The 221,592-nt window shown below is 39.3% G+C and overlaps 6 protein-coding genes across 8 annotated transcripts; 3 read left to right on the plus strand and 3 right to left on the minus strand.

The window, feature by feature from the left end:
• Nucleotides 1-24,560: 24,560 nt before the first annotated feature.
• BAG5 (BAG cochaperone 5) lies at nt 24,561-29,723 on the minus strand. The gene is made up of 2 exons (XM_086613739.1): nt 29,671-29,723; nt 24,561-29,038 (listed from the first exon to the last, which is right to left on the minus strand). The coding sequence occupies exon 2, from the start codon at nt 29,008-29,010 to the stop codon at nt 27,658-27,660; it is 1,353 nt and encodes a 450-aa protein (XP_086469865.1). The 5' UTR covers nt 29,011-29,038; nt 29,671-29,723; the 3' UTR covers nt 24,561-27,657.
• A 199-nt stretch (nt 29,724-29,922) lies between these two features.
• On the plus strand, nt 29,923-38,448 carry COA8 (cytochrome c oxidase assembly factor 8). The gene is made up of 5 exons (XM_086612812.1): nt 29,923-30,057; nt 30,811-31,008; nt 32,063-32,126; nt 34,162-34,252; nt 36,848-38,448. The coding sequence occupies exons 1-5, from the start codon at nt 29,923-29,925 to the stop codon at nt 36,951-36,953; spliced, it is 594 nt and encodes a 197-aa protein (XP_086468938.1). The 3' UTR covers nt 36,954-38,448.
• Nucleotides 38,449-46,805: 8,357 nt separating this feature from the next.
• On the plus strand, nt 46,806-97,273 carry KLC1 (kinesin light chain 1). 2 transcript variants are annotated; one of them, XM_086612810.1, is made up of 16 exons: nt 46,806-46,911; nt 69,665-69,926; nt 72,803-73,033; nt 75,118-75,196; nt 77,135-77,360; nt 77,869-77,956; nt 78,689-78,790; nt 79,466-79,639; nt 79,760-79,859; nt 80,874-80,923; nt 81,012-81,079; nt 82,549-82,657; nt 85,431-85,592; nt 90,855-90,985; nt 95,449-95,515; nt 96,906-97,273. In XM_086612810.1, the coding sequence occupies exons 1-16, from the start codon at nt 46,874-46,876 to the stop codon at nt 96,969-96,971; spliced, it is 1,953 nt and encodes a 650-aa protein (XP_086468936.1). In that variant the 5' UTR covers nt 46,806-46,873; the 3' UTR covers nt 96,972-97,273. The 2 variants fall into 2 exon arrangements, with proteins under 2 accessions (XP_086468936.1, XP_086468937.1); XM_086612811.1 differs by having other exon boundaries at nt 85,431-85,565.
• Nucleotides 97,274-104,992: 7,719 nt separating this feature from the next.
• Nucleotides 104,993-120,349, minus strand: XRCC3 (X-ray repair cross complementing 3). The gene is made up of 7 exons (XM_086613855.1): nt 120,277-120,349; nt 119,771-119,908; nt 118,640-118,852; nt 112,030-112,184; nt 109,493-109,705; nt 106,274-106,320; nt 104,993-105,215 (listed from the first exon to the last, which is right to left on the minus strand). The coding sequence occupies exons 1-7, from the start codon at nt 120,329-120,331 to the stop codon at nt 104,993-104,995; spliced, it is 1,044 nt and encodes a 347-aa protein (XP_086469981.1). The 5' UTR covers nt 120,332-120,349.
• A 1,956-nt stretch (nt 120,350-122,305) lies between these two features.
• On the plus strand, nt 122,306-138,847 carry ZFYVE21 (zinc finger FYVE-type containing 21). Its single transcript, XM_086613349.1, has 8 exons — nt 122,306-122,437; nt 129,303-129,353; nt 131,311-131,479; nt 133,260-133,335; nt 134,041-134,132; nt 134,987-135,040; nt 136,573-136,715; nt 138,120-138,847. The coding sequence occupies exons 1-8, from the start codon at nt 122,306-122,308 to the stop codon at nt 138,153-138,155; spliced, it is 753 nt and encodes a 250-aa protein (XP_086469475.1). The 3' UTR covers nt 138,156-138,847.
• Nucleotides 138,848-140,586: 1,739 nt separating this feature from the next.
• Nucleotides 140,587-194,615, minus strand: PPP1R13B (protein phosphatase 1 regulatory subunit 13B). 2 transcript variants are annotated; one of them, XM_086612786.1, is made up of 18 exons: nt 194,490-194,615; nt 184,818-184,965; nt 177,751-177,870; nt 176,169-176,236; nt 158,506-158,607; nt 157,260-157,434; nt 156,670-156,866; nt 154,775-154,939; nt 153,738-153,918; nt 151,856-152,011; nt 148,464-148,633; nt 147,080-147,581; nt 145,764-146,530; nt 144,072-144,209; nt 143,863-143,996; nt 142,961-143,127; nt 141,762-141,961; nt 140,587-140,848 (listed from the first exon to the last, which is right to left on the minus strand). In XM_086612786.1, exons 1-18 carry the CDS (start codon nt 194,613-194,615, stop codon nt 140,807-140,809), a joined length of 3,558 nt encoding a protein of 1,185 aa, XP_086468912.1. In that variant the 3' UTR covers nt 140,587-140,806. The 2 variants fall into 2 exon arrangements, with proteins under 2 accessions (XP_086468912.1, XP_086468913.1); XM_086612787.1 differs by lacking the exon at nt 151,856-152,011.
• Between the last annotated feature and the right edge of the window lie 26,977 nt (nt 194,616-221,592).

Here is a 221,592-nt window from a genome sequence, read left to right on the forward strand (position 1 = left end):
TTGCCATGGAGGTTGGGTCACATTTGTCAGATGCGGCTGATTTTTATTTCTTTTCTTGCCTGAGCTGTGTCTAACTGCCTGCCCATGTGCTGGCTCACCGGCAGCTCTGGGCACCCGGGGTGCGGTGTGCCTGTGGTCAGATGGTGAGTGGCTTCACCCATGCAGGGAGCTGGCTCTGAGCTGCATCCTCAGGTGTTGGCTCTGCTTTCCCATCTCCCATGTTACCAGCTTTCACCACAAGCCAGCCCTGACCATGGCATTATGACCAAGTGTCACCAGGGGACCCTACTACAGCTTACAGACCTGGCAGTATTCAGATATTGGCCTCTGGGATGCTTAAAATGAACAGAGCACCCAGCCCTGTTTTACAGAGTGCTGCTGCCCTGCGTCCCAGTCCCACTCTCACACTTAACTGGGAGTGTGCCTTGCTTCTGTGATAGCTTCATTTCTATTTCCATGCCGTGCTCCCAACCTCCCAGCCTGAAGATGCAAATATCTGTAAAAATGCAACCCCTGTGCAAGCATAATTTCCACGGTGTCTTATAACCCTGAATGATATTGAAATTGCTGAACCTGAGACTGCTTTGTGGTCATTATCCAGCTGCGACTTCAAGGGGGCTGAGGGGCACTGTGCTAAAAGCCTTCCCGGTTCTCTTCTTGGGAAGAAAGGAAAGAGAACAACCAGCCCTGATTAAAAGATTTTTTTTTTTTTTCTAAAGCGGTCTCCGCATGCAAAGATTTGGTTCAAGGAGCATTAAAATCACTGCTGTCAGTTCAGAAAGAAGGGGCTGAAGGAAATCTGGGCCATTGGCATTGTGCGAGGGTTGCTATGGCAATCCCCGCAGAAAGGCGGCTTAATAGGCTTTCTTCCCAGGAAACTCAAAATTGCAGCTCGCAGGCTGCAAAGCAGCGCGTGCAAAAATATTTTCATGAATAGCATCGCTGTGGAAAATTTTGTTGACTGTTTACATCCTCGCTTCGGAAGCGAGGTGGCACGGAAGGCGTTTGAAGATCACCTAGCGGTGGCTGGTGACATAAAGAGGGTGTAGGTGACGTTGCACAGGGACCCGCGGGCGACAGCAGCAATGCAAAGGGAATGGCACATTCCTCCGCGCAGGACAGGGGTTGTGAGTGACTTAAAAACACGTCCTGCGATGATGGGGCTCCGCACACCGAGAGAGGCTTTAGCAAACAGACAGAAGCAACGAGCTGTTTGCCCCAAATTCTGTGACTCTGCACAATGTTATTCCTGAAAGCAGCAAAACCTAAAATGACGTCGTCTCTCAGCTCTTCCCCGTAACATTTACCATATTAAAAAAATAATGACGTTAGCTAAAATATTCATGAACGCTACTTGATCATGCTCTGCTTTTTTTAGTGGAAGCTTCAGAGAATACCAGGGATTCAGGGCTTACCTGAAAAAACCTTAAATATTGTGGATTAGGGAAACATATTTTATCTTAATTGAAGGAAAGACAGACCAGGGATTAAAACATGAGACTGCAAGAAAGGCTATCTCTGGGCTCTGGCAGACCTTCACTTCCTGATGTCTGGCGAGCCACATAAATCCCTCCGTGGTCATGTGCCTCTGTGCCACCTGTAAGCTGGTAATATTACAAGCAATTATTTACTTTCCTGGGCACTAAAAGATTTAATTATTTTGGCATTCTTGGCTGCATGTTAGTAATATAATACGTAATTTATCATAAAGAAGTTACTGTCAAATATGTACATCCACATCTTATTGGGAAAAATAAAAACTGCTCACCAGCCTGGCATATAACAAGGAAGATTTTCCTTTTTCTTCAGCAGTAGATGCTTTATGCTTTGGAGCAAAGAGATCTCAGTCTCTCTCTGCTAAAGCCACGGAATCCCACGTTATTACAGTGCGTAGCAGAGCTAACCCCAAAGTCTTAGAAGGTCATGAGTTAGGTTTAACCTGCTGTACTTTTTGCTGTAGCTCTATTTTCTGTTTCATCTGCAATTCTAGTGCCGCTCTCTCTCGATGCTGGGATAATTAGTGCATTGGTTGAATCAAACTTGCACTTATTATGAAAGACACCTGTGTGACTGGCAGGAAAAAAAAATAAACTAGAATTACCTTATATTTAAAAATTAGAAGAAACCATGGAAAAAATGACTGGTGATGAGTCAGGATAGGAAAACAACAGATAAGGGTCTGAAAGCTTTGCTCCCCGCTGAGTTCGCGGCTGTTGCAGAATTATGCCATTTCCCCTGGTTATGTAAAGAGATTACTGCCTTCTCAACACTAAGAGGAGAGTCTGAGCTCCTAATTTTTAGATTCAAAGCCAGGGTCATGTTAGGAAACTGAAATCAGAAAAGTGTGAAGACCTTGGCATTTGTGACATTTTTTGGTGGGTTCATCTCAGTTACAGGAAAGTTTTAAACACTAATTACAAAGAAGGGGGAAACTGGTGTGCATGCCTTTTACAAGGCTAATCGAGACGAGTCAGATGTAGGAAATCCCAGACAAGCTATCGCAGTCCTTCCTCTGTCACTAGTGAACTGCGGTGCCCATCTTCAGTAAAGCGTGTAATGACACATTAACGGTTGGGGAAAATGATGTATAGAGGAGCAAAACGAGTCCCCCAAGGTCCCACAGCACATTACAAGCAAACCTGCGAAGATTTCTTGAACTTCAACACCAAACTTCTTTCTTAACTTGTTTATATGACTTAACTAGACTATGTAATACCAAAAATTCAGAAGTTAGTCTGTTCTTCAACGTACGAGATAATGAAAAGATGGTGTGGGGCAGAGTTACTGCTGCTACCCAGGAGTGCAGTGGGAAAACTCCTGCTGTCTGGCTAATCCTGTTCGTGCTAGTGAATGACTGCAGGACAGTGCCCTTCGTTTATCTTTCAAGCCTTTTTGGGCAGTTAATACCCAAAAGGCACCGGTTGCTTGATTTTCAGGAGCCAGGCAGCATGCATCATTATATCAAAGTTTTGTGCTTTGGAGCCACAGCTGGAGGAGAGACTGTAGACCTTTAGAGACCCCAAGCAGGTCTCTAAATTGAAAGCTACACTGAATCCAATTTTAAAAAAATGCAATTTACATTTGATTATACCTCATTTGCATAAAATGCAGTTGTTTCACTGCTATTTTTGGCAAGCTTAAGCTTCAGCAAGTCCTTTTCTTCGCACATTCAAAATTACTCATTTGCATTTCTCATTTTCTCACCTTTGTTCCCCTCCAGCCCTGAATGTCAGAGGATCAAAGGATTATCTGGGTTACCCGGCTGCATGGGAGCCTGAAGATTATGCTGGGACCTTGCTTCCCCGAGCCTCTAAGAGATCTGGTATTTGGAGCTGAAACACAACTGTATTATCTGAATAACCAGGGCTTCCCTGCATTCAGGAAACCTATTCTTACAGCAGATACGAGGACTTAATCCACTCAGTTTTGCTCCCTGAAGATTCAACTGAAGTTTATCCAGCGCTGGCTTGTCTGAAGGCATTCAGAAATTGCCACAAAACCTCCTTTGGAGCAGCAGCTAAAGCGGTCGGGTGATTACAATGGATGAGCTCATGCTTTTCCTTGTAACAAGCTCGGCTTTGTTCAGGGCTCTGGGGATGGGAGCCGTGAAGGGCAGGGAATACACCAACTGTCAGGGTCAGATGATGCAGGAGGAAGAACTTAAATTGTTTTCAGTGATGGGTCGGTTAGAAAGGTTCAGAAATAGGTTTTACAAATATGCTGGGCAGGAGGGGGATGTTTTGTGCAAAAATTGTTCAGCCCCCCACTCTCTTTGGTGGGTGAGTAGTATTTGTTCATGCACTACAGAGCCGCTCTCTCTCCCATTGATGCCAGGTATAAAATTCTGGATTCAAGAAGCAGAACTGTGATTTTATGTTCTGCAGTGCTGTTCTGTGGTGGTAACCATGAGCCCTTTAATTTCACCCTTCAAGTATCACAACGACAATTTTTCCTATAGAAGCAGCAATGTAGAATCGACACACTAATAAACCACTGCCTGTATATCAAAGAAGAAGACACTCTACTGAAAAAAAAAATAAATCAAGAAACTAACCAGGAAGGCATTTTAAATATTACGTTTTTCTTTAGATGTGTAATCCTAAAAAAAAAAGTTCTCAAGTGAAATTCTTCCCAAGTGAAACCTGATGCAGAACAATAGCAGAGACTGCAAATACAGTTAAATGGCTGAAAAGGTTAAGAAGGGATTTATGTGAAAAACCTGGAGACCATTAATTCAGGTTCCTGTTTTGAGATTGGCTTGATGATAGGAGATTAAGACAAAGAGAGACACAAATTCAGAGCAGATGCCAAGATATGCTGGTTTACTACAGAGAGCAAATAGTAGAATTATTCTGCTTTGGCAAAAATATTAAGCCACATAATAAATACTTAGATAAAGAAACATTAAGAAAACATGGAGTTTCTGTACTTTTCTTACTAGGACTCCCATGTTTTAAAACAATGTAATAAATATAGCTGGATGATTAATTTTGCAGAAATAAAGAAAGGGTGTTAACCTGAAATGAATCACAGCTCACGAAGTTTATGTCATATTATTGAATTGAAGGAATTTCCTCCAGCCCAGCAACATTTCGAGTGACATCTCCGCTGAACAGCATGCTCAGAGTGCCACCTGATGGCTAAGCCTTGCTTTCGTCTCACCCAGCTGCCTTGAAAAAGTGTAGGGGCTGCCCATGATCTCATCATTCTCCCTAAGGTATGAGAGAAGGCTTCTGCTTAGATTACAAATGCTCATTTTCTCAGGAAGGAATATCTTCGGTGTTATATTCCTATGGGCTATTGTCAGTTAGATAAAACCAACTGGCCTAGACAGTGGGTGCATTTGGGGGACACACTGTGGGCTCTGGGTCCCAGGGGAGTGACTCAAGTCAGGGGGACGTCACAACACTGAGGGAGGACAGGCCTGGGAGAACATCCACAGCTCCAGGTCATTCCCACACAGCATGGAGTTAGCTCCAAGCTTCAGAGACCAGACGTCTATGGATTTCAAAGGGGAATCCCAAGCACAAGTACAGGCTGGGCGGAGAATGGATTGAGAGCTGCCCTGAGGAAAAGGACTTGGGAGTGCTGGTGGATGAGAAACTCAACGTGAGCCGGCAATGTGCGCTAGCAGCCCAGAAAGCCAATCGTATCCTGGGCTGCATCAAAAGAAGCGTGGCCAGCAGGTTGAGGGAGGTGATTCTTCCCCTCTGCTCTGCTCTTGTGAGACCCCACCTGGAATACTGTGTTCAGCTCTGGAGTCCCCAATACAAGAAGGACATGGAGCTGCTGGAGCGACTCCAGAGGAGGGCCACGAAGATGATCCGAGGGCTGGAGCACCTCTGCTATGAAGACAGGCTGAGAGAGTTGAGGCTGTTCAGCCCAGAGAAGAGAAGGCTCCGGGGTGATCTTATCACAGCCTTCCAGTACTTAAAGGAGCCCTACAGGAAAGCTGGGGAGGGGCTTTTTACAAGGGCATGTAGTGATTGGACAAGGGGCAATGGCTTTAAACTGAAAGAGGGGAGATTTTGATTAGATATAAGGAAGAAATTTTTCACACAGAGGGTGGTGAGGCACTGGAACAGGTTGCCCAGCTAAGTTGTGGATGCCCCATCCCTGGAAATGTTCAAGGCCAGGTTGGATGAGGCTTTGGGCAACCTGGGGTAGTGGAGGGTTTCCCTGCCCATTGCAGGGGGTTTGGAACTAAACGATCTTCGAGGTCCCTTCTAACTCTAACCCTAAAGAATTCTATGTTCCTTGCAGGGGGGTTGGACTAGATGACCTTTGAAGGTCCCTTCCAGCCCTAACCATTCTATGATTCTATGATTCTATCTCTGCATTTTGCGGATTAAACAAAGCCAGTCTAAGTAAATGCTTCATTCTGCCTTCTAAAATTCCCCCAGGTTTGGAAATGAGGATGAGTCCTCCTGGGAGCGTCTGCTGGATGAGGCAGGTAATATCCACCGAGCAGCAGCCCAGATCTGGCTCCTCTTTACTGATGCTGCAGAGAAAACATAAGATTTTCACCTGATCTCTGCCAAGACAGCAAAAGCAGCCTTTTCCTTCAGCACTGTGCATAGGAGTTAGACACAATCATGTCCTTGAATGCTTCATCTGCACTGGTGGAAACGGGGCCATGTTCCCACCTTCCCTTGCACTGATCTGCAGGGTTTGACAGAGGGGAAGGAGAGCGTTTGCTCTTCTCCAGTGAGAACAGCAGCCGTGAACTTGTTTTCTGGAGAGGCGATGTCCAGGTCGGGGCACAATTCTAAATGACTCCAACAGGAACAGGATCTCATTCTGTTTGAAACCCAGTTTTCGTGTAGAGGGGCTCCACTTTGCCATCCGCATTGGCTTGTATCTGCTAAGACATAATACAGCCTGGAGTGTGGCTTTCTAGATAGACAATGCAACTGCAGAACAGTTGCAGAGGCTGTTCAAGCTGCCAGAAAATAAATTAAGTATTGGTTTGTGATCCTGCATGTCTCTGGTTCTCAAGAGAAACTGCAGGCAATGCTTAGATACACCAAGTCATGGTTTTATCTTTCCTGGAAGGAACCAAGGAAGAAGCTCACCAGAATTTTTTTAATAAGTATATTTAGTCTTTAAAACAGTGTCTCATTCCTTTGCTAGGGCATGAAGCTGATAAGAATTCAGAATAAGTATTCATTATGGTATAGTTTGGAGGAAACCAACATCAAGGACAATCTCACTTTATTTAAGGATCCTTGGAGGTAAAACACAAATCCCTCTAGAACCTCATCCTCTTAATGAAAAACAGAAGCAGCAGCATTCTTACAAGCCAGGTGTATCAGAGGAAGATAGATATCGAAGCTGATATATAAGAAAACAGTATTTTGCTATGACAGTAGTGAGACACTGGAGCAGAGGCCCAGAAACAGGTGGACTCTCCATCCCTGGAGATAATGAAAACTCAAATGGAAAATGCCTTAAGCAAGCTACCTAACTTCAAAGTCAGACCTGTTTTGAGCAGGAGGTTGGACTAGATGACCTCCAGGGGTCCCTTCCAATCTAGATTATTCCCTGACTCCATGATGCAGACAAGGTTTGTGTCCTTTCATGAGCAGGAAAACATCATCCCACCTTTCCACTCTGACCAGCAGTCAATGAATTTAACACTGCTGCTCTCTCCATAGGAAGGTTGCACCAACCTGGAGCTAATGAGTTGCTGAATCACCCAGCAGTCATGTCAGGCCAAGGCTTGCAACATCACCTCTTAAGAAGCTCCTCTAGCTAAGGTTGACCAGCATGAGTGTGTGTCGTCCCACATTACAGTAAACTCCCAGAGACCATTACCTTTAAGCAAACGCAATATTTCAAATACAGCTGACAAAACAAAGTTTGGAGACCGTATAGCACACCCTTTCCTTTTGAAAAATCCCCATTAAATGTAGGCACACGTCTTACTCATCACAGTGTTCTCACAAAACCTTCCTCTGACCTGCGCATCAGAGTTGATCCTTTTTTCATCATCCAAAAGCAAAGTTTCTTCAGTGACAGTAGCTGCCAGTTCATCCACCTGGGCCAAGCTGCAGCTCTTCTTGAGCCTGTATGGACCTTTCCTCTGCCCAAACAGCATTTTGTTTTGCTTGCTTCCTTAAAGTCCATTTGAGATGGACAAAACATGAATTTCCAGGACACCTCTTCCCTCCATTCTATTACAGAAAATACTCTTAAGCTTTTCTTCATGTCAATGTTACATTTACTATTGAAGCTGTTTCTGCTTTGTCATTGTGTCCTATGGACACATGGTCTTACGAATACAATCACATTTGCACAGGGATCTCTGCTGCATGTTTTGACCAGTTTTGACTAGAGGATTCCTGATCTACCACCTTTTTCTGCTCCATTTTCACTGTAAATTGCCTGCCTTTACAGCTACTCAGAGTTAACTTCTATGCACTGTAGAGCACTTTGTGGTCTGGAAACCTCAGAGACGGCTTGTGAAGGGGCACTGGGACATGCTTGAGAGGACACTCAGTGTCCCCTTACGGACAATGGTCAACCTTACAGATTTCAACATGATGGTGCAAGAGGGAGTGAGCAACCACCCCACAGCACGTAGCCCGTGGCCAGGCACGTGTCAAAGGCAGTGCAGGCTAGACTGCTCTCCAACTCTGCTGCTGCTGGGAGTCTCCCTCAGCAAGGTCCTCGAGGATCAGGATTGATCAGGACTAACAGCATCCACTGCCTACCTTCCTGACCCTGCTTGAATTGCTCTCACACTGCCAGACATGATGCACAGACTGTGAAAACCAGAGGGACCGTTGCAGTGCTCTGGTGTGACTCCTGCATAGCACAAGTCAGAGTCTCTGCCACTAACACCCGCAGCAGAGGGAATTATTTTCCCTTGCTATATGAACATGTATCTGCTGGGACTCAAGCTCATGACATGATGCGTCACGTAGAGTTACCAGCAAGGAAAATAAATGGGCTGTGTTTCATGCTCAGAAATTAATTAAATGGCTGTTGAGTAGTCCAGCTTCCTCAGCTAGCAAAAATCTTCAGCAGGTACTGGGACACATCGACCTCTGGCAACTTGTCATAGTGTCACTGGTCACCATCTTCCCTCACCAAGGTCACTGAAACATTTGGCAATGCACCGACACTTTCAGATCCCCTCTGAGAAGAGCGTGACCAAGAGAGTCATCAGCTGGCACCTTGTTCTTCAGAAATCTTGAGGGTTTAATAGGGCCCTGGAGGCAAAGGAAGGGAGATGAGCCTGTCGTGGTGTGCCCTGGCATTTCTGGAGGAATATTCACTCAGACACAGACTCGCTGAAGGCTTTTGTTTGCTGACATCCTCTCCTCATCAAAGCGCCATCAGAAACACACCTGTCAGCTGAAACACCATGTCCTTCCTGCAAGCCATAGCAAGTACCAGCCGTGTAAGGACTGACTTTATAACTGACATCAGTTCTTTCCACTAGCTCACGCCAACAGCCGCAAGGCGTCTCTGAAAGTCACAGCCCTGGCTTCAGTGGAAGTGAAATAGAAATGGGGGGAGATGCACGCAGGAGCAGTCAGTGGCAGAGGTAGCCTGCAAAGGCAAGCACTGGCTGCAGGGCTATATAATGTTCAAAAATTATTTCAGCAATCCCCCTGCTAATCCTCAGTTCTGACAAATCTGTGGATAAGCCGATAACCTGTACAAAGTGTAAAAGGGCAGGAGGCTTGGTCAGAATTTGTGCTCCTTCTTCAAGCATCCCAAGGGCCCCATGGAGCCCCTTGGCCATCACACCACCAGCACAGGGTTGAGCTTGCCCAGTGCTTGGGACACAGCTCCTCCATTCAAGGCTGCTGGGGCACATGTAAATCCTGGAGCAGCTCTTCTTGCTCAGCCTCAGGCTGGCCAAAAGGGCTGTGGGAGGAGGTGGAAATATTGCAGAGGACAAAGGCAGGTGGCTGAGGGGACCAGGGTTGCAGTGGGGTGATGGCTTTCTTGGGTATGAGTCTTATGGACCTATATACCTTGATTAAATGCTACTGAAAAGCATCTATCATGTCTGCCACTGATTCTGCTGCTTAATTCAAGACTCCTGAGCAGTTCCAGGGAATTGTCTTAAAACCAGAGAGGACGTTACAGTGGTTGCATGTAGTACTAAGGAATTGCTGCAGACATTTATCTTAGGGGCTCAGAAGATAGAGAGCTCTTAGGGCTGAAAATACAGTGGATAAAAAGTGGAATTAAGGACTTAAGTGTGGACTGCCTCACACGAGGCACAGTGCAGCAAATGCCAGCAGCAGGATTCAGGGAATGTATTGGTGCCACTCAGGGCATGGGGGCAAACTTTTACTTTTCACAGAGCTGAGTTCCCTCTTCATTGCAGAGAACAACAGAACACGTACCCCATTGAGGCTGCCTCTGTGGGTAACGCACCCTCAGGAAGCCGAGGCCCTGGGGTCTGAGGTCGCTGGGCAGCCCCAGTCACCCGGAGCATCCTCCACCTCCTGGCTAAACAGTAATGGAGCCACATCACGTTGGCTTGCATCCATCTCTTCCTCTGTTTCAACTGTGGTTTCCTCCTTGGAAAAGAGAAGTAATGGCGGTGCCCTCTCTGCAAAAATGCTTTGAAATCCATGAATGAAGAAGTACAAGAGAAAGCCAGCAGCTGCTTACTGGTACAGCTGCCACTGCTGCTGTCCTTGGGAAGGGAGGCAGGGCCATGAGACAGCCTGCTGACTTGTTAGCAGTTGAATTTGCAAAGAATAATTAAATACATGTAAAACAGAAGTCAGGCACCAATTTTCTTTAGTTTATTCCTCAAAATTAGCACATAAAAACGTAAATGCTTTCAGATTTCAGGCATGGGGAAATTTCCAGGAAGAGCCTATTTTTCCTGCCCAGCCTCATCTGGTTGCACAGCAGAGGGAGAAAGGCAAAGATGAGCCATTCCACACTGACATTTGCCAGGTCTTGTCTGTTGCATCTCCATCCCAACCACACAAACAACACTCTGCTCTCTCTCCATTCATCCAGTCTCCCTTACCTGGCACACAAAGCTGCAAATATGCTGCATGGTTACAACTGGAGCCACAGCTTGCACAAGGACTTGGCCCATTGCTCACAGAAGAAAAACCCAGAGCAGAAAGACCGTGACATTGCAGAGGGCATTCGTGGAAACAAGTGGACCAGCAGTTATCTGTCAGACCATGAGTGCCCACTTCCAGGCTGCTTTGAGCATCTAACACCAGAGCTCTAAAAAGCTCCATGGCTATGCAGGGAATTTGGCTGAGCCACAACCACACTGATGCCACAGCAAGAGCGTGAATGTCCCCTTCTCTCCTTGCAGGTGGAGTGACCGTTCTGAAGGACCTTCTACCATCTCAGACTGTTTTGCAGACAGAGGGCTGTCAGGCCTGGCTGTCACTTGTCCTGCCTTGTCCCTGAGGCAGATCAGCGTTGGCAGAGAGGTGGAAAATCACTGCCTCCCCTCTTCACTTTTATTTAGGGAAGTTAAAAAAAAAATGCTTACTGGAAAAATTTGTGGAGTTAACTACAAGAAATTGATAGCTGCTAGATTTTTATATTGTTTGAGTCTACTCAGCACAAGGAAAACAGATGCTTTCTGCTTCTGAGAAAGGTCTAGAGAGAAACCAGCACTCATCTATTTGGTCAGGTGCTTTTTATCAAATGAAGTCATTTGCTTCACACAGATTCATCTTAATTTGGATTCACCTCATCAAGAGGTGTATCACTGCGTGCTGCAAAGGTCAGAAGAAAAATCCAGCTCTCATGCATTAAATACTGCTCTAGAGAGGGTGGGCACTGGTGGGGTAAAAAATTAGCAAATGCAGTATCAGGAAGGGGGAATGAACGTTGAACAGTGCTGTGTTCAGGTACATGTGTGACAGCGGTACATCCTCTGCGGTAAACCTTGTACAACCCTATTTTTATCACTCTTCTCTGACCCAAATACAGCAAACACAACACCCTGGTGCTGTCTCCACATGGCAGGGCTGGTTCTTGAACCAATGTCCCTGTTAAAGCATCTGCACCCCTCACACCTACCAGCTTATATTCAGCATCTCCAGAGAAAAGGGGAGGTTTTCCAGCCTCCTGTGAAGGAGAGACAGGATTTACTTTTCTGAGTGCCCTGGGCAACAGTAGCTGCATGCAGCCAGGTCGGTGTCTCAGCGGAATGACTAGGAGGCAAGGCTTGGGGTCTACGCGGGGCAGCAGCGGCGCAGTGGAGAGCAGGGACACCTCCATGTGAATTTTCACTAATGCACCTTGGATGGCCACAGTGACATAGCCTGAACTGACAGAGATAGACTGGAGATGATAGCAGGCAAAGCTGCCAGGAATGCATTAATACACAGCTAAAACACTTGCTGAGGAAACATGAGAGACGTTTGGAGGAACAGTGAGAAAGTTATTTATTGAGGAACAGCCTTGGCACACCCAGACTGGCGAAATGTGCCCACATGCCTGAAAATAGAGACCTTGAGGAAACCCTGCACAAACCATGCCGGGGAGGGCTGCCATGTAAACACAAACCTACCCAGGAGAGGATGTGCTTTTGAAGCTAAAAGACAAAGCTGGCACAGGGTGGATGGTTATAAACCAGTCATCAACAATCTTAGGTGGGACACTGCAAGGCCACGGCTAGCTGGGAGGTTTGAGTACAAAGTGGTGAGAGCAAAAGTAATCTATTTCGAGAGGAGACTTGATGAGTTTAAGGAGATTTGTACGAAGTGGTGCTTGCAATAGCCAGGGTCAGCAGGCAGTGACCCAGACAGTGCCGGCCAGTGCGGCGCTGCTGCCTGTTGGCTCTGGTCCTTGCCAGGGCACAACACAGTGCCTACCCTGTGGCTAACCTGTGTGCCCGGGCACGAGTCCGTGCTCCGCTCCAGATGATTTTGTGTGACGGGGCTGCGCTCACATCTGGCAGCTGTGGAGCTGTTTGCCAGCGATAGCGCAGCCGAGGAGCTGGAAGGGTGCCCTGGGTGTGGCCCATCGCCTATCGCAGGGACCGAGGGCCTGAAATTGCCCTCGTTTGCTTAACCTGCTATAAAAGCAAGATGGAAAGCAATTCTTGGAAGCACTGCTCTTCTCCATATGCTAAACCAGCAGGAGTGTAAGAACGAAAGCCCCAGGTCAGCACATTGGTCTTCACAAGTACACATCAAGCAGAAACTTGAAACAAATTTTTCACTGAGACTTCCTATGGTCCATTGCTGTTCTGGCCATGGTTATATTTATTTTTTGTTGTTGTTGAAAGGTAAATCTTCTATTGTTTTATTGCCAGTATGGGGTGTTCTCAGCCAGTAAGAACTGGCTTAGGTTGAATCTTCAGGTCATATTGACCCTGAGGTAAAATCTCATAGTCCCAGGCAGTGTTTGTTCTTCTAAGCAAGTTGCAATGCAGTTAGCATCTGGCCTTTCATGCCATCTCCTTTGCATAGGTTTGCACATACAAATGACTTTGCTGGTGGAAGACACAGAGTTTGCATTTCTGCAGTCCGAAACAACAGAGAGACAAAAAAAAAAGAGCTGTCTAAGCGTTAGTCTCATGATATTTTTTGAAAGGAACTCTACTAACCTAAACTTCCTCTTGCTCACTGAGCTTCCTAGTACTTCTCCTACCATTACATTTGTGAAGGGCTTTTAAAAAACACCTTACATGCTTGCATTTATGTTGATGAGTTGTATTTAAGGAAACTACTCAGTCTCAAAAATGCAGACACACCGCTCTACTTTCATTTTATGGTTTCATTTTTGCAAAATCACAATCTTTTCTTCCCTGGGCACTTAATGAGAGCAGCTGCAGTGTCCTGTCTGAGCAGTCTATCAGACACCTCACAGCCTCACATCTTCAGGAATTTAACACCAGCGGTTCAGGACGTATCAGCACCTTATAAACACCTGCCAGTGCTTTCACGGTACTGTGAGCAGGCAGGCTGTCCTCTCCCTCCACACAGGCCAGGCCACTTAAAGTGAGGAGAGGCAGAAGATTTTGCAGGATGCATCCCTGATGATAGCTTTGGAGAACCACGTGTTGCGAGATGAAAGTCAGAGCTGAGTTCTCTAGCTGAATGACAAGAGTTGAATCCTGCTCTCTACAAATCCACAAGCAATAATCCCTGTGAATTCCTGCTCTACCAAAACGCCTTTAAACTACATTTATTTTATTTGTTCTACTAGTTGTTTTGTAAAAAGGTGAAGCCAATAAAGACGTAAAAGCCCTGCTGCTTTCGGTTAGAAAAGTTACAAGTCAGATTAGCAATAAAAACCCTCACGAAAGTTGAGGAGTGGTGGTTCCTTTTCTGCACTCCATGACAATACAGCAGCCGCTAAGTCCTGCAGCTTATTTTGGGAAGTGTGTCATGCACTCTAGTTATATATAGAAAACAGCAGATTAGGTGGTGCCCTGTTTCTTCCAAGACCCTCATGGGATTCAGGGGACCAGGTACAAGTCTGGTGCCCAAATGCAGGAGCATGTTGGACAAAATGGGTAAGTAGAGAAAAAATGGAATTTCTCACACTCTGTAAAGCAGCAGCTGTGCACGGTGGAGAGCGAGGATCTGGAGCAGCATACAGAAATAGAAACCTAGTACTGTCCCTCCCCCTTCCTTCGCAAATGAGACCTACTTCCATCAAATCACAATAACACCACAACTAAGGGAGCATGGGGCTTCGTGCTTCAAAGTACAACCATCCTGGTAAGATTAAAAAGTCACAGCAATTATCAAATCAGAAAGAAAATCAAGGAGCGGCACAAGACACTGCTAGGTGTTGCCAAAGGTGTTTTTTCCACTTACAAGGAGGGGCAGAGATGAGACAACCTGCAGCAGAGAGTGATCTGCTGCCTTGAAGGGAAGAACAATGGTCCATGAAGACAACAGACACTCCCAACACACCCATCAGCTCATACAATACCTGGAAGTAGCCAAGTGCCTGTTGCAAAGAAACGAAGTGTTTAACCCTTTGACATGAGGAAAGGGGTAACTTCCATCCATGTCACGTGCACAAAAAGCCGGGGTTGCCTTGTGCTCATGTGGTAGCTGGTTTGTCCATGTATGCCCATGGGAGCTGGGCACTTGCTAGGGAAGGAGCTTCCCCCGAAAGGGTGACTTCACCTGAGGGAGAGGCTGAGTTCGAGCTAAGGTTGGCAATCGGTAATCAGGGATAGTGGTGCAAGTGTTTGTATGGGAGGGCGTGTATCTCACAGAAAGGCCTTGGAGAGAGCAAAGCTGCCGTGCTTCAAGCCCGGCCAGCAGCTAAGCACCACAGCGCCGCTCGCCCACTCCTCCCGACAGTGGGCTGGGTGGAGAAAACATAACAAAAGGCTCGAGGGTCGGGACAAGGACAGGGAGGGGTCACTCACCAGATATGGTCATGGGCAAAACAGACTCCAGGTGGGGAAAAAAAATCAATTTAATTTGTTGCCAGTCAAATCGGAGTAGGATAACGAGAAATAAAACCAGATCTTTAAAGCACCTTCTGCTCACCCCTGTCTTCTTCCCAGGCTCAATTTTACTTCTGATCTCTCTACCTCCTCCCCCTACAGCAGTGCAGGGGGATGGGGAATGGAGGTTGCAGTCAATTTGTCACACGTTTCTGCTGCTCCTTCCTCTGCAGGGGGAGGACTTCTCACACTCTTCCCCTGCTCTGGAGTGGAGTTCCTCCCATACGAGACAGTTCTCTGCAAACTTCTCCAACTTGACGCCCATCCTTCCCATGGGCTATGCCATGAGGCAGGTCCAGCTTGCAGCCGGGGAAGCTTCTAGCAGCTTCTCACAGGAGCCACCCCTGCAGCCTCGTAGCCCCTGCTACCAAAACCCTGCCACACAAACCCAATAAAAAAGCAAACATCTCAATATTTACATTTAAAAATCATATTAAAATCAGTATCGGTGATTTGCAAACTGCTTTACTCATGGGGAAGGTTGCTCTGCTATTAGTTGTGGTGGCTTATCTCCGCAGTGCCTCCATGCAGACATCCAGAGCCAAGGCGGGCCACTGAGGTCAGGCTGGAAACTCCAGTTCAGCTCATGGGTTCAGACTGAGACTCAAGACGCACACAGCCATCTACCCTACTCCCCAGTGTCACCAAAATCCTCACTGTGCTGGGTATTGAACAAATACACAGCAAGATCTAATTGCTAACCCAGGAGCAGGCAACTCAAGGGCCAGATACCAAAACAAGATTTTCCCAGGTGTGTGGTAATGATTGCTGTCCACATCTATCTTCTTACTTTGAAATACTATTCCCTTCCAAGCTAGAACACAGATCAGAAACACAGAGTACACAGAGAAAGCTTCATCACCTTAAAACATAACCTAGCAAGCACTAATGTAAGTGATGCAATGCACTGTCTTAATCCAGATTATGTGGAAGAGAATGTGTTGTCAATGAGGTACACAAGCCTATAAAACCCCAGAGAAAGAGTGCTCTTTACTGCATGAGAAGATTAGCATGCCATAAAGCAGAAGGCACCTCTACTTTCAGCAGCTGAACATGTAAAACTAAGGAAGGGCGTGGGAATCAGGAGAAGGCTCAGCAACATAAAAAGAACCAAATTTTCATGTATTTCTAGTGAGTACGGATGTCTTTTTAAGAGCCCTGTTAGAGCTCTCTGAGCAGTCCTTTGTCTTCAGAAAATGTTTGGGAACTCTCTCTGAATTCAGCCTGTCCTGGAGGTTTCAGATCGAGTAGCTGAAATATGCCTCCCCTTCTGGTTAAAGACCACCTCTCCAGTTGCCAGCCTTGATTATTCAGGGAAGAGAAGTTTCCTTTCTGCCTGTAGAACTTTCAGAAGATCATAAGATCAGAAGGGGGACAGGAAAGGATCTGGGGGTTGCAGGCTTTTCAAGCATCCAGATAAGTTAATGGCACATCAGGGTGCCTGGCTGGGCAGGAACCTTCTGGCACCTCCATTCACGTGATGGGGCAGCAGGCACAGCTCCAGGATGCAACTCCAGTGGTCGTCTTCTCAGGGGGGCTGGTTGGCAGCTGGCACAGCATTGGTCAGTGAATCACAGACGGTGGCAACCAGCTACGGCTGGCATGTGGAGCAGCAGTGCAGGCAGGAGGCTCTGCCCGGCACAGCAAACACGTGCTCTTGCCCTAGCTGTGGGCAGACCAGAAGCAGAAGCCGATGGCATGAGTCCTGTACTTGATGTGTGTGATCAGACAGGTCTGGGCCTATGCAGGATCATACGCTGAACGTGCGTCAACGGTGTGATGCTCTTGCAAGGAAGGTGTTCTTGGCTGTATTTATAGGACTGTAATAGCTAAAATATGAGACACAATTATGCCATGCTATTAATTGCTAATGACTCCCCAGCTGTAGTCCTGTGCCCATTTTTGGGAATAGTACTTCAAGAAATAGGCCCGTGGTGAGCATCTGTGGGAGAGCCACCTCAGCAACAGAAATGTAAATAACATGGAATGTTATTCTGTGATGGAATACTGAAGCTGTTTGGGTGCTTACTCTATAAAAGCAAGTGCTAAAAGGGGAGCTGAGGAAACAGCTATTTTCTATGAATAATAAGGGATTAGTTATTTATTACTAATTATTACTTAATTACTCTCCAGATTCGTGGGGATAGAGTAAGAAGACCAAAAAAAATCACTATTATTTAAATCTTTAGATGAAGAGTCAAGCTGTTAGGAAAAACTTACTAACTATAGAAGTAGTAAAGACCTAGAACAGGATCCCTGCAGAGGATGTGGATTCTCTGAGAAGGTTACACAAATGTTGGTCACTCATGATCTGTTGATATTAATCCTCCTTTAATGAGAAGATTTTCATGAGATGATTTCCTTGGGTCCCTCCCAAGCTGATTCTATGACTTAGTGCCTGCCAGACATCTGTCTTTTTGTGCTTCCTATTAAGAAATGCCTTCATTTGGTGTCTGTGGGCTTGTGAAAAGTGTCCTCCCACACAGTCAGTGAAGGCATGTTAGAGGTGCCCATCTAAATTTCACAATCCTATGTACTAAGTATAGTGCAGCTTCTCACACCAACTGGTCTCCAAAGCCAGTTAGGAACAAGGAACAGTAACACAACCTGAGCTCTCGGGATGCTCTGAAATCAAACTCGTCAATGTCAATGAAATCTGCTGAGACCGTGATGAAATTAGTAATCATAGAATCACAGAATCATAGAATCGTCTGGTTGGAAGAGACCTTCAGGATCATCGAGTCCAACCATTCACCCTGCACTGTCAGTGTCCCTAAACCATGTTGCTCAACACCAAATCTACATGGTTTTTAAACACCTCCGGGGATGGGGACTCCACCACCTCCCTGGGCAGCCCGTTCCAATACCTCACAACCCTCTCTGTAAAGAAATTCTTCCTGGTATGTAACCTAAATTTCCCCTGGCACAACTCGAGGCCATTCCCTCTCGTCCTGTCATTCATAACGTGGGAGAAGAGACCAACCCCCAGCTCCCTACAACATCCTTTCAGGTAATTGTAGAGAGCGATAAGGTCCAATCAGAGTAGGATTTATATTATTTGCAGGAAATAGTATAAATCCGAACCCAGATATTGAATAAGGAGCTTAAAAAGAAATACTGAATAACTTGTCATTTGTCATTAAAAAAGGGGTAATCACAACCTGCATGCATTGGGCAGCTGAATTAAAGTGCATGTCCTAAGTTGAAGCACACTTCCTAAATTTTGAGGGCACTTTGAGGGCTTTCCCTAGCCACATTACCATCATGGCATGGCTGCTTGTCTGCAAGAATTTAATAGAATCTTGCAGCTACTCTAAAGTGGATGGTGCATTAATTTCCAAAGAAGAGTAAGCTAGATAGAAATACGTGACATGTACTAGCACATCCACAGGAGACTTAAGAATGAAGATACTCAAGGACTCAAAAGTATCTTTGGGTTAATCCAGCCAAGGCAACATGTCATATGGCTTCCTTTAGAAATTGTCTCTTCTTCACGTTTCCAGCCTGGCTAATTTATATCCATTTGTTTTTCTGCCTACACCATCCATTATCTTAAGTAGTTGCTTTTTCGTCTTTGATGCTTACCCTACTATTTAGAGACAGCAATCTTACGTTTTCTTCTCAGCTTTCATTATGCTGGGCTACAAAATCCAGCTCTTTTAATGCCTTCCACTAAAGCAGGTCCTTCGTTCTCCGGGTCTGTTTTGCACCTCTCATAGTCATTAAGCTTCCCTGAGTGGGAGTGACCAGAAGCGCATACGATATTTCAAAGGGAGTTTCCCTACTGCCCTGTGCAATGACATTAATGCTTCCCTTTCTGTATTGGAGATATCATCCCTGGTGTGTTGTAGGAACATCTTCATCTTCTTTGTGGCTGTACAATAGGGATAGCTGTGTAGAAATACTCCAGAAAGCTCTCTGTGAGGTAGTGTCAAAACTGAAAGCGGTACTGCAGTGACCACTCAAATTTCCATGTGACGTTCTGTGCAGCTTCTGTGAGTCAAGATCAATTGATCTTGCATTAAATATAAATATTGTATCTGCTAGTCTTCACTCATATAGCATCATCCTATATAGCATCATCCCATAGTAAGCAAATGGGAATGCAATTGCATCATGAACTGGGGGATGTGCTGGTGTGTGGCTGTTGTTGTATCATATGATGAGAAATTGCATAGTTACTGAAACGCCAGACCTTTTCCGTGCTCAGGTCCTTGATATATTCAGTAGCTGACTTTGCTGAAGAGCTCACTGAATTTATAGGAATGCAGTCTTATGAGCTGAGAAGAAAACCAAATTTCCCATGGTTTATCCTCGTGCTAATTCAATCCCTGATTATTTTCTATTGCCAACTCTTTGGTGACGTCATAATCGCTTAGCAAAGCCTGTCTAAAACATTCCCAGCTTTGACTACTATCATCCTCGATTATTTGGACTTACTGACTGGGGTCTTGGCCCCAACCTACTAGCTGAGTTCCTGGCTTAACCTCAGGCCTGCATCATCACCCAACTTGTCTGGAGATCTGGACTTCTGGTGGAGTCTGGATATTGTCACTGGACCTGCCCTGCTGTCATGCTGGCCTCTGGTGCCCCATCCTATTCTGCATCTTATCCCCCAACTCCTTCCATCAGTTGAGTATATCAGCAGTAGTATTTTTCTGTCACAGTGTTGGCTATTCTTCTACCCTCTCATGATTTTTTGTCTGTTGTTAACAGTCTCCTAATGTCCTCTTTTTCTATACCAGGAACGAAGCTCATGAAAGCCCTCCCAGCTGTCTTGTATCTTAATCTAAACAGTTTCTTCACCAGTACCAAAGCCTTGGTCCCAGAGACCCATGACTCAGGAACTCATGAGGCATGCATGTATTTTTTCAGGGTCTCCAGGTCTGACCAAGCGAGTAAAATTGATCTTTGCCAGAGACATCAACTAACAAATGCACCCTGAGCATAAGCTGTAAGGCTTCCACCAGGACAGAGAAACAATTGAGTCATGGGTGAAATGGTGGAAACTGTCCACAAAAGAATTAGTAACTTGGGAAAAAGCTTGTGCTTGGGAAGAACAAGATGGACCAGAAACAGAAATGAATAAATTTGCCACAAAACTGAATTAAAGGTTTATAACAAAAAGACAGACACACAAAATACATGACACAATAGGTCTGTAGAAATAAAAGAGACAATAAATTGGCTTCTGTTCTGAAAACAGGGATTCTGAGAAATGTTCCAAAACACTGAGCTGGAATGAGGCCGTTCTGAGGCCTTCCAAAGCAGCCACTGGCTTTACTACATTTCTTTTTTTTTTTTTTCTAAAAGATTATTTGCCCTCATTGCTGTAAACTTATTTAACCCTTGTAGGGAACCATCCTACAACTTGTATTCTGTAGACTTCCAAGGATCCCTGGCATACCTTTAGAAGCTCCCAAAAGGCAACCGCTGTCAGTAGATTTTAATTCATCTGTTTTTTTGAGTTTGTAATTTGAAGAAGATTGGAAGCCACAGCACATACACTATATGAATGTTTGCTTGTGTATCTATGTTCAGTGAAATGTTTTGTAGGTTATTAGATATTTTTTCTTAAAGAGTTTAGTACTCCTAATAATTCAAATTTGAAAGCACATAAATACATTATATCTATGTAAATCGCCTTTCTACACTAAAGCCACACTTTATAAGCAGTCTCCTGTTTTAACATGATGTCAAAGATCTTTGTTATGAACTGGGGTGGACTCACCCTGGGGAAGCTTTTAATCTAGTTTAGATACTATTGCATTTGCCTGAATTAACTCCTTCTTGCAGCCAAGTGAAATGATCAGTGATAGCTTCTGATCTGAAACCCACTCACACGTGGTTCCTTCAAACAATAACACATCTACTGTTGATGTAAAAAACACCTAGCAGAGGTCGAAAATGTTTCCACTCCCTTTCTGCAGGTCACTCAAAATTATTGATTGCTAGAATATCCAAATGGCAAAGCAGGCTGGGCGTGAAGATGATGCCATGAAGAACATACTAAAAATGCGTAGTTCAGTTTTTTACAATTGCGCTGCTACGGATAGTGATATTCATTTTTTTAGACTTCCTTTGAAATAGTGCATCAAACAACGTACCTGTACTGACTCCTACTTCAGGTTGGAAGTTTTAGCCTTAGATACGTTTGGAACTGGAAAAACTCCTGAGAAAAAAAAAAACTGAAAAAGACCATTAAGTATTTGCTTTGGATTCAGAGTAGAGATTTTCAAAGGAGCTCAGCCTGTTTGGGTGTATTTGCTCATTAGCCAAGCAAAACAGGAGCTGAGAGGCAATTCAGCTGTGGCCTATAAATATATTCTAGACTACAAGCTAGCGGAGAAGAAAAGCTTCTCATGAATATGTTTATGCTGGAAATTAGAAGGTTACTCAATCCTCACAGCAATGATGCTTTGGAACAACCTTTCACTGGAGAAACGAGGCAAAGCCATTTTTAAGTTGCAGCTTGATTAGCCGCAAGGATGTTGTTGTCTGTGACAAGAAATGACAGGGTGCGTGGGTCTATGGATGGGCTCCTTTTCAAAACATGGCTTCGTTTGTCCCAGTGGGAACTTTGGGATGCTGAGTATTCTGGAAAACCTGGCTTTTACTAGATGCCTGAAGGTGAGCAGAGGCCATTCATTACTATCCATAGTCAGCGGAGGACTTCACACCTCCTTTTTATATGGTATTAACTTGAGGCACCTGGAAGGTAAGAAGCAGGCATTCCATCATAGGCTTCAGATTGATTTGAACAAAACAATGTTATGAAGAATTTTCTTTAAAAAAACCCTAAGAAATTCAGCACAAACAATTACATGAGTGATATCTTATTCAGACTTGCTACCAGTTATTATACTATTCCTTCCAATTACGAGTTTATTACAGGATACAGCCTTCATGTTGCACACTGTCTTCTGCAAGCCACGCTGATATTCCAAGTGCACACTAAGAGCTGCCATGACGAGATATTTCAGAAAGAAGGATGGTAATTATGGCATCTCTAGAGATGGGTGGCACCATCTTGCCCAAGGGTGCACCAAGGCTAACCCTCATCGGCTAGAGATTGGATCGTGCCCGGGAGGAGCACTTAGGGTGGAAAACAACGCTGAACTGCAGGGCATAGACTAGGTCTACCTGCAGTAAGGCGAAAGGGAGCTGTGCTTCACTTGCTTTTCTTATGTCATAAAACTGAAAGAAGTCGGTCAAACATCAGCCTGACTTGCTTTCCTCCAGTCTTTCTTGTCTTTCTGCTTCTTTGGGTTTTGATTTGGCTTATAGATGTCTTGGTGGCCACGATCACAGATTTGGTTTTGGATATCTGTTCTGGAGTCGATGCAATTTGGGAGATAAATAAGACAGGACTTTGTTAAGGACACTGCACTGCATCATTGTGTTTCTTCCCTCGTGAGATGCTTTTGATTAGCTGCCTGAAATACAGGTTTCACAAGGAACTGCTGTGGTGCAGAAGTTTGTCTGGCAAAATTAATTAAGGAAAAATGTCCCAATTAAGAAACTCATTATACTTATCCATTTGTAATGGCAAACTCTGCTACAACATATGTCCCGTAGCAAGTGTTTGCAGACTTAGAAAGGGGCCTTGTTATTTTTGAACTGACAAGCAGTGCAACTCATACATTCACCTGTGTTTGGCAGTCCCAGAACCAAATGCAGCAGAAAGAAAGGACAAGCGTTGTGCCAAGCCTTCAACAAAAGCACACCTCATCCTCAGCTTCTCCAGTTAACACATGGACACGCCTACCAATATAAATGAAAGCATTACGTACATTATTGTTTAATGTAGTAAAACAAAACAATATATGGACCAGTCAACAACTAGGTCATGCCCAACTGTAACTCAGCAAAAGCTTTAAACATAATTTCTCGGTTTGAGCTAAACCAAAAAGCCTGACAGTGTTTCTGGGAATATTCTCCCAAGAACCCATTTTCTCAATGAAAGGTCATAAACATGAGGTGAACAGGCACAGAGCTCACGCAAAACATCAGCTCTGAATGTTTGCTCATGTCTCTTCTAGCATTTTCCTCTTGCAGCAATGTTTTCCAGGATCCTGCCATTTAAATGTCTCCTGCTGGCAGCCAGCTTAAACCCCCAGGCCTTTGATCCAGGAGTTCAGTACTGAAGTCCTTCTACTCCTTCAAGTTCTCAGCTGAGAATTCTCCAAAGGAGAGGCTATACCTATATGGAAATAAAACACAGAGTTTTTCCAGCTAAACCATTTCAGGCACCAAAATCTGCCTGTCCCAAACACACACAATACAAATTCTCAGCAAGGCAAATTCTGGAAACAGCTGATCAAGACAAACAGGTCAGCAGCTAGCTGAGCAACACCTAGGGCCACTGCCCACATGATTTACTGGTCTTTGAAGAATATGTTTCCTTCAAAGAAGCTGTATTGTTAAAAAGGAGAAAAAGAAGATACAGTAAACTTGTTACCTATAGGAACACTCAACTTTCATAAACCTTATTCGTATCCCATGTTTTCTGGGTAAGATTTTCTAGACTGTATTAAGTACTTCAACATGACCACTTGTGCTCTTTATTGCCTGATCACTTACTATGCAGCACAAAAGAACACTTAAAAGCAAGTGGTTTATTTTCCACACATGATTCATTTGTATTGTCTTTGTCATATCCCATTACTAAAGCAGCAAATTCCTACTTGTCTGAAGGAGCTGATAGTGCCACCTTCTCTCCTTCTTTCTCCTCCAGAAATCTAACTATGCAGGTTGATCTAATAACTGCTACTGAAAATCTCAAGATTTGTTCCCTAACTCATGGCCACATGACCCATCCATTCATTTTGCAGTAGCTCTGGCCGCCATGAAGCTTTTCTACAAGTCAATTTGACTCGCTAACCCCGCAGAAAACTCCCTCCTGCATTTTTTTAAAGTTTGTTTTCTCTCATTTTATTGTATTAAATCAGCTCACAGGGGTTGGCCAAGCAGCAGAAACCACACAAAGCCAGTGGCTTTCTGGGCAGAAATAGAATTTCTGATTTCCATCAGCAGTGAGCTGATAACTTGGCTCACTGCATCTTGAGAAAACACACTGAGCCATCAGAACGATCATATGAACATGCCTCATCTACGCAGTTTAAAACCAGATTAGCTTAACTCCTACTAAAGGTTCTTTAATCCACATTGACTTACACATGAAGAAACCTCATACCATCAGTTTTGCAAGCGCACCTGCTAAGGCAGCATCCTTCAACAGAAAAGCAGCAAGATCTTAAAACAGCCACAAGCATTTCTGAAGCAACCACCCAGCTGAAGCCCAGGAGCACACAAAGCTATTGCTGAAGAAAGAACGCGAGCACCAACTGATACAATGATTGCAATGCCAGGCTAAATGCAGGGAAAACCAAAAGCCAGCAGATTTAGCAAGCAGAGGGAGGAGTGGTTTCCACACATGAACTTTATTTTCATAAACACAGCAGTGAAAAAGCAAACTTTTAAAGAAGGGGGCGGGGGGGGAAGAGAGCTCTCTGTCTACATGTTTAATAAAAACACTTTTTCTAAGACAAAAATCATTTACATTCTGATAACTCACATTCAAAAATAAATAAAGGCCGCAGAGCATAACATTCAAATGAATACCTAGTAAAAGGTAGCAATGTATTTTTATTAATAATCAAGAATATACCACTGCAATATTTAATCTCCAATTTGTATATACAAACGTCATATCCTATGCAGCAATAAATCAAGACATATACACCATGAGGAGCACATACACTAATTTCTGCTAAATTCAAAAAGTAGGAGCCATACTTAACAAAAATCTCCTTCCAACTGGTAACATAGAAAAAACACTTTGAGTGGTAAATGATGAAAATAAACACTGTCAGAACTAAAGAAAACTAATTTAAAAAGAAATATATTTAACAAATAGGAATTGCAATGTATGATTACTTCTCCCCCACATATCCAATCATTTATTTTGCTCTACAACAGATTACATGGGACACAGAGAAACTATTATAGTTCAGTATAGTACTAAAATGCAGGATTTTGCAATTTGGTCCATTTACATTTTCCTGGTTATTTTAGCCTGCCATATTGGGTAGAAAAGTTGTGTGTCCCTCAATCTTTGGGATATAAAAAACAGAGAAATTACATTCTTCAGCACAAAAGCAGGACTTCGAAAAATCTGTGCATTATTTTTTTGGTTAAGCATATTCAGTTCATTATCTTTGTTCATGCAAAAACTGTGAACTAATCCCATTCCAGATGAGGATTTTACCATAAAATTTAAATAGTCAATTCATTAGATTACAGAACAATGGAAAAAAGATTAATCCACAGAATATCTTGCTACTGGACTCAGTCAACATTACACTAACCTTATACATTTGCCTCCTTAGAGACACAGGCGTAACAATTCATTCAGAAAAGCTAAAAGACACAGAAATTTAAAACAGAACAGATCAGAAAAACTATACTTACTCATTTTTACGTAAGAAGTTCAAACATTTATAAAGCTACACATAACCTCCTAAGAACACAGACACTAAACTGTTAAACAATCTACAAGTAACCACTGCAGACCTGACAGTAACACTAAAGAAAAATGAATAACATCTTTATGCTATCAAATCCTTATATTCCTAAAAATGTAAGTGCAAATCAGAAATTGCAGTTCAAATATGTAGAAAGCTTGAAATGAGTAAAATAATTCAGGTGTATAATATTATTAATATTCTGTATTAGTCACATAAGATATAAATATAGACTGGAATTTTAACTAAGGGAAATGATTTTTTTGAGGTAAGGAGAGAGAAATTCAACAAGGTTGTACCTCTGAAGGAGCAGAGAGAATCCTCCGACAAACATTCCGTCATTGCCAAAGTGTGCCTTAGGCACCGTACTTAATCGAAAAATAGATCTTTTTGGCAAGTTAAATTGCAAAGCAATCACCAGCACAATCACAAACAAAACATATTCACACTCTCAAGTTACACCGCCTTTCATCAACACCTCAAAGCATGTTATGGAGCAAACATACTCTCTCCTCCTTGTAGCAACAGGCGCAGAAGTCCTGTCCAACATCCCCCATCTCCACATCAATGTATTAATTTTTAAGCAGAATCTGAATTTCCCAAATTTGATACTCATCCTCAGGACTTTATAGAACAACTGTCACCTATCGCATTATGTTCATTTGGCATATACTACAGTAGAGTTACATACGTGAGAAATCCAGTTTGCAAAGATTACAAATGCATCAAGCTGCCAGTAAACGGTTCCTATATCTACATGTAAGGGTGTAAGTTAGTGGTGTCATAAAGGCACTTGTCTCTCACAGACAGTATTGTCGTCCCTAATCAGCCAAAAATAGATCTAAAAATATCTATTTTAACATCCGAAATGGTTTTTACTCTTAAAGTGGTGCAAATCATCATCTGTAGAACAATAATTCATTCAACATGAAAGAGCTAAGTGCAAAGTATCCATAATTAAATATATCTTTATAATTAATTCATTTTAATGCCATGCTCTCAAAAAAATGCCAAAAAACATGCTATAGTAGAAATGTGATTGGCACTAGCAGCTACAAATAAAAAGGCAGGTGCATACAATAGTACAAGCAAGCAAAGTTACGAAGTTACTAAAACAATTAGGTGATGAGCTGCAAGGAGAGACATTTGCCACAAGTCTTTTCCAAGACATGCTTGAAGCCACACCTGACCAGTATGAAATATGTAACACACATTTACATCATTAGGGACATCTTTATAGCTAGCTACCTAATTTTACAAAAGTAATTCCGAAATCCTTGTTCACTTCAAAGTGAATTGTTTGTTTTCACTGAATGTGAAGACAAGTCAAAACAAGATCTAACAGCAGAGTCTAAAAAGACACCTAAGCAGCCGCCAAATAAAGCTCAGTGCAGTTTCCAGGGCTTTATGGATGGCAGTGTGAAATCCTCAAACTTGCATTTATCTGGTCAGTATATATTTACAGATTTTCCTCTCCAAGCCTCAGTACCTTAAAGCAATAATTTGAAAGAGTTTCCACCAACAGAAGACCTGTTTTTGCAAATCAGAGGGCCCAGCTATTAGAAAAAATAGACATAATTGGCTTTGCCTATGCAAATGCTAATTTGCAGTTGGCATTATAGCTCCATTAAGCAAGAAATCCAAACACCCAGAGAGGTGTGATGGATGGAATAAATCAAGTGCAACCTAAAAGCCAGCAGGTTTTTTGCACTTAATACCTTCTGCCATAACAGCACATTAAGAGCATATCTAGACTGCTATGAAGTTGCTGGATGAAGCCTCATGCTTGAGTACTAATTTTCATGTCCAGTCTTCTCTGAATAGTTTTGCTAGTACTGTACCATCAGGAATTTCCTGCATCTTTGAAAAATCTGCATTCACTGAACATTGCACAAGGTTATTGAAACAAAAACAGGAAAAAAAAAAAAAAGCAGCCACTTGATCAAGTATTAAGCTATTCCTTCAGAGAATCACACTTCTTTGCTTACAGCAATGACCAGAATTGCTGATGGCATACCGCCAGTTGCCATGGCAAGTGGGTGCCTGCGTGGGACAGCAGATGTATAGCCAAGTCAACTGCTTATGCAACCTCCGTGATTTAGGCAAGCACAGAGCACACCACGTTTAGCATGTGCTGCCAACGATCTGCGTAAAGTGCCAAAGGAAAAAAACGTTCTTCAGCGTCAGGCCATGGCTGTTTCAGTATTCCCACTCATCTGTTTTCATGTCCAGATAGTACAGAATATTTTGCGCAAGCTTCACCGCTTGCTTTCTAGCAGCCTTGCACCGCTCGTCGCCTTGCGGATCAACAGCATCCAGCGCTAGAAGCTGTTTCGTAAGAAGTTCTTCCAGTCGCATGTAATTTTTATCCGTTCTGTTTCCGTCGAACGAGATCACCTCCTGCTGAATTTGAGACAAGCTTCCGAGAACAGTCCAAACCGCTTTATGAGACTGATGTTCGGCGGCGGTTTGCTCGGAATACATTTGCCTTTTTTCAAGCGCTTCCTTCAAATCGATATACGTTATAAGGGTTTGAACTTCTATTACGGCTCTTCTCCGGGCTTCTCTAATACAGGGGTTTTTTCCTGGACTCACCTCATCTAACTGGGCGATTAATCCCTGCAGTTCTGCTTTGGATCCCAAATACAAATCAGAAGCATTCTCTGTTTTTAAAAGTAAAGCATTGACTTCCTTCATTTTCTTGCGGATCTCTTCTATTTTTAGAATGGACTGATTTTGTGCCAAATCATAAGCGTGAGTAGAATTTGCTTCTTCTTCCAAGTCCAGATATTTCTGCAACTTATTGATCTCTTCCACGACTTCCTTTCTGTAATTTCTTATTTCCGTGCGACCACAGACATCTAAAGCATCCAAATCAGCAATGAGACCTGTGAGCACACAGGAGAGATGCCTGCAGGTATCATTACTGCTCACTCCCATTAGAAGCGCAATGAGAGTTCCTCTTGCTTTGTTCACATCGCACATCACAGAGTTAATTTTGGAGACAGAAGGATGCGCATCATTAGAGAGTGGCAGGGACAGCTGTTGCTTTACACAGCTTTCTATAATCTCCTGAACAGCACACACTTTTGTCAGAGTGCGGTATCTTGCTTTGCGTAAAGAAACTTTCCCTCCAGTTTTCACCTGGGTAAGCCTCAATACAATGTCCTGAATACCTTCTTCAAATTCATCACTTATACAGTTACCTCCTTTGTAAAAAGGTGTAATCTCACGTTCCACAAGTGACTGTGCCTCTTTGAATATGGCCTCTATTTCCAGCCTGCGTGGATGGTTTGCAGTTTGTTCCAGTTCCTTAAGCAGCCTCTCCGTTTCCTGAGCAGCTCGTTTTCTGGCTTGCTGAATATCCCCCTTTCCTTCGGTGTCTACAGAATCTATTTCAAAAAGCTGTTTAGTAAGACTTCTTTCTAATTTCTTGTAATCTCGATCAGTAGACAGACCACTGAAGACAACCACTTGCTGTTCAATCTCTTTGACTTCTTTCTGTATTTCATGCAACCGTTTTATGGATGGGTGTTGGTTACCCATATCCATTCTCTTCTTGCGTCCAGTTTCAGATGAACTACAAGAGAAGAAAGAAAGCGACTTGAGATTAATAAAGCACTACGCAGGCACTTCATTATGCCACATGCAACAACTTTCACGACATCCTGAAGCACTTCAGCATTACAGCTATTTTACATATGGCTAGCGAGAGGGATAATCCATTTGGCTGATACTTCACAGCCATTCCTCTATTGCTGCACACCTCCTTCCCGCTCGGGCTGCAGGAGCGACGCTTTAGTTACCGCGCCGCCAGCTCTGAGCGTCTACCCGCAACCTTCAGCCCTCCCTTCCCCACCTGCTCCGCTGCCGAAGGCATCGCACATCAAACCGGATGCCCGCAGCCCAGGGGAAAAGCAGCGGCTCAAACCGACCGCCCCCGGGGTGCCACAACCCCAGGGCAGAGCCGCCTTCTCCCGCACGGGCCCCACCGCCCCCGCTCCGCACCTCAGCACCCCCAGGTCACCCCCCAGGCCCCCCCACGGCAGCGACTACCCACCGCCGCCGCCGCCCCCGCGGCAACGGGGCCCGACGAGGCGGGGAAAGGACATAACACCCCACGGGAGCGCGGAAGCACCTGAGGAGGGGCTCGTCCCCACTCGGCCCCCCTCACCCCCGGAGCAAACCCTCTCAGCGCCCCCGCCGCCTCACCTGCCGGCCGCCCGGCCGAGGAACTCGCTGCCGGGCCCGGCGCTGCGCCACGGGCCGAGCGGCAGCGAACGCCCGGAGCCCCGCCTCAGCGCCGGGCGGTGGCGGAGGCGGGGGCGGGGGCGGGGACGGGGACGGCGCGGCGGAGGGACGCGGCCCCTTCCCCAGCACCGCCCCCTCCGCCGCGCGGCGCCGCGGGCGGCCGTGCCTTGGCGACACCGCCGTAAAGCGCCAGTCGCTGCTGGGAGCCGCGCAATGGCGGCGGTACGGGTGCTGCGGGCGGGCGGCGGCTGCCGCCACCGTCGCCTCCTCTCCTCTTCCTCCTCCTCCTCCTCCTCAGCCGGCGGCGGCCGCCCCGCGGCTGAGCGCGGGGAGCGGCAGGAGCGCGCGGTAAATCCGGGCAGGGTGGGGGGTAGTTCCTGCGTCGCGGGGCCGGCCTGTCGCGGGGGAGGCCTCGGGGTCTCCTGCCCTGCGGAGCCCGGAGCGGGGAGCGGGGCGAACGCCCTGCCGGCCCCCGCTGTAACTCGCAGCGGCGCTGGGCGGGTACGTTCCGGTAGCGCCCTGCCTTTCCCGCGGCCTTGAGTGCTTCGTGTATTTTCTAGCGCCCTCAGTGTTTGTAAACCGTCCCGGGCTGTGCGGGGCGGTCGCTGAGGCCTAAAGGAGGTAAAATGTTTTGTTTTTTTTTTTTTTTACAAACGGAGCGGTAAGTCGCGGGCTGTTAGAGCCAGTTCTTCCTAAACCCAGTCTGAAAAGCCGCGTGGTCGTGCGTGTTCGCAAGGATGCACGAAGAAAGCAGCGCTTGGGAAGGCTTGTACGCTTGCTAGTTTTTGCTGGCAAATGTTTTAACGAAGTGGAATATCGGTGATACAGAAATGCAAAGAAAAGAGTTGCTTTTAAAGACAAAAATCATGATTCATCTGTTGGAAAAGAGTCAAAGGTAATCTCTGTAGTGCACTTCTAAATAAAAGTAAATTTTAAATGTATCACAAGTTTTGGTGTAGGTAAATGAACGCGTATAATTTCTGAACTTATTATGATTGTATGTTTTAAGGCTGTGCGGGCTTTTGGAATTTATTTCGCATCGGGTTGTTCTTCAAAAACTATGCTAAAGTGGTCATAATGAGTTCTGTCTGTGTTTTCAAGGGCCTGGGTTTCAGCCCCCCCGCACACTCCCGTCGTGACTGGATCGGCCCCCCCGACAAGCACTCCAACCTGCGGCCGATCGTCTTCTACGTGCCCCCCAAGGAGTCACCCCTGGAGCGGCGGCTGCGGGAGGCGCGGCAGGAGGCCCAGGACTGCAACCAGCGCTTCTGGGCACGGCACAACTGCGCCTTCCGCCAGGTGAGCCCGCCGTGGCGGCGCCCGTCTGCCCAAACCCACGGGTTTGGTCTCCATGAGACAGAGTTCAGTTCTGCCCACTGTGACTGGCTGGTACCGTTTCTTTTAACACGCACGGTGTCCTCATGGGAATTACTTTTTTGTCGTTTGTTTCTTTAAAACGACGTACAAAACTAAAGAGCCTGTGTATTTTGCCACTCTTCAGCAGCGTGTGATGGTATTTGCCTTTTTCCTGTCTTGCACTGAAAATATAAATTTGTAGCTGCACTACATGCAAGACTATACATGTCTGTTAGTAGAGCAGCTATTGAAAATTATTCTGCAGCTCTTCTTGCTCTGTCATAAGTGAGAGAAATTAGGTGCAGTCACGAAGGGTAAATGAGGCACATGCCCTGTTTCACTGGCAATGTATCCGAACAAGGCTAAAAGTGGGAACCTCTCAGTCATGGTTTGTCTTCTTTCCCGATTGCAGCATTGGTTAGGAGATGCTGAATTTTGTTGGAAGAACAGTAACGGTTCAGTAATTCACCGTCATTTGTGATGATCTTGGATCATCGTATCCTACGAAAACTTGCAAAGATCTCAGAGAAAAAATGAAGCTTATTTTTTAATTTTGTAGAACTGCTTTTTCAGTTTCAAAAACTTAGGTAAAAATAATTATTCAGTTTCCACCTAAGTAATTTCAGTTTTTTAAGGGTGCACGTTTTTCTCTGTGCTCAAATTCTCAATAATACAATACAGCACAGCTTTGTAGTTTGTCTTGCAAACTGAAGGTTTGGATCCTTTCAAACAATAGTGAAATTCATCAACTTTACTCCAAAAATAAGTTTTATATGTTTTAGTAGAACAATTGAATGAATTAATTGATGCATGCAGGTAGCAGGATCTAAGATTCAAAGTTACCAGTTTAACTGACTCACTGGAGTCAGGAAAATGTTTCGTTGATATTTCCATTATTTTAGAGGGTATTAAGCACTACACTGCTATGTGATCAAAAACAATGGTTAACTTCAAGGACTGAGGACATCAGATTCTAATGTGGAAAAACATGTTTTAGGAAAAAGAAGAATTTATTTATTCAAGACTGAAAGCCAAGGGTCTGGAAATGAGAGACGAAACAGGTTTGTGAGATCTTTGTTTATAGTTTAGGATGCATTCTGAATTCTGTTTAACTTTGAATTTCTGTCACAAGTAAATCTTGAGGGTCAGATTTAGAAGTGTTTTTAGGAACATGATAAGAAAAGAGGGAAGGAGCTCTTCAGAGATGTGCATGTGGGGGTCAGATCATCCGTTGCATGTTCTTATCCTAATTCCTCCCCGCAGCTGGAGAGAATGCACGGAAATCCTAGCCAGGTAATGTGATTATTCAGTAGTCTAAGGAGGACGGGGCTTTATCCTTTCAAACCTCCTAACCCAGTGAGCTAGTGGAGCTAAACATATAGAGCATTTGCCTCAAGTGCATGTTATGGATGGGTGGATAAATTAACACTCTTTGGCTTCAGGTCCATAGTGTATACAATGAATACAATATTTTTCCTTGAGGGAGAATGAGACAGCTTCTGAGGACACAGCAGCTGCTATCTGCCTGTCCTTTCCTCAGCACAGTTGCTGTAAAATAGTTGCCTCTCTAATTCATTATGTGAAACTGAAAACAAGATGCCTTCATAACAACAGTGAATTGGCCATTGTAGTATGAGGTTGAATGTTTTGTTCGTAGAATAATGATCTGTTTGAGTTTAGTAAAGCATCTGCTCTGATGTTCTGTGTATCACAGACCATTATTTTTCTCTTCTCTTTGTATCCTGGTGATCAGTATGTGGTTGAGAAATAATTTTAATTAAGTTCTGCGTTGTTTAGAAAACGCTTCTTTTATATTGCCATTTTGGTTTTGTTTTGGCTTTTTGGTTTTGTTTTAGTTTTATACCCTATAAATAGAAGGAAAAATAGTAAGCATGCACATCCATTAGAAATAAAGTTATATTGGCTGCATGTGTTGATTAACTCTGTTCTATAATATAGCTGGTTGTGTATGTAAAAATATGAGTAATAACAATACACATGAACAGTTGGAACAAAACTTACTTTTTCATGTAAGTGAATCTACAATCAGTTCTGCTGATACCAGCATGAAGAAACAAGTTAGCTATGGGTGTCAAGTATGCAGCCTTCAGATAGTCTTAGAGTGAATTTTCAATCTCATCGTATGTTAATCTATTGTAATATATTAGTTTAGCAAATAATGACAAATAGAACTGATCAATAATTTACATTTCTATTTCTATGATCAGTCTCAGGAGCTTTAAAATGCCTTCTGGAACAGTAACAAGTTGAATATCACAATTCCATCGCCCTCATCATATCTGTGTCCCTTGGGACATTCAAATTTGATTCTCACTTTAGAAACATTGAAAGTGCCAGAAAGCTTATGTAGGAATTATCTGGTACAGTTGAGAATATTTGCTGATTCTCAGGATTCTATATCTGTGCTGTAGCCGCAGGTTTTCCTTTCATTTTCTGTGGAGAGAATCCACCTCCTCTTATATCTTACTTATGAGTGTGGCATATTTAAAGTCATCTTTTGTACTTGCTTCTTCACAAAATAACTGTCTACTCTATTGTTAATAAACCTGACATCTCAGGTTATTTACATCTCACTCCTTAGTGTAAGTTGCTTGAAATGTATCAACAGCAATAGAGAAAAACGTACATCTGGAAATATCATGTCAGTCATGAATAGTGTTCTTTCTATATTGACTTACTTTAGGAGGGAAATATAAGTTAGTAAGTGCTCTTACTGGTGCTGTTCAGTCTTCAGCCCCACAAGAGATTAATTTTACTCAAAGGATAGATTCTCCTAGATCTGTGGATTTTTCATAGGGGTCCACTACTTCCCTAAACAATCTAAGACTTGATAAACATAATCACTTTCACAAGTAATAAGGGCTTAAGAGTATGCCAGCTTCAAGATAATCAGTATTTTTAATCTGCTACATAGACAAGTTGTAAAAAATTGGAAGATAAAAGCATATTAACTTTTTCAGAGTTACATAGGAAGCTTGTAGGAACAAGGAGTCAGACCTAGCTCTCCTGCATCTGAACCCAGTGTCTTAATCCAAAGAATTATCTTGACATTGTTATGCAAAAACTTATTTTCAGGTCAAAAAGCAACACTGAATGCAGAAGAAATGGCTGACTTTTACCAGGACTTTCTAAGTAAAAATTTTAGAAAGCATATGCAGTATAACAGGTATGTAGAAGGTATTTATGTTGGCTGTTGTATGTTACAGTAAGTGAAAAGCGTAAGATCAAATTTGAAATTTGAGCTTTTTTCCCCGTAATTGGTAAAGCGGTACCTAAAAGTATCATTTCAAAAAATTATTTTTAAAAATGCTATTATTAGCATTTGACATAAATTTGCATTATCATTTGCTTATTGTTGATTTAGTGGAGAGATGAATCTCATGTCTGAGATTCAGAGAGACAAGACCAGGCACTCGAATTTCTTTATAACAGATTCTAGTTGACTGTTAAATAAGGACTAGTAAATGTGATTCATCTCAAAGGAAAATTGTTTAATAAGAATAATATTTAATATTATTCTATTCTTAGTAGTCTTATTCTTGTTTTGCGAGCATATAGGAAAATTTGAAGTGAGTAGCCTTGTATTTGAGGTTTGTTTGTGTGGCGAAGCATTAGTAAGTGATCACCTGAACTCACCCTTGTAGAGCCTCAGCTACAGCTGGGTAAGCCCACATCCACTGTGCCTCTTCACAACATCATCTGCATTGTTTCAGTGTTACTGTTTGTACAACAGCTTGACAAACTGGATTGGGGATCTGAAACAACTGAAAACCAACTTGCAAACACACGTTACCCGGCAGGTAGCTGTGCACGCTTGGCAGAGAGGTAGAAATAAGAAACCAATGGGAAGCTGGACAAGGATAGTACTTAATCCAGTCAGAGTAGCACTGCCCACTGAATATGAAACCACAGCTTCAGTTTCTTCTCTGTATTGAATTGAACGATTATTGGGTTCAAATGTGTCAAATGATATTGGGTTCCTAATGGTGTAAAGCTAATGAGAATTCTACCATTGCTATAAATGATCTGTAACAAATTGTGGTTTGGTGTTCTTTGTACTTACTGTGTGTATACTGTAACATACTGTGCTGTAAGAACAATTTTACTGTAACCAGTATTTAAAACAAATGTGCACATCTTGAATTGCCTGGGGGTGGGGGGAGGGAGGGAACCTCACCAGAAACCTAAGCAACATGATGAAAAGATGGAAAGTAAAAAAATATTTTTAGTAAGAGGATTTTTGTTCGAATTGCCTCTAACTGATGAGTGAGGAAGCAAATAGTTTATCTTAGAACTGGTCACCAGATGCCACTGTTGTAGTGACCTCGGAATATTGTCCCATCTTCGTAGTGAGAGAGTTCAGGCTTTGTGCCTAAACATGGCCTTCCTTGTTGCTGCCCTGTAAAATCGGGTGGTGTAAGCTGCATCATTGTAGCTTCAAAGTGGAACTACGCAGCCCTGAAATCTGTGGAGCTTTTTACAAGCATTCTAATTTTGAGGAGTCATATTTATAAAAATCTGTTTATGCATTCGGCTGTATGTTCTTTTGCAGTGTTGCCAGCTGGCCTGAAAACTGTGGCAACTGAAGTGTTGTAACTTTTAAAATTTAGTTAAAATTGAAACAATGACTGTGCATAGACACCATGAATATTTAGTTCAGGGTACTTAGCCTGGAAATACAGTCTAGTTTAGGCAAAAAAATATTGAGAAGGATCTAGGAAATGAGACATGAAAGGGGAAAAGAAACAGTTGCAGTGTTAGCATGATATTTTAATTTAACGTGACATTCGAGGGGATAGCTCAGTGCTGCTTGTCAGCATAATTTTGGCCACCATCCTTACTGAGAGGTGAGTATCTCAGGTTCATGTTAGATCTGTACATGCAAGGTTTCCCACAGAGATCTCAAGAGAAGCCCTAAATCCCAGTGTTTAATATTCCCTGCTAGTTCTACCATACGAGTATTCTATTGCTTCTTGTGCAACATTTTACAAAATGGGGGAGTGATCCTTGTTGGAAACTAGAAAGGGATTATGAGGGTAGTTTATAATAGGGGCAAGAATTTGAAGCAAGTTCTCAGAGGCTAAAAAGGGCTGATACAGACTATCTTACCTCAATCTTGAATTGGCTGCAGAAGTCATGCATGCTGCATAAAAACTATTTAAAGATATAAACACTAACTTCAGCAATATTAAAGGCATCATCTTTAAAGGGTACTGCATTAGAAACCTAATGTTTCCTGTATTGGGTTATATAATCAATCTTTGAAGTGTCATTTCCACCCACGCCCCCATACCTCTCTTATAGGTGACCAGCTATTCCCTCTCTAACACATGCATCTTCATACATGCACAAACAAATCTTACCCACAGCACAGCACTGGCAGGAAGTGCTTCCACATGGCTTGATGATCAGCTTTACTTCTGAAACATGAGATATGATTACAATTATTTTATCTTACCTAATTGTAAATGGCAATCAGTCATAAAACTACCCATCCATTAACTTTTTTACAGTTCAGCTCTCAATGGTTGTAGTGCTATAGTCTACATGTAATCTGTTCATGGATGTGGATATTCACATAGACCTTTTCATAGGTTACTTAACTCTAATTAGGCAGGAAAAGTGTTGCCACAAAGAATGGAAAAGCGTGTTGTCACTGAATTGTCATTTGTCAATGCCAAAGGACGTTTTAATATAATTATGTATCTTTCTCTTGTTCTTGTTCTGTGTGCTGATGATTTTCCTGGCTTTGGAATCCTAGAGATTGGTATAAACGTAACTTTACTATCACATTCCTCATGGGACAAGTAGCATTGGCGAGAGCTCTGAGGTGGCTTCGTTGGAAAAAGAAAAATATTGGAGATTAGTGATCACTGCTCTATGAAGAATGCAACACTAGCTAGGCCTGCTATAAACTTGTTGTCTATAGTGATGTTCAGAATCTGAACGACTAATGTAATAATTGCTTGAACCTCTTTATTAAGCTATGTAAATAAAGGTTGCCATTGGCCTTAATTTGCAATCAATCAGTATGCAGATTTCCTTTACCTTTTATTCCAAGGATATCTAAAATATCTCCCAGCCAAAACACTTCTGAGAAAAACTATCAAAAGCTGTTACTCGTTTACATTAAATGGCAGGGGTTACAACGGTCACGCTTTTAGCAGAGTTACGGCTCCTAAACAACATGTCATTCCGTATGCTGTACCTGAACTCCGGTCAGAGAACGATGCCTCCACCAACCATATATATAGACAAAAATGCCTCACTTTGTGGTAGGTGTCTGTCTGGGGCAGTAGAAGAAATACAACATGGCTGAAGGAACAGGTATGATTTGTGAGTATATGTGCTATCAGTTTAGAATAATGCTCTTTTCAGTGTGATTATTTCTAATTTTTATTTACGGCGTGATTTCATATAAATTACAAATGCAGTAGGATCTTCTTAGATAATTCTGTTTTAATTTAAAGAAATATGCTCCCCTTGGACAAGAGTTTGTCTAACCTATGATTAGTAAAGATTTTAGTTGCTGAGCAATAAAACGGATGCATTGCCAGTCACTTAATCTTGGTAGAAAAGGAAACTGATACTTGGTTGTATGGAGAACATTAGTACTAATACGCACTGCTTTCTACTCGTTCATTTCTTCCAAAAAATGTGCTATTCTCACCAGTTTCTCTGAGGCACTTGAAAGAACTTGCCTGAGGGGGATTTTTCTGGCCTCGAGGTATGTAACATCAATTGGAAGGAGGTTGGTTTAAATGAAGTCTTAAAATGTTATGCCATGTATCTGTAATTTAAAAGTTCTGTTCCTCAGAATGTGCTCCCTGTCCGTTTATACAGTTTAATGATTTTTTGGATACAGAACCTACTAAGAGGATTCTGTTAAAAAGAATGTATGTTTTCAAATTGAAGCGTGTTTTCCTAAAGCTATGCTGTAGGGAAGGCTCTGCTTATGTAAATGTCAGCTTAGTAGCTAGCCATTGACCTGTTTTTTATATCTAAACATGACATAATTTATTCACAGGCTTTTTCAGCTGCAGCAGAGAGAGCTTTGTCAGTATCAGCTGTAATAATTCCTTGGCAAGATGAAATAAGTATTAATGATACAATAGCAGATCACGCTGTTTCATACAATGCTGATATTGTCATTGGGGCTAAAATGGTCACTGAGTTGTGGTTTTAACTGTTGTGTTATTAGTAAACGTCATTAATAGTGTTTGCTGAGGTGATAACCGACTAACCGGAAAATACTATTTGTGAGTGTTATTTACTCCATCAGTACTGTAAAAGGTATATATTTATTAAAAAGATACAAAACGCCATGTTTCTTTAGGAAAATAGATTTTTGAAATAGACTACTGTGGGTATGTAATGTAATTCTTCATATATTTACAGTAAATTATAATAGTAATATTAATTATTATATAATAGTAAAATATGTGATTATATTATATCAGTATATAAGCTTTGACCACAATGTGAATGCACGCTTTAATAAATAGTTTCAATGTAAAAGAATGATGAGATAATGTAAGAAAATATCCCTGAAAGGCAGAGACCAGAACCCCACTGGACTGGCGGTTGACAGCCACACGTTCTGACAGCCTCAGCGTGAGGTCCCCAAGGTAGTTTCAAATGTGCTTTAAGTGGGTAGAGGTCAATCCAAAGAAGCATTTTCATCTTCTGAGCTGCTCACTTTTATTAACAGAGACGTTTTTGTGTCTGCCTGCTGAACCAGATCAGGAAATTGATTCACTACTAGAACTAATCCAAGGAAAAAACGTGTTAGATGTCAGTTGAATTAATATGCCTCATCATGCGCATATAAGTGTTCTACTGTTGGCATAGGGGAGATGTGTGAGGTCAGATGGAAGGTTTGGATTGCACTTCAGTCAATTCACAGTTAAAACTTGTTTTCTGAACATGTAATTTTGGTGTTGGTCACCCAGAAATAATATAATCAGCATATGCTGGATCATGCTAGGATTCTGCTCTGAGCTGCCTGTAAGTAAAGTTCATGCCTTTATGGCATTGCCTTCATTAAGATTCTGTGTGGGGTGCCGAGTCCCTTCATCTAAAGCCTATTGGAGGAGTAAGCTATTTATCTATTAGGTAAGTGTTGAGCTCTGATTTAGAATATCTAATAAAGCCACTGTGAAAAGATGTTATTAAAAATAATCTATTTGAAATTTTGAGTCTCATTACCAAAACCACATACATTTTCTGAGATAATTACATTTTCTGAACAGCCAAAAGTCCTATCGGTTTTTGCCAGTGTTGCATTACTTTGGGTATTTTTTTTCTTGACTCAGAGCAGTTGTAATAATGCCAGCTGCTTTCAGATATTATTGATCACAAATCCTTTATACATCAAAGGAAGAATAAGGAGCTGCCATAGACTACTAAAAATAAATTTTTTATGTATACAAAGGCCTGCTACAGTAACTGAAGCTAGTGAAATAGATCAAAGAGTGACTTTTCTGTGCACATATCTGAGTATAGGAAAAATACAGGGGAGTGTTCTTATCATTTAGGTATTTAGCTAATCCTGTCAGAAGGAACAGCAGTATTTCATATTTTGTAGTGTCAGCATGTGCCTTTTTTACCAGTCTCATGCACTCAGTAAGTGCATAAAAAAGCAACAGTATTTTGGTAATACTCAAATAATTTTAGGTTGTTTGTCTTGACTTGGGGTGGGTACATTCTGATAATCTCTGTGGGTTTCTGGTATTCACTGAATTTCTCTGTGGGAGCATTCATTTTGATACAACATGAGAGGAGTAAGAGGAAGCATCAAATGGGGATTGACGGGCAGACCAACTAAAGGTTAGGTTGAAGTGATTGTAGCACCTTTATATACGAGTAATAAAGAACTGTACATCTTAAATAAAAAATGCATTTCTCAATTTCATTAGGAGTTTTAAAAGTAACAGCAGCAACTACTGGAAAGATAGCTTCTATGTTTTAACTGAGCAATCTTAGGGATAAAATTAAAATCTAGTTCAAAACTCAGATTTGTTATTTAGATGCTGACCCTTCCTGGCCCCATTTTAAAGGGACTGTTCTGCTTGCAATTTTTAGCTTCCACTATCACTAGGCAAGATCAGTATCCTACGAGGTAATCAGGTTTAGCCAAACGAGAACTTGATTTACATCCTGCGCAGAGCCCATGTGCCAGTCTTTTGCATAAAGACTGGGAGATTGTTTTCAGGAAAGGATAATATATGCCTGGAACTGTAATATGCATGAATAACATTTTCATATTAAAAATTATATCCACTGATTGCTGTAAACTGATTCACAGAATAACAGCCCCATAATATAAAATTCAGGTTCATTTCTCAAAATGAAAATAGTAACAGAAATACAAGTTACTTTTTCTTAGGAGTTTATTTCTTAAAGAGAGTTTATAAGTACATGAAATGTAATCATATTGAAATACATACTCATTAATATTTATTATTACATAAATCACTTCTTTGTGCCTTGAATTTGCATTAATTAATAGATTAAAATTTACCCAAGTATTGAGAGATTTAGTTGACTGATATATTCAAATAGCAGATGCTGTCGAAGTGCAAAAGGAGTACTTTTGGCTAGAAACAGTAAAGGCAAAAAATGGCATGATCCCTTTTTAAGCATGATCTTACTTAGAATCATAGAATGGTTAGGAGAAATATTATTTTATAGTGATACCCACAGTCAAAATCAGTTCTAGAAGCCATGTGAATGCTCTGAAGGCATGGTCTCTGTTTCCTACAGCTGCTTGTGTTTTACTAGTTCAAACCAGATACTCATTTAATCAAATTTCTTACATTTTGCAGGGAGAGGCACAGAGGTTTTTGCTTTCTGGTGTATGCAGGTTCTGATCCTTAGGGGTGGCCACAAGTGTGTTGTGAAGGGGGCCTGAGATGGCAGAGGGCAGCAAGGATGACTGTATGCATCTCCCGAGAGCCCCGGGAGGCAATTAGCACTCAGCCTAAGCTGGAGTAGCCCTGAAGCTACTTTGATGGACTATGACTGGCATGAGTTTCCAGCAGCCCCCATGCCAGTCAAGGATTGCTGGCATTCAGCAGTACTGTGTTCACACCACTGCCTCCAAAGAACCCACTGATATGATTCAGCTGCAGAACTGGCTGTGATAACTTTCATCAGCTGAGCCAAAACACATTAACAGGCAAAACACAAGTTTCAGAATCGTAAGAAATTCAGATCGCTATTTGTATCTCATTGTTAAAGAACCTCCTGTTGACAAACTTTAGCTCTGCCTTTGTAATAAATCCCTGCCGTGGAAAATTTTTCATATGATCATCAGTGGTAGCATACATTGACTGTTTTTAAAGGGTTCCAGAAAAGTTACAGATTTCCATTTCTAGTATGATATGAATAATTAGAAGTCTAGATTCTTCAGGGGTGGGGTGTGTTTTGCAAAACGGATTTTGTAGTCAAGGCTATATTAGAAGGCAAAATCCATGAACTGCAAATTTCAAAAGAGAATGACTGCCTTGATTGCTTTCTAAGTTATTTTATTATTCCCGAGTGTTATTTAGAAAATTGATGGCATGACACAGCATAAATATTCTGTAACAAACCAAGTCAAGACAGTTCTTACCTTAGTAGCTGTAGAAACTATAAATACTTAGGTAGAAAACTCTTATTTGTCCAAAATTGTATGAGGCTGAAAGACAAAATGGAAACTAAATTCCAATGAATATGTAAGAAAATGTGTTCTGGATTTACCAATCATTTTCTCACATTTACCAAAGTAACATTTCACTTTTAATGTCATGTCTGGAAAACCTCCAGTTTCCTCGGGCCTCATGAAAAATTCCACCATGAAAAACAGAACAAAATACTAAGCTGACATATGAGTAAATAGCCACAGGTACTAATTTGTGTCGAAGGAGAATTCAGGCTCACTTCAAAGAAAGACTCAGCTCTGCCATAGGATATTACAGAGCAATTTTAATTGACAAGAGATGCTAAAAATTAATTCATTTGCTATGCTCCTCTGCTGCTTCATCCCTGGTGCTCCTTTTGCTCTTGGGAAAAGAGGGGTCTATTCAGCATGACACCGGAGACTTGCTGGGTTTGCCTAACAGTTACCACGATATCGCAGCCATAAATCTGGTTGCCATAGGACGGCGTAAAATAGGTTGATGCTGAGAGAATGTGGCTGAAGAGTTGCCACTATACAGGGCACGTTTCCATCTTAGGAAGATTTTTCTCAGGCATTTGAATCATGAGGTTCACACTTTAAAAGCAGCAAAGCAGCTTATTACTTACTGTCTTGAGTCTAAAATTTATTCATCTTATCTAACAGCCACTTAGCACTCAATGTTCAATTTCATATGTAATTAACAATGTCATTTCAACTTTTACTTCTAGTACATGTTTACAGGTAAATTAGAAATCTCACTTATTTACAGTATGAACTTTGGTTTTGGGCACTACCCAGCAGAGTTCATAGCCAGAAATTCAAAGAGAAAAAAGGTAAGTGAAATTAACACAGCATTCCAGCCTCCTTTGGTTGCAAAATGAGTGGGATGGGAAACAACAAATGGGTGAACCTTCTTTTTGAAGATATTTAGAGTGTTTTCTGCATTGGTGCATGATAAACCTGGCAGTAACATTTTTATGGTTATGTAGTTAATTACAAGGATATGGGGCACGTTAAATTGCTGTCCGCAACAGAACGTTTACTGGGTAGATTTCTGGTCAGTGTTATAGACTGATGAAGGGAGATGCTATTATTCATCAGCCTATTCCATGTGAGTCATGACAGTTTTCAAACATATGGTGATGGTGTACTTTGTGGCCCTTCCGCATGTAATAACAAGCGTTAACACTGTGTAGGCAGTACATTTCACTCTCATGGCTAATTTATATATATCAGTTGTTCCTAGCTTTCTCCAAGTGTTTACTGAGGCATGTTTCAGTTCCTGTTTACAGTTACATTATTTTCAATACATAGAGCTTGATACTATGTAAAACTGCACTATATGTCTTAAATTTCAATGTATTTCAGCTTTCACTAAAACATAATTATTATTTTAAATTTTAAAGAATAATTTTATGTCAGAACACACAGATTCCAAATCTAAAGTACTGCGTATGGCATGTTTCAGTAATTCCCCAGAACTTCCCCAGGGGACTGTTGTTAACTGATGTCACAGTGAGCTGCTCCGTGTAATCAAAACACCTCAAACAGTCCAGGTGTTTTAGGCGACGCTGGAGGTGTATAGAACTGTGGAGGCTCAGATTTTTTTCCTCGAAAGATATTACTACGATGTCGGCTCTCGGTGAATTGTACTATGCCCAGCTGGCCACCAAAGTCAAAGGTCAAGGAATCCTGCTTTAAATTCCTATCTTCAATGATTTGTCCTCTGAAGCAAAATGGTAGCCTCTGAATATCTGTGATGCTCTACATACTGATGAAGTAACTGCCTTCTCCTTAGCTAGTTTCTGCATAAATTACAACTTACCTAAATTGAGTCCAGCCTTTTGGCACAAGGAAGACCTTCAGAACATGATGCGATGCAGCAATATCTGCCAAACATGACAAACTAAATAGCATCTCCTCACTGTTTTTTTAATATACTGGTCTCTAAAACACCCATACACAGATGTATGAGGAATTCTTTTCCTACAAGGCTAGTTTCTAAGGCCTCCTTTCACATCTCTTAATATAGGGGTATACTAACTGTGGATGGGCTAGGTTACAGATGGACCGTGTGGAGGTCCTGGGCAGAACTATCACATGGAAGCTAGGTCCTTGTGGTTGTCTGAACCACACAGGCAGCAGGGAATAGTATAGGATTTGGAAGGCACAAAGATGATTTAAAACCATTCTCTCAATCTCTTCTCATCTGGGCTATCAAACTCTGTTCTAGACCTTTTGGAGGCTGTCCACAGAATGAGTTCTTCAACAATATTTGCTCTCGGGTGACTGACAGACAAGCCTGTAGAGATCAAACACACTACCCGTCCTGTAGGAGTGAATTACTCAATCATCACTAATGTTTTGAGTCTAAGACTTGATAGCAGTGATGTACGTATCTGGTTTTCTTCTATATCATTGTGAAGATACAGAAGCAGTGAAGAATGTGTCCACAGCATGTTGTTGAACTTAATACCTTTCAATGGATTTCTCTGTGAACTGGCAAGAAAATGTTTCATTAAAGCGGATTAAAAAAAAAAGGTAGAATTACAACAGAAAAGATAGGAATTACAACATCTGAAACAGAAGCATAAACTTCACAGTACATACTTGATGTGGGAAGAGGGAGGCAGCAAGGAGAGAAAATTCATATCCAAACCCCTGGGAATAAGATCATCTCTGTTATCCTGCATCTGCTCTATTTCCCAGGAGATAGGATGAGGAACAAAATACCTAGCATAGGCAGTTCTGTTTCCTATTGATTTCTAGAGTGACTCTGCCCTTCTCAGCGCCGTGTACTGTATAGCATCCATCTAGCCACAGGCATATTCACAGAAGCCATTTTCTGTAGAGACATAATTGGTCATTGGCACAGAAACTACAGAAACAGTTGTCACACAGCAGCAACATTTCCATTTCCCTTTCCCTTGGGGCAAACTGTATTACCATTAATTCCTCAGCCCAGTGCAGCTGAGTACTGCCTTGGTTTGAGTACCCTCTTAACCAAGGCAAACTCCAACAATGAAAACCAGATGTAAAATGGCCTTCCATAAAAAATGAGAAATTCCAGTCAACCTTGGATGCCAAGTGAATTTGGTGTAATTCCATACAGACTATTAGCTGAGGAGGAGAGAAAAGCATTTAACAGAAGAACGGAAAGGAGGATAAGGGTTTGGCAATTACTGTGGTATGTTCAGAAAAGGAATACATCAAGTGAAAGGGAGGTTACCCATAAATCAGACTTAGGAACAATCCTTTTCAATGGTGACCATAGGACAAACAATTGCAGTACATTGGGCTCAAGAAAGATGAAGCAAATGGGAGCAGCGAAGGGTGAGTTGAATAATCAGAGAGATGTAGAATCTCTCTTAAAGAGTTTAAGAGTTCGGTTTGTTTAGCCAAGCAAATTGATGGTTAGGAGAGGAGAAAGAAGTGCAGAATCTCCTAGACAGGTGAGTGGTGGGAGGACCAGCTAAGAGGTTTACCCAGGGAAGAATCTTCTTTCTCTACAATAATTTAATCAAACATAAAAGAGAAGCGTTACATTTGAGGACCTCCTTAGAAATGCAAACACGTAGAGAAATGAGACTAATCACTAGCAAGGGAAAAGAGCTGAAAGAAATGACTCAATTTGGCACAATATCTATATGTATCTGTTACCCTTGAGCCTGAACACTGGAGGAGTGAGGTTCTTGGGCAGGAAGGGCAAGATGCCTGCTTGGTTTTCAATAGAGTTTGATAATTATATTAAGAAAAAGACCAGATGAGGTGGTTATCTGTAATGCCTTGTAGACTTTTGAGACTTAGTTTTCTTTCATCAGCAGGTGCAAATTTCTACTTGGAAAAGGTCACATACAGGCATACAGCAGCATTAGCATTTCTTGTGAGCAGCATATGCATGAGCTTTAATAAAAGGCAGCATCTGAAAAATCACAACTTCCTTCTTTTATAAATGTATGTAGGAATCTTAGTGAGAATAATCATAGAATCATAGAATGGTTAGGGTTGGAAGGGACCTCAAAGATCATCTAGTTCCAACCCCCCTGCCATGGGCAGGGAAATCCTCCACTATACCAGGTTGCCCAAAGCCTCATCCAATTTGGCCTTGAACACCTCCAGGGATGGGGCATCCACAACTTCTCTGGGCAACCTCTTCCAGTACCTCACCACCCTCAATGTAAAGAATTTCTTTCTTATATCTAACCTAAATCTGCCCTCTTTCAGTTTAAATCCGTTGCCTCTTGTCCTATCACTACACACCCTTGTAAAAAGTCCCTCTCCAGCTTTCCTGTAGGCCCCCTTTAGGTACTGGAAGGCTGCTATAAGATCACCCCGGAGCCTTCTCTTCTCCAGGCTGAACAGCCCCAACTCTCTCAGCCTGTCTTCATAGCAGAGGCGCTCCATCCCTCGGATCATCTTCGTGGCCCTCCTCTGGACTCGTTCCAGTAGCTCCATGTCCTTCTTGTGTTGGGGACTCCAGAGCTGAACACAGTATTCCAGGTGGGGTCTCACGAGAGCAGAGCAGAGGGGAAGAATCACTTCCCTCAACCTGCTGGCCACGCTCCTTTTGATGCAGCCCAGGATACGGTTGGCTTTCTGGGCTGCCAGCGCACATTGCCGGCTCATGTTGAGCTTCTCATCCACCAGCACTCCCAAGTCCTTTTCCTCAGGGCTGCTCTCAATCCATTCTCCGCCCAGACTGTACTTGTGCTTGGGATTGCCCCGACCCACATGCAGGACTTTGCACTTGGCCTTGTTAAACTTCATGAGGTTCTCACAGGCCCATCTCTCCAGCCTGTCAAGGTCCCTTTGGATGGCATATAATAAGAATATATCTTTTATATCTCCATGAGGAAGCACCAGTTTCCCTGGTGCAGAGATTAGTTTATGTCCACACCTCTGCCTATTGGAAAATGGAATGCCTTTCCTACACTTTCAAAGATACACTTCTCAAAAAAAAGAAAAATTTCATTCTGTTTAACCAAATTATCTCAGATTTACACCGATGTGTGACTGAATTTAAAATCACAGCCCTCACAGGTTTTTTTTTTAGGGGAAAAGGACTTTTCATAATGAAAGTCTGGAGAAATTAATGAGAAAAGGTACCTAAAAGTTGTCTTCACCATGGAAAAAACCCTGCAATCACTACCAAGATTATCAAGGTAAGAGTCTCACCTAATCTAATTGCAAGTAATCTGGGAGCAAAGCCTGATGAGTTAGCAAATCTCCATAAAGGAATGCTGACGAACCATGTAGGTAATGAACAGCTGGTGTTCAAAGAAAGGGAAGGGGAAAATACAAGTAGTAATAATGCAGGCACTTAGAAAGCAGTAGAAGTGATCCTTTCGTTTTCTGCTTTTAGTTAAGCGTTCCTGGATTTGAACACAGGATACCAAAGATCTTGTGTCTGGAAGAGTCTGTTTGTTGTGTTTATGGAATAAACTTTTTTCTTATCAATATGAGGCCTTATCCCAATAGAAAGGGAAAAAAGGGAGCACAGCCATAGTTGGGAAGTAACGATATTGGAGGGTGAAGAGACGTCCTGTATCACACACTGAATGTTCTCACTCTAGTAGTGGCCAAGATTGTGATATTCCACCAACAGAGTGTTTTTTTTTATTTCCTCTGAAGAATGTGATACACTTCTGCAGTGGTTCAGTGATTAAGGTAGGTGAATTCAGAAATAAATGTAACTTCCTGTGACTCATCTGCAGTGATTAATAATTCTTACAACCTTGAATGAGCAACTGAAAGCCCAAGAGAGAATAAACTCACTGAAAAGTGAGAGTATAGGGGAAGGAAAGGAGGAGCATAAATGGAACGCTATCTTTCTTCATGTATAAAGCACTAGAAGTCATGCAGAGTGAATAAGGAGAAGAGAGCCTTTCCAAGCTAGAAAGGTGCTGGTAGTCAACTATCAGCTGACTACAGAACATGGAAGAAGCAAGTAAGGAAGAAAGTTGCTTCATCTTTCAATGCAACAAGTGGTATGGCAGAAGTAAAGAAGGAACAGAAATTGCTGGTTGAGCAGAGTAAGTATGTATCGGTGCAAGCATTCCGCTGTAGAGGTGGGAATCTACTGCTTGAATGCAGGGAGTAAAGATACAAGTCAAATTATCATCATAAGCTCTCCTCTGCAAACCCTTAACCTGTTGGGAATATTGACGCTTAAAAGGAAGATCTTGGAAAATACAGTGTGTCAAATGGTGCAATTCTTAGCTCCTTGATCACTTACTACTTTGAAGATAATGGTGGAAACTGAGATATATAAATATAGCTGTGTTGCTGAAATTGTCTAGTATTTTTCTTTATGTTGACATTACCATGGACATGCAAATTCTTTAATAGTTTCTAGCTTTCAAGAGGTTACTTTAACTGTGTTACCTGAGGTCTTTATGTCTGTTTTTCGTAATAGAACTGTTTAAAGCTAATTGAATGGGCTTCTTAAACCTTTCAGTTAGTATATTCTGAGCTTTAACAATAGCACAGCTCTGTAATAACTGGGAGATGAAAAGAATTCTGGTTAGCAAAATGTTAATGACCAGCACAGAGATCCTGCTCTGTTTAAAAAAAAAAATAACAGAAATTAACTAATGAAATGGCCTGTTAAGAGTTGAATTAACACTGCATGCTTTATTTCCTTGTTATTTCCCTGTGGGTAGAAAATGGCAGGGAAAAGCACACTGGCTTTCATTTGTTACAGCTGTCTAGAAGTCCTTGTGACTCTGAAAAAGGATAATTCACTTGCATGTAAAGCCTATTGACTTGGGAAGCAGGATCATGATCAGTGTTTATTTTACGTAGAACTTTAATGCCGTGCCCAACAGTGGGTTCCCAATGGTATGTTCAGGCACCTTGACTATGACAATGAGTCAAGGAAGACAAAATACAGTCCGTTTACTCCAGAGTGCCTGAACTCCCTGAAAACAAGATAGCTCCGCATGCAGTAATTGCACATATGCACAAAGGAGTTAGACTAAAATTGTGTCTGGGACTGCATACTTGGCGCTTTTGACTCTAGAGCACTGATTTTTATGTTTCCTCTTTTCCATAAAGGATGTTCGTGTAGAAAATACAAACTAAAAGCATATGCAACTGTCAAGTGATTGTGATGAAAAGCCAGACAGGTTGCTGAATCTGGCCTTTCAATATTTATTATTGCCACGATGCTTTTAAACAGCACTTTAGCAGCAGCTGAAATTATTCCAATGTAGTGCTTCATTGTAACCCATATTTATAAAATGAAGTCATAGATTTTATAGTCTGTAGGGTTAGATTTAAAAAAACTTTTGTCTCTTTTGGAGGAAAGATCTTCTAAGCCATGAGGATAAAATTTTTGAATAACAGTGGTAAAATAAAATGACCCACACCTCTTAAATGAAGTGAACCTGAATTTCTTTATAGAGGCTTGCTCTATTTGGGGACCTCAGTCAAGCCGAATTCTAGTTTACTGCATCTGTTTCTCACACTGTTGCACCTCAAAACGTAAGAGCTTTGTGCTGCATTAGTTGAACTGTTTGCTTTTTTCTCTCCACTGTGAATTATAAACCTCCCTCTTCGGGGAGAGGAAGGAAATGGGTATATTGAGAATAAATAATCCAGCATTCTAAATAATGTGTTTTGGGTTTTGTTTTAATATCCACTCAGTTATCTGCAGAAAACGACAGCGACATTGTTGGTGGCAGGCAAAGAATATTCTAGAGACAGCATGTCTAGATCACTTCATCCTAAAAGCAGGGCATATAGCATAACTAGTTCCCTAAGAGAAGATGGAAATGTGGGCAGTAAATAGCTTTTACTACTAGATGAACCTGCATAATTCTTACGTAGATGGGACAGGAAAAACAAGATCCAAATGGAGAGACTCTTAAGATTTTTCAAGTCAGGCAGAAGCTTGAAGAAGCACGCTCACCAAGTCTCTTCTGTCTCTGTCTTCTGCGTCTACTCTTCTGCTGTGTGCCATAAACAGAGGGGAGTAATACTGCTCTTTAGTTCCATTGAGGTAATCAACCTTCCTGCAGGAGGGAGCTTATAGCGTGTGCTGCTTATGTGGGAAATTGCCAGCATGCATATACTTGATTAGCCAGCGTATTATGAATCAGGGTCATAGCTGGAGTAGTTGCTTTGTTCAGAGATGCTCAGATCCCTCGGGTAAGCAGCTAATTGCAGGAAATCTTTTTAAGCAACTGTGTAATAGGAAGAAAGCAATGAATATTGTTTATTCAAAAGACAGGAGTGGTTCCTTTGAATCAGTTCTCTTGCATAATTATGTAATTAGGGCATGTTCTATTTTTAATTAAATCTCTGAATATTCATGAAAATATTCTGAACCTGTGGACCCATTGGCATGACTTTTACTTTTAAAATGTAGTTTGTATAAAGGAATGCCCTTCAATGTTTGTTTTTCCCTTTCATATTACTCTACAAACACATACTTCACATTATTATACATAGTTAACCTGTATTGCCTGACAAAACTGAATTATTGTGGTAAACAATTAATACAAAATTGCCAGAGAAATGTTTTAAATGAAGTACACATGGAGTTGGTGCTCTGAAATACTAGTATCACAATTATGTTTTGTTGGACAGCTTGATCTGTGTAAGGTATCAATCAGTGGTATTCAGAAAGGATACTTCAGTTCCCTCAGCTTGTCAAATCCAAAAGTGACTTTCTGTACTTGCAGTCTGTAGACAATCCATTTTCCCCTAACCTTGTTTTGTTTTTTTGGTTTTTGTTTTGTTTTTTTTTTTTTTTGTGGGCTTCTGTGACTCTTCCTGTTCTTCTATCTCTTTGACAACTGGATTAGCTTTGATTCCTCTTCCGTCTTCCTGCTGCTTCTTAGGGAGTCTTGCTTTCTTAGCCAACTCTTGTTCTCACACCTCACATTTGTAGACTTGCTCTGTGTTGTATGTGAGGGCAAACAGATGTTAGCTCTGCTTTCTTCGTGTATTTCAGGTGTGAGCATTTAGGTGAGGCTGCACATTTTGATTTAGCACTATACCTCCATATGTTTCCATTAGCTTATGATGCACGCCCTGTAAATACTGCCAGAGTTACACAGGCAGTTGGACCAGATGATTGTTGAGATTATTGAGAGCAGCCCTGAGGAAAAGGACTTGGGGGTGTTGGTGGATGAGAAGCTCAACATGAGCCGGCAATGTGCACTGGCAGCCCAGAAAGCCAACCTTATTCTGGGCTGTATCAAAAGGAGCGTGGCCAGCAGGTCGAGGGAAGTGAGTCAGCCCCTCTGCTCTGCTCTCGTGAGACCCCACCTGGAATACTGTGTTTAGCTCTGGAGTCCTCAACACAAGAAGGACATGGAGCTGCTGGAGCGACTCCAGAGGAGGGTCACAAAGATGATCCGAAGGCTGGAGCACCTCTGCTATGGAGACAGGCTGAGAGAGTTGGGGCTGCTCAGCCCGGAGAAGGGAAGGCTCCGGGGTGATCTTATAGCAGCTTTCCAGTACCTAAAGGGGGCCTACAGGAAAGCTGGAGAGGGACTTTTTACAAGGGCATGTAGTGACAGGACAAGGGGCAATGGCTTTAAACTGAAGGAGGGGAGATTTAGGTTAGATATAAGAAAGAAATTTTTCACTCAGAGGGTGGTGAGGCACTGGAACAGGTTGCCCAGAGAAGTTGTGGATGCCCCATCCCTGGAGGTGTTCAAGACCAAGTTGGATCAGGCTTTGAGCAACCTGGTGTAGTGGAGGGTTTCCCTGCCCATGGCAGCGGGGTTGGAACTAGATGATCTTTGAGGTCCCTTCCAACCCAAACCATTCTGTGATTCTGTGATCATTGTTTCCGACTGAACTATTCTAATCTATGTGGAGCTGAGATGATAATGCACCATAATAGTCTGCCCAGACGTTAATAATTGTTTCATAAAGTTAGGCTCCCACTGTTACCTGATAATTTCCAAAGTACATTTTACTCCTTTCCTATAGTTAACTGTTTTTTTCATCTCAGACCTTAGTTCCTTCCGTCTTTCATTTCTGGGCTTAACCTCTGCCTAGGGGAACATAAAGCAACATAAAGAAAATACTGTGACCGTTCCTTCTTCTCTAGCTAGAGTGGGAATGAAATTGGAAACTACAAATACATAGTCCTTGTGACAAGTGCCACCGAGTTTTCACGGAAATCTTTTAATGTGTAAACCTGCAGAAGAATAGCAATCTTTCACTTAAGTTGAACGCGGAACAGACACGAGGGCGTTGAAATATATTAACAAGCACATAATTAGGAGCCGGCCGAGCTCCCGCCCTCCGGCGCAGCCCTCTCCCCTCCGCGGGGAGCGATGACGTCATGGACTGGAGGGGCAGTGGGAAAGAAGGGCGCGCGGGGGCTTGTGGGAGAAGAAGGGGGAGCCGCCATGTTGGGCGGGGCGCGGAGGGGAGGGGAGGGGATCGCGGGGCGGGCGCAGGGGCGGCGGCAGCGGCAGCGGCAGCAGCCGGGGTGGCGGCGGTGGCTGCCAGCAGCTGTCAGCGCCCGCTCCTCGGGGAGCCGGGCCGCCCGCCGACCACCGCAGCCGCCGAGCCGGGCTGGGCCTGTCAGCACTTCGGGGGAGGCACTGAAGGCGTCGCGCTGCCGATCCGCTTCCTTCCTTCCCTCTCCTCGGTCCTCTCTCCCCCCACCCCCCAAAAAAAACCCTTTTCCTTCCTCCCTTCCGCCCGCCCATCGCTGACATCCTCCTCCGGTCCCCCCCCCGCCGCGGGCTGCGCGGCCCCCGCCGCCTCTGCGAGCGCTGCGCACATCGCCCGAGCCCGCAGCACCGAGCGGTGAGCGAGGGGAGCTGCCCGCGCCCGGGGCCGCCCTGCCGGGGGGCGGCGGGGAGGGGGAGGCCGGGGGGCGGTTTTAGGTTTTTCGCCTTTTTATCTGCCGTTACGCAAACAACAAAGGCTGCGCGGGCCGGCTGGTCCCTCCGCAGCGCTGCTGACAGCCAGCCCCTTCCTGCGCGGAGGGCTGAGGTGGGGCGGGGGGTTTTTGGCGGGGGGGGCGAGGTCGGTTTTCGGTGTTTCGTGTAAGGGTCTGTCTTTTACACTCAGCGCTCGGCTGCGGGAAGGAGGAGCCCCCCCGCTCCCCCCCGGCGGGGATGGGGATCGGCTTGGCTTTGTCCCCTGTCCCTCTCCCGGCTCCCGTCGGTGCTGCGGCTCCGGCCGGGCGCCGCCCAGGGAGGGACCCTGGGCACAGCCGGGGGTGAGGGCGGCTGCCGGCCTCGCCCCTCCGGCGGGGTCCGCTGCCTCGGTGCGGCGCTTTGTTTTTGCTTCACGTACTTCGCAGGGGTGGTTTGTTCTACTGCTAATTCGGAAATGGTGTAAGAAGAGGCGACGACAGCTCTCGTTTGCGTTTTGTGAGTAGTGACCGGATTTATACGTTGTAGGTCACCCACTGTGCCGTAGTCGGAGGCGATTCGTAGGCTTGGGTCCTGGCCAGATTTCTACGCTCATAAATTAAGAAAAGCGTTGATTAGGAGCACGTTATTCTAGCAAAATGGCATGAATACATAACTGACTTAATTGATTACTCTAGGGCAGAGATTAATTAGAAAGACACTTTAAAATCTACTCATTCTGGCTTCGCGTTTCTGATATTTTCAGGTAACAAGATGCCTGATTTGTAGATCTGCATAGCAGTTCTCTGTAATCACAAGAAAGAACTTCTTGACTCTTTATCGAATTGTGTGTTCTGAGCATAGCGAAGCATATTTTAATGACCAAAGTGGCATCACCGAGGGTAATGCTACTGCCTGGCTTTTCAAAGACTACTAAATAAATGATGATGCTCTTACTCTTTCTTTTTTTTTCCTCTCTTAATGATTTCCATTAGTGTGTATGACTTACATGTAGCAACAGTACTCAAGTACTGCACATGGAGTCAGAGTACAGAATCGGAAAAGAAAAACAGCTAGAAAAAAAGTAGAAAGTTAGTTTTTATAGTTTGCTTTAAACAGCACGATGGTGAGCAAATGTCATTCATGATAGAAAATACTTTCACAGTTATGTGTAAAAATACACAAAATGAAGACTTCTAAAATGTAATTTTAGCGTTCTTGCAACTGGCAGAAGGTTTAGTAACAATTACTCTGGGAAGTAATTGCCTCTTTCACTTCCACTTTTGTATTTGCACTTCACTTAAATAGGAAACGTGCCCAAAGGATGTGCGTTGGAAGCTGAAAAAGAACCTTCGAGATTTAGACAGCTTAGCATTTTAATTAAAAACAAAACGAAAAACTAAAACCAATACTTTTTTGAATGGACAACTGATTTCAAGCTCTTTTGGAAAATTTTAATTGATTATGAATTCCAAAGCTTCAGCGAAACACGGTAGAGGATATTATAACCCTAGGATTATAGATACAATTGAAAGTAGCACGTTCAGCATTTACTGGCAGCAGAGAGAAAGCTGATCCATCTGGTGATTCTGAGCAGAAGACCTTGCATTTTGTTAAGTCACTTGCACAGTTATTTTTGTGAACACATGATTTAAGAGAACCTTTTTGTGAAATTACAACAGATACGGAGGACTCTAGCAGTTCCATTTAGAGATGCATTTTATATAATGCAGAACCATGTGGGTAAATGCAGGCAATTTAAATTGCCGGTTTCTGAAACTCGCACAACAATGCAGTATCACTTCTGCATCATGTTGCAGTTAAAGTTTGGCAACCTTTCTGTTTCCGAAGGATGGTGATGGAACTGGCAATTCCAGTAATGAGAAATTCCAACAGCCATTTGAGCTTAGATTCCCTTTGCTTTCTAATCAAAGAAAACATGTTATCATATGTAATTAAAAAAGAGAATAAAGTTACCGCCAAACATCTTGTGGAATAGCATCATTTACTGTTTGTCAAGTTACCACGATATGCTAACAGTACCTTATTAATGGAAACTGATTTTAAAAAGGTCCGTGTTTGACAAAAGAGGGATTGCATACAAAATTGTGAATTAAGTTTGCAGGAGTCCAGAATGTGATCTTCTGAATGTTTTTGACATACAAGAACCAAAATAATACTGTACAGGCATTGAAGGTATGTAAGAGCAGTTTGCTGCTTTTTCTGTTTATGAAGAGCTTAGATGGTAATATCAGAAAACCCTTACTTGTGTGCTACTCTTATGCAGTATATCGCTATATATGTGTATCTATTTGTGTATACACACATGCCTGCATATGAGTCTTGTTTAATTGGGTGTTTGGGGAAGTATTGTAGCCTCATATTCAGGTCTGAGTCCATTTAATACAGCTTCTGTTTCTCTTGAGACATGCGGGCTTGTGCAGTTGCTCTTTCATCTCTTCCTCTGTTTGGCTTCTCTGGCAGGACCTGCAAGTGGATTTATTCTGGGATTAATAGCATCTCTTCAGATGCATAGCTCATAATTATTTTATAACTTAATTCAGTGTACAAATACTTGTTAACAGGAGTAGAAGATAAGGAAATTTGGGTAAATTAATAAATAAGCAAGATATACTTCTGTATTTAATATTGAAGAGCATAGCAGCAGAAGGTGATAGGTCTATTTAAATAAACATCTCTTGTAGTCTGTCTGCCTCCAGGGTGATGTTCAGTATGACATAACTATTGTAAAAATGGACCAGTTCTGTCATCATTGCAACAAAGTGGCTGCTCACAGGCTTTTCTCTTACTTCAGCCTGCATAATACTTTGTGTTTCAAAAATATTTTAATGTTTTTTTAAGAACATCGTATTTACCTTGACCAAAGTTTAGGAAGATGTTTCTTTTCAATGTTAACTCTCATTTTCCTTAAAACAAAAGCATGACACATATAGTGTCTAATAGATACTTCGTGGTAACCAAGTACCAGTCAAAGACAGATGTTCATTCTAAAAAGAAACTTTTTTGACTTCAAAGTAGAACTGGTTATAATAGTAATATCCTGAGCACAGTTGGCTTCAGATATTTTTGAGGTATTAAGGCTTTCCCAGTAATATATTTAGTGAAATCTTTGATTTCTGCAGCCTGCTTTCGGAAAGGAAGTGTGGTTCCTTTGAAAAATTACTTAATCAATAAATGCTTGACCAGAAAAAGGCGCACTTATGCTGTCTTAGACTTGCTGAGATGCTTTTGTTGCCTTCATCTTAAAGGATTTAAATTGGGCACTTTGTTATAGGGTCAGAGCCAGAATTACATATGCTTTCAGTGATGGAGGAATTATTTCCATAGGGTTTTGTGTGAGGTGCTTTGCAGGCATCAGGCATAAGATGACACTGTGCTTTTTTTTTTTTTTCTCCTGTGCTGGACAATTAATATATTTAATAATGACAGGCCGTAGTTAATAGGCAAGCATGAGGACTGAGGATGTATGTTTCCAGTACTCGTAATGTATTTGGGAACATGACCAAAGGAGTTGTTCTCAGATGACGAACGCTAAAGCACATCTAACACCAGATATGCTAATTTTTTATAATATATAAAGAAAATTAATCTCTGATAGTTGACAGTTTCTTCGATTCAGTCAGCTAAGAAAACAGATGGAAGGAATAGTATCTGTGTGTTGATTTAATCACTGTTTGTTTCTTTGAATCCAGCTTATCTCCCATGGACTCTGCTATTTAGCTCTTTTGAGTGCAATCAGAAACAATCTTTACTCTGGAATCTGTGTTTTGACGTGCATATAGACTTAAATTTCGTTTGTCAAATAATTACTATTGGTCGTCTTTCTTGCTCAAAATTAGGAAACATGGGATTGTGTCATCTACTGTTCTAGTATGCTTTCCCTCTGTTGTCTACTTAAATGTACAGATTTTTTTACATGATTCCTCAATATCAAGTCTTCCTTACGAGTAAAAACACTAAAATATCTTTTGCAGGTAGACTTTATTAAAGTGAGCAGTTTCCTATTTTAGTTCTTCTGTAAATATCTGTCATAAAACTGATTTATCATATTAAGATTGTGTTTCTGGGATTATGTCAGAACTATAAAATTTAGTAAAATCAGCTGAAGTGAATAGAGCAAAGGATGTAACCAGTCTAGTCAGTAGTACTGGCTTCCTTATAGATCAGTAGGGTTGGGGTGGTGGCTAATTATACCCTACTTACAAATAAATACAGGGTTATGAACACATAGTCTGTACTCCAGAAAACCAGTTAAAAAGTTAATGTTGTGTTAATTAATGTTCAGGTCAAGAAATGTCTGACATAAAGCTGAGCTCTTTGTTTGGTACTACTTAATATATGCTTTTCTTATATTGTATGTTTTATATATATTTCAGGAAACAATGTTGTATCTTTTAAAAATCAGTCTTTTTAAAGGACAGTACTTACATTTTTTGGAATTATTGGATTACTGTATCTCTTAATTCTTCGTATTTTACATTACATACAAACACTGATGTTATATTAATAAACTGTTTCTTAAATCCTGTGCTGCTATCCCTTTTGGCAGCATATTACTACTAATATTTTATAGTGTTCTAATATTGTGCTTTGTCTGGAGACAGCACAGTAGTTAAATGTTAACAAAAAATTAAGAGTACTTGCAATGTGCCATTATTTGTGCATGTGTGCCATTCCACAGTGTAGAGGGAGGTGGGTTTAAACTTTTTAAGGGATTGCAGTAACTGCATTCCTGCAATATATTTTGAGTTTGTTCCTTCCAGCTGACAGTAGTTGAATGATTTGCAAAGCATGTCATACAGATTCATGGACTAGCAGGAGAGGACTTTTGTGTTGGAAGTGGTTCTATCCCCCCACACCCCCCAAATAGAATAATGTGTTTGAGTGCTTTTATGGATGTTCCTTTATCAGACAATGTCAGACTGAATAGTGTAGGAAAGTCACAGCTGTATCTTTCTCTTCTAAATAGAGCAGCTTCCATTTCAGAGAGACTGCTGTTACTCCCTAATAGCTCTTGTTTTTGCTGTGACTGGATTTTACTATACCCTCACCTTTAACATTTCATTTGTTCATGTGCTTAAACTGGATGTTCCTCCCTGCCCTCCCCTGCTCGCCCCCCGCCCATCCCCAGTGTATTTAGTGTGTGTTTAGAGGGAGAAGGGTTGGTTAAAAAAGTGGGGTTCCTCCCCCTGCCCCACCTCAGTGTAGAGGGTGGCTGTATGTCGGCAGATTAATGCCACTAGTGGGATGGTCATCTGAGAGGGTATAGGGGAGGTTACAGGATTGAAATTAGGAGGACAACAACCTCCTAAAAGGTTTCTGCTGACAGAACAGGAATATATAATCAATCTCTAAGGCTATAGTTGAACTTTCCTTCAGTCTCAATGCTGGTTTATGCTGTTCCACACTCCTGCTGCTTGTTCCGTGTTCTCATTCCGTTAACACAGCTTGCTGCATGGCAGCGTGGTGAAATAGGTGTGTTTTGGCTGTGTTTGTGTCCTGGAGCGTTTCCTTTTCTGTCCTTTCTCTGACTGAAAAATAATCCAGTAAAAGACACATATCTTTAGTCTGATTTATTAAGGACAGGAGTGCTTGTGCTGGCTTGATGGAGGATGTGAAAGAAGTTTATGGCTGCATGAGGAGCATTATCAGGTTATTATCTCTAACCATAGCCTTCGTGAGTGAATGCTTGTGGTCTGGTGTTTGCAGGAAGCCAGACCAGGTGATTTGATGGCCGTTTCTGTCTCTAAATTCCTCTGTACATGGAAGGCAATAGTATGTGGAAGATAGAGTGTACTGTTGTTTATGTTTACTATTTCCTGGGATGTAGCCTGGTTGCATTCAGTATAATGAATGTTGCTGTAGTGAAATACAGAGGTCATGGAGTACTGGAGTCGGCATGATGTTTGGCAGGATGCCAGCGCAAATGATAGTGACTGGAGCTCTTACTAGAGGTATAAATGAAGATAGGTTGATTTTGAGGAGTGATGAAGGTTTGGTGTGCAAACCTGCTCACTATGCTTACCGTAAGGCAGAATTACATTTAACAGAGAGGATGTGATAAAACAGCTCCGTCAGGTTCTGGTCTGGGAGCATTCTGGAACGCAGAAAGCTCATGCTTTGTTACGGTACTGAGAGGTGTCTTAGCCAGATGTCTTCTTTTTTTCAAAGACTGGTTATCCATCCTCTATCTTTTGAAAAGGCGAGAGGCACCACAGGGTGACTTTGACTTGCTACCCCAGTAGTTTGCTGTTGCTTAATTACATCTTTTAGAAAATGCTCAGAAAAGAGGTAAAGGCAGATAAATGATTCAGTTACTCTGCTTTAAGTCTTTCTTACTCAGTTAGTATTGATTTCTCTCACAGTACTTTTAAGTTAAAAATTATATGCTACATGTTGAATCTAGAGCACACTTAAAATATTGCTGTTAAAATATATCTTTTAACTTAGAAAAAAATTTCCGAGTTTGTGCAGAATGCAGGTAGAGCAAAGATGCACAGCATATTTTTGAAAGAAGTAGTCAGTGGCATTTGAATTACAGTGCCTGCTTGTAGTTTGTGTCGCCATTGAATCTTGATCCCAACCCAGTTGTTGTGTTAACAAATGGCCTGGATATATGCTTGCTGACTTTTTTTTTTTCTTTTTTTTTCTTTTTTCTCCTCTCGGCTTGTAGTCTGGATGCACGTGGAGCAATACTTGAAAGTGTGTGATATATTGCATTTAATGGCACCGTTGTTTTAGGAAGTGACTGTTCTGCCATCTTCAGTAGGGGGATGCTTTAACAGATTTAACCAAAGAGATGGTTTAAAAAATAATATTAAAAATGTAACTTTGTACTTCTTTCATGTCTATTTTCCAGTTAATCCATGCTCTTGTTCTGTGTCAGTCCACCAGAAGAGTGGTGTACTGCAGCAGCATGGAGGGAACTGCCACACTAGTGTTACCACAGCCAGTGTTTCAGGAGACCCAAAGGAACACCCAGGGCCTCAGCACTAGCAAAGATAAATCATACATGTGAAAGATCGCTGGAGAGGGGACTAAAACTATGGTTTGTTCCTCATGTGTGAGTTCACAGAATGTTAAGGTGCCTTTATCAAATGCTGGGTTAGGGTGCGCTGTACTGCTCTGTGCCTCCTGGCCCAGTAGAGTTCAGACCATCTGAGCTGAGTAAGCCCTGCAGATTATGGAGAATTTAGCAAGGAAATTATTTCCAACCTTACAGCAAAATCAGCTCTCTGCTGTAGTAGGTAAGAAACAGTCAATGATATGAGGTTGTTTTTCCTAGATGATAGCATCATTTTCTATGATTTCTATGAAATGAAATTTGTAAGGTGTAAAAAAACTATTAGTCTGATAATTGGCGATTGCCATCGACAGTATCAATTTTGATAAAATATTTAATGGGGTAGAATTAATGTCTTCTCAGTATATTAATGACAATACCTGAATAATTTAATTGTGCAACTCTTTCTGTAGTAATTTTGGAAGAATTAGGTTAGTGGTTTTGTATTTTATTTTATTTTTAATGGAAAGATAAGCAAAAGGAGACTATTTTCCTTAAAGCTTGAAGGGAGGCTGCACATTTGTGCATTTTAATGTAAACTATTAGATAGCTTCAAAACCAGATTTAAGAATTTGTTAAACGTAAAGGCTAGTGTGTGCGGAAGCACTGCTAGTGGATGTTCCTTTTATGTTTGCAGAAGAAATTGCTGATTTTCTTGTTTTCGTTCGAATAACCCTTCTCTTCGATGTCCTCAAGCATGTAAGAGCAACGTAATATGTACTCACAGAAAATTGTCAGTAAAGCTTCCCACATAGATCCAATAACGTGAGGGAAGATGTGGCCTTCTCTGCCCTTCCTGCACGTGTTTGTTAAATGGTTATAGATATGCCATAAAAAGTAGGTTTGGTTAAGATTATAGATCTGACGTTTGTAGGTGGAAGCTGATGGGGTTTTTAATGTATTATGGATGTCTGATTTGAGGGAACATTCCTGTGCTTTACCGAAGTGCTATTTAAAGTTAAGATAAATAGATAACATAAATGGATGCTTACTTTGATTAGTCAATAAAGCAGTTCTTCTCCAAAAATAACAATGCAAAATGGAAGAACTAGAGTCAAGTTCAAAAAATGTTTCGTTTACGCTATTGATAGCTTTAAATTGCAAGACAAGTAACTTTGAAAACACTTTGATGTTACTGTACCTCTCTATTCCAGTCTGAGAGACCATCTCATCAGCTAGAATCGGTCTGTTAAAAAGCGTTATCAAGACTCAAGATTCACTGAAGGCATGCACAAGTTGGCAAGTCCATGAAGAGAGAGCCAAGTGCCATTTCCACAAAGAAATAAATGTAGATTCTTGGAATATATAGGATCTTGAGGATGAAAACTGTGGAATTTGATAATGATGATGGATTTGTAACTCAAACTGTCTTGACTGTATTTCTTTAAAATACAGTCAATATTTCCTTTCAATCCACTTAAATTAGGTAATTTATGAAGCACGTCTTCATCACTACAGAATACTAAACTGCAGTAAAATTTTTTTGAATAATTAGTCTTGATTTCTCTTGATGTGCCTTCGATTCTTCTAACAAGCATTTTTAATAACTACGGGTAAATGTAATGACTTTTTAAATGATTTAACTGCTGCCTTCGGATGCATTGAAGTATGTTTATTCTGTCTTTATGTAACTACTCTTAATATAGTCATGATCATTTTGTTGAAATGATCCAGAGCGAGATGGGCTTTGTGATCATAAGTGTAAGGCAAATCCTGTGTGGCCCTGGTATGACTGGTATGGTATGTCAGTGTTTCAGTGAACAGGCTCTTGAGGTCCATTGGTGCCTGCTTGGAAGCGTTTATTAGTGCTCACAAGACAGTAAAGAAGTGCTGACTTTGAAGAAGATCAACAGACGCTGTTTGCTGTTGGCTCAGCAGTAATACAAAGAAGGGACAACTCCCTTGCTCCAAGGGGCAGGGCACTTGGCGATTTGCAGTCTGTCTTCAGAAATTGCACGGACATAACTAAAATTAACAAATGGGCATTAAAGCTCTTTGCCCAAGACTACTGAACAGTGGAAGAGGTTTGTATTCAGTTTTGTTATTCTGGAAAAGAATGGAGTTTGGATCTTGGCACAGGTTTGAGGATATCTAGAAAGTATGTTGTTTCAGATTTGGGGTAAGGAAGGTATGTACCACCAACCTGGAACAGATTATAGTAACCTCGATTAGCAAAGGGTTAATGAGCACATACACTAAAAGCTCTACTTTCAAGAAGGTAGTTCCTCTCGACTCCTGGCTGGGTCTATTAAGCCACCTTAGACACATGCCTGTCAGATTTCTCTTGTGCTTGCTTCGGCTTTGACAAGGAGTAGTCTTTAATGTGGTAACAAATGTATAGAAGGATCTTGTTTCCATCCAGCTTCATTTGAAACCTAAGATGTTAGAAGGGTTTGGGAATGTATGCAGAGAACAAATTTTTCTCTTACATACCTATGATACATGTGAACTGATTGCGAGATCTAAACAGATGCCACTTTTCAGAGGAAAAATAATCTGCTGTGATTTTTAGGATATGTCACTATTTCGTGTTTTAATCACCATCTATTTTTAGTGCTTCAGAAAGGTAAAACGTAGTGGGTGAGATATGCCAGAAAGAGGATAACGGGAGTAGGCATAGGGTGGGTAGCCATATCATCTGTGGGTCTCTGTCCACCGCAATATGTGAGCGCGAAGAGCAAGGTGGGATTTGGCCATGATCTGCAGCATTATGGAATTCCAGATATGGTTGAATCGAAATAGCTAGATTGACAGGTCATCTGGATTGTCCACAGTTAAAAGGATACAGATTTGAGTGTATCATGATAATTGGAACACTATCTAGTAGCTAGTGTTTATTCATTGGAGTACTGTCAAAGAACTAACACCATAATAACCTTTTCTTTAAGAAGAAGAATAATCTGTGTAGTTACAGCATGCTTTTATGCCACTGAATACTTTCATACTGTGTAAGGATTTTTTACTGAGTTAACTGTTTCAGCAGGAAGTCATAATTTTAATGAAAATAGTTTATTTGCTACAAAAAAAGAAGGAAGACTGAAGGCTGAAATTACTCTGAAGATTTTTTTTCAGTTATCCTTGAAATGTGCAGAAGTATTTTTTTTGAAATAGTGTTAAGATTGTTACTTATAAGAATGCAGATATGATTGCTAAGAACCAGTATATGTTTCATTAGTGTTGATGCAGTGTGCTATAGAAATCTAAATAAAAGGACTCCACAGCAGTGCAAATCTGCATAGCTTGTGCTTTCTCAGCAGTGCAGATATTCATAGACTGTGCTTTCTCAAAGAGAATTGTCAGCATCACCCTTGCTTCAGGTTTTGTAGGAGCTGTTTTTCCCGTCATCTCTTTTATTAGCAAATACAGATTGTTAGCCTGCTTTTCTCGTTTATAGTTTTTTAATCTTCCAAAGAATCCAAAGATTTCCCCTGAAAGGTATGATTATTTTTTTTTCTTTTTTTTTTTAGCATTCTGTGATGTTAAAAGATTCCAAGATTTATCCAGGCAAATGTACAGTGGCTGTGTTCTTCAGCTAAACAAATACCTAATCTGCTTCACTTAAACGTAGTTTAATGCAGTGGATGGGCTCATCGATAGCTGTTGGGGTTTCTTAGAGTCTGACGCAGTGTTTTTTAGGGGTAGATGCTGTTGTGATGTAGGGGTAGAAGATGTGGCCGTGCAGCCTCTTCCCACTGATGTGATGTGGCTGCACCTGCAAGTCTTAATAGAAAAGCAACCAACAGCCACGTCAGTTTGGTGGAAATCTCTGTGAGTGTTCAAGTTTTTTGGTGTTTTACACTTTTTAGTCAAGCTGTCCTATGCTTATTGTACATTTCTTCAGAAATTTGTAGGCGTACCTTTATAAATGCTAAGCCCAGTTTGCTTACCAGCCCAAATGTCTTGTGGTGTTAAGGTTGTAGGTCAAATGATGAACGTGATTCTGAGCTTTTATTAGGACATGTGCCCTTGGTGTTAAAGGACTACAAATGTCCTGTTCATAGTACTTATATTGCATACCTTCATTTTAAACCAAATGGTAGGGCAGACTTCTGCATTCAGTTAGCTCTGACTTGAAGGCTGGCAGTAAGTTTTTTTTAAATTCAGATACTTACTAGCTGGAAATTGATGGAAAGTGGCTCCAAGGGGTTTATGCTTTTTTAAACAAAGGACTTCTCCGTAGCTTAATGTTGGTTGCTACTCATGTGCGACTCCATCTTACTTGCTTCTGGTCAGTGATTTCTGGCCTCTGATACGAGCCGCTGATTGTTCTCACAGAGTTATTTTTCAGGTAGCTTGCGTGCATGTGTGCTAAACAGGGAAGACGCTTTCTGAGATGATGTTTTTGGAAACCTGAGGCAGTACAGAAGTGCAGCAGTAACCTGTTTATAGAACTGGGTCAGCGAGCGTACCTTGAGTCTGACCTCCAACAGTACACTGTTGGACAGTTCAAGATTTTCCATTCTGTAGAGATTCATATGTGGGTTCAGATACAATGTGATGAAAAGTGATAGATAGCATTGGCAGTTCAGCTACAGTCCTGAATATGTCAAAGAAAGAGAAAAAACTACTCTTTCTTCTGTAGTGTTAGAGATAAATGCATCGGAGTAAAATTCCTGCGCATAAAGGATGATTTTTAATGAAAAGGAGAGCAAGTTGAACAAAAAGAGAAAGATTATAAATTTCTTTCTGCATGGGAATATGACTTGTAATAGCAGAAATAGCCTCACAGAGAAAGATAAATTAACATCTTAGATTAAAAAAAAATAAGTAACTGTTGTGCTTTCAGACTTTGAGATTTCTGACTGTAAATCATAACAGCAATATGTTCAAACTAGAGTGTTTCTTATCCAAGTCCTTTTACAAATACTTTTCCAGGTTCATAAAACACATCCTGGGTGATTCATCCGTGCCATTTCTGACTAGCGTGTGTCGCTGGGCTGCCTTGTTAGGAAGGGGTGCGGTGAATGTAGTGTTTGACATACTACTCGTGTCCCTCGGTGGACTGTTTTTCATCTCTTGCCTTTGTTGGTAATTTTCCTCCTGTGCTTGGAAGGCTTTCGATCTTTTGAGGATTGTTTGAGAAGGCAGTTTTCCATGTTATGAAGATTAGCAGTTAAAACAGCTCATAGTGTTTCAAGATGGTGCGTTCCATGATGTAATGAGATGTGTTCTTGGTCTGAGCAGGGAATTAATGACTTGTAATTTGCAGCTAATACAAAATGAAACAAGCATATGCCAGATGTAGGATGCTGAGCCTTGCCATTTAATTAAGGAGGAACTAAGAGTGAAATTAGGGTTAAAAGCCCTGAATAGACTTGATTATTGTTATGAAACAGTGAACTGATAGGAACATATTGGAGATGCAAAAAGCTCAAATTAGTATATACTGTATCTTTGTGGAATTTGCAGTGCTTGTAGATGACAAGGCTGGCAGGTATGGCTTAAGCCAGTCTTGTATTAGCTTTTATTGTTAGGAAGATGATTTACTTTTTTTTTTTTTTTTTTTGTATGCAGACACTTTATTCTGTAATTTTCAGCTATCCTGCCTGCCATCTGTATATTCAGAGGAAGAAGTTTAGGGAGAATTTGATTTGTCACAGCAGTTTACAGACTCTTTTTTTTTTTTTTTAAATTGTATTTTGAAACAGTAATGATTATACACTAGATACATTAAAAATTTATCTTCCAAGCTTTTAGTACTTGAAACCTGACTAATAAATAATTGAAATGTCAACACAGAGAAAGGGAATTCTTAGGGATGCATAATAAGGGCATAAAATAAAAAAAAGAACTATTTTATTTATTTGTTTGTTTGTTTATTCGTCTTTAGTAGCCATGCTAATGTTTAGTCAAGGAAAAAAGAAATCTTCCTTGAGAAGCTTTTCTATGCAAAGAAGGATTCATATGGTCATGTGTTTTGTTTCCAGACTTATTTGAGGTGATCTGCAGGGAAGTGACACTTTTTAAAAAAGTAGCTGAGTAGGAAAAGCTATTTATAAGAGATCCTTAAATATGAGTTGAAGAGCTTAAGTAGTTAACTCTGATATGTGTGTGCCCGTAGGAGAACTTAGGCACAAATTGTGATGTCAGCATTACTAGTGCAATTAGTCTGAAAGTTTTATGGGTAACAAAATATTTAAACTGATTATGAAGATACAGCCACTTAAGTGGTTTGTGGCTGATGAGATTATCTCAGCAGTTACATGACTGAAAGACAGTAGGCTTAGCTCTGTTTGCTTTGTGCTTTCTTTGGTTCAGATTCTTGCTATTCTCAATCTATTTCTTTCATGGGACTTAATGTTATAAAATTCTGCAAAAACCTCTTTAGGAGGTGTCATTATAGGGCTTTTTATATTGATCTGTTCAAGTTCATTAATTTTTGTGCTTTTGAAGAAAATGTGATTTTTGGAGGTGTTTGAAAAGTGTTAAGTGACTTTCATACTTCAGCATGGTCTATGTTGTGGAAAATGAGCCAAGCAGGTAATACCCAAGATCTATGCAGGCACGTGTTTAGTACGATAGTAAACTGCTTAAGCCAGCTGACTAGTGTGTAACTCCGGTTGCAGTGCATGTTTTTTCGCTGTTTTCCAACCAGACTTTTGTGCATCTTAACTTTCTGTTCTGTTTTCATTTGAACACTGAATTAAAAATTGGTATTTGAATCTAGAATTTTTACCCTCTAATAGGTAAAACTTGCAGTGCAGTGAACTGATGTCAGGATAAAACTGACAGGAGCTGAAGAAGCCTTTGACTGTGCCCATTTTTTTTTTCTGTGGGGAAATATACAGGAAGAAAGAATTAAAGTTTTTGAAAATTGACAATAGAAAGGCATGGCAGGTTTTGCCTCTTTTCCTCTATATACATTCATCTCCGCTTCCTGCATGCAAGCTTAACTTTTTTGCTTCCTGTATAGGGTTTGCTGCCTCACAGTATGCAAAGCTAATTGTGTGAGTATGTATTCAAACATGGTCTTTGATGAATAGGTATGCCCTTTTGTAAAATACTTTTTTTTTTTTTAAATTATGGACGTAGCACCACACTTCCGCACTATCCTTAAGATATTAGATGTTTATTTACGAGTCTTACTCCTACAAAAAAATCAGATCTGATAGCATGATAAATTACATGTAGTGTTTTATGCAGAAATAATTTGAACAGACATTATACAAAACCTATTCAGAAAGAGTTATTCCCCTGCTGTCTGTGGGAGAGATTAGGATTCTGAAAATTTTCGCTAGAGGAGATTTAAGAATCCCTTTCCCAGGCTGTGGACCTTCACATCAATCTGTGTGGTTATGTAGCTTTTGACCTGACACCAACTCCAGTACAGTTATTTGTACTGGTAGCTCTGGGACAGTGAAAGCTTATCGTTACATTTGGTTTAGAATGCGATGGCTTAAAAATCTGGCATGCTGGATTGAGACAAGAAGCATGTATTTGTAAAGCAGATCTACTGCTGTGATGGGCTTTAAGTGCATTTTTGCCCCTTTTGGTTTAAACTTGCTTTTTCTTTCTTCAGAGGCTTTTGTGCTGACCTGGCCTTCCTTAATTGCAGCTTCGGTGTATTCAGCCAGAGCTGTGCCCCTGATTCTATCTGACAACCTTTGTTCCTTATAGTAACAAATGAAAATGTAGTTGTGCACACAGATGTGTCTTTTGGCTGGATTTTGTTTCAGATAAGTACTTCCCAGGCTATTTTATTCTTTTTGCATGAATGTATGACCATTGCAAGGCCTAATGTAGTCTTTAGTATTTTCTTGGGTTTGTGTATTCTTTTTGTAACAGTGAATGGCTGTTAATTTACCTGTATTCACCTCGAATTTCATCACCTAGAATTCTTTTAACTTCTACTGTAATGGTTAAAATGTGTAATTTTTTTTTAAAAAGCATCTGAACATGGGTTGCATACATACACGCACACATTTGCCTTCCATCTGTGATGTGGAATGACTACAAAATACTGAAGCACGCAGAAGGAATTGCTACCACTGTTCGCATAAGAGACAAATGATCACATACTTATTTTGGAATATTGTAGAAAAACTCTTAAATATTTAAAAGTCATATTTCTCAGAACTTCTCTAATCTAAAATAGAAGTCCCTATTCAAAGGTTCAGTTCTTTGCGTTCAGATGGAAATTGTTAATTGAAGGCGTGAAAGCATGCCAGTAATAATTAGGGTTTAGCTGTATGCTGAAATTAGCATAATCCGTAACAATTTCATGTATGACTGTGCACGTTAGAAGCATTTATTTACAGATTTGGCTTATGTTAAATTGCAGTTCACTTTTATGCACAGTTTTAGAGAGGATGTAGTTTAAAAATGTCATTTAAGCATTCTGGGTAATAGTTCTCAGGTTATAACTGGGAAATGTGTAAATACCATTCTACTCATCAGGTTTTGGTGAGTTGATTTATGCTATGCTAGATCAGATGTTTTATACAGATGTGTACACTCTGTATTGCATATATTTGTGAATAGGAAATTCTTGTATTAAACTGTAGTAAAACCAAATTCATTGCTTCCCCAAATTATCTGTTTTCAGACAACAGATTATTACAAAATAAACTGATGTAGTCTACAGCTCTCTTGTGACAGATGAGTGTGCCTGTTCCATACCGCCTTGCAGGGGATGATAACAGAGAGGGCGATTGGAGTGTATGTCAACAGAAAGAGCAACCTCTCCCTTTTTATCCTTCATGTAATACAAGAACATAAGAGCACATCTTTGGCTGTTGTTTGGAAGTGGTGCATATATGCATGTTCCTTGTAGTGCTTTTATTCAAAATTCAAGTGGTTCTAATTTTTTTGGTGTTCTTCTAAACTGAGATGTGTTTCTGTACAAAGTTTTAATACCATTTAGCTGAGTCGTTTTAAATGTTAGTTTATCAAAGCTTCCCCGAGTGTTTTCATATAGATGTGGTAATTTATTGCTTTTGAAAAATCTTTCCTACTTTATTCGAATTTATGCTTCCTGGTACACTTGAAGATAAAAATATCTTAAGTATAAAGGAGCAATTAATCTCTTCTTTTTTTTCATTATAAAACATTTTTCTGGTGACACTTAAAAAGGATTAAGTGATTTCTGTGTCTTCATTTATATTTTTATGTTGTTATAGTTGTTTGTCACTTCAGTAACAGCATGTATAAAATCACCTGAATTTCTAAACATTTTTAGGTATTAATTTGCATTTCGTAGAGGTGTTAACAAACATGCAGAAGTTTGCTAGCCTTAATGTAGTGCATGAGGTACTGACAAAATAGCACAGTGAAATGTTTCTTACAAGTCTTGTGTTATACAAACCATTTTTTTCCAGCATGAGACAGCTGTTGCAACTTCATTGAAACAGCCAGGCAGTTGAATGTATGTAAGTGTAGAGTTACAATAATGAATGCAAAGTACTCTTAGGGGGCAGTTGTTATTTTCGAAATATGCAGCGCTAATAGCTTTTGTAGCCCTTGGAAAAGGGTAGTGGTGATGTTTCCTTCTTACTGGAAAAGAATGATTTTTCTCATGATTAACTGATTGATCAACCCTTTTAGAGGACTGGATGGTACTTCATCAAATTCCTTAAGCTCTAGTTTGTGGATATTTGTAAAGATAGTTGTAGATCAATGGCATCTGCAAGTAACTATATTATAGTCTATCTTTTCTACACCAGCTACTTTGCTTTTGCACGCCCTGGAGATGCAGCCTGATTCTTCAATGCTTGTTAGAAATTCTTCTGCCATATTGTAATACAGATTTTATTTTCAGTTGTCATCTGGCTTATGAATTAGTGCTGATACTAACTGGAAATAGAACCTAGAAGACTTGAAAGGCTGTTCAAACCTAGGACTTAAAACACTAAAAGTTGTGCAAAAATATAGTTACATTCTGAATATACATTTCAAATTTGTGTATTTTAATGACTTCTTAAAGGAAAGCTTTATTCAGTTATAAAGAATTGCTGATTTTATTTTTACTTCTGGGTTAACTAGTGTACTCTTCTATTTCAGAATGTATGAAAACATGTCCACAATGGTGTATTTAAAGGAAGAGAAGTTGGAGAAGCTTACGCAAGATGAAATCATTGCCAAAACTAAGCAAGTGATTAATGGACTAGAGGCACTGAAGAATGAACACAATTCAATTTTACAGAGCTTACTTGAAACACTGAAATGTTTGAAGAAAGATGATGAAACTAATCTGGTTGAAGAAAAATCAAACATGATTCGAAAGTCACTGGAAATGCTGGAACTTGGCCTCAGTGAAGCACAGGTAAAATTGCACTAGAAATAACACATTTCAGACTTTGAATTACTTTTTGGTGTAAAAAATAGTAATAAATGAGAGACTGTTATTCGTCCTATAACTGGAAATTTTGAAGTAGACAGAGATCAGTTTTGAAGGACTTAGAGTCACCTTACTGAATATTAGCAATGTGCTTGGACATTTACGTTGTTATTGTATGTTAAGGAAAAAGACTGTTGTACTTGGTAGAGTTAGATACTGTCTTACTGTGTTACAGAAGTAATTATGCATTCAGTATTAAAGCACTGAAGCTCATAAATGAGCTCTTCTTCCCTCCAGTGAGATAGTTGCTGTGTTCTGTTTAGACTTCTCAACAGCATTAGGCAGGTAGTGTTTCGGCAGCTCAAGAACTGAGCATTGGCATTTTGACTCTAAATTATTGCATTGGGAGGTCTCACAAATAAATGAATTTGCTCCGACCTTTGAGCTCTACCATAATATTAAATTCATATTTTTATTCCCTTGATTCTGAGATTCTTTATAGTAGCTTAGATGCTTCTGGAGCTTAAGAATCTCTAATGTTTATTGAACATTTTACTAAACCAAAATTGCATCTAACATTTTAAAGGTTAAGAATCGAGTACAGAATCTGAACAACTTTCACTGATGTGTTAAAGAACGGACTCTGAGCTAATTTTGGTGAACTGCCTTAGTCGATGAAGGTATCGTCTGCAGAAGATGAGTGAGGAGTTGCATGTTTAGTCAGGATGTCAGGACTGTATTTACAGTCCAGCTTTAGAATGCTTTGTACTAGGTCAAAAACCTGAAACGATGTGATGCAACACAGTATAAAATGGAAGTTTTTTAAGCAAATGAGTTGAAAATGCCAGTGAGTTAACTTTTGTATTAGTAGGCTTTCTGTTGGCCTGTAACTGCGCTCAGTCTTCTCGTCTGGGCTGAGCTGCTGTTGTTCGGTGATCTGGAAGTTGTGTGCGTCGTGTCATGGTAAACTGAGGCCTGAGAGAACGAACAGATATGGGTTACCAGACAACCCTTGGACATTATGGTACAGAATGTCAGGCCTTAGTATATTGTACAGGCCTGTACAATATTCTTCCCTTGTATTGGAAGAAAATCCTAGAAGATATATGGAATAAAATTGCAGTAGTTGTGTTAGCTTTAATGGGTGTTTGTAGAATATCGGTGAGTGAATGAGTAGCTTCTCTTTCCTAACTTTGGCGTGGTATGGGCATTCCAGAAAGCTAGTTTTGATTCTTGGCTCTATCGGATGCAGCAGCCTCAGTTGCAGATGTTAGTGCCTTCTTTGCCCCACATGGTGTTTTGTGAACCGTGATGGTGAGAAACCAAGTCGTCTGCGTTTACTGCCTTTGTTACAAAAGCAATTACACTTCAAGTTACTATTCTCAGACCTGATAAGCCTACTTGTTCTGCCTGCTTTGGGTTGCAACAAGGTAGTGGGTTTTTTGATTTGCAGCATCTAGATTAAGATATGGAAATATTTTATAGATGTGTTTGTGACATGGATGTAGGTCTGGTGACATGTTATTTCTGTGAAAATGAAACTGACTTTGCTGAAGAAGTAATAAAGCTTTTCTTTCAGTTAATTCTGGAGAGTAAGATTACAAAATATTTTAGTTTGCCATTATAGCTTGTAGAACGTTGTTTAAGTATGTTGACCCTATTATGACAATTTTCCTAAATATACTTTCTGATGTTACAAATGCCACTGTTTGCATAGGCCAAGTAATTTAAATTATTAATAGTTTTGAATATGTAAATAGGTAGGTGCTGAAGTCTGGAGATTTGGACTGGTATTAAGAAATTATACCTGGAATTTTATCTTACCTTTGTAGGAAAAAGTAGTTTTTAAAGGCTTAATGTATTTTTTTTAAGCCTGAAATTTCAGCTAAGGACACCATGTTTCACATGAAATACTTAGTTTAAAACAAAGTTACCTTGAAATGTTTTTAAAGAAACATGAAACTGAGGAGATGAAATACTAATAACTTGAGGATGTCAAACTCATTTGAAAGAAGATTTTTATTATCACCAGTGGCCCATTCTTACCAGATGTGCTTCCTGGGATTGCTGTCAGCTGTTCTACGTTTATCAGTGGGAGATTAAATGAACAGTGAAGGGAAAATATCTTCTGCATGTAGTGGTTGGTTTTCACTTAACAAGTTCCAAGTTCCTTTTTAATTTCACTTTGCTTAGCAAAAAAAAAAAAAAAAAAAATCCATGTAGACTGGTTTTATGGCTGTTGTGTGACTGTTCAAACACATTGAATGTTTGCACACTCAAGCCTATGATATGTATACATAAAGTGCCTATATAAAATGCGTGTTCAGTTGCACATTTAGATCTCAGTAGTGCAATTGTCCCTTTGAAGTATTATCATTATGCTGAGGTGTTCATCCTTGTGAACTGTAAGCACGTACATAAATCCTTTTCTGTTTGAAAGCTCCTAAATTAGACCTCTGTTAGTTCTTAGGTTATTTTTGTGATCCTTTAAGTTAAAAGTGTTACTGCTTCATTTCACGTTAGTGGAACAAAGATGTCCATTTCAGTAATCTAAATCCCAGTTCTAATTTTTCACGTGTTATAAGATTATATGTTATCTTCAGGGAGTTTTAAAACAATTCGACTTCTCGTAGCATCATAGAAAACAATTGTTAGTGAAGAGTTCCTCTAGGTTAATTCTGGCTGAACAAATGGTAAAAAAGTTCAGAGGAAAAGTAAGAATGAAGTATATACAGAAGAAAAATCTGAATGTTTACCAGGTTTCACAGCTGACATAGGTTTTAAATAATAAAAAGCTTTCATATTAGATACAGAATTGCATTCTAGAGTAAGTATGTCATGTGATACTTTCTGCTTTTTAGGTAATGATGGCCTTGTCAAATCACTTAAATGCAGTGGAATCAGAGAAGCAGAAGTTGCGTGCTCAGGTTCGCCGTCTGTGCCAGGAAAATCAGTGGCTACGGGATGAACTAGCCAATACACAACAGAAACTACAAAAAAGTGAGCAGTCTGTGGCTCAACTGGAGGAAGAGAAGAAACATCTAGAATTCATGAATCAATTAAAAAAATATGATGATGATATTTCACCATCAGTAAGTAGCTGTACAGTAAAAAGCACCCTGTATTTACATCTATGTTGTAATCTGCCTATTTACCAAGAAATGACAGATGCAAGCTTGTCATTGGTCTCTAACATAAATTTGCCATTAAAATGCTTACCTTGTACCAGTGTCACGTAGTTTGCAGAAAAATTCTGAGAGTTCAGTTCATTCGTATTTTAAGAAAGTAAGTGTTTTACTGTCTGTAGATAACAAAATACACGAGAGTGGAAATACATACTTATTTAGTATCATATTAGCTTAAAAAAATATGAAGAAGGGAACTTCAAGCCAAAAAGTTCCTTCTGTAAATTCAACAGTTAAAATAAGTGGGAAATGTAAACTGCTAGAGGTTCTAAGTACATAGAAGACTTGGCTTATTTTGACTGCAAGAAAAATATTTAATTTTCGTGTTGTGAAATCAATGTGTAGCTTTTATATCTGTCAAGAATTGTACTAGGATAGGATGTTGCTGAATCCCCTTTCATGACCTTCTGCCAGACATTGTGATCATCTGCATGTTTTTGGTCATGTTTAGCTAGCCCATTGTGTTACATATTCTTAGATTCAGAGAGAAAGTGGATAAAATTTTCATTTACAGAAGTAACTTGTCACTTAAAAAGACTTCTGAATTATTGGCCCTTCTTGTTATCCTTTTATTTTGTTTTCTTAATTGTGCACTGTATAGAAATGTCTCATTTTGTGTGTTCAGACCTTCTCAGTTGTGTCTTGGAAAGGACAGTTTTTCGTAACCAATTATTTCAGCAAGATAATGGTTGAAAATGTAGGCATTTTAGTCATGCTTAACTGACTGCTGGACTACATCCTTTTTAACATGTGAGTAGTGAGAGTTGTTTTGGTCGGTTGCACAGGGAACTTTTCAGTGCTGTTTCATGAGTTGGTATTTGTAGCTGAATACTGAAGCCTGTTTAGAAAAGGGCCGGGAGGAGCACAGTTTTGATGTGCTACTTGTTGAACTGTAATCTGCAGGTGGCCTAAATAGTACCGTTATTTGAAGCTTGATTGGCAAATAGAGGCAAAGTAAGCCAAGGATCTTTATAGTTTCACTAACCATCTGGACAGTCTCTGTTGTTTGCCTTTGAAGAGAGTCAGTTGTATATACCCAGCGTGAGGTTAGAACCGGCACACTTTAAATTATGAACTTCCCACTGGAGATCTAGTCCCATCCATCTGCTGTTTTTGCAGAGCACCCACTTTGCCGTCTTTGAACTTGAATGCCAGCAGCAGCAGTTGTCTTTTTCTTGTATGTGGAAAAAGGTGATGGATGGAGAGCCAGAAAAACAGGAATGTGTTCTGCTCCTGGGTGTTCTCCTTACTGAAATTAACATTTCTGAGAACTTCAACCGTTTATATTGTGTAGACTCGACATTTAAGAAACAAGCTTAAGGGATGATCTGTTTCTTTGTTTTTACATGATTGTGGGATTTGGAATGATCTTTGGGTGTTTCAAATTAATATACACTGATGAATTGTGCAGAAATTAATATGGTTCCAGATGGAGACTATTGGAGATGAACTTCCTTCCAAGTGTTTTTCTTTTTTTAAACCTTATGGATCACAACTGCAAAGATCTAGTATTTGTGCAGAAGTTGGGTACTCAGAAACTGAGATGACAGAATTGAAGTCACTGGTGCAACTTTATTCTCCTTCAGGAGATGAATTTCCTTATTCCCCTCCCTTGCTCATCTATAACTGCATTTATAACTAAAAAAAATACAGTGGACAATTCTGTGTTTAGTAGTGCTCACTCTTCACTGGTACTTTCGTAGGTGTAATGTCTCTGTAAGAATAGCAAGTGTGTTCTTGTGTGCTTAAATTGAGATTGAAATCTAGGAGACCTGATTTCTATTCCTGGCTCTTGTGAGGGTGTCCTGTATTGTTTTGGGACAGAGGATGTAAATACATTTGAACAGATGACCTTCATCAAACTCCTATGAGAAATGTTATCCTTGGCAATTCCTAATGTTTTCCTTTAACATTGCTAATTAAATGGACTGTCCCTTTATGCCTTATGATTTAAGTGTACCAATTTATTTGGGTTTGGGATTATTCTATAGGAGGATAAAGATACGGATTCCACCAAAGAGCCTTTGGATGACTTATTTCCCAATGATGAAGATGACCAAGGACAAGGAAGTAAGTGCACTTCAAATTAGAATGTTAATGTATTTCTGCAATGCGAATATAAAGATGCTCTTTACAAAAATGAATCCATGCTTGGGGCTCTCTGGGACACAGTGGGAGCAGTGAATGCCCCTGCTAGAATAAGGAAGCCAGTCATTGATATACATTGTGTACATTGATATGTACAGAACCGAAGCCTAGGTTTCTAAAGAGTTTACTAGCTGTTGTAAAGTTCTTGGGACTGGCTTTGTTCAAAATTGGTCCCACAGGCTTTCCAGAATGGAAGAGGTTTGTTTCAAGTGACTGAGGCAGATTCTGAAACATTGAAGCTTTTTAATCATCTGCCCAGATGGTGAATTCTGTTAATGACCTTTTTAATGATCCGATTTAACATTTTGGGGCAGGTTTCAGTGTGAAGTCTTTCTCATACAATCTTTTATTCTTTCCTAAGGTGGTTGTCTTTAGTTTTACTGCTCATTCTAGGAGTATTGTCTTCAGGTCAGAAGGACTGATGAATATGCAGTGAAGTTTAAGGTAGACGTTTTGTAGCATGATTGAAAGAAGTTGTTAACAGATAAGCCTTGATTTGTGAAATGTTGTATTTTTTGTATGAGTGTAAAGCTTACACTATGCAAGCTATGGATGTCGTAGTGTATATGCAGTGTGCTAGTAGTATAATGGTTCTTAGTAGGCAAATGACTTCAGAAAAAATTGTGTGGAGAGTCCCACCTTTGTAATGAGCAGTTTGGAGTTTCCTTTACGGGCATGTACGCGAGTGTCCTGCATGTGTGATAGCACGGTAATGCTATCCATAACTGGCAAGGGAAGGAAGACTTGAAGAGTTTTGCTTAGGTTAGTGGTGACCATGGACGCCATCCTGAGCTCATCGTTCCTTCCCTAGAATTTCATAGAGGAAAGTCGAATAACAAAGCTGTCTGTATACCTTCATCTACCTTATTTTGCTTTACAAAAGACAAAGTTGATATTTCAGTAATTTCCTTGACCTCTAGGAAAAATACTGGAATGCTTCAGTGCTTTGGTAGGCAGTGATTGTGGGTGTAGGCTTGGAACTGGATGATTCCATGGACATAAAAATGCTCCCACTTGCTGTGAGAGTGTTTTTTTTGCTTAATAGAAAGGAGAGGAGAAAGTCAGGCCCATGGCTGGAGCCCTTATCCTGTATGTTGTCTAGAGTTTAATGAAAATGAGTAAGAGGTAATTTTCTCAATCTTCCCAGAAATCACCCAGGTGAAGAGAAATGAGGTAGTAGATTTTTGGGTGGAGGTGGGAGGGTGGAGTTTGCAACAACCAAAGGTTAGGAGCTACTGGAAAATAAGTGGCTAAGCCTGAGTGTTAGTAAGTAAAACCTAAAGGCTGACGATGGCTTTTATAACTTGGTGCCTTTTCTATTTGTGGCATCCAAGGTGTTTTAATCCTTTATGTGCCAGCCTTAAGTATTCCTTGCTATAGCAAACGAAGCGAAAGAAAAAAAATACGTGTGTTTAGAGAAGGAAAATACAGGGAAAAGGACAAATCGTGAGCATTTCTGCAGGTCTTTGGCTTATATATGTTAATGTTCGTTTCCATAGGGAAACATTGATGTTTGTAAGTGCAAAATTATGATATAATCTTGAGAATTGTCAATGATTTGCCGAGCTGAAAGAGTTTCCTACTTTCTTCATTGGTTTGTTACATTTGGCCCTTTGAGCTAATAGAAGTGTAAAATAATATTGCTACAACACTAGACAGAGTATGAAGAATAAAATGGTTATGTTTTCACTGTCACTATTCAAGACAGCACGACTGCTGTGAAGTATGTCCTAGTACTAATGTTTTGTATTGAAGAAGTAAAATTAAATGAGTCTCATTTTGTGTCATCGAGCAGTAGTATTAGATGTTTTAATTACAATCATCTTTTAAACAACTTGAAACCTTGTGGATTTCTTTCAGTTCAACAGCAGCATAGCAGTGCAGCAGCTGCTGCCCAACAAGGTGGCTATGAAATTCCAGCAAGGTTAAGGACCCTTCATAACCTTGTTATTCAGTACGCTTCCCAAGGTAGATATGAGGTTGCTGTACCTCTCTGTAAGCAAGCGCTCGAAGATCTGGAGAAGACTTCGGGTCATGATCATCCTGATGTTGCCACTATGTTGAACATTCTTGCTTTGGTGTACAGGTTTGTATACTGACATAGATTAATATTTGTTAAATAAATAGTATTTGGCTATAACTTGTTAATGTTCAGACTAATATTTTTTGACTGTTGTGTTATTTTCCATTCCCTGTTTTTTACTAAAACCCTCAAGAGGGTCCTGCAATATGTCTCCCTGTACTAAAAGTCAAGCTGCTGTGTTTTTGCCTATGCCTTTGTTTTGGGAGTGAAGCTATTTTTCATACTTTTTTTCTGGTGTGTATTTCTACTGAGGGAGCATGTCTTGATTACTCATTTACATATAATCTAGAGGTATAAATTGGAGAGGAATGTAAAAGTAGTACATGCTAGTCCTCAACCAGCAAATTACTTAACAGTTACAGGCTTCAGGTTTTTGTTTCCTGTTTTCTGAATGTATTCTGAATTACTCTTGTTTTGTACTAGTGTCTTTAGGCCAGTACTGAAGTCAGCTTCGTTTTTGTGACTTTCTTTTCTGAATCCTCAGTATTAATTATGACTGTTTAAAATTTAGAGACCAGAACAAATACAAAGATGCAGCAAATCTCCTGAATGATGCCTTGGCTATCCGTGAAAAGACTTTGGGCAAAGATCATCCAGCGGTTTGTATACATGCAATATCATATATTTAGTTGTGTTTTTCACTGAATTTTTTTCAACTCATTCTAATATTAAACTCAACAGGAAAGATTTTAAGACCTGGCTTATCTCTAAACAGTACAGGTAGGAGGCCACAAAGTAACATTGCTCATTTTCTCTTAAATATTTAATGTACCTTTTGAGCATTATATCCAAATGCTGTTTCACCACAAATGACTTGCACACACTTGATTTTTGGGTTGCATGGGTTTTCTATGGGAAATTAATTTGTGAAGAAAGACTTTTAATTTGCTTACTCAAATCACTTTATTAAACTCAGATTGAAGGTGTACTTTTGATTTGTTTTACTGCTGCTTTTAAATGAAACATAAATCAAGCTTTTGTATTTAGTGTTTAAAATTAATGTGATATCTCACTTCATTTTGCCTGTGTGAAGCAGGGCAGCTCTGAGTATAGATTTGAGAGGTGGCTTTGTAAGAGGAGAACATATGAAGAAAATGTATGCGCTAAATTACATTTCCACAAATGAAGCAAAAGTATTTGATTTTGTTTTTCTCTTTTCTCATTTATGTGTTTATGCATTCAGCAATGAAATTTGCAAATGAAGAAATAATTAAGAGGTCTGCCCTGAGCATGGAAAATTTGAAAGCATCAGTGCGTTGCAGATGTGTGTGTTTGTCAGATACGTGTATCAGCAAATTCCAGTGTAATTAGTATTTCTCTACTCTTGACAGGTGGCAGCAACTCTAAACAATCTTGCAGTACTTTATGGTAAAAGAGGAAAGTACAAAGAAGCTGAACCATTGTGTAAGCGAGCTCTGGAAATCAGAGAAAAGGTATGAGTATTCTTTTATTATCAGAGAAAAGGTGCTGTATTCTTTAAATTGATTTTTTTTTTTTGAGGGAAAGGGCAAAGCTAAACACTTTTTTTTTTTATGTTTTGGTTGGGTAGATCTTCCAGATAAACCACAGAGTTAGCAATGCCGTAGTAGCTATCAGTGTCTAAAATTCAAACCAGTAGTAAATTCCAGTAGTCTTATGGCCCCATTGGAGCACTCTGGATATATTCTAAATTCTGTGTTTAGTAGTTTACCTTCTTCACCTTTTTCTTTCCCTTTTGATTGTTAAGTAGTCTTTGATTTGACAGGAGCACTGGAATGAAAAATGAACCATCATTAAAATTGATTGATTAAAAAGTTGATTATTCTATGTGAATGTTTATTCTAGTCCATGAGACTGAACGTCTGCATCTTCAGGCTTCTTTATATAATAGGCTGCATATAATGTTATCATACTGCTTACATTATTCCTGTTATGGATTCTTCTGCCCCGTTCTCAGTTCGTAATAGAATTGAATAATTTTCATATCTTTCAAATGCAAATTTTGCTTTTGTCATCTTCATGTTGAATTGACGAGGAATAAAAACTAATGGGGTATTTCTAAATGATGCATTTCTAAACCCTGATATGATGATTGGAGAATGTTTTAATACAAGGTATTTCGTTTTCAGGTCCTGGGGAAAGATCACCCTGATGTTGCCAAACAATTAAACAACTTGGCTTTACTATGCCAGAACCAGGGTAAATATGAGGAGGTTGAATACTACTATCAGAGGGCATTGGAGATTTACCAAACTAAGCTGGGACCAGATGATCCAAACGTTGCAAAAACAAAGAATAACCTGGTAAGCAAATCTACGAAAAAGAATTGAAATGCATCTTTATTCAGTGTGCGTTGTATTTGTTATTTATCAAGCTAAACAAAACAGTGTGCTGATACCTTTTGGGGGGTATTTTGTTTTTAGGCATCCTGCTATCTAAAACAGGGCAAATTTAAGCAAGCGGAAACTTTATACAAAGAGATTCTTACTCGTGCCCATGAACGGGAATTTGGCTCCGTAGATGGTAAGAAGCGTAGTCTCTAGATCTGAATGTGTGTTTTATTTTTATAATTGCTATGAGATAAAATCTGTAGACGTGATTTGTATCCTGATTAAAATCATTGTCTGCTTGAGGTAGACTTAGAAGTGATATTATAGATGTGTTGAATGTTCATCATAAGAAAGCATTTAAGTACAGCAGTAACATTTGATTCGAAAGGAGAGTTTTTCTTACATGAGGCAGGCTTGGTAGGTTTATGACACGCAAATTCGTGAAGCGTTCCACATTTTTTTTTTGGGCAACCTGGTGTAGTGGAGGGTTTTCCTGCCCATGGCAGGGGGGTTGGAACTAGATGATCTTTGAGGTCCTTTCCACCCCTAACCATTCTATGATTCTGTGTTTTATGGATTGTGTTTCTGGCATAATTTATCTCATGCCCGGCCAAAACCAATTTTGGTATTTTTATGGGGGCAGAAAAATGTATGTCACGTTCCAGTCACAGGAAGAAGTCAGTGCAGAATTTTTAGTGATGTAATAAACACATTGTTGATGTGAGTCCTCCATTAATACATTTCAAAAATGAGGAAAATACCCTTAAATTGCAAATTACGCTGTGCATTGAAGTTGAATGCATTTTATCAACTACAAATCACAGTGAAGAATTTCGTTGCATTCTATGACAGTAGCATATGCACTACTTAGTAGGTGTCAAACAGTTGTCATGATAAAAGAAATAAGTGCATGTTTTCTGGTACAGAACTAGTCACCTGACACATCAATGGCAGCATACACTGACTTCAAAGCTTCTGAGAAGTACCTGTTTCTAAGTTCAGATAAGAAAATAAGACAGAATTGTAAAACTACAAAAGTGGTGCATGTTTTATTTATCTACTGCTTGTAGTATGGACAGGAAGCTTTTTGGTAGTGGTAATAGTATAATTCTCTGGTTCGCAACTTCATTTCAGAAGAGTGAAAATCAAACAACGAATACTTTTATAGTTTTGTACTTCTATAAAATGTTTTCTTCTCTTTCATCAGATGAAAATAAGCCTATTTGGATGCATGCAGAAGAGAGGGAAGAATGCAAAGTAAGGCCGTTGTCATAAATCTTTTTTGGAGCTTTTACTATTTAAGTTACAAATCAGTTATTTGTCTTCAATGCTACTTTTGTTTTAGGGAAAGCAAAAAGATGGCACATCTTTTGGAGAATACGGTGGCTGGTACAAAGCTTGCAAAGTTGACAGGTGGGTAATTTCTTCACAGTACAAACAACGTGGCAAGACCCAGTGTCCAGAAATGTCAGATTAAAGCATGTTTAACCATGAAGCCAAACCAGCTATTTGCTTAGGACTGTAAAAACTATAGCATCAAAAATTCAGGCCCCAAGACTGGATGTCAGGAACACAGTAGCAGGTTTCAAATCCCGAGGCTGCTTTTAATCTAGGCTGGTTAGATCTAGTAAGTGACATAAAAATTCACCAGTTGTGTTCTTGGCAGTCCTTCACGTGGAAGCACAGGTCACCTTTCTTTCTTTTTGTACCGTTGGTTAGTGTATGTGCTCCCCTTGCCTCAGCAAGGCCTCTACAGAGAGCCAGAAGCATAAAGGAGGCTGTGCAAATAGCTGAGCCTTGAGTTTTCTAGCTGGCAGAAGAAAGCAAACTTAAACTACCACAATTCAGCATTATTGGAGTTTCTAAAGCTTGAAGAGTATATTTCTGTGAAAATGAAAATGTGTACTTTAAAATGGAAAAAGAGAAACAAGGACTTCAGCTTGAATTTTACTTGGTGAAATAATTTTTGTTTGCTTGAATTTCATTCCTTAGATGCCTTTTTTTTTTTTGATGTATAGGTAGTACAATGTCAGGGAAAAAACTGCACCTAGTACTAATAATGTTCAGTGAGAGTTTTTTGTCTCTTCAGTGTTCGAATTCTTGTAACAAGCAGCAGAACCTTTGTACTGTTGAAATCTGCTTTTTTTCCCCCTCCATCCTGAACTCTGGGTGCAGTACATTTTATTGGTTTATTTTTCTTGTACTAGTTCATTCTAATGCATGAGGAAGTCTTTTCTCTGCTGTTACTGGAGCAAAACTTCAAGCAACAATACTGTGGCTGAGCTAATTCTTGTTGCATCATTGAAACAAAAACGTCTTGTTGGAGTGTGAGACTTGTTAATGGAATGTGCGATATTTTTTCTTTTCCTTTGTTGTTCAAACGCAGTTCGAATGCATAGAAACTGCAAATAGGTGTGACATAAAAGCTGATGAAAGGAACTGTTAATTTGTATTGTGACTAACACATGCTACAGTAATGGTCACTGTATGCATGAGTAGGCATATTTTCTGGAAGCTTCACAATTATTCAGTTGGACACGCTCTGATTGAGCTAAATTTTCACCTTGAGAAAGCATCTGTGAAACACAAGGCTATAGCACTCCAGTTTTTTCCTGGGTAGGTCTAGAGGCGTCGAGATGTCTCTAATGTCCATTTTCAGGGCTGTTGACTAATCATAGTGGGAGCCGTTAATGCACTTTGAAAGGGGTTAACAGATTTTTCCATGTACATTAAGCGCAGTATAGTATATTCCAAGAGAGGCTTATTAAATAATTATCAAAACCACGATAAATACTATATTAATTTAAGTTTTTATTGGTTTGTGAATTGAGAAAAGTTTAATGTATGTGTATATGTATGCACTTTTTCTTTTCTTTAAATAGTCCAACAGTAACAACTACCTTAAAGAACCTTGGGGCACTTTACAGACGACAGGGCAAATTTGAAGCTGCTGAAACATTAGAAGAGGCAGCAATGAGATCTCGTAAACAGGCGAGTATGAAAATTTGCGTTAATATTTCTGCAGCGTGGTCATGCAGATTTGCAACTTGATTATTGTACATGCAGAACGTGTGAACTTTTAGCTATTCAGCTTCTGTTGCCTGGTGTTGCCCTCTAATTTCAGTTTGAACTGGTGATAAACCGATACCATCTTAACACTTGCAAACTGGTTAATTGCTAGGGCAGTGGCACCATGTACTGGGGGCATGATTCAAATTGAGGGTGAAGTTATGTGGAAAATGGAAGAGCAGAAAACAGTGTCAGCCAGCAGTCCTCAATTGGCTCCATGTCCTGGGAGACAGTAGCTAGGAGAAAATGGAGAGTTTATGCTGATAATCTCCTTTGCCAGTAACACTGTTCTACTTTTAATAAGGAGCTGTCAAACTTACAAATGTTCTGTTTCTGCGTACAACTGACTGGCTCCTGCAGACCTTCAGAAGTCCATTATGAATTTATCAGTTGCTGTTTCTGTTATTTGCAAACCAGTGAGCTTGTAGTGATAGGACAAGGGGTGATGGCTTTAAAGTGAAAGAGGATAGGTTTAGATTAGATCCAAGGAAGAACTTCTTCACTCTGAGGGTGGTGAGGCACTGGAACATGTTGCCCAGAGAAGTTGTGGATGCCCCATCCTTGGAAAGTGTACAAGGCCAGGTGAAAAAAAAAAAAAAGGCCAGAGCAAAAAAGTTCCTGGTAAACCTCATGCTCTTCTAGTGAATTCATCAAGAGTTCTCTGTGATATAAGGTGGCATAAGTTCTTTCTTCCACAAAGAAAAGACACAAAACTCGTGTTTGCCAAATAAATGGAATGAAACTGGTAAGGAGAAAATAAGAATCTGGGGAAAAAGTTCTTCAGCAAGAAAAACTCAAAGGTGGGGGGAATAGTTGATACAGATACTTTCTTTTACTGAGGATGACTTTCACATACTTTCACTGAAGGTTCATTTTCAGCACGTCTCATTCAAATGCGATTCGAAAATATGAAATGAACGTGCCCTGCACCTTAACGTATTCGCTTTGGTTCTTAGTTTTACTGTTGCCATTACATGTGATAATTTTTTAGTGTGATCAGATACAACCAGGATAAATTGGCATAATACAACAGTAATAAGGCGACTGGAAGAACACTTAGCTTTAGCTTGTAGTTACATTTATTTCCTTTTGTATATAAAAAAAGCCAAAACAAAACATCAGCTTTTCAAGTTCAAATTTTTGCTGTGAAGCTTGGACTTTATTTGGGAATTTGGCTGTTTAATCAGCCCACCTCTGGCTTGCCAGTACCACTGCAAAAAACGTTACTTGTCTCCATGTTCCATAGAGCCTGCTGAAGGCTTGCTGCTGCCTCTTTATTTTTATTAAGCGTGCTGCAGGTTTGCGTTGGAGCATCGTATGCTATCTATACCATTGTACCATAATCTATCCCATTACACACAGCACTAGATTGGGACATGCAGGAAACAGTGCTGTCTTACTAGTAGCATTTAACACTACCTTCCTATTCTAGGCCATTCAAGTAAAGGAGAACAGACAAGGTTAATGCACGTCCCCTTTAGAGCTAAAAGCAAAGAGGTACTTTTGTTCCCAGGTGTGGAAAAGCATCAGTCCTCCACTTTAAGACCACTCAAGTTCTTTGTTCTTCATCTTTCATGACAGGATCAAACAAACTGGGAAAGTGCAGTTCCCTGTCCCTCCATTATTAATTATTTTTTTTAACATATGTGGTAAATGAGACGATAGCTTTGGAACAAAGCCTAGAGGCTGTATGTGATACATCACCTCCTTAGTGTGGTGATTTTAAACAGTTTTATGCTTTTTGTGTTCTGTGCTGCGAAAGGGATTGATGCAAAAACTGTTCTGGGCCTACGCTTCTCTCCTGTCAGAGAGCTTTAGCCACTTTCCTGCACCATACAGCCACATGGAAGTGAAAGTGTGATCGTCGTATGTTAGTTTCATGCTTCTTCGTGTATAGAATTCCATTCCACAGAGGGCTGTTGTGCTCTTCAGTTAGTGGAAAGCAGCCATATGGGAACCAAGAACCTGATTTCTCCATGCCACTAAAACAACTTTCATTCTTATTCATGCAGTTTACTTTTAAGTAGAATTTTGGTGTGATTTTTCACTTTCTGTGTTGTGGTAGACTTTAAGAATTTGTCACACAGGTATTTAAAGTATTATTTGGTAATTGATGAGCGTTCTTTAACACAAGGTAAACACATTTTATTGACCATATGTATAGTCAGTTCTATTATAAGCTTATTTTCTGTTTGATTTATTCCTGAAGGATAAATTACACTACTGTGCCAAGTATCATATGTCAATATTTTTAAATAACGCAACCTGTGTCTTAGGTATTAGATATTCAGACACCTGCAACGTTCTTTCCAGAGGTGGGTGAATACAGCACCATTTGATAGGTGGAAAACTGAGAATTGCATTGACTGTTCATGATCTATAAATTGCTTAAATATTAAGCTGGTGGCCAAATGACTTCAGGTAAGTGACATGAACACCATGAGACTTTGACAAGTGACAGGGAAGGAGGAAAAGAATGTCAAGTCATGGAATTCTCAAACTGTCTGTCTGCTTCATGCTGGGTTGTTTCCTGAAATGTATAAAGAGCAACTCATCTTAACCGCCGCCCTTTGAAAGCAGAATTGGGGTGATGGAGTTACGGGTTGGTTTGACTTGATAGGGTTATTGTGTGTAAGCTGTAGATGAATACAGCTTGTAAGAAAATAAACCTTTTCCCGCTTTATCTGGTTCTCAGGGTCTTGACAATGTTCATAAACAGAGAGTTGCTGAGGTGCTGAATGACCCTGAGAGCATAGAGAAAAGGCGAAGCCGAGAAAGCCTCAATGTTGATGTGGTAAAGTACGAGAGTGGTCCTGATGGAGGCGAGGAAGTGAGTATGAGCGTAGAATGGAATGGGGTAAGTACAGTACACAGTTAAGAAAATAGCCTAGATAAATTACCACCGTCACAAACATGGTTATCCATTCACCAGCCTGTTTTCAGTATTTTCTCGGTTGATCTACTTTGTATTTTGTAATTTTGCAGAATCAATTAGGAAATGAAGAGTAACATTTTGGTTTTTATAACATATTGTAAAAAAAAAGTAATATTTTAAAATTTTAAAACATCCTTTCTGTTGTTGTCTTGAATGGTGAAATTTCTTCAAGAATCCCAAGCAGTTGTATTTAACTCGAAGTTGTTCAATGCTGATTGAGTGTCCTGGTTATGGTCTGGTGTACAATTGCTTGTCAGTGGTTTCTTTTTACTGGTAGAAATACTCTGGCAATTAACTTACTTTTGCTTTTGTCCTTTTGATGCCGTATTTGCCCGTATTTTAAATGTTTCTTTAAAGATACTGTATCCGTTGGAATCACAAAGAACATGTGCTGTAGAGATGTGTTAAGTGTTAGCAGTTACAGAGTAAACTAAAGTGATCAGTCTAACACTAAAATAATTCCTACCTCCTCCTTACCCAACTTTTTAGAGGAAGGAACGTAACTTTTCAGACTGCTGTACAACCCATTTTAAGAGGTAGTGCCATCACGTAACAATGTGGTAGTAACTGCAGTGTGATAGTAACATCATGTGATACTGGTTCACTGTAAAACACTGATTGTCATAAAGTAAGAACGTATATGTGATAACATACACGTTTTTCTCACCATTTTCCCTTATTTGAAAGACAGGGCAAGCTTTCAGTTATTGATCTCACGTATTGGCTTACGTAGTTGTTTGCTTCTGTCACTAGCTTTCCTGTGCTTTGTCCCGTTGCTGGCGATGGGATATATATGTTGCACTGTTAACTAACTCCCAGCTGCAATTCTGCTGAAAATGTTCTCTTAGATTTTAAAAGTGGTGTTGCCTGCTTTTGCTTTATGGGAGGGGAAGTAGCCTACTTCACAATGTTTAGTGTTCCAGAGTTTCATTTCTCCTGCAATACAATCTTTTTATTTTCTTTTTTTTTTTTAGTTACATGAGACAAAGTTTAGCATTCCAAAGAAAAGTTGATAAAATACATAATGCTTTAGTCTTAAAGGAGAATGTTCTTTCCATCTTTGCTTTTGTCTCTTTATTACTGTTTTCTTGGCATTGGTGTTCTCAGTGCCAAGACAGTCAATCAGCATCTATTGTGAATAATACTGCGTCATTAATAATGCCAGAGTAAGGTTGGATAACTCTTTTTTTAATTCTCATTTTGCCCATTCAGCATTGGAACTGTGTACTGTACTCCTCCCTTAATTTTCGCTGTACTTTGCATGACTATATGTTCTAAATGGATTAAACTTTTTTCTGTTATTGACATTAATTAAGCATGCAGGTTTTGCATTGAAAAGGCCTTCTGGAAAAGCAATAGACAGTATTTCTAGGTCAATATTTGAATCAAACTCAGTGATAAACTGTTGATTTGAAAAATTAAATTTTGATCTCTCAAGGCAAACAAACTTAATCATTTTTAGTGTGCTAAAGTAGCATTGCTTTATTCTTAGCTTCACTACTTCTTTTTTTTCCCCCTCTTAAGAGAAGGTATTTTGTATTACATTTTACATAAAGTGGGCAACACTCTCTCCCTTTACCCTGCCAGTGTTTCTATCTTAGTGCTCTTCTTCCCTCCATGTGATATCATGTAGATTTCTTTTTTACCCTTGTATGTTCCCTCCAGACAAAATATTCTGATTCATAAAGTATTGTAGAATTCTATTATCAGGCAGATACTGCTGTGTGTGGAGCCTGAAGAGAGGCCTGTCTTTTCCCTGTTAAATTCTTCTCAAGTGCTCAAGCTGACTCGTGTTCTTGGCTGTCAGAGAGAATAGGTGGAGTGTGTAAAGCAACAAACTTGAATGAAAAAATTTTGTTGGAAGTTTTATTGTAATTAAGTGACTTCCATATGGAATGTAGTCCCTATTAAGCATTGTATGCTTTGATGTAATGTCTTCCATTCTTCTAAAAAGTACTAAAGTACCTGTTGAAGTAAATCTGTCAGTAACTATTAAAATGGACGTGCTAAGTGAAGTGGTGCAGTGCATATTTATATGTTCCTTGTAAAGTCCATCCCTTAAAGTCAACAAGAGATACTTGAAAATGCAAAGAAATACTTTGTCTTAAAAATGCAAGGTAAAAATCCCAAGATTTTTATCCCTCATTATGTTTGTATATTAAAAATGACAGTGGGTATCTGTAATTGGAATTTTTTCTAAATTGATCTTGCAGCCAGTTGGTGGACAGATAAAAATTTTCTTGGTATGATAGTGTTCAGCTTAAGATCACGTTTTTAGTGTGAGCAAGTATCTTTTATTATTCTAAATAGTATGCTTCAAAAAGACAAGCTTTTGGGCACATCAGTCCACTTTCAGGTGTGGGACAAAAGGAATTAATTTCACTGCCGTAGAGTAGCTGATGAGAGTTGCTCTTCTTCAATAAGAAGTGCCACAGTCAGAGCAGCAACTACACCGTACAGGAGATGATGATGGTGGGAGGTGTAATCAAAAGTAATAAGGTGATTGTCGTTCTGAGTGACATAAAAATTGGCAATTAATCTTTGCCATAGAAATGGATATCTCAGATTTTTTTTGTTTGCTTGTTTACATTGGATTTAGGAATCTTTTTTTATCCTAAGCTCATGTTTTAAAGATATTTTGTTAATCATGCAGTGTTTAACTTGGAAGTTCAATGTTTTTATTTCGTATTTGAAGTACTCAAAAGCTTGTGTGCTTATTCCTAACGTGCTCGTTAGCATAAAAAAAGTTACACTCTATACCTACCAAATTTGTCTTGCCTTTGTTCATTGGATCCTTCTCACCACTAGAGCATCAGCTGGTTTAAAACCATAGAAATAATTAGCCTTGTAACTGATCTAATGCTTCTAACTGGAATTTAGACTTCAATTCATTCAGTTCTGCAAAGCTGAAGTCTCTTTTTAAAAGTGTGAACAATAATATATGCATTTTAGTTTCAAACATAAATACTCGGTTAGATTTTGATCTCCCAGTCATTTGGTAGCAAGGCGTTTTGCCGTTTTCAAAAATAATTTTAATTATTGTTCATTCCAATTGCTATAGGTAGAGGCTTTCAAAACCAGTATCTTAAGACTATCAGTAATGGTTCCTGTACTTAACACTGAGAACGGAGAGCATGCAAATGGAACCACAGCTTATATTTAAAGGTGGATTCTTTCAGCTGGCTCACTGCGTTAAGGAATGTACAGAAGCTTCCACTTGTATAATATATATATATGTATATATATATACACACAGATATGTTTAAAAAATACTTGCGAGGTCAGTTGGATTTTAATTCTTTAAAGGAATGAACAGAATTTTGTCTGGAGGTTAGGGGAAGACCTCTTTCTTCTTGCAGTTTTGTTGCGAGGAAAATTCCTGACAGAAGTTAAAGCTGAAATGAATGCACCTTGCTCTGTTCCTTTCTTCTGTTTTTTTTTTTTTTCTTCTTTGTTTTTGTGTTAATGTCAGCTGAAAAAAAATTCCTTTCTTTGTTTACAAAATGCAGTACTAAAGCTATCCCTTCTTAAAGGTGGTTTTATTTTATACAAATTCTAACTTAAAGAATGCACAGCGTCATTCATGCTTGTTAGTAAGTCGCGTATTAGTGACGTAGGTGAAACTGGCCAAAGATGTACGTTCTGGTAACCGAAGGGCCTGCACTTTGTACTTAAGGGCAGCCCAAATACTCTGGAAAAAATATTTGGGATGTGACCTAGAAATACTGTGAAGATAACTGTTCAAAATTGAAAACTGTTGACTTTTTCCCAACAGTTTCATTCAGTTTTTCTCTCTCCATTTCTGACAGGCCTAGATGCCTTTTGTGATTCTTATACTGTCTCCTGCATGACGGGCGTGCACCATCTTCAAGCTTTAACTTCTCTCTTCAGTACTGACTGCTGTATTTTAGCAAACCCCTTAAGATTCTTGTCAGAGCTACACTTCCCTGTAAACTGGCCATTCCTTCAGTGCTGGTGTCTTTTTTTGGTTTTCTATTTCTGTACCTGTGTAGCTTTGCCAGATATGTATCTAGTCATACAAAATGTTACTACAACCATTTGCTGTGTAATACATTAGTTTAAAAAAAAAAGCGTAACAATGAACCTTATAAGTAGCTGTTCACTATGGAAAAAAGGTAGTTAAAAGTATCACACAAGGTATTATTGAAATGGCATGATGGTGATCTTTACAGGAGAAAAACAAAACACAACGCGTACCAGTAAGGCATGTTCTCCAAGTGCTTTAAAATGTATTTAGAGACCTATTACCTGGTTAACATCAATATGGAACTCTGGATGTCTTCACTTATGGTTATTCTAAAGTAGCATTGCTGTTTAGTCTTTGTGTGAGATTTTGGCAATTATGCTTTTCTCTACTAATCTTGGTGTTCAGTGATTTGTGTATTTGTCTTTCTAACTTCTAATAAACTCACTCCAACTCAGGCGTCTGTCTTTGTCTGCTTAGTAGTACTCTACTTTCTTCTTTCACAATTCTTCTTTCATAATCACGTAGAATTATTATGAAGTAGGAAGTGTTCACTTCTAATCTTACTAAACTGTTGGGTTTTTTTTAAGAGTAAAACATTTAAAAATAGAATTATGGTCAGTTGGAAGCTTCTTTGGATCAGCACAGCAGTGTAAAACATGAATGCAATGTATGAAAAATTAATTTCATCGTGTTTTACTTTTTCTTTGGTGAGAGTTAAAATGAAGCACTGAAATTTAACCTTATATGTTTCTGATCAGAAATATTTTTGTTTAAGGATTTTACGATTAATTAAACATGTTTGCAAGTAATGTAGATGTTTAGAAAGAATAAAAGAGTTTCTTAGATGATGGAATGCTTTTGCTTGGGGCTTGTACTCTGTTAACCACAATGCACTCATATGAAATGTTAACGTGGTGATGGTGAATTGTTTGACTACTGTAGTGGGATTTATTAATTATTATGAATCATGGCTTGAGCATGTCTTCCCATTTTAGAAATCTTTTGTTACAGTTTGGAAGGACCCATTTGTTTTGGTAAAGTTGTAGCTATATGGTATTATGTGTTTAGGTAATTGTACCAAGTATATATGAATAGCAATAAAAAAAAAATTAATTCATCAATGACATACTTTTGAGCCAAGTTTTGGGGGTGGGCAATAAACTCTTGCAGTTTCACATTTGTTCAATTTTTTTCAGGATGGCACTGGATCTTTAAAGCGCAGTGGTTCCTTTAGCAAACTTCGTGCTTCCATTAGACGCAGCAGTGAGAAGCTGGTTAGAAAGCTGAAGGGAGGAAGTTCACGAGACAGTGAACCAAAGAATCCAGGGTAATTGTCTATTCTTAGCTGTGCTGGTGTGCCGTTGTTCTGTGCCCCTAGTGCAATACCTAGGGCAGTGTTTTCCTCTCTGTTTGGCTAACTGCTATCATGTAGAGTTATATCTTAAAGAATAATAAAACAGAAAACAATTTCTTATACTGAAAGTTCTGTAACATCTGAGGGATTATGTTTGCTTTTAACTCAGTTTTTAACAGTGGTTTTTCTGGTTTTACTGCCTTGAAGAATACAACAGTCTCATAGAATTATTAGTTAGTACGTGTTAGTTGCCTGCAAAATTTGCCTTTTCACACAGCAGTAAAGAATGAGAAAAGCTACTGAAAAGCTTGAATGAGGTAAACTCACAACAAACATTTTTGATACAGATTAATACATTTACATATTGCTGTGAGTATAAAGAGAATTACTGACTTGAGCCCTTCTCAGTTTCTATTTTTGGAAAACCTGGATGTCAGAGAGCAGAGGAAAATGTTGAAAATCTTAACGTAGTTGTGCATCTCTTGAATATTTTGGCCTCAGTGAAGTCAGTGGCAAAAATTCAAATTTTAATGAGTCTGACTTCTCAGTCTTTCCTATTTACCATATGATTATGGATTTGGATTTATGTAATATTTCTAATAACTGCATTAAAACCTTCATCATTTATTGCCTGCTGCAGAGAAGTTGAAATGTTAAAACGTAACACTATTTTTCATCCCAGCACTCATGGGTGTTCCCCCTCACCCACAACATAAATGCTATCAGTTTTGCAGGGCTTTTTTCCCCTTGCTGTGGAAAACTGGAACTTATTTAGTTGGCAGAAAACTGTATGACAATGTGAATTTGAACTTAGGCTGTAACACAGTTAAACTGGAGAACCTGGAGTAACTTCTGATGCAGCAGCTGCATCTATGAGTAATACAGTAGGCGATGATGATTGTAACACCTGAGACAGTGACCTGAAGGCAGGTTCTCCATGTGTTCTGTAGGTGCTTCAGTGAAGTTATGCCTTATTTTATGCTGCTGTAAAACATTGTGTACAGCTGCAGTACATATAGAATTCTCTTCCTTGCACACCTGTTTCAAATTCAGCCTGGTCTGATTTTCAGAATTGTTAATTAAAATTTTCCTCTGAGCTGCCATAGATTTGATGGTGAAGGCACTGAATCAAATTCAGGGTCAAAACTCCCTTTGCATTATGTTGATACATCATTAAGAACTGCCTCTGAGAAGACAGACTGGGAATAAACTGTGAAAAACATGTAATTAGAACACGGGAAATATGTAAATGTAAAGTCATTTAAGGAAAATAAGCAAAGGCAAGCTAGAATAGAATAAAAGGAATTTCCTTCTTTGCCTTCAGTATTATTGTTTTTATGTGTTGGTTTTCTGTTTCTATTCAGTTCTGTCTAGAGTTCATACATCATAATGCAGGTATATTCCTGTATGAATAGGTGTATATATTGATTTTTCAGCTAATTTTGTATTTTCTCCTCATTTTGATGAGACATGGAAAGGTTTTCAGTTTCTTAAAAGCCAAGAGTTTTATTCCTTGTTCTCTGTAGTAAATAGAGGCAACTTTTTCTGGAGGTAAAGTAACTGGGTGATTAAAGGTGTAGAAAATTATGCTTGCTTAGAAGTGAAGACATTTGGCTTTGCAGTGTCCTGTGAGAACTCCTCTGTCTTTTAATTTCCTGGACTTCCATAGTGTTACTTCACCAACGGAGAAGTAATCTACCCACGTTAACATTAATTATACTGTGGGGTCTGGGTCATCAGATAAGATTTCCTCAAATAAAGATACGAATGTGAAACAAATTTGAAAACAACGCAGTATCTTTCTTGCTTTCCCTTTTTGACAAAATATTCTTGGGTTTTAGATGTCACTGTAGTTCTCAGAGAATAATTTATTCTTAAAACTTGCAGTAAGTGTATTACATTGACAGGCTTTTACGTAGATGTGCATATTACGTGGTGTAAACCAAGAAATACTACAGTTTCTGTTCTTGTGAGATACAGACATTTTTTAGTCCTAATTTATATTTGCATTTATTACTAAAACCAGGTAAGATTCCTGCTGTTAAAACACCAGCTTTGTAGTTAAATATAAAATTATGCAGTTTTTATTATGCAAAAACTTTGGGGTTTCATGTGTTTGATAGCTGAAATGACAATGCTGTCATAGCATACATGCAAATAACTTGTGCTATGAAGTCAGCTGCTCTAGGTAGGAGACACACGTGCCTCCCTCCTTATCAGTACAGCTCTGCATTCTCAGCCTGTCTCTTTATGAAGGCTTTACTTCAAAATTGATTTACACCTTGTTGCTTATTTTGTGCTTCTGTAAACAGTAATTGTCAGTGCTGGTGTGATTCTGAATGAGAAATGCTCCAATAGAAATACATTAATGTCACAGCAGGAAAGAAAGACTTCGTTTTCATGTTGTTGCTTGATACAGGCTGAAGAGAATAAAGTGGAAAACTCATCAGGGAAATTGTTTCTTTAAAATCATACAAAAGCCTATTTGACAAAGAACAGATCTCTTAAGAACTGTGTTTTTTGAAACATACTATCCCTGAAGCATGGTATCAGTTATTTCTTTCTTTATCATATTTCAGAATTCAGTTCTGCGATAATTGAACTTTGCTTCTCTAGTGTTAGGTTTGATTTTTCACTTTTAAAATTTTGATCATACAAAAGAACAGTTAAGATTTGTAATTTAAAAGGGACGTGGGGGGGAAGCTTTCATTATTGCTGTTACTTATGCACCAGAAAAACGATTGCATGCGATTTGTGCAATCGTGTTTCTAACGTGGAGGGAGTTAAAAGTGTTTTTGCTTGACTAAAGTTATTAATATGTTTATTAAAAAACCACAAACAAAACCACAAACAAGCTAGTATCTCATGTGATTACTTTTTTTTTTAATTGGCACTTCAACAATAACGTAAAAATACATACGTAATTTACTGGTGGATTTTCTAATTTCCTGGAATGTTTTCCGTAAACCTCTGTGCTCTTTCTCAGAGTCTTCTGTAATGCTTTGTTTGTGTTTTACAGATTAACTTACTTTGACTTCCATATATAACTTCTGGTTTACATCTTTCCTTGAATAAATGAGAGGTGTATACCATGCATGAGTCCTTGCTTTGTTGTTGCTAACACTCATGTCAGCTATTTTAAATTGTGTGCATTTGGAATGTGCAAATTTAATGCTAGGAAAAAACAGTAAGCCGGTGTTACGTAGCAGCTGTTGCCTCCATGTGTTAGTGTTTTGTTTCGTTATTCTGCTAAGCCTCTGCTTTATGAAAGCATTTAAAACATGTGCTTGACTTTGACTGTTAGTAGTCTTGCTTTGGTAGAAAGAAAAACTGGTTAATACCTCATGTGATCTGTATGGATAAACCTTTCCGTGTTACTGGAAGGCATCGGAAGTGTGGCAACGGCCAGTTGTCTAAAGCTGGAGGTAGCCCTGCAGGATTAGGGCATCGTTGCCTTGTGAATAGTTCATCAAATAGGTATTCAGAGTCCTCATTTAGTAGTTTTGAAATAGTTGAAGAGCTCGTGAAAAATCTCAGCACACCAAGTACATTTTAAGTAACGGACAGACACTTTGGGATCAAGGACATCAGACGTTCCAGTTGTAGTCACCATGGTGACAGGAATCTTGAGGCTAATCTTGAATTTCATTACACACAGTTTAAGACATTTTTGTTAAATTTTGGATATGTTTGAGAAACGTAGGTGAATTATTAATCCTTATCTCAAACACCAGCAGGTATTCCTGTTAATGCAGTGACATTTTGGCCGTCAGTAGCTCCGGTGTAGGTGATCAGTTTTTCTTTCCTCATCTGTTGCTTTCAGTACAGTATTCTAGGGCCATTGTGGCCACTGCTCAGAGTATTGTAAAGCCAAAAGCATAACCAAAGTTAATAGCAACCATCTTCTTTCCCTTCACTTCGAAATGTTTACAATAATTTTGAAATTGATTCTCGAGACTTACCTAGATGAGGCAGAAAGCACTAAACTAATGTTCATTGTAGCTATTCCAAGTTAAATGCTGCCTATGTGACAAACTAATGTTTCACTTTTTTTTTCCTGAGTGTTCTGATGCCTTTGTAAGAAGCTGCACAAAACTGAATTAGTTAATTAAAAATCAATGCTAAGTCAGTGTATGAATTTGATATGCTTTAAAACTTGAGATTTTATTTTCAATTGAAATTAAATCAGTTGCCTGAAATGTTTAAGCTCTGAGGAGCTTGCAATGTTATTTCTTTTAACGTGTAATTTAGAACTGAATATAAGCATATTTTAAGTCATGTAGTTATCTTAAAGGGTATCTGTCAGATCAGTTTTGGGGCATTGTTCAAACTCCCGTAACGGTGCGTTGCTCGTTGTTATACTTGTGTTTTTAGAGCTGTTAGTTTTCAGCTATTCTGATTGGTTTATCCTTGCATGTTCACTGTCCTGGTTGCAGCATGAAGCGTGCCAGTTCTCTGAATGTTCTTAACATGGGTGGCAAGGCTACTGAAGATCACTTTCAAGTAAGAAGCCCTACAATATTCTTACCAAAATAGGTATCATTAGTAGGGTTTGGGATAAAAAGAGTACGAGAAATAATAAAACAATAAACTCCCAGTGACTGGTAAGATCCTACTTCAGTAAGGTGTTTCAAGGACATGGTTAAGGCGTCATTCTGAAACACTTTTGTGAATTATGCTTAATTTTGAGCAAGTGCTTGAGTCTGACCTGTAAGGAGCACTGGCTTTTATGATATCAAGCCGTCTCTGGCTTCGGACCTTCTAACTATTACAGTGGATATGAAACTTCCAGAATCTTATGTTCTTGTAAATAGTAATTAAAAAACAAAAAAATTTAAAGCCCAGTTACTAATTTTTTTTTACTCCAGCCCGTATGTTGCACAGGGCCCAGTCATCTTGATGGCTGTACATTTTCAGCTTCCCTTAAATACGACTTCAGTTGTTTCTGAGGTTGTACAGGAGCAGTCTCCTAAAAGTGTGTCTGATCTGTGTTGTGCTTCTGCTAATATCAAACCTTATTTTGCGTAACTGCATATGGTGTGCCCGATGGCTGCTTCCCATCTCCTGTTTTTGCCTAATAAGTCACTGTTTCTTATATTGTCAAATAAGCCAGCAATGTCCTGCATTCTAAACACTGCTGGGCATGTTACTAACACAGTAACTGCAACTAATTTTAGGCAGATAAAATTGCTTCTGTACTAACAAAACTGTATGTGAGGATCTTCCTCACTGTTTCTCCTAAAGTAGCAAGAAAGCCCAAACTGTATGGCTCTCATTTTACTGTTGAATGGCGTAAAGGTGTCTTAACTATATGATCTCTAATGAGCGTAGTGCAGTTTTCTGTGGTGTGAAATGTATGCAGAACTTTGCTTAGCGTGACCGTCAGCCAAAAAGAGAAAATTCCAGCGTAAAGCATAATTCTTCGCAACAACAGTGCCAAGGTTTCAAAATGTCATGCCCTAGGTCCCCCTAAACTGGATCCTTAGTATCTAGTCGATGTGACTTCCAGAAGAGTGGTTTATTGTTTGTCCGTACACGGCGATGTTAAAATTAGTTCTCACTTGGGAACTCTTATAGTTCACCTACTGTAGACACTCATGGCAATTCCCATGGATGGGCTTTTGCATTTCTCGTAAGCTTCAGGTCACGATCCTAAAGGGTCTATAGATCCATATCGGTAGATATTTCCAGCTTTGCTAGTTGAAAGCTGGGGGGAAAAGAAGTTTATTACGATATGGGAAAAAAAGCCCCCTCCCCAACACGAACAAGGCCAGTTCTCCGTAATTCCTTGTGTGTGTGTTCCTATTGGTTAAAGCTAGTAATTTTGTTTACTTGCTTGAACTATCTGGACATCTGCTTAATTTATTTGTTTGTTTTTTTCCCCTTCACACAGGAACGAAATAATTGTCTGACAGACTCAAGAGCTCTGAGTGTCAGTCATACTGATTTGGCGCGTTGAGATTCTTGGACAGAAGCTAGCTAATACTCCTTTGGGAATAAAGAAGCACTGAGACCTTCAAAGCTTTGATTCCTCACCATTATGTATAGGAACACCTAGTTTGTAGATTTTGTTGGGTTTTTTCCAGTGGACTGCTGTTTTTACTTTTCTAAATAGGGATAATTTTAAACATGGCATTAGTGGGTATTTTTGTCGAAAGGAAAATGATATAGATATATATTGCTCATTGCACTGCGCCCATTCATGCTCCTTACGTTGAGTTCTTCAATAGATCTGAACATGACAGCAGCCAAAAACCTGTAAAAATATTTAAAGCACACCAAAATGCAATGATGTTTGAAAATGCGGGCAAAATGAAGTGTGTAGCGGTAAATATACACAGTGCTGGAATGAGAAAAGGATAAATTTGTGCATTACTGTCTGAATTCACATTGAGCATACTGTACTGGTGGGGCTTTCATTTTGCACCACTGGTGGTGGTAATGTTAGGAACCTTAGCTGGGAAAACAGCACTTGGACACTTAACCACTAGATTGAGCTATTAAATTTTACGGAAGAGATGGCTGGGGTTATGTTAACGTGCAGATAGCATTAACAGCAATACCTGTGACCATAACTTTGCTACTTGTTGATACAAGTCTTAGGGCACAATAACTGATGGAGACAGGACAGTTGATGTCAATCAGGAGAAACGGAAAATGTTTTCACCTTTACCCTGTACGGTTGAAGAATACTGAAGTTTTGGACTGCAACTGTCCCAGAGCAGCTGCTGTTGCTCTTAGGGAAACGTCAAGGCTCAGGTTGACTTTCTTGCTTGTCCACTGGAATTCACAATCCCGTTCTCTGTTTGCTGAAAGTGCTCCAACGTTTCCTTACGCTGATCCCAAATCCTGATTTCTCCGTAACAGCTGACGACAGCAGAAGCAGGCAGCTGCACACTAGGCTGTTACACTGTGGAGTAGCTGCTGTGCAAAGGACCACTCGAATCGGAAGGGCCCCAGTGGTAGCACTAGGTGGCCATAAGTGACCGCAGATCTATGTTAAATCTACTTACGGTTAATATATATGCTGTCTGTATACAGGACTGCTGCTGGAACTAAGTATGTATGTTTTAAATATTTTATAGGCACTAGTATTTCCTTTTGCTTTTCTGTAAAGCCTGTAATTTTGTTCATCTTTTGTAAAAATTCTTACTTATGTGAAGTTGGATGAGAAAGTAAACAAAAAAAGTGTGTGTGTGTGTACAAACGTATTTGTGGTTATAGTTGCGAGTTGGAAAATGCCGAACAAAATTAACTTAGGGAAAAGCTGGAATATTCATCCAAGGTTAGCACCAACTGAAGGAGGCAAAACATAGGGACATAAGCAAGTTTTAGTATTTAAACAGGCTGTGAAGAGTCACTAGAATTAGTACTTTTTAGAAGTATTTGACTGGCTTTGCATCTGGTTTTAAGTTGGTCACAATAACTGATGCAGAAATTGTGTACGTCGTGCACTTCACTATGTTTACCAGGAGGTACCATCTCTTCAAGGAAAGCTGTGTTTGGTGTACCTGCTGCGGAGAGAGTTTGGAAACGGTGGGACGTGATGCTGCTAATACGTAGAAGTTTTAGCACAGAATAGTGCAATTCATTAATGAACTTGAGCAAGAGCAGATGATTGCTCAGTTATCTTAACAATATGTGCTCCTATGATGTAGACTCTTGTTTTAATCTTTTTATTAAGAGCTTTTTATATGAAAATATACATAATATATATATATACTTCCCTTCCCTTCCCCCCCCAAAGCCAAACCGGTTAGATGTGCCCATTGGTGAATTTGGTTCTCTGCACCAAGCCCGACGGCGCTGGCTCTGCGTGCAGAGCCGTAGGTGGGCTGCCGAGCTGGCTGGGTGCCCGTGTCCAGCCCGCCAGCAGCCCAGGGAGACGGCCGGCCGGAGCCATGCCGCAGCTGTCGCCCCGCCGAACCGCCGGCGATGGTGTCGCCTGTCCCTGCGGCCGTGCCCGGGACGCCCTTGCTGCAGACACCCCTGGCAGTCAGCCGGCTTCACGCCAGCGCCATGCTGCCGCTGCAGGAGGGGCTCAGTGGGCCTTGTGGCACAGGGGTCTGTAGAGCTCAGTGGATCACACACAGACCATTAAAAAAGTCTGGCTTCCAGAAAAACCCATAAAACCCTCTGGATACAGACGGACTTCGGTAATAAGGAATTACCTGAACTGAAGAATGTGTTGTCTACATTCATTTTTGAACTTTGAAGGAAACTTATTTTTGCAGCCTCTCAAAAAAAAAAACCAACAAACACCCAAACCCCAGCCAACTTGTGTAACTAGCAATAAAATATTTAACCATGCTGGATTACAATGTATATTAAGTTTTTAAAATGCAAGACCATGGTAATGTGATGGTGATAGCAATGGAACTTTCTCGTTTAGGGTCTTACTGTTGGTGGCATTACTAGTACTGTGCTTTTAAACGTTTTAAACCTTTCTATAGTATTTTAAAGTGTGTTGGATGATTAAACTGTTGAGCTACTGCTTATTAAACAATTCTTGCGTTTAAAAGGTTAATTTTTTTTCAGAGAAGAAACAAATTTCAAGACATCTCTGATCCATAAATTCATAAATGATAGCCAAGTCTCTACGGTTACAAGCCAGTGAGCTGTTTGCAGTTTGAGGGAAACCTTGTCAAGGACAAAACCAATTAGACCTTAAGGTCAACCTTCCTTGTGTTTGCATCATGAATTAATTACTGTCAGGACATGGTTTGTATACATTTAAATTGCAGGTGGGCTTCTCAGTTGGCTTTTATGCAAGATTCCTTTGTTCCAGGTTTAGCTAACACTATGCATAAAGGATGATACTAGAATACCTAATTGCAGGATTCTTGGATGCATTCAGTGCAGAATGAAATCAGTGGCTCTGATGAAACAGAAAACTAGAAGAGACCTTCAAAACTGCCACACGTCGACTTAAAAACTGCAACCTTGGCAGTGCTATTTTGGTTTTAATCAAGCGTGTTTGTCCTTGCCCAGAACTTTAGAAAGGTATTAAGGACTCCAGATTAGGCCTCCAGATCTCTCACAAGCAGTGGCTGGTTCTCCCGGGGTGTACAGGCAGCAAGGGCCACGAGTGGGATGAATCATGCGTTGACTTGTCACTGACAGAAAGGTGCCTGTTGCCCTTCTGTCTCCCAGGATGTGCAGTCGTCCACAGGGACACTGGCAATGGTTGGTCTTGAGTTTAGAGCTTATTAAATCTTGTTGTAAAATGTCACTGTTTCATGATTTGCTCCTCTTTCAGAGGAATAACTGAACTCTTGCTGTGATGTTTGTGCTTGCAGTACTGCAGTGATAGAACATAGCACTTGAACCAACAGAAAAACAATTGGACACGTTATCCAGAATTTGTACCTTCTCTTAAAACAAACAACACCCGCCAAGCCCTCCTGAATGGTAGTAAATTAAAATGGTAAAAAGTAAAGTAAAATGGTTTTAAGCTTGAGAAGCATTTGTGCTTGAATTGTACCATTTGAATCCAGTAATTCTGAAAATGGTGTGGTTCTGTTGTAAATACATAGTAAAAGGGGTGTGCAGTGTTGTGTTGAAAGTGTGTTTACAGTACTTGATGAGTTCAAGTTACCGTAGTTTTTGTTATGCAGGTCGTGCATTTTGTCTGAAAGCTGCTAAGAGAATTGCATTTTTTGGTAACATTAGCCTGTACTGAGAGAATAAATGTTAAAAGATGTGATGCTGTGAAGTTTACAGTTTCATTGTAGCAACTTTACATTATCACAGACTTGCAGAACTATTGGTATAAACATTGGATTTTTTCTTTTTAATAGTTTAGAATTGAGGGAAATCTATGTTTCATTATTCCTCCCCCTGCCTCCAAACCATTCACAATAGTCTCACTACACTGAACAGTCAAGGTCAATTGTTTTAAAAAACCCCCCAAAACCCCAAACAAACAAAAAAACCCACCAAAGCCCAAAACAATGAAGCAAGAAGCAAAAAGCAGTGCCCACCATCTGATAGAGGTCAAAAGACCTGAGTTGTTGGGAAAGTGCTTCCACTCATGGTGAAGCTGCAGAACTGTTGTTCAGTTATGGCTGCTTTTAAGTAAGAAATATTTAGAGAATCATAGTTGGAAGTTCATTTAATGCTCCAGCTACATCAGAAAGCTCAAGGCTGCTGCAGTGGTTGTGCTGGCACACAGAACTGAGAGAGGCTGAAAACTGTGTACAGCATCGAACAAGCCAAGTGAAGCAGTTTTTAAAACCAGATCAATCCTTGGGCTCCCTCCATTTATACTCGTCACAATTCAGCATGGAAAGTTAATGAGTCGTTACTTTTAAATTATGTAGAAGCATTATGCAGTGGTGGTGGTAGGTTCTAGTGCAGCTAAGCCTGGTGAGTTCTGTGCAGTCAGGAACGGTGTTTTCTGTTTTCTAGGACCTGGTTTAAATAGCAAAACTAAAACCCAACAACAGTAAAATCAGAAAACCATTTGTAATGTCAATGTATCTTCCTTAAGGTGAACTTTCATTCCAAGATTGGCTTTAAGATGCTGCATTTTGATCTCCATGTGTAGTTCAAGGCCAGGTTGGATGAGGCTTTGGGCAACCTGGTATAGTGGAGGGTTTCCCTGCCCATGGCGGGGGGTTGGAACTAGATGATCTTTGAGGTCCCTTGCAACCCAAACCATTCTATGATTCCATGATTCCTGCTTGTCACAGCTATGGATGGAATCCCATTTGGAGTTGACCTGTTTGTCTTCCCCCATAAAACTTTGTTGAAAATAAACTTCCACAAGTGTTACTTGTAACGAATAGTAGTAATTCACTGTAATGTCATCAAGAAACCTGTAATGTTCAGTGTGTTTTGCAAGTGAATTTGGTTCTACTTTTCCCAAGCAATGTTTCCAGAACCCTATATGATCTTTCTGTTGAAAAAGGCCTCTTTAAATACATCACAGATCTGTAGATCAATTTGAAACTGTGTAAAAGTTTCTCAAGTGTCATTTAACGTTTCTTTTCAAAGCGTAGAAAAGTATATAAATGTAGTCTTACAGGTTAAAGACGATATACATCCTAGAATGTAAATCTTTGTAAAAATTAACTTCAGTTTTTTCCTGTATAGAAACAAATCTCAGTTGTGAAATCCAAAGATGAATAAAGCTGTATAAAGGGAAGGTTCTTAAATTGCATTTATTAAACCGTAAGCCTGTTTCAACACACAAGGCTTCAAGGAGGGCAGATGCTTCATTCAGTCTTCATGAGGGTTTGTACCCCGAAGCTGTACTCGTGCCACATGAACAGCATTGTAGATTTCTGACTGTAGGTGTGAGTAACTGAAGGAAGGGTAGAAACTGCAGATGAGCATTCAGCTGCTGCGAGTGACTGTTGACTACAAGCTGGGGAGTCAGTCGTGTTTGAGAGGTTCAGGGTTTGCGTGATGATGAGCTGGGACACGTACCGTAACATGCTCTGACTCAGGTGTACCTCCATCTCGAGAGTTACATAAGAACCAACATGAGCAGCGACAGGAAGACTTGCTCAGGTAAGCTGGTACTTAAGTTTGTTGGTAAAAGTGTTTTTCATCAGGTAAATTGGGACTTGGGTTACAGACCCATCTGTGATTCTTTTAACACTTACATCTTACTCCTGCGAGCAGCCATGTTGTAAAAGCAGCCATCAGAATACTACAAAACTGAGCCTTGTGACGTGTCAGACTGTTCCAAATATGGTTCGGAGGGAGGCAAGCTGCAACTGGAGCCTGGGCCTTGATGACTCTTTTCCAAATGACTGTGGAGTAGGGGTTGACCAACTCTCCTTCATCTGCTACATCAGTCCGAGCAATATGTTGGCTAAAGTTCCTGTCCCAGATAAACAGGCTAGGAATAGAAGAGAACAACTGGAGTGTTAACTATGCTGTATTAGTTTACCTTCATTAAAATTGTTAGGAAGGAGGCATGGAACATAAGGGTTTGAAGACTGAGGCAGCCATGCCTCTGAGCTATAGCACACTCACTTTTTCCTTAGATTGCACACACAAGAACTTCCAAGGTTCATGGTTGGATTTTATTTAAAAACACCAGAGAGCATGGTTATTTTCAAATACAAAGAATGAAGACATTTTAGAAAAAAGAGACAATTTGTTACACTATTTGCACAAGGTCCCCTTCGATGACTGAAGGAATCTCAGCAGGCATTGAAAGCAACTTGTCTTTCTGCTTGCTTAAGAGTTCTCTCCCTTCAGCTTCAAGGCATGACTGGGCCAGTGCTCCTCAAGAACTTCCTGAGGCAGACACACAGGCCCTCTCTTCCTGGGTCTCTTTTCCTTGTGTCGTACTCAGTTCTCCTCTAAGAAGTCTTCTGCCAGAGAGTACAGCTAGACAAAACTCTGCCTTTCTGCTACCCAGCTGCATGCTCCCGCTAGAAAAGGTGTATATCCTGAAAGGGTGTTACTGGGGAGAAAGGGGAAAGGTAGAGGAGGTGGCTGTTTCACTAATATAGCGTACCTGAAGAACACACGGAATGTGTCTGGACTTGTCTTTAACCAAGTGATAGTCAGTCCTCTGAACTTGTATTTATGGACAAGATTTTATTGTTTAGACTACAGAGAACAAAAGGTTCTCCTTTGCCAAAAGACAGAACTAAGCAATGTAACCACACAGAAGAACGTAAGACTCTGGTAGATGTCTTGTTTGGGCAGCCTGGGGAAGCAGGCAGAAGGAGGAGGAAAGCTGAAAGCATCATACATGATAAGAGCAGGCACTCACACACGGCAGGCCAAATAAGGCCTTTGGAAAACGTGCATGACTAACTTCATCTAGATTCCTTTCACACTGAATGCAGCAAAACAAAAAAAAGACTAGAAAAAACAGCTGTCATAGCAGTAGTCTGAGCACAACAACAACAACAAAATGTGCTAAATAGCTCAAAGCTGGAAAGAAAAAACATGTAAATCTTTAACAACAATAACAAAAATCAGAGCAGAGTAAAAGCTCCACAAATGGATGAAAACACCTAAAGGTGCCCTTCGGAAGCACAATTTAGCTGAGAGCCGGCTAAGGACAGCAGGTACCAAAGGCACCGCTCCAGAAGCTGATCAAGAAAGCTGTCCAGCCCCAGCACACCATAGCACAGCACAGCATACTGGGGAGAACATCAACAGAGACCTGAGACCTTGCTCTGAAATGACCTGGTTACATGGCTGCAGCCATGGGCCAACGGAACAAGGGGACGGGGGAGTGGTTTGTTGGTTTTTTTCAATGGAAGAGGCTAAAGAGGCTTTTGCTATGAGAGGAGGGGACTGGAAAGCAGGAAGAGTGGAAAAGAACCGCTTCCAAAAAATTTGTCTAAGTTCTATGAAGCCAGATAAGCCCCTATAGTACAAAAGCAGTACAATTTTAATTCTTACATTAGGATGTTAAAATCAAGTATCTTTCTGGTATTTTTTTTGAAATCATAGTATTAATAACAAGTGGTTTTAAAACAGGATAGCTGCTTTGTAACCAAGCTGCTTTATGTTATTTCTGAGGCCCTACAGATAGAAGAATGGCTACACGTAGTGGCAGCACAAGGACTAGACACACCATCGGGCAATATGAACTGGTTGAATTTGAGTCTCATTGGGTCTGAGAACAGAGGAGGCATATCCTGGCAGTAGATGCTGTTTCTAGATTAGCGTGCTATTAAAACAAAATTAAAAATCCATTCTCCCCTAACATGGGGACTGCCACATCACACTTCATTGTGCAGCCTCCACCTGCCCACAGCATTAATCTCCTTCAGAAAACTTCTCTCACAAGGAAAAACTGATGAACGTACATCCAAGTATAAAAAAGATCTTCTCTCACAATGCAGACAAGGCTCAATGTATTGTCTTATCACCATTGACGTATTTCAGCATTTGTTTCTCCCTAACTCTAGGAAGAGTTTCATTTCACTAGTAAATCTTCCTGAAGCAAAGCAGTTTTGATACATGTTTTGGAGCAGGATGCTTCACTACGCAGAGGATTTATTTTATTCCTTTTACACCTTCCAATTTTACTGTATAGTGGCAAGAGGATGGAGGGAGATGAGGAGCAAAAACTACTCTTAAAGTCCTCACGCTTCCAGAGCGATGTGATGCAACTCCAGGTGATTGTCCGGGTTGTGGTATTCGGCTGACCATTAATCTCATTAGCAGCTGATTTGCCCAGGTTATTCCAAGTGCTGGAGAGACTCTGCTATCCACTACACTATAAAGAAAAGCATTACAGATTTCTGCATGTATGAATTTAACACGAAATATCGTCACTTCTGCTGTACAAAAATTACACTGGAAGAAATGCTCTACTGTTTCTGTATTTACTGTATTTAAAACTAAGGTCTTTGAAAACAGGGATTACAGGCAATGCTCACCAAGCTGTACACCAGGTTCTCTCTACGGCAAGGTAACCACCGGAAGACAAGTTCTTGTATACAGAATAATTCAGCCATTCTTCCAGCTACAACCATGGTGAATACCTGCCTCTGTCGTGACAGGTCCCCTCTTGTGATTGACAGGAAAACAGCAATAGAAAAATGGTTGAACTTTAAGTATTTGAAGTGTATAACCGTTGGCCCTGGATTCCATTTGAAGGTATATTTAGAAATGTTGGGTAGATATAACGGTGTGTACGTATTACTTTCAACCTGAAGCTTAAAACAATTTTTTTCCTGGAAAAAGTGCAATTTTGCCAGTAAAATTAGTACAAGATAACCAGGGGGAAAAAAAAATAAAATTAAACCTTATCTTTGTTCTGTGTCTATCTCTGAATCTGGAGGCCACAACTAACTTCTCGCAAACACACATGTCTGTAGCAGCTAGCTTACCTAGTAAATTAAGATTATAGTTAATATCTTGGTGTCAAAAGATACTCTTTTTTTTTCCCCCCCTTAAGCAACTACCAAAACCAATCAATAAGGTTTGGTTGCTATATTTTTTAAGCAGAGAGAAAATGCACTCTGTTATATCAGAGACAAGAAGAGATGCAAAAATATTCTTGTGTAAGCAAGTACACCAGCCATTAACTCCAGAGAATCTTTCCGCCTAGCTTGCTGATTAGGGATTGCCACATAAGTGTATATCCCAGTTTCTTCCGCTTTACAGCCCATTAGTTATTGTTGATCTCCAGCAAATACAGCATTGCTGGGCAAATGCACTACCGCTTTTAACACACTCTGGTAGCTTAAATTGGAGTTATTAAAAAAAAAAAATACAGTGGTTGAACACTGCTGTGTATGACATCGTACATTTCGACCGCGGATGACTTACCTCCAACTGCACTGAGCCGCTTCTGACTCGCTCACCGCATCCGTCACCTAAAGCGGAAAAACAACATCTGGAGTTGACCTGTAGTTATGCATTTGTTTTTAGCAAACAGAAGGGCAGAGAAGGGAATGAAGCCAGGAAAATCCAGGTTATTGGATCACATGTTAAGTGATGTTAGAAAACCCTTATTCTTTCAAGGCAAACTAAAAGAGAGTTGTGAAGTATGATCTTCGTTTATTTAGCTAGCCTCAGCTTGTATGAATGTAACTCTATGAGATGCTTAATTTGTTAAAAAGAAAAAAGAAAAAAGCCAACAAAACACCATTCACACACAAAACTGTTCTGATGCTGTGTCTGTAGATAAAAGATACTGAAGCCCAAATCTCAAAAAGGTGTCTTGTTCTCAAGGATTTCACTCCCTTTGAACAACACATGCTTAATGGGGCAGTTTGCCTTTGACTACAAACCGGAAAAAACGTACACCTCCTCGCTCCCTCTGTTGTCTTTTATGGTTCTTCCACACAAGTTCTTCACAAAGTACCGTAAATTAAGTGATACAGGTACTGCTCTAAATATAAGTGTTCAGACCGGATTACTTTACAGCCATAGTCTTCCTCCACATTATTATATTCACAGGTTATTTCTGTAACTACATATCTGATGTAATGAGTCACCTTCCATTACAATACAGTCCCGAAGGACCCTTCGTTAGCAAATGACCAGACTGTTGTCACTCAGCAGTGACTTCATCTGTTGTGAGCCAGCACTAACATCAAAGTCCCATCACGGGAAGGCAGATCTAAGTAGTTCTCTTCAATCACTCTTTTCCCTCTCATGCTGAACCATTCCAAGGTAGAGACTGGATACATCTAGGCTTGTCTTACCCTTAAATCAGATCTTTTCCCTGCTGGATGGGCCCTCAATACCCTCAGGAAAAAAGCAGACAGCCTTTTCCAAATGCTCAGAGTATCTCAGAAACCAGCCAAGGAACTTGACTCCACTGCTCGGCTTCATAGTGTAAATGACAAAATACGCAAACTTTTGCTGAACAAAGAGCAAAATCCAAACCATGCTTCCTGAAAAAATGGTCTCTACTAATACCAAAATTCAGAAAGCGGTTACAGGAAATCTGAGTTTTCCTTAAAAGCTAGCTGACCATATGACAGACTAGGTAAGAAAAAGTTGGTTAAAAAATAAGAAGTAACTTGAGGCTGACATTTAAATCCTACTGAATCTTAACCTTACTGGAAATAAAAACACTGTGCATGCCTGAAAGCTGTTCAAATTACTGCTACGTATGAATTCCAATACAATCCCTTCCAGTTATGGTAGTCAATGCAAGGTTTTACACACTGCCCATTCTGCACCTCCAGAACTCCTCCTAGGGAACAGAAGCAAATCAAACAAATAACAGTTGACTTGAAGTGTGTAGCATCTCTTTCTTCCTAACATAAAACTCTTCTTTTCTTAAGTTCAAGTTTTCTCCCTACCTCTTTTCTTCTGCTGTGAGAAGGAAACTCCAGGGTTCAGTACTTACTCATTTGATGGGAGGGCCTTCCAAGAAGGAAGTTTCCAACAGCAGCCTGCCTGCACATTTACCTGCCCCTTTCTCAGGCCGCATTCCAAGTGTGAATGCTTCCTCTACAGCATTCATACACTTCTTCATAGATTTCATAGATTTCATAGATTTCTAGGTTGGAAAAGACCTTAGAGATCATCGAGTCCAACCATCCCTAATCCCCATTAAACCATATCCTCAAGTAGCTCATCCACCCTTTTCTTAAACACATCCAGGGATGGGGACTCAACCACTTCCCTGGGCAGCCTATTCCAGTGGCTGACAACCCTTTCAGAGAAGAAATACTTCCTAACATCCAACCTGAATCTCCCCTGACTAAGCTTATGCCCATTTCCTCTTGTTCTATCTCCCATCACTAATGTAAAGAGCCCTTCCCCTAACTCCCCACCATCTTTTCTCAAGTATTTATAGGCCGTAATCAGGTCTCCCCTCAGCCTCCTCTTCTCCAGGCTAAACAGCCCCAACTCCCTCAGCCGCTCCTCATAAGTTTTATTTTCCAGCCCCTTGACCAGTTTAGTTGCCCTTCTTTGGACTCGCTCCAGGAGCTCAATATCTCTCTTAAAGCGAGGGGCCCAAAACTGGACACAATATTCCAGGTGCGGCCTCACCAGTGCCGAGTACAGGGGCAGGATCACTTCCCTGCTCCTGCTGGTCACACTATTCTTGATACATGCCAGTATCCCATTGGCCTTTTTGGCCACCTGGGCACACTGCTGGCTCATATCAAGCCGGTAGTGAACCAACACCCCCAGGTCCTTCTCCGCCAGGCAGCTCTCCAGCCACTCTTCCCCGAGCCTATAGCGATGCTTGGGGTTTTTATACCCCAAGTGAAGGACTCTGCACTTGGCCTTATTAAAGCTCATGCCATTCGATTTGTGATTAGACTAAGAGCGACAGCATGTGTTTCTATAGGATGGAAGTAGTGTCTTGGCTAGTTTTCTCAAAACAATCTTGTTTTTGACTGGTATCGTTTTGGCCTTTTTTTGGTTCAGCTCCAGTCAGCTTGCATGCATTCTAATGCTTTAGTCATCTCAGCAGTTACACGAAAATGCTGAGCTACATAAAAATGCAGCAAAGTCCCTGGTGTTTCACAGTCTCCTGTGTATGTGGAATAAAACTGTGCATGCAGAGTTCCCGGAGCAATCCTGCTGGTGATGGCATTTGAAGCTGGTGTTAAGAGAGAACTCTGTTATTTCGCTTTGATGCTTTGTGCAGTTGCTATACATATCTATTTTCCTTAGGCACTGGAACAGGTTGCCCAGAGAAGTTGTGGATGCCCCCCCTCTGGAAGTGTTCGAGCCCAGGCTGGATGAGGCTTTGAGCAACCTGATCTAGCGGAAGGCATCCCCATGGCAGTGGGGTTCAAACTTAAAAAAGATGATCTTTAAGGTCCTTTCCAACACAAACTATTCTATGACAACCTTCGGGAACATTAACAGTCTACAAAAGCTTAAATCTGAGAAGTTAAAATTTACTAGTTTAAAGTGCACTAGTTTAAGGAAACTGATGTTTCCATCAGTCATTAATACTCAGTTGCCAGTGTTAAATACAACACCAAGAAACCTGCCTAGGCAGATTTCCCCTCCACCCCAGCCGTTTATTAAATGGTCCCTATAAAACGAGAAGCAATTTTGACGTCATACCTGATTAACGCACATTATTGGGGTCCTGAATCTAGTGCTCAAACTGTGAAGCTGTGCCCCAAACGTCTGCAAATACCGAGCCTTCGTAACAGAATCGGAAACTCCAAACTCGCACCGGAACAAGGCAGCCATAGAGTCTACGACCACCAAGCGCACCATGCCTCTGGTGAGCAGGAGGGAAATCCTTCGGGTAATGCAGTTGTGAAAGGCATCCTACCACAAAGTACAAACAGCCAGCATTAAACCAGTTCACATCACTCTGTTTGTAAAGTCAAGACAGTAACTAGAGATGATTTCATCACTGACACACAAGCTGATGGAGTTTCTAATCACAAAGTGAGTTTGTGGATCTTTAAGTCTCACCATTTTTCGCAAATGTCTTGTGGCTTTACCTTAAGAAAAAAATAAGGAGACCAAAGTGCAACATACCGTTATCTGCAGCTCTGACTTAAACCAATGATGTACCAACATTTCAAAATCTGAAGAGTGCAGTAGTACAATCCTAAACCATTCCTACTTTGCAGGAGTGGTTCTCACTGAGACACCGAGGACTCGAAACCGGCATTAAGTATTCAAAACAGAAGTTAGAGACTATCTGCTCTTCCACTAACGACTTATTAATGGTAAAATACATACTGCCACATCAAATCCATATTGATCAAGAGTCTTATAAACATGAGTAGCTGTGACTTATATCCTCCCTATTCAAAGTTTTACTAATTGAATATTTTGAAGTCACCAAACATTTCAATTGCAGGAAGTTTAACTAAAAAATATTTTGTATGGTGCAACTTCTATCTCATAAGAATAATCATATTAGTCAGATGAAAGGTCCTTGTAGCCCAGTATCTTGTGTTTCATAGTGTGGTCTACAGCAGCTGAGTAGGAAGGAGAACAAGCTCACAGGGATAATCTCAGCTTCTGGCCATCAGAAATTTCAATGTTGGCAAAAAAAGCAATGATGTGAGTCGCGGTTCCTCTGACTGGTGCCATTCTTTACATCTAAATAGAGGTTCACAGCCAAGAGCTTACATGCATCCAAAATTACAGATAATATCCTCTGGCATTCCACAGCTTTTAAAACTAAATTATAATTCTCAAGTCTGAATTGCACTAAGATCTATTCTACTAAACGAGCTGCTTTGTACAAAATAAATAATACAATATTAAAGGCGCTTTTTTTTTTTTTTTTTTAACTGAGAGAAAAAAGTTACTCTGAAGAATATACAACTGCTTTCCATTCTGGAAAATTGATTTTTTTTTTTTGTTCTACTTTCTGGTATATCTACAGGAAACTATGGTGGACTTCAAACACTTCAGTGTTTGTATGTGGTCCTTCTGTTCATACAAGACTCATTCTTTTTGAGTGAATACATGAACAATGGGATTCTTCAGAATGAAGCAAGTCAAGAAAATTTTGATGTGAAAGAAAATACAGAATGTAACTGTGATTTGAGTTTCTGCTTCAGTTGCTATACTCTGCCTGTCTCTCTATAGCAATGCATTCTGTGCACATGGGTACACACACACACACAAACTGAACCTATACATAGCAACATATGAATTGTAATAATCTATTGTGCAGTTCCTGGACTTACCTGTGAGTGTAGTGTTTTACTTTTAAGGGTATTTTACAGAGATGTACACACCACTATAAGGTGATTCTCTCCTTTTTACAATAACATACTCTAGCTTCCAGAAACTACAGCTGGAACTTTAATTAATATTTCCAGTGAAAGGGACATGCTAAAGATAATAGGTGCTGTCTGGACGACACAGTGAATAAGTGTCAAGCATACTAATGCACAATGTCTTACACTTGCAAACTACAACTGAAAAGCTCCAACAACCGGAATGATTTAACACGTGCTACTTTCAAGCGTTAGAGAAAACAGAACTTAGGACTTTCTATCAATAAAGAGCATATTCACGGCTACTTAAGACACAGCACAAAAATGTGAGTTCACCAGGCAAGAATGCAGTACTGAAGTTTGTATCTTTTTCCCTCCAACTCCACTATGACATCTTACAGGCAGAGGGACAAGAGAGCTGCACTGCTGTGGTTATGCTGGACCATTACTTATTCCAGGCATCACTTTCTGTATCCTTTCCTCCCACTTGCTTAATTTGCAGTTTAACAACTCTGGTGTTATAGTGCAAGTTACTCATAGATGCAAAAGGTGGTGTGTATCCTATTTATATCCTGTCTCCAAACTCAATGACAATCTCCCTAGAAGCTGCAGTAAAACTAGTAGCAATAAGTCTACTACATTTTAATAAACAGAACGACTTACGAAAATCCACTACATGATTCATTCTAAAAAAATATTAATATTTATCTTTCAAGATCTTTCATAATAATACACTGTAATAGACAGTTCTCTAACAGCAAGCTGCAGAGATTATTATTAATAAGTATTCATTACAGATCTCAGTTCAATTTTAGCTTTTTGAAAGGTCCTCTACATCAAAAAACCCTTTTGGCTACTGGATTACAGTGTAATAATTAATCATTCTTAACTTGTGCTACTACTTACTAGGTCTGCTGCATGCTCAACAAAAATACTGTTTCCAAATTTGATCTTCTGTATGATTTCAGCTGGAACGTCTGCACGCAGCTTATGCTGTTGATCTATGAGTTGTTGCAAACGTTTACTTGGGAATACATCTTCTGTACAAATGTAGACAGCTCCTGTAATCAAGGAAACCACCTCTGTTATTACAACAAGGCTCCTTCTTACACATGCAGTTGTCTTAACAGCACAAAACCAAAATAGTGCACTCTGCAGTCAAAAGCTAGACACATGTACCTGGAAATTCCTGTTACTTTTTTTTGCAGCCATGTTGAGTCAACGATGAACAACAGAAAAACCACTCCTATGACTTCCCCATGGTTGCCAGGTGCTTTTTTTGGTGCCTGCTGACACAACTGGATTTTTGTACTGTCCACTAGGTGACACTCATTTGCAGAGCTGAGGAATGCCTGGCTGCCTCACTTGGGTCATTCCAAGTGTCACAATTTATCCAACCCACAAACAAAGCGATACTGTGTGTTTGTTTGCCTGTTTTGGTAAACAGAAACCAAAAACCACAGCACTGTACAATGAACAAAATTAACTATCCTACTCAAAACTGGTACAGCTAGCATTTTGATTAATTTCACTCATTGTTTTCAAGTTTCTTGGTTTTAAATTTACATATGGAGGAGTACTTATTGCCACAATTTGTAAAACAGTTTAAAGAAGATCACTCATCCAATCTCAGTCCAATTAAGTCTTCCTGAAAACGGTAGATTAGATAAAAAGCATTATACTTCAATCACATTACTATGAGTGATGTCTATATATTTTTACTGTAGTTTCTGGTTAACAAGTATGCAGCATGGCAGAGAAAATTAAGCAAACATGAAAGATGTTGGGGGAAGAAAACAGAAACGCATACAGTATTTTCTTTATAAAAAAATTGTTACTGTTATCGCAGAACTAGCCAGAATTATCAGCTAATACTTACAGGGTTACACCTAAGCACTAAGTCCACTCGCTAAAGTGGCTGCAGCTGCTAACACAGCTCGGCAGCTGATGTGCTTGGCAATATGAGACATCCTGAACGTTTCCTCCCCAATGGTCCATCCCTATGCTGTCTCTCCAGAGACTGGAAAGTCCCATTTCCAGATGCAACTTCCAAATCCTCTATGTATTCCATTGAAAAAAATATGAAACTATATCCAATAGCAGAAACTGAAAGATCTCAGGATTGGATCAAGTAAAAATTAATGGTTACTTTATCAATAAAAATATTTTGCGGACGGACACCCATATAATACAAGATACTGAATTCTGAGAATCTTCTATAGAAAACAAAGATGATCCTAAGCTTCATTTTCTTTAGGACTAAACTTGCTTCTTCAACTTAACTTTTCCCAACCCCATCATAATTTATTACATAAATCACCCTACTTCACATGTGAAACATTTGAAAAAAAAAAGTATTATTTTTCCAATACACAGTCTTATTTTTAAACACTCAGAAAGCTATCAGGTAAAGCAAAAAAATTTACCCATGCCCACTAATTAGAAAAATTGTCTTTGACAGGTGAGAATTAAAGACCTTCCTCAATTATTAACATATGGAAAAATACTCCATCATCGTCCACACCTTCCATAGGAGGTGCTGAAATGTTTCCACGATTTCCGTTTCCATTCTACCTAATAACAGGTTCAAATTATACTTTGGCTCCTTTTCACTCTCCTTGGCCCTGGCAGCCAAGAACATTTGTCATTAAAACATTCAGTCTCCATTCTTAATTCCACAATTTCATGACGTATATGCTTACGTCAGAGGGAACTGAGGGTTGTTAGCAGTTTACAACATTTGACATTGAATAAGGACCACAGTAAAGCATTAGCCCAGTCACGATCACGAGTCCTCAGCTACAACATACAAAATCTAAGAAGCTGAACCATGAATATTTTCTGCACTTTTCTCACTTTTTATTCTAGCATTTGAGTGGATGGAATTCTGAATTTAAAACTATAGGCACAAATGCTGTCTCCAGTAATTACAAGACTGAAGTCACACGCAATGCCTGTAGACACAAACGAGCACATGTACAAATTTCTGTCAGCTAAGGAGCAAAACAGAAACGAGAAAATGAGTCCACAGTTGGCCGAATTCATTAAGTTCACAGTGACATCAGCAGCTTGTTGAAATCTATCTGAACTCGTATGAAGCTCAGCCAAGAAAAACACAGTAAACTATTAATTGTATCACTTACCTGCTTAAGGTTTTTAAAACAGCTAATTATCAAGCAGTTAATTAGGTGAACCTTAACTTTCTTGACTGTTTCCCTAGGTCAATTTCTCCTAATTGGACTAATTTTTGTATCACTCTCCAACTTTACAGTAACAGCTGAGTATCAAACAGGCAGGTAAGTATCTTTACTACCGGCAGTTCATGCATTCCTAATCAGATTTTCAAGTTTTCTAAAGAGCCAGTAAGTTGAGACAAATTTCTAATCACAAATTTGACATTATGTATATCTAGCACCAACACTCACTCGATAAGCCAATTATGTCTTGCAACACCTGCATCATAAAACTGAAAATCATCATGGTGCAAATTCAAAACCAAGTAAACAAACAAAGAAATAAAGAAAATTTACCATGATGTGCAGCTTCCTTAAGCCCTTGCAGTTTCTGAATTTCACACTAACAAAAGCTGTGCTGACTCGTGTTAGCATAGTGACTTAACAGTTCCTCAAGAAAAACGTTCTGGACTTCTCAACTACCATTCCTGTTCACAGTTGATTGCCTTTTGCACAACACTGCCTAACTCTGAAAGACAGGCATTTCTTCACTATGGATACTGGCTTACCTAGAAATCAACGGCTTTCTAAAAACCAGACCTGCCTGAGCAGTATGTTCCTTGTCCTCCCCTCAGCTTAATTAAAAAGGATGGAATCCCTGTTACTTGAGATTTCATGGCTGTTGTTTTTTCAAATGCAGATTTGCATTTCCAGATAGATCAGTGCTCCATTGATTAGATAATAGTATTTTGATCCAGAGTTATTGCAAAATTCAAGACATTTCAAAACAGAAAACCTGAGAAATTTGCTGAAAAAAGTACATTTTTTCCAAAATTAACTTAACTGGAGAAAAAAAACCATAAAATTCTCCTAAAGATCATCTTTTCAGATAATTTCAGTACAGTAATAAGAACAGTGGCAGGAACAAGCACAAGGAAAAAGCAGAAGAGTATAAAATGATCAAGTAACCTTACTGTATTACAAACATATCTGCAATTGTGGCCTGGTTTCACATTTCTACCTGATGAACAAGTAAATCGAGGCAAACAAGGAAATCCTACAGCTGTAATACCTACAGGGGAAACACAACAGCTAGAGAAGCAAAAATCTGGTCCTCCCTCTGCTCCACTGGTCCAGCAACCTAGATTTAAAATTCCTCATCAACTGATGCACACTATCCTCTTCGCAAAATCACGACAGCAGTTTTAAAGTTCAAGTGAACATGTTTATTCAGGTTATTTTTTTTTTTGTGAAACACTTGTAGAAAAACGAGCAAGAAGATTAATTCCTTAAGAACAGTTCTACTTCATAGATTATTTCCTGCCTCAGTTTAGTTTTGTAAATACCAGCATTCAGTCACCTGCCACTCTTCTACTCTGCTGTAATGCTTCTTTGATGTAAGTTAAATCTTCTACAGCAGATGCTACACTCTGAAAACATAATTAGTCTATATGTGATTTCTCCAAAACATACAGTGGGATAACCTTATTTTTTTTTAAGTGCTGCTTATTTCAAAAAACAATTATGTAATTTTCATCTTGAACTTTAAGAGTTAAGCCACATAAAATATATCAGACAACCTTTGCCTTGGCTTAGAATCTGAGGTTCACAGTACAATGAGAATAGCACTCTCTACTACCAGAATTTCATCAAGCCTCTTCAGCATTTGTTTGTGCTCTTCAGTTTGAAAAACAATGAAATATTTGATTAAGAGGAATATACACCCATGCATTAAAAATACAGGAAGTGCTTCATAGCAAAGTTACAAGGGCTAGTAAAGCTTGACAAATAGCTAAACTCAGTATTAAAGATCGATGCCTAATTATGAGGCAAAAGCACTTAATATTCACATATCTTTAAAGATAAAGTGAATTGCCATAACCTAAATAAAAAGCAGAGACTGGTACAACACACCCAGGAAAGCCTATGGCATTGTGCTGTTTACAGTTTATTGTAAGCTGTGAACACTGACAAGTCAAGAGTCAGAGCAGTTGTTACCACTTTTGACAAAGAAGCTGAGAGACACTCTTAAGATGTCCGTCATCCTCAGTGATCATATCAGCATCTTTCCTCACACGTCCACAAAAACCAAACAGAAATCAGCTACTTCATCAAATCCTAGTGCATTACTGTTATTTAGGCTGATAAAAGTGCTATGCTGATTGTTGACCAAAAACTACCCCCAAAAAACCCCAGACAAACCCAAAAATCACTAAAAACCCCCACCCTCAAAGAAGGATGAATGTTGAGTCCTATGAACATAATGTGTCATGCACCAAACCAGCTTGCCACCAAGAATCAGTTGCAAACATTTTTTTTTTTCCTCATTTGGAATTCTAATATAGATAGGAATTTGCCACATTATATTCATGTATTACTTATGAATATGGACACATAAAATAAATTCAGCCAACATGCGATTGACCATAGCTGACATTCTTAGAATGGCAGAAAGATAACCTTGAGGCAAAGGGTGTCCTATTTTCTTTGCTTGCTGCCAACCTCCTAGCACTGAGAATTGTAAACAAGATTAGCACCAACTCAAATGTTAAGTAAATACACAATAAAACATGCTCTCTAAAGAAAGGTATTTCAAAATCACGACCTAGAGAAGTTTCTAGCACTAAAATCACCCAACCCACCATAGGTTAAAATCATTAGCAAAGTTTTAGCACCGAGATTAATCTTCTATTGGTAGTGCTAGACTTCTGTAATAGTTACTAAAGCACTGTTGTTTTCAAGTTTCCTAAAGGACAAAACTCCTCATAATTAACATGAGAAATACAGGAAATAAAAGTTTATGAGAGACTCAACACAACCCTTATTTGCAGACTGCAGAGAAATCAAGTTTCCTTTGCTACGTGCTATGCAAACAATACCTGCAGCTATGATTGGATGCTGTCTAACATATGGGAAGATACCACACTGAGAGTTAAAGACTGCAAGAATTAGGACTCCACTGCTCCCTTAGCTCTCCAACTGCTGCAGCAGGATATTTCCGCTTTCTGTATCTTCAAGATCCTCAAAAGTTCTGTCCTCTCAGCCCTTCCAAAACGCTCTGGTTCTCTCACAGGGGCATCGATATGATGGCCATTCTATCCTATCTTCTGTGAAACACTTTGGAGTGGGTAGATGGGGAACACGGACACAATCAAGCCATCGTAACAGCACCAAGTGCTAAGTGCCTAAGAAAGAAGAACCATCTTCAAAGACAAATAATGAAAAGACTTGCCACTCTGCAGCCCTACAAGGAAGGCTGCAGTCTGGAGTGCTATTAGGATGTTGGGCACCTTCTCCTGTACTCTGTTGTCATTTTTTCCATTCTTTCAACATGAACAGGGAGAAGCACTGGGGCACGAATAAATATCTATTTGTATTCAAACTATTCGCAGCAGTTCGCAGCAGTACACGAAGGAATCAAACAAAATATATTTGCTTCTGCTCTGATTAATGACGTAACTTAAAGCAAAGTACTGTAAGCCACAGGCTAATTACTACCCTTTAAGCAAGGCCTTCATTTGGAGATTCCACGCTTTTCCACACGGGTGGATACAGTACAAGAACTAATGAAGTTTCCCCACAACACACCACTGAGCTGCCAAACTGAACACAGTGCTGCACGGAAGGAAGAGCGAGATCACAGCCAAAACGCACCTAGGGCAGACAACCAGGACATGGAATTCTCAGTAGCAACATGATTTTCCTACCCTTCTAAGATAGTATATAACAGCAAAAAACAAATATGTTCGGAATTAGACTAATGTGATCGATGGTTTAAAAACCATATTCTAATCAAAGAATAAACCTACTTTGGCAAAACCAGGAAAACTGCAGGTACAAAACAATGTTAACTTTCTTCAGTTACACTTCCATCAATTTTACTCTGTAAATCACTTTGATTATTGTTATAACACTAAATATTCTTTGAAATTTTAAACCCCCAACTAGGGAATATATACCATATAGTCGAGATGTTTGTGGAAAATTATCTGACAAGCTGTTTTGCTGTGGTCGTTACCTGAGGAGTCAGTGAGTACTTATGACAGCAACGCTTTTTGCATATTGTTTGCATGTGTCTAGTTTAACCCATAGTGGCAGGAAGGTAAACAACAGCCAATGGTAATTCTGTATTAAACTACGTCGTGAAGCAGGGCACATGCACAGCATGCTTTTCTCTCTACAAAGATGCACTACTCACTAACTAGCTTACTACTGATGCTACTGCAGAAGGGCAAGACATGCACTTGAACACATGCGTTTATTTTAATGCTCTGCTGATGTTCTTAAAGACAGCATATTCCTCCAAATAGCAAACGAATCAGTATTTACATTTCACTACTTACCAGACTCTAGTCCACCATATTTGTAAGGATACTGCACACAAAGGCATAGCTGTAAACTAATCTGAGTTTTCCCAGCAGAACTCTCCCCGGCAAGTTCTGTGATTCCCACTAAAGGAATGCCTCCTTTTAACAAGTTATCTAGTACTGAACATCCTAGGCTTAGCTTCTGGTGTTGGGAGGTGAGATGATCTGTATCTTGGTAAAGCTGTAGTGCTGCAGGGTTTTGGATTTTTTTTTCAAATGATGGAAAAGAAAAAAAAAAAGGAGGAAAAAAAGAGAAGTTTCATTTAGTATCTTTCTAACACACAATGATACAAAACAGAGGCTGTATACCATTTTTATTTCTACAAGAGATAATTTCTTTGTTGATGGGAGATTTTAATAACTCAGCCTGCTCTTCCCCACCTCCCTTTCCCCACAGGGCCTACTAACTGAATGCCTGTTCAAAATTTCATAGTTTACACTGAGCCCTTTCTTCCTCTTGAAGTTTTTCCTTTCTCTGCCTCTAAGGAGTCTCCATGGAAAGCCACACTCCAGGAAAATATTGCCAGCAAGGTTCAAGCACGGCAATTACGGAAATGGAAAATTATAGCAGACTATGAAAGAGTGTACCAGGCATCTGGCCAAGGCCTGAAGACACATGCAAATCACAAGAAAATAAATTATAAGTACAGAGTTGCCATGAAGCATTTGTACAGGAGAAGCAATTAGGTCCTGCCTGTTTTAGAATGAAGTGTTTATATCAAATCAGTTTATGTAGTTTATCAGTTTTTCAGCTAGTCTTAGTCCAAAAGGATAACAATAAGAGACAGAGGGAGAGAGAGAAGAAAAAGAAAAAGGAAATCTTTTGTTCCTCTAATCAAATTTTCCAGAGTGGAGAAGCACTTTGTCCTGTTTCAAGTAGGCTCGATCCTGAAGAATGACATCCGTCCACTTCCATCTACTTTCAGGGTCACAGAGGAGCTGTTCTTCGGACAGTTAAATAATTCGCTACAGCATAACTAAAATACTTGCCTTTTTATTTTCAGGCTCGCATTCCTGTGTCAATGAGGAGCCAAACCCGTATTTTCTCCCAGTGACAGTATTTTAAGATTTAATTAGAACACTTTTTTTTTTGCATGACTATGTTACCTGTAAGCGCACTGTTTCTCCTCACCATGTGAGAAACTGTTTTCAGTAAGCACTGTACATCCGCACTGGACAGTTTCATCAGTCTTTGCAAGTCTGCTCCAGAAAGACTTAAAATCTCTTTTATTGATTTTAAGTCAGCTGAAATTAGAAGAATTTTTATAAATACTTTTGGCAGGGTTACAGACTTAGGCAAAACCCAAAAACTTTTCCCACTTTCTACCACTCATTTACTTTAGTTTATCTACACTGCATTCTTGTAAGCTAGGCAGGCAACATTCACTTTGAATGTGTCAACATATGCCATAAAATCGTTTGGAAAGTGATTATTGGAGTATGGCCAAAAGCCATCACTTCAAATTCCTCCAAAAACTTGCTTATGAAATAATTAATTACAGTTCTAAAATGTTAGTCTACATCCATATGCTTATACCCACAAACACACAATTTTGTAAAGAAAGACACTACAGCGACACATCTATTAGTGAGACGTTGGTAAATTAAGTTACCTTTCTTAAGGGCAGCAATTACTTTAGGGTTCAAGTCAAACTGGTCCCAATCCATTTCCTGATACAGCACCGGGATGAACAGCGCATCAGGTAATTATCTGTTATTAAAGTGGCTTTTATCAGATATACACACAACAAAAAAATGAGCATCATTCAGTGTCAAAAGTCTGTAGGATTTTTTTTTTTAATTTTTTAACAATATATTTATCAATTATCTTGGAAAAGTAACAATGATTCAGCACATTGGCAGAAGTCTTCTCAGTTGGCTGTTCACATATATCCTATTAAAGGGCTCAACTGTCAATACTGCAGTTAAGAACTAGTAATTTTAATTGCTTGTAATTCTGCATAGTGCTTTTGCTATGGATTGAAGCTTGCAAATACATCGGATGGTCATTTCTATCCTGCCACTCTTTACACGAGCTTTTCATTTTCAAATAGAAAAAAGATCTCACGGACGTGCAATTTGCGATGATCCAGGACTATTCACACATTGGACAGTCAAATGTATTTTGACCAGCTAAAAGAAAATTTAGTATTACAACATTAAAATCAGTTTCTTTCTTACGACATTAAGCACTCTTTCTCATACTTCTGTCTAAAACACAATAGTTTAGCACTATAGCGGCCTAGAAGAGTACTGCGGGGTTTGTCACTATCATTCGGATCTTTATGAAGGACTGCGGCAGACAGATAAGAGTTATATAAGAACATACGTCTTAATGAACAACCACTTTTTTAATTAGGGGGAGGAGAGGTTGCCACGGATCCTGATGACCGAACAAACGTAGAAGAAACCGTTATTTTTCAGCCACACCATTTACAGCAACATTCTGACAAGAGCTGAAAGTCGAAACTTACTGAAATTAATCATGACTACAACGACCTTTGACGGAAGGACTCCAAACCGCTTCGTACGCTCCACTCGCACGAAGCTACTCCATGGCAGCCGCCGTCTGAGGCCCTGTGAAGAGAGGAAAATCACCAGGAGCAAATTACTCGAAAGCCCAGCGTGTCCCGCAGAGAAGGCACAGAAAGAGGCCGCCCGGATCTACCACGGCCCATCCCCGCACGGAGAAAGGTGAGCGGCAACCCCTCCCCGCGGCCCGTTCGTCTGAGGGGAGCGCGGTGAGGGGCGGCTGAGGGGGAGCAGAGCAGCCGGGCCCGCCCCGCCCCACCAGCCCAGCCGCGCAGCACCCCGGCCTCGCCAGGGGCCGCCTCGCCACAGCCGGCACCCTCACGGGGGCCTGCGGCGCGGCCCGGACAGCGGCTGGCGGCGGAGGGACGCCCCCTGCCCCGGGGACGGCGGCCCCGGCGCGGAGCCGCCACACCGCCCTCGCCCCGGTACGAACCCCGCGCCAGAGCCGCCGCGTAAGGCCGTAGCCAATCGGCGAGCAGCTGGCCTGCGACGCCGCTGGTCGTCGGCCAATCGAAAGTCCCCAAAGCGACAGCTCCAGCAGGACAGCCAATGGCAGAGCGCCGCTCAAGGAGCGGGCGGGGCGGCTTTCGCTCCAGCAGCGAGCTCTTCCGCGGGGCTGGGCGGAGGGCGGGAGCGGAGCGCTCGCCGCTGCTGGCGGCGGCACGAGCAGTTCCGCGGGGCCCCTCCGGGCGCGGAGCCGCTCCTGAACATCCCGGCCGTCCGAGCCCGCCTGCTACGCGGCGCTGCTCGCTCATTGGCTGTCACCCTTCCTCGAACGCGGACTACGCGGGCGGGACTGAGGTGCGCACGCCCTTCGTTTCCGGGTTGCGGGGCCGGCGATTCCTGTTGCGCATGCGCCTCGCTCACCCAAAGGGGCGGGCGGGGAAGGAGCACCATGCCAGCCGCAAGCCCCAAGCGATGCGGGATTGGCCGGGAAGCCCGGAGCCAGAGTTCTATTTGGCGTCGGGAGCGGGTGGGTGGGGACCGGAGGGTCGCTGCTCTCCATTGGCCTCGCTCTGTGCCCGTTCCGAAGGGCCTAGGTGCCTATTGGGCAGGGGCGCTGCCAGTCCCGAGGGGGCGGGTAGCGGCGGCGAAGTTGGCGGGGGGAAGATGTCGGGCTGCGAGGCCCGCGATGCCAAGAAGCTGGTGCGCTCGCCCAGCGGCCTGCGCATGGTGCCCGAGCTCCGCTCTGCCCGCAGCCCCTTCGGCTTGGACGAGCCGCCCTGGGTGCCTGACAAGGAGGTATCGGTCGGGGTGGGGGCGCCGCCCGGTCTTCCCCGGGAGGGGGCTCGCAGCCTGCGCTCGCACGTTCCAGCGCGTCCCTTCGGCGGCCGCTTGCCCGCGGGGTCCCCGCCGCTTCGGAGACCGCTGCCCCGCCAGTGGCCGCGACACGCCTCGCCTGGCCAGGACCGGCCCGGGGCGCCGGGAGCCGAGGGCTAGGATCGCGCTTCTTCCCCTTTCTTGCGCGTCCGCGTTTCGTGGCACCAGCCGATCTCCCTGGCTCCGCGGCCGCTGCCCGCCGGCGGACGGCGGCGGTGGTCGCGGCGGGGCCCGTTGCGGCTGGCCGCCGGGACGCGCGGGGTGAGCCCGCGGGGCGTGGGGCGCCCTCGGGGGTCGCCCGGTGCTGAGGGACGCGGGCCGGGCTCGGCTCGCCGCGCCTCGCCGCGCACACTGGCCGGGCAGCGGGTCGCTCTCGCCCGGGTGCGGTGGGTTTAGTTGTAAACCACAGGTTTTTGTTTCGCTTGGATTAATGGACCGAGAAGGATCGGAGCGTCACTCCTTCTGCAGGGACGCGTGGCGCTGTCACCAAAATTAGTGAGGGAATTAATGGGTTAAAAGTGTAGCGAGCTATGCAGCATTGGCGCTTACTGAAGCATTCTCTTTAAATGCTTATAAAGGTAATTCTGAAGACCATGTTGTTTTTTTTAAAAAAGAATGCAAAGTATTAAGGCGATAAGGCGAAGTTAGAACAGCCCTTCTGGCTCCCAGTGCGAATGTCTTTAGTGATAAACGAGTGTCGAATAACTGACTTTAAATAGCTTTAAACTGAAAGAGGCAAGATTTAGATTAGATGTAAGGAAGAAGTTCCTCACTCTGAGGGTGGTGAGGTACTGGAACAGGTTGCCCAGAGAAGTTGTGGGTGCCCCATCCCTGGAAGTGTTCAAGGCCAGGCTGGATGAGGCTTTGGGCAACCCGGTGTAGTGGAGGTTTTCCCTGCCCATGGCAGGGGGGTTGGAACTAGATGATCTTTGAGGTCCCTTCCAACCCTAACCATTCCATGATTCTATGAATAGCTTAGACCTTTTCAGTCAACTTCGCCTTTAAATGCTTTTCAAGTTAACTGTGTGATCGGGACATTATATAAAACGTCATGTAATATGCATTATTTATTGCCAGTCCCTACAGCTAGATGCTGATACAACTTAGAATCAATTGTTTGTTTATTTATTGCCAGCGTTCTGTGGTGTGGATGTGTGCCAGTGTATTTACGTGTGACCAGATTTAAGATTTATTTTTGATGAGCCGATATGAATTTAAGCAGAGAGTCATTAAACAAAGCCATTCTTTGCCAGGTACTGGCACGGCTGGTCTGTTTTCTGTGGGAACGCTATGTCCTCCTTGGTTAGGAACAAGGAAGAAAATTCTGCCCCTACCTGATACCTTTTCAGGCAAAAAGTTCTGTGTGAAAGTAATAATTCTGGACGCTCACTCTACTAGCACAGCTTCTGCAGCTCAGGCTAACCTTCACTGTCATAAGGCGCATGACTAGTAAGTCAGTTGCTGGTTTTGTCCAAAATAACAACCTTTTCTTGGAAAGTGAGTTTTTCAACTTATTTTAAACAAGCAGTCTGCTGAAATATTTTGTGGGAGTTTTCTCAAGTTATTCTCTTCCATACTTAGAGAATAATGAAAAAAAATCCTCCTTGTTATCAGTAGCAACTGGGTATCTGTCTTGTATGAAGTGTAGATAAGACAGAATTATCAGTGACTGGAGCCGAGTGTCCGTTGAAGGTACTGGTACCCAGCTCTTGGGGCTCCCACCCAGGTGGCACCGTCCATGACGTGGTGCACTGGGTGTGTTGCAGATGGGCTGCTGATTTATCAGGGAGCGTGTAGCAAAGTCTGAGCGGTTGTTGTGTAAGTGGTTTCCCTTCGCGTTGCGCGGAGTCTGCCTCTGCTGCGTCAGCGACTTCTTGTGCCCTGTGCACGTGGACCTGGGCCACCTGGAAACTCGATTTCTGACATAGTCTTCAGTGGGTATAATTCGTGTAGCAGTTACGTTGAAAGTAGTTTTCTCCCTGACCTTCTGAAATGTAGTTTTGTATTTCAGTAGCCCTTGATTATAGCAGACTAGCTTCGTTTAAAAAAAGTAAAGTACTTCTGACCCAGTCTAATGCATAGTACCATCTTAATTCAACTAAAGGTTGTTTGAGGATTGTGGTAGGATTAATTTAAACTAGTTAGATATATTTAAGAATTAAGTCTTTATATTTTAGATGCAGCACACATCAGACTGATGTTGCTTTGAATTGGAATACCTGCAGTACTGCAGGTATTCATTCTCCTTAAATTCAGCTTTTCTCCTGTAGTCAGTTGGTCAGTGTTGATTTGTGACTGAATGTTGCCTTGCCATCAGACTCAGTGATATTTGCTCTTGAGAGGAAGTGTATTATAAGCAAACGTTTTAAATGCATTTGTTAAATCATAATCTTGCATTATTGTTATTTTGTAAACAGTTATTTTACTAACTTTCTTAAAGTGTGTTGAAGTTCTGACATTCCTTTGGATAATGATTACCAAATATGTTACAAACTTTTTCCTTAAATAAAGTACATACTTGATATACCGAGAAGCTTCTAAACCCCATGTTTTTATTAATGAAATGAAATTTAAAGAGAGAGTGTTATCTAGACAAGGAATACTGCAAGAACACTTCTTTGTCCAAGACAAGAGACTGATATTAGCAAATGTTGATTTGGCTTTTGAAACATGCTGTCTTCTGCTGTCCAGCCAGTAGCACTTAGAAATTCAGTAGCTTTTTCATATCCAGGAAGAGTCTACTGGCTTGGTTTTTGAAAGCAAAGTCACCTAAAAATTATGGCAGTTAGTAGTTTTGCAAAACTTACATAACACTGAAATATATTTCACTTTTTTAATTCTGTGTCACAAAATTATACAGTCTTAAAATATCAGTTATTTTGAGGAATTTGAAGTATAAGACTGAAGCAGGCCTACAGAAAACTTTCTTTTTGATAATCTGATTTGTAATATAAATAATGAGTTGAGGAGGATAATATGAAAATTTGTGCTAAGCATCATTAAACTTGAGACAGAGCTTGAAGTGTTGGTCACTGCATGTGCCTTGTCTAACTCGGAATTTCTTTGTTAATCACCAGCAGAGCTCAACTGATGATATTCCTACTAAGGAAATCTTGGACTAGAAATTGAGTAAAATTTGCGTGTTCAAGTGCAGAGGTGGCCAAACCTCGTGACGTCCAGCTGCATCCCAGGTCTTTACGTGGCTGAGGAGCACTGTGTGCCTCAGAGCTGGGACGGGCAAGAGGAGCTTACGGATGCGGTGACTGACACCCTGGGGCTTCTGGACCGCTGCAGGAGGGAGTGGAGCTCTGTGTAGCTGGGTCCTCTGTTGGCTCAGGCTCTCAGAGTCGGCACTAGTTGTGTGACAGAGCTGCACTCAACTGCTGCCAAACTCCCATAGCTCAGACGATGAGTTGACCCAGTGTAGTTGGAATATCAGAAAGTGTCGTAGCCGTATCTGCTGTATGGTTGTGTGTGTTGTTTTCTGTGCTGGCATCAGCCGTTTTGGTCAGGCGTGTCACACGGTGTGATTTGGTGGGCTTGTGAACTTTCACCTTTGCAAAAGTTCACTGTGTTAATGAGCTTAACCGGGTGCTGCCTTGCATCACTTCTGGAATCGCGTTGTTGTTGTATGTGCAAATAAAGCACAGAATCACAGAATGGTTAGGGTTGGAAGGGACCTCAAAGATCATCCAGTTCCAACCTCGCTGCCATGGGCAGGGAAACCCTCCACTACAGCAGGTTGCCCAAAGCCTCATCCAACCTGGCCTTGAACGCTTCCAGGGATGGGGCATCTACACCTTCTCTGGGAAACCTGTTCCAGTGCCTCACCACCCTCTGAGTGAAAAATTTCTTCCTTATATCCAATCTAAATCTCCCCTCTTTCAGTTTAAAGCCATTGTCCCTTGTCCTATCACTACACGCCCTTGTCAAAAGTCCCTCTCCAGCTTTCCTGTAGGCCCCTTTTAAGTACTGGAAGGCTGCGATAAGATCGCCCTGGAGCCTTCTCTTCTCCAGGCTGAACAGCCCCAACTCTTTCAGCCTGTCTTCGTAGCAGAGGTGCTCCAGCCCTCGGATCATCTTCGTGGCCCTCCTCTGGATCCGCTCCAGTAGCTCCATGTCCTTCTTGTTCTGGGGACTAAAGAGCTGAACACGGTATTCCAGGTGGGGTCTCACAAGAGCAGAGTAGAGGGGCAGAATCACCTCCCTCGACCTGCTGGCCACGCTTCTTTGGATGCAGCCCAGGATACGGTTGGCTTTCTGGGCTGCCAGCGCACATTGCCGGCTCATGTTGAGCATACAAAGAGTAACTACACCTTCCTGTCCATCTACAGCATTCTCACCTCTGGCGGGATCCAAAGCATCACGCAGTTTCATTATCACACTTCAGCAAACCTTGAGAAGTTCCGCTCTATTTGTAATGAACTAATTCTCAATGCTCCTAAATTAATAATAAAAGCCAACAAGTTTTGAATGTTCTTCCATTTTCCTCTTGATATATGAAGTATTCTGATATCAGTATTAGTGGTATGTGGATTGTATGTGAAATGAATATAGTGATGATGTGCATTTTAATTTAATTTCTTATTTCATAGTTTCCACTTCCCAAAGACCTCAGATTACACTAATTTTAAAAAGCTTGTGCCTTGAAGACACGAAAAGTAACTCAAACTTCATGCTTTCTTCTCTCTGTTAGCGTGATTAAAAAGACCCATAAAGCTATAGAGCTTAATTCAGTACTCATGCACTGCCTGATTATGTCAGCTATGGATGAATAGGAATAATTCACCTTTCAAGATGTTCTTCAATAGAGATTTTTTTCTCAGGCAAAGTAGAAGTCGGTATTATGCAAATGGATTCACTTGACTTTGGTTACTTAAAGCAGAAGTGCCTTGAAGGAACAGTGTATTAAGCCTACTTAGAACATTTTTGTAGGAAAGTCCCATTCCACAGTGCCTGCTACCATATGCCATTTGACTTGTGGTTTATTTATGACTGCCCTATATGTCAGGCAGTGTTGTCATGATGGGTTTGGAATTCAGAAAAATTTTTCTATGGAGCTTGTATGAAATAAGAGGATGGATAACTTTGTTTCTTGCTGAAAAGCAACTTGTATGTTTAGCTTAACATTGTGTGTGAGTTCTCTTTAGCACAGTATTTAGAAGAGCTCTCTCCCTCCTAGTTTGTGGCTTGTGCTTTATAATTTCTGACCAAAAAAATTACGTTTTCATTAAGAAAAGGAGCTAGACTCCTGGTGAATTCGAAGTATTCTAAAATCCTGCCAGGTCCAGCTCCCAGACAAGCTATTAAACACTAAATCAAGATCAGTGTAGAGTAAAATGTAGTATTAGCTGTAGAGTGCTACTTGTTACAGAGATGAAATTTTGGCAATGCTAAAGTTGCTTTATGCCGAAGGTTATTAATCAGTGAATGTTAGAATAAGCTTTTGTGCAGCCATTGTGAAAAACGGTGGTTGGATGCCTTAATTTGTTACGCTATTTGAAACAATCCAGGAATACTTCTAGTTCTCTTCTGTGTGAGATGTAGAAACAGACAGCTTATTGTAAGAAATCCTGCAAGTAGCTGTTTATGTTCCATTACAGTGACTGCAGTTACTCTCTGATTTTTTTAAACTTTGTTTAGATGTTGGATCACTTCATATAAACTGTTGAAAATTATTAGCAATCTTTTACTTCAAAAGAAAATGAAAAGTCCTCAAAATAGATGATGAAAGCTGTTCTAACCTGAAGGAATTTATGGAAAATAAAGGGTTAAGTATTGAAATGTGTTAAAGGCAAATGATGATTGCTGTGCACTTAGCAAATAGCACCTGCTCAGCTTAGTGCTGTAAGTCTGATACAGTCTAGTTTGAAGAGTTTAGGTTTCTGGAGTTATAAAACTTACTACAGGATGCTCCTGATTAGGAACTCAGGCATAATTTTTCATTAATGTTTGCAAATAAATCTAAATCTAAATCTAACAAAAAGTGCTTTGTAAGCAATTGGAGAGTGGTTTTTGATATGGTGGATAAAAATATAAAGTCTTGGTGAAAATCCAGTGATCTAAGTGCTGAGTATCTAGCCCTTTGGTGACTTTCTGTATAGAAAATTTTAATTGTTGTAATGATCACTGATCACTTCTGCTAGTTTAGAAAATCGGAACTGTCACCTATTAAACTCTACTTAGTTGTGAGAGAGAAACTTCATTTTTTTGGTGGCTTTTCTTTTGGGAGAAGTGTGGGTGTAAGCTTGTTTTTGGAAAGAGATATTTCAGGAAGTGACATTTTGTAGCTGGAATAAAAATGTAGTCTTAGTGGCTTGGAAGACGACCAAGTGTCTCCTAGCGGGTTTCAAAAATGTGTAAGTATTGAGAGCATTAAAATAGGTAAACAATGTTTTAGAGAGTCAACAGAACATCACAGCATAATATAGTGAGGTTGACAACTTAGATAAAAACGGCTGACTCTGGAATATATGATTGTCTGGATAGCCAAACATAGTTGAGTATGATAACTACTTCTGAAATGTAGTTTTGACTGCTGGCAAGATGCAGTATTTCTTAGGGTGAATGAGCTTGGCAGCTTTTTTGTCTTATAAATGGGAATTTTGTTATTTTGCTACATCAGTATTAAAACAAATGAAAACCATCCATGGTGAAAAGATAAAGGATGGAAATTTGTTGAAGGTGTTTCTTTTTAGGGCATAATGTAAAGCTCTGTTTGTATATGGTAGTAGGATTAGAGGTTGAGAAATCTTGTAGATTAATCTTAATTTGTACTGTTTTCTAGTGCCCAAGATGTATGCAGTGTGATACAAAATTTGACTTCATAACTAGAAAGGTAAGAGAAATCAATAAATGTAAAGTATTAAATGTTGCAAATTACTAATATGGACTTCTTTTGGTTTAAAATGTAGAAGATTTCAGTAGAATAGCATGCAAAGCCTGATGTAACTTCAAGTAGTTTTTCTTTCTGTTCTCCTTTTTCTGAGTAGAAGTCCTTTTTGTTTTAATTCTGTTTCTGTGAAATTCTTCTTGTTGCTCAATGTATAATCCACAGTTAGGGTTTTTCCAAGTTACTGGATATCCACAGGATTTGCATTCAAAGGACGAGTTAGAGGAACTCATGCTGGAGTGGGCTGCTAACATCAGTACGGGCACAGAAACCAAATCGATCAATTCTGTTGTCTTTTGGGAGGTAAAATTAGTTGTGGAAACGTAAGCAAAAATGTTTTCAGGAATAATGAATTGTAATCTTACATTTAAAGAGCTGTATTGTTAAAACGCAGAGAACCAAAACTGAGATTCTCCTTCTGTTCTAAAAGTGAAACAGGATTTACCTCAGGTTTGGAAGAGGGAATTTCCGATTGAAGTAGAAAGAGTCAACTGCCTTGTTTGCTGAGAGCCATCAGTAGGCTCACTGTACGGAGAGAAAACACTAACGTTAGAGTTAAATTGGTTGGTGATATAAAAGTAAGCTGGTCACTGTGGAATGCATGCTGGTGTGCAGAATACTACTATCAGAAAACATTCTGCTGATGTCAAGAGTTTCTGCATGCAGAAGGAAAGTAGCCTCCCTAAAAAGGCCAACTGATTTTTAGTGGGGAATATCGTTCCGTTGTATAACTGCACTGACACTCTCCTAGTGTCCGCTTGTGAAAGTGAAGAAAGATGTGGAAGTGTGACTTGTAGTGCACTGACATACTCAATGTTCTTTAACTTACTGTTTGGAGGGAGAAGGAAAGAGAAACTGTAAACCAGGCATAGTAGTGTGTTGTACCAGATAGGTGTAAATTTTCAGGAGGCCTGAAGAGCATTAAGGGGTCAGTTAATGATCCTAGTACTCCTAAATCATGGAGTGTACTTTCTCCTAGTTCTCGTTTTACCTTTTAGTTGGATGGGTTAAGAGCATGGTGTTTGGTTGGTTTGAGTGTTTTGATTGAGAACCGCTAATTGATTAGGCAGCTGTGTTTTACTTGTGTTAGCTTTGGGAAGTAAATGGAGGTGGTCTTGGGAAATAGGTACTCCAGAGAATTTTGCATAATATTTGGAAGGAAAGCCTAACACTGGCCAAAACTGCACTGTATCAGTTCCTTGTATCTCAAACTTGCTTTGAGCCACAAATCAGTTCCTGCTTGCTGGGGAATACTTGTTCTGACATGAGAACTTGCATCAGGAAGACCTGCTGGGACTGTCACACCCTGATAGTGAGCTGGAGCACAAGCTACTTGTTGCAGATCGAGTAGCTGTGAAATACATTGCAGTACTAGTTCTGATTTTGCAACTTCATTGGATTTGTGCTGTCCTGTCTGGTGTTTCTGATAGAGAAATAGCTTTAGGTTTTCTAAAGTTTCCATGCGTAAAACTTGAGAATAAATTTTAAGGAAGAAGAATAGCATCTCCAGTTGAAGTTTCCCCAAGATCTTTGCTTGAAGGGACCTGGAAACCACTCTTGTGTTTTTATTCACAGTAAGGTGAAGGGTTTATTGGACACTGGAGAAGCTCTTTGGGTGTCTTGTCTGATCTGCTTTAGAAGCATGTTTACAGAGTGGCAACAAAGGCTTATAGTGCTGTCGTTTATACTATACTCAGTCCTTGGTGTTCAATCTTCAGAGATTTCTTTCTACTGCTCTAGAAGTTAAATTTCCTTTACTGGTTCCTCAACTTGTATGTTTCACACCTGAGAAACTGTTCTGTTTCTAGGGAGGGAGGAGGATATTTAATGTAGCAACTTTATCAAGTTATTGCCTAATAGTTTCTTGTGTAAATAAATAAACAAAATGTTCTCTCATGCTTAGCATCACTGTCGAAGATGTGGAAAGTGCTTCTGTGACAAGTGCTGCAGTAAAAAAGTGCCTCTGCCTCGCATGTGCTTTGTGGACCCGGTGCGCCAGTGTGCTGAATGTGCCCTCATCTCTCAGAAAGAAACAGAGTTTTATGACAAACAGCTTAAAGTGCTCATGAACGGTAAGGGCTGAAGGCAGATATGTGCTGTGTTGGTCTCAGTTAAATGCTGTATAAACAAATCTGATAGGGAGCAAGAGTAATGCCTCTTGTCAAACAAGCCTGCGGTTTTGTCTCCTTGAAATACTCTTCTGTTGTCATGCTACTTTTTTGTTGTCATGCCTCGTGTTTGCCAGTTAATAATTCTGTTATCTGTTTATTTAGAAGCTTACACTTTTTAGTCAATGTTTACAAAGAGTAACTTAATTAAAGACAAAGGAATTTTTAATGCCTCTGAGAACAGATGTGTGTGCAGTTGGCATTTCTATTAAAATAATACATCTTTTAGCCCTATTACCATTACATCAAATAAGCATGAGAAATATGTAACAATAGAGTCTCTTCTAATATTTTCTAACAAGACACAGTGCTTGTTTAAAGCTTCATCTGTGAGCTTTGATCTTGTCCATGGCCTACAGCTGTGGTTGGTGGCACACCATGAGTGGTTAGTTTTGCATAGCCGTAAAACTACATGCAATACAGTAATTTGTGTTCCAATTACATTAAGAAAGCTGAGTCTTCAGTTTTTAAAATATTCTGTGATCATTCTTTGCCTTTTGATGGGTTCTCAACTCTCAGCATGATGCTGGTGTGTATAATCAGTAAGCTGAACCACATGCCTGATTAGCGTGAACGTTCCTAGGGAGATTCTAGGTTCAGAGCGGAGTACGCTCATCCCTGTAACACGCAAATCATCCTTCACTCTGCTTTGCAGGTGAGGGTGTGGAGGAGTTGTTAAATAACGTATTTTAAACTAAAGGTCTTTTCTAAAAGCTTGGCCTGCTTGCATTTGTGTTTTGCAATTAAAGTCTGGAGTTGTTCCTGACTTGGTGTAGAGCCACAGATGGCAGAGAGATGGTGGTTGTGATGTCCTTTGCAGTTTTGCTGCTGTTGCCTGTGTGTCGTGCTTCGCAGCGGGTGGGAGTCCGTGCGGAGGGGTCAGTGAGGCTGTGTAAAATGGTGAAATGCACAGCGAGGTGAAGCGCTCTGAGGCTGCGTGGTTCAGATTGTGGAGGTGGATTGCAGACCATTTGGCAGGACTGCATGCTGGTTGGTTGTTGGGTTTTTTTCATTTCCCAGACCAACAGTATTGGGATTAAGTAATAACAGGGAGTGTGAGGCACGGAGGAAATAGTGGTTAGGCGTGTAGTCTGCTTTATTTTAAGTGATGAATCACTTCACTAATGCAGCGGAGTTGACTTTCCCAATGTCAAAGGAGCTGTTTTGAGCAGGAAGAAACGTAGTATGAAGGCTGAAGTTCATTGACCTCAAAGTAAGACTGAGCTAGCCTTCAGCAGTGAAAAAAGAGATGCCTTTGCTATTTATTAAGCATAGAGCTGAAGGTCACATCCTGCTATTAGATTCTGATGGATTTTTTTTGAATACTGAAACAATAGTGTGTGTTATGGTGACAAGATAGGGTCTTTAAGTGCCTATTTTTGCATCTCCAAATCTGCTCCCGTTTTTGCAAGATTCATCTTGGATATCATCTGTATCTCTACAACATGCGGGAGAAATTGCATAGCAATTGTGAAAGGTTCTGTGATTTAGAACATGATAAGTGAAGATCAGGTTTATATACTTCAGTGTTCTGCTGATGTTAATCAATTTAAAATTTCAGTTAGTCTCTTAATTCACCCAATTCAGTGTATTAGGTACAGTAACTAAAAACTAGTTATCCTTTTTGATACTTGAATGTTCCTTCCTCGACTCTGCATTAGGATACTAAAACATTTCTTTCCAGGTGCTACGTTCTTCGTAACTCTGGGAACATCCGATAAATCTGAGCTCATGGTTTGTCGACTTTCCAACAATCAGAGGTGAGACAGACTGATAGAAATGTACTTATAAACTATATTTGTTGTACACACAGCTGTCTTATTATCTAACAACCTGAACAAAATATAAGAGTAACTTGCTGTGAGGATATTGGAGAGAGTAATCGGACTGAAAGGATAGATAAAACTTTATCGGAATTGGGTTTGTTTGAATTTACCAGCAGTGTGGATCAGAAGGCCTTGGAATGGTGGAGCTCCACTCACTCATAATGCCTCTCAGTGCCACTGGAATACAGTGGTTTTGCCAGCTAATAGGGGGATCATAGGAAGTAGGAGCAGGGAAAAATCTGCAGCCACTTTAAAAGGCTTGTTTCAGAATGATTCTAACGCTGCACCGTGTTGTTTAACGTTACAGCCAAGGCATTAGTTTTGTCATCCCAATAATTTGATTGGCTATAACACTTCAGACTCTGTGTTCTTTTCTTGCCCCAGACCTTTGGAAGAATGTTTTTAATATTTTTGAAGGGGTCTCCCAGCAAACTGAACCATATGTTTTGTGGGGTATTTTTCCTTTCAGTAAAGAACTTCAATGAAAAGTAATTTTTCCTGCTTGATTTTTCTCCCTCCCCACCCCAAAGAACATATAAACTGAGAGGTTAATTTTATTTTTTTCCTTTGATTTGGACTTGATATTGTAGGAAAAGCCTTTTTTTAATTTTTTAAATAAGTTTTTCTTGTGTTATGTAGATACCTGGTTTTGGATGGAGACAGCCACTATGAAATAGAAATTATACAGATTTCAACTGTTCAGATACTTACAGAAGGATTTACTCCTGGAGGTAAATTTTTTTATTGAATATAAATTAACTATTAAGAAAAAAAAAAAGTGAAGTTGTAATTATTGTTCAAGCTAGGCAGTGTATTTCTAGGCTATCAGTAACTTAGGTGTAACTATGTTAGTTACAACTGCTCTCAGAACAGAGTGCAGTGTGTGAAACGCTGTCCATGTGGCTACTGGGATTTTGGGGAAAACCTAAGAAAAGAGAAATTACCGTACAGCTGTAATAAGAGAGAGCTTCCCGATAATCCTGAGTAAAGGTGGTCATCATCTGTTCTGATCCGTTCTCTTGGCTAAATATAAACATCTATTGATTCAAAAGCTCATAGGGGGAAACCATTAGTCTTTGGTAGCTTCCATTTCAGAATCCAGCTGGGAACTCTCTTCTATTGGTATAAACAATTGTGAGGAGAGTGAGAGAGAAACTGGGGGGTGTTGGGGGGTGGAATTAATAGTCAAGCTATGATTTCTTAATTTCATTCAAGATGAAGGGGTGGCCAAATGAAACTGGTAATATCTGAATCAGAGGGCAGCCACTTAGTGCCTCATCTCTTACCAGCTTTTAGACTGTTTCAGGATGAACTTGAATATGATTTCACTGAAATGAGAACAAACAAGGTCAGGAATTTTAATAATTGTTCTTTAGCAACACCTCTGTCACTGCTGGAATTTTCTAATGGGACAGCCAATCTGTGCAACATTTAGTCAGTACAGCATGTTAACTTTAATCAACTTACCTCGGTATTCAAATCAGCCAGATGTGTTGCTGAGTTACTTAATGCTCCTGTAATTCCTTGTTCACCACTCTTCTGACTACTGCTTTATCTTTTTGCCTGCCTGCCTTCTTGATGGTAGAAAAAGATATTCACACTTACACCAGCCTTCTGGAGAGCCAGCATATTACTGAAGGTATCACCAGTACCTCTGAGCATGACTCACCTAAGCATGTTGTCATGACCCCCCTCCCATCTTTCTTCCTCTGCAGTGCTGGTTTTTTGCTTGATCTGCAGCTGTTCAACTTAAGACAAGTTATGTTCAAATCTGACACGTATCTGTTCCTTCGCATCTGTCTGTTCAATAAACTGAGAATGAACGTTTTGTAACTTTTTGGTGGAGAACTAAAACACTCAAGGGCTTCTTTAGCCCACATGTGCTATTGTCCATGCTAGAAGAGAGAAGGGAAGATGAGAAATAGTGTCTTTTGTGGTACACAGTATTACACATCACCTACTTCAGCAGAGGTGTGCTGAACTGTGTATACCAGAAAGGAATAATACACTACTTGTGTACTGTCCAGTAAGACTTTACACTGAATAAATAAACTGTTAATTAATGGCTTGCTTTTACACATCTTTAAAAGGAAGAAGACTTCTTGTTATGTAAGGTGTCTTCTGCCTGACTTAGTAACGTCCTGGAATGCGAGACATGGGCAAACTGTTCAAGGCTGTAGATGTGTGATTTCTGCTGGTTTATCTTTAAGTAGTCCCTTAATCTGTTGGTCTGACCAGGTAGACGCAGAGGAGTGAGTGATCAAGTTGGATTTCAGCTTATCCTACAAGAGGAGCACATGGCAACTTTTATAAACATGGCTTGTGGGCTGTTGATCAGGTTGCCTACCTTGAGATGGTCTTTGTTTGGCAGCTTGAGTATTACAATAATGGCCTCCAGGAGCCCTCTCATGCAGACACTTTTTTTTAAAAAGAATTTTGCAAAAAGTGTCCTTCTGTGCTGTTCCGTGGCTTAGTTGATGCTCTGCTACTTCAGGAAATAATGCCATGGTATTCTAAACATTCTAAACAAAGCTTTTGTTTAATTTCTGTATTTTTGCTTTGGTTTATCTTGATCTCTGTGCAGCTGGAGGAAAAGAGATACAAACATCTCGCTATGCAATGTCTCTTGTAGCAGATTTCCTTCAGGAAATAAAAGACGTTGCAAGTCATTCTCTAGTCTTGTGCAAGCATCTTTCCCAACCTTTGCCAGGTTTGGAGGGACTTTTTACTGCTGTGCCAGACTTGGGATCAAGCAGAGATCCCTCTTTGATACCAGTCTAACTGGACACTAGGAATTCAGTTTACAAACTGCAGGCTACGTACGGTATGAAACTATGGCTTCTACTTAAGAAGAGACCTGGTAGTACTAAAACATGAAGGTGTTCTCAGTGTGTGTAGCCAGTGGCTTCACCTGGTGGCTTACACAAGTCCTGCCTGGGTGACTGCCAGGGAGAATGAAACAATATTGACCCTGCACGTTCTGTTGCCTGCCGTTGACACCTGTGGTCACTGCCTCCCCTGATGAGGTGCTCGTCAGTGCACCTGCAGTTGCTAAAGCTTGGAATTAAGTGACCAACTCCTTTTCTTCAAACACGCTTGTTAGCTAGAAGAAGTTGTGTTACCTCGTTGGTAAAACCTGTCGCTGTCTAAGATTTTCTTTCTTTTTCTCAGGAGGTAACACTCGTGCCATCGGTATGATTCTGCAGTACAAGGTGCCAGGATCAGAGGAGATAACACAGATGAAGTTTACAGCCGGGGAAGACTTCAGCTGTAACAAGAAGCTGTCAGCGAGCTGGCTGGCAGCGATGCATAAGGTAAGCAAAGGAGGTAAAACTTACAGAAGGCTGAAGAAAATCTTCAACATGGGGCGCCTGGTAGAGCTTGAGAGAACATGCAGCTTTAGGAGTCTTTTTTCTTTTCACTATTATTTTTTATTTAAGGATTTTAGGGCCTTATTGCTTAAGAAAACAGAAGCTATGGCTGGCTGTTCTGAACAGGACTTTAGCGTTATGCTCAGATACCTGATGATACGAACTACAAAGGGTTCCCCAAGATCATTAGGCTGAAAGAAGGCAGGAATTAGACTCAGTTCCTTAGGTGTTTATTATTCACTGAAGAACGTGCATTATAAAATACTCTTTCTGACCCTAAACTCAGCTGATGGTTTTTACTACTTTATGAAGGTTTAAAGAAGTAGCTGGTTTTTGAAAACAGGAACAGGGGTGGGGGCAGGTCCTTGCAGAAGACTCTTTCATCTTTTGTTGCTGGGCACTGTGTGGCTAGTGAAACTGAAGCTTATTACTTTATAAGTCAAAGTTACGGGAGACAAAAACCAAAACCACCCCAAACTAGTTCTGGAACTTTGTTCATCTGATTGATAACTAGAACCGTGATTTATAAGCTGCCCGCAAACGCAAGCGTGCGGCTGTTTGGTCCTTTACCACCACTGTTGCTCCCCAGCCGCCCTGACCCCAGCATTTCACTTGTGTTCTGCACAGTGCACTCAAACGCTGTATGGCCACGTAAGTACAACTCAGCATTTCCTTAGACCTGTTCTACTGCATCTTTCACAAGCAATGCAGCTCCTGCAGATGTGGCGAGAACCGGTATCTTATGGATAAGCCTAACACCCTCCTCCAGCTGATTGTCTCCCTTGACAGGAGTTGTGTGTAGCTCAGTTCTGAGTAACTGATCAGTGCAGTGGGATTTTTTTCTGAGGTCCGAGTTAACAGCATGTAGAAGTATTTGTTGCTAGAGAATGCACATCTGCTCCCATTGCAGGAGGCTGGTTGATCCAATAGTTTGAGACAAACACAACACCTCACGAGAACTTTTCAAGGGGGAAGTGGAAGAGGTAGGAGGAATATGGAACAGAGTAACATTGTTTACTGCATATGTTCAGAGGGATTAGCAAAGTTTCAGAAACACTACTGACTTTTTCAAAGGCAGTTTTGATCAGAAGTGGTCGTTTCTGAGCAAGAAGAAACAAATGTAAGTTGATCTAAAAATCTTCAGTGACCTCAGGTTCTGCACTTAAAGTAACCTTGAAGAGTTTCAAAAAACCTACTGAATTCTATTAAACTCCTTAACTAAGGAAAATAGCAGAGGAAGAACTGAAAGCCTTGGGTTTGAAGGAAATTTTTGGAGGGGCAGGAAGGAGGTTAGGTGGCTGCAAGTGAAACTTCGGTTAACGCAGTGACATTTTGTCTCCATGTTAGGCAACAAAACTTCTTTATGAGTCCCGGGACCAGTAAGAACAGCAAACTGTTGGCCACCTGAGGGAAGACACCAGCCTCCATAGACCTGCCTCTGCCTTTTTGCTAATTTGACAGCTGGTAACGTTTGTTGTTTTTGACCCCTTCTCATTCCAGCGTGGTTCATTATGTCAGAACTGGCAAATGCAATGTGAGTATTTTTTTGAACCATGAGCATTCACTATAGTGTGCAATATGTATACAATTAATGCTTTAAACAGCCTCACCTTTTAAGACTTTGTATATTTTGTTAAGCCTTTGTTGGCACTTAATACGAAAGTGACCTGCACTACAGCTAATGTACAGCACAACTTTTATAGTAACAATTATATATGTTTGCTACAAAAAGCAAACAAATGTGTATGTCTCTTCTGCAGAGAATAGCTTTTGGGTATAGATCTCAGGTTTTTCCCCTCTATCCAAATGTTTAAAATCAGTGTACAATAAAATCTGCCTTAGATAAGATTTTATAGAAGTCACTTGTTTGTTTTGGTTTTTTTAACTGTTTCATTTTAAACATCTAAATACTTCACCAAATACCACCAAATTGGACTTAACCGGAACATGACCTTGAAACTTTCCTTCTGTAATAAATAATTTTTAGTTTTGTATTTTCTTTTTGGTAACTAGCTTTTGTTAATCTAACTGTAATGCTATCTGAAATTGTATACAATTTAATGTACAAATATAAATAAATTAATCCACTTATTTAAAAAAAAATGAGGTGACGGTTAATTTCACAATATCTTTAACAATGGATACTGCGGTCTCCACTCTCTGAACCTTTTGAATTTTTATGAAAAGCACCCTAACCTTAGTTATAAGTGCTGAGAATTGGTTCAACTGTTGGGATGAATCCTCTGGCTACACGTGCTGAGCCAAGTGTCTTTCTGCCCTCCACCTCCCTCCGCTGGTAAAAACTGAGCAAACAAGCTCAGTTGTCAGCTGGTGTGTAAAGGACCCTTGAGAGCTTTTCTAGACTAATTTGTCACAGTTGGAATACTGGTGTAAGGAGGTTCCAAAATTGTCTGGCAAGCTATTTTCTGTGCAGCTGGTAAAACAACTAGAGAACTTAACAGCTAGCAAGCTAAAATTATTCTTTTTTTTGTAGACTATGTTGCTACCTATATAAAAACACTGGAGAATGCAGCCACGCCTTAGCAGTACTTTATTGTGCACATTTACACGTTCTCTGAATTAGTGTATCATAGGCTCTTGAAATCATCACATTCATGTAGCAAATTCTTCAACAATAATACCCTTTCACTTTTCACCACAATATATACAGTTAATGCTAACCTGTGGTAAAAGCAAGTTACAGCACTGCAGAAATGGATATATAAATTATACACAGAACTTGTACATGAAGAATTAATCAAATTGCATACTGTTAAATGGGAGAAAATTACAAGAAATATGGCTAAAACTTATAATGGGAAATTCAAAATATACTTTTGGTATATAAAATCATGTACAATTAAAATTCCAGTGAAGTGCCTTTTTTTTTTTTCTTTTTCTTTTTTCTTGAAACTACAATGTAGTGGAATAGGTTATTGCATAACTTGCCTTGGCAACAGATGCAGGCTGCCAGAAACCACAGAAACTGTCCTCAAATAAGCTACTGCCTTCCTTAAATCCTTCTCTAAACCTTGTTTCTTTCTTCTCCTTGACTTAGCATCTACACAACCCTCTTCCTACTTCTATCCAGTCCTTCATATTTTCTTCTAGACTGACTCAGGCAGACGTCAAATTACACAGTATAACCCTCACCGGACTCTTACCCTTTTCGACTATTGCACTTTCATCCATGCAGACATACAGATCCCTTAAGCTGCTGCAAGTTTGGTACTAACACTTTTGTCCAGAATGGACAAGCTCAGGTGGTTAGTAGGGGAACCTTTACATTAGTAGAGGTAACACTGGTGCTGTAGGCTGAATAATAATAAGAAAATAAAACACCAGGTGAAATAGTGTGCAGGGATTTTGAGAAGTGTACAAATACTGTTGTTTTGTTAGTTCTCTAGCTTGATTCTAAACGCAAATAATAAATACTAGGTGCTAGACTATGTAAAGCTTTTGTGGGGGTTGTCTAGACTAGGATTTAAGTGTATAGCATGTTACCACTTAAAATCCTAGCCTTCATCAAGCTTTGGTGACTACTCAATTATGCATGTAATAGGTGAAGATCTTGTGTCCTAGAACCCAAAGAGTTGATCGGTAATGAGAACTCAACATTCACTGGTATCGAACAAAATATCCAAAATCCAGATGTGGGACAGTTATTGTGGGATTGGAGCAAAGTGGACAGCTTATCTGCACTCCGCAAACAACATCTCTGAACGTTTAACACAAGAAAGCTCCTACCACGGAACCTGAACTTAAAACACTGCTTTAGACAATAGTTGGCGCAACACTGTAGGTAGTGGAGGTATCGCTCTCCTCATCAGTGGCGGGTCACGTAAAAACGATCCTCATTTACAAACTGCAGATCTCGAAAATCTTGGATGCTGTCCATTTAACAAGAGAAAGCACCATTAAAACTAAATATCATAGTTTTATTTCTCTGTGTGAAATGATCAAAACTGATGGCTCCAGTGTATGTTTTAAGTTTCCAGTTACCAGCATGGTATGGCACTGTTGTACAACTGAATTCAAGCAAGGGTTCGCTGTCTAGGTTTTATTCGTGGATATAACTGTAAAAACAGAATAAAAATGTCAGGCTTCACATGGTCGATACCAAGTTAAATATAAATCAATTCAGTTATAACCAAGGATGTACTTATTAGCAAGAACTGGGTCATGAAGTGTTTTGGGGGTGAGGTTTTTGTAAGCTACAACATATTCTTAGGTAACTTCTGCAAAATTAAACCAGAAGCAGCAGGAGGCCAAGGGCTGACTTATTCCTGCCAACGGCAGTAAAATTGCTGCTCTGAAAATGGCTTGGTTCATTCAGCTCAAGATCCCAGACTAGACCAAAGGATGCTTTTATCTAAGTGCAAGAATTCCCTGTCGAGCCCTAGACAGAGCTTATTTCCTGCTCAATGAGGTTTCCTTAGGCATTTTTGTCCCCTGTATCTCTCTACTTAGCAGCCTTGCATTCCTGGTCTATTCTGACAGCAGTCTTCCATTTGACTGAGTGCAGCAGAAACAACTTGCCTACAGTTGTCGTCTTCAAGGCTCTTTCCCATTTTAAATTTCTACATATCTATATATTGCTTAGCTTTTGCCAGGTGTTAAAAACCTTCCTAAATAACCTCCTGGGCCAAATCTTCAAGTTGCCTACTAGAGCCACCACACTTTACACAGGGGCCCTGTATTTTAGCCAAGGGCAAAAAAATCTTACCAAAGATTAAAAAATAAACTATATTAAATCTACTAACTTGCCAAATAAAACCCAGCACTAATCTCCCAACCATAGCCTCTCCTTTTTTGTTTACCATGACACAGGGGCCAGAGAGAATAAGGATAATCTGCTTTGCACCACTTCATAGCAGTGTATCCAGGTGATGCACAGTGGGATTCTGTGGGACCAAGGATGTATCTTGTGTTCCTACTTCAGGAAGATGTTAAAAATAGGAGGGAGAAAGTAACTTAAAAAGAACTTACCCCAAGAAGATTTTTAGGCACATAGCCTTCTTTATCGTTGAGGCGGGCCCACCACCACTCCGTTTCGTTGTCATCCTTGCGTCGTAGAATAGTAATGGCATCGCCCTCGTGGAACGACAACTCATCGTTATTCTGGGCTTCGTAATCCCACAGAGCGTACACCACTCCTTTATTCATCACCCCCAACTTCTCTTGCACTCCTGTTAAGAACAAATTAGAGGACACACTATATGGTAAAAACTCCTATTTTTCCCTCTGAGAGTTTTAGTGTGGACACTGTGGCCGAAATATTAGTCTCTTATTAATAGAATTTCATGAACAATTTTCAGTACTTCCATGATTAAATGCTTTCAGAAACTTAACTGCTTAATAAAAACAAATTTTACAGAATATTATAAACCAATTTAGAGCATGAGGTTTTCCTCTTTTATTATATATGCAATAGAAACTTTACAATGTATCTTTTATTCATATGAGGATAAAAATAGTTTTACAAATCATACAATGGTTTGAGCTGGAAGGGACCTCAAAGATCATCCAGTTCCACCCCCCCTGCCATGGGCAGGGACCCCCTCCACTACACCATGTTTGAGCAAAGCAGCTTTATAAAAGAACTGCTGTATATTTCTCACAGGCCTGCTTTCTACAACAGACCTTATGCAGTAACATTTGAAGCTTTTGAAAATCTGCACAATGTCAGGTATATAGAGCCTTAATAAAGCTTATATCCTCTGATGTAAATTAAAAATTTGTCTGCTCCATCAGAGTACTTTTCTTGCAAAATATATCTTAGTAACTAAGTACATTCTGTAAGTTAACTATTCTTATCACATATGCACGTCTTTGTGTGATCTGCTAGAAATTTGTGCATCTGAAAGTTGGAGTATCTCTGTCAAGATACTTGACAGCTCCGTTACTGTCAAAACCTCCCCATGGAAGCATTTTCTTCACATGAAGCCAAATAAAACTTTTAAAAAATCTGTAACATTAGAAGGAGCCTGTGAAGTAAACTCAGAGAACAGAAGGACTATGAGCAATGTAGTAACAAAAAGATTATTTTGGTTTAGCATTTTGAAAGAACAGGTGATGGGCAGTATTGTCATGTCTGGGCCTAAGCAGCTGTTTCATGCAGATCAGAGACATAAAGAGACGAATTTTACAAAAGCTAAAAGAGTTTGTAAAGCAGTGTCACAGCTTACCGTACAAGAACTGGGAACACTGAATGTAACCTTCTTCCATCTCTTCACACTTGTCTGCCGCAGTTTCTATATCGCTTATAGTTGAAGCAAAAATAGCTGCCCCAGATTCAACCAGTAGTTTACAGAGATGAACACTATTGCAAGAAGCAGCACAATGCAAGGGTGTCCTGAAATAACGCAAAAATGCACAGATGAAAAAATAAACTTCCTTGAATCTTCACTATTTTGTCTGGCAATATAGAGTTTAGCCTGTCTATTTTTAAAGGAAATTGTTCTTTTTGATTATAGTATAGGTATGCATTGTCCAAAACCTGTCAAGCAACTGGAGTGGATTCTGGTATTTATGACTCTAGTAAAGCCAGACATTAGAAAATAGATGTTAGCAAAAATGTCCATTTTCACAGCCTACAAAGCTGCTGGGTATAAAAGGGTATTTTCCAGTATGAGGAAGTTTGAAATAAGGTGAAGGTGAAACAGATCAGCACTGCAAGGTTTCACATCCCTTCCAAATGCTTCAGAAGGGCTACATCTACTTGTAAGGCTAGATTCTTCCAAGAATGCCAAAATCTGTGGTGGGTTATAGGACAAGGAAACTTCAACAAATTAACTCTTGTCATTTGTTATTTACAGCTTACTTATTTCAGCATCTGAACAAGAACTGCAACTATACTACTAAATAAACACAATATGTAGTACACTTTATGATTCCAGTGTGTTTGCACGTTAGTTGAACACAATGTAACCTCGCATTTGAGTTCATCATCATCTAGAGATTAGAAAGTGCTCATTTGCTGGGGGTACAGGAGAAGGAAATTGTTCCCCAAACTGGTCTCGACTAAATTTTGAATGTGCATCAAAGTAGTGTTTTTCCCAGATGCTAAGTTAAAAATCTTGACACTTACCACCCATCGCTATCTGCTGCATTTACATTTACACCAAAATCAAGCAGGAACTTCACAATGTGGTGATGACCAGCACACACTGCATTATGCAAAGGTGTAATTCCTTCATCATTTGGTTTACTGGGATCATCAACCTATTGAAAACATGAAACAGTTCAGCACTTTTTTTTCTAAATATTTAAAGAGGTTGCCATTGTTCAGAAGCTCACCTCATATATGATTCGTTGTACAAGATCAAATTCTCCCTCCAAAGACGCATCTAGGAGGAGGGCCAATGGGTTGAACTTCACTCTCAAACCGTGACCTGTTCTTTCTGAGTTAGGTTTCTTCAAGTTGGTACGTTTTGTCTGAGTAGAGATGAAGGTTGGAGGGCATCATTTCAGGTTATATAAGCATTGCAAATGATTCAGTTACTTTTTAACTAGATTAAGAATCCCATCCTCCTTAAATGGTAATTAGAACTATGCATTAGTCTCTAAATAAAAGGCTTGATATCTTACTACATCTTACTCAGTTAAAAAATGAAAAAGCATGCCAGTATAATCTAGACACTTCTAACTAAAGGCAGTGAGTACAAGGAATGAAGTACTGAAGTCACTGGTTTTTGAGCACCACAATCTTAATTGTATCTAATACGAGCTGAATGTGTCTCTGGTGGATTGTCTGAGACACTGTCAAAACTTTTGCTTAGACTAGAAAGCGTGACACAATTGAGCCTCAGTATCAGTCTCTACTCAGAGGAATCTTTGCCTTGAATTAGCAGAAGAATCTGCTGTAGCTCACTACTGACAAGTTACGAGTTTTGCTGTGGGAAAGTATAGAATATGAAACTATTTTATGTGACATTCTAGCTGGTGTTTGTCAGAAGAAGCATTCTCAAGATCTGAAACACATTTAAATGTGTTTTGAGAATTTTCTGAATCTTTCACATGTCCTTGTCGCCAGAAAAAAAAAAAATCTATTGTTAATTACAGCTTTTATAGAATGCTTTAAGTCTCTAGCACTGTAAGATGTGTTTTCATTTGTGCTCCTCTTTAGTATGGCTATTTCAGTTTCGAAAATAAACCTCCCACAGTATGCACAGTATCTGTTGCTAGCATATTCTATTCTCCCAGAAACATCCTGGCCCACTTGTGCTCATGGAAGATGCATACAAGGCTCTGTGCACACTGCAGTCAAATTGTAAGAGGAACACAAGGTCCCTATGTGAATCAAAACCCAGAGATATTCTTTGAAACCAACATTAAAGTGAGTCATATCAACAACTAAGAATAAAATTCAGTTTTCTCCCTATTTTAAATTCTCCATATGCTGTAGATTTTGGTAATGACAAGTATTTAAAAGATTCTGGTACAGCTGGAGGAGGAACTTTGAAAGCAATTCAAATTATGTGACAAGCCCATTAGAAAAACATTCCTGCAAAAACAAGTCAGCTGCATTGCTGTTAGTGTTAGCCCTGGTCTCACATCTCTCTACTGAGAGGGGAAAAGGAGTGCACTTCTCCCAAACAGTTATTTCAGCTTGCTTGCAAATCAAAAAGCTTCCCACTGCCAAAGCTTACCCTTAGTTTCATACAAATAATTATCTTTGTAGGCCTAGGGAAATGAAAAAAATATTTTTAATGGAATCTCAGATCCCAGAATTAGTTGTACAACAAGACTATATCCCCAAAAATGTTCTCCTGTTGCCCATATGCATATTTTCCTTATTAAACAGTACAGTAGTTAAGAAACTAATCCATCAGAAATCTCCTTGGAGCCCCCCGCTTCGCTTTTCTTTCAGTATCATGAAACATGAAGTGCAAACACACCATTTAACGTAATCTTACCATCTTCTAGTTATGCTTAAACACACAGCTGATTCTATAGTTCACAAAATTGTCTTTTTGCTTTGTTACTTACTTGAGGAAGTGGAGGAGGAAGAGCAGGTGGTAAAAGAGCTTCGTCTTCTACTGGCGAACTGACTTCGGGTGTGGGACTGGATGACTGTTCAGTAGAAGGAACTATAGCAGGATTGTTATTGTTATCTTCAGTTGTCTCAGATGTTTGATTTGTGGTTTCAGTGCTTATCAGTTCCTCAGTAGCAGGAGAAGGTAATTCATTATCATTGGCATCTGATGAAGGGGGTGGCTCATCGGGAAGAGGAACCGTAGGTTGCACGGAAATAGGTTCTTCAATATTGCCATTGGTGCTAGCGTTGCCATTATCAACATCAGCTAAGATGCCTATGAAGTCCTGTGGATTGCTTGGCTGATAAAAAGGAGCACTTTCTATTCCTCCAGCAAGAGTATTGAAGCGCTGATATAATAATTTTTGTATATTTGGTCCACTTGGGCCTTCTGGTTCAGTGATAGAACTACGCTTCTTTAAGGGCCTAGGAGCATTGGCCAGTTTTCTTCTCAGAGCTTCGAGGTCAGCATCACTTTGATATCGTAGGGGTGAGTGCACAATAGGTGTGAGCTTAGTAGGACTGAGAGGACGGGGAATGTTTTCCACATTGCTGTTTTCGCTGGATGGTGGAGCATTTTCCAGCTCTTGCTCTTTTTCAGAGACCTCAGTCTGAGGCTGAGATTGTGGCTGTGAGGAAGTCTGGGCAGGCAAAGAACCATGAAGGAATGGCAAGGGTGAGGGAGAAGTCGAACCTGATTGTAATACAGGTTTTCCATAAACTGAAGAAAAGAAAGATGGAAAACAGTGAAGAACAGTTTACAAATTACGTAATAAAATATTTGCAAATGAACCACGTATGTCTCTGTTGCTACTTGCTTGACACCAATAACAGAAAGAAAAAAAACATCAATATAATTATATCAAAACAGAAATAAATACTCACCTGTTGGTGATGCTGATGCTTCTTACAATTACAAACTACAAGTAACACCTGCAATGTTTTTCCTCTTTCATGAGGAATCAGTAAGAGTTGAAAAACTCTCCTCTCTAGACACTGTTTTTTCAACTTGTTTCTGAAAGTATTGGTAGAGTATCCAGACTGTATTGTTCTAATTGCATTTTGTTTTAAATAAAAGGTAACTGGATGTATACTTACTTATCACCCCAAAAATATATGGCATCATTTTTCTGCCATGCTGCATAAATAGAAACCTCTCCTCACAGATTTAGGCAAGTTTTTCAAACTGATACGGAAAGTAAACTAAGCCCAATAAGTAGATCTTAACAGTGTATTTCAAAGGAAAAAAATAAAGCAAAATATATTCTACCTGCTTTTACTGACTTATTTAAGGTATTGTATACAGCTTGTTGATAATTCTTTGGTGGTGTTGCTTGCTGAAGATACATTGAATAGATGGAACTGGAGTTCACTGTCTGTGGCCCTTTTCTGGGAGACTGAGGTCTTGATCCTTTATCAGCTAGAAAAGGTCTGATTGCCACAGTTAAAGGGAGTTCTGGCCTGCTGTCTCCTCCTGGAAACAAGGGGGGACCGGAAGGTTGATACGTAGGGCTGGGAGGTACAGAAATTCTCTGTTGAATCTGTTGTGAGGAACTGGGCTGATGTACATTGCTTGGCGGTGGAAGTGGAACAGGTCTTTGCCGATTCGTTACACTGGTGCCAGGTCTGGGCAGACTGCCATCCTTCCTTCTTTCTAGAGAATTTGTAGAACCTGTTCCTAAGGGAACTGGACTTGGATAGGTCCCATAGTTTTGAGGCAACTGCTTGCTTACACCAGGAACTGTTGGTGGCACCTTCCCCAGGTCAAGACCCTATGTAAGAAGGATAAATAGTATATACAATTTAACCAATATATACAATTTAACTAATTAAATAAAATACTTGGGAGCAAGAATATTCCTCACTCAACAAAACATACTAATAATCTTGTGTGACAACAAAGGAGTCAATATAAACAATTTGTTCCTTAATCATTAGGTGTGATTCTACCTGAATTTATCACAAGACCTGACCATACATCAGACTGAGGCTGCTATTGAAAGGCATCTTCAGCTACAATACATTTATATGATTCCAAATCTATCTGCGTACTTTCAAAGCCTGAACAAAACTTGTTCTAGGTTCTGGATGTCAGTATCTAGTTGATAATGTATTTGGTAACATATAGTGTGATAACAGAGTTTACCCAAACTATTTAAAGACAAGGCCCTTATTCTTTAAAGATTACAGTCTTAAAGAATTCATGAAGTACTAGAACAACAGTGCAACAGACAACACCAGTGGACTCACTCAAGGATGGATTTAATGACTTTTGTGAGATTTTTGTGAGAAAAAGAGCATATTCAAAAAGTGACAACCTACACCAAGGAAAAAGAGTAACAAAGATTTGATTAGAAAAGTAGGAAGGTGAGGGAGATGATTAGGAGAAGCAAAGGGAGAGAAAAGGGAGACCAGATATGTAAAAGACCAGGAAGGAATACAAACTACTGAAGTTGGGAAAAAAAAAAAAAATCAATTGTAATATGCTAAGAACAGAAAGGAACAGGAGGAATACAAAGGTAATTTTCTTCATGATTTTTAACATAATCATCATCAGAGAAACTGAATGTGTATGTAACTGAAGTGAGTTCAGCTATGGAAAAGTACATAATTTCAGCAAAACAGTCTATAAATATATCACAGATGAAACCCACCAGCTTATCAGTACTTCCTAATACTGAAGTTGGCAAAGGCTGGCTGGATATAGTTCCTTGTTTTAAAGCAGTATCCATGCTTGATTCTTTCCAGTCTGTGTTGGAGATCTGAGGAGGTTTCACCACAGGGGTTGAGCTCTGTTTAAGTATTGGCCAATTTCCATCATTAGCTTGAAAACAGACAAAAATACTGTATTTAAGATAATCCACACCACCATTGTAAACAAGCAAAACAACATGTGAAATGATATTCCAGAAATGAAATACTTCACTATTAATGTTTGATTCAGAAATCAATACTGAAAGCCCAATCACTGCATATAATATGCTGTTCATTACCCTTTGACATTCAATTTTGAAAATTTCTATAGAAAAAAAGATAGTTAAAATTTTGGTTTGAGCACCGCATATTCTACTATTAGAAGGCAAACAAGTTCAGAATGAAAATCCTTACAGAAACACTTCTTCAACATACTTCTTTTGGTACTATTCAGAGACACTGTCAAATTACACTAAATGTAAGTCTCTATAAGCTCTGAGTGGACTTACTCCAAATTTAAACTATGGTTGCTAGACTCATTCACTCACAGCAGGATGTAAAAACTCATTCCAACAATGGGGTGGAACAAAAGCATACATTCCTTTGCTGGTAGCGGCAGTTAACTTACCTTTTGTTTTTCCTCAGCAAACTCACCTGATTAGAAGTGCCCCAGAGATTTAATTTGAAATAAATTTATAAAGTAAGCTGACAACTTCAACTCACAGTGTCAAGATAGAAGTCAGGCTTTTATCTTCATCATATGCAAAAAATCATGCACAGTTACACATAAACTGAGGCAACAAATTCTTACTGAAGTCCTAGATGCATTGATATGTTACTTTAACTCTGCGAGATTAGTTAGTTTCTGTTCTCTAAGCAAGAGAGTTTAAATAGCCTTATAATTACATCTGTTTTAGAGTAACTAAATAGATCCCTGGCTAGATCCTAAGGCTTTGATTTCCCTTTAGAAAACTAAACTTCAGGTCATCTCTGGTCTCCTTAGAGAGATTTCTCCTTCCCTCTTGCCTGTAACTATCCTAGTGGAGCACTTAGGATCAGTAAAGATGACGTGTAACACGTAACTAACTGTACTAGAGGATAACAACTAAAATGGAGGGGGGGTTTGTGTGGGTGGGTGAAGATTTACTGAGATTTCTGGACCCCATAGTAAGACATCAAATGAAATCAGGTATCTAATGGCAAAGTTCCTTACATTTCAGTTTTAAGCCCCTAAAAAACAGAATCAGCAAGGCTATTTCTAGAATGCTTCGCCATCCTCTGTCTAGTACAGCAGCTAGTCTAAGAATACAGTGAACTTAACATCACCACTCTACTTTCTATCCATGAGCCTTATCCTCTTTATTAAGTATCCCTTTTCTTCCCCCACCACGGAAATGACAACCTGAACATTTCTTGACAATTACCACCCAGGGTTTTCACTGTATGAGTGCAAATTCACTCTATTATTTCATAAACCTATTCATGGGCTTGTTAAAATCCTAGCACTTTTAAGTGAGAAAAAAAAAAAAGTTATACATCTGCATTTAAGCTACCATACTAATTATTTTTTAATTATATGTGCAGACCATTCCTTAATATTAGGCACACTATATTGCATTAACCTTTCAAAATCAGATCAACTGTGTTTGAATTCTGAGAGATAATTACTTTGTTGCAAGACTTTTTTCGTGGTTGGTCGTTTATACAGGGTTAACTCTTGCATATTTTTACACTGAGAATATTGTCCAGAAATCACTTTTCACACTTGCAAACTGCCAGGAAATAAAGTACTGAGGCCTAGCTTTAGTGCTGGCAACATCCAAGAACTGGACATGTTGGGGTTTTTGTTCGGTTTTGGTTTTAATCATCTGATTATCAAAAGCAGGACCAAAAGATGACTGTTTAAACACTTTGACCCTAAATAATGGCAAATTTTCCAAGTATGCATTGAATTAATGTCTACTGTACAAAATACACAGGATATTCCATAACTCCAGTAAGGTTATGATTCAGTAAAACTTTTTTTTTTGAAGACCAGTAAAAGGTGTTGTAACTGATTCACACTAAACATGAAAGCATCTTTGCCGTTAAGTTTAGTTACTAAGAAAGCACTTAGAGAAACAATAGTGAAAATCCTGAAGAATTTAATTATCTTACCTGCAAATACAAGCTCACACTCTTATATTAGATAGTTATAAAAAACTTTTTGTAATCCTCCAAATTCCAAATATTAGCATGTTTGTCCTGAAATTCTGAGGTAACAGACTGGAAGTAAATTCGGACTCTCTCTCCTCTCTCTAACTTCCCTGTTTCATTCTACTTATATAACCTTCAGAACATAACTGTCCCCACCTTCATGTCCTTCATATCACAAGCTGGCAGACGTGCCAACTGCCATGCATTTTTTATGAGCGCCCCTCTCGCGTACTCACACAACCCAAGCTGAGTCTCAAGCACTTAACTAAGCTGCTGTTGCCAGAGGCTGTGATAGGTGCTAAGAGGAGGCAACCAAAGAGGCAACCAAAGCGTCTGCCTTCTGCTATCTTTGGTTAGACTCAACAGGTCCCAGACACTCTTGCCCATCTGATGGCAACGCCCTTCTGACAAGCTCTCACGAGCTCCTGCTCTCAGCCACCCCACAGCCATTTCAGCCAACTGGCTTCATTTTCGCCTCCAAACGTACCCTATCTCTGCCACTTGTAAGACTACCTAACACCCAACGTTATTTCAACTCTCATCAGTCCATTTTGCGTTTACATAAATAAGACAGTGACATGCAGACACGAAAGGTTTTGTGCATTTTCTCTGACTTTACCTAAAAATGTTTGTAGGTCTGGATCCAGGATGCTTACTATAGCAACTGAAGCACAAACCAAGTATAACGTTTTTGTCCAATGGAAGTCAGCAGGATTCTTGCTATTGACTTGGTCAGAGTGAGCTTTTATTCCAACTCTGGGGCCAGTGCAACACAGAAACTCAAAGTTTCCCACAAAGTAACTCAAGTTAAACATGTATGTAATACATCTATCTAATCTGAGATATACTAAAACATGCTTTGGTTATTACCACGAATTTTCTAAGAACAATTAGAAAATTTCAAGGTTTTTCAATGAAGGAAACTGACTCCTAGTGTACTACTCCGGTACTCTAGGGATGAATTTGCTGCAAATCTGTTTCCTTCAAAGATGAAAAGCAACTTCTAAACAATTTTACATTTCAACAGCATCTTCTGCATGCCAGACCACAACACGAGTTCTTAAGATGCTGTTTAATATGCATCTGTATGCAAGAGCTCAGATGACCATATTAAAAACTGAGTTCTTAGCTAGCCAGAGATCTTCTAAGGACTCACAGTGCTGGGTGTCAAAGAGAGTAGGTGCCAGGCGGATGACATTGTGAACAGCAGACTGAAGAGAAGTGGGAGGTGACAGAATAGGATCCACTATTATGTCTAAATCAGAAACCTTCCAGGTGTCTGGAGATTTTTTCACACACCCACAGTCTGTTTCTACCGGACACACCAAGGCAGATCCAGTTACACAAAAAAAAGAAAGAAAAAAAGTGGTGGAAAAATTATAACAATGACAATGGAGAAATTAGAACAGGAACACTCAGATAATGAGAAATTAAAGCATGACAATTGAAAAAAATTCTCAATTTCTTTTTCTTCCTGAGAGTGTATAAGCTTCTCCTTACATAAATCTATCTTACAGAAATTTATTCAAGTCCCTTCAGCATAATAAACCCTAAGTCAGTCCTCAGGTAGAACAATTACTTTAATAAAATCAAAAAGTTGTCATTCAGAGATCTTGTAACCTCCTGAGGTAGGGCTAGGGGTGGGTATGTATATCTTCTGCGGTTGATATTTACAAAATAGCGAATTATTTCTGGTTGGTGAACTTCAAAGTTATTAACTGTCCTTTCCCATATGTGGGAGAGGAATCCACATGTCTGAAAACAAAACTGCTGCGAATCTGTCACTTTACCCCGCGATTAAGTCATTCCATATTCTTAAGTATTATCTATAAAACCACAGTGATAGGGTTCATACAGCCTTTGAATTAAACTAAAGGTATTGTTAAAGCACCAATATCAATGGAAAAGAGTTTTTTTCGAGTTCTGTTTGAATAGTTTCACTTCCCGAAAACCTTGGGGTTTTTAGGGGGGCATTTCTGTCATTCTTTCCTAGAGAGGTTCAGATTGTATTCCCTCCATCTCCTCCTCCCCACTTGAAAGCGTGCTGGAAGCTTTGCTGCAGTATTCAGTTTTAAGTACTGGAACATATGTGAATATTGCAGCAGCTTTGCTCTAGTGGTCACTGTTTATCTCATTTTTATATCTCTCCGAAGACATCAGGTAAACTAAGTCCTGTGGTTAGACCCACGGATTGGTGCATTTTTATTTGTATTACGTGCGTTTTCCTAGCTAATCATTTCTTAAGAATTCTGATTTTGCTAAGATGTGAGCAGACAGGTAAGCTTTGCCAGAATGAGAACTTCAGGCACAAATGTCATGACTGGCTTCTTTCAGTCTCCAATGAAAACCAAAAAATGATAATAAAAATTCTATTTTGTAATGTGGATGGAATTATTAATTTCAGGAGACATGAGAACCAGTTTTGGACATAAAGTTCTGGGGAGTATTTTAGAGGGGCAGCTCCTTCACTAATGAAGGCAGAAACAAGCAAACAGCATCAATGCTGTTTATTCCATTTCAGAGATCCTTCAAGAACCACAAATTCTCATATCTCAGTTGGAGCAAAAACCTCCCATAGTTTTATTCTGTTTTCCTACTTAGCTTCCGTCTGAGAAGTAATATGATTTTTACTTGTTCATTAGCTTTGTTTTACTTGACAAAAGCAACATACTGTAAACAGTTGTTTATGATATAGTTTGCCACAGAATTGATTTCATTAACACAGAAACTAATTGAAAAGGTATTAAAGACAGAACATAGAATCTGTGAAGGAACATGTGCTGCTCTTTTTAGTGAAGTACCAGCTAGTAAATTTCAAAGAAAACACTCAGTCTCCTAGGGAAAATTAATGGAAAGAGGCAAAACCACCTCATATCAAATGACTAATGTCCAATTCGCAGATCAGTATTCAAGGCATCTAAAACATGCCTGTTCCACTACAGAGATTATGCCAACATTGGGTCTCCTAAGATCACTCCTTTCTTTTTCACTCCTTTCCAAACTACGTGTATTAATAAACACCATACTTAAATGCTTACCAGATTTCGATCTTCCATGTGTTGAGCTAGAAGCAATGGTGAGAGACTGGGGTTTAACTGGATCTACTGGTACAGGGTAAGTGCCAGCACTTGGAACTTGGATGTAAGGTCCTACTGCTGCCACCCTTCCTGAAGCACTCAAGGATGACTGGGGTGATGAAGTTCCATTAATACGATTCAACTAAAAAAAAAATCAGACAAACTGAAATGTGAACTTCCATTTAATCTAGGCATTTGTGCACGAATAGGTGGTCTAAATTTAATTATGTAGAACCATGCACTGTAGCTAAGACATCTTAGCAATTTAGTTACCATACTCCATGCCTCTACACACACACACACAAAAATAGTAGTAGGAAGTACAAATTGTATTCCCTAAAGTGAACACCTCAAAAATTAATTTCTCTGCCACATTACAGGCATTTCTCATAGAAACCTTTATCTGTATGAAGTCCCTTTCACTGTGACTTTCTTAGGCAAATGGGCTAAAATAAGTTCTTAAATAATCAAATATGTAGGTTTTGGTGGTGTTTTTTTTTTTTTAAGCATTACCTCCAGCTAGGAATACATATGGGAATCCAGAATTGATCTCTCCACTCCTCATATAAATGGTCTACTCTGCAATTTATTTTTTTTAAAAGTTCCAGACAACTATTAAGACTAACTTTATCAGATCATTTATATTTTTATCAATTTCCTATATTGGAAAACCAATATTTTATAAAACTCGAGCTTTTTATGCTTTTATGCTTTGAAACATAGCCCATAATCACACTTTTCTTCCTAGAAATAGAACTTTGATAATTTTTAATACAGTATGGTCTGTGCTATAAAGAAAAATGAAAAGGAAACACACTCCGTCTAACAGTTTTCTGATACCTATGCAAAACCTTAAAATAGTTTTAAGAAGCCTGCTACTTTTGAAATAGGTTCTTTAGATGTAATTGTATCCCTCAGCTGGGAAAAAGTGAGATTCTACGTAGTTTTTATAGGCTCTTTTTAAACTAAAGTGTGGCCCTGTTAACAGTTTATCTTACAGGAATGTTTTCTTTTTGACGTGCCTCAACTTTTTTCTTGTACAGTCGTTCACGCAGTTCATTGATTCGCTTGTCCATCATAGCCACCTCCATATTGCGTTTGTTTAAGAGTTCTTTCTGCTGCTGAAGCTTGGAGTTCTGCTCCTGGTTAAGCCTGTTACGAATCTTAAAAAAAAAAAACAACCAAAAAGACTTAGAACAGTTACTTCATTCTGTCTGTTCAGTTAGTTTTTAATATAGTGTTAAAAAACTCAAAGCATCAGCTTTGTCTGATGCCTCTAATGTTATGCTTCCACACAGCCTGTCAAATTAGTGTTTGCAACCATGAACAACTCTTAAAAGAAAACAGCAAAAGAATGTCCTAATAAATAGTGGATACCTGATTAAATACATATAGACTGCACATCCCATTCATAGCAAATGGATTGAAGTATTAGGCATAAAAGATATTTCACAACTGCATTCCACCGTGAAAAATTAAGTCATAGAAAATGTTTGTCAAAAGTCACGTTTAACCACCAAGACAGTTTGAGTATCATGAAAACTAAGTGATATTGATTTTGTTTCCAGTTCCACATGAAACATCTTGATGTCTGGATGGGCACAGATTTTCCTCTCTACACGAGGATTAAACTGAAACCTTCACAGCAGGTTTACAGAAGATCAGGGAATGGATTACTTGTATGGTTTAAATCAACCATGACAGTCTTTATAATTATTTCTCTTGCTTTCCCTCTGGCCTTTTTTCATACCTTCATTAACTCTGACAGTGTTTCAATTTCATGGTAACGTTACATGCAAAAAAAAAAAAAACAAACCTGAGGCAAATTTAAGTCTTGATAAACGTGTACAAAAACATTGTGAAGCACAAGAGAGAAATCTTAATCTATTGAGCATCTTTGCACTTAGAAATATTTGAAAGGTAGATATGCCTTGTATAAATAGGGAAAGGGGAAAAAGAGGGAAAAAGGACACTTACTCCTAATTCATGAAAACCTGTGATGGATTAATTTGTATGTTACATTTGCTCATGTAAAGAAATGAGTGAGACTAATTTTGAAATGTAAATAAATTTTGAAATTTAATTATATAATAGAGTTGTTGCCTTGATCACAATAAAGTACATGAGTGAAAAAAAACAACCCTCAAATCTGGACACGTTGGCACATAATTAAGTATTCCGTAGCTATTAAACATAAAAACTGGACACAAAGTCAATGGAATATTTAACTCCTCTTGTGAGAACTACACTTTAGATGTAACCATCTTCTGGGAAGAAAATATATGATAGCAATACAGGGAATACTGTGTCAATATGCTGTAGCTATATGCACTATATAGTGCAGTGAATACAGTGCAGCTTTAATTTTTGATTATTGTGCTAAAATGTGTTATTTAATTCCTATGCATTTTGTTTATTTACAATAGAGATTATAGATATATTTTCACAATATATTTTAAATATACTTTTATCCACTGTCTAGTCATGTCTCCAAGTTAAGATGACATCTAAGTGAGCTTGCTACACTCAGTTCTTTGCACAACAGAAAAGTACTGAAATGAATTTTTTAAAACTTCTTTTTTAAGAGAGATTGAAACAAATACTACATTGTCAACATTGAGCATTTCAGTATGAAGGCTAAGAAATGCCCTTCACAACACTTGCACACTTTGTATCACTATGTGTATGAGCAACAATAAAAATAGTTTTTAAAGCTAATGAAATTCTGTTTTAAAGAGGGTCGTATGCTAACTACAACCTCACACATTAACAGCATTCCAATACACCAGTTTTATAAGATGCCAGAGAGCCAAATGGCCACCCATAAGAGAGCAGGAATATGACTTTTTAAGATCTACACCTACCGTCCAAATAGCATCTCTCCGTTTCTTACCTGTAGCTCTTGATACAACTTTTTTAATTCTACTGCTGCAGGTCCTGTCATTTGTCCATTGTAAGACTGAAACCCATTCAGTTTTCCTTTCCTTAAATCTTCCAGTTGCTGAGTAAGTTGATCCACTTTTAACACCGCAGCCTGTAGCTCCTGCTGCTTTTCCTGGAACATGGCACTTATATGCTCAATTTCAGTTGCTAAAATTAACAAGACAAAAATAATAATAAAAAATTATGTAAAGCAGAAGTTGTTAATTTTTTAATTCTACAGGTATTGATAAATACAACACACTAGTTTTAAATCTCATATATGCATGCACATATAAAATATTTATGTGTTGGGAATTTGCTAAGTCATAATATTTCCTAATAGTTATAGAATAGACTTATTCTGACTTTATGTCTGAATACATAAAACAAACAAAAAGTTATATCATATACAAATTTCATAGAAACACAGCACCCTCTGTAAGACAAAACCCATTCTATCTGAAATCCTGCTTCAATGCTATATAGACTAGCACTGTATCACTATTTGCTAGCCATGCAGTGAATAGTAAATTAAATAAATTACTTAAAAATTCCACATACACAGATTGCCATTCATGATCTTGCTGTAGTCCACTTGTCCTCTCATGGCACGGATTTTTTTCAGCTTTGTCTCCTGGGTTTCAACACGCTCTTTAAGTTTTTGAAGCTTTTCACTCTCAGAAACAGACTGCTGCTGACGACGTTCTTGCTGCTTCAGATAACGCAAACGTTGTTCCTGAAAAAATGAGGTTTTAGACAAGAGGTACCTGCTGCCCATTTATTTTTTTTTAAAAAGTTAATTTAGAAAAACCTATCACTATGACCAGTGGTTTTTTTTTATTTCCAGAAATCAGAAAAAGTTGTATCTAGTTTAAATAAATATCAGTCCTCCTCGAAAAATTCTTAACGTTAATTGAACAAGTCTGTTTTAGAGCAAAGAACCGAGATCTAATTTACATACATGTGCAAATACAACTCTAGCCTGAACACTCAAACACATCTGTGAAGCTTCCTCTGGCGTTTGTTTTTTGCCACTATTAACGCTTTTCCTGCTGTTGCACAATGAACTTTCAACACTGTTATCCAGCTTCCCAAAGAAGACAAAATACGTTCATCAGACCATCTTAAACAAGCTGGCCTACTGCAAGATAATGTTCCAGTTCTAAATAACAGCCCTTCCACTGGGCACACATGGAAAATGTTTCTTTTCAGACATTATGTGTCTTAACACATTATGTATTATTAACATTCTGTGACATTATTTCCATCAAAATAGAACAACAGAATTGATAGGTTGATTCCTAGTTACTCAAGTATCCAATGAATACTGTACATTAAAACATCTACAGTGATGTCAAAAACATTAAACCCACTCCCCACTCTGAAAACATACTTCGATTCTTACATTTCAGAGACTTTGGAGGTGTAATATATGAATATATATCAAGTGGGCATATTTTCATCTCGCACTGCTATTACTATACTGGAGTGAATGAGCTACAAAATACAAGCATAGAATCAAGCGTGGTCTATCACAGATCATGAAGCGGGCCTCACAAAAGAGACAAATAAAACCTCACAATATTTTCATAAAGACACATAACTTGGCTTGACATAGGTTGTTATAGCATCATTTACACTGAAATGTTGCATGTTGCCTAGGTTAAGATCAACTTGGTAAAACAATGGATTTCTCGAGCTCTTTCTTGAGTTTATCCAGAATGAATGTTTTTCTGTATTGATGAAACTCAGGCTTGCACATGTTGAAGGAAATTTGCAGTTATTATGATCTGTATATAATTATTACCTTAGCAACCAACATTTGCTGTTGATTTTCAATCTGCTGCTGTTGTCGCGCAGCCATGTCTTGAAGTTCAGAAAGAGTGAGCTCAACACGTGGATTTCCAACCTGCAGAATACAAAATGTTACATTAGTGTGTTGATGTATATTAAGTCTGATAACAGAAGCTAAATCCTCACTCATCAGAGGAAGGCTAAAGCCTCCTCCACAGTGCTCGGAGGAAGAATAACGATGGACACCTATAGAAGAGTAAGGAACCTCTGAGCAGAAAGAAAGGGCAAAACCCATGCACGTATCAAGGACAGAAAAAGCAAAAAGGGGAAAAGCAGATGAAAGAGGAAAACACAAAGAAATAAAAACAAGAGAAAAAAGTCCTTATACTACGTTTAACACTGCCCTGTTGAGATGTTCTGTAGAATTGGTACACAGTAGTGGTATGGCATATGTGGTGATACATAGAAGTGGACATTTTAAATAGTAGCTGGAATCTGAAATGTCCTCCCTTTTCTAACACTTTCAGTGTAAGTGCCTTGGCAGCTTCAACTGGTGGTTAGCATTATTTACCTAGGGCAGGACAAGATCACATAAGAACTCTTAGATAAAGGCTGTCACTAAGCTCACATCCAAAGAAGGTGAAATTTCCTGTCAGACTGGAGCATTTAAGGTAAGAATCTGTGAAAACAGTTTGTACAAAGTGAAGCCAAGTAAAGTTGATCCCCTTCAGATAAGTAAGTGGGTATAACTGAGCGTTCTTTGAATGAAAAAAAAGATATTAGTGAGGCTTTATCACTCCTTTTGCATTTCAAAACTAACAAATCACTTACAAAATTGGGGTAGAGAGGCAATTACTGAAAATTATTTAAGATTTATATAACGCTGTGACAATGTGTGAGACCAAATATGTGTTTTTTAAAAAGAACCATATTGTTTCAGAATATTCTTAATTCTATCAACAAATATAATTTAAATCTATACATTAAATTACTTCAATTCAACCACATTTTTTACTATGCAATCATAAGAGAGTGTAGCGTAACAAGACAAATTCCAGAAGCTGACACTTGCCAAATACCTGCTTTGCTACTCAGAAAACCAAAACCCACAACCTTAGAATTGCAGTGTTTAACCACAACTTTAGAATTTGCACAGAAAGAGAATACCAGCCTTTGAAAAATTATGCAGAAAGCTGGAAGCCAAACATCTGTTTCAAGGTTTTACATGTAATTCAGTCACACTGGATCAATGTAAAAGCTAGATTACTGCATTGTAACAATTCAATAAACAACGTACTATTTTGAACCAAACTACATGACTACACTATTTGTAAACCAAATCAAAATCACATCATTTCCAATCCCAAATACAGTCAATACTGCTGAAAAATAAAAGAGAACTACATGGTTTTGGATACATTGATAAATAAAACTCTGTTTCCAATGAATGTTTACAAAATGGAACAAATGCTTTACAGACATATTAATAAAAAAAAAAAGAAAAAAAGAAAGAATTAAAGAGAAACGTCTCCCCACACACCTCCCCACCCCAATCAATCAAGCATCAGATTGTGGATCTGATCAAACCCAATCCCAGAGAAAAGCTCATTTAGCTGCTCTGCATTTCTGAGTCCACCCCACTGACTTCCAATGCAGTTCTGTAGTGACCTTGTCCAACATGTCCCCTGCAATACTTGTACTTCACTCAAATAAAAATAAAATTCTCCTCTAACATCTTTTTGGTACCAAAGTATCTCAGCCACTTTGAACAGCTCGTTTCATATTTCTACATCAAATTCCTACTTTTCAGTCAGTTCTCCAACCAATGCATAATACAGAACCATTTCTTTAAGCTTCAGTCAGGAAAGGAAAATAATATTTGTTTTAAAGTACCTGATTTCTTCTTTTTTTTTTTTTTCTTTTTTTTTTTTTTTCGCTACTTGACTCCAATTAACATTTCCTGTTTCTGCGTACAATTTTTCAGGTACAATATGCACCTCAAGGTCAATCACTAAAGCAAGCCGGATTTGGAACACAAACTTTTAAAGCTGTTGCATCTTAGACGCATGATATAGACGTGTCAGACTAAAATTTTTTAGAGAGTTATTGTCCCTCTCTGAACATTTCCTAGTGAATAAATTAAGGAGCAAAATTTAATTCTTACTGGATACTAAAACTGAAACTCCTCTTACTAGTCAACAATAATGAAAACCATTTATGGTAGAGAAGTAATTAAAAAAAATAAATCTATGTATTTATTTATAGTTATAGCTACATAGGATAGTGGAACTAGAACAAAAGGTAAAACTGCCCAAAACACTAACTGTCTATTTCAACATTTTGTTAGTGAATGCGGTAATTGAAAAAAAAGACTGAACTTAGTAGTATGTACTTTTTTTATTAGCATGACTTACAACAGACAAGAGTCCTTCACGGTATTCTTTAAGGCCAAATAACTTGCATGCACTTGTGGCCACCAGTTAATAAATCAAAGAGAGACATTTTATTATTAATTACAGACTGAAAGGCACTAATTGGGTAAGAAAGTAAGGAAGCTTTTCCAAGTGCCATCCACAAACCAAAATGTGCTCACTTGAGATAAGAATATAACAGAAAAACCACATGCTGCTCCCACAACACGTTCAGGCTCTCCTGACTTCCTTTGGCATGATCTTCTGCCAGAAAAACCTAAATCTCTACGTCTACTTCTGCTGCACTCTGCAGGTAATTCTTAAAAAGGGCTCAGAACGGCTTGAAGGCTTCCCACTGGATTACCGATTTGAAAAGTAAAAAAGGCAGGGGATGCACTATGCAAAGTCGTCCAAATGCTTCCCTCCCTTCTGCTCTGATCATCGGTTTAAGTTAACAACATTGCTAGCTCATGCTATTTTCAGTCTTAATTTTCAGTATAACACTGTCCAAGAAATAGAGAGATGTTTTATTCTGCTAAGAATCACATTAAAAATATATCCAGACTCAAAAAGTGGTAACCGTATATCAAGGCAAAAAAGCCATTTCACTGAGTGAAAATTAGATTTTCTAAATGAAAAATGTAACCTGGAATGCACAATGACAATAAGAAACTAGATTGTAAAAGCACCAGAAACAAAAAAAACCCAACAGTTTGATCCAAAAGCTCAGAATTTTTACTGCTTTAAATAAATTTGAAAAGATATCTTACAATGCCTGAAAAAAGTACTGCATTATTTTGTATTACGTAAAATACAGAAGATTAATTATAAGATGAATGCAAATATTGGCTTCTTCTTGAAGAAGCTATTAAGTATTGTAAAATGTTCCATTTAGAAATTATAACGTCTAAAAACCTTTTATACATGGCAAAGCACAAGAACATGGGAAACAGTCATAATTAACCATTTAAATACAAATGCCCTATGAGAAATCTTTTAATGTTTACCTCGCTGAACACCAATAAGTGTCGCTTTCACTTAAAACAACTACACTACACATAGGAAAGATAAGAAGAGGCAGTCAAGGAAACAAAAGTTTTAAACCTGTAACTTCACTCGCAGTGTGTTCTTTTTCATCCACATAGCAAAAGCAGTGAACAGAACGAGCGGAATTCCCCTTCCACATCACATCAGTTATTTTCAGACAGGCCGCTGCTGATTTCAGGTCTCCAAAACAGGGCAGCATCAGTTTTGAAACAGCATGAAAAACACTGAATCTTTCTCTTGCTGAGATCTGGTTGAATCAATTCGGTTACAGCATTGCATGTTAGTTGAGTCTGCTTATGATAATCTGTATGCAAACACCACCACCAAAAGAAGTCAGTCTTGGTCCTTCTTCAGAACCTCAGGTTATGCCAGGCAAAGCGAGGGCTGCGTTTTCTCAGTTCTTTAATGAGGTTTTTGGTTTCTTGGATTCTTAAGTTTGTGCTGTTCATACTAGTTATTAACAATTTCAACCATGAAGTCACTCACCTCTCATAACTAACATGAGCCTATTACATCTAAGGTCCAGACCGCCTTCTTTCTCGTGCAGTAAGAGAACCCTACCTCCTACAGAACGGCTTTCTGAAGGAGGTACTAAAGAGCCACTACAAATACCTACTCCTCCAGATTCCACAGATTCATTTGCTACGTGGTGATACATCAAAGCAGACAGTTTTGCTGAATTGTAAATTTCTTTTCATTGATTCACAGAAGCATTTACACATAGAGGTGAACTCCTAAATAAAATGCTTTAGAGCAAACACTGCACTACTCGGCACCAAGGAAGTATTATGTATGTCTCATATAGGCAAGAATACTTCACACCTATATTCTCTAATTTCTTAATATTGACAAGAACCTTGAAAAAATTGTATTAATTTTGTTTAGCATGCACTTTAGAAGGTCATGATGAGAGTCAGAATTCATAACGAACTAGAGTTTCAGCTTCTGACATTACCCTCCTACTACAACCTAGTATTTTACCATTTGATGATTAATATTGTTGAGACAGGTGAGATGAATGGTACCATAGTAATTAAATAGTTTGGGAACCAGTTTATAAGCAGACTCAAAACAAGTCATACCTTAGGCATTTAATTAAGAAAAGGAACCTCCTTTAATATTTATTTCTACACATTAGCCTTGTCACTCTAGAAATTCATTTTCTTATTCCTCCTCCTTTTCTTTCTACCCTCACACTGTGCTATTCTGTCTGTCATCACAAACTCCTCAGTCTGAACGCTTCTGAGCTATTATTAAATGGCTTACTCATTGGCAACCCACAGTAGTAAATGAAAAATTGCACCTGAACTCAAAATATTTCTTTGACAAGCAGAGTGTACTGTAGTCAAGACATGTAAGCAATAAGGGCAGATTCCAGTGTTTTTTTGCCTTTACTCCCATCAGAAAACTATCTTTTAAGAGGAATCTAATTATGTCAATATTAAAATAAAAACCCCATGAGACTGACCTTTTGAAATACATTATTTTTTAACAGATGATAATTAGGATGTGGTTTGATTTTATACATTTCTTTGCCTCCGTGTCTAAGCCATGAATTTTTAATTCTTTTCCAAGTTTGCACTAGCAAGAACAGAAAGTTACTTTGAAAATAATAATGAAACATAAATGAAACCCACACCTGAGACTGTTACGATTTCAGAAAGAAGAGCTTTAAAGGAAAACAACAAATATTCAAAAGCTTTACAGGTCACCATAATGACTGGCAAACTCATGTTTAGGTTCAGCAACGCCTAGCCATGCAAACAACCGGTATAAACATAATGTAACCAATTAATTGAAAAAGAAAACCAGAGCAGTACAAGAATTTACCAACCATTTCCTGCAAGCTATCTGTTCAGATCTTTTTCTAGGTTCGCAAGAGCTACCATGTCATTAACTCCCCTTATCTATTCCTTCCTTCTTTTTAAGATAGGTGTTCACACCCATCTCCCACACAATTCTTCTTCCGTTCCCTTCCCCACACTCTGCACTAGAAAGTGTAGGTTCAAGTACCTCAAGCCTCCTGAAACTGGCCAAGCTCCACCTTCTCCTATGTGTGTTCTTGTACAATGAATCATGCACAATGAACTCTCTCTCACAGGTTTTCTAGTCTTTTTCCTATCACTCACCTCCATCGCCTCTATCCTTACTCCTTCATTTACTACTGATCTTTTAGTACTTTGGTCCACCCTCCTCTCTTGTAACAGTCAGAGAGGATTCTGAGGTTAAACCACCAATCTGCCAGGATCCAACATAACCTAGATAAGATGTAATCAACCAGTGTGCATGGAGGTGAGAAAGTCTGCATCTTAGCTTCTGCCTCGGAGCCCAGAACAGCCGGTTCTGATGCTGGCCATCAAAAGGGCGACCCAGAAAGTTTTTCTGCTTGTATCCCACTACTTTCAACAACCTAATAATTTATTGACAAGCCAATACAGATACAGAGCAGCTACTGAAGATAATGCATATATCCCACTCGCAACCCTTCTCTGAAGTTCTCCATACCGCGCGTCCCCAAAAGGTTTGTGATGGTAAAGGTAACCATATCCTTAGCCAGAATAAATGTGAAAGAAAACACTCGTTATCAAGGCTGGGAAAACACTAGCACATCAAAGGCTAGATATTGTGGGGTGGGGATGCACACACCCCACAAAAACAAAACCCCAGCCCGCCCAAGAAATACAGACAAAGGACAAGATCAGTACTGAATTAAGAGGTAGAAACTGCAACAGAGAGAGAAATTCAAGAAGCAACTCCTATGGGCTCATGATTTAAAGAATTTAGTCTTCCATGTGGGATTCATTAATGAGGTACACGATTTTGTCATGGCAAACAGAAAATATCAACTTCATACCAGCCTAACAGAGGAGGACAGCAAAGGCCAGAAAGGTACTGCAAGTTGCTCCTGAGAGGCTTAAAATGCCTACACAGAAATGCAAATTGAATATTTTGGTTTTACTGCACATAGTGAAAGACTCATTTTTTCCATAATCTATAGCAGTTTTAAGTCACTGTTCCTTCCTGGGGCAAATGAGGGAATACAAAACTTACCTCCAGACTAGAAATTTACCTTTGTAGAGCTGTTGAACCCCAGAAATCTATATAATTACATGACAAACACAGAACTGACAAGTCTGGGACTAAGAATACAAGCATGTGGACAAACGAAGTATATTACATAAATCAGGGTTTCCCAGAACAAAGCAGACTGACAACCATAAAATGAACAGAGGTAGGTCAGAGCACTCCCCAGCCAGTGAATTCCAGACTGGGATCAGGCCCAACAATTCCCAGCCTTCCCAAACCAGGGACCTCTCACCGCAGTAGGCCATCCCTGCATTTTCCTCCTCTGTGCCACGTTTACAGCAAAGGAAGAGATACAGCTCTGGTTGCACAAGTACCAAACTGCCAGAGCAGGAAAGAAAGGAACAGCTTGCTTTGCCTGCAGAATCTAGCAAAAGACTTCCTAATTCTCCCATGCTAACTTGGACATGAGCAGCAGAAGCCCATCAGTCACACGTTAATTTTTCTGCCTTAAGCCTCTTCAAAGTAACACAGTTCAGGGGATGCTTTAACTAGCTCAGTTGGTGACAAAGCTTTAAAGGCTGCTGATAAGAAGAGCCAGCAGACACTTTGGGAACCCATCCTCAGCACAATAGTAGTGATGGGGAAAAATGGAAGATACAGGAATTTACTATACCAGTTCTCTACCAAATAGGTCTTATATGAAATGTACGTGGCCTCCTTGTGCTATCTGAGGACTATTAGAGGAGAACACAGGATGGAGCATCTGCTCAAGATTATTGGTTCTGACCTGCTTACACTTCTGGAACATATCGAACCTATGTATCACCAAATTTAAGAATTCTGATAGACTTTGACCACATTTTCCATAAAACCTGATCCTAATGCCATGCACAACAAAGATAACTTGAAAATCTACTGTGAAAACTCATATATAATACTACAAAAAGACAAAAGAAAATACCTGGGTTTATTTCAACTAAAACAGAGTTTTTGCTGATCTCAACATGGATTACATTATTTCCAGTTTAATGGCTTTATCCACAGCTCTGCCTTGCATTTTTTTTAATTGGGTCAGAAATATGCCGACAGCAGAAATCCATTTTAAAGAATCCAATGACAATAGCACATGCCTTTTTTAGCTTAATGGAAATGAACAAGCTAATTAAACCCAGAAATGGCAACCAGAATACTGGGAATTAAAGGAAAATATACCTAGTATGTGCTATCTCCCGATAATAAAATAACCTTGAAATTAACATTACAAACAGAATCTGATAACTTTACTCAGAAATTTATAACAAAAATGTTATTTTATTTGTGCAAATAAACACGTTAACAGTTTCTTGGAATAAACACGCTTCAACTATAGCACAATTTGCTGAAAAATCTCACATTATCTACACCTGATAAAATCTTAACATCTCTCAAACTATACTACCTTGTTAGCAATTCCTCCAACTTGCTGATGCTAATGTCAGTCTATACAATAAAATGTTTATAATCTATTCAGATTTCCTGTTTCCCATATTGTTTTCTTAGAAATCTCACAAGCGAGGCTGTCCTGTGTTTCACACAGAACAGCTAAGAAAAGGCAGAACTTGAAAATCAAAACAATGTTAAAATAGATTTTCAAAATCAGAAATGGATTTAAGTATATATTGAACATCTGCTACATAAGAAATAAACTGCTTATAAATCACTTCTACAATATAGGAAAGTAGTATCTGGAACCCATTTATTTTAAACACTACTTTCTTCCTTGTCCTTGCAGACATATTTAACAGTCGCAGAAGTCTTAAGCATGTTTGTATTAACTTCAGTGACAGCTAAAATACCCAGTAGCTGATTTAAACCAAAATATCAACCTCATACTCCTAAAAAAATAAACTACCTTAAAAGAAATTATGCATTCCTCTGGAAATAACAGATTCGTTGTGCACAAAACTTCGGACCTGTTTACAGTACCAGTCCTTTTACTTGGAGTAATTTTGAGTAATAGACATGTTACAATACATGTTGAAAACACACTGTCCAAGTTCCTTTAAAAACAGTCTTGTGACAATATTTTTCTGGGTCTCTTAGAAAAGCAACATCTTATTCTCACAGGATAGCTAAGTATGTTTAAGATGCACTTATCATTAGTCTGAATAGCATGTTTAGCATCAAATGTGCGTTTTATTCTTCCCTTAAGTAATTGTTTCAATATGAAGTTTTTCTGTGGTGATGTAATATTGTTTATATGAGAACAGTACAAAAAAAATTTCCAGAACATAAAAGTACTGAAAATAAGTACCCCGGAATTGAAAGATATGTTGTGAAACTTAGCATATGACTGGTACTTCCCTTAAAAACTAAGTTGTTAAAAGCAAAAGTTTACCACAACATTTTGAAGTAACGAGCTTTTGATAAGGTCTTAAATCTTAAAAATGATAGCAAATGCATCTAACAAAATCTGATTAACTAAGAACCGCAATTCAGAGACGAGGAGTTACAAAATTCAAACTGGTCTGCATTCCAGTCATGTGACAACGAAACACACCATTATTTAAACTGAAGTGCAAAAGCCACATGGTATTTAAATAACATGTTCACTAAAGTGTAAAACTATCAAGTTTTGAAAAGTATTAATTACCTGTTCGCTATTTTCCCATGTAATTGTAAGAGAGCACATCTTTATTTTGCAGCACTGCCCATCAGCTGTCAATATTTGCGTTGCTTCAACATGCTTCAACTCCATGTTTCTGTTATTTTCTGTCTACACTAATTGTTTAACTGTTTGCTATGAACAAGTCCAATCAACAACTGTACACATCTTACGAGTTCCTGCATGGCTTTTGGGCTTAGTGCAATCAATAGGAGGTAGGATATTTTTTAATCTTATTCCATATGAAATAAAGGTTTCCCCAAATTCTTTACCAATATGAAAAGCTGTCTCTCTGCATTCATCAACAATCAGCTAACGGAAAAGGCTAGTGGATTTTGCCCGCAGTAAAAGACCTAATCACAGCAAGATCAAGCCAGCTGTCAACTACAATCAGCTTGATTCATTGCACTTTTCATATTCAATGGAAAATGTTGAGCAACACACATTTCTTTCACAGTTACCAGGTTAAACTGAAAATATAAGAATACAGACGATTTAAACACGTGAAGTATTTGTTCCATTTGTATTTTCGTAGTATTACCAGCTAAGTGCAAAAACTGAATACCAAAAAGATCAGGAAAATCATTATTTTTTGTAATGACGTACTTTTGAATTTTACTGTTTAAAGTGACAGCAAACCACATCATCTGAAATTTAATAAAGAGTTTCTTTATTAACAGAGACTGCCTAAGATAAAAGGCAAACAGTACAGTCAGAACAGATATCACAATCCTATGCAAATAACCTTTCCAGTGTTTGCTATATGTTTTTCCCTGCATACTTCAGCTTTTTCTTCAATCTTGCATGCAATAAGATGAATACATGAACCAGCAATAAAGCTAAGCATGTGTGTAATAGCATAAATCAAGAAGCTGCAAGTCAGAGAAGACTGCAGCAAGCCAAAACCTAGACTACAGATTTTTAAACATTAAAGAAAATACTAAACCCCATTAACAATTTCTTATGTATCTAAAAAATATGATATTGTGGAAGATAAAAAACATAAAAAGCTGTTATTTACCTTGTCAAACTCACGAATGACATGCAAGTTCACTCTCTCTTCATTCTTTCAAGAAAGTAATTCAAGCATGATTTAGTGCACTTACACAAGAGATCCAGACAAATGGGTCTCCATAAGGACACTGAAGAACTGTATGTCCAAGCACAATACAGTGAATATTCCAGCTGCATGAAGAACAGGCTTATTTTTAGCAAACAAGAAAAGGTATGAGCTGTAGAGTAAGATCATCCAATAGGAATAAGAGAAGAAAAACGAGTTCAACTCCCTTGCTCCTAAATTAGCCAGAGGGACTTTCATTTTCTCCACTTTGATCTGAGGAAGACTACAGGGGAAACAACCCTAACAACAATTGGATCTGGAGGCAGCTGCAGAGACAATAGAGAACTGGAAAGGTTCACTTGCCTGGGAAAAACATATGGGCGGGAAACACATTATGCTAGGTGTCTACAGGCTCGAGGGACAGGAAACTAAATGAACAAGTCAGTGAACATAGAAAGGTGTGTCAGGGAAAAGAGGCCACAGCAGCACTGCACAAGAAAAACAACAGAGACTGTGGAAAAGATAAGAGGAAACACTAATCTGCAGATGACAAAGCTACATAAAAGCTACGGAGCTCTAAAGGTGGCCTGAAAAGGAATAGTTGGATTTCTAAGTACCAGAAGAGTCTCCTGCTCAGAACTGAAAGGTGCTCAGAGAGATAGAGGGACAGTTTGAACTCTCCAGCTTTCACAATTAAGCTCTTAGAGCTCTGCACCGACACAGTGAATTTCATGAACTGTCTCCTGTGAGGAACTACAGAAGTGAAGGAAAGGAAAAGTCCTATCTTCCTTACAATAACTTGATATTAAAATATTTGGCTTAACTAAAAATATTAATGTGACTGCAAAAGGACACAACTGTGACAAAAGGCATTGAAGTTTACAGTGCCAGTGTAAGGACTGTAAAAGCACAGCATATTCTTCATGAAGAATAACAACTGAACTCTTTAAGTAACGTTTACTTTGTGAGCTAATGTGTATAATGTTATGTGTCAGCTGAAGCACTCATTTATTCTAAACTATTCTACCTTTATATAAGGGCCAAGCAACGCAGGATCTCTATGTTCAGTGACCACTGGAGGCAATTCTCCACATGCTTCATTTAGTTAGAAGCCCAGGGAAAAGAGTGAATTGTATTGCTCCATGTTCACAATACAAATATACGAAAATAAGTACCATAGCTAGAGGTTAAACAAACAAACGGATAGAACTTCTCATCTTCCTCCTTCCATGGACATCTGCAAGTAAGTATTGCTGTAAAACTGCAAAGCCATGCCTGAACAAAAGCAAAGTCAGGCCTGTAAAAGAGGAAACTAAAGGTGTAGATTGAGTAAATGGTGCAGTTTAGGTCTTTCCTCCTTTGCAAAACAGGAAGCCGTCCATTGCCTGTTATCAACTAGAAAATCACATCCTTCTTCCCTTGTAACAAAAGAGCAGAACTATCTTTGATGCCCACAAGAGCAGCAGAACTACAAAGTCTGTATACTACAGGTGCGTATGTGTGTCTGTATACTACGAGTCTGTATACTGTGAGTATCTCATGTCCATAGCCATCTAGACAGATATTTGGTATCTAGAGTGACAGAGATTAAAATTTATGCAAATATATAGAGAAGACATGGAGGAAAACAGTCCTTTTGCAATGTTGCAAGTGGGTTCCAAAAGTGGTTCCTGTTCCCAATTAGTCAAACAATCTTTAGACTTCTCAAAACAAATGCAGTCAGATATTAAGAGCTAATATTACTCATAAAATAATGCTATTATAATTAAAATTATAACAGGAAAATGATCACAGAATAAGCGTGATGAAACAGCAAATTATTCTCATAAAACGTAAGCATCTAGTAACTTTGTCCATTACAGACTGAGATTGCACAGGACATGTCAAAAAACTGTTCATGACATTCTGAATCCAAGAATGATGCGATTCTGCCTAAAACGTTTACAAGAGGCCTAAGAGTGAGGTATGAGGTCAGCATCATTTCAATTCCCTACAGTTTCATAGATGTCCTTTCTATGAGATCACATAGTTTTTAAGTCTTGTAGAGATGTTACCCTACATAACTATCCTTAACTGAGGTGTGAAGGGACTGGGATTTCTAGTCCAGCAAGAATTCAAAAGCTATTTGTATGCATTAAAATTAACTTTAGACTGCAATTTTTTTTAATTCCCAATTTAAGTTTTTTCCCTTAAGTCCTTCAGTTGGATTAATTTTTCTATTTTTTGAAGAGAGAGGTATTGTCAGCTGTCTGGAAAATGCTTCAGACAGATTTAAAGAACTGTATCAGTCTGAGGAGAATCCAAACTCTATTAAGCTGACCCAGAGCTTGAACTAGAAATCTGATGGTGCAGAAGGCTGCTGTAGGTGCAGCAAGGTTCCCTTCTCTGATAGGTAAAAATAATTTAAGGAATGTATGTCTTAGACAAGGAAACACCCTTGACTGTAAAAGTGGCAGACACAATCATTTTTGTCTCTTTAGCAAAAGCAACAGAGAAGGTTGCAGCAGAAAATTAGGAGAACTTAGATCTAATTTAATTACCTGGTTTTTCACATGGTCAAAATGTTCCAGGAAGGCTGCAAGAAAGTTTCTTCAGAATATTTTTTTTTTTAGTTTGCAAACTGTTAGAATTTCTTGTGCCTAAATTTCTTTCTATCATCTTTTAACGGAATTATTTTCTTAGACTTTTCTACGAGACTCCTGAAAGAATCTAGATTTCCAAGACTGACACGGTTACTTACTCATTTTAAACAAATTTGTTTAAAACCTGTCTTTATGTGAACAGCAGCTTCTTCCAAGTACATTGTTAAATGTTACAAATAGAAAATACTTAATACTTACAAGCTTATATTTAATTGAATTTGCAGCTCAGGTTTGAGGAACAACTTCTGTTCCAGACTAAGCTCTTTATCCTTCACCATTTCAAACAGAACTTCAAGCAAGTACACATAATGTATTTCTCATCTCTTGAGGTTACTTCTTCTGTTAAAAATTTAACATGTTTGCCTTTTTCCTCACAATTAGATTTTGTCATATCTTTGCCTGACAGGCTAAGGAAACCTCTAAGTATTTTGCCTGTGCAAGTATACTTCTAAGACCATTCAGCCATCTTTGAAAATTCTTTATCAGACGCTTTTTAGAGCACATTTAAATAAATATCTAATTGTCATATCACAGCAGATATATTACAAAATGTATATTAGATGTTTAGTGTCTTTTTATCTGGTCACAGTTGTATGGATCAAATCATCAAAACTAATGAATAACAGACAATTCTACTCAAGGATTTTGGCACCACACGTAAATCTATCTAAACTCTAAGCCTAGAATTTGACAAGCCATACCACAGGCACTCAAAAGCAGTGCAGCTTTACTACTGCCACGATGGAATGGAATACAGAGGCTGACTGCATCAGATGGCTATCCACTCTCTATCAGCAACTATATGCTCTTCTAAGTTAAATCAGTATTATTAAAAACTGCTTTGCGTGTACATACATGTAGAAGTTTTAACCTACCTGTTAATGGAATTTCCCTGAGCAGTTCCTTCAGCATGAAAGCATAAAAGTCTCCTGATGCTAAAACAGTTGGACTGTCTGTTGTAAAGTTCTTGCTTAGCCTCATTTGAGCCACTTTAACAGAAATAGTGAAGCCCAGTTCTGTTATCTAATCATTTCAATTCTCAACTTTAGCTATATGTCACAGTTTCAAGACTAAGAAATTTTACAGGAGTGTGATTCTCCATTTTGGGATGATGGTGAAGTTTTCCTTCTCTACATGAGTTTCTTTTACACAAAAACTAACACAGATTTCCTAGTGAGAGATAATATCAGGTTCTGTTTTGTACTTCTTGGCAAAGTCTTTGGTCAGTATTGATAAAGAAAAAAAGCTTATTGATATCAGTCTCTCTAAACTGGAGGAGCAATTTTAATATTTGAAAGAGCAAAAAAGTTAGAGAGGATGGTATAGGAGACCACAAACTGACATTTTATTCTCCCCAAGTAAATTACCAAGCAGAAAAATAATTTAAACCAAGCAACTGCAGAAAACTAGTATTGTCTTCATATACAGACTGTTTTCATTAGATTAATCTGCTTCTATTCAGTCCAATATACCCCATTTCTATCACATTGCTTTACCCCATCTCTTTCTCCTCCTGAGCTGCATCTGCTTTCTTGTTTTCTCATCTCCAAGAAATTTCTCGGTTATCTGATTACCTTTTCATCTGGCAACTGTCATCACCAAGTCAATCCTCTTTCTGGGACTTCCTTTAAGTACATCTCTGATCCACTTCTATTGATGACTGGTAGCTGCACCACGACGGTTGGCTCCCAGTCCCTTTCCTGTCTACCACTGACCCCCAGTGGTTACAACTACATTTGCTCCGTCTGACTGTTATCAGACCGCTGCGGCTTCTATGGAATGAAGCTTGGATCATGCTAGGACATCTAGAATCAAAGAAGACCCAGTACTGAATGACTACTGTTTCATGGCCACTGATCAGAGAATCAAAGAATGCTTTAGGTAGAAAGGAGTCTCTAGAAGTCACCCGGTTCAATAACTCCTGCTCAGAGCAGTTCAGATTGCGCAGGATTTTATTCAGCTAGATAGAAATTCCATAGACTCCGGGCAATCTGTTCCAATGTCTATTACTCCCGTAGAGAACACATTTTTCCCAATATTTAATTAGAATTTTCCTTGTTACAATCCGTGTTCAAATCAAGCTAGCTCAGTTACACATGCAAAAGAAAGGAAGAGGAGGAAGAGGCAGTTATTCTCAGAGAAGAGAATCTCCCTCGAGACACTGTCCCATCTCCCTGGCAAAGGGGAATGTTCCGTTATGTAAGTCCTATCTCCACGTATCTATCTGTACCTTTGTGTAGCAGTGGAAAGACATCAGGCCCCAATTACAACATAATTCAACTTACAAGAAGGAAAGTTATAAACAAAAGCAAACCCCAAAAGTTTACCTCATGAATAAGAGAACTTCAATTTGCAAAACTCAGTTTTTCCTTCAGACTTTGTTATGCAGAAGGCAAAGCTCTCAGATGAGCACTTACAGATAAATATTCTTTTTTATAACAATGCATGTTTTACTGCTTGAAGAGACCTGGCCTACTCTATTTTTAACATGAAATCTTTATTTGGAAGAGAATCTAATGAAATTTAAGCATTTATATAATGTGATTTTAAGCTAACCATTATTTAAACAATTGCAGATAAAGCACATACAGTTTCAAAGAACGAAAAAAATTCTACTGCATGTGACAAAATGCCAATTAATAGAATTATCCAAACTGAATTCCAGACAGATCGCACATCATTTTTTCCAAGAGTATTGATTCAAATATTAAAGCAAACATTCATCTTTAAGTTTTCTATGCATGTCACTTTCAGTTCTATTCAGCTATTCAGTAAAAATCAATTATTTTATCATTAAAGCAGTACACACAATAAAAATATACCTGAATGCAGAGTATTTGGTAAGATTTGAGCTGTCTTCAGTGTTCCATTGGTTTGTATTGATTTTAGGGCTAGTCTAACATTCAGCATGCCAGTAACGATGAATAAGCCTAATGCATTACGTAAGTGTAAGCTGATTAAATCCTTGATCCTGAAGCCACCTCTTTTCCCCCTCCCCCTTTGATTTAAAACTTGGTACAAATGAAAACCTTAGTTTTATACACTTCCAAAAGCTAATTTGTACTAGTTTTGGCATAAAACCCACCACAATTTACAGTAATATAACCCCATTAGGTTTTAGTCTTTCTTGTCTTTTAATAATTCCGTAAATTTGGCAAAAGTCCGCTCGAAACTGATCGATTCCCTAATAAATTTTAATTTTGTGGCCAAACTTTTGGGGTTTTTTAAAAATATATACTGAATGATGCACAAGTAGCAGTGTTATTCAAGTCACCAGGTCTGATCTTTACCTATAAAAACTGAGAGCAAGTTGAACGACATATGAAGCCATGCTCTCATAGGCTGTAGTGCTGCCAAGAAGTGAGACTACAACGCATACTATACACGCTAGTCCTAATTTCCAAAGATATTATGTCTCAAATGAAGTATATATGCTATGACTTACATGGAGGAATAGATTAGGGGAGGTCATGAAAGAGTTACGTTCCCCTAGCACATTATATTGCTATGATCTCACTACATTGTCAATATGACAATGGAAGCAGGATAAACAGATCCATGCAGCAGAGGACATCAGCTAGTGTTCTCTACAGAAAAGGAACGTAGAAAGCAATACATGATTAACTGTTTTGAATAGGGAAAAACATTCCTTCCACTAGGCCCACATGCCATTCATAAAATGAGCTGCTAAGAGCTGCAAACTGACTGAACAAGTTTGTTGCTGCATATTTGTGTGTGTGTAAGTGTGTGAATTTTAGATGCCAATTATCAGGCAATATACAAGCATAGAATTGTTTAATCTGCACAATCGTTTAACATTTTAGTTCTTTTTTTCTTTAAGACATCTCAGCTTGAAAAAGCTGATTTGTTTGCTTTTGAACTTTTTAAAGCATTATCTACCCTGAGAAAGACCCCTATGTGTATTTGAAAACTGACAGTGCTTCATTGAGACAACACAACTATGAATGGGTGAGCTCAAATCTTTTTAGTGAAATTCACAAATGTTTAAAAATAGTCAACTGTAGCTATAGTGTCTCATTAAAGGCTGCAGAATGACTGTGAGCAAATGAGAGCAGAATATGCTCTGTAGAGTCTTCGTTAGTATTGAGGAAGAGAAGAAAGAGAAAAAAGTAAAGTGAGTTTCAGCTCAGGAGTAGAAGGTTTTTAAACCATGGTAATTTTGAAAGAGATGACTACGTTTTACTTGTAAAAGAGAGAATGTTCAAGCCAGGATTCACTGAATGCCACCAAGCACGTTGCCTACACTATCTAGTGAGTATTTTAAATTAGAAACCTAGTAATATTTCAGTAAAAAAAAAAATAGGTGGAGAAACGAACCAAGTGCACAAAAAACAGCATAAAGAGGTGGCTCTGAGGGGTATGCCAAGTCTTCTACCAGCATCTGAAAACATCCCAATTCATAGATACACTCTCATGTTTTAACATATGAGGCTATGTCACAAATCACTACCAGTGACATGAATCAAACAAGAAAAGATGTCTGGACAGGCAATGCTATTATGAAAGAATAATATAGCTGTGTTTTTCCTCACACAGGCCGAATAGGACAGAGGAAGATAGATTAGAAAATGCAGTAATTAATAAGACTTTGGTGGCTTCTCACGTCACGTAAGTGAATTTCTCTCTAGACAGGAAATTCAGAATAATTCATGAAAAAGCCATATTCTCTCATTCACTTTATAACAAAAACAAACAAACAAAACAGAACAAGATCTACACATTTTCCACCAGTTCCCACCCTAATAGATCTTGAAAAACAAGATTTTTTAAAATATCAAATATTCAAGTCCAATTGATCCAAAACCTTTAGGATTTATTACATACCCCATTCTCTGTACGTTTCTCCACAGGTATATTTATGCCATTTCTTTGATTTTGGGCTTGACGTCCACCTAAAAGTAAAGTATCACTCTTAGTGCAAAGTTCAGTTTTTAACACGAATGGTTTTCACTCTTGAATTTGTTCTTTTCAAGAAGAAATGTTTCTTTTACTAAAAGCTTTTACCAGTGAATTTTCATTCTGCCAATTCCAACTCTTTCCTACTAGGTTTTTCTTTGTAAGCAGTGGAGTAAGCAGAAGTAAAACATTTACTTCACAGACTTCTTCTGTGGAAAGTACAGACATGCAACTCTACTTTTCTGACTTGTGTTCATATGCAATGATGGCATAAAGGGAATGAATGTACTGAGCGTGACTACTGAAGTTTCATATTTCTGTGTCCGCAAGAAGCAGTAGTTTCAGTTGAATACATTATAGATGCATATAGTAGAGGAAGCTTTTCTAATGCTTTATAAACACCTTTAATCTACAAATTGATCCACAGGTCAACGATTAATTAAACACGCATGGTTCAGAAGCAATATTTTCCTTGTACATGAAACTCTGGCTTCAGGTGTATTTTAGATTTCTTAACACACTTTAAATTTGTATTGCCCAAAGCATGACTGAGTATTTTAAAAAGTACCTAATTAATACAAAAAGCTGTCACACATTATTGGGCCTGCCACTTCTGGCATTCAAAGCAACCAGCAACCGCTTAGAAATACGAAAAGAAACTCCAGCTCGAAGAAACACAGATGCAACCAAGACTTGAAATTCGGTTGTCAGACATAATCAGATTAGTGGCATGAGTAAGGATAATCTGAGTATGCAAATATACATCTCACTTTGAGATACCTTTCCTATCCTTCAGACAGTCTGACAGCCATTAAATATATAATGCACAGCCTCAAAAGTATTCTCATAAATTAAGTACAGTCTATACTAGAACAGAAAACTGAAATCCTTCTATTTTTTCATTCCAGTATTTTAAGAAAGCCCCACTTAATACAGCACTATTTTACACAAACACTTTTCCTGTAGAACCAAGCACAGCAGCAATTTTTCAAGGTGCGAATTATCACCACTGTTAAACACATCTACATGAAGCACTAAGCACGTAAAGCCAGTGAGATCTCTGCCAATGATGTCTGTAAAATAGATTTTCGTTTCTAAAGGAGGCAAAGTAGTTCACCAAGTCTTTTCTCTGGGACAACTGAAAGAGAACAGGAGGTCAAAAATAACAATCCCACCCTCTCAAAATGTATGGGCTTTCTCTCAACAAGAAAAAAAAAAAAAAGCCTTGAGCATCTAATATCCGCCAACATTTTTGGACCAGTATAAAGCAGAATAGAAGCCAATCCTACTACAAAAATATTACTTAACAGACTGGTAGAAATTATTCTAGAGAAGGGAATTTGAGAATACGAAGAAATGTGCCCCTGAGGAAAGTTCAAAATGGCTTTAGTATAGGGAAGTTGTATTACATGTATCTACTGAAGCTCACTGCAAGAACTGATAATCAAACTCACTTCAGAAAGGTTTTAAATACGTTTAGGTAACAACACTACAGGATAAACATACTTACTCTGTTCATTACTTTCAGCTGGTGACTCCTCGTGACGAAGAAAAAATTTCACCTCTTCCCTGCGGGGACCCCATTTCTGTAGGTGGTCATACATCATGTGATCAAAGGGTATGGGACGCTCTGGAAGTACAAGACCAAAAAACTTATCACAATCATTTTAAATGAAGCAAAGAAGAACTAGAACTCTCATTAAGAATCAGAATGTCTTTTTTGGTAGAAATTCAATTTGTCCAATGCATTTTACGCAAAGTCAAAGAAACAGGCACCAAGAGTCAATAGCTGCACTGCATTAAAAGCTGCCCTGTTACTGTAACAGAGCTCACTGCTTAACAGCAGTACGTAACCAGTTTGCAAAACCATACAAAAAAAAAAAAAAAAAAAATCAGTGTTTGGAAACCCTAAACACAACTTTTTTCAAAGTCCTAATGCTTGCACCTTTGCTCCCCATCACCACCAGATGGATATTTTGTTCTATGATTAAAATGATTCACTCAACTTGAACCCTCGGGTTTCCATTCAGATTAAAAGCCTTACTGTTTTATATTGACATTTCTTCTCCTAATAACTTCAGCAGGTGCTCCCACTCCAATACACTATGCCAGACATTCAACTTCCAGTATATGTGGAATTACTGGCAAATCTTTGAACAAATAAAGGCTAAGTTCTGTGCAGCAGTCTCTTTGTTTTCCCTCAAAGAAATGTAAAACATTCTCATAGTGTAGGTATTTTTTACAAACTGATCAAGTATATAATTACTATGAGGCTGCACACTACGTATTTAGTATTTCAAAATGAAAAGCAAAGTTTTCACTGTTTTCATAATTATACTTGCATTTATTTTTAAATGTTTACATTAAGGTAAGAAAATCTCCCTTTCAAGATTTTTTAAGATCTAATACTAAGCATAGTACTAAAAGACATCATCTAATCAGAATAAAGTTATACTAGAAGAGACTTAATTAGCTTTCCTACATGCAGCACTAATCAGTCAAACTGATATTACTACAGAAAATCAGGCTTGGATGGAAACCAAAAGGTGGAGTTTGCATTCTTCATTGTTAAAAGCAAAACGCTCTCTGTCCCCGAAACTCAAACCCCAATATCTCCTACCAGGCAGAGCACTGCTCACAATTCGTTATCCGTTTCATATTTAACCCATTTGACATAAGAAGACAAAATGATTTGAAGATATAACAGATATCTTGGGGAAAGCTTGGGAAAAACACATTACAAATATATATTTCTATAATGAAATTTACCTAAATTGATATGCATTATGAACTACATAAATGTACACACGTCTTGATACTCTTAGGATACTTGTTATTTAAAGAACAATGCATTTGCATCAGTTAATTCACAATGCATTTAATACAATCAAGTGTCTTGTCAAAATCTGTCACGTCAAATAAGTACAGTGATTGACACGGTTTAGCAACAGTTAGATCTAGCTGCTTTCAAGGGGGAAGGGTCATTTAAACCTTTGTATTCATGAGTGGACTGCTTGCCTATCTTGGCTAAAAAAAAAACTCACAAAAAAATAAAATCACAATGCCTGGATTTAGAAAAATAGATGCTTTTCTTTTCTCTTTCTTGTTCCTCCCTCAAGTAGAGTGCAAGGAACATTGTCAATAGTGTTTATGCACATAAGAATAAGGTCAGTGGCTTATTACAACTCAGCTCTTGAAAAGGAATTTTAAAAACATGATTTTCAGGTTTTTCAACTCCTAAAGTAAGGTAAGATTTCAAGTGCTTTGAAGCATATCCACTAAAATTGCAGCATGAGTCTTCTAAAGATCACGGAGTGTAAAAATATTTAAATAGTTTAGTTCAGAGACTTCTGGACACAGAAGGTAAGAATGTTTAGGAATTTTTTCCCAAACAGAAAAATTTCTAGGTGGACCTAGCAAGAACTGAAGCTTGATAAAAAAGTAGCAAGAAACTGGATGTCTGAACAGGGTTTGGCTAAATCTAGAATGGCGAGGGGTGGCTGCAACATTGCTCCTGGTGAGGCTTGTCTCCCATTAAAAGTAAGGCCCTGATCCTAGGAGCTATTCAAAATAAAAGGTTTCATTTACATAATGTACCTTGAAGAATCAAGGCTCATATTTTTCAGACATGACTATGGAGAGAAATGGGAATTACTTTTGCAATTCTTCTACAAAAACAATTAGGGATACGTTGCCCTAAATTAGACAGAAAACAGGTTAAAATAACAGCAACATCATTATCACTGAAACAGAGAAAAGAAAAATGAAGCAGCACTAGTCATTCTGTGCAACTTAGCTACACGAAACACACTCAGAAAAGAAAGAGGAAGAAGAAATGGACATTAACACTTGACACAAGCCATGATGAGAACTGAAGTCTCCATTCCTTCCTTCAGTTTAAATCCAGAAAAATTGCTGGAAGAAAGCATGGTCTTCTATTTCCTGTAAGTTAGGATAGCATAAAGGGATATTTTCTGGAAATATCTGTTCTTTAAGTATCAAAACCAAAACCAACCAAACAAAAAACCTTCCCAGTTGTTACAGGTTCAGACATATTTGTTAGTAATTGTTTTCACAATAATATTTCAAACTTTAATTTTTTAAAGTTTAAATAGAAGAAGAGAAGGAAGAAAAGGTGAAATAGGAGAATGGGTGCAGAGTAATAATAAACAGCTTGGAACCCTATACTTTAACAACACATTAAAAAAACATCTAAAGTATGTTCGTTTTCATGACTAAGTGGAAAACCATGATATATGCATATATTCAGAATTATTTGCAAAAACTGCCTTAGATTTTAAGTTGAATGAAAATTCTGAAAGATTAACTTGAGAACTGAGTTTGACTCCTTTCCTTTTAAGCAAAAGTTTTAAGAACGGGCTAGTTTTAAGTATCCTGAAATGACTGAAACACCTTGAAAGACCAAAACACAGATACTGCATTCACGTTTTAAAACTGCAAAAATCTTTCTGTTTGAACTATATATCCACTATTTAAAACAAAATAAGTTTCAGACTTCAGAATCTGTTTTATCCTGATAACAAGCATCCTGCAGTTTGTAATAAACACGTTCATGCCTGCTATACCTGAAACCATAATAGAAAATAATGGGCTATCTCCATAGTAGGGGAGTTCACTTCCTCCCCTCAGGTTTGGAGAAGTACACTTGTAGTAAACAACTATTTCTTTCACAGTCACTTGCCTCTATGTTACAACTAAATTCAGGGAAATTAATTAATACCAATTGCTGAAGGCCATTTCAGATGTAAACGAAGTGAGTAATTGAGTACTGGGTGGATTTAAAGGTTGAAATCCATTCTCTCTTGAAACATACTACAAGTTCCTGGCATCACACCTGTCTCAGCCTCCTTACCAATTGCTATTTGCAATAGCTGGGGAATGAGGAAGAATATTCTGTGGGGTTTTTTCTTTTCTTATAGCATGAGAAATCCGTGCAAAAAGAGGAAGCTTCAAACTGACAAAGCACAACGTGCTACAAAACGTACTGATGTATCAGGCATGAATGCTATTGACTTTTTCAACTATTACTCATCTCAAGAAACTGGAAAAGAAGGGGAAACAATGATATCAAAAATCAAAGGCAAATAAACCAAATGCTTATGCCATGCAGCTCTGAGAAGAATCACAGAATGTTAGGGATTGGAAGGGACCTCAAAGAATCATCTAGTCCAATCCCCCAACCAGTTTCTTAACTCTGATACACAGACAATATCTAAACCGTTTTACAACTCTTGGGAAGCTCCTCAACCATTTCTTTGCCACACAAAAGCAAACAGAAAAGCTAATGTAATAAATAAACAAATATGTTTTCCAACAGCTGAGCTACTGTAATCCTCCTCTGAACTCTAGAAATCTTACATAATTTTTGGAGCCAAAGTTGCACGGATTTTAGTAACATTTTTCTGGAATACAAATGGCCTACCTTTGCTACCCTCTAAAAATGAAATGAAGTATTTCTCATTTATTTGTACATACACATTCGGAAGAGGAAGATTATTAGAAAAGATTATTTTGTTAGATCAATACAGTTTAGGAAACAGACAAGCTTTTGGGCACACAAACTGTTTTTTGTACCTGATAATAAAACTACAATCTAGAAGCTCCATTGCTTTGAATTTGAGCAGACGTGTTATTCAATTGGGCTACCTAAAAGATGCTGTGGCTACTTGTAGAACAGAGGAGTTCAGCATATTCACAAGAGGACAGGTATGACAGCTCTCTCTTACAGGAGAGCTGCAATTTGTCACCTGAGCAACATGGAGAGACACTACCAAGAAAACAGACCACTTACAGCATGTGACAAAACCTAGTGTGTTTATTCAACTTATGATTTTCTGTATTAACCTTTGTTCTGAATTTTACTTTCCAAAATGTGCTCTGAAAGAATATTTGTAGGCTTCTCTTGAGGATAAGGCTGAGCTGTCACAGGCAGTGAAATAGGAAAGAGAAAAATACTCTTCCACTGGCACAACATGCCACAGTTTCATTGCAAATTGTTTCACACTTCCCACTCAGAACCATAGTTTAAGCTGTTTGTTGTTTTAACTGTTGCATTTAACTGTTTCAGCTCTCATTTTCTACATTAGATTTCTACTCAAGGCAAAATTATTTTTAAAAACTTCAGGGAAAGAGTTCAATTTAGTTCTTAGGAACAGCTGAAGGAAAAAAGACCATATTTATGCCCTGTTAAAAAAAAAAATAATTAAAAAATCGTGTTGTTTCACTGAGAAATTTATGTACCCTAGACTTTGGGGCAAGATGTTGAGGCCATCAACATACAGATTTTGTAACAGTATCCTACATTTAATAACAACAAACTAAACGCTTGTGCTGAAACTCCTGTCATTAACAGCAGTGTGCAGGACATCTTTTTGCAGACAGTGCAGGTCTGTTTGAGAGATCCAGAAACATACGTGAATGTTTCCTTTTTTCTTTCATTCTCTCTGTTCTGTTCTGTTCCACACTTCGATGGAATAGATCCACACAGTTATCACCCCGGGTATGTAGCAAGTGAAGCTAGATTTGTGAAAGCACCTTCATGCGAGTTTTAAAAGAAACTTGGAGCCAGAAGCACATTTTGAAAAGTTTGACAAGACTCATTCAACAGGTAGAAGCTTTGGGCAGGACTCTGCTCCTACACTTAGGTGTCTATATGTAGATGTCTACCTCAGAAAACTGAGCGGTATCAAATCGATAACAACTAGCTGAAATCAGCGATCTCTGTGTTCTATTCATGGTAATATCCAGATCTCCGTTGACTATAATGGCACCAGAGATACATAATACACAGGGTAGATATCCAAAATTTAGTCATAGCCTCTCCATCACAACTGCCTAAATAAGTTTTATTCCCTACTTTATAGAAAGTTTCAGCTCCAGATATGTAACACACTGAGAAATAATGTATTACATCCACAGATGAAATATTTTCTCCATCTTAGACGTTATTATAGAAAACATACGCTTGCACTTGCCACAGTTGCAAGGTGTAAGTGTTCCAGAAACATGATGCAGATCACTTTTCCAGTTTCCAGTCATGCTTTGAAGCTAGTTGACAACATTCTCTACATTTTTTAAGTATATCCTCAAAATATTGTGAAAGCAGCAGAACAAATAATATCATAGATGTTACACTTTTACAGACAAGTGATTGGAAAATATTAGAGATACTTGAGTGCTGTTAAACACAGTCTGCAGACCCATTTTAGAAACTTATGTGATGCACTCGGCATCGTAAGACTCCCCATAATCCAAACTTCCAATGAGAAAAAGTTTTAACCCTCCCATAACTTTTATCCTTAAAGACAGTTTTCTAACTAAGCATGAACTGAGTTTCTAGAACTGCACGTTTAACCTCTCTCTTGCTCACTCTTGCCTAAACTCTGAGTTGCCATCCAGTTAGCAAAGGACTTCTTGAGGCACCTTTTTCCTTTACAAAGTCTTAGAACAGTTTAGAAAAGAGGAAGAAGAGTTTCCCTAAGAGGAAAATATTCTAGACTGCCAATACTTAAAAGCTCCAAAGCATCTGAATAACGCCTGTTTGGACTGTTTGACAAAAGTCCCTGAAAAAAATAAAACCTCTCCACGCAAAACTTAAGAATTCGGTATCAAGTTACAACCTCACCAGTCTTTATACAAAACAGATGACATAAACAGCTTAAACAAGGGTGACTTTAGTAACTGAGAGATAAGAACCTGCCTATTATCCTCACCCATCCACCAATTCTACTCACATTCATATAGTGATATACTATAACCTGGAGGCTTGTAGTACATGCAATTCCCAGAATCTGTCTAGAAACAGACTCCATAATCGGTGTGTTTTGATACACTCCTGAAAAGAACTGCCTACCCCATTATTCTGCGAAATAACAATTGCAACACTACTATGATACGGGCACTGCGACCTGCCCCAAGGGAAGCTGTCAAATCTTTGGAAGAAAATGTTCATGCATGAAGATGCTGGAGATACTAAGTCCAATTCTGGCACAATTCTGTCTGCACAACATCTGCTATTCATGATACAGAAGGAAAAAATCTACACTCATTCTTAAACTTCACGTTGTATTCACATGCCTAATAGTGAAGAAATAGGATTGGAAACAATGCAGGTGGTGATCTGCACCCACTGACTGTAAGAAAAGATCACTGAGATTCCGTATTGTCATTTAAATACCATCCATCCTATATAGGCTGCACACATATTTGAAATAAACAACTCCTAGAAGTGAAAATACCCCCCCATTGTTTTTTTCTTTAAGATGAGGATACTGAATACTTCACTTATGTAATTGAAAAGCTGAAATACAGAACACTAACATATCTTACACAGGAATTTTATCAAATACTCCATGCTGAGGAAAAAGAGAAGAAAAAAAAGTCAAGAATTCCATTGATCTCTACAGATATTGAATTACCACACTTTGCATCACAGTTTGCTAGAAAAAAAAACCCACAAAATACAATTTGAAATCATTAATATTAGAAAAGTCGGTCTTACCTTTTTTATAATTGGTACATATATTTAAATGAATCTCCACTGAACATCTTACTTACCATTTCCACGCCATACTTCAGCCAGATGGCAGCTTCCTTCTCCAGGCTCTTTGCAGAACTCTACTACATCGCGACAGGTGGTTTCTGGTGTAATTGGAACTTCTGTCAGAATCTGTTCATTATTGCTCAGAAAGACAGTTAATATCATCTGAAAGAAAAACAGAAAAGTAGCAGAATATTTTTTTTTAAAAAAGAATAAGATTATGGGTAAGATTTATAATCTCCCTATAAATGGAAATGTATGCTTATGGTTGGTTACAACAATCCATCGAAGTAGTTTTCAGTTTCTTGTAACTTTGCCAAAGCTTTAGTCCTTTTAGTTGATTTTTTTTGACAGTGCATTGAACTAACAATGTTTTTAAAAGCTTTAGTTGAAATGGTTTAGTTCTGTCTCAAAATAAGGCTGGGAGGGAAGGAACAAATTTTGGCTATGTTAGATGCCTGAAATCGTAGCATTTAAATGTTGCAAATAAATACATACTTTGGCAAAGTAACCTGAAGCTTCAGCCCTTGCATGATGGATGTCATTTTTGAAATTTGTCTGAAGATGCAGTTATATTTGGTTGAATTGTAAGCCTTTGATTAAATCGTAAGCTTCAGAGGTTTGGGTTTTTTTTAAACAAAAAGTCACATTTTTCAAGGGATTGCATGCAGTTGCCTAGTACGCTTGCTAGAGCTAAAAACCTCTAAAAAGTCAGTTCTTTCTGTACTACTTTCAGCCCACCCCTGAGCTCGCTGTGTTGATCAGATGGTACAGGCTACCTTCCTGCAGCGGTACTGAGCATGCTGTCTTCACTCAAAGGAAGTTACATCAAAAGGCCACTTTTCCTCCAGTAACTGCTCTCAGCTATTCTGGTTAGAAGACAGTCACAAGACAGAAAACAGCTTTTGTTCCACTCCCCTCCTTAACAACATTAAAGATGACATCAAGGAAATTAGAAGAAAAAGCGGGATGAAATCTATAAAGGAAAAAGCCTAGTACCAAGAGCTACTACTAATCCGGGTCTGTGTAAAGTTCTGTTCAAATTCCTTGCTCCACCTTAAATAAATGTGTGCACAAATACACATATCCAGAGATACTCCCATCCCTCTCCAGGTTAGCAGGTGTTACTTGCTGCAAAGTTAAACACTCAAAACCTCAAAACTCTGCGCATTAACTTAACCCACCTCACCCCTTTGGTGCACACGTATTATGGTATGATCATTAATAATACGTTCATTTGCTACATTCCCCCTATTACAGGCCTCCACTTTATGCGGTATTCCCAATGGATTTGTTCAGTAGACCCTCATGTGATTTACTGCAAAAGCTGGAAGCATATAGTTAACAGTTGAGGGGCTGGTAAGAAGGAAAAGACAGAAAACATTCTACCAAGAAACAAAGTCCTAATACAATGATGCTAAAGTGATTCATTTTTTCCGGAGTGAGACTGGTTGAGGACCAATAAAGGTTGTATTCAGAGTATTCCTACATTACACTAAATCCTCTGAAAGATACCTGACCCTAAGCTCCTGCTTAAAATTAGACAGATACTTTTAAACATTCTCTCTGCACCTTAATTTCCCATCTGTAGTCAGAATACTGTTCTGTAAACTCATGGGGACAGAACAGAGATAACATGATGTTTCAAAGACAAAGATATCATAATAATAGAAGTCCCTAAAGAATATGACTTCAGGAAAGAAAGATGGATCTTTCTGGTAAAGAAAATGTCGTATCACATATTGAATCACAAAAATTAAACCTAATTATTTAAAGCCTCTTCATTAAATGAGCACTCTACACTTGAAACACAGTTGTGCTTCGATTTGCATAGGCAATTCTTAAAAACATCCATAATACTTTTATCTGTGGGACATACACAAGTACCAAACTGGAGATTTGCATCAATAACAGCTGGATACCGAGCAAGAGTTGTCTATCTACTTTAGAAGTAGGCACAGGACGAATTCCAAGAAAGCTCAGGCTTCAAGCTCTCAGTCTCCTCGTCAGTCCTCCAGGCTATTTTAGTCCATGTTTCTACTCTCCCTCAGCCTGCCAAGTTCGTACGCTGTATCCTGAAGTTTTCAAGTAACTACATTTCAACACAAGAAGCAGTCATCCGGGGCTGTAAATATATTAGACTTCAGTCCTGAGTTTCTCCAACAGCAACATAAAAGAAAGCTACAGTCGAAGCTACAGGACAAACCAGGAGGAAGCTGTAGGATGCAGCAACAGATAATCACAAAAGTACCTGTAACCACCCACCACCAACAGCTCATCATGTTCTTTTTCACCCGTAGAATATTCAGTCATAGACTCAATATCCAGTGGCGGCAGAATCTTTTACAGAATAAATATCTCGTGTGGAATTTCTTAGTTAAGAAATAGCCTAGAAAACTCCAGCTGCTGAATGAAGTCTTTTCCTTACCATTTTTCTACAACTGCACTGAAAAAAAAAAAAAAGACTTTTTTGATTTTCAGCTAATTTCCAAATTAAAAAGAACGGTAAACATTAATTAGATCCTCTTTAACAATAATTTTCACAGAGACAAGAAATACATCTTACTGAACTATTATCTTATGCTACCAAGACCTGAAACACTGGTGCTTGAGAAGAAATAAACTGCACACCCACACCTCCACTGCATTATGCCCCAGCTAATTTAGTAACTCGGACAGCTGATACAATCATATTGTAAATACGATAACACAGTCTATCTAAGTACGTATCTCCTGATACCCTACTTACAAAAAATTGAATTATTCAAGCTATCATAAAGCAATCAGACAAGTACTATTTCAGGACATGCTGAAACATTAGAATTTTAAAATAATCCAAGATTATTTTCTTATAGTAATAGTCATACATTCAACTAGAAAAACAGAAACAGAGAGTTCTGAGGATGAAGATGGGAAATTACTCATCTGTTTTTTTTACTTCACATATAACTGTTTTTTAACTAAACTCCATGTTTCCACTCAAAACTAAGGTTCCTGGCAAAAACGGATCAGATGATCATTACTTTTCCTGCATATAACCTATTTTATGTCCACAACAACAAAATAATTTAGAAAAATCACATCTATGAAAGATTAGAAGATCTTTCAAGCAGCGAACTAAAGGTTAAGAATAAAACCACACATCCCAAGAAAATGAAAACCATGAATTTTTTCCTTTTGTGCTATCCATTGCTCTCATTACTGAAATCTAGGTATCGGAATGCCTACTTAATATTAAAGGTATAGCAGATAATAGATCTTTTTGTGTTAAGTTCATGTCTGCAAACTTCAGAATAATCAAGCATATGACTGTGAGTTAAGAATATACTGAGTATCTAATATGGTTAAATTCACACACTGCTGTTTAGTCTTATTAGATTTTCCCTTTGCCTTTTTTTAAAAAACACAAACAAACAAACCTAGAAATTTCATTATGTAAAGGTAAGAAACAACAAAAAACAAAAAACTCCTCTTCCAGCAGAAGAGTCATCACACATTTCAAATATATGAAATCTTTGTTATTAAAAGGCCGACATGCAGAAAGTACAAAACACATTTCTGATCGAAATGCCAACTTCATTCCTTTTGTTTCACAGGAATTGGAAGGCATTATCTTTTCATCATGCATTTTCCTACATTAAAGAGTTTCAAAAAATCCATTCATGACCTTGTGCTTTGGGATTTCAGAGTGCTTAGTGGTGCCTACAACTCTGAGACGAGAACAACCAGCAAAGACAAGATTTCTTCAAAGCAAATCTCTCTTGCACAGTGGAGACCTCAACATATCCCAAGAAGTTTTAATAACTTTCATCCTTGATTTTACTGACTTGGGAGTCCCAGAAGCTTGCTACGTTTAAGGTGCTACTACAATAGAGTTTTAATTGAAATGTCCAAAACCGTATCTTACTGAAATATCAAAGCCCCACCAACCAAATATGAACTTTGATCATGACTGGGGTTTTCAGTTACTAGAAAAATTACACAATGAGATGCAAGCAAAATGTGTAGAGGTGAAAAATCATCCCATGATTCTATGATTCTATGAGACATACTAAAATGCACAACTCTGCGTGTAGAATGGTCAGAGAAAAAAAGTTACAATTTATCAATTATCTCATGCAAGTTTGTTTGCCTGGAATTCATGCCATTACATAAATCTTGCATCAGCTACAGCTGTAGAAATTCTAATTGCATATTTCAAGCACTAAAGCAGAATTTTAACTTTGTTCATACTGCAAATACTGTCCCTTTTTAAGATTATAGACTTAATTAGGTGACGCTTTAAGCATTACATTTTAAGAGAAACCAGACTATGAAATTACAACCGCAAAACTGTTTTAATTAAAGCCATCTAAAGATACATTTTTGACCCAAGTCATAAGCATTTCTTTATACTGTTGAGTTTTCAGAACAAACAAATCCCAAATAAATCTGTGATGTTGATTATTACATGCAAACCCCAGAAAAACAGTAACAAGATTAAACCGTTTCACTTCTTTCTATTAAAAGGAAACATTTAAGGTCCATCTAATAAACAAGTTATTTACCAGCATGCTTTGTTCCAATTATTATTTATCTTCAGAACGAAGTTGTTATTTTAAAAAATAGATCTGTTGAAGCATTTCTTGCAATATGTTTATGAGACTCATTTCAAATAAGAGCATCAAGATATACAGCAAATTAATTATTGATTACTGTGTTTTTCATTAGGAGATTTCTTTCATTTAACATCTTTTCCCCTTTACTGTGATGGGGTGAGAAATAACTATGCTCAATTTCCATATTTCTGAACACATCTTCGCATATCCTCCTCACATTCAAGCTGTACAAACTTTTAGTTCAGCCAAAATTTAAAGTCCAGTGATGCCTTTTGACTGTATGAGTAAAATTCACAAAGGTAGTGCAACCAACAAACTTCAGTTTGCAAAGAATACAAAAATAAGTAAAGTTTCCTGCCAAAATACAGACTTGTGAAACCCATAGCATGTTTCCTACTACGCTTTCAAATTTGAAGCCAACTGCTTCCATATGGCCTGCAAAAGAATTAACAAAATTTGGAGCAGGGCTTAGACACTAAAAATGTATAGCATTCAGCTACGGGCTACTAACAAACATTAAAACCATACTGATAAACTCAAGCATTTATAAGGTTACTCAAAAATACAAACAAGCTAATATTATTCTTGAATAACATTTGCAATTTTGATCAAATCTGAAGATTTCATGTTGCTTAAATGTACTTCAACTATACTTATCTCGCAAAAGCATTTTTTGCATGAGCTCATATGCTAGTTCCATTAACTTGCCATTTTGCAATTGCTGAAATGAAAAAAAAAATAATTATCCACCTTGAGATCCACCTTCATCAGGCTGTGCACAAGACAACCTGACTACAGAAAACATAACCAGGAGAAAAAAAAGTCTTGTCAGACAACAGGTGTACCAATACACTTAGTGATGGGGTATAAAATTAATTCTCTTGCTAGAGCACAAAAATAATTAAAAAAAAATCCAACTATTTAATTCCTCTTATAGAAATGTGGAAGCATAGCATTAAAAGAAATCCTTAAACAAGATTTTCCTACATTTTTTTAAGTCCTACATGTATGCAACAGCTTGAAGAACGGACAGAAACCACAGACATTTCCTCTCAGGACTTTCAGGACTGTTGCCTTTGCCCTCTTCAGTAAATGAGCTTTCATATGTGAGAGCAGGTGTTCAACAGCACTCAGGCTATTTCAAAAACCTACACCTACTTGATATTTATTTGCTTACGAGCCTTCCTTGCTTTTTGTTACTGAAAGATAAAAAAGCTACAGCATTGATTGTAAATCTGGAATTTGAAGCCTCTCATTCTTTCAGAGGCAGGCTTTTTGTAGGGTGCAGAAATAAACCAACAATTTTGCTACAGGAAGGAAAGAGCAACTATCATCACATATTTAAATACATTCAACTAAAAAAGACAGATCCACAGATTATTAAATGAAAGGTATTGCAGTAGTTAACTGAAAGACTTCCAGAGCTCTGGAAAAACAATACCTAATGAAAACAATAGCAACTAAATGTTCACTTGAGTAAACAACACAAGCAACCCACAGACTTGCCTGGGTGTTCTACAGGCTGTGAGGAGCAAGATATGAACTGGGCTAAAAAAACAACCGGCCTAACAAATGTTAAGTTTCTAGCACCGGCACAAGACAGAAGAGTGCCACCATCATTTAGACATTATAATCTTATACCAGATTTTAGACTATACTTTTTATATTAGAAGTTACAGTCAACCCATGGTGCTAAACCACTGCCAGCTCTCTGGACATCATCTCTACAGAAGCTGTTTGTTGTTTGTCACAACACTGGAATGCCTTCTTTTAGATTCAGATGGTTCTGTTAAAAGCAAGCAGAAACTGAGATTTGGATAAAGTAATTTAAAAGACGAGAAGTAAACTTGTGGCTACAGAAGGGAAAAATGGGTATAGCTGAAAAGGGACAAGTTAAAAGAAAAAAGAGGTTGCATTACAAATAAAATCATTAATTTAAAAGGAAATCTGTCCAAGTGCAATATTTAACATCATTAGCTAAAGCAACACAGCCTGAAGTTAGAGAAATCTATAAAACATGCCTCTTGTGATGTTTTCTAGTGGAAAATGTAATTTGGCACTTGTTACAGAATGAGTTCAACATCCCTGCGTCGTATAATCTGTTGGCTTGATTCCTAAATTGCTACATCTGGAGAAACAGCAAGAGATCTTGTTGTTGCTCCTTGACGCAAATAATTCTACCAAAGGACTGTCAAGACACTAGTTACCATGTAAGAGACTTCAGAACGCAGGGATAATTCCAGGTACGCCGTTAGGCAACATACATCACAAATGGAGAGATTTTTATTCTTCCCAGAACAAGGCTTTGAAATTTTGTTTTGTTCCACTGTTTCAACGACTGTGGACCATATGCTATCTTTTATGATATACACAGCTCTTATTAAAAGGCAGAAGTTGGAGACTCTTCTTTAAAGACTCTCTGCTTTAATCAGTTGATGCTAGATTTCCTGACCATTTACAAGGTTCACAACAACTCAACATATAAAAGTAAGAATTCTCATCTTGCAAATCAGTATTCTCTGATTTGTTATAGGACTATTGCAAAAGAGTCTTTGCAGTCTGTCAACCAAGAACAGAAGACTGACCTTCAAATTAAGCAGCTCTGAAGAAGTCCCAGAGTTTTTCTGACACTTGCTGGTTTTGTTAAGGATACTCTTTTTTTATCTTTTAGAATACTTTTTGTCTGTGAATCCTAAAATGGCAAACCTCATCTAGTACTGCCTGCCTAATTTCAATTACATGTATCTAAAGCACCTTGAAAAAATAATAAACACAGCAGGAACAATTTTGTTCTGATTATTAAATAAAAAAAAAATTAAATTGCTAATCTATTAAAAAAACTAGCAATATCCCTGCTATAACTAAATATTTTAGTAGTTGTTTCGGCCTATTAATCTGAGAATTCCTTAAACAATGGAGACTTGCCAAACTCTTTTTAGAAAACCGCAGCAGTCTCTGCCATTTGCAAATGGATGGAACACTAGTAATAGGCAGGAAAAGTCAGAAGTTCAGGAGACAGCAAGACTCCAGATCAAAACAATAGCTAAATTGGTGCAGTCATCTTTACTGAAGTCCATTTGTCCATAAACTCTAACAGCTCTGTTTTGAAAACATAAATATGATATCCACATTTCTATTGTTCTTTGTATCTCGAACCCAGGGTCCTCCAAACCAAATGTTTCAGAGTTTAAGGGGAGAACCCCCAGTACAGGGTCAGGTGTGGCCCTACAGCCCCCAGGGAAAGGAGGCACTACAACCGCATCTCATCATACGAGATCACAATCACAACGTAGTGCTGATGTTCAGAGGTCTCAGTCTTTCACATCTGCCAAGGTAACCAGCACGTCATATATCAAATGCATAACAAGCTTGAAACAACAGTCCTAAAACATTAACTGCCCATTTCATTTCATCAGCTGATGAGATATGAATAATGTTAAAAAATACTATTAAATATTTTACTTTCCAAATCATTACAGAAGACATGTTGCTGAAGGACAACACAATTGTAGTGCTGTAAAATTTGTGGTAAACTCAGGTGAACTGGCAATAAACTAAAAACAAAACTAAATGAATCCAAGATGACTCAGCTTCAGAGACTGTTTTATTACGTAAGAATCTCAGCTTTCCAGTCAGGAGAAAGTTGTATTCACCAAAAGGAATTAAAAAAAAAACCAAAAAAATCCAAACCAAAAACAAACCAAAAAAACCCACACACAAACCCAAACAAAAAAAAAAAAGGTACACCACATGCACAAAACCCCCTAAAACCCCAAACCCTACAAAACAGAACACCCCTCCGAAGACTCAAGAACCAGATGACAGATAAGAAAGACAAAAAATGGAGTATTTTACTTTTATTGGGTGAGGGATATGGGGAGAAATCCTATTCAAGGGTTTTGCATATTGGGATTAGCAGTACTGTAACTTACTTTGAAAGAAAGCTCATTCTGACAACACAAGGCAAAACTGAAGAGCAGAGTTAAGCATGAGGTTTTGGGCTAATTTTCCTGAAAGACAATTTAATTTTCAAAATCCACATGCAACAAAAGTGTCCCGCAGAATCTGTGTTACAGAACTAAGTGTTCTCAAATTGTTAAAAATATTTTGGCCAAGGCTAAGGAAAGGGAGGTGCTGATGTTTCTACAGTCTTATGTTCGACCTTGTCAATCGCTACAGCAAAGTCATCCAAAATCCACTGAATTCCAGAAAAGCCTGACCTACCTACTGCATTGAAAATAATCTCATCAAAAAAGTATAGCATACAAAGACAGACATTTGTATCTTTTAATTTACAACTTTTCAACAAAATAAAACACAACAAAACCATCAAAAAAGCAAAACCACAAAACAAGAACAACCAACATACTATTTTTACTAAAGACGTCATGTTTTTTGTCAATAAAAGTGATCTGCAGCACCGAACATCACCTTTTCATTTCACAAACAAGGAACAACTTCTATGAAATCTACAGACACGCACCCATATGTGATGTTGCAGCTGGAATCAGCACTACTCTTTTATTTTCCATAGAGCAAAAGAAGGGACTGCCACAGCTTTTTCCCACTAAGCGGAAAGTATTAACAAATACTGATTGTTTAGTGTATTGCTTTCAGGGAATACCAACCATTCAGTGGTAGATCTAATGTTATCTGGCTTGGCAAAAACACAAGTGAAAAGTGAATACATCCTTTGGGATTCAACAGGCAGTCCGCAGTTTTCCTTCCATCAGAGTGGAAATTGTACATAATAGAAAATAACTCTTTCCAGTGCATTTCTTTAGTTTTTAAATGGCAGACTTAAAAATTAAAAGCTGTTTGGTCTCTACTTTCAGATTGTCACTTTGGCTGAATCAAAACCAATAAATAATAATAATTTTAAAAAATCAACTTATACAAGGTAAAATTAAAAATTTCAGCTATTTCATATACAGAAGAAAACCACCGAAGGCAATAATCTCTGATCTTCAAGTCAAAATCCCACATATACACACCTCAAGCTCTTATAAGGATACACTGTTCGGTTTTACAATAAGAAATCCCCAAATGCTTATTTTTACAGCAAATAAACAAAAAGCAATGTAATCCTACCTTCTTTTTTATAATTTTGTCCTTTGTCCAGTTTTTAGAGTTAAATCCAGTCTTTTCTGGCAGCCAAGATTTCTCTTTTGATGTTTTTATAATATTCTGAAGAACCATCCTTAAAATATTCTTCATGTGGAAAGTTGTAAATAGCAGTAAATATAAAAAATATTGTGTAGAGCTAAAACCTAAGAACAGTTTCTGTGCAACAACTACAGTGAAAAACTACTTAAATGAAGTATTTTTGGTCTACTGGCACATGAGTTCAGGCAGCAATGACGAGCAGTGATAAGATGTTCTAAAGAAATAAGACAGGCCACAGTTGTGACAGGAACAAGATAGGCTAGATCAAGTTTCACCTAATTAGGCAAGGTTGCAGTAGGGAGTTCTGCTATGCTCTCATTGTGCAATAGTAATCTTTGTTTGCTATTATAATAATGACAAACAGTAAGTATTCATCTTAAATAAATTTACATATAAGGCTCCAACTGTCTCAAAAGAGACAGAAGTGATTTTTCTGTTGAAGGGGGCAATGACATGAGCATAAAAGTTCCAAGAGCAATTATCGAAAAGCCATTTCCATGAAACCTTTTCTTAAATCCGGAAAATGTTCTAAAAAGACCAACCAGCTTAAAACCAAAAAGACCACCACCAACAAATCCACCATGTATTTATGCCTAAAAATACTATAGTTCAAGCACCACTCCATTCCTGGCAAAGTCTGTCTTCTTGCTGGACGTAATTCAAGCAGCAGAGAATATAAAACAGTAAACTATGTTTCTGATTGCCTCTTCATGTCAAGGGACAGCGAATGTTTATCATCATTCCTGTCAACACTACACAAGATCCAGAGTGGGGAACAGACAGAGAGATGGCACCAACATTGCTGGAGCAAAACATTCTCCAGCTTGATACATTCCCTTAATAGAGAAAACGGAGAGAAAGAGTGAGCAAGTGACCCAAGGGGGTGAAAAAAAAAAAGCAAAACAAAACACAAAAATCCAACCCATTTTATGAAAGATCAACAGAACCTGAACAATCCATCTCTCTTAAAACAGAGCTATGAGCTACGTTTTCTGAGTAGCACCTTACATGTTAACTGCAGGAAGGGAAATATAATAAGTTCTCTGCTTCATTTGTGAGCCACGAAATTGTCATGTTACTCTTGCCTACAAGCAGCAGCAGAGAAGAAGAAGCTAGTAAGATACTGTATTTATCCTGCTTCAACATACAGAAATAGTACTGTCCTCCCTCAGCGTGTTTTGTCGGTAACAAAACATTCAGATCCCATGCACTATTTCTTTCTCCTCAGCAAACATGTATCATGTTGGGAGGTTTATTGAGAATATAATTGGTAGAACCATTTCAGACTTATAAAATGCTGCAACTTAAAAAAATTAACCCATTAGCAACTGAGAACATTTTAAATAAATGAGAAACCGGAGGATATTTCTTAAAAGGGAAGGGTTGTTTTGCTTTTGGAAGGATGGAAAAATCTAATCTGGTTGTTCTCCAAAACCAGATTGTATCTTTACCTGCCACAAAAACAAACTATATCACATGAATAAACATTTGAGAGGAAAAGCTGGGCCTATATTAACACACATTGTGCCACTCTTCCAACTGTGGCTACCGGCTGAATTCTTCTAAGCAAATTCCCAAAACTTACAAAAGCCTTACTTGCCGTAGAAAGGCACAACATACACATGCAGACCAGGAGTATATGGGAGGGTCCAAAACTAAAGCCTTCCATCCCTATTGGGTAACTTCTCTCAAAGAAAGAATATGGACTAAAATAAACACGTGTCACTGAACTTCCCTTTTATCCTGTCATTCTCCCTTCTAAAATAACTGAAAACACCGGTGTGTAGTTTGTTAAATCAGAGAAATAATAAAAATATTACAAGCACAGTGTAGCCCCTTACTCTCTCTCATATAGTCCGTAGTATCGTCTCCATATTGAGTATCTGATCCAGTGCAGTTATTTGGCTGACTGATTTGTAACTGTTAGGCAGGTAAATGTAAATCTAGGATACATGAAGAGAGACAAGGATACCGCAGCCTCTGGTTGCTTAATGTATTATCAGCCTCAAAATCCTAAATTAAGGAAATAAGGAGATTTTCCTCCCAAAAACGTAAAGGGGTTTTGAATGTTCTAATGAAGGAGGTGAGGTACATGCAGTATTTCATAGACACAAGTTATGATCCTATATTAAATGGAAAAACCATGCAAGATCCAAGAGGACTTGCTCTGTGTCACAAAGCTCCTATTCAGCAAACCTATATATCAGCAGATAATGTAAATCACTCAGTAAGAAAGTAAATGCAGTCTATGATCCTACTAAAGCATTTCCACATGAAGACACTCATGACCTCTGAAAACCACACAGAATGACGTAGGAAAAAGAATATAAAGTAAAACTGAAAGTATAATTCCCTAAAATGTACACAAATTTACATTAAATATCTACACAAAATGGAAAATTACTTAACATAAAGCTATAGTTTAAAATTGGTGGATGTGAGCAACTAAGAATACACAAAGAAGTAATGGACAAGTATAAATAAAAGCGAGGATTCAGAAAGACTAAAATGTAACACTGCATGCAGAGTATCACTAACTTTAAATCCAGGCTTATTTGTTTTAATAACTTTTGTTCCACTTTGCCACCCTATCCTACCCTCTCAATATTTTCACTTCTTTCCTCCTGCTGTATAAGCTATATTGTAAATGTTTAATATGCAAATATACAATTTATTTATTTTGAATATGCTTAACTTCAAATGTGCACAATTGCACACAGGACCTCTAAGGTAAGCTTGTCCACATTTCTGGAAAATTAATCTAAATAGACACTTCAATATTACTTCCATATGAAAATTAATTTATTCTAATTTGCACATAAGGTAAAGATTTTTTTAAAAAAACAGCTTGTTTGCTTTCTATATATTCTCTTTCAGTTTCTCCAGTAAGATCCATCAAAAATCCATGGATCATACCATGAAAGTAAAAATAAACCAAAAAAACCCCCACAATCCCAAGAAAAATGCATCAAAATTTTCACAGGTCATTGTAAATTAATAATACTTAATGAGACAGGCACTGTCTGAAAAGAGGTTTACTTATCATTTCCACTTAGGTAAACTGACAACTAAGTTTATGTATTTCTCAAATCTATTTTACCGAGGTAAAAAAAGTTATGTTCTACTACACTATAACAACTGTACGCTCAGTAACCTCTGCAGAGTATGATTTGCAGTGAACATGTTTCCTTTTTCCAATCAAAGGTTAAAGAAAAGAAAAATGAAAGAATTTGATTTAAACATGTCAAACGCATAAATTCAAAACAGAAATTGTGCTTAGCATGCTTTTCTCCAGGGGGTGGGTATGGGGCTGGGGTGTATGGAAGGGATTTTAGCAACTGCTCTACAAATGATGTTAAAAACACAGTAGTGTCCCTAAGTCCCCAGCATATTGCACTGTTTATTCCAGTATGACTACAGGCACCAATAGATAAAAACATACCTATCTACATGATGACATTCACATTTTTGTGTTCTTTCTCATATTTGAAGACATCTTTTCTCTTCAGAAAACTGCAGTACTTGACAGAACAAGGAGAATAACAATGAGTTTGGTCCCCACTTCAGGTGGGGGAAGGAAGACAAAAGGTTTATAAACAAATTCAGACACAGTGAGAACACTCTCATCCCAAAGTACTGGAAGAACCTCGCTGCTTAAAACATTTCTATCTCATTTGTGAGATAATAAGGAAAAGCTGACCAAAAGCTTTTTCCCATTTCTGAAAAGATATCGGCAAGAACATACACGCTCCAGATCAAGCTCACTTGTCATTTCGGGCCAAGGCTCCTCAGTCCTTCCGAACTCAGAGCGTGAACTGAGCAGCATTTGAGGCTTCACGTGACTTGGGGAAGGGAGCAGCACTAAATAGGGGTAACCCAGTAATGTGCTGAAGACTCAAATAACAAAGATATGTCAGGTTGAATGTTAAAAAACACCCAGAAACACAAAAATACCGTATTAGAAACACTGTATAGTAAATCCACTGATTTAGTTTGTCTTTTGTGCTCCTTGAAGTGTTTTTCAGATTACAATTTTGTACCATAAACACGAAAAATCCACTATAAGAAGGATATCAAAGTAGTCTAAAGGTTGGTAAATGTGAAAAATAATCATAATCAAAAGTTCTTTATGGTCAGCTAAAAATGAGCAAAAGCACAGTAGTTGATACATAAATTATTCCAATGTAAGTATTCGAGTTGGACTGCAAAAAAATCACACTGGAGTAAACAGAGCAGTTTATAATTCAGTTTCAACTGAGTTAAATCTCCTTCACCACTTTACCTCCTATCAGTGCAACAAAAACAAATACTACTGCTCTCTACCATCTGAAAAAAAAAAAAAGAATAAAAATAAAGTGCTGCAGTCAGGAATTTGGGGGCTGAGCGGGGGCAGCGTGCATTGCAAGCAACAGACTTGAAACTGATTTGTTTCAATGTAAAGCTTTGATTTTTATAGCATATTCCCATATCCAACAAGCTCTTGCTGAAGTGGTGATAAATGACAATAAAAGGGTAAACACACTGCACTGTTAGTACACCAAGAAGCTCTTCAGAAAAAGGACTGAACAGATTTCCAAGTGACATGGGCTAGAAGAGACACCAATTCATGTGATATGGCTTTAAAATAATGTCATTGATCCTGACGTGATTTAGAAGTCTAAAGGAGGTCAACCATTATAGATCTTTTTTTCCACTACTAGAAGTACATGATTCAGACTTGCATCTAAAATTTTCTGAAATTTAGATAACTTGGAACAATAAAGCAGTACGTAAGGAAATTAAGCATCAGGCTTGCTGAGACATTCAGAGCTGCATGCAGAGATGAAGCTGCATACATAGATGAGTTTCACAGTTTATTTTTATAAAACACAGTTTCAAGGATTCAGTAATCTCCCAAAGTGTATATACAGTCTGTCTGGAGTCTGAATAGTAATTAACCCATTCATTAGCCTGCAGAATTATCCAAAATTTCAATTCTGAGAACTTAATGTTTTTAAATACACAGCAGGAAAATCTAACTACTTCTCTGTCGATGTATCTGAATCACAACTTCAACACTAAGAACCCTGTTTGACTATTGCTAAGTATATATTTCACTAAGCTAAGTATCTAACATATCTAGGTACTATAAAAATTATCTTGTAAGATTTCTAAGAAATGGCTGTCAGTTCATAGATGCTAGTACTTTCTCAGATGCCCAAAAAATAAGTTAACTAAGCTGCCAGTGGGTAACTTACAGTTTCAGGCAAGTAATCACTAGCTGAACTGTTTAAACTTATTAGAGATACTCGTTTCCTATGCTGCACACGTCATCACACAGTGTATGTTCAGGCTATCGCATCCTTCTCATTCTTCTCTTCCTCATCCCTGGAAGTGGTCAAGGCCAGGCTGTATGAGGCTTTGGGCAACCTGGTGTAGTGGAGGGTTTCCCTGCCCATGGCAGGGGGGTTGGAACTAGATGATCTTTGAGGTCCCTTCCAACCCGAACCATTCTATGATTCTATGAAAATGCTAACAGCCTGCCAACAACTTTACAGACATCAACTATACCATAATAATGTACAAACGAGATCCTCTCGTTCTCCATCTTTTCAAAGGAAGTGATTGAGAGATTAGTAACATTTATAAATTCAAAACCTTGTCATAAAATGTCTTTAAGTAATTTGAAAATCCCTATCTTTGGCTAGATGGGACAGATTCAGGTCAGATTTTGACCAACACACTGGTTAAGATTTTACAAGACAGGCAGATGCACTTTCTGAAGCCTGTGTTTTTTTAAAGTGGTAAGGATTGGGGGAGGAGGAGGTAGAGAAAAAGAGGTTGAACTATGTTGAAAGTACTGTAAGTATGCTGAAAGCATCACCTTCAGAACAGAAGTAAGAATGCCAACAGGTGCTGCACTGTCTTGAATCATAAATTAGACAAATTGCATTAGGATACAGGATTAGAAAAGTATTTTCTCATGCAAACATGCATTCAAAGTACGTCTCCTCAACTTAAACTATACCTGTTATTCTAAACTAAGGCTTCTTTGAGAAATTAAAAAAAAATATTTATTTGCAGGTAAGCCTGTATTAATGGCTATGGCAAACTTTGCTAGTCTCAAACCATGCTATTTATTTCCCTTTAAACATCAGAGACCAATGCAGGTAATACTTTTCTCCACACACTAATAACGCAGACCTGTCTAATGCTTTTTTCGTCTAATACTATAACTCTCAACAATTCTCAGCTATTCATCTTAGTAGGTCTGGACAGATACATTGTGGTTTTCAGGAGAGCAATGTTTGCTGGTTTAGAATTGTCAAAAGTGGCTCCCAGGAGGACAGAACACAGAATTAATTCAGATGCCAGCCAACACACTCTGCTTATGTGCATGGGATCAGCCCATGGGATCTGGGATTGTAGAAATTCTCCTAGATCAGCCTGGCAGAGACCTTGGGGACTGCTGTTTTCTTGTTTCAGAGAGCAGGGAAGTTAGTCGTCTTTGCCACTTGGGACATGGATTACATACCAAAATCATCTAGATACATCTCATTATATTCATTCACCACCATGGAGTTGTTACAGGCTGAAAAAATCTGAACAACCTAAACTGATAAAACTGGTTACATCCTTCCTGCAATCTATGCATTTCTGCCCTTTCTTGCGCTCTTTCCTGTGCTTATCTGACCCTGCACTGAATTGGTTTCAGTGCGCTCAGCTGGCAGAAAAGTATCCTGGAGGGGAGAGGAAAAAGAAGGAGGGGAAAAAAAAAAAAAAAGCAAACAACTTCCTGCTGAGTTCACACACTGGAACAGCTCAGCACATAATGAGATAAATACCAGAGCCAATACAAGAGAGGGGGCAGCAGGGAGGCAGGACTGGAGCAGCCCCTGCTGTTACATCAATTTCACCCAGACAAAACTGAAACCTCAGTTTCCCCCATTCTTACTTTATAAACGATAGCTCAGTCATGTGAAAGCTGAAATCCTTTTGTCAAACTAGTAGACATAAAGATATACAGGTTAAATACAGTGTCTGCAACATATACAAATCTGTATTAGATTGCTTCCTGCTGAAGTTGGAATTCCTTAAATAAAATAGTTTTATAGCTACAGTCTCCTCACACATAAATAGAATTCTGCTGCTAAGCAAAGCAATGAATTGGAAACTAAAAAATCTTAATTGTGCTTCCACTACTGAAGAACTAGGCTAAATTACACTATGAATCTTAGAGGATACGGAAATAACGGGCAGAAATCACAAGGAATGCAATACTGCAAAGTAGGGGGGGGGTGGGGAATGACAGCAGAGCAGCAACTGCCACCTAAGTTTTACTGGTTTTCCCTTTTTCTGGTTCCAACTTTGTTTGTTTCTCAAGATTTCCTCAAAGACCACATACTTTACCAAAAAACTACTATCCCTTACTTTCTCCTGTTTCAGGAAAAACCTAAAGTGATACTGGATACCCAATGAAGACGTGAAAACTGGTGAAACCGTAACTTTTTTCTGAAGTAACAATGTTACTGCACTGCAGAGGTCTTTAGCTCCATTTCACTGTTTTACTCATCCACTAAATAGCCAGAGAACAAAATTCAAAACATGTTGCCTGGGATACAGCTCCACAATAAACTACACTGAAAGAGAGAGATTGCACTTTCCTATGTCTTTCTCCATTATCAATCTCAGTCAAGTGGTCTGCTCCCACCTATACCAACACAGACAATACAACACAATCACAATGTAAGCTGATTCAATGCACTAGCCTGGCAAAATATGCATGCATATATGTGTGTGCACATGTATCTCTTCGGCATTCTTTGGATACAACTAGTTTCCACGTTTTTAGCAACCTGGATCAGTTTACCGAGACAAGCAGTGCAGCCCGTTCAAAGCAAACAGTGGGAATGAGCAGCAAAGAGGAAACAGCCTCTTCCACCCGCCACAGGAAATGGTTAAGGCAGCTCATCCCTACTGTGAAACCTCAGCCCTGAAAGGAATTCAGTTGCTCCAACATCCTACTGCACTGAAACGATAACCCTGCGCTCTCCGACACACGCAAGATGATGCGTACTTGCTTCTAAGCACGACGTAAGAAAACGAAGAGAGTGACTCAAAATCTAGGAAAAGTGACTGAAAAGGGGTGTTCAAAACAGCTCTTTTACTTCACTAAGCAGCTCATGTTCCTCCTTGTCCCTTGAATTACTATGGGATTTACACTTTGTCCTCCTGGTAGCCTTGTTGCTTTTGACACACAGATCTACTTCTGAAGGATGGTGCCTGTTATTGCACAATATAATTCTATTATTGTCTGTCATAAAAAAATTGCTTTCAGAAGCTCAAAACATTGAGTACACTCCACGGATATATTGCTTAATACATTAGAGATTATTAAATACTTCTGAGATTAATTGATTCTAATGACAGATTTCCAAACTACCAGAAAAACGTACCAACTTGAAGTGTTAAAATCACTATTTTATAACACAATTTACTGAAAAATCTTATCAGTGAGACACAGGATTGAAGACTGATGGAAAAGCTGTTCACAAAAGATGTGAAGAAAGACTTTAAAGATATTTTAGATCAACTAATACTATCATTTTCCAATTTCAGAAAAAAAATAAATCTCACTTTGCTGCAGCCTGACGCAAGCCCAAGAACAAATCTACATCCCAGACTAGCATACTCAGTTAGAGCAGAAGGATTTCGAGCTATCCTGTGCTAGTAATTAATGTATGGTAATACTAAGCTTTTAATTCAGACAAACACGTAAGACTTGTAAAATCTAAGAGTGAGTCATGATGGAGAGAGAGCAAGACACCTTCTTTCCCCCCCTAATTAGGCAATAATTTGTTTGCCTCTTCAAACCTCCATTCTCAACAATTATTTTTTATTTCTGAAGCTCCCTCCAGCTTTTAAGGGCAAAACCATTACATATAAAAACTCCCAAATGTTTAAAAAGAGAATAAATGCAAGCTTTGATTTTAATACTTAGCATCAGACTGAAAATTCTTCAAAAAGGCACTATCCTTATTCTACGTATGGACAACGCTTAGCATAATGGGGCCTGCTCCGCAGCTGTATGATGTATTAATACAAATAAAATAATAAGCTGGAATGTTTTCTTATAATATAGTAAGAAGGTCCATATCACACATCAAACTTTAATTTGTTAGGCGACTACAGCTCGATCCGGTGGAATGGCATCTTGTTGTCAAATGACTATCTATTCTCTCTAAAGTCTGCAGTGGGCAACAATCTCATCTACATTAACCTAAGAAGATAAATTAACAGAGTATCCTTTCCCTCTAAATTTTCTCAAATGTTTCATTAGAATCCACATGTATCTATTAAATATATTTAAATATCCTATTAACAGAGTCACCTATGAATAGTACTTTTCATTGAGATGGTAAAGCTGATGAACTTGTTTTCACTACAGAATAGGCCATGTTCTATCATCTTAAAAAAAACAGTGACACGATCCAAAAAACATGAATTGGCCTTTAAGCTTTGTTGCAATAAATAACTTCATTAATAATGGTTGATAAACTTGCAAATTATTCTCTACAGTCAGTTCAGATTTATTCAGCAAACAAGGATGACATCAGTATTGCTGATAACTATACAGCTCTAAATTAATTGCAAGATATTTTATCTCAACATCACTAAAAATTCCTAATATTAATGTAAGTGTATTAAAGTGACACATCCTCCTTCAGATTTTTACAATGTAGAATTATATCAGTAGTGACCTTCCTAAGGGAAGAGAACAGCGTACACTGATTTGAAAATATTTTGGTTTAAAATTAGGAATAAGCAATGCCCACTTCAGACTTTTTGGGAAAGGTTTTAGACAGAATATATGACAAGTGCATGTTCATTGGAAAAAACTAAACCAAACCAAACAAAAAAAACCAACAAAAACCCCGTTTTCTTAATTCACCTGGAAGATAGCTTAATTCAAAACTAACTACTGCAGATATCCATCTTTGGTTTGTGTTTTATCAGTCATGTTACCTGTCTTCATAGGTCAGGAACATACGTAGCAATTAAGAATATATTAACGTACACTGTAATACTTGAGACCCACTCGTGTATTGTCTAATCTAACATAAAATATGCATCAGTCACGGTCATCTCTGGAGAAGAGTTGTGGTGTCACTCAAAATTAACTAGACATAAAAAAGAAATCACTAAACACTCTCCAAACTGTTCACTCTTTACTTCTGTTGAAAGAACACAAAAACCCGATCCTACACATAAAAATAGTCTAGACTGTTAGTCTTTGACTCTAAGCCTCGCACAAAGTCCCACAAGGTTCCTCCTAGATGCATTCAAAAATGTGAATGCTGGCTGCAACCTCACTGATATTCATTTCTCCCAATTAAGTTAGAGGCAAAGCCAGAAAAGCTCTGCAGCAACAGGTGCTCGGGGAACCCGCAACACTAACAATTCCTCCCAGGAGATTCAGTCCATCACAGTTTCTTACAGAGCATCCCCCATCACCTCTCCTACCACTTTATTCATGGTGTAAAGACTCCACATATATCTGTGCTTTTCACATGACATGCTACCTCACATATGCTGTAAAAGAATGATACCCAAAATTTAAGTAAAAATTAGGAAGTGTTAAATTCTCAAATGTAGCAGTTCCTTCTTCCACTGTGTTTCTCCTCAAGTAGGAAAAGAGTGCTCCTTTTAAGTGGCTTTTTCTTATCTGCAGCCTAGTGTCCAAAGAATATGGCTAATATTTGTCAGCAGAGGCAATTCTGAAATTTCCATCCAAGAAGAAAAAGTATTAATTGCATTCTTTAAGGAAAAATTTCCAACACTCTCCCCAAAACAAAATCTAAAGTCCCATCAAAAACACCCTACTGAGGGAGAATAAAAGAAAAACAAACAAACAAAAAGATAATTAGGCTTCTCCAAACAGGTTACAGATTCTGTGGATGAAAGAGGAGCTATATCCACAATATCTCTCCAAACAAAATACAACTGCAGCTGATTTAACCCAAAAGATTTCCCTGTTAGAAAGTTCTGGGTTTACACATTCTATTCTAAGAACGCAATAGGGGTTTTTTTCAGTGAAAAAAAAAAATCACTATATTCAAGGCATACTTAGAGCAATTCTTTCAGTGAGTTCCTTAGTAGAAGTGATATTCAGTGTAGCATCATAAGCTCATCATACATACAGCCCTTATGGCCTGCAGGCAATGAAAGAGTTTATGATGGATGTGCCTTGTCAGCAAAGCAAAAAACAATGGGTGAGAAAAGTGCAGTCCATATCATTATTACTTCTTAAGGCTCAACTGTGTTCAGGACCAAGACTACAGTTATTTTTACATTTTTCAAAAACAAAGTCAAATAACCAATATGAACTTATATGGAAAGGATGTTAAAGAACAGAGAAGGAGGTGTCCTGGTCACGAAAGAAATTGTAACTGATATGAACATCTCAGGAGTAACTATTCCCCAAGTGGTAAAAAAAAAAAAAATCACCACCATCAAAACACAGGAAAAGAGGAATACAGATCATTCCATTTCCTATGCTTAAGGTATGAATTCGTTCTTAAAAATGGTTGTACTGAACGTAAAAAAGTTACTGATCCAAAAATGGCCTCCATCACTTCAAATCTGATAAATGCAAATCATAAGAAACTAGAAAAGTTTGATAACATTTCATTTTAATTTGTTGACACAAAACTGTAGTGATACCCCCTTGTTACAAAAGTTCAAGTCTAGCAGTATTAAAGTCTCTTCTCTTGCAATTATATGCTTTGTCAGGTCTAAAAAAAAAAAAAAAGACAAATAAGAAAGAAAATAGGATCAGGGAGGAAAAAAGCTTCTATGAATATGAATTCAAGGAATCCATCACATAACAAGATAGATCACTAGCTTTTCCCTTTTCAGAATACAAGATATCCAGTAATAAACAAACCAAAACATTTGGTTCAGTACTACAACCATATGTTCACATTATTTTGATATTATATGTTGATTATTCCTGTAAATGGGATTGGATTTTCTCATCCTTGCAGTCCAGAAATAAAAGAGCTGGGATGAGAAACTGGAAGACTAAAGACACTGTCACAGTGTTCATCTAAATATACATATTCCTGACTACGTTATGATAGACTGTCCACAACAGCATCTAAAAGCTCTTCAGAAAAGTAAAATATTTATTATATTAAGATTCAGACTCAGTAAGCTCTAATCTGCAACATTGCTACCATTGTAGCAAGGTAATTTGTTTTTATTAAAATTCAGTCATCAGTATTAAAAGGGCTTTGAAGTATGTTTCAAAAACATGACAAAAAGTCTGCATCTTATAGCACCTTCCAATAAGCACAAGCAACTGCTACATTTAAACCACCATGAAGGTAATACAAGACACTGGCAGAAACACTCCAATTGGCAAAACACCAACAACTTTTTATAAAAGTCAATCACTGCACTACGGAAGTTATGACATTAGCCTGAAACCCACACATGGGTTAGTAAAGGGAAGTAAATACATTTGTTCTGACTTAGCCTGCCATTGGCATGCTGGGTTTTCAATAAGAATTTTATGAATGTAAAGCATAACCCAAGCTGTGATTGAAGCTGAAAAAGCTGACAGTCACCTTGTTTTTATTTTTACAAGCTAACATCCATATGTTTATAGAACAAGTCTGTAACTCCATGAACTTTGTTGCTGGCTTGCAGTGTGCCTAGTGCACTGAAATTCTTATATAGCAACAACAGCATATCTCGGTACCTAGCAGTTGGAAGTTGAAAAGCACGTCATGTTAAGAAGCTTGTCACAATACCTGGTTTTTAAACACTAGTGTAATCTTCAATTTGAAATCTTACATCCAGTTTGAGCTATTTATTTCCTCGTCTCAGTCATGAAGCAAAATTAGAGCAATGAAATTCTGTAAAAGATGTCTTTAACATGCTCACCAAAAAGCATTCTGCTGCAGTGCTTTGGTTGCAAACACTGCAGAGGAACTGTTAATAGAAAGCTCATTTCTATTGAAATTAGAGAAAACACGGGAGATACTCCGAGTACCTCATAAACATACATTTGAGATCAAACAGAGTTTGAAAGAAATCAACAACAAGAATGCGATCGTTTATTACTCGGTCTGGCAGGATCCTGTCATAAAACGAACAGTCATCAAGAACAACTCTCTTCTGACCACTGCACCAGCTCTCGGCGAAAGGCGGAGGGAAAGAGAGGGGAAGGAAGCGGAGAGAGACTCCGTCGCAGAAGACAATCAAGGTTGTTTGGGGGGAAATGAAAGGTTTTATCTTCGACAAATAAGCGACGGTTTCACAAAAGCGACGGCAGAAACCGAGGCGGGAGTCCGCCTTTCCCTCGGAGGTGGCGAGGCTGAGATCAAGGGGCCGCCTGCACCCGCCTGGAAACCGGCCCGAGCGCCGGGCCGCCTGCCCCGGGACTGCTTAACCCTTGCCCACCCCCGGGCGGCGAAGGATCGGTGTTCAGAAGGAAAAACCAGCAGAACAAACAAACATACCCCCGCGCACACCAACACGGAAAACCCACCCACGCGGCACATCGGGCCTCGGCCACCAGCAGCCGCTCCTCCCGCCGCCCGACACCCGGACGGCGAAACCTGCGCTCCCCGCTGCTCCCGCCCAAACTGCCGCTGGCGCAGGAGGGCGCCGGGGGGGCGGGGAAGGAGCCCCGCCAGGCAGGCTCGGGGGCAGAGCCCGGGGGGACGCGGCCCTCGACCTGTCACGGCCGGCGCGACGCCCAGAGCGGCTCGGCCGGCGGCGAGCCGGCGGCAGCCCCTCGCTGAGGGGAGGAGCGGGAGCAGTCGTCTCCCCTCAGAAGCCAGGGACGGCGCTGACCGGCGGCCCCACCCCCGGTGGAGAGCCCTACGGCGTCTCCGCAGCACCGTCGCCCTCTGCCCCGGCTGGCCGGAGCAGAGGCAGGGATGACGGCGGCGCCACACGCTCCATCCGCCGCCGCCGGCCCCGCAGGAAAAGGCAAGGCGTCCCACCGCCCGGCAGAGCGGCGCCAGGCCGGGAAGGCGACGACGCGAACTCAACCCCTTTCCACTCACCGGCATCATCTCTGCTGCCGTCCCCCAGCCAGCCCCGCTGAGGCTGCCGCCGTGCCGTGCCGGGCTGGGCCTCTCCTGCCCGCCGCCGCCGCCGCCTCTCACCGTCGAGGACGCCGCGCTCGCCCTGGCGGCTGTGACAGGTGCCTCCCGCGCGCCTCGCTCCCCACAGCGGGCGGAAGGAAGAGATGAAGGCGGCGGCGGCCAGGCTCCCAACCCCCCACCTCCTCCTCCTCCTCCTCCTCCTCAGCGCGGCGGCGGCCTCCCAGCCTCCTTCCCTCGGTGCTTCCTGCTCAGCTCCGCCCGCGCCGCGCCGCCCAGCCAGGGGTTAACCGCCGCCGCGGCCTCATTGGCCGAGGCGGGAAGGGCCGGGGGCGGGGCGGCGGCGGCAGGAAGCGCGCGCGCACGGCCCGCGTGCGGAGGGAGCTGTGCGGGTGCGCGCGTGCGGCCGCACGTGACAGCGGGCGCCGCGAGCTGCGTCCCCCTTTTGGCGCCGCGCCGGGAGCGGGTTCCCTCGCGGACCCGCCGTGATCCCGCCTCGTCCCCCCGCAGCTCCGTGTTTGGCGTGGGCCCCGTCCCGCCGGTTCTTCCCGCGGCCCCTCTCCGGGCCCGGCCTCCTCCCTGGCGCTGCCCTGCCCTGCCCCCGGCGGGCGTTACCTCCTCTGGGCGGGCTGCCCGGGCTCGGTTGCCCGCGGGCGCCGGCGGTGGAAGAAGGGGCAGCGGCCCCGGGCGCTCTCTGCCCCTGGAATGCGGGGAATGCGGTGGCGGCGGGGCGGCTCCGCCTGCCCCGGCCCGGCGCGGCCCCACCGCTGCGCGGGCGAGCGGCCGGGAGCGCGGCCGCCGTAGCTGCGCGCTGGGTCGCGGAGGAGCGAGACGCGCCCCGCCCGGCGTGCGGGGACCCGGCGGGTGGGAGCTGGGAGGTGGCACGGGACTTGCTGCTCTCCCGCGGGAAGACGGGCGCACCGCCGTGTCAGGAGGCAGGTGGGTGAGCCGGGGAAGCCGCTTTCCAGCAGCTTGTCCTGGTCAGCCGAAATGCAGCTCGGTGCGTGGCTGTTCTCTGTGGCGGGAGTAACGTCCAACATGACCCTCGTTCCACCATCCCGTGCGTTCCTCGTGAAGTCCGTGATCTGCAAAACTCCGCTGAACAGCAGGAGAGAAGGTGTTTCTGCCAAGGGCCCTGACATCAGCCTGCGATGAGGGTTGGTCTTGTGTTTGAAAGTAAGGGTTAGTTTCTTCGTTTTCTGGTGTCTTATTCTACAGAGCTACAACAGCAACATGAAAGTTAACAGCTTGGAAGAAGTCAAGCTCAACTATAAGTCAAAACATCACCATATGTTAGTGCTGCGATACATGCAATGTAGACAAATTTCATATTGCTGTGAGTCTTAAATCCTAATCTACAAAATACACGGACCTACCCAGTGCTTCAACTGTCTCTGTAAATGGCTGGTTTCCAGTCTTTGTTACTCTACTTGTAGAACAGTGTGACAGATCTCAGCCAAGAGTGAAAAAAATAACAACCTGGGAAGTCTTTTAGAGGAGCTTAGATATTGTTTGTGTAAGTCTTTGAGAGTAAGTGATAAGAGCATATTAATCTCAAATACGAGCTTGTATCTTTAATGTAGCCTATTAATGTAAGATTCTATAGCAGATAATTGTGTAAATTATCTTAATACAGACCTGCTTAAGATTTCATTGTGTATCCTTGTCAGTGTATTTAGAATCATAGAATCATTTAGGTTGGAAAAGACCTTTAAGATCATTGAGTTCAACCATAAATGTAACACTGCCAAGTCCACTGCCAAACCATGTCCCTAAGCACCACGTCTCCAGGCGTGGTGACTCCACAACTTCCCCGGGCAGCCTGTTCCAATGCTTGACAACCCATTTGGTGAAGAAACTTTTCCTAATACCCAATCTACACCTCCCCTGGCGCAACTAGAGGCCGTTTCCTCTTGTCCTATCACTTAATCACTTATTAATTACATTTTACTTGGGAGGACAGACCAACACCCAGCCAGGCTCTAGTGTCAGCTTTGTGATAGGTCAAAGCTTCTGCTTTTAATAAATTGGTCCTACAGGAAAAACCTATTAGCATTACAAGAAAATACTTTGTCAATTTACAATTATTTTGCACGTACTATTCGAACTGCTGCTAGCTGACAATAACACTATTACCATACTCAGTTTCTTGTAAACTGGGATTGTACCTCCCACACACAGCTTTGGAAATAGATGAAACTGATACTTCTGACCCAAGATCTAACTTCAAGATCTACTAAAAATAATAGTATTAACCCTGTGACTAGGATGGCCTGAAATGGAACAGGCTTGTAGTCATGTATCTTAAGGAGGAAAGAAAAAAAAAAAAAGAGTTCATCAAACTCACATTGAACTTTAGTGAACAAAAGAATAGCAGTGAATAGAAATTTACAGGTCATCTGACTATTTGTGGTGAAATTCTGATTTTGGCAACAAGAGAATTGTGCACCTTTTATCATGCTTGTTCTTTAAAAATTACTTTCTCATTAACCAAGTTAGATTTTTTGCCAGAGATTCTTAAGTAATGGTCTATAATTTCCTTGCAGGTATGCCTTATAGCATAGTTTTCAGTGATTGATAATAAAAACTAAAATACTATGGATGTTACTCCACTATTACTTTTCCATTGCAGTGGTAGGTATGTTGACAAAATGAAAACTGGGAGAATGTGGTGTAGACAATTTCTACTGGGAGGGCGGGCACTACACCGTGCAATGCCTCTATTGGAATAATGGCCTCTAGTATAAAAGTTTGTCGACCTTGCATTGCTTTTGGCAGATGCAAGTTCAGCCAATGCAGCAACCAGACAGACTGGATACTGCGGACCAAGAAGAAATGTCTTCAAAAGGTAGAGTACGTACTTTATATGCGAGTCTGTTCCTACTCCTATTTCTGCTTCCCTTGAAAAAAAAAAACCACTTGGCTTATCCCTTCCCATCTTCGTTTTCCCATAGAAATAAGGAAAGAAAAAACCCCACGCCCAATATTTACAAAGAATAAGACTTAAAACTCTACTTGCAGTGTGGTAAATTAATTAACATCTCCTCTACCACAGAAGAATCCTTTTGGGAACCACTCTTTAGCAGTCAAGGGACAGAGCAGCCATTATAAGATCTTCTGATTTCAACTTAGATATCCACCAAGATTTTGTTTACTGTGAGCAGGAAAATGGTAACTTGTAGATTTATTTTTTTCTCCCCCCCATTTCCCATGTATTTCCATACCAAACGACTGGTCCAACTTTGTAGAAATTATGTTGCTTGGCCAAAGGGGCCAGTGACATCTACAAGTTAGTTGCCTGTCTTAGATAAGCGAGGTTGTGTGAAAGCAGTCATGATCTGTGGAATGCCTAAGAAGATAAGGTAAGAGAATTTGGTTACGAAGCAGATAAAGCCAGAGATACAGAACCCAAATTATGTGCTTCCAGATACATTGCCTTTGTGAGAAATGCTCTAATTTTGTTAGTTGTTTTCTAAAAGAAAGGGTTTGTGCTTATTTGTTGGTGTAGGTATTACAAAATGTTATGCAAATACCTTTTACGCTCCTCTTGGTTCTTAAAAAAAAACAGAGTGATACTGTTTAACTTTAAAAATTGAAGCCACTATAACTTAACAGACATTTATTCAACTTAACATAAAAAAATGAAGACTTACTCTTTATTAGTTATGGTATGGTTAGTTTTTGAGATTTGCACTGAGCTCATACTTAGTTAGAAATTGAAATTTGATTGAAATGTAAGTTTAGTATTTTGCTAAAATACTTGAAATTTATGGGTACATGGCGAAAAAATATCAAAATATGCTTTTTATTTAACCCAGATATATTGAAAAAAGAGATATTAACTGTGGTTAATAACTTGGCAGGCCTCTTATTTGATCATGCGCAATGTTATTCTTACAGACAAGCAGACACTCCCGAAGATACAGTTGGGAGACTAATGAGATTTTCAGGAGCACTCCCAATTAAGTTCAAATTCCTACTTATGTTTTCTACGTATCTTCTAGTGAGATTTTCAAATGTAGATGTGTTTTAAAGTTTTAAAAACTACCAGGTCTGAATCTCTCCTACTTCTTTCTTATGCATAGACAAAAGGAGGAAAATGAGCTTTCCTACCTTCTCAGATCCAAATTTTCTTCAGTTTTGTATTAACTTCTTAAGATGCTTTTCTGGAGCATAGGAGAACGTTTTCAAGCTTTGGAGGTGTCAGAGTAAAATAAGTGTTTATTTTTAATTAATTTATTAACACTTTTTCTTTTCATGTAGTATCATTTTAAATAACAGGTACTCCTATTTATAGCCAGAAAGAGTCTTAGAGGTCAGACATTTAGGGTGAGATCCATTTTACTCAACTTTAGTAATCCAGAAGTTAGGCACGTAGCCTCAGTCAGTCATCTAGGCTCCTTTTATAGATAAATTCAGATGAGGAGGGAAGGGAGAGAGGCAGTTCTGCAGGCAGTTCATTCCGTGCTGAGATACTCATCTCACTATCTGAATCTCCTGGTCTTTGAAGGTGCCTATCTCTCTACTGATTAAAGATGGAGCCTGGATGACTAGCTCAGATTAGATAGCAGACTTTTGGATAGTACAGTTAGGATGGTTTTCCTCACAACGGGCAGAATAAAATCTTTAAAAAGTGAGTAAGGGTAGGAGTGTTGGTTTTTTTTGTGTATGTGTATTACAAAAAAAATTAATGTATCCTTTCTAAATGAATGAGTGGATTACTTTATTCCAGAATACAACTCTCCTTTCAAAAATTGTGTTTTGCATTGGCTGTAATGCAGGAGGAACTGGCCATGAGTAGGTAAGTAATTTTAGAAGTTGAGTCACGGAAGTACTTCTAACCTGCCAGGCAGTTACTTGCAGGTGCGGTGCCATGTAACACATGATACAAACAAAAAGACTTAAGTATTTCAAGGAGAGTTTCGCAGCAGGGAGCCTAAAATATTTAGTGAAACGCTGTGTAAAGTAAGCGTGTATATTTAAAGGAAAGGTGTTCTAATTTATTACTGTGGCCTTAAATAGTAACCTCTCATTCTGGAATCAAGCTGACTTCCTAAGACTCCAACAATAAGGAATTCATAGTGAACAATACTCATATGCTGCCGTGTTTGAATTCATATACAGCCAATGCATTTTAAATCCCACCAAACCTGTTCAGAGATAAACTACAAATAATAACCTAAAGGAAATGCTTTGATGTCTGTTTTGTATACAGTATTTGAGACACGTGAACAGGAGAAAGATACTTTTTCATCACTACCTTGTAATATTCTAAAGTGATGTATGCTGCACTAGATGACTAATGTTCTAAAGTTTCCATAGCACAATCCACTCAGTGCATCATTCTGAAGAAGAGTATAATAATTAAAGCAGGAGTGAAAGCCCTATGATCTGTGTATAGCATAGCTCCGTGTACTTCCTGGGGGGTTGGGTGTCTGATACACCGTGTGTTTCAGCCCGGCATTTGGTGGATTAGAGATGTAATTTCTTTAAACAATAACATAAATTGTCTGCTTAATCCAATACACGTGATGCAAGAGAGTGTACTTAGTGGAGAATGCTGGGGCCTCATTGGGAACGTGTTGCTATTCAGTCTCGTAAAATTCTTACACTAACAGGTATTGTTCATTTTGTGTTGTAGCTACAGAAGATACAGCTCTTTAAGACAGATTACATGCCATTGTTTTACAGACAGAAAATCTTGTTCGGCTCTTCTGTTATTTATAATTATGAAACCATTAACTATATTTGAAGGGGTGGAGAAAACAAAAACTTAAATGTCCTGGGAGAGGTTCTCTGCTTTTATGTTTAGGCTTATAACCATTTGGGCTCCCAAGATGTTTCTTTACAAAACTCTTTTTTTCTTAAATTTTCAATATGCCCATGATAAGCATGGAAGTATGTGTGACTAGACAGATGATGGGTTATTACTTGAAACATTAATTAGTGAGGGGATTGAGTAACAAGTCAATCCTTCACTCTTTACTCCTTGTTTTATACGCCACTTTGTTTTCGGTGTATCACTTCGCTGAAATTTGAGGGCAAAAAGGATGGGTCATGTTTTGAGACTGAGTCCAGCCATTTCGTTTGTTACTGTAAGTCTAAAATTGTTCTCAGGTTTCTCAGCCATGATTCAGTGAGTTAAATACTCAAGTGTTCATACAGAAATTGTCAGAAAGTGATTTCAAATATTTCCTCTCTCAGCTAAAGGCCTGATGCTGAATTCTGTGATACATGATTAGTTTTATCCCATGCTGCAAAAATGGTGGGCAGCTAATTTTCAACTTTTCTATTAACCATCACTTTCTTGTTTAAGATGGGCAACTACTTCAGACTTTAGAAAAATCTGCTTTCTTATGTTTACTGCTGGATGACGTGCAGGTTTGTTCTCATGTTAAATTTGTATTATTCCCATATTCAAACCTAGTAATTCCTAATTTGAGATTTGTATCTTTTGCTGGAATATGTCTCTCTGTTGGTTAGCTTACTTAACGTAAGTAGATCTAATAAAAGAAAACATGCAGAGGGTATAATGTAACAGAGCTCATGCTTCCTGCTGTTGTACCTGATAATGGCTGAACTTGAAGGATTGCAGCTTGGAAGGGGAGATCAGCAAAGTCCTCTCTGCTTCATTCTGAAGTCTGGGTTGTACTGGAAGTTTTTTCAGAAATTACTGAGACAAGGTGACGTGCAAAGGAGGTTTGGGGAGAAAAATATGTCTCTGAGCAGAATACTACTCACATATAGTAGGAGAAAGAAATCATAAAGCAAATTAAATCTGTTTTCAAAAAAAAAAAGTAATCTATACTTACTATTTAAACAACTACATTATTAAGACTACAGTACTGGAAATACATTCTTTACCTTTTTGTGTGTGTGTACTCATTGCAGATTTTACAGATCAGAATACACAAGGCAAGTTTCCTCCAAAAATACAATACAGAGTATTGAATCTGTTTAAATAAAACACCATTATAGTTGTGAAACTGGATATGGTTATGATTTAAGATACACCTCTATGGAAAACATTTCTGCACTATATATAACTCTCACACACATATATATATACACACATACACATATATATATTAAAAAAAAACCCTTAAGTGATCACTTTTGGGGCTTTTTTGATTACCAAAATTGTCAAAGCGTGGCTGTCTTTATACGAAGTGTATACAATTTATTATGAATCTGAGTTTTTCTGTCACAGGCATTTTTTTAATAGCGCATTTTTATAGAAGAGCAGCTGTGCTCAGATAATCTGACCAGCAGATGTAATCTAAGACATTTGCAATTATGTTTTTTCTATGTTATAAACAAAAATACTGGTTTGTGCCTTACTAATGCTTAAGGTTCATCCCTTCTTACTGTTTGCATAAATATTGCTTTTTCAGATAAAGTAATGATGTTTTAGTCCTGGGAACATTAATGAGACAAGCTGGTTTTGCCTCTGAGTGCCTTGGTTTGTAATCTTCCAGAAACATATTTCCGAATAATTTCTACTGTTGTGATACTACGACAAGGTTTACTGCAATTCTTAGCTGCGTAAACAGAAGAATGTCACAGTGAAGGGAGATGAGTTGTATGGGACATTGATGGAACCCTACTGAAAATGATTCCGTGACAAGCCTAGAAATAGTGACAGTAGAAAACGTATCACCAGCATTTTAGGTTTATTTATTCTAAGAAGGTATGATAATATGCAGCTGAACCTCAGAAGATTTGAAAGACTGGAAAGGAGTCATCATGGAGGAGTACACATAATAATAACCTTGCTTGGGGATGATTAGATGCTACTTTAAAGGTTTGCCTGTTGCTTATGTCTCAAACTCAAAACCAGTATTTCTGTTCTATAAAAGGACAAGCTACAGGACAAGGTAAAGTAACTTGAATCTTTTCTCTTTTTCTTCCAATTGCCATGTGAAAGTTCTACACAATTTTTTTTTCTTGCCTTCTGTTTCTGTCCTTCTAGACAGGCCTGAGTATACGTTTAAATTAGTAGCCTTAATTTAAAAAGAGGTGTGATAGTTAGCATTAATAAGAATATATAATTTGAAAGCAAAGTAAAAATATTTTTGGCAAGATTCCTTTTCTAGTTGTATTACTCCAAAAGAATTAGCTAAATCAAAGTATGCTGAAAACTATTTATGCCTCAGTGTTTACTGAAACAAGAGTTGGATCCTTTGCTAAAATTGGTATGTCTCCAATTCTTAGCTTAATGAAAGAAATGCATAATTTAAATTTTTGCTAATTATTTTAAAGTAGTGTCTTGAGGTCCTAACTGGGACCAAAAGAATTTTCTTTTCAAGCTGTATGTGATATGATATGTGGAACACAACCTAAGGAGTATAAGGAGAGAACTGTAATGTCAAGTATAAGAGGATTCAAACAAGGCTGTTTTTCTGTACAAGTACACTAAATTAAAGGGTATATCTGAAGCATGAAGAGTAAGGAGTCAATAATAGTGCTGGAAAAAAAAGTATAGCTTGAGACTGCTCTACATATATCCTCAAGATAAATAATGGAGTTAATTATAAAAGTGGAAATGCTTTTGGTTAGACTCTCCCAAAAAGGGATATCTTTCCCTGTATTCTTGGTCCTGTATCAAATGCCTGTTCACATTCAAATCCATTTTATTAATCCCCCCATTTTGCTCCCGTAATACTCTGGCTGTATTCACAGTTTAGTTGTTGCCATTTTGCTTGTTTACATAGCATTCCATATGAAATAGCTGACAACACTCTCTACTTCATACCTAAAGAATTCCCCCTTAATTGCAGCAATTCATAATATTATCAAAAGCACGGTAAACACAACACGTTAAAACAAGAAATGAAGACTACAACTGATACTGCAGTGGAAATCTGTGTAGGCAGAAGTAGTCATCATAGATGGGATTCATTCAGTGTACTGCTGTTAGTTCCACCACCAACAAAATCCCTATTACCATTTCCTAGCAAACACACTTCATTAGCTCTGAAGAAATCCCTCCTGTCTGTTCCAGCAGATAGCTGAAGTTACTGTGATGATATGGATCTAAAATAGTTAAAGGTCATGTCAATTGAAAAAAAAGTTACTTCAGATTTTTGATGGTCATAATAATTAAAAGTGTATTTTCATTTGATGACAATAATATAATTTAATTTGAAGAACCACTTTCAAATTTATCCTTTATTACTCAAAGTACTCTTCCTGCAAGTATTGAGCATTAGGATAGCGTGGTACAATTGTTCTCGCTGTTCCCTGCTTGTTCATTTGTCCCAATTAGTTAAGTGATACTATAAACTTGAGAAAGCGATATGCTGTCACAGAGGAAGGAAGCAAGGTTCTGCCTTTTTGCTGAAGCAGAAGCTGAATTTCCTGATCTGTATACAGGGTGGAGATCTGCATTCTTGTTATTCCTTTGAGTGTTGACAGTTCTTACGGGAGAGACAATACTTTGATGATGTGCATAGCTGGGTATGAGGAGGAACCCTGCATTAAATGATTGTAAGGGGCATGATGACTTACGAAAGCTGGGTGAGTGAATGGGAAGCTAGAAATTCTGATTCTTCTGCCTTTTACTGAAAAAAAAAATGCTGTTGTGCTGTAATGCAAGTTATAAAGCAGATTTGCTTTAAACAGGGTCAGGACATGGGTCCAAATTGAAACAGAAAAAAAAACCCTAAGTGCTTGGGGTTTTTTTTTGAGTGGAAAAATCCTCTATGATGATGAAAAATTGCCTGATACTGATTCACAAATAGTTGTATCAGCACAACTATGAGGAGCAAGGTATTGTGGTGTAAGGGTGGAGACTCCACAAGCTGGTGTAGCTGCCAGAGTACTCGTACTGCTAAACCACAACCAAAGAAATCATAGTACCCTTAGCAGAATTTAATTAAAACTTCCCAATTATGTTCTTGTGGTGGTCAGTTGAGTTAAGGGAGAGCAATTGTTTCCAAGTAGTTTGCCTGCAGCAGTGGAGTATAGTACAGGAATTTCTTGTTTACGAGTTCTTCATAAATTACCAAATCAGAGTCACATGGCTTTATATTCTTAAGTAAAAAGAATATTAGCTGCTAAATGTTAGTTGCTAAAGGTGATGGAATTATAGTATGAAGAGCTTGCTGTTCAAGTACCGTCTTGTCACTTCTTGTTCCTCTATTTACCGAATTGTTAACCAACATATTTAGCGCCTCAGGGAATCTCCATCTCACTATTCTTTCCTTCCTAGTAGCTTTACAGATTTTGATGAATGAAACAATAGAGATTTCACATGTTGATTTCCTCAGTTCAGCCATCTGGTGGTGATGTCACGCATAATCACCTGTGTCTAACAAGCACCTGATAGTTTTCCTTCCTTGGGGACTGAAAGCACAATGCACATATACATACCGGCTCTGTATCCGCTGGCATTCATACTACAAACAGTGGTTTGCTGTCATGATTCAGATAGATAGGAAACTACTTCAGCTGTTTTAGTTACTTTAGATCATTTCCTGCAACTTTACTCATCCTCCCAATTAACATGAATACACATTTGGGGTTTTTTCCAGGTTAGCTATTAAAGAGGTTAAGTAGGTTGGGCCCTGTGACTAATGTTTCCTTTGCTCTGACTGTATTTTGCTGCTCCCGTAGAGTATTCCATAATACTTTATTAGCATGCAGGGGATACTCTGAGATTCCTAATTGTACGACAACACTTGAAAACGTTCTAGAAATCTCAAGAGCTCTGCAATGAGAAATCCTGTCCATAAGCAAGACCCAGCATAGAGGGGCAAATACAGAAGTACCTGTACTGTAAAAAGACCACATCTTGCATTAGCATTGTCATTATTAACACAGCTCCTTTCTGCTGAGCTTTCGTGTTCTGTATGGATGTAAAAAAAAAATTACTGGTACCACAGCAAAACTTGTTCAAGATGGTGCTGCAGTAATTGGATGAGGCTTTTCAACCCCTACAGGAGTTTGTTGTTCCGCTAACATTGCAAAAGTAGCGAACAGTCAGTTTTTGTCATGGCTGATGCCTTATCACAGGCAACAAATGAAAAATGTAGTTGGTGAACTATTTTACTACATGAAGTTTAAATGTAATCCTCTCGTTTTAGAAACATCAGCAATATAGAGGCAGCAGCTAAATGGAAACAGCATGATCCATCAATGAGCAGTAAGCGTTTTCCCCACCAGTGTTTAATTGTGAATCATGATGAGTATTACCTCCATGGATTAAGGTCCTGATCTTAAATAGTCATTTGCATAGAAAATGGGCTTGTTCAGGAGCTGAAGCTTGTCTATATAGATGCTTACCTGGAACAAGAAAACCTTTTCATTTTAAGTTAGCTTTAGAAGTCACCTTAGCTAAATTAGAAAAAAAGGCACATGTTCTAAAATAAGAGTATTCACTTGAAGGGTACTCCTCTGCAATGCTTCTCTACCTAGGGCTACCCTCCAGATGCTAGTGCTGCAAAGAAAAATGATTACTCCTTCCACACCTCACTGTGATTAAGAAATGGCACTTACAATGCCTCAGCTAACTTTGCTCTGTTGTCTTTTATACTACCTGGTATGCTTCAGCATAGAGGAGCAGAAAGTATATAGGTAGTAGTACAAATGTTACACATTACAGGTGTGTTGATTTCTGCTTTTGAGTCAAGCCACTGACTGAAAGTTAATTTCCTCCTTCTGTATCCTACTCAAGAAAAAAAAAAGTATTTAAACATAAATGTCAGTTTTACTTCCCTTATCTTATGCGGAGATTTGTGTGTTAAGAATCACAATCAGAAAGGAATATTCTGCAACCTTTGTAGAAGTTTCCGACAGAGATGCACTAATGGAAGAACCTGTTGCAGATAGCATTATTTCAGTAGAAACTGTAGTTTTCATAACCCAGACACTGCTGCCCATAGGTACTTTGTTTCCCTACTAGAAAATCAAGCAAGTCATGTATCAAGAAGCATTAAGAGTTTAAGTAAGTTAAGTTTACCTAGAAATGCAGTTAACTGTGCTCCAAGGGCAGGTTAGCAGAAGCTCCTCTTGCTTTTCAGTTAACATCTAGGAGATCAGAGAGCATGTTGGTGTAGCTCAGTCCCAGCATGCTGGGTTCTAGTTAAGGTGAGGCAAATCCTGCAATGATTAATGTTTCTTCCCTAGCTTGTTTTCCTCAGCTCTGTAATTGAAAATTGCTAAAGCAGGTCATCTGAAGCATGTGTAGTATCTTAGTGATCATAAATTTGCATTACAAATGCATGTATAGCTCCTTACCTGGCATAAATTTTCAATCTGAACCACTTATTAACTATACCACAACTCTGACCCATCCTGTAATCACCACTGCCCTAATATTTGTTCATTAGAAGCTCCATTTTCTTCTAGTTTTTATTCTCTGCTCCCTTCTTCTGGTTGCTTTTTGTTTTATGTAAAGAAACTGTGAGTTCTTTTACTTCTCATTCATTTCTCTGCAGTGAGGAACCACTGAAAAACCCATACAGAAATCATGAAAGAGATGAATCAGCTAAAACACATCAAGGGAAGATGCAACAAGGAAAATTGTGGAAGAAATGCCAAGAATGCATGAAGAAGAACTGTCACCTGCTCTTTTCAAATGAAGCAATGCTATACCTGCCTTTCAGAAAAAGCTTTCAGAGAAACATGACTGGTAATTTTAATCTACTTATAGTAGGTACAGACAGCTATTACGCTTAAGTAGAAGTATAATTTTTGAATAAATTAAAGGCAATGCAGTGTTTGGTGTGTTTACTATCAGCAGGTAGGTTATCAAGCTCCTGAGCATTCAAATACAAAATATTTAAGTTATGGACAGACACTTCAGTCAGACTGGAAATCAAAACTTTAATCAAGCTGAAAGCTTTAAGATGTTTCAGTGAAGTAGTTAGAAAGATGTACGTAAGCATTAAGTCATTTTAATGACTTAAGCCTCTTAATCTTCTCAA

Source organism: Tauraco erythrolophus, chromosome 6, assembly GCF_009769465.1.
Source record: "Tauraco erythrolophus isolate bTauEry1 chromosome 6, bTauEry1.pri, whole genome shotgun sequence".
Lineage (NCBI taxonomy): Eukaryota > Metazoa > Chordata > Aves > Musophagiformes > Musophagidae > Tauraco > Tauraco erythrolophus.

Excerpts from the sequence above, each read along its gene's own strand:
- BAG5 (XM_086613739.1), bottom strand. The coding sequence starts at position 29,010 with ATGGATATGGGTAACCAACACCCATCCATAAAACGGTTGCATGAAATA.
- COA8 (XM_086612812.1), top strand. The coding sequence starts at position 29,923 with ATGGCGGCGGTACGGGTGCTGCGGGCGGGCGGCGGCTGCCGCCACCGT. Across the intron at positions 30,058-30,810 it reads GGGAGCGGCAGGAGCGCGCG|GGCCTGGGTTTCAGCCCCCC; the intron begins GTAAATCCGGGC and ends TGTGTTTTCAAG. Across the intron at positions 32,127-34,161 it reads GGAAATGAGAGACGAAACAG|GTCAAAAAGCAACACTGAAT; the intron begins GTTTGTGAGATC and ends ACTTATTTTCAG.
- KLC1 (XM_086612810.1), top strand. The coding sequence starts at position 46,874 with ATGGAAAAAACCCTGCAATCACTACCAAGATTATCAAG. Across the intron at positions 79,860-80,873 it reads GGAATTTGGCTCCGTAGATG|ATGAAAATAAGCCTATTTGG; the intron begins GTAAGAAGCGTA and ends CTCTTTCATCAG. Across the intron at positions 81,080-82,548 it reads AAAGCTTGCAAAGTTGACAG|TCCAACAGTAACAACTACCT; the intron begins GTGGGTAATTTC and ends TTCTTTAAATAG.
- XRCC3 (XM_086613855.1), bottom strand. The coding sequence starts at position 120,331 with ATGGATTGGGACCAGTTTGACTTGAACCCTAAAGTAATTGCTGCCCTT. Across the intron at positions 118,853-119,770 it reads GAGAAACAGTGCGCTTACAG|CACTACAGCTTTACCAAGAT; the intron begins GTAACATAGTCA and ends AAAACCCTGCAG. Across the intron at positions 112,185-118,639 it reads ATATGGTGGACTAGAGTCTG|GAGCTGTCTACATTTGTACA; the intron begins GTAAGTAGTGAA and ends CCTTGATTACAG.
- ZFYVE21 (XM_086613349.1), top strand. The coding sequence starts at position 122,306 with ATGTCGGGCTGCGAGGCCCGCGATGCCAAGAAGCTGGTGCGCTCGCCC. Across the intron at positions 122,438-129,302 it reads CCTGGGTGCCTGACAAGGAG|TGCCCAAGATGTATGCAGTG; the intron begins GTATCGGTCGGG and ends ACTGTTTTCTAG. Across the intron at positions 136,716-138,119 it reads GGCTGGCAGCGATGCATAAG|GCAACAAAACTTCTTTATGA; the intron begins GTAAGCAAAGGA and ends TCTCCATGTTAG.
- PPP1R13B (XM_086612786.1), bottom strand. The coding sequence starts at position 194,615 with ATGAAGAATATTTTAAGGATGGTTCTTCAGAATATTATAAAAACATCA. Across the intron at positions 143,997-144,071 it reads TACAACGAATCATATATGAG|GTTGATGATCCCAGTAAACC; the intron begins GTGAGCTTCTGA and ends TGTTTTCAATAG. Across the intron at positions 143,128-143,862 it reads GCAGCAGATAGCGATGGGTG|GACACCCTTGCATTGTGCTG; the intron begins GTAAGTGTCAAG and ends GCGTTATTTCAG.